We start from the raw sequence: 230,311 nt of genomic DNA, 5'->3' as shown, positions 1-230,311 counted from the left end.
ACCTTTCAATATGATTTGGAATAATGCATATCTTTCACCTTTCAACACATGACCAAAGTATTATATTTTCCTCTCTTTGATAATATTTACTAATTCTTTTTGTTTACACATCGTTCGCACCTTTTGTACCCATGGATTTTTCAGCATCCATTTGTTATTGTTTATATACATCTCGAAGGCATCTATTATTTTTTCTGTTTCAAGGTCCATTGTCTAACTTTCACAGCCATACAGCAAGACAGAAAGCGTAACATCTGATCATAAGGATTTTGAGCTCTAGACTAAGGTCTGATCTTGTAAAAAATGTTTTCATTTTCATGAGTGTTTTCCTTGCTTATTCGATTCTTGATTATAGTTTATGGAAGTTACCTGCTTTATTATTTGTCCTTTGGCATAGCAATGTACGTTTATTAGTATCTTTTAAGTATCGATCAGGCAGGGTGACTAGAGTACTGAGATTATTGTGACAGTTGATATAAATAATGTATATACATAAGGGTAAGAAGAACGAAAATCGCAAGATTAAAAAGGAAACACACAAAAATACGGAAACACATCCCCGGGTGGAAATCCACACCTCTGATAGAGGGAGCCCCATCAGATACGGAGGGGGGGGGGGCAATGTTGCGAAGAGTTCGGAAGACCCAGTCTTATCAAAGATCAACCAAAAATCGAAACGAAGAAAAGATAGAACATTCATATGTGCAACATGGAATATACAAGGATGGAACAAAAAGGCGACGGAAGTGATCAAAGAGTTTAAAGAAAGCAACATCGACATACTAGTAACAACAAAAACCAAAAAGAAAGGAAATGGAACGGAAGCAATAGAAGACCATATCCACTGCTGGAGCGGAGTTAATAAAGAATGTAGAGCAAAGGCAGGAGTGGGAATACTAATCAAAAATAAGTGGAAGAACAGGGTTAGAACATGGGAACCAATCAACGAGAGAATAATTAAAATGCATATAGACATATACGGTAAAGAGACAGTGATACTCGGAGTATATGCACCAACAGACGATTCTCCGAGAGTAGAAAAAGAACATTTCACGGAACAACTCCAAAATCAAATAGAGCTAATTAAAAATAACGTGGAGATAATTATAACAGGAGACCTTAACGGCAGAACTGGAAGAAAAGAAAACGATAAAGTAGTGGGGAGATTTGGAGAGGATGAAAAAAACGATAACGGAGAACGCCTGATTGAATTATGCGAACTAAACAACCTAAAAATCACCAACGGATTTTTCAGACATAAAAATATTCATAAATATACATGGACGCAAGAAACACGAAAGCTGAAATCGATAATAGACTACATAATAATCAAACAAGATACCACAATAAAGATCAAAGATGTGCGAGTCAAAAGAGGAGCAGAATGCGGAACGGACAATAAACTACTGACAGCAAAAATGAGCATTAATTGGAAACATAACAAGACCCCCTCCACAGGAGAATCGTTGAACACTATAAGAGAAAAACAATACAATATAGAACTACTCCAAGAACAATCAATAAGAGAACTATACCAACAACGTCTAGACCAAAAATTAATAGAATTCAGATACGGCAACATCGAAGAAATATACGAGCATATAAAGGCGAGTATAAAGCAAGCAGCATTCGAAGCCCTTGGGGAAAAAGAACATATAACAAATAAACAGCACTATTATGAAATAAATGAACCAACAAAAAGAATAATTCAAGAAAAAAAGCAACTATACAGAAAATGGCTGACTACAAACAACGATGAAGTTTATAAAGAATATAGAGAAAAAGATAGAGAAGTGAAAAAACAAATAACACAGCAAAAGAATGAAGAATGGGAAAGAATCTGCTTAAATATTGAAACATATATAGGAGGTACAAGAACTTCGGAGTCATGGAAAGTACTGAGAGGATTGAAACAAAACTCAAAAGAAAAAATTAAATTGGGAAATATACAGGACAAAGAATGGAAGGACTACTACAAGGAACTATTAACAAAACAAAGACCACAATTCATTGGAAAAGAAAACAGGCGAAGACAAAGCAGATTCCCACAACAAGAAATAGAAATAACAGATAGGGAAATGAGAACGGCCATAAAAGCAATCAAAAATAAGAAAGCACCGGGACCTGGAGGCATCTCACCTGAGCTTATAAAATACGGATCAAAAAAATTACACCGGATGATACAATGGATATTTCAGAAAGCCATAAATGGAGAACAGCTCCCAAAGGAATGGACGGCGGCATATATGACATCTATATTTAAGAAAGGAGATAGAAAACGATGCGAAAACTACAGAGGAATAAGCGTGATATCATCAATAGGAATATTATATGGGAAGATACTACGAGAAAAGATAGAGCAAGCGATAAAAGGCAAAATCGGAGAGGATCAGGCAGGCTTCACGGCAGGAAGATCATGCATAGACCACATATACACACTGGAACAACTGTTGGAAAAGAAAAAAGCAAAAAATAGAGATATACACTTGGCATTTGTGGACCTGAGAAAGGCGTATGACTCTGTACCAAGGTCAGAACTATGGGAGGCAATGTACAAATTAGAAATACAGACGGAACTCATAGAAGCTACAAAAGCTCTGTATAAAGAAAATAAAGTGTCCATTAAAATGGGAACAAGAATCATAGGAGACTTCACCACAACAAAAGGGCTCCTGCAGGGTTGTTCCACATCTCCAACCCTATTCAAAATATACTTAGAGAAAGCCTTGACTTCATGGAAAAGAAAATGCGAAGGCATGGGAGTACCGGTACGGAACGAATACCTATATACATTAAGTTTTGCAGACGATCAAGTAGTGATTGCACAAGACCAAGACGACCTCAGTTACATGATGAAAAAACTACAAGAAGAATATACCAAGGCTGGCCTAGATATTAACCTCGCGAAAACAGAGTACCTATCTACAAGTGAAGAAGACATAGAAGATCTACAGATTGATGACAACGTAACAATCAAAGGAAAGGATAAATTCAAATACCTGTGGTTTATAATCACGAAAAAGGCAACAACAGAGGAAGAAATTACACAAAGATTAGGACAAACAAGAACAGCAATCCGACAACTTAACTCAGTATGGTGGGATAGACACCTAAATATGAAGACAAAAACGCAGATTTATAAAACATTAGTGCGAAGTATTATGACATATGGGGCTGAAAATTGGATCATAAACAAGAAAACCAGCAGTAAGATAGTAGCAACAGAGATGGAATGCCTGCGAAGATGCTGCAGAGTAACAAGAATGGATAGGAGAAGTAATGACGAAATAAAGCAAAGAACATCAATAGAAACAGACATACTAACATATATAGAACAAAAAAGACTAAAGTGGTATGGACATGTAAGAAGAACTAGCGACAGCAGATGGATAAAGAAAATAACCGAATGGAGCCCCATAGGAAGGAGGAAAAGAGGACGACCCCGAAAATCCTGGAGGAACGAAGTAGACGACGCCATGAGTAAGAGAGGACTGAACGATGGAGAATGGAACAACAGAGAGAGATGGAAACGGTTGAGCGAGGGAAGCAGTGAATACTGTAGAATCCCTAAATATATATATATACATAAGTTTATAATACTTATGTGTATTACAATGTATGTTTTAGAACTTTTGAAGTAATTGACAGTCTTTAAGATAAGAAAATATTTTTTGAGTATCTGTATTTTTTTCTAGGGCATCTTTTGTAACAATTTTATATTGCTTATTGGGGGATAATGTGAGAACTGAACAATCACTGGGATTGAAAGTAGGGTAAGCAAATACATTGAAACGTTTGCGAACGGCTACTCGTATCTTGGTTGGAGAGCAAGGTTGTGGATAAGGATTCCTTTTTTTGGGAAGGACTGGGAGAACTAACTACGAAAAAGAAATCAAGAAATACTTACAGATATCTGGGCAATACTAAACAAGAAGATTTCTAAACTATTTAAAATTAGGACGCCGTTGTAAAAAATCCTCTTGTTGCCTAGAAGGAAAGGTTTGTCTTTCCCAAAAAATTTAAAGGGTGAATATGTTTTTAAGGTCATTCCTTCGAAAGAACGACCTTCACTCCAACAAAAGTCGATCATAGACTATATAATAATGAAAAAGAAATCAAAATTTAAGTGCCAAGACTGCAGAGTAAAAAGAGGATCTAACTGTGGGACAGATCACTACTTTGTTTTAGCTAATCTTTTGTGCCACTTTAAACAATACTACAAACAGAACACCGAAAGTGAAATAAACAATACTACACAGTACAAAACGGAGAGATATAAATTGCACCTTTTATTCCAACCCAGCATTAATCAACTTTTTTAATCTAGATTAGAAAAGGAACTAAATGAGATGGAAAGAAATATGGATGTAGAACAAGAATACAACAACCTCAAAACGATAATAAAAAAGTTGCTTATGAAGTATTAGGAACAGAGAACAACGACAAAAAACACCACGAACCACCATTGATGACAGAAAACGTAAAAGAAATGATACAAGAAAAAAAACAAAATATATGAGAAATGATTAACACATAAACATCCAGCAATAGGGTAACATATCAAAGGAAAAACGGAGAAGTACGCAATCAAATAAAAGACGCAAAAACTAATTTCTAAGAAGAAAAATGTGTCCAAGTTGAAAATTTAATTGGTGGTTCTCAGACTACGGAAGCTTATAGAATTATCACTAATCTAAAGAAAAACACCCATAACTTCTTAAGCAACTTAATTACTATAGAAAAGTGGGAAAATCACTATAAAAATCTACTCCAAGAGTCTAGATTGGAATATATGGGAGAGGAATACAGTATGGAGAGACAAATAGTAACATTAATACTACTAACAACGAGGTCCGTACTGCGTTAATTAAAATGAAAAACGGGCGATCTCCAAGACCTGGAAATATAGCTGTGGAGTTACTTAAAGCCGGAGGTCCACGCCTAATAAAACGAATTACTTTTCTAATGAATCAATGATGCCAACAAATTAAAGTACCATCTGAATGGAAAACCGCTCACCAAGTGTCCATCTTTAAAAAGGGTAATCGAAAAGATCCTATCTGCTTCAGAGGATTAAGTGTCCTACCTACTTTCGGGAGATTGTTTGGAAAGATAATAAATGGAAAAATACAAGATGATGTAGGACATCTAATTAGCGAAGACCAAAGTGGATTTACGCCTGGTAGATCTTGCATTGATACTCCAACTTGTTTATACTCCAACAAGGAGTAGTCCATCGTCTATACAGAGAATATGTAAAATGGGGGTTACAAGTCAGCATGAAGAAAACAGAATATTTAGTTATCAATTCGGATGCAAGATTTCCCCATAGACGAGGACGTGGAAATCAAACAAGTGGAAAAATTTAAATATTTAGGTGCACTCATTGATAAGAACGGCTTGAGAGAAACCGAAATTAAATACCGAATTAATCAGGGACGTAAAATTATAAGATGTCTGAACTCCTTATGGTGGGATCGCAACATTTCCAAAAGGAACAAAAAAGAATAGGGCAAACCATGGTTGAATCAGTTTTTTCTTACGGTTCTGAAGTATGGACAATTAATGCAGACCTGAAGAGAAGATTGTTGGCAGTTGAAATGGATTATTTGAGAAGAAGTGCTAGAACATCAAGGTTGGAACGAAAGACCAATGAATCTATAAGAAATAACATGAATGCTACAGAAACGGTCCTTGACAGAATAGAAAGAAGAGGTTTAAAATGGTTTGGACACCTATTAAGAATTCCTGACGAACGTTGGTCTCAAAACTTCACAGATGGAAGTCTCCTGGAAGAAGAAGAAGAGGTAGACCTCGACGCTCATGGAATGAAGGAATTAGAAGAGCGATGGAATTGAGAGGTTTGGAGGAGGAGCATACCTTGGACCGGGAGGATTGGCGGAGGAGAACGGGAATACGGCGATAGCCGTCTCCAAAATGTATTGTATTTACAAGTTGGATCTTGTAATATATATAATATGTTTTTAAAAGAAATAATTTGTTACGCTTCTAGTTTAAGAGAAAAATTACATATTTATTTTTGTTGTACATAATCAGTTATTACAAAAATATCTAAATTTATCAGCAAACATTACATTGAGTTGAACCTTCTAACAAAACAGAATTAAAAGTATGGTTATATACCAAATGACAGAAAAGATGTACTAACTGTGATATGAAATGAAACTACTCAATTTTTCTGAATTATTAATTAATTTATCAAAGGTTAATTTTATTTAAAAGAAAAGTAAAATATGACAATTAACTGATATATAAAACTTACATATTTATTTAAAAACTTTTAAATTGACATGAGAGCATTTCTTATTCTATTAACAGTTAATGTTAATTTAGAAGTTGTTGTAGAAGTAGGATGTTGTTGCTTATTTCCTGCGTAAATATCTAGACGGAACCAAGACTAATCGAAAGAGCAATTTGTTTATTATAAACAGACTCGAAAATGTTTATATTATCAATCTCAGAGACGCAGAAGATTAAGAATCTTTTTCGGTGTTTTATGATTAGTCCATTCGTCAGAGATTTGACCCCTAAAAATCATACAAACAAGCTGTATTTTGCCGAGAATATCAATTTTGGGACCCAAAAAAGATGCAAACAAGTTTACCACTAGCTGAGATAATTTTGTACAAAAATGTTTATTAGCACTTTTTGCGTAAAATAAACCGTTATGACGGAACATATTCTCAAACAAATGAAATTGTCTGTTTTTAAGAAAATTTGAAATATATTTTAATATGTTACCCCTTATTATACCCCGTATACCAGTGCTGTTTTATTGAGAATATTTCATGAATTGTCAACAAGATTGTCTAAAGTTGAGCGATGTTTACGGAAACTTATATTGTTCTGGTATAGTTAATTGGCTTGATTCTAAATACCACATAAGTTTATTACCTTTTCTAATATTTTACCTATATTACATGTGAGTGATATCGGTTGGTATGTTTGGGGATCTGATTTCGGTTTAGTTGGTTTTGGAATATGTATTATGATTGAATTTTTACATGATTTAGGAAGAAGGTGGATAGGATTGTATTATACGTTTTAACATCAAGTTAGAATCATCGAGTTAGATTCTAACTCAATAGGTTTTAAGCATATACTTATTCTTTAGATTGGGGATCTAAATTTTTAAGAAATATAAACGATACATTGTAGGGTCCAACACAGTAAGTGTTCTTACAATTCCGAATTACATTTTCAAATGCTTCCTCTGATATTGGTATATTTAGATCATTATAGTTTTGATAATAATATTATATAGGTTTTTCTTTCTCTTCTATTTTGATACCTGAAGAAATTGGGGGTATATTTTAAATTACTTCAGTTAGATTCATAAGTAGATGCTAGTGTATTGGATATCTCTTCTGGACTTTTATAAATAGTGTTTTATAAAAGTTAGACGTTTTACCATATAGTTGTTATAGGAGTTGAACTATGTATTGTGGTCACGTTTCATATTTTTAATAGTATACCTAGCTACTGCTCTTAATTTTTAAAATTCTGTAGTTTTCTTGAGTTTTGTATCGTTTGAATTTATTAAAAGCTTTTTTCCACCAAGGTATTGACTGATGTTTGTGATCCTTCTAAATTGTTCAAACGTACTTATTTGCTTATTATGTAATTAGGCTTGTTAGAGAGTGTATTGTTTTGTTTCATTTATATTTTGCACACTGTGTTTACCGTAATTTTAAAACTCGGTCCAATTTTCACCTTTTAAATCCAATTTTGGTTGTTGCGGGATAGTTGATTACAGTTCATTTCTTGATAATCGGACAGTGACAACTGTCATATAGATCTGTTAACACATCCCAAAAAAGAATATGTGTAATTGATGGTTCACAAATACATAGATCAATACTAGAGCCTTCACCTGCTCTTATGTCAGAGCGCGTACGTTGTCCGTCGTTAAGGATATTTAAATTGACTTCTTTTATTATTTTTCCATTTTTCGACCTAGAAATGTTAGTTTTGCTGAACACCATAACGGGTTATGTACATTGATTTTAAACACATATTCGTCGAATTTCTCATAGATCTACTATTAGTGTCTTTGAAAATACTAAAACTTAGTATTTAGTTAGTTTTGGAAACTACCGAATTCATCATCTCTTGTAGTTTTTGTGCGGTGCTTGCTATTAGGATTTGCGATCAGGCTATGTTGGTCCCGTTAATTTTAATTCCACTTTGGACTTCGTCTAATGCTTCGATGAAATAGATTCCGAATACAGATTAAAAAATAGCGGTGATAAAATGCATCCCTACCTCACTCCTCGTCAGATTTGTATATCTTCGGATGTTGTGTGCTGTATTTCAATTGTTGCCGTTTGGTGCCAATATAGCTCTGAGATAATTCGAAAGTCTTATTCGTCAATTAAAGTTTTTCTCAGAATTTTGATCGTCGTTTATCGCAGTCAAATGCTTTTTGATAATCAATCATCATCATAAGTGGCTCGACAATCCGTTGTGGATCTTGGCCTGCTCACAAAGAAGTCGCCACTCCTGTCGATTCCTGGCAACTTTCCTCCATCTTCTAACCCCTAGAATCTGTAGGTCTTCTTCCACATCATCAATCCATCTCATTCGTGGTTGTCCTTCGTGTATTCGTGATCTGACATCCTAGCAATGTGTCCAGCCCATCTAAGTCTCTGCACTTTAACGAATTTCACAATATCTGGATCGGTGTATAACTGATACAGTTCAAAGTTGTATCTTCGACGCCATAGCCCATTTTCATTTACGGCCCCAAAAATCTTTCTAAGAATTTTTCTCTCAAAAATACCAAGAAGTCTTTTATCATTTTGAGATAAGATCCACGTTTCAGCCCCATATATCAAAACTGGTCTTATTAAGGTCCTGTATATATTAAGCTTTAGTGCACGTTTTATATTTTTATTTTTTAAATGTCTCTGGAGGCCGTGAACAGTTCTGTTTGCTATTGCTATGCGTCTTTTTATTTCGTCGCTTGTCGTGTTTGTTGCGTTTACTAGCGATCCAAGATATGTAAATTCTTTGACTTGCTCAAAGGTATGGTTGTTAATTTGAATTCTTTGTTGGATATTTCGACGGTTTTTAGAAACCAACATATATTTGGTTTTTTCCTCGTTTCCTCAGCGAATGCGAGAATTTGCGTCGATCTATTAAAAATAGTTCCATTCATTCTAATATTTAATTGTCTGATTGCCTTTTCCAAGGCAATATTAAAGAGGAGACACGCCAACGCGTACCCCTGTCTTAGACCATTATTAATGTCAAAGAACGTAGAGTTTTCTCCTTCAATTCTAACGCATGAGCTTACGTTTTGCATTGTTAGTTTGTTACAACTTAACTAACTTAGGTGGGATCCCAAAGTCTATCATTGCATTATATAATGCAGTTCTTTTCACACTGTCATAGGCTGCTTTGACGTCAATGAAGAGATGGTGTGTTTCTATGTTATATTCTAATGACTTTTCTAGAATCTGCCTATGTGCTTGAATTTGATGTGTAGTTGACTTTCCAGCAGTAAATCCGCATTGATATTGACCAACAATATCCTTTGTAAAATGTTTAAGTCTTTCAGATAATACATTGCCGAAGATCTTATACGCAGATGCTAACAGAGTAATGCCTCTATAGTTCTTACACTCCAGTTGATCCCCCTTTTTATGCAATGGACATATTATTCCCTTCAGCCACTCTTCTGGTACCCATTCATTCTGCCATATAAGTACTATTAGTTTATGGATTGCTGCAAAAAGTTGATCACCACCTTTTTTATACATTTCCGAACAGATGTCATCGATTCCTGGGGCTTTATTGTCTTTGAGTTTTAGGATCGCATCTGACACTTCTCTTCTTGTTGGGTCTTCACTGTGTAGTTGACGTTGTATATTTTGTTCATTTTCTATATTGTACTCTCCTTCAATATCGTTTATATTTAGATGTTCGCTGAAATGTTGTGCCCATCTGTTAAGAACTGAGTTTTTATCATGTAGAATTTCACCGTTAGTGTCTTTACAAATTTTTAATCGTGGTTTAAATTCTCGACGGCTAATATTTAAGGATTTGTAGTATTTCCTCGTTTCATTTTTATCGAATAAACTTTGTATCTCACTGAGAGTGTTCTGTTCGTATTCCCTCTTCTTACGTCGATGGATACGTTTTTCCTCTCTTCTAAGACGTCTATACTCTTCTTTTTTTCTCCGTGTACAACCTGCGTCAATGGTTTTTTGATATGCTGCGTTCTTTCTATTTGTGGCCATTTCGTACTCATGATCAAACCAATGATTTCTTTTTTCTGACTTGGTTTTGCCCAATATTTCAACGGATTTCTGTAACACAATATCTCGTATATTTGCCCATAGTTGGTTAATATCTTCTTCTTCTTCTAAGTTTTTTGTCCTTATTTGGTCTTCTATTTGCTGTCTGTATACATTTGCAATGTCGGGATCTTTTAGTTTATTAATGTCGATTTTTTCTCTCCTTCTTCCCATCTCCTTTTTTAAATTGGATATTCTCTCTTTAAATCGTGTTTTAACTAGATAATGATCACTATCTATGTTTGCTCCTCTAAAAGACCTAACATCTAATAAGTTAGAGCAGTGTCTTGCATCGATGATTATATGATCTATTTGGTTAATCGTTTCATTATCAGGAGATTTCCAAGTTCCCTTATGTATATCTTTAGGGGAAATCTTGTCCCAGCTATAACCATGTTCTTAGACATCGCAAAGTTTATGATTCTGAGACCGTTATCATTAGATTCTACGTGTAGGCTCTCTTTTCCGATGGTGGGCGAACATATATTCTCTCTTCCGACTTTGGCATTAAAGTCTCCTGCTATTATTTTGATGTCATTTTTTGGGCACTGATCGTACTCTCGGTCTAGTGCCTCATAGAACATGTCTTTTTCATTATCCTCTTTTTCTTCCGTTGGAGCATGGATGCTAATAATGCTAATATTAGCGAACTTCCCTTTAAGTCTTATTCGACATATCCTATGATCAATAGCTTTGAAATCGATTACACTATGTTTGACCTTGCTGCTTACAATAAATCCGGTACCAAATTCGTGTCGGGTAGGATGTCCACTGTAGTAAATATTGCAGTTATTTTTTTCCAGGATGCCTGAACTAATCCACCTCATTTCCTGTAAAGCAATGATATCTGCTTTGGCATTATTCATTTCTTGTATGAGCAGAGCAGTGGCTCCAGGCTGATAAAGGCTTCTTACGTTCCAGGTGCAAATCTTTAAATCATCTTTCGGATGTTGTGTGCTGTATTTCAATTGTTGCCGTTTGGTGCCAATATAGCTCTGAGATAATTCGAAAGTCTTATTCGTCAATTAAAGTTTTTCTCAGAATTTTGATTGTCGTTTATCGCAGTCAAATGCTTTTTGATAATCAATAAAAAGCATATATATCTAGATTCGTGTATCTGCAACGTTGTGTTAACACATTTAAGCAAACAGAGCTGTTCGTGTTCACTCATCTGAAATTCACACTTCTGGTAAATTCGTGTATGGATGATTCTGAGAAAAATTTTAAGGACGTGGGACATTACCAGTAATGGTCACCAAAATCAAAAATCAGTACTCCAAAAAATAAAAAAAAAAGAAAAATCAGTTGCACCAGATGATATTCCTGGGAAAGTGTGGACAGCATTACGAGAGACAAAAACAAGTTGGCTAACAGATATATTTGTGAGTTCTCTTAGCTGAATATTAATGAGTCTCTTAGAAATATGGTGGTACTAAACTTACATTTTTGGAATGCTGTTAATATAAATTCTTTTTACTATGGAAATAATCTAAACTTGCTATTTTGACCAGACTGTAATTTTCATCTTATTGAATATTTTTAAAATATTTATATCCTAAAATGTTTTCCAAATAATACAAATTCTTTATGCTATACAAATAACCTAATCAATATGTTTTGACCATTCTTTAATTCCCATCTAATTTGAATAATATTAAACTATTTCTACTTATAAAGCCTTATAAAACATTTTCCAAATTTACAGGTACCTAATAAATATAAATCTTGTAACAATAATAGCGCGAGCTGTCTGGACCATCCTTTACTAGTAGCTAATTAATGTATAGTACTACCATATTTTTAAGAGACTCTTTAATATTCAGCTCAGAGGGGTGCTCTTGCTCGTGGTATCAAATTCCATAAACCTGTTTTATGAAATGATCCGTTGTTTATATAATTTCACACCTCGAACAATAGCACTCCACTGATCTGAATATGAATGAGTCTCTTAGAAATATGGTAGTACTATAATAGAGGTAATAAAATTATTGCAATTTGAATATTTCTTACCTGGTAATCGTCCTGTGAAATTTCTTAACAATTATATTCTATTTACAAAAACTGAACTTTATTTCAATAATTTTATATTCATAAAAGGGACTCATGATTCGATTTCGCTTGGCTATGTGCTCACGACTCGATTCCGAGTGAATTGTTTAAAACAGTTCAAATTTATAATTTTTGTATTATAGCGCTTTATTTAATATATTATGTATGTATTTGATTTACGCACCGATATTTAAACATTTAAAAATATATATTGGCTAGCACAAAGTAACATTTCCGCATGCTTTTCAATTAGGGTAGTTGAGGTAAAAATATAGTAAAAATTTAGCAATTTTTGTATTTCCAAAAATTATTTTGCATTCTGCTAGCGTGAATGTGTGGCTGGTGAAATGTTAACTGTGGCCTAGGGGTTAAAAATTATGAGGGTGGTTAAAATTCTGTAAAAACTTGGCAGACTTTTAGTTACAAGTACAGTACAGTACGATTGTAAAAATAGATTTTGTATCATCTTAAATTTTAACCTAGCACAATTATTGACTTCTCATGAAGGGTAGTTAAAGGATAAAAAATTACCATGGTGGTAATAAGTTAGTACAAATCTAGCAGAACACTATGATATTTAATTTTTTTTTTTGAAATTCGAAACAGAAAAGTTGACTTCCCACAAGGGTTAGTTGTATGGTGAAAATTACTAGGGTGATAATGCATTCATAAAAATCTAGCAAAACACTGGTATTTCAATTATTTTTTTTAATCCGCTGGCTCGAATATTAAGCTCGCGGGAACGTTTCCAAATAAGATTGATTTAGGGGTGGAAAATTATCAGATTGGACAAAGTTTAGTAAAAACTAACCAGAACACTTTTTTTATTTTAGTTATAAGTAGAGTACAGCGAAATTGTAAAAAAGTTTATTTTTACCTTCAATTTTAACCTAACAAAATTATTGACTTTCCACGAGGGGTAGTTGAGGGGTAAACAATTACAAGGGTGGTAATAAATTCGTAAACACCTATCAAAATACTGCGGTATATTATAAATATATATGTTTTAATTTTGCTAGCTTGAATATTAAACTAGCGGAATCGCTCCTATTAGGGGTATGTTTGAAGGTGAAAAATTATTGGGTTGATAATAAATTAGTGAAAAATAGGCGAAAAATACGCCATAGGTAAAAGATTTTTTTTTAATCCTGCTAGATGGAACTTTAATTCAACAGAATCGCTACCCTTAAGTGTGTTTTGAGGTGAAAAATTATCAGGATGGTAATAAATTAGTGAAAAATGGGAGAAAAAATGAGCTATAGGTGTAGGGATAAAAAATGATTAGGATGGTAATAAATTATTGAGAAATTAGTGAACAAATATGGCGTAGATTAAATTTAATTCCGCTCATGTGTCCCCGCCAGCTTAAGGTTTCTGATTCTGTGTGAAATGCCCACTATGGGCACTCAATAAGAAAGGAGTCCCTGGTGAATATGCAAAGATTAAAAGAGGCAGAGGATATAGAAATACGTAGAGGAGTACGACAGGGTTGTATATTGTCACCGCTCTTGTTTAATATCTACAGCGAACAAATATGCCAAGAAGCTCTCTCACATGCAAACGAAGGGATAAGAGAGGGAGAGAAGTTATCAATAACATTCGATATGCTGACGATACTGTGATAATTGCAACAAACGCGGAAGATCTACAACATCTAGTTGAAAGTATAAATGAGATATGTAATAACTACGGCATAAGGATGAACGTCAAAAAACCAAATATATGACCTTCAGTAAGAATCCAATACATGACACTAGTATCGCAATAAACGGTACCCAACTCGAAAAAGTAAACAAATACAAATACTTGGGAACCCTCGTCAATGAAACAGGTGACCAAAATCACGAGATAAAAAGACGTATTGATATTAGCATTCAGCTACGAACTAGAATGTTAAAATGCTATGTATTCAGTACTTTGCTTTACGGTGTTGAGGCATGGATTCTTAAACAGAAGAAGGTTAAAAATCTTGAAAGCTTTGAGATGTGGTGCTACCGCCGTATACTAAAAATAAGTTGGGTGGATAAAATTACAAATGAAGAGGTAATACGCAGAATAAATAACGATTCAGAAGTTATACTGAATATAAAAAAGAGAAAACTTGAATATTTTGGCCACCTGATGAGAGGACAAAAGTACACATTCCTACAAAATATAATGCAAGGAAAAATTCAAGAACGCAGAAATCCAGGCAGTAGAAGAATGTCCTGGATGAGAAATTTAAGAGAGTGGTTTGGCTGTACCACTAACGAATTATTCAAAACAGCAGTAAATAAAATTAGAATCGCCCTATTGATATCCAATCTCCGATAGGAGAGGCACTCAAAGAAGAAGAAGAAGTCGAGACATGTATGTAGGAGTAATAACTAGTGTTTGGACAGATGACTACAGGGTAACTTTTCCTGGTACTTCATGTATGCTGACGATAGGAGTATTAGTGTTAGCAGGAAGTAGCCACAGCGACAAAATTGGAACTGTGAACACAAGCTTTTGAGGAAAAAGGTTTAAAACTTTTAAAGGAACAAAACTAAGTATTTAGCATGTTTTAATGAATTATAATTTATTGAATTTAAAAATGGGTTTACTAAAAATAAAATGATATCTTTGGAAGGTGAAACGATTGTGAAAAGTAATAGTTTTAAGTACCTATGAACCGTATTGCAGAGTAATGGACAAATATATGGAGATTTATGCAGTAGATTTAGGGTTGGATGGGTGAAGAGGAAGGAAGCGAGTGATGTGTTCTGCGACAAAAAATTCCAATGAAGCCGAAGGGAAAATTATATAAAACAGCTATAAGACCAGCTATGATGTACGAAACTGTATTTTGGTCAATTAAAAAAAAAAAAAAAGAAACCTAGGCATGATATGTTGGTAAAGAGACTAGAAAGAAAGTAAAGTAATTAGACTAGTAAAGAAATTAGAAAAGCCAAACCCCGTGTAGGAATAAAGGTAAAGCGAATATTGATAACTAGACTTCGGCAAATATGCATATTGCATATTTTGCATATTGTGCATATTTTATGCAAATATTTCATATTTTGGCATATTTGTATAAAAGTTTGCATAAAGTACATAAAAGTTCAGATTTTTATACTGTATTTGAAAATTTTTAAACATACCAATTTATTTCAATTCTTGTATAAAATTTTGTAGTCATTTTAATCAAGAAATGATCTAAGTACGTAATCTCTACAGGTACAAAACATTTACAATTTCAAAGAAGATCAATTTAAGTAGCCCTCAACATTCTTAGAAAGTCTCGGTCACTGAGGCATTCAGTTATTGGATAATCGCTAAGGGTTCGCTCATTTGCATTTTATGATCTAATCCCCAAATCTATCTACAATTTATTGTATCTTAACAGCAGGTAAACGGCTAATAGTTTTGTTCCTAATTTAGGGATTTTCCAAAATCTCCCAGTTTATTGAATTAGGTACCTAAACATTTCTAATTTGATGCTCAGATTTGTAAATCATTTTTGTTTTGATATTCAAAGCGTAAACACTCGTTGTGCGTAACAAAAAGGAAGATTGTGATTTTATAATGCCTAAAACAACCAGTGCTTTAACTTGGATTAAACCTTATAAAGAGCTGTCTATGGATATGGGAAAAATCTACTGTTCAGTCTGTGGCAAAATTGTAAGTATCTAATATTTTCTATTAAATATCTAATATTTCATACATACAGGGTGTTTCCAAATGACACTTACAACGTTTGACTGTAGATACTTCTCGAAAAATTGAACAAAACGATATAGTTAATGAGGGGTCAAACTTATTTACTTTTCGAGATACAGGGTGTTAAAATTAAAAAAAATTAAATTCTTTTAGTTCATAACAACAATAACTTTAAAACCAATAAACGTATTTACTTGAAATTTAGTACTCGTAGGTTGTTTTTAAATGAAAAATAGCTTCCTTTAGTGAGAAAAAATTGTCCATCGTACAATACAATGGTGTGTATTTAGAAAAATTTTTCACCTTTACTTTTTTTTATGAAGTCAGCTATTCTAAAACACAATTATTTTTATTGTAATTGAATTAACAAAAAAAAACTTTTGTTGAATTTTAAAATAAGTTATATGATGTAATAATGGTTAGTAACAAAAACTAATTTGTGGATTAATACTGCATTTAAAACACTTAGCGAGTGTTTTTTTTTTCCAAACCAGTTATTTGATTAACCAAAAACACCTTGTATATTTTTATATTTTAAAGGTTGGGTTAAAATAAAGGTTTTTATTTTTATTTATAGATAGCATGTGAGAAGAAATTTCAGATAGACCAACATGTGAGAACTGCTTCACACATTGCAAAAAAAGGAAAAATAGAAGGAAAACATCAAACTTCAATGGCTAAATGTTTCCAATCTACTTCAAAAAAATTAGATGAGCAAGAAACTTTTAATGAAGACTTGTGTCGCGCATTAGTGTCTGCAAACATACCGCTTTCAAAATTAGCAAATGTAAATTTTAGTTCGTTTCTAAAAAAATATTGCAAACTTAATGTTCCAAGTGATCGGTCTCTAAGAAGAAATAATGTGAACGGGCTGTACTCGTCGGTGTTAATATTAAGGAAGAAATTGCAGATAATTATTTTTACATATCTGTAGACGAAACCACTGATTCCTCAGGAAAGTATATTGCTCATTTATTGATTGGTGTTCTTAAAGAAGATACCTTACCAAAATCTCATCTTATTTCATGCCAGAAACTTGAGAAAACAAATGCTTTAACAATTTCGCGTTTTTATACAAGAAACATTAGCAACTTTTTTTCTTCCGACAACTATTCCTTCTAATAAATTACTGCTTATTTTATCGGATGCTGCTCCTTATATGGTGAAAGCAGGACAAAATTTAAAAATATTTTTCCCAGATTTAATACATGTTACTTGTGTAGCGCATGGATTAAACAGAGTTGCAGAGGAAATACGAAAAAAGTTTCCTCTTGTAAATACCATGATATCCAGTGTCAAAAAAGGATTTCTTAAATCTCCTATAAGAATTCAACTTTATAAAGAAATGCTACCTAACATTCCTCTTCCACCACAACCTATTTTAACGCGATGGGGAAGATGGTTAGAAGCAGCTAATTTTTATGCAGATCATTTTGTTAAAATAAAGAACATAATTGATACGTTAACAGATGAAAGTTCCCAATCTCTTTTGGATTCTAAACAAACTTTTCAGAGTAACTTGCTTCAACAAGAACTTTCATTTATAAAATCAAATTTTAGTTTTGTTCAAAAAACAATTACTAAGTTAGAATCACCAAAACTGTCATTGTTCAAAAGTACAGCATTAATAAAAGAATTTGCGTCATGTTGTCGGAACGTTAGAGGTAATATTGGAAAAGATATTTTAAAAAAATTTGAAGCTACTATGGAAAAAAATAAAGGTTACCATATTCTTTCTGAAGTAGTCAGTGTTCTAGCTGGAAATATTTCGGAAACAATTAATTTAGAACCAAAGGTTTTGGTTAGTTTGAAAAATGCTCCCGTTACATCAGTTGATGTTGAACGAAGTTTTTCCATTTATAAATATATGTACTCAGACAGAAGCCACAAGTTTTTGTTAGAAAATTTTGAACACCACTTGGTCATTTATTGTTACCATAATTCTAAATAAGTTTATTCATACTTAAAAATGATGTAGTTACTTAAAATAAATGTAAATCTTAATGAATAGTAGGAAATATTTAGTTATGTACACTTTTTTTTTTTAAATAAAATTGTTACTATTTTACGATTTTTTTATTTATTTGTATGCATATTTTGTAAAATATTTGCATATTTTCGGGTAAACACGTGCATATTTATGCGCATATTTTCTACATTTTTATTTGCATATTTGCCGAAGTCTATTGATAACTTATTGCAGTCGGTAAGCTGAGCGATGAATAATTAATTCTAATTTATCGACGAATTAATAAAACTGAAGTCCTAACTTATGGTGTTAATGTATTGTATTAAACAAATAATGCACTAGCTTAACAGGCTACAGGATATCCAACTCTGTTCTGATTTCATACTAAGCACGTAAACAAACTCAGTTATTTTGAAATATTTGGAATAGTAACATCTATATTGTAAGCTTTGGCGCAGTTCCGGTGTTGGCTTCAATATAACTACATTAATTTTTGTTTATAGATTAGTAATTTCTTAAATATATATAATTTAGAAATTTTTCCAAACATTCAATGGTTCTAATATATACGATAATTTTATGCTTTTGTGTTTTTAATAATTATATTGTTAAACCTGTGGACACAAAATAAATTATGTAGGTAGTTTATATATTATAAAAGCTGCCAATAAATAAAGTAAACATTTTAAATAGGTAATCATATTTTTAAAACATGTAGATGTTTTTCGTTATTGTTTTTTCGTCTCATACCGGCTACTTTAATATAATTTACTATCTTATTTGCATACTTAAAACTAACAAAAACTTGTATTTATCATAAATTAAATACAATGAATATAAGCCGTAATAGGGGAAACCCATTGATATAAAAAACAAACAATGGAAGAATCATGTTCATACAATTAAACAGTTTTTGTTAGGTATAAAAATCTAATGTAATAAAAATTCCTTAATTTAGATATGAATATTGATAGCAACACTGTTTACAAAATTTCCTCATGATGTATTTATACTCCTACAGACCATTTTTGATGTACATTCAAGGGATGTACATTCACCAAATTATCTAGAAAAACTAACTAGTTTATGTAATATATATATATATATATATATATATATATATATATATATATATATATATATATATATATATATATATATATTATATATATATATATATATATAAATATATATATATATATATAATATATACTTATATATATATATATATATATATATATATAATATATATACTTATATATATATATATATATATATATTTATGTATATATATATATATATATAATATATTAATATATACTAACCTAGAGCTAAGATTAATACTATTACAGGAATTAAGTCAGTCTTTCGGATTGAACCGCATTGATTATCATTGCGCCGAGCTTTCGACATCCTCTTCGATATCTACTTCAGGACTTCCGAGGTCTTAGTCTGGCGGGAATCGGCGGGAATATTTTTAGCAGTAGAATTTTGACTGACGGGTGGATCGGTTAAGACAATTTGGAAACAGAGGAGGTTCCCGTCATTCACCAAGAGAAAGGTATGCCCACTCTCCTTAAGTCTCTAGATAGAAAAAGCAAAATTCATTACCTCTTCCTTACAATTATTCATCTTCCAAAATATGGCGAATACCTAATGGATTCAGAGGGAGGTCAAATCTCTATCAACAAACCATACAAGAAGTAAAGAAAATAGAAGTCTAAAGAAAAGATAAAAATTGATTAATATTAAATTCGACATACCTCTTATATTAATTAGAAGAAAAAACATTTATTAAAAGCCTATAATTTTTATTCACAAGAAACATATCTAAAATATTGTCACTATTAAGAATATTAGCTTAAGAGTTATATATCTAATATAAAAACTGAATAAAAGATATTACCTAACAATTATTTAGGCCTCGCACCTTCCAGCGAACATTCGTAATATGAGGTTGAACACTTCTACGACGATATCTTCCGAGCCCTGCAAGGCAAAAAATAACACTACCAAATACTCATAGAGTACTTTAATGCTAAAATCAAAAATAAAGAAGACGACGAAAAGACGTTAATAGGTCCTAACGGACTGGAACACCGAAACGAAAGAGAATGTACATTCCTCAATTACCTACATGGACATAATAAGTATGCATTAACACGTTCTTTGAAAAAAAGTATAATAGAACGTAAAACTGATTAAGCCCAGATGAAATCCCCCATGGGAGATTTTTAATGGGTCATTTGACCCAGCATGAATCACATATAAAACAATACTACAATATGTAATATCAGCTTTGGAAACTATGCTGTCAGTTCTTATCGGTACAGGTGAGTGACAGGGTACAGGGAACATAAACTTACCACCCAACAAATTGGACATACGGTATTAAACTCTGGGGATGCACCAAGCCATTAAATACCAAGATACTAAAAACATTGCAGCCCAAAACTGTAAGCACTATGATAAACGCACCCTGGTTCATCTCCAACATAACAATATATGAAGATTTATTTAAAAATCACATTCAAAAATGATTAAATTTGATAAGGTGCAGAAAAGTTCAAAAATAGGATGTTACTCCTGAAAACTAATTAGTACGTAAACTATTCAACCCTCAGAGAGGGAAAAGGAAAGTTAAAAAAAACTGGCCAGATAATCTCACTAGATAACTACTGGTGAACTGCCATTGGACAGTTGACCTCTTAAGACAAAAACTTTTACCACATTTACTTATTACTTTATATATTTTAAGAAGTAGATTGCAAATTTTTATTCAATAAAAAAAAAATAATTAAAGACCTGATTAGTACCGAAATGCTACCCAATTTAGATTAAGAAATAAGGCTGCGGACGAAAAATCGATATATCCTGGATTTAAAATATCTCCTATTTGTTCACAGTTAACACTTTAAAAGTATTTTCAAATCCTGACATCCAATTCGGTTTGTATTTTAGACTTTAAAACAATAACTTCGCCTTTCTACAGGAAAGTTATGAACGTTAAAGCGACAATAAAAATAGAAAATTTAAAATTACATATGTTTTACTAAAACTCAAACTTTAAATCGTTACCTACTAAAAAAAGAGAGGAATGCAAACGCGAGTTACCGATAACGCGATACTTTCTAAGATCTTAAAAGTTTGGAAAACTGCAAAAACTAAATAACATACATATAAGTTAAGTATTATACTCAATAAGGGACATATCCTTTAACAGCTAGTGACACCCCAACGACAGCTAGCAAAAATATATATGTACGTATATGATAAGATTGTGAGAAAAAAAAAACAAACCCGGAGTAATTATTACTGAACCATTTCACAATTAAAATTTGTCTATGGTTAAGTTACTGTCCCTATTCTTCCCATTCGTTCCAGGCGGCTATCTTATTTATATACGTATTTGAAATATGTTTTTTTATGTACCTATCTTGTATACCAAAAAACGAAAAAACAGGTTTCGATTTAGTTCGAACAGTTTCGAAAAATATTAGAAAGCTATATGAAACTATAATATATATTATATATTTTAATGAAATGTAGGTATATCGGTCTTTTTTTTTTAATTGTTAATAAAATTGAGAAAGCTACAGATATTATTAACCAATTAATCATTAACCAATTCAGTGAAGACAGCTTTTAAGTTAATAAAACCACATTGACAATAACGATTTTAAGATTTCTCCATAACATCCAGTTTTTTACTCTCCTGTAACATTTTGAATTTGGTTTTTTGCGAACTTACAATTTTAGTTCCTCGATTAAACTGTGAAAAATGGATATTTTCATAGATGCGGCATCTATCGTCGGTTCTGAATAGTACATCAACATAAATAATAGAAAACTGTAAAAATGAGGTCGTTTGTATACACGAAACAAATATAAAAATGCAGATGGCACTGAATAATTTTTCTTTAAAATATTCAATTTTTGATTTTAAATAATTTTTTTAACAAAGGAAATGGGTATAAAGCAAGATAACAATTGGGAGCAGTTATTACTTTTGTTACCTGTTGTCTTCTTCCTGCCCTCTACCGTTCTAATCCCTTATAGAAATGTGATGAAATAATCATTTTTTATAATTTTTTATAATTCCCTTCCATCCTTCTCTGTCCTAGGCCAGAAAGTAATTAATTTTAGTTAATTCGGGTAAGATCACGAATAACTCGTCAAGTTACCCACAGGTGTCATATTTTTTTTCTAAAAATTACATATTGGTACCAACACTGGTATCATACTAAACTCTGCCGCTAATGTATTGTAGCTGTTATTGTAGTCAAAGAGGAGAAACATCGTATTGTAGTCAAAGGGGAGAAACATTGGAACATGTGTTCGGTCTTGACTGAAGACAGGGTTGCCAGAGTTGTATCAAAGAATATAGACGCTTAAGCGTCTATCTTCTTTGGTTGTATGCTGGGAAAATATCCAGAATTCGTCATCTTACTCCCCTTTCCCCTACCTATTTGAAATATGCTTTTCTATGTACCTACGTTGTATATACCAAAACATTAAAAATATGTTTCGATTTACTTGAAAATATTAGAAAGCAATATAAACTTCATTTATATATATTTTAATGAAATGTACGTATATCCGTCTTTTTTTAGTTTTTAATAAAATTGAGAAAGCATACAGAAATTTTGCTTTCCTGTAACATTTTGAGTTTGATTATTAGCGAACTTTTAATATTGTAGATGATTGTAGTTCCTCGATTAAATTATTGTGAAAAATAATAATATTAAACATATTTAGATATTTTCCTAGTTGCGGCATATATAGTCGGTTCTGAATAGTGCATTAACATGAATTATAGAAACTGTAACACTGAGGTCGTTCGTATACACAAAACAAACATAAAAATGCAGAAGGCGCTGAATAATTTTTCTTTAAAATATCCTACTCTTGATTTTAAATAATTTAAAAAAAAAAAGGAAATAGGTATAAAGTAAGACAACTGTTGTCTTCCTCCCCACCTCAACAGTTCTACTCCCTTATAGAAATGTGATGACATAATCAAATTTTTATAATTTTTTATAATTAGCTTCCATCCTCCCCTGTCCTAGGCCAGTTGTTCGGCTTCGTGTAACGTTCGCCTAATCAGTATATTTAATATCTTCCACCGAGCCTTAAAATTCCATAAAATATTTGGGAACAAATATCAATAGTCAGTGTAATCCAAAAAAAAGAAATCCTATCAAGAATCGAACAAGCAAGGAAAACATTCATGAGCATGAAAACATTTTTTACAAGATCAGACCTTAGTCTACAGCTTAGAATCCGAATGATCCGAAGATATACGAATCCGACGAGAAGTGCGACAAGGTTGCGTCTTATCACCGCTATTATTTAATCTGTACTCGGAATCTATATTCAGAAAAGCATTAGAAGAGGTTCAAGGTGGAATCAAAATTAACAGAACCAGCATAGACAACGTCAGGATACCGTCCTAATAGCAAGCAACGCACAAGAACTACAAAATATAATAAATGCGGTATTTGTATGCATTTGAATTCAAGGGACAAATAATAGAACAGGTAACTTTCATAAAATATTTGGGAGCAAATATCAACAGCCAGTGTAATCCAAAAAAAGAAATCCTATCAGGAATCGAGCAAGCGAAGAAAACATTCATGAACATGAAAATATTCTTTAGACCTTAGTCAGCAGCTTAGAATCCGAATGATCAGATGTTACGTTTTTTCTGTCTTACTGTATGGCTGTGAAAGTTGGACAATGGATTCTGAAATAGAAAAAAGAATAGATGCCTTTGATATGTATATATACAGACGAATGTTGAGGATTCCATGGGTACAAAGAGTTACTAATGTTGAGGTACTTCGTCGCATGTATAAACAAAAAGAATTACTAGGAATAATCAAAGAGAGGAAAATGCAATACTTGGTCATGTGTTGAGAAGCGAAAGATATGAATTACTTCAAGTTATACTGGAAGGAAAAGTACAGGGCAAAAGATCAGTAATAAGACGCCAGAACTCGTGGCTGAAAGACCTGAGGAGATGGTTCGACCGCTTATCCGCAGAGATCTTTCGCGCAGCAGTTTCCAAAACTACAATTGCCATTTGGATCGCCAACCTTCGAAAGGAGACGGCGAAATGAGAAGAAGAAGAGCATTTTTCCTTCAACTCTACTCTCGTATCTACCCCATCATCATCATCATCATCCAGCCTCAAGAGTCCACTGCTGAACATAGACCTCTTCCTCATGTTTTCAACCCCGTCTATCTTGCGCCGCTCTCATCCAGTTTTTATTGAGTCTTCTTAAATCGTCAGTCCATCTTGTAGGTGGTCGACCGACGCTTCTCTTGTCTTCCCTTGGCCTCCATTCCAATAACCTCTTTGTCCATCGCCCATCTGTCATTCTGGCTATGTGTACTGCCCATCTCCATTTTAGTCTGGCTATCTTCTCGATGATGTCAGTCACTCCGGTTCTTCTCCTGATGTCTTCGTTGGTTATTCTGTCTCGCAGAGTTATTCCTAACATGGACCGCTCCATTCTTCTCTGCGTGACTCTCAGTTTGGTAGCTGCTGCTTTTGTTAAGGTAAGTGTTTCTGCTCCGTACGTCAAGACTGGGAGGACGCACTGATCAAATGCCTTTCTCTTTAGGCATGTAGGCAGCTCACTTTTAAAAGTTTCTCTCAGTTTTCCAAATGCTGCCCACCCAAGGCCGATTCTTCTCTTCAGTTCATGAGTCTGGTTATCCCTGCCAATCATAATTTCATGTCCCAGGTATTTATATCTATCTACGAGGTCTATTTCTTTTCCACCAATACTGATGTTCTGGTTGGGTACCAAATTGGTCATGATTTTTGTTTTCGAGATATTTATATTTAAACCTACACTTTCTGTAGCCACAACGAGTTCCTGTACCATCTCTCTTGCCATACCTAGATCTTCAGCTATTATAAGTATATCATCGGCGAAACGTAAGTTGTTTAGATATTCTCCATCTATTTTTATTCCCTTTGTCTTCCAATCCAAATTCTTAAAAGCATGTTCTAGCACCGTAGTAAAAAGTTTAGGTGACATTGGGTCTCCTTGTCTAACCCCCCGTTCTATTTTTATGCGATTACTGTTAGTATGTAATCTGACAGTGGTTGTTGCCTGCAGGTATATTTTGTATAATAATTTAGTATATCTATAACCTAGGCTGCATTCTTTAAGCGCCTGTAATATTTTGCTTAGCTCAACTTTGTCAAAGGCTTTGTGAAAATCGATAAATATTAGAACTAGAGGTTTATTGTATTCCACTGCTTTCTCTATTAGGGTTTTTATACTTTGTAGATGGTCATTTGTTCCGTAACTTTTTCGAAATCCTGCCTGTTCCCTTGGTTGATAAGTCTCTAATTTTCTTTCCATTCTCTTAACTAGTATTCGCGTAAACAACTTATATATATGGCTGAGGAGGCTAATCGGTCTGTAATTCTCTAAATTTGCTTTGTCTCCTGCTTTGTGTAATAGAATCTACCCTAGATTAGGGTATCTACCCCACAGACCACTAATCTAAGTGGTAATAATACTAAGGTAGGTGATCTGTGATTTACCCTGTTCTTCTGCCAATGTGTCCAAAATACTGCAAATATTCTGTTGTTATATTTGCTATAATAGGTATATCTTTTACTTTGAGTTGTTCTATTGTCTACGTTTACTAATTAAGTAAATATTTATGCTCTTCCTTAGTCTAAAAATTTAGTAAATATTTATAAAAATGACGAAAAATATAATTACATATAAAGGAAAATAAATGTCTGAGTTTGATATTTACGTCAATTTGACAGTAATACTAATGGTACAAACTGTCATTACGGGAACAATGTTAAAATTATTTTAAATTTACTTTTATTTAATATAAATTTAGATTTTTTTTTAAAATGGAAGATGAGGAAGAAATTGAAGGTAAGAAGAAAGTCCACTAAATACTTACAAAGTTTTATTTTTATATAATACAATGCGATAGCAAAAATGTCTGTAAATACCTAATTAGCAATAAATATGTAATTGGATATACCTGTTCCAATCAATTTCTCATATCAATATTGTTAACAGCATATCTTGTTTCATTTGTGAAATCATTTTTGGATGGGTATGACCCAAATAATTTACGTAAATTTAAAGTAAAATTGAATTTTAATCTCCTTGCTCTACTCCTGATCAATTTACAATAAGAAATGACAAATACTCATTTTTATTTTTCAAAATAGTCTTCCTTTAGGTTAACACATTTACTTATTTATGTTTTTAACATTTTTGTAACGTTTCTCAAAAAATTGTTTGAGTTTTGCAAAACTCTGCTTTACATTAAATTTGGCATCGTTTAATAAAGAAAATCTTTCGCCAAGCAAATGTTCTCGAAAATTTAGAAGCATTCGGTAATCGCTGTGGACTGAATCTGGAGAGCCTCTGGAATTGCAAACGCTTAATCAATTCTTTGTGAACGATTAGCATGATCTTTGAACTAAAAGATTTGAGGTTTTCTTACATACATTTGTATTATTGTGTATTGAAATCGGTAGACAATAAAGTGCCTAGTGCTTAATGCAAGAATAGTAATTGTTTAAAATATTGAAAAAATAAATCATTTACTAAATGTTTTATTATTCGTACAACGATTAAAAAATATTTTTCTGCTTACACTTTTTTTTTTTATCATTTTTATTTTAAATAATAACTTTTATTTTATCCAATTTTTGGCTAAATTTGACACTGCCTTTATGGTACTAATATACTTTTATTTTATCAGTACCCATAGAAAATGATTTAGAACGAAGAATCGCCGACGCATTTTCTGTTTTCGACCAATACCAAACTAAAACGATTGACCTAAAAGATGTAGCTAGTATTATTAGAGGACTAGGTTGCTGCCCTACTGAAGCAGATATACAAGATATTATTTCTGGTCTTAAAAACGCCAAGTGGCCTGGATGTGTCCATTTGGTAAACTTTTTACCTAAGGCTTTTACTTTGATTTCAGACCACAAGTAGGTATTAAAAAAATTAATTTAAGATCAAAATTTATTTTAAAACAAATATTTTTCTTTTTCTTTATTTCTTTTTCTTTCTTCTTTGCTTTACGCAAATCGCCTGCTTAAACTTCATCCTAAAGGTCCAAAACATGCTCCTCCTCCAAACCTCTCGATTCCATCGCTCTTCTAATTCCTTGAGTCCATGAGCGTCGAGGTCTACTGATTCAACCATGGTTTGCCCTATTATTTTTTTGTTCCTTTTGGAAATGTTGCGATCCCACCATAAGGAGTTCAGATATCCTACAATTTTACGTCCCTAATAAATTTGGTGTTTAATTTCGGTTTCTCCCAAGCCGTTCTTATCAATGAGTGCACCTAAATATTTAAATTGTTCCACTTGTTTGATTTCCACGTCCTCGTCTATCAACACTTCAAACCTTGCATCTGAATTGATAACTAAATATTCTGTTTTCTTTATGCTGACTTGTAACCCTTATTTTACATATTCTCTGTATAGACGCTTTATCATAAATTCTAGATCATAAGAATCTTGAGCTAGGGCGACTTGGTCATCCGCAAAGTTCAGGGAAAACAGTACGTCATTTCCTTTGGATTACCATTCCCTGGCAGTGGTTTTTACAATTTTGGAGGGCTGCCTCAATATATAAATTAAACAGTAAGGGTGACATACTGCATCCTTGTCTGAGTCCTTTAGTTACTTTTATTGGCTCTGATAGTCGATTTCCGATTTTTTAGGTAAGTAGTGTTATTCCTGTATACTTCTGTGATTATTCGTAAAAGGTATGGACTAATGCCGAGTTGTTGTAAATCTTGCCACAATTTAAGTTTTCTAACTGTATCATACGCCTTTTCTAGGTCGATGAAGGCTAGATGTACTTCGGTACCAACCGGTATTCTTTTTTCTATTAATTGTTGGAGTATAAACAAGTTATCAGTGCAAGATCTACCAGACGTAAATTCACTTTGGTCTTCGCTAATTAGATGTCCTACATCATCTTGTATTTTTCCATTATTATCTTTCCAAACAATCTCCCGAAATTAGGTAGGACACTTAAGCCTATGTAGCAGTTAGGATCTTTTCGATTACCCTTTTTAAAGAATGACACTTGGTGAGCGGTTTTCCATTCAGATGGTACTTTATGTTGTTGGCAGCATTGATTCATTAGAAAAGTTATTCGTTCTATTAGGAGTGCTATATTAGAGAGTATATTATCAGGTCCTGGAGATCGCCCGTTTTTCATTTTAACTAACGCAGTACGGACCTCGTTTCGCCCAAAATTTCTTTTAGTTTTTTATATATTCCTTTACCACTTCCTTTCTTGATTTCTCTCCAATGCTTTTTCTTTCCAATTCTCAATATAACTTTTTTGTATATCTTCATATACGCTGTCTTTCCACCTTGTTCTTGGTCTATCCTTTTTTTATTGACTTTCGTGATAGAACCATTTTCGGCATTCTTTCCTTTCCCATTCTCTCAATGTGTCCTATATATCTTACTCTCTATGCTTTAATTACGGTCGCTATTTTTGGTTCATTATATAGTTCTTTAAGTTCTTTATTATTCCTTCTTTTCCATTGACCATCTATTTTCACACCTCAATATATTGAGACATATTTGGATTTCATTAATAATCGTAATGCTCCATACTTTTTGTTTCCTTTTGCTATTGTTACTTTTCCCTTCCCCATGCCCCTTTTCATCTAGCTTTACACTCAGGTAAGTAAATTCTGGAGCTCTTTTTATTTCCCTGTTTTTTATCTGTCTCTCCTATCATCATGTATTTGGTCTTATCCTTGTTTATTAGCAGCCCAAATATATTTGCCTCTTTTATTATATTGTTCATTAATCTTTTATGTTCTTTTTTATTTGTTGTTACTATTGTTAGATCGTCTGCAAATGCTATACATTAATGGCCATTCTTAAAGATTGTTTTCTGCATATTTATTTTGCGTTTTCTGATTATTCCTTTCAGTATCAGATTAAAAAGAGTCGTTGATATTGAGTCCCCTAGTCGCAATCTTTCTTTTGTTTTAAAATTGTTTGATAAAAGACCCTGCTATTATATTTCGGTTGTTGTGTTATCCATAGTCAGTTTTACCATCCTGACGATTTTACTTAGTAGGCCCAACTTTTTCATTATTTTGTATATCTGTTGTCTCTTTACCCTTTCTTCAAGAATTGTTTCCCTTTTTTCTTTGATTTTTTTTAACAGTTGTATAAAATAAGTTTGCCAATTTCTTATTATTTCTCCAGGTTCATTTATGAATGTCCCTTCATTATTCTTTATGAATAGGTTATTTTTCTGATATACTCCTTGCATTTTCCTTTTTTCCTGGTAAAACAATCTCATTTCCTTCTTTAGTCCATCTCTTTGAGTTTGTTTTCATTGTAGTTTCTTTTTTTGTTTTTGTATGTGTTCTTCACTACAAGTCTTACTAGACCGAGTGAGAACTGTGAGCGTAACATACGGACTAGACTTTAATATTAAGAAAACTAAATTCATGATTGTCAGCCGAGCAAATTTAGACCCCGGGGCACTAATGGCAGGTAGCGAAGAGATCCAGAGAGTCGACAGGTCTACATTTATCAAGTTGAGATCCTTGTTGTGCTGCAGTGATCTCAGTTTGGGAACTAAGATGAAAAGCGGATTAAAGCCTTCGAGATGTGGATCTACAGGAGGATACTAAAAATATCGTACATGGATCATGTCACCAATGTTGAGGTCCTACAGCGCATGACAAAAGAAAAAGAAGTACTTAATTTACTGAAACAACGTAAGTTTGAGTACCTCGGCCACGTGATACGAAACGAAGAAAAATATCGAATTTTTAAACTCGTTATGCAGGGTAAAAGTATTTGTCAGGAGAGGATCGGGACGTCGTCGTATCTAGTGGTTGAAAAACCTAGGACAATGGTTTGGGATTACCTCCGCGGAGTTGTTTCGCAGAGTAGTCAACAAAACCATGATAGCCTTGATGATCGCCGACATCCGGACCGGATAAGGCACTGAAGAAGAAGAATGTGTTCTTCATAATTCTCCTCAATTCCCTGTATTCTTGTCGGCTACTATCACCATTATTTGTTAAATTTTCTATTGTTTTTTTTTCTTATTTTTTAAATTTTTTCTGCAATTTTTTGGCATTTCTCATCATACCATTCTTTTGTTTTGTGTTTTGTAAGAGTTTTCATTAGGGTTTCTTTATGTGTAAAACTGCTTCTTTTATGCTTTTACGCTTTTTTTGGAGCTACTGTTTCTGATTCTTCATCTAGTCTACTGGTTATTCGCACTTCGTGCTTCTTTTGTGTAGTATTTCATTATATTAAAGTTCATTTTATACCCTGCTCTTACCAAAAAGTGGTCCGAGTTACATTTCGCACCTTTCGTGCTTTGTATATTTATTATATTACGGGCGTATTTCTTCTCTGTTAATATGTGTCAAAAACAACGAACAGAAAGGAATGGACATATCTAAGGAAGGCTTATACCCTACAATAAATGTAATAGCTATTGATAATAATGATGATAAAGAGAGACTGACAAGATGATTTAGAGTTTAAAAACCGATCCCAGGTGAACAGTTGGTAGACTGCCGAAACGATGGTATGAACACTGAGCGTGAGAGTCAATTAAATCGATTTTTAATTTGAATGTTAGGTACTATATTTGCTTTACTGACTATCTAAAAACTTGAAGTATCAATGCCAACATGTCCCACAGCCCTTCGACACACTACAATATCCTTTTAGAAAGCCAAGCAACTTTAAACACTGTGAAGGTAACGCTGGTTTTAGACCATAAATAATTTAATCTTAAGATGACTGAAATTAACAAGATAACTTTGATTAGGAAGCCAGGTCGTAAATGGATTGGGAGAAATATTATTGCTAACAAGTTGGCAAAACAAAAAGCAGACTCAGTTTTTATAGAGTTAGGAAATCTTGTGTGGTTAACCAAAAGCAAGGCAAAAAGGAAATTCGTCGCCTAAGACAAAAAAAATTGCGACCTCATTTGTTTAATACTATAGAAATGAGGCAAGTAAAAAGGTTTAATTATTGAAATTACTCAAAAAGGCTTTTTTACGAAAATAACAAAGAAACGGCGACTGTTTGAATGGCGACGTATAGCATTTTTTTACAAATGGCAGTTCCTAAAATGGAAGTCACATAAACACATTCAGAAATAACGAACCTACTCCCTAGAGAGCTAATAAAAAGCGAAATTGATATCTTAGAGTTTAAATAAATTAATAATTTGTCAACATAATAATGAACAAAAGATCTTGTTAGGTTAATTTACAATGTATTTTCGACTTAAAGATATAGATGACTAAAATGAGTTTTGTACTAGTATTTTTGATATTCTTCTAGGTTTTTCTAAATTATATATTTCTTTTATATGGTATTAAAACATTCAAAATTTTAAGATATGAACCTGCATCCCCTGAGCATCTTCTAGAAGCTTTTCGTTCCTTAGATCCAAAAGGTTTAGGATACCTGACAAAAGACGAAATGGCAGAAATAATGTTTACAGATGGAGAACCGTTTACTCAAGATGAACTGGATGAAATGTTTGAGATTGCTGTTGATCCATTAACGAACACGATTAATTATGAATATTATATTAATCAACTTATGGTAAGTTTATAACCATACAACTGACCATATTATTAGGGAATTGGCTACTAATAAAAATTTGTTGACATTATTAGAGATCTACAAATATTTTTATACATGCTTGCTATAATTAATTTAGAGAAATAACAAAAAAATTGTAGTATTAAAAGGTATTCAGTATACAAAAAATTGTTAAATAAAAAAAATTGAGTATCTATTATAAGTAAGGTTTTTTTTATCTTTTCATTGCTGGTGGGACATGTCCCACAAAATTTCAAAAAATCTGCTGGTTTCTATTGGTTTCAAAAGCTCATGTTATTTGAATGCATCCGTATTTTATTTATTATCTATTATATCTTTGATGTCTTTGAAGAAAAGATGTCTGTTGTGTTTTTTAATATATTATTCATAATTTAGGTGCCGATTAACACAGTTTAGTGATATGGAATCGTTTATTTTCAATATAATTTCTAAATGGGATTTTATTGATCCAGTAATAATATACACCAGGTGATATTTATCGCCAGACCAATTCGTATTAATTGGTTGCAGATTTACTACAAAAAAGTATCAAGAAGAAATTGACAAGCTCTTAAATATTTTTGAAAATAAAGCCGTGGAAGAACCTTATGCTGCCTCAGGGTCTAATTATGTACGTAGTGACGATTTGGCCTCAGATTCTCATCATACTGACGATTTTGCCTTAGATATCAAGTACCTGATAATGCTGAAGAATGTGAAGCTGTAAAAAAGATCACTACTTCCAACGAAGAAAATTCTTACAACAAGTACATTTCTGAAGATGAGTCTGAAAGAGATAATTTGACTGCACTATGGAATATACTCAATACAGACTTTTGTCCGAAAACAGAAATTTCTACCCAAAGAGAAGAGACAATTCTAAATATTGATAGAAGCTCCTGTTCCTGTAAATATTTTTCTAAAATTAGTTCCATGTAGATTATTTATGCATATTACTTCCTGCACAAACCAAAGAATAGAAGCACTTGCAAGAAGAAGAAATTAATGAGAAGTTGGAGGCGAAAGAGACAGATATGTATCTGGTTGTGTATTGGTGGTATCTTAGCTGTATTCTGGTTGCTACCACGTGTTACAATAAAGTACCATATATCTCATACTCTTCCTCATTAACTCTTGAGGACTTGTTAGGCTGTGGTGACACAAATATTATTAGCTTGCTGTATCTACTGGCTGCAATTGGTTCTATGTTCTGTCCAGGACACGCGTAGAATTCTTCTATAGACCCACTTTTCGAAGGTTTCGATCTTACTCCTATCGGTGTTTTTGAGAGCCCATGTTTTAGCTGAGTATGTGACATTGACCAACCTGAGCTTAGTATTCCTTGTTATTGTTCAGTCTTTCCATATTTTAACCAATTTAGCTCTTAAGGTTCAGGCCATTGCTAGTCTATGCTTGATTTCTAGCATTCTTCGCGTCAGCATTGAACAAGTAATGGATTAAGTAAAAAAGGCAAATATATCGGCAGGATGTCCAAACCACACTACACGACGAAACCGAGATATTCACGCTGAGATGAAATTAATAATTTATACAGCCAGTTTAAGACCATGTGTATCAGAAACAATACTCGACACAGCCTCAAAACAATAGCTATTAGAAAGGGCTGAGATAAAAATACTGAGAAGAATTACAATGATGTATCACACAGGGTCCTAAACACAAAAAAAATAATCACATAAGTACAATGGAGGAGACAAGAGTGGCGAAAATAACAAGAGATTGTATACATATGTGAATTTAAAATAAAAGAAATTTGTTGACATAAGAATTTAAGTGTTCGAAGGTCATTGGCACCAGTTAATAGATCGCCACACATAAGTGAAATAAACATCGTTTGGTTAGATATGGAGCATCAGCAGTGCCATATGTGACTGTTCTTAACTGCAGAACCTGAAGTTCTCTCTAAATTATCACTCCAAATAATTATTTGTAGTTTTAACTGATTAAAACAGGATATATATTATTTTGGATCTTAGGATCCACATATTGTATATCATTATGAGACAAACCACTGGTAGTTTTACAGCTTCCATCGAAAACTACTCTTAGTTTAGTAGTGAGACTGGATTCTTTATATACATTTTGTAATTTTGTATCAACAGTCCTTGTACCATTGAATAAATGATTAAGTTCTTGATATTCATCAATAAATTGCTTGTATAAGTATTTTAACTTTGGACTGGTTGTGTCTGTTTTCAAGAGAATATAAACGGTTTACTGTAGTATCAAAAGAATTGCCTAATATTTTTGGATTGGAGGTAATTAAATGGCAATTTAACAATGAATTGCCCATTGGGAGCTCTAGATGGAGTGTTTAAGAATAATTGTTCACATTCAATATCACTTTGTGATAAAATGTTACTTTCAGGAAATTCTTCTAATTCCCAAAACCTTTTTAATTGTTCATCTAAACTTTAAATAATGGAAAAATTGAAAAAAGTCACGAACTCCAATTAGTATATCAATGCATACTGGCTCAAAGAAAGATGGATTTGAAAGTTCATTATTTTCAGTAATATTCCATAAAAAATCGTTTACTGCATGTGATGGAGTTGAATTGCTAATACTTGGTACTACTAGACAGTTCAAAATTGTAGAATGTTGGTTGATGATATGAAATTACACTAATGCTACATTTTTAATGAATATTGCTTTTAGATTGATTAATACCGTTAGTTGAAAAATGTGTATTGAGCAATAGAATCTAAATTTTTTGACCAAATTGCTCAGCGATTAAATTTGATTGTGCACCACTGTCTAAAATTGCTCTAGCTTTACGAAAATTGTATTTATTCTTAGCTTGAAATATCATAGTAGATAGTCTGGAATCCTATTTTTAAATAGTAAATTTCTTTGACTAGTAGCTGGCTCTGCAATTGTGGTTTTAATTTGAGAATGAATGTGCAACAAAGTACTATGCTTTTTTGATAATTTTTTAGAGTTACCTAGCCTACACTTATCTTTGAAATGGCCCATTTTCAAACAATTAGTATATAGTTTTAATTTTTTAATATGATCAAATCTATTATTTGGTGAAAGATCTAAAAAGTTTCTACAAGTATATATTGTATGTTCTCCTAGACAAAAGTTACATTTTAATTAATGTACAGATAAGTTACATTTAACTGGATATCTTTGATTGAATGGTTTTTATTAGATACATAACTAGAGTTTTTTAAATTAGAATCTAACTTAGATGCGACTAAATAGATTAAATACGTATCAGAACTTTCTTCTGGGCTTAATTTAAGATTCTTTAAAGGTGTCAAATTAGTTGCTGTTTCATCTAACAGCATGTTTGTGCAGATTCTTTAACGATTAATTCTGTTATTTTTCTGTCTGAAAAATAGATTTTTATATGATTATCTGCAATAATTCTATTTTTACCAAATCTAAAAACACCACAAAGTAAATTCCATCTATGATTTATTTAGCATAGCCTTCTAGTGAGGTACGTAAACAAATTGTCTTTGTTGACTTTGTTAATTGCAGGATTGTTATAAACAATGGATAAAAAGTTAGTATTGAAATTTAACCACCTCTAAATAATAATAGTCACCTTTAAATAAAGGCAGTTTTATCTTTGGTAAAAAGTTATTTTGTGTATAGTCAAAAGATAGATTTGAATTGGGAAGAGTTGGACTATTATAGTAGCATTCATTGCATTTTTGTTTACATTGTTTCTTAAAATTTCCATAGTATCAAAAAATGATGTTTCAAATTACTTTCGTGTTTCATAATGAATCTCTAAATCTGTCTCATCACATTTCTTCTCTATAGTTACCTGGAATTGATCAAAATCTTGTAATAAATCATTGTAACAAGTTAACTTCTACATCTGCAATAGTAGGCAAATTGGTATCTACATCTGTAGAAAATTAAGTTACCATTACTAGTTTTTGAGTCAATGTATTTCTGTTTCTTATTAATTGTTTGATATACATTTTAATAATTAAAATGGAGATATGGGTTAAATAGATATTGTAATCTAGCAATGGTTTGACAAAAATATAACTAGACATGTGACAATTGTATTTGTATTGTTATAGAAGTACTTCTTCTTAGTCGTTGACCTGATGCAGGTATCGTGATATCATGAAGCTATTAGCTAAATTTCCCAATGTTCCTCCACGTTTTTCTATCTTCTGCCATTCTAGCACATTCTGACAATGGAGTGCCAATGGTAGCAACAATATGGTCCGTGTATCGTGTGGGAGATCTACCTCTATTTCTTTTGCCTTCTACTTTTCCCTGAATGGTAAGCTTTTCAAGACCATTTCTTCGAAGCACATGTCCAAAATAGCTTATTATTTGTTCTGATATTTGTGTTCTTAGTCTTTTCTTTATGTTTAGCTGGTCCAGTATGGATTCATTTGTTCTTCGGTCCACCCATGGTATTCTCAGCATTCGTCTCCAGCAGTACATCTCAAATATATCTATGTTCTTTTTGTCTTTCTCAGTAAGGGTCCAGCATTCCGATGCATAAGTGAAAACTGGAAAAACTAGACTTCTTACTAGTCTCATTTTTGTATCGGTAGTTATTTCATGGCTTTTCCAAATTTTAGTTAATTTTGCCATAGCGCTTTTTGCGATTGCTGACCGCCGCTTTATTTCTTCAGTACAGCCTCCTTTGTTGGTTATTAATGAGCCCAGATACACAAATTTATCTACAACAGCGATATTGTTTATCATGACCAGATGATTTTGATTGTTGTTAGCTCTGTCAATTATCATGATTCTCGTTTTATCTCTGTTTATTTTAAGGCCCATCGTTAAGTTTACGTCTTCTATCCGTTGTAGCAGGTGAATCAATTCAGCTTCAGAACTAGCGAGGATAGTAGTATCATCTGCATATCTCAAGTTGCAAATCTTCTTCCCGCCAATGGTGATGCCACCGTTCAAGTCCTCAGTAGCTTTCCGCATTATCCATTCACCATAGATGTTAAATAGAATTGGGCTTAGTATGCAGCCTTGTCTCACGCCCTTTGTGACCCTGAAACTATCGGTTAGTTCCCCATTTATTCTAACTCTGGCATTATTGTTATTGTACAGGCTTTTAATTAGCAGTATCAGATGATTGGGGACTCCCATTTCAGAAAAAACCTGCCACATTTTACTCCAGTTGACCAAATCGAAAGCTTTACTATAATCTATGAAGCACAAATATGTTGTGATGTTGAATTCTCTGGATTTTTCTACAATCTGCCGTACGTTTAAAATTTGTTCTCTAGTACCACGTCCGGGGACGAAACCTGCTTGTTCCTCCGCAATGTTAGGTAGTAAAAAGGGCTTTATCCTCTCGAGAATTATGTGTAAGAGTATCTTACTGCAATGTGCAATTAGAGCAATTGTGCGATAGTTGCTACATAAATCTTTCGCTCCCTTTTTATGTATGGGAATATATAGTGATTGTGTCTAGTCCTCAGGCCATTTACCTGTCTCCCACACTCTTTGACAAATTTGATGTATTATATCCACTCCAACGTCATCTAGGGCCCAAATCATTTCAATAGGTATGTTATCTGGACCGGCAGCTTTCTGATTTTTTTGCCTTATAATTGCTGCTTCAACTTCACTTTTGAGTACGTCAGGTTCCGTCACAAAACTGGCATCTTCTTGTTGTGATGGGGCTAGAAGTACTATAGAATGGTAAATTAGTAATGGATTTAAAATTAATGGACATTAGATATGGAAATAATGGAAAGAAATGCAATATTGATCTAGAAATGTACACCAAGGTTAAATGGAATTAGTTTCGAGTTCTAATTGTCTGGAACCTGTTACTAAATGTAAATTTTAGAAAAATATTCACAGAGTTAAATAACATTAAAATAGTCGTTTTAAGGTTGTAAAAAAGTAGTAATCAAAATAATGTAAAACCACAAACCCTTAATTACAGTAATAGGATCAGAAAATAGTTTAAACGGGTATATACGAGTTATAAAAAAACCATTTTTCTGAACTGTAATTTATAGTTGACCAATTCGTTTTTAGATTAAATATCACCTCTTTGTGTACGAATTCCTCCAAAATAGTTTAGTCCTTGACTGGACCACTGCTACTATAGGCTTCGCTAATATCTTCTTTTTCAACATATTGTTGCAATGGATTTTCAAAATATCCGGCTCGAAGGACCGAGTAATATGTATAAATGTGTGTATATGTGTATGTGTGTGCGTGTGTGTGTATGTGTGTATGTATGTGTATGTGTATGGACTGTAGTTATTGTGGTTCAAATAACTAAAATTATCTCACTCTACTTAAAGATGTTTATTATATTTTAAAATACAAAATGGTTTTTAGACGATGGTGTACATCACAAAATTGAATTTATTGTATCTGACAGCTGACAATCTATAACTTAAAATAGCAATATTTTACATTGTTATCTGGCTGGATATTTATTAATTTAGTTTTTAACAGAAATAAATCACCAAACGGTAGAAGTATCGGCCGACCGCTAGAAGTGTTAGTCCGCTAATGATTAAATAGAATTACTTATATCGGGGAGAAACAAGTAGATATTCATTATTTATTATACATTTGAATACATCTTTATTTTTCTCAATATTATACAATGTTCGTCTAAACTCCGTAGTATATTTTGTAAATCTATTGATAGAGATTAGAATTGATTAAACGTTTCGGTAATTGGACTAATTTTGGTAAGAAATGCCAGTTCAAACTTATTATTTTAACGTAAGTCTTCAGGAATTATGTAGGAGTGGAGTGACTTAAAACGGACTTTACTGTATATTGGAAAAACGTTAACACGAATTATTTTAAATATTAATTAGTTATTTTTTAGTATGAACCCGTTGGAGAAAACAGTGTCTACACTCTTGCAGATCGAATTGAGGCTGAAAAACCACCTCCACCACCGCCACAACGAACAATGTCTGATTATTTTAGAAGAGTTGCTAGTCAAATGAATTTATAAATCTGAAAATTTTATTGATTAATATATTGTTTAAACTATTTTCATTTGTTTTTGGTACTAAAACATTATATTTTGATAATGTAAAATGTAATTATTCAGCAATAACTTTCAATAGCTAAACAGTAATTTACCTACAGAACCACAGCTATTAAGAATAAAATCACATTAATGTAAAATTAAACTTATTAACGTTCCATTTTCACTTTTAAATCAAAAGCTCTTGTTGGAATATTTTCTTTGGATTTTTTCTTCTCTGTTTTTTAATGAAAATTAAAGGTTATCGTAAATTATTTGTTTATTAGGTCTTTCCCAGAATGCTAAGCTAATCAAAAATTTTGATCACTTAACAACTGAAGATTTAGACAAAATTAACGAATTTATTAATGAAAACTACGACATTTTTGAAAATTAACGAATTTATTAATGAAAATGAAAACTACTACATTTTTGTATTAGAAAAATCTACAGGGTGTACTAGTTTAGTTCAACATAGAATTTATACTGGAATTCATCGAATTCTTCGATGACATCTTGATCATTCTAGATTTGTCTAATACTTTTTCTTTTTTGTCAATGGATTTTTTTATATGCAAAAAATTGTTACGGAACTGCAGTAATATCGGAGAGCCTTTTGAACGACTTGCAGTGGATATTCTCGGACCACTTCCGACGACAGAGAGAGGAAACAAGTACTTAATAGTCGTAATGGATTATTTTTTAAAATGGCTTGAAGTTGCACCTCTTTCTAATCAAGAAGCGACTACGTTAGCAGAAGCATCCATAAAATACGTTGTATCAAGACAAGAACTCCCTTTAGAGTAACATTTAAATCATGGATGAAATTTTGAATCAGAATTATAGCAAGTAATAATAAAACCTTGGGTTTTAAGCAAACTCACACTACACCTCTCCATCCGCAATTAAAAAGAATGATTAAAAGACATAATTGAACTATTTGTTAACATATTTCAACGTTTGTCGCTAATAATCAAAACGATTGGGATACTTTAATTTCTCTATTCCTGTTAGCCTATAGAAGTTCCGAACATAAAGCAACCGGTTATTCTCCATTAATGATGATCACAGCAAGAGAAATGAAGCTTCCTAAGATCATATTTTTGGAAGATTGTCTCCCTACAAAGAAGTACGTTGATCTTAACGTACATCGAAAATTTATAAGAAAAATTGGAAAAAGTCTACGAATTTTCTCATAAAAGTTTAAAGTCTTAAATTGATAAAGTCAAGACAAGGCTTGACATGCATGCTACTGGTACAACTTTCGAAAGATGAGACTCAGTATGGTTATACAATCCCACACGTAAGAAAGGATTTTGTCTGAAACTTGAACGAAACTAGGAAGGCCCTTACACCGTCCTGCAGAAAATAAACGATCCAATCTACCGTTTTCAGTTTTCAGCTAGAAGTAAACCCAAAGTAGTAAATATCGAGAGATTAGCTCCATGCCATGAAACTGAATCATCCTGTTGGCTTCTATCGATCCCTGACAGACCAGTTATTCAAGGCGAATAACTATAAGGGATAGAGCAGTGTTACGACAGTTCCGTGAGATTTATGTCATTATAGTAAAAGTCCCTTGACGAAAAGGAGGAGGTAATAAAGAAATCTTGAATGATCAAGATGTCACTGAAAAATCCCAAAATTTCTATGGTTTGTTTTTTAACCAGGAGGACTCATTCAAATTTACCGCGCCGTAATGCTTGTTTGTAATTGGTCCAACCGCAGGCAAGTTTACTCCACTAAATTATGACATTTTGACACTAATGGCATTTATAAAATTTTAAAATTCAAAATTTATATCGACGATTTTTTGTATTTTTTGCGTTATTACTTTACTTTTTACATTTTTCGTTTGTATTTATACAAAAAACAGTTCTTTTCAGAACTATTTAGCTATGCATTAGTGTTATTAAGATAACAATATTGATTCAGTGCCAAGTACTAGTGGTAATTATCCTTCTCCACCTAAAAAACGCCGAGTAGATTTGAGTAATGGCTGGAACAACACATCCAAGAATACCAAAGATTAACAATTTCTTCTAGAACGGCATAAAGTAGATATATGCACCATATCAATAACTAAGAAAAAAGGTAAAGGGAATATAAGACACCAAAATCCTATACTAATGCACAGTGGAGTTGAGAAAGATCCCCAGCATCGTACAATATAATAGGCGAGTCTTCTACAGCTGGCGCCGTTTCTCGCATCCTAATTTCCAGCGTTTTCTTTCGAAGTAATCTTTAGTTTTTAAATCTTTGGCGGTCATTGCATCTTCGACATCTTCTCTTCATGACCGTTTTGATCTACCTTGTTTTCTTCTAGTGGGCTGAGTCAATTTTTCTTATTTTTTGACCATCTATTTTCAGGCATTGTTTGCAGGTATCCATACTAGTTTAGTCTTTTGGCTTAGATAGTATCATTACTGGTTAATTTCAATTTCTCCCCTAATGTCTACGTTCCTCACCCTATCAAGTCTAGTGTGCCCGCAACATCATATCCAATAGTCAATTTCCATTGCCTTGATTTTTAATTTGTTTTTTTTTGATTGATTTTCCAAAATTCTGCGCTGTACAGCCCACTATTTTCTATTATTGTTTTATAAATTCTTCTTTTATTTTTTTTTGTTATTTTATTATTCCACAATAGCCCATGTAGCTGTCTAATGCCTGATATTGCTTAAAGGTGTCAGTTAATTTTATAGTTCTCATTTCAATTTATAAGCTTTCTGGTTTTTATCTTGTAACTTAATAATCGGGTTTTTAAATATTAATTCTAAAGCCCGACTTAGTGTATTCCTCCAGTTTTCTAAGCAATAGTCTATATCGTTCTTGTCTTCAGCTAGAATGGCTTGGTCGTTAGCAAAGTGTATCGTGTACAATCTCTCGTCTTTGATTGGAATGCCCATATTGCAGCATTTTCTTCTCCACGCTGAGATCGCTTTATTTAGATATATTTTAAAGAGTGTAGGTGTTATGCAGTAGCCTTGATTAAGACTCTGACTAATAGGAATTTCTCTAGTTAATTTGTGTCCAGTTTTAACGTTTACCGTCATATTTTTGTAAAGCTATTGTACTGCTTTTATATATATATATATATATATATATATATATATATATATATATATATATATATTTTTTTTTATTTATTCATTGGTTTTTTCATTGCTACCCAGAGCATTGAAAGTGGTAAACTACCTTTGTCAGATCTATAAAGACTACATGAGTTGAAAGGTTGTGGGCTAATCTTTTTTCAATAATTTGCTTTAGACAAAATATGCTGTCTATACAGGATCTACCTGCACAAAAGCTTCTATATCTGTCATCTCTTTTTCAATTTTATTTTTTATTATTTTTCCACAGAGTCTTGAGAGTGAATTTATGACACTTAGCCCACTGTAGTTTAAACAATTCTTTCTATCTTCTTCTTCTTTGATGTGCTTTTATCTACTCCGGTGGTAAGTCGTGTCCTTTATAGAATAAGGTGAAGCCATACGCCAGTAATTCCCGCAATACTTGTGGGCTGTGTTTTAATAATTCATTCGGTATACCTTGTGGTCCGCACGCTTTTCAATTTTTTAGAATTTGTATTGCATCTTCGATTTCCTGTAGTGTTATTTTATCGTCTTAATCGTATTCCACTTCATATGTCGTTATAATTGCGGTCTTGTTTTAATTAGAAGTTGTGAGATGTTCGATCCAAGATCTTTCTTCTATTAAATACATTCTACTCACTTCTTTTGTTTGTTCTCAGGTTTCTTACTATTTTCCATGATTCTCCTGATCTTGTTGACCCTATATATTTGTTGAGCTCTTCGCATTTCCTGTCTCACAAAAACATTTTTTGCTTTAGTTAGTAGATTTTTTACCTCTCTGTTTGATCTTGTGTATGTTCCGTCTATCATCTGGGTCATTGGTTTGCAGCCAGTTCTGATATGCTGGTTTCTTGTTTCTGTAGGGCTGATAATATCGTCTAGCTATAGGGCTGTCTAGCTGTAGGGCCTGATAATATCGAAGCTGAATTTTTTAAACTCTTGGAGGAAGAAGGAATAAATTGGCTCACGGCTGTCTTCAATAAAATATACAATACAGGAATCATCCCTGATAAATGGCTAGAATCAGAATTCATAGCGATACCTAAAAAACAGGGGGCTAAAAAGTGCGATGAATATCGAACAACCAGCCTAATGAGACACATGTTGAAACTGTTTCTTAGAGTCATCCATGGAAGAATTTATAAGAAGTGCGAGGAACAAATATCGGACAGACAGTTCGGCTTCATTAACGCAAAAGATGATAAACATTTTAAAAGAAGCAGACCTGGATGACAAAGACCTCAGAATAATTTCAGAACTATACTGGAATCAGACCGCATACATGAAAATTAACGGAAAAGCAACAGATCACATAAAAATACTACGTGGAGTTAGACAGGGATGTATCCTATCGCCGTTGATATTTAATATGTACTCAGAGAAAATTTTTAACGAGGCTCTTTACGGAATAGACGAAGGCATCCTTCTAAATGGTGAAAGAGTAAACAATGTTAGATATGCCGACGACACCATGGTGATAGCAGATAGTTTAGAGGGACTTCAGAGGCTAATGGACAGAATAAACGGGTACAGTCAACAGTACGGACTAAACATTAATACCCACAAAACGAAACAAATGATTATCAGCAAGGAGAATATAAATGGGGCTCATCTATACATTAATGGGACGCAGATAGAGCGAGCAAAGTATTGCTACCTGAGAACTATTATAAACGAACAGTGGAGCAATGTACAGGAAATAAAGTGCCGCATAGGAAAGGCAAGAACGGTCTTTAACAAAATGAGCGCCATCTTCAAAAGTCACAACATCCCTAGATACAAAAATGATACATTTGAGATGCTATGTTTTCTCTGTGTTGTTGTACGGGGCGGAGGCATGGACGCTCACAGACACCACTATTAAAAAACTTGAAGCATTTGAGATGTGGCTTTATAGAAGAATGGTGAGAATATCATGGACAGCAAGGATCACGAACAAGGAAGTTCTAGAAAAAATGAAGAAGGAACCAGAGATTGTGTTTACGATCAAACGCATAAAATTGCAATATCTGGGACACGTTATGAGAAATCAGCACCGTTACCCTCTGCTGCAGTCTATATTGCAAGGTAAAGTCAAAGGCAAGGTCATGATTGCCAATATGATTTGCAACATCCGCAACGGATAGGAACCAGAAGAAGAAGAAGGTTTCTTGTTGTGTACTGTCCACCACAATGGAGTATCATTTTTGTTCCTTTGGATCGTACCGAGTGCTTCATAAGCTGCTTTATTGACTTTATTTATTATCTCTTGGTAGGTATTCTGGGTTGAAGAATGGATCAGGTTTATTAATTTTTGGCTAAGTCGTTACTTATATAAAAATTATGTTGAGTGGTTTTGCAGTGCATCAATATTGTATTTGGGTGGATTCATTTCTAGTGGTTTTGATTGTACGGGTTGGTTGTTATTTCGATGTAGCGATTGCGGTCTATGCTGTAGGTAATATTTTGATTTTACCATATAGTGATCAGTTCCGTACTCCGCCTCTCTTAACACTCTTACGTCTTTTACTTGTATGTATGTTTCTTATTTTGTGATAACAATCTATAATTGACTTGGTGTTTCTCGTTGGTTGGGTCCACGTAAACTTATGTATATTTGTATGATGGTAGAATCCGTTTAGAACTTCCAGTGAGTGCTGTCCGCAGAATTGGATTAAATGTTCCCCTTTTTCATTTATTTTTGCATCCCCTTATTTACCTACGACTTTGTCATTTGCTATTTTTCCTGTTCAGGCAAAAAAATCTACCAACAGTTCAATTTCTTTGCGGCTATTTTTTTAATGAGTTCTGATAAGGTTTCGTAGAATATTTGTTTATCTGTTTTGATGCACTTTTTGATGGCGTATATAAAACAGAATCAAAGAAGTTAAATATATAAATCAAATTGTAATGCAGGTTATAATAAATGTCGCAAATGGAAAGCTCCATTTTATAAGCATCTATTCTTTGACGATCTACAGGACATACTAGGCAAAATTATAATCGGGACAGTGTATTTCTAATGAGCGATTTCAGTTCAAAAATTGGGAATACCACCATATCATTATGCAAAGTGTAAACGAAGAACAAACAAGTGGAAACGGAGAAATCTGATAAACCTGTGCGCACGTAGTGAATTACGTGTACACAATACATACTATGATCAAGCCACATCATAAATATACATCTAATGGTATCAACAATAAAACTCTAAGCTATTTACTTCCAATCTGTCTATTGGAATATTTTCAGTTTCATTCAGTCTTTTTTCACCAACTATTTCTGGAGCGAGAAAATATTATTTATATTATAATTAATATTTATAAGAGTATAAGTTAACGCTTATTCTTATATTTTAGTATTTTTTACTACCGTACCATTCAAATTCTCGTACGCCCTCCCCCTGAAATACTCATTTACTCCTTAGAAACCGCAAGGGCCAGGGGTCGCAATCACCACAACACCATGTCACACTTCTCCAATAGTCCGACTTCAAGTAAGAAGGGGTCAATGTAGTATCAAACACCCTACACTCGGCATCGATTGTTCCGAAGTCTCTTTACCGGAACGGACTGTTGGATTGCATTCTACTTTTGGTGGTCTTCTCTTCGTTTACTTTGTTGTTGACCAACGAAAGCCGCGTATAGCACGTGTCGCGGAGAATACAAAACTTACAAAATAGGGTTTTTTTATTGGAAGAAATTACTGATAATTAAAAAACAAAATTTATCGGGAAAAAATAACAAACTAAATGTAAAACTTATTGAGTGTTGTAACACGTGTTGTGTAAATCTGTTGGATGATAAAAAGTGAGAGTTGTAAACTGTTTTTCCGGTTGAAGATTTATTAATTTTAAGGTAATTATTTTTTAATAATAAATATGTAAACAACTTATTAAGACATTATTTTAATAAAATATTTTTATAGACAATATTTTCAAAAGACGGAATTTAAAATTTTTGTACAAATAATATTAAAATTATAATTTATGTAATATTTACGGTATTATTTACTATCTTTAATGGAAATTAATCACAATTTCCGTTGCAAATACGTAACGGAAATCGAAACGATAAAATAAGCATATTCTCAACTGAAATTGTGGGTAATTGCCAATAAAGATAGTAAATAGCATTAAAATGCCCCAATAGCTTCTTAACAATTTACCGCGTAAGTTATGGAAGCCAAAGAGACAATATAAATATTTTTTAAAATTACTTATACAAACAATGTAATCAAATAAATATGGCCTATACATAATATAAACTTTTATTATTAATAAATTAAAAAAATAAATAAAGCGGTTAATTATGACTGACAGACCCTCTTTCTTACAAGACAGATTTTTTAAAATAAAAAACATGTGTCATTTCATTATTAAAATTTTATTCATGCAAAATCTAGTCAAATTTACAACTAACCTAAAGATATTTAAGATATTAAGACCTAACAACGTTAAAAACAATTTAATTAAAATATTACAGGAACAGATATTTTCTACTTTTTACACTGCTTCTTCTTCTTCATGTGCCTTGTCCGTTCCGAACGTTGGCAATCAACATGGCTATTCTGACTTTGTTTACGGCAGATCTGAATAGTTCAGCAGATGACAATCCAAACCATTGCCGCAAGTTTTGGAGCCACGAGTGTCTTCTCTTCCCTGGACCCCTTCTGCTGTCTATTTTCCCTTGAACGATCAGTTGTAGTACTCTATATTTATTATGTCTCATAACGTGACCCAAGTATTCCAACTTTCTTTTCTTTATACTTATTCCTACCTCTCTCTCTTTACACCTATCCGGCGTAGTACCTCTTCGTTGGTCACGTGCTCAGTCCAGGATATACGTAATATACGTCGGTAAGCCCACATTTCGAAGGCCTCTACTTTTTTCATCAATGTTGCGGTCATTGTCCACGCCTCCATTCCATATAACAAAACCGGGAATACATAACATTTCAGAAGTCGAATTTTGAGAGGTAGGGTGAGGCTTTTAGAGGTGAAAATTTGCTTCATGCTAGTGAACGATGCTCTTGCCTTTTCTACTCTTATACGTATTTCCTTCGCTTGATCCCAATTTAAGTTAACTGTTGTTCCCAAGTAGATGTACGAATTCAAGTATTCAATTCTTTCATTGTCTAATATCAGTTGCTGTGGTGGTTGTTGGGTTTTGATTACTAACATCCATTTGGTTTTTGTGATATTTAGTCCGAGTCCGTATTGTGCACTTGTTTTTTGTATCTTACTCATTAGGCAACTCAGTTCCTCCATGCTACTTGCTAGAATCACAGTGTCATCAGCATACCTTATGTTATTAATTATTTCTCCATTTATCTTTATGCCTTCTGTGCTTTCCTCCAGCGCTGTCTTAAATACTTCTTCTGAGTATATATTAAAGACAATAGGAGACAAGATACAGCCCTGTCGTACCCCTTTCTTGATCTCAATTTTATTGGTCAATGTAGATCCTACTTTCACTTTAGCTGTTTGGCCCCAATAGAGACTTGCTATTGTTTGAATGTCTCTGTAGTCGACTCCGATCTTATGGAGAACTTCAATTATCTTTTCGTGCTTTACGTTATCGAATGCTTTTGCGTAGTCTATAAAACATATGTACACGTCTTTGTTCATATCTCTGCAGCGCTGGATGAGTACCTGTAGACTAAAAAGTGCTTCCGTTGTCCCAAGAGAATTCCGAAACCCAAACTGCGAATCTCCAATGTTATCCTCGCATTTTTTGCTTATTCTGTTGTAAATAACCTTGGTGTATGCTTTCGAAATATGGTTAATTAGACTTATCATCCGATGTTGATCACAAGACTTTGCTTTTGGTTTTTTCGGAATGGCAACAAAAGTTGACTCTAGCCAGTCTTCAGGAAACTCCCCGCTGATATAAATATTGTTAAAGAGTCTGACGAGTGAGTCTAGAAATTGACTGTTTGTTTCGCACAGCATTTTCAATACTTCCCCGTATACGTTATCGTTGCCTGGTCTTTTGTTATTTTTAAGACCCTTTATAGCATTCTCCACTTCTGCTTTTAGAATAGAAGTGCCAGTATCATCATTGCTCAGTGTATACCCACTAGGACGGTCATCATTAAACAGTTGTTCCACATAAGTTTCCCAGATTCTAACTATTTTGTCGGGGTCTAGTTGTAGATTTCCATTATCATCGCATAGCCCTTTCGATAAAATATTGTAGCTTTTCTTTGTTGTGAGTTCCTTTATCTTCTTATGCATATTGTTATAGTCGTATACCTTTTCGCACTGTTCGATTTCTTCGCATCTCTCCGAGAACTGTTTCTCTTTAGTTTTTCTTATCTCAGCTCTAATTCGTCTATGGGTTTCGCGGTATTTGGCAGTATCTTTAGTTTTATATATCCGTCTCTCTTCCATCATGTCAAGGATTTTTGCAGTCATCCAGTCTTTCTTTTTTCTCTTATCAGGTAGTAAAAACTTAGTGCTTGAAGTCCTAATCTCTTCTTTAATTTCACTCCACTTTTCCAGCGGTTCATTGTTATTTTTAAGGATTTTTGATATTTCGGTATTTAAATTCTCCTGCATCTGTTGTTTAATATTATTGTTGGAAAGCTTCCTAATATCTACCGTTTCGGGCCTGTTCTTTACATTTGGCTTTTTTAACTTTACTTCAAACTTTACACTGCTGAATTGTTTAATTACGTGCTCGAAATCTAGCTTGGATGCTATATCGGACGTGTAAACACATCCGACGTTTTACGAACTCATCACTTTATAGCCCCCCAAAAAATTATTAGACCCTCCGAGATATAGTAAACTGATCGCCGGAATCCTTTGGAGATAGGTAATAGGTCATCACCGCAGATAGGTAAACTCATCACCAGCATTTTTGCCTCAAGCCGCTGGTTTCTAATGCAGAAGATTGCCAGTTACCTGTTACTCTTCTCGTTTATGTGGTAATTTATTATAGTCAGAAATTAGTTTAAGAAAATTGCTTTAAAATAGATTAAATATCGATAAAATAGATATTAATATCGATTTTTTTACGGTGTTTCCTATTCGACGTATCTGCCAATCTAAACAGTTTTGAGATCTGAAAATTCAGTTGCATAGGTTTTCGATAGTAACTTTATAATGAAAATATTTATGAATATATGCTGTTTCTGTTTATATCGGAAATAGTCCTCAACTTATTAACTAATTAGAAATCTGCGAAAATGGTTGCGTTTCGATTTATTTGAGCTTCTTACCACTCCCTGACACGTGTTTCTGGGTCTTCCCGTCATCAGAGAGAGCTTGTAAGAAAACTCAAACTAAACCAAAACGCACCGGCTACTCGGCAATTATAGACAAAATAATCTATTTATTATGACATAATGAATCAAAATGCTTAAGTACAGTCTCCTGGCTTTTATAAACGTCAAAGTCTACTTGAAGAAACATTATCCTGTGAAAACAGGACAGGTACATGTAAACTATGCAGTTTTATGTACACCATTGTTTAGTACTGTAGAAGCGTAGATACAAAAGTGAGGATATTGGGATGAGAAAGGTATAAATGGTTGGAATAATGAGAATGAAAGATTCTCATGGATTTGTGATGAAATGTATATGGCTAGACTGGGATGCCCAAACAGTTAGAGAGAAAAGAGACACATTACTTACGTAGTTCTCTACCATATAATCGGCCATTTTTATAAATGAAGGCAGGTTAGGGATATCCGCATGAAATCGTTGACCAAACAATCGCCGACTCGTTCTGGGTCAAAAAATGGCCAGCCAAATAAGTGGTGCAGTCACTAGCCGTTGGAATCTCCCCTCTTGTAAGTGGTTACCAAATCAAGTTTTTGGATTTTGCGGAACTAACTCTGAGTCAAGTGAAATAAACACCCAATTCGGTTCACAGATGGTCGAACGGCAATTACGAAATCAGCCACAAGTCTTAAAGGATTTAAAATGTCACCAACTTCTTGGGAGCAACAAATTAATTAAGTAATGCCCATTTAATAATCTATGAATGGTAAATAATTGCAAGAAAAATTTTGGAGCGTATTGAAATGTACTATCCCATTAATATGTCTCTGCTTTCGCCGAGTATCGTAAATTCTCAAGAATGTCAAAAATAATAATATTTTGTTACGAATCGTTATCCAACACAAAACATTTATCGAGGTCCGTCTTTAGATTCATCTGTTGGATTGCTTGATGCACTTTCCCATTGTCTTAGAGGGTTTTCAGACGAGGATACTGTATGCGAGATACAGAATTTGCGATGGCTGCTGTATCGGATTCACGGGGATGCTCGTCAGTATGAAAATAGTGGTAGTGCAGTGCGGTTATATTTTTAGATTATGGATGTAGAAGAGTGTGTTATGCTATGGTACATATTAAATAAAAAGAAAAAGAAACTAAAAAGACGACGTAATTTGTGGGTTCATCCTATTGTAGAATTAAGAGAAACCAAGAGAACGTATAATTTGCTCTATCAAGATTTATTGCAAGATCCATCGAAGTTTTTTAATTATTTTCGAATGTCTGTGAAGTCGTTTGAAGAACTTCATAAAATTTTGGAAATTCAATTGAGTAAAAAAGACACAACTATTTTTTTTTTTTTTAACATCCAATGTTTATTGCAATCTGTCTCATTATAAACAATAAGCAATATGTATAATATATGTACAATAACATAGTGGGAAGCTGCCCAGGGGCGAGCACCCAGGTAAAAGATAACATAAATATAATCTATGATATATCAACTAATTTAAACTTTCACTTAACAAACAGAGTTTAATACAGGTAAACATCACTGACACACATATGAGAATTACAAGGCAAAAACACAAATTAAGGAAAGATTTAGAAAACACCTGAATAGTAACTTGTTATTTCACCGCACCATGACACTATATTCTATTTTTCCTGATTTACTAGAGGTCCAAAGGGTCTGGTCGTTTTAATCTTCTTACGTGTGAAATGTTGAGCAGATCCGTGGCCAGCGGATTTGGATGGCAGGATAGTCTGTTCTTGTATACAGAGTTTACAGCAGAGTAAAAAAGACACAACTATGCGTAAAAGTATTTCATCAAAAGAACGGCTTTATATGACTTTAAGTTAAAGTTAAAGTCTATGAATTAAATTTAAAATAAATCTGTGTACTTATCTCCAATTTGTAAATTGTTTCATCAATCAGCCAATCCCGTCCACTGCTGGACATAGGCCTCCCTCAGTTCTTTCCAGTGTTCTCTACACTGGGCCGCTTGTAGCCAGTTTCCCGCTACTCTTTTTATGTCGTCGGTCCATCTAGTCGGTGGTCGTCCTCGGCTTCTTTTATAATTTCTGGGCCTCCATTCCATAATTCGTCTTGTCCATCGTCCATCGTAAATTGTTTACCTCGCCCTAAATAAAAAATGACCGTATTCCTTACACATTAATGTAGTTTTATATTCGTTAAATAATCAAAATTCCAATTAGCAAAATTTTAAAACTAAATTCACTAAAGTCACTAAATTTATGCAAATGTTTAAGAGCAATGCTCAAATGGACTTGTACAGATTGCCGTAGTTTGCTTACCACATTAGCATGCGATTAAAAATTCTAAACTAAGCATTTCATTTACTACTGAATCAAAATCACTGAGAGTGTTTGATTGATCTGTTTGATTTTTCAAACTTTCTTTGCATCCTACAACCTCATCAAATTAAAATAGTATGGACTTAACTGCCTTGATTATGCTTTCCCATCTCGTGCTCGATATAGGCTTCATGGTAAGTTTTAATTTGTCTTGGACCAATTCCCAGCGTTTCCCGGAACCTGAAAAGAGCAAATAAATTTTTTGGATAAAATATAAAAATGTTTTTGCCATCACCGAAGAATTAGTGGCCTGTACCAACAGTAGATTCCAGCTATGGCAATCGCAAGGTGTAATTTGTGCCATTGTCGTATCCTTGGCCACGGCAATTTTGATTATCTAAGCCATTTTTTTTCTAGTTCGACTAGTATGGCATGACTTAAATACTCTCCTGTTGTCTCACCTACATAGATAGACACAAGAAATCCAATAAAGTGTTCTTCTATTGTGCCCGTTAATGTATTACAAAATCTTAAGGTCACAGACATTTGTTCTATTTACTACAGTCTCTAGTGCAGTCAAGCAAAAAAAATAATGTTTTTTAATAAAATTAATTAATGATCTTTTCAGAACGATTTCCAGAGTAGAAATCGAAACGCCAAATTTTTAGGTAAAATGTAGTTGTCATGACAATCAATTGTGGCTTATTCTCATATAAACATAGTATTTAAATGAATCTCAGGACACGAAAAATACATCCACGAAGACTATATTAGGTGGAATTTGTAGCTGAAATTGTGCAGTTTCGAAAAACGTACTTACGCAATCGAAAAAAGGGAGTTTCAACATTTTAGACCATTTGTAATGTGAAAGTTTAAGTTCAGCGTTTTTAAACATATTTCAAATAGCTCATATTTCTTGCCAAAACTCAAAATCGAAATTTTAAGCTATAGGTTTTGGAGATTGGGCTCTTACAATAAAATTGCCATAGTAATCGCTCAATGGAAGTAAAACATTTGATTGATATTATGAGAATCTTAAAATATGGCAAAAATTGAGCAACTTTTATGTATTTAACACCTTTATAATCGTAGAAACCTTTACCTTTAAAAACGCACTATGATTTTTCTCCATAGGATACTCTTATCAAAAGATATCACATTTTTGTTCACAATTATCTCAGCTAAATTTGTTGTTTAACACCTTTATTTCTACGGCGTACAGATTCTTGGTAAATCGATGTTTTTCGTCTCCTCCCCTAAAGGGTTTTAGAGGGAACTCCGGGAGTAGGAGTGCAAACTTTTTTGCAACTTTTTTAGGGTCTTTCGTACGATTTTTATAGGTTTAGAGGCATTTTACTCTCAGACGACTGGAGTACAACGTAAACAAATATGAAAATTTTAGACTAATTACCTAATGAGCAATCACCTAATAATTATGCTTAAAATAAAGTGGAAAATATGTCGGACAATTTAGTTTTTGGGAGGAAGTGGAAATTACTAGCAAAGCAATATTTGGGTTATCTGTTCTATTACAAAAATATAGATATCCACAAAAAATCATAGTATATCATGTCTGTAAAGTTAGTATATCCACTTTATACGGCCAAATTCAGAACAACACAAGGAGTACAAGGAAAAGGAGTACAAAGTTCATCTTGACGGCACATTTAATAGCTAATTAGTTGCTGTTGATTGATATATTAACCAATCTTCAAAAAATACCTCATCATCCTCCTAACGCAAAACTCATATCTGGAGATATATGACAAAAACGTTGAAACCAGAAAAGTGAACCGCTATGAATTAATTACCAATTTATTAATGAAGTTTTATGCCAAGAAACACGTTATTGCTGTAACCGTTTCCCAACAATAATGATGACTAAACCTATTTTAGCGTCATATTGTATTGATAATTAGATTTTGTTGAATAATGTTCAACTTAATGGCTTAATTGTTTTTATCATCCTTTAATGCAAATCTTATCTCTGGCAAAATAGTGCTGATATAGTTCATAAAAAATAATATATCATTTTATACGCTGGCTATGCTAGCTTTACTGATGAATAAAAATCATACTTCTACTACTCCATACTCTATACTACTCTATACCCAGAGAAAAAATCATCCCGAATTCCAAAGATATACGGCCTTCCAAAAATCCATAAGCCCAATGTTCCCCTAAGACCCATCGTCAGTGCATACAACTGCCCCACTCAGAAATTGGCAAAACATCTCGCTTTATCCTTACAACCATTAGCCGAAAAAGCTTCGTCTTTTGTCAAAAACTCTTTTCATTTTATTGATCTTTTGAAAAATATTTCTATTTCACCCTCAGATATATTAGTTAGTTTTGACATTCTTTCTTTGTTCACCGACATTCCCATCGATGAAACCATTTCTATCTTGGACTCTAAACATCAAATCCCACAAGACACACTATCTCTTATAAATCACTGCATGTCTAATACATACTTTTCATTCCAAAATCATTTCTATCGTCAAATCAAAGGTGCCTCAATGGGATCTCCCCTCTCTCCCGTAATAGCTGATATTTTCATGGAACATTTCGAAACAGCAGCCCTGTCCTCATCAAATCTCAAACCCACCTGCTAGTTACGGTATGTTGATGACACTTTTGTCATTTGGCCTCATGGCAAAGACACGTTAGATCTCTTCCTCTCCCACCTGAATGGAATACATCCTACTATTCAGTTCACGATGGAAGTTGAGTCTAAAGCGTCTTTGCCATTCCTTGATGTTCTTATTCAGAAAAACTTACCTCACAGTTTTTCCTATTCCGTGTACCGGAAACCCACTCATACAAACCGATATCTTAATGCCCAGTCACATCATCATCCCGCACAACTCAAAATTCAATTGTCAACACTCTCATTTCTCGTTCCATAAGACTTAGCGACAACAATCATAGGTCATCCGAAATTAATTCAATAAGGCAAACACTCTTACAAAACGGCTACCACAAAACGCAAATCAATAAGAGCATTCAAAAACATCTAAACCCCATTCCATCCAAAAAAGAAACCTTGCCGCCGGATCAACCCAAAATCTTTCTACCTTTTATTAAAGATGTCACTGACAAGATTAGTAGAACTCTTCTTCCTCTAAATATCAAAACCATCTTCACTACTCACTCCAAGTTGTCCAATCTTGTCATCATCATCATCATATAACGGGGGTCCTACGGCGATTGCCGCTTCCCGCATTTCAGCCTCCATCTTTTCCTATCTCTCCAATCTCCCTCTTCTAAGCCTCTAGATTGCATTGTTTTTGTAATTTCTCTTCTCCAGGAATTTGGTGGTCTTCCCCTTTTCCTTCTTTCTCGCGGAACATACATTAAGGCTTTCTTTGGCCACCGCTCCTGCTCCATTCTTATCACGTGACCATACCATTGTAATTGCCTTCCTTGTATTCTATCTGAAAGAGTATCTCTAATTCCTGTACGGTTTCGTATTTCCTCATTCCTGATTCTTTCCATTCTCGATACTCGACATGACCTTCTAAGATAATCCATTTCCACAACGTATACTTTATCTCGTTCATTCTTTGTCATCGTCCAACATTCGGCACCATATGTGGTAATTGGTTCTACAATTGTAGAATAGAAATAAAGTTTGGTATGCATCTTTATTTTATTAGACCACAGTAATGAATTCAGTATTCGGATGCATTTTTTCCCTTGGGTTATTCGGTTTTGTACATCTATCTTAACTCTGCCATCTGCTGATATGGTGCTTCCTAGATATTTATACTGGTTGCAGCCTTTTATGACTGCGTTTTCAAGCCTCAGATCTGTGGTATTTCCTCAAATTTTTAAATATTCTGTTTTGCTTATGTTTACAGTAAGCCCCATTTGGCATATTCCTCAGTCCAATCTTGTCTGATCCGTAAAAGACCAAATCCCTAATGAAGACCATGGTGTCTACGAGATACCTTTTTCCAGTTGCCCACGTACATACATCGGACAGACAAACCGACGAATCCATAACCGTATTTACGAACATTCTATATCTGTCAAACATTCCGATACTACTTCAGCCCTAGCCCAACATCATATTCAAACAGGCCACAAAACAGATTTCGAAAAAGCAAAAACCATCGCCCCCATCCGCTCCTTAAAATCAAGAATCATTCGTGAAGCTATCGAAATCGAAAAACGGCCTAACAGCTTAAATACGCGCGATGACGCGAAACGATTGCCGGCAACATGGCGACCCCTGCTTCACCGACCTCCCGCCCATACCGCTGTGCCGAGAGACAGTTCTTGTATTTATACAGAACACGATACTGGTACGTCTCGAGTGAGGGAAGTAGGCAGATTGAGACCCCGAACTCGAACGGAACCGTATCACTCTTGATAATGGCTCCAAAATGGGTGCCGAAACGTCGAGTAATAAATTCTCAACGCGGTTCTTCCCGAGAACTAAGTAATTTATCTAGCTTTCGCAAAATTTATTTGCTTCTTCAGGATATGCTAAGCAAATAAATTTTGCGAAAGCTAGATAAAGAACAAAGAGTTTCACTTTCCTGCCCTATTAATGACTGCAACCCCAAAATAAAACTTTATTTTACATAACGTGTCAGTCAATAAGACCTAACTACTATATATATATATATATATATATATATATATATATATATATATATATATATATATGTATATATATGTATATATATATATATATACATATATATATATATATATATATATATATATATATATATATACATATATATATATATATATATATATATATATATATATATATATATATATATATATATATATATATATATATATATATATATTTAGTTCAATTTATAAGTTTACCACTTTACCCCCGGGCTTCCCCCTAAAACACCCCTCGCAGGGTGGTAGAATCTGTACACCGTAGAAAAAAATATTTTAAATAAAAAATGTAGCTGAGATAATTTTAAACAAAAAGCATAAAATGTTTATAAGCATTTTTGTGTAGAATGAACCGTTCTCTTAGAAACAACGCTTGAAGCGACCGTCGTTTTTGCATGTTAGTTACGCGCGCGAAATCAATATTCAATTAAATTTGTATCAGCTCGACGGTAAAAATTCGATATCTTTTGATTTAATTGACCTATCGACAAAAATCAAGATGTGTTTTAAAGGTAAAGAGTTTAGCTTTTGTATGCAGTTTTTTGTATTTTGCTGCAAATAAACTCGCGATTTTTTCCATTTTTTGTGATTCTCACGAGATCAATACAATCTATTCCTTTCATTGATTGACCACTATAAATTGATTACTAGAGCCTAACCTTTAAAAGTTATAGCATGAAATTTTAGTTTTGCGTTTTAACAACAAATGTGAGGCATTTGAAATATGCTTAAAAAACGTTGGATTTAAACTTTCACACAAAAAATGATCTAAAACATTTAAAACGTTTTTTTCAATTTCACTAGTACGTTTTTCAAAAGAACAAAACTACTGCAATAATCTACACCCAAAACAGTCTTCTTAAATGTATTTTCAAATACATTTGTCAAATGACTCATATTTGTTACCACAACTCAAAATTGAAATTTCATGTCATAGGTTTTAAAGATGAATGTCTAAAAATAAAAAGTTTACTACAGCTGGTCAATGAAAAAAAACAATTTTATTGATCTCACAAGAATCGTAAAAAATGACAAAAATCGCGCCACCTTAATTTATTTAACACCTTTATAAAAACTGAGTTTCTTCTAGGCAAAATACAAAAACTGCCTTTAAAACGCCTCTTGATTTTTGTTGATAGGACATTTGAATCAAAAGATATCGAATTGTTACCGTCCAGCTGATGCAAATTTTATTGACCATTGATTTCGCGCACGTAACTGACATGTGAAATCGATGGTCGCTTTAAGCGTTGTTTCTAAGAAAACAGTTCATTTTACACAAAAAAGGGTTATAAACATTTTTGTTTAAAATTATCTCAGCTATATTTTTTATTTGAAACATTTTTTTCTAAGTTGTACAGATTCTTGGTAAATCGATTTTTTCACGTTTTTATCTGTATGCGAGGGGGGTTTTAGGGGGAAGCCAGGAGTTAAAAGTGGTAAACTTTATTGCATCTTTTTGGGGTCCCAAAATTAATATTCTCTGCAACATTCAGCTTGTTCGTATGCTTTTTAGGGGTCAACTCTCTGACGACTGGACTATATATCGAGAACAGAGAGCGTTAGTAAGTACAGAACGGGGCTAATCGGACGAAATACATACAACGAGAAGTCCGCTAGGACGCGTATAAGCCTTTGGAATGTGGATATGTAGAAGACTATTGAAAATACCCCGAACATGTGGACATATCATATACGTAACAAAGAAGTTCTTCAAAATCTGAATAAAGATTTTATTTAAAATAAAAAAAGAGAAAAACTTAATATCAGTGTAAGATAAGAATCACTAGAACAAAATTTTTGAAATTTTTTATAGAAGGGGAAACCCAAGGGAGGACTGGGTAGAAGCAAATATTCGTGGCTAAAAAATTGATATAAGAGCTTAAACTCACATTCACTTTTTCAAGCTGCTGAAGATAGACATTCAAACATTCACAATATGAACCTGTATCATATGTAAAAATATCTAGTCAAAGTGGTTTTGGACTTTTCGGACCCTAAATCTCTCCCAAAAAATAATAATTTTTGTCAGTTTTTTGTTTTAGTAATATTGTATTAATTTTCCCAGTCTTATTTCTATATTTGAAGGCAGCGGACCTACGTCGTGGTTTCAGTGCGGTATATATCAATGTATATACCACGAAAGGTAACGAGGTTGGTCCTGGACCACCCTCGATTAATATAAATAATGATAATTCGAGTTCAATCAATATAGCTCAATATTCAAACCTCAATAATTATGACTTTGATAATAAAATATCAACAAACTGATTTAGGTCTCTCAGGTATTTTTGAAACATACATCCTAACAACCTCCTCTTATGCTTAACCTATGCTTAACCTCTTACTATGCTTAACCTTTCCAATACGAGAAACGGACGTAAATGAGGAATTGCGCAGTTTTATTGTATCTAATATCGTGGAAACTCTGGATACATCATCCTCTGATTCTTTATCGTTTCCTTATAATTCCAGTAAATAATACAAAATTAAGTTAAACGATTTCTGTTAACGAGTATTTGCTTCTTGTACACAGTCTTCGAATTCAATTGAGCTAGATTGAAAATATTGTTCCAAAGGCTCGAGACAATCCTCAATCGGTTCGAATCTATCTAATAACTTAGAAATTAAATTAAACTAAAATTAATTATTGTGGAAATATGACAAAAAACATGAGTTCTTTCTTTATTAAACCGTTTATTTGTTGTCTGTTACATGAGTTCTGTTAAAACTAATACACAGAAAAAGAAAACTCAATGATTTTTTCAATAATTAATATTTTTGTATAATCCAGCAAAAAATAATGAAATGAGTCATACGCGTGATGTTGTAAGTTATCGTATAATTAAGCTGTCCTTATGAGTTTTACCAAGAAGAAGCGTATCAGTAGCGGAGAATTTAGTTTTTATTTACTGTATGGAATATTAAGAACAAATAATTCAAAGCAATATTTTTACAAAAAACATTAAATGGAGTACTACAAACCAACACCTAATATATATCAATATAATCTCAAACCTTTTCGGTCCCATTCAGTAATTCCATCTTCTTAGGTTTTCTTGCTGTTCTGTCAATATATTACCCTCCTTATCACTTCACTTCTTTTGTTTGAATTCTTTTTTGCTTTTGTTCAGTTTCTGGTAAAATTCTCTCGTCTTTATTTGATTACTTAGATCTTGTAGTTCTTGAAGCTCTTTGTTCATAGTTTCTATCTTCTTTCTGCGGTGGATTTTCTTTTGTTCCTTGCGTAGTTATTTATATTATTTCTCTGCTTGTCGGCTTCTGTACCACTGTTGCATCATTAAATTTGCCCTGTTTTTCGCTCTATTTCAATCTGATATTCATCGTTAAAACAGTCATCCATTCTTGTCCTTTATTCACTTTTCATGCCTTGTAATTCTTTATCTGCTTCTTTCATAATGTTTCTGCACCCTTCCCACTCTTTATTTATGTTTTTATGGTTTAGTCTGTTCTCTAGTTTGATGTTTATATTTTGGATATATTCTCTATTTCCTTGTTTTAATGTGTAAAATTCTGGCCCTTACCCTACTTTCGATCCAGTAGTGATCAGAACCTGCATCTGCTCCTCTTCTGGTGCGACCGTTTATTATATTGGATTGGTGTCTTGAGTCTACAATCTATCATGTTTACTGTAAGTTTATCTGGTGATTTCCAGGTGCCTTTGTATATATCTTTTCGAGCGACGTTAAAATTATACCATCGATTAAAAAAAATACTATTAAAAAAAAGTTATTTTTGAAATCAGAGCATCAAAAATATTTAAAATTCGTTTCTTCTCAAGCACCAAATTTTTTATTTTGTTGGACTGTGTTATCATTCCTGTTCCATACCATGTAAGTTAAACGTTTACTTTGTATTCCAGTTCTTCCTTCGACGGAATTTTTAGTTTTTTATTGACGCTTATGAAATGAAAGTATTTGCTTCGTTATGTAGTTGCGGCAATCTGCTGATTCAGCTGTTGATTCATCTGTCGTGTCTTTATTTTGCTGTGTAAAGACATTTGGACATCATAATGCTTGTTCAAACAAGCATCTGCGGTTGCTAACCCTCTTTTTATTGACAGACTAAATAATTGAATATCGTTATGAAATAAAAAGAATATACTAATTTGAGCATTTTACATCTTTAGGTATGTAGTATTCTTCTGCACATCAGCTCAATCTACACATTATGAATGTGAATGAAAACTTATTTTATAAACTAGATCTAATGTATTAGTTTTATTATTATAAGCAGGAATATAATATTCTATTGTTACAATGTAAAGTGATCAGGAAGGAAACATATTTTCGTACGCATTGTCAATGATCAAATTCAAAATTTCCGAGAATGCATCATACACACGTGATTTCGGCTACTTTTGAAAACTTACGACGCGTGATTTGTGATTTATAGTTTCATTTAATATTTGCCTGACTAGCTAATTGTAATACATAAATTAAAAAACAATCTATAAGTAATAAACAAAGATTGCGTTTAAAATTGTTTTTTATGATATCTTCCTCTTAAACGTAGGACCTCTTAAACGTAGATGACAAAAAATAATTTTGTTTTTATTGACCTTATTCGGAAATCTGAATAATATGAATTAATCTGTTATAATATTCATTCTACTTGCTCAAAATAATACCAAAATTGTACTAAACTGTTATTTGGATTAAAGTTCATTAACACTTTAAAGGGGGTGTTTCTATACATCCGACGACAAAACAAATTAGATCAGAAATTTCTGTTGATCGATATTTTCATAAATATCTGAAGTATATAATAGGATTATATACTTCAGATTCCGTATATTATATATCCATTTTATTTTCGATAAATGCTGCGTTCTATTCCTTATAATTCCCCTAATATATATTACTCAGAAAGCTTTTACTTTACAGGTAAATATTTATTCTAGTCACGTTTATTTGCTGTTAGAATAGCTTTAATGTCTGAATCAACCAATATTTTCCGCCCTATTTCTTAACTTTAAAAATATGATATGTTTAGGTACATTATGTTTTATTTTGTATCTCATTTTATTTATTTCTTGTATGTTGTCATACACTTGCTGATAATAATTAGAAAGTGAGAGTTGTGCATTGAATTATTTTATGCCGGTTGAAGAGGTTTGCTTTTTTAGGTTACCATTATTTGTTTTAATTTAATAAGTAGTTATGGATACGAATGGGTGAACATACTTGGATGCTAGTACAAACCACTTTGAGGAAATTAGATATGGGCTTATTATGACATAATAAACATTATTTACATGTGTTTGTGGTAATAAAAATAAAATAAAGCGCATAGTGTAAATAATTTCATCTAAGAAACATTATTTAAGACAATAAATCTTTTTAGTGGAAATTAAACATACTGTAAGAACAATATAATAGACTGGCTACAAAATATCGATGATAAATTGCCATTATATCCGCTAATTACAGAGATAACTGATGGGCAATGAGAAAATTCTATATTCGAAGCAGAACAAAACTTTGATCATAAGATTTTTATACCAATTCCTATCTTTTTATTAAAGTCCACTATAGTCATGTACTCTAGATCTTTTTTACAAGGAGTTTAAGGATTGCCCCTTATTCAATACTTATTTAACAACTATATATTTAACTTATGTGACTAAGTACAAGACGGGACACATACCCACAGAATGGCTTCTCTCAACTTTTGTAACGATTCCAAAAATCACAAATGCTAAAGATTGCAATGACTATCGGACAATTGCATTAATGAGCCACACATTGAAAACCTTCCTTAAAATCATACATAACAGAATCTACATGGAATTAGAAGAAGAAATAAGTGATTCACAGATGGGTTTTAGAAAGGGCCTAGGAACTAGAGAAGCATTATTCGGAGTCAATGTTCTGACACTACGATGTCTGAATATGAATCAGGACATATACGCTTGCTTCATAGATTTTAAAAAAGCTTTTGACAGAGTTCAACATGAAAAGTTTTTAAGTATTCTTAAGACCAAAAACATAGATAGAAGAGATCTACAAATTATATCGAATCTGTATCAAAATCAGAAAGCAAGAATAAGAGTCGAAGGAGAACTGACAGAGGAAGTAAGTATACTTAGAGGAGTTCGACAAGGGTGCATACTTTCACCACTCTTATTCAACGTCTACAGTGAAGTGATATTTCAAGAAGCGTTATTGGATATTGTGGAAGGTATTTTGGTCAACGGAAATAGCATTAATAATATTAGATATGCGAACGATACGGTCATATTTGCAAGTGACATGCAAGATCTACAGTACATAATACAACATGTATCCAATGCATCAATAATACAACGATCGAAAGAGTAACAACATATAAATATTTAGGAACGTGACTAACCGAAGATGGAGATCAAACAAAAGAAATCAGATCTAGAATAGAAATGGCAAGAAACACGTTCATAAAATTGAAGAACTTACTTTGCAACCGTAACCTTAATGTAGAGATCCGCATAAGAATGCTACGTTGTTACGTTTTTTCTACTTTGCTATACGGCATGGAAGCGTGGACAATAAAACAGTCTGAAATCAAAAAATTAAACTCCTTTGAGATGTGGTGCTACAGGAGAATCCACAGAATATCGTGGACTGAAAAAGTAACTAATATAGAGGTGTTACAAAGAATGAAGAAAGAATGCGAAGTCATAAAAACTGTTAAAATTAGAAAGATTCAATATTTGGGTCACATAATGAGGGGCGAGAAGTACGTATTACTTAGGTTAATTATGCAAGGGAAGATACAAGGCAAGAGAAACCCAGGATGACGTAAAATATCCTGGCTAAGAAATTTGAGAGAGTGGTTCGGTTGCAGCTCATTAGAATTATTCAGAAGAGCGGCCAATAAAATTAAAATAGCAATGATGATTTTCAACCTCAGATAGGAGAAGAAACCTGAAGAAAAAACTCAGTATATTAGTTTTTATTTCCTTTTCCTATTTCTTGTACTTTGGTGTTTTCATCTTGACTAAATTATATATGTATATTGAAATAGACGACATACCCCCACTGTAACGTATTAAAAAACCGCCCCGTTACAGTTTATTGATTTTCTTTTTACTTTGCTAAATTTTGTGAAACACCCAGCACAGATTTATATCTTTACTCAATATTTCTCACAATATTATTTTATGACAGCTTCGCTTTTTTAGACTATTCTTGACAACTCTTTTAACCTTTAACTACTCGCACATCAAGTTATAACATAAGTATACGCGTGGCGTACATTATACACCACAAGAGATTACACTTAAAAACAGCAGTTTTGTTTATTCTTTTTTTAAATACGATTAGTTGTTTGTTATAAACCTTATTTATTAACATATTAATAATATTGAACATTTTGAGTAAGTCAGATAGAATGAATTTGTTATCAACAAATTTTTTGAAACCAAAGAGACATAATACTAATACTAAAATATAAAAAATAAGAGTCAAAATGATAAATATTTATTGCACATTCTTTAAGCTCTTATCTTTATTTTGACATTGTGTGCAAGCGTTGATTGAATAACCCAAATTATTTAATCAACGGTGCAAGTAACCACAGCAACAGAATGATCCCTGCAGACTGATCTGAGACAAATGCGCATGTTATTGTTGTAGTCCGGTTTTTCTGTCTACCACAAGAAAAACACCTTCCTCGTAAAAAAACATACAGATGGTAAAACACTTCACCATTGTATTTAGGTATATAAAAAACATGTAGTTAAAACTTTTACAAGTGTCGTCAAAATTTATACAGTACCATAACGTTTTCGGTCTAATCAGATCATCTTCAGTGCCTTATGTACTTGAAGCTAACAATGAATTTGTGGCTATGACATTCATATATGGGTTTACACCTTTCCAAAATTAAATTATATGTTGACTCTAGGTCGATGACATTGGATAAAATTTAATACTTGAGGAGCTACATGTCTCCCTGCTCGGTTTTTAACACGTGGTTCTTGTCAGTTAAGACGACACAGACCAACTGGCTGAGGTGACAGGAATATTATTTAAGAAAACAGCTAAACATGACAAAGTATGGGTGTGTTCCGGACCAATGTAATTTTTTAAAAAATTATAAAATTTTATTTTGTTGTAATAATACCTAATATCTTATTAATGAACCTTTAGTTAAAATTAAATCTGTTTAAATGATAAAAATTTTTTTTCTTAAATCTACAAATCTCTATTATTGAAAAAACAACAAGTGAGTTATTAAATTAGTGGAATTACTGTTTGACGTTGAATCTATGACATCATAAGTGGTATGAAAATTGATAGATGTGGAAAATGAAAGAAATTGATGTAGTACTATCCACATAATAGTGTAAGAATGATATAAAAATAAGTATACAAATAAAAAGATTAAGTTGGAATCCAATAAAATTGAAGTTAAAATTTTTTTTATTTTTGAATTTGGGTAATGGTGGTTGCCTAACAACAGTAAGAGACCTGGTGTGTAAATCTCTGAGAGTTTGAAATTTTTTTTCAGAATTAGTAAAATGAATAAGCTATTAAAATTTTATGAGATAATGATAATATGATAACAGAATATGATATTCTAACTATTATTATATTGTAGTTTTGATAGTGTTAATATAATATTACCATATTGTGAAGTATGTTAAAATGAATATAAATGAAGTTGAGAAAGAATGAATGAGAGTATTAATATAGGAAAGAGGAAATGTAAAATGTTGGTTGAGTAATGTACAGCAGCAAGAATAAATTGGATACTATGTTGTTGTTGTGAACTGCATGGACAAAGTTAGATAATTAAGTATGTACATGGAAAACCAGACAAAATGGTATGTGTGTGAATATGTATTAGAGAAAGAATGAAATAATAGAGACTATATGTTGAGTTAACTGTGAGAAGATTAGATTGACTTGTGTAATATAGGTGGTAATGGGGTCAACAGACTGAAAGTGTCGAATTGATGTGTGAAGATGACTGATGTAGTTTAATTTTAGTGATGAAATTTAAGTTTAAAGATAAAGATGAAGAATTATGATGAAGAAAAGTACAAAAACAAGTAAGGTGACCCCAAGAAATAAGAGGCATGAGGAAATAATATGTGACGAAGTGAGTCATACAAGAACTGGCAGGAGGACCAGAAATAAGAAACTGCCATGGGATAAGATCGTGAAAGAAGAAGGGGTATGATGAATAGAAAGAAAGAAAAAGAGGAGGTGGACAAAATGAGGTATGATATGTGATATTGGGTGATTAGTAAGGAAGTTAAAATGTTAGATGTTAGTGGGCTGGTTGGGAAAAGGAAAATAGAAGCAAAATGAAAAACATGAAATTTAAATGCAATTATTGGAATGGTGATTAAAATTAAGGGAATAGTTGTCGGTGTATGGGAGTAAAAGGTATACACCGACAACTATTCCCTTAATTAAAACTACATGTTTTTTATATACCTAAATACAATGGTGAAGTGTTTTAACTTCTGTATGTTTTTTTAAACGATGGTATACAGCCAACTACTGGGATTTTCCCATTAATTTTTACCTTCCTCGTACTTTTGCTGGTGGTTCGTCATTCTGTTGAGCTAGTTAAGGCCACTTATATGTGTTTAGAAAAAGTCCTATGTTAGATGTGGTATCATCAATGATATTGCAAACGATTTTAAAAAATTTCTTCCAAAGTTGGTTGGACTATTGAAGCGAGCAAAACTATATATTATTTGACTATTTATTCCTGCCACATTAACAGCTGAAAAAATATAACTAAGGGCCACCTTTGCGATAATTATAGTCCATAATAATATTGGACTTTTATGTTTTTTTTTATTGTTCCAACTATTGATGTCTTTTTTTTCCCACAGATCTATTGCTAACTTATAACTGGTGTACCAGATATCACAAGTTTTTTTCGTTCCATTTTTCAACCAATCGTTGTGTAATATAATCTGGCTTATTCGATTTTTTGTAAGGCCCATCTCGTTGTTGCCCACAGTACAACTCGATACCGCTCATATAAAATGTTTCTGAATCACACTATATGAATGCTTTTATCCCATATTTCGCTGGCTTATTTGGGATATACTGTAAAAAGCTGTATCTCCCTCGAAAAGGAATAAGCATTTCGTCAATTGTCAAATGTTCACCTAATGTATAGCTATTATAGGAATTGTCGGAAAAGCGGTCAATCATAAATCGTATAGGGGCAAGTTTGTCAGTAGCTTTTCTTTGAGCTCTTGTATCTTTATTGTCCAACCTAAAAGTACATAAGAGAAATAAAAATCGGTTGCAGTTCATGTAAGCTCTGAAAATTTCTGAGTCCGTTCCGTCAGTTTTCCACTATCCAAAAAAAGGTGTGTGACCTTGTTTTTTAAGCCCAGTTAAAAACAAAAGTCCTATCGTTGCCATAATTTCAGATTTGGTTGTATTTCTGGCGTCTCTTTCGCGATTGTAATTCGGGCGCATTTTTTCTATTTGCATATTGGCACATACCACAATATTTTCAATAATGCCATCAGTACATAGTTTAGCGAAAGCACTTACCTCATTGGTAATATCTTTAGCCTCTTTAGCTGTTTGGGTCTAGGAAGTACTTTTACAATATTAGTTTTGTTAGTTTTACTAAAATTACTTTTCAGAGAATACTTAAACCATTTTTTCCATCCTTGCCTTCATAGAAATCTTCCCACCTTAGTTCATTTTTATTTTCGCTAGAAGTTTCACTTGAATATCCATTCGAATCAGAACTGGGTACTTCGTTAAAAAAAACTTCTTCGTCCGAATTATCAGGATTTCCCCTAATTACTTCTTCGTCTTCTTCTCGAAATAATGCATCAGCAATGCTTGAAGTTCTTTATCAGTAAGTCGATTTGGGATTTCTAACTGGAATTGGTAATAAAAATTTTTATCTACATGAAAAAAAGTATTGCTTATAAAGAAAAATATATTTTGTGCCATATTGACTAAAAAACAATTAAAATATTTACTTATATTACTACACGCGTGGTGTACTTTGTACACCACCGGGAAAAACACATAATAAACAGCTAATTATGGTCTTCTCAAAACGCCGATTCTAAACGAAACTAAAACCAGTTGTAAAGCACGTTCCAGTGATAGATTAGATACATGAACAGGGTTGGTATTTAAATTTTAAAATATATTTGCAGTAGAATTCTAATATCATTCCTAATTACGACTACAATAATTTCTCTTAAAAATTCTATACTGTCGAAGTACGTATCAAGTTTTAGGGTCGCGGCATATTATCGTGCACGTATAGTTTCCGGCACGTAGCGTTTTCAATCCAGCAATCGGACTACACGTTCACATTTTCATACGTAGAACATTTCAGTTTGTTTCAATGAAGATATGATCTCGCTTTTCTCGACAAAAATTATGTGCAATTGCTCTTCTACTTAACGATAAAGAATGAAAAACTGTGTTAAAAAGAAGGTTTGAAGTACATCCAATGCTAAGAGAAAGGAAGAAGGAATGTGAATACTGGACTTTATACAGAGAATTAATTGATGCAGATGAAAAATTTTATGGATATTTTAGGTTGAATAGGATTCAATTTAAATATGTTTTAAATTTAATTTCACCTTCAGTTAAAAAACAAAATACTACATTTAACGAAGCCATACATATCAAACCAAAAAGTATTTTTAAAAAGAAGAGGTATCACTTCCGTACAAAAGTCCTAATTGTTTATCACTTCCGTGATTAATTGTCACAAAGCAATAAAAACACATGCATAAATGACAAAATAGCCTCGAAAATTATTATTTTTTAAATACTATGATGAAAATCAAACAAATACCTAAACAAACAACAAGGGAAAAACGACGGACATCTAATTCACATTATCCTTACCAACCAGTTACGACTCGTTACGTAGCCGTCGGAATCAGTAAAATATTGTTTTCGAATATACTGAACAGAAACGTTAAGTGTCTGAAACGCTATGTTCCGGACAGTGTGCGTTGTTCATATTTAAAACCATTGAAATTATATTTTTCGGAAACTAAACGTTATGTGCTGAAAACGCAACGTGCATGATAATATGTCACGACCTTTAATCCGATTATAGTACAGGCGATATCTGTTTAAAATAACGATTTTTTAGTGTGAAACATATAATATACACGCAGTGTGTTGCATTAATCGCTCCAAAATATTACTACAAATAATAATTTCACCATGCCTGAGTTGTAAAGTGGGTTTAACTTTTTATTAAACAAAAAATATAAAACGAATTAAAAAAATTCGATATTTTTCCTTCTTTTTCGTATACCTTTCAAGAACTGTTGGTTTTAGAATAATACTATATGGGACATAAAAGTTTTGTAATTAAATTTTACATAAGACATTGATAAAACATTGCTAAAACAAATCCTAAGAATTATTAATATTGTGAAGATACTAAAAAACATAAAAAATCAGGTAAAAAAAGGTTATTTTGCGAGTTTATTTCCTATACTAAAATCAAACGTGAGAAAATTATTTGATATGGTTAATCATCATACAAAGTTTCATTAAATTCCATTTAATAGTTTTTGCAATCCATTTTTTTTAATGTATAATTTTCAAAATTATGCAGGTGAAAACATAAAACCTATTAAGTATTCAATATTACAAACCTATTAAAAATTAAAGTTTGTTGATTAAATACCCATGAGAATTTTTTAAAAAATTATTTAAATTTTAGGATTATAAACAATTTAAATAATTTTATCAATTGTTGATTATGTTAATTTTCAAAATGGATATAAAAAGTGCGTCGAAAGCCGCTACAAAAGAAAAGAAAAAATAAGTTGCTCAGTTTATTAGTGCCGGAGTTACGATTCGTCAAAGTTGTGTGCGATTTACAATAAAAGTATAAGGTTCTAAGATCTATTTTTTAAATAAAAACCTTTAATATACACAACACTAATTGGTTACAAATTTACATTGGCTACAGACCACTACATGTGGACTTAAATGTCAATTAAAAATAGTCCTTTCGACAAAAAATTGACGGGAGATCGGAAAAAATTTAAATTTTTTTCATATTTTGTTTAATAAAAAGTAAGTCCACATTTTACAACTCATGCATAGTAAAATTATCATTTGTAGTGATACTTTCGAGCGATTTATACAAAAAACTGTGGTTATAGGCTTCACACCTAACTCAAATCAGATATCGCCTAGACTATTAACCGATTACCCAACCAGTTGTGAGTACAATAATTCATTCATCCATTTTAAAGCAGCCAGGTCAAGCTTTATGTTTCATTACCTTTAAGAAAATCTACCTAATTACCAATCTAATGAGTTTGGATTTAATTACGGGATAGTACTATATGTTTAAAATTTAAATAATACATATTTTATTTTTATTATGCAGTGCTAGTCAAAAGTCCGTTCCCCCCTCGTATCTTTTGAACGGTTATACTTATGATAGTGCAATTTGGAGGGAGGTGTCGTAACTAATAACAAGTGACGTAATAGTGACAGAATTATGTTACAGCGCCACTGTGACATATAATTTTAAATAGGCCCTTACGGCAAGTGATACCTCGTTTGAAAGATATTGAAAATACCTACTTAACTATACTAATTTTATTTGAATTTAAGCTCATTTTGATGAATAAATTAAATAAATACTAAAATTGCAGTTTCGCATTTAATTAATAAATATTAAAACCTCCGCCACTAGTTACTTGTCAAAAAGTTGACGTTTTTCAATTCTCTAATTGTTTTTACGTCAACGTCAACTTTTTTGACAATTCACCAGAGGCGCACATTAGAGTATTTATTAATTAAATGCGAAACTACAACTATTTTAATATACCTATTCAGTCAAACTAATTTTGTTTGGATTTAAGATGATTTTGACGAATAAATTAAATAAATACTAAAATTCTAGTTTGGCATTTAATTAATAAAAATTTTAACGTCCGCCTTTGGTTATTTGTCAAAAAGCGTTTATAGCTTAATATTTAGTTTCTGTTTTTGCTTAGTTTAGTCAATTCTCTAGTTATTTTTAGTTTGCAAACGCGTTTATACCTGAATACTTAGTATCTGTTTCTGCTTAGTCTAGTCAATTCAAATTTAGTGAAGTTGTTTTTAGTTAGTTAAGTTGTTTTTAGTTAGTTAAGTTGTTAAGATAGTTGGTACGTACTGTAGCCGACAAAGTAGCAGCTGTGTTAATAATGTGGTCAATGTGGAAGTAATTTCCATGCAGCGGAACGTCTTTTTAATGAGAGGTACTCCGATCGGCCTACATCAAGAGCTTATTTGAGGAAGCTTCTTCGAAATTTTAAACAAACAGGTAGTGTTCAAGATAACAAACGATCTGGTCCACCAACAATTAGTGATGACAAAAAAAATTACATAATTTCAGAAATGGTAGTATCCTACTTCTTCTACAACCAAGTTGCATCTATCTATGAAATCAGGCAAATGACAGTACACCGAGTGTTGGCTGAAAACAAATTTCACCCAAACAAATTAAAAATTGTGCACCAACTTTCAGATGATGACCCCGACCGAAGACTAGAATTCTGTGAAAATATGTCCAATAAAATTAACCAACAGCCCGATTACATAAAAACAATTTGTTTAAGTGACGAAAGGACTTTTTCTCTCAATGGAAATGATAACACACACAATGTGAGGTATTGGATTGACACAAATCACGTCTTTCGTGAAACACATACTCACTTTAAAAAAAAATGTTTAGGCAGGTATTTTGGGAAACCACATAGTTGGGCCTGTTTTTCTTAATACTAACTAAACCGGTGAAGTGTATCTGGAGATGTTACAAAATGCAATTAAACCGTTAATACTTGAAATTCTGGAGAATAATCCAGATGAATGCGGCAACTTGGAAATACCGTTTCAACAAGATGGTGCTCCTGCACACCATTATTGTGCAGTAAGACGTTACCTAGATGAAGAATATCGTGGTAGATGAATTGGACGACGAGGTATGACAGAATGGCCAGCTCCCGGTCACCGGACCCCACATCATTAGATTTTTATTCTGTGGGGATACTTGAAATCTAAAGTTTACGCTACAGCACCCGACAATATTGACATTTTGAAACAACGAATTGTTAAAGAATGTCAATTTTATTATTAATTTAATTTATTCATTAAAATAAGCTTAAACTCAAACAAAATTATTATGACTAAATAGGTATTTTCAATACCTTTCAAACGAGGAATCACTTGTCATAAGGTTCTATTTAAAATTACCTGTCACAGTGGCCCTGCAACGTCATCTGTCACTATTACGTCACCTTTTGTGATTAGTTGAGAAGCCTACGTCTGTTTTAGAGCAAATATAGAAAGTATTTTAAAATATTTTCGACAATTCTTTTTTATTTATTACGATGTACGCCTGCTATGCAAAACATTGTTTTGGTTTAGGTCCTCCTAAAGGTCCTCGGTGCTGTCACCGACATTACAGCAACACTACCAGATAACAATACTTTTTAATCTAACCGTAAACACGAGAAATAAAAAGAACTTTATTTCCTTTACTCTCTTCTGTGTCAGTATTTAAAATTAATACCATTCAGAATATAAGAAGCAGAATGGGATTTACTAACACCAATAAGTTTCTTAAAAAAGGACAAAAAAGTTATAGACATACTCCCAGTATGGACATAAAAAGATTCATTCTTTATACTGTGTACACTTAATACATCAAATTGTGGTAAGATTCTCCTGAAGTTAAAAATCTAAGAGTAACAGCTATTGATTTTTGTATAGGTATTCCCTTAAACGAGTGTTCTTCTTAGATATTTTATGACCAACTTGACTTATCACCTTGACTAGTATCACTACAACAATACTTATCCCTGAACACAAAGAAAAGCATATCCAAAATCTCCTCTTTTTATTTTCAACTTGTAGGCTAAAACTACACAAGCAGCTACCCCGAGAAATACATCATTTTTGTCAGATATGTTGAAGCAAACTGCGCTATACGGTCAACACAAAAGTTATCAATATGTTATTAAAAACATGTTGCTAACAAGTTTCGGTAACATGTTACTAAGTGAGGACGTTCTTTATAACTCCACATGATAATAAAATCTTATTCAATTCTTGAATATGTTGCCTGTGTGAGTCCATTTCAAACGGGTAAAAAGAAAATACAACCAATTTATTCTACCACCAACGACCAGTTTCGCTTACTATAATTTGGTATGAATCTTCAGGTCAACGGTACATGGGAAGCATGGTAGGCATCATTTAGTTTACTGTGTATTATTGACCTGAAGATGCATAGCACATTATAATATGAGAAACCGGTCGTTGGTGGTAGAATAAATTGATTGTGAGTAAGTCTTATTCTTTATTTCTTTTTATCTATTTAAAATCTTATTACTTTCGCATTCAACGAAAAAATTGTTTAAGTTCTCGAAAGGGATGGTTATGAATTTGATTTTCTAAGGATGACTATTAACAAATCAAACTTCGTTAGAAAAAACATCATAAGAAGAAAAAACTAATTAATAATACTAATAATAAAGCAGTACATTTAAAAACAAAGCGACTAATATGCACTCGACATCTCGATATAATTAAACTTTATAAATTAAAAAGAGGTTATTATTAAATATATAAGGCAGGATAACAATGGAAAGAATATCGTAAAGTAAAAATAACAAATGTTGAATATACCATTCACTAACAGGATTCCATTATTATGTGCTATAGTTTCAAGGGATTATATTACCAGTAATATTTTCCAATTTATTCTAAGTATCTAGTAGAGTTTTAAAATAAACAATAAAAGCTACAAATATTGAAATTATTTATTAAGTAGAGTAACACTATCGTTACAAACACTAAATAATAAACAAATAATTAAAGCTAATACAACATTTAAATGGCCCAAGGTTGACCCACTTACCCTTATTTTCAAATATCAATTTTTATCAAACATTAAACAAAAATCCCAGTATGCTCACGTATACGGCCAAATGAGTAACGCTTCCGGTAGACTAACGAACCATAACGATTTATCTGAAACAAATTGAAGGATGATCTGCTTGTATAATACCTACTATAACGAGTAGATTTTCTAACAGATATGCGATTTGTGAAACAATCTAAAAATCATTTTGAAATTAGTTTTTGAAAATAATTGTTATTTAATTGTATAAATAAAGCTACTAGTTTTTTTTATGTCTTTTTAAATATGAGCAATATTTTATTAAAAAAATATTGTACTTTTTGCTTCATGATCATGATTGTAATCAGCTAATTCACACAAAGTTAAATATAGGTCTCAATTTCTTATAACTTTCTACATTGTGGGTTGCTTGTACCAGTTTCCTCTGTTTTTCTACAAAAATTCCTATATTTTTTCTGGTATGTGTAAAGTCTGATTCAATTTAAACCCTTCTGTTAATAAACATAAGAATTGGACATATAGATATTTTTTATTTATCTTATATAATTGCATATTTACAATTTGCTTAAAATGACCGTATGACCTTCGTACATTTACAGGGTAGAAACTCTTCTGACAAACGAAGACCGGAGATTCCTCAGATAATTTTAAGACAATTCAAACCAATTCACCTAGTCCGAAAATGCTTACTAAGGGAGCTAGAGCTCTTTAAGATGGGCTTGTTATAAGTTTTTTTAAATGTTTCTATTTAGAAGAACGAAAACTGGTACGATTATTTATACTTCAGAGTAAAATCGATTTAATTAATTGCGAATTTGTAATACCGCTCATAGGCGTCCGTTGTAGGTAGTTCATCGGTTATTTTAACGCATAACATTTTTAACTTTATCTTTTAAGCATTTGTGTTACTAGATTACTCAATTTTCAGGTATGGTATTCTAGTACTAAAGCGTACTTCTACTTTAAGTCGGTAGGATACACAGTTTTCTGGAAAAAACAATTTGAAAATTTTTCGTTTTCTCATCGTGAAAGTTAAATTAATATTTTTGCACTAGTTGCCTTTGAACTATCAACAAAAGTATAACCTACGTTTTTCATTGTCAAATTAATGCCAGTTTACGAAGTTTACCTTTCAGTTTTTTACTTTGTGCCATTCAAACGCAACAATTATAATTCAACAAAAATGGTTTTTACTAATGACGAATACGTTGATATGCATTTATTTTATGGCGAAATGAGGTGTAACGCTGGAGCAGCACAACTTAGATACGCAGAAAAATTTGCCAATCGTGAGCATCCTACTCACACAAAATTTACAGCTCTTTATCAACGATCATAAGAAACGGTTTCACTGGTCCCAAAAAATAATAAAACAGGGCGACATCATCAGCAGCACATAAAGGTGTTATTTTAATGGAATTTGAGATTTTACAGCGCTGAGATTTGAGGTACCAGCACTGCTACAAGGAGATTTTCCTGCTCGTGAAAAATTTGCTAGATTCTTGCAAAATCAAAAGATTTCAAATGAAAAACTTTTTAGATACATTTTGTTTCGCAACGGAACTACATTAACAAACAATGAGATTTTTAATGTACGTAATGCACAATATTATTCGTACGTTGGTGAAAATCCCCACGTTGTTAAAGAATTTAAGCATCAGCATAGGTTTAACATAAATATCTGGATGGGAGTAGTTGACAATTATTTACTTGGACCTGTGGAATTGCGTGCTCGTATAAATGGTGCTAATTACTTACATTTCCTGAAAAATGTTTTACCTGATTTGTTAGACGACGTGCCTATAAATATTCGGTATAACCTATTGTTTCTTTATGACGGCTATTCGTTAAGATCGAGAATAGAACAGGCCAGAAAATCTTTCGAAAAAATAAAAAAACTGCTTTGTGAATCTCGAATAAAACTCGAAATTCGACTACGTTTATCAAAATGCTACGTCTGGTCGACTCTTCTATATGCAGTTGAAACGTGGACCCTTAAAACATCAACCGTAAATAAATTGGAGGCCTTTGAAATGTGGAGCTACCGGAGAATACTCAAAATTTCATGAACATCGCATACCTCAAACGAAGAAGTGCTGCATAGAATAGGCAAGGAAAGAGAACTTTTTAACACAGTAAAAGTTAGACAAACATCATACCTAGGCCACATACTGAGAAATAATAAGTACCAATATGCCCAACTTATAGTGAAAGAAAAAATCGAGGGAAAGAGAGGCCTAGGAAGGAAAAGACTATCGTAGCTCAGAAACATCCGACAATGGACAGGGCTAAATTTTGAACAGCTAATAAGAACAGCTGAAGATAGAGAAGAGTTTAAAATTGTAGAAGCCAACCTCCATTGAGGAGAGGGCACTTTAAGAAGAATGACGGCTGTACGGCCCACTTTAGCAGAATTGTACGAGAATTTCTTGATAATAACTAACTAACAAAAGCATTTGTCTATTCCGTTCCGATACAAAATCGTTCACAACTCTGGCTAAGGAAACAAGATGTTTGCAACAAATTTAGAAATAACTTTGGAATTTTTGCAAGAATTCGGCGTTCACTAATCAAAAGGGCAAACTGTATCTTTGCACATGTATGAAATTATTCACGAACTATTTTTAAATTCTGATGTTGAAATTAGGCAGCTTGTCCAACATTAAATAATACATCAGATAAAGACAGTAATATAACAACAGTCTGTGATAAATTCTCATTATTGAACCTGCTTATTGTCAACTTCACAGCGTTGTGGTGTATACAAAAATTATATTCATATTGTTTAATTTTCCATTACACTTTCCTGCCGAGTATATAAATTTTCTTAAAAAGAGTTGTTATAACGACTAACTGTTCGCTTAGTGTTGGATTCCTTGATGTAAGTATAAATTTTGCAGTTAAATTTTCTTACCTTTACTTTGACGTATCATTTTTGAATCTGGCTAAAACTCTGTCTAACGGATCGATATAAAACTTTATTTGTTATCATAAATATCAAACAGAATATTTTTTCAAGGTATTTATTTTTAGAATATGCCTGGAAATACATTAAATTCTCAATCCCAGCAACTCGTGCTGAATTTGTATGAATATTTTGAATTGGAAAAAAGGAAAAAGGAACGGAGGACCCTTATTGGCACCGTTGGCTTCTGTTCGAGAGGTATTGTAATGAATTGTATGGTGTTTATTAAATTACCTATCATGAAATTGCTTTTAATTTAAGAGGGTAGCTGCTGCCTTAAAAATATCACGGCGTACAGTATGTACAATTAAAAAACAAAAAGAAAGCAATCCTGTCCTTTCGAGTCCAGGCAAAAGTAGACGTCTTCGTAAAAGCAAGACAACTGATCTGCCTGAAAGAACTAAAATGGCAATACGAAACACTGTGTACAATATGTACCTACAAAGTAAGTATAAGTTGATATTGTACAAAATAAAAACGATCTGGTTTATACCCCAGCCAATAGATGTTTCACATTAAAATTAACACTTCTAAAATAAAGTTTCACTATTAATTTTTTTTAGAAAAGCATGTTAGTCTACAAAGTTTAAAATGTGAATTAGACGAAAAAGAAGTTGTTACTATGTGAAAAAAATCCTTGAGCATTGTACTGAGAGATATGAGATTTAAATATAAAAAGGATGACAATCGAAGATCACTATTCGAACGAACCAATATTGCTGCTTTGAGCAAAATTCTTTCGTAAGTACTTTGAAAACCTGGAAAGTGTGCATCCAAGAGAACTTGTTTTTTTTGGATGAAACATGGATTTATTTAAAAGGAAATATAACAACTTCTTATCAAGACACTAGTAGCAAAAGTGTACGTAAACCAGAAGGTTTTGATGGTAAACGTTTCATAATTGTTCACGCTGGTTCTTCTAAAGGATTTGTTTCTGAAGCAAGTTTATTGTTTTGTTCTAAGTCTAAACATGTTGATTACCATGAAGAAATAAATAACGACATTTTTACTAAGTATATAAGGACACAAGTAATTCCTAATTTAGAAGAACCATCGTTGATTGTAATGAATAATGCTCCATATCATAGTGTTCTTTTAGAAAAGCAACCTACGACTTTTTCAAAGAAAGATGAAATTGTTACCTGGCTGACAACAAATCACATCCAATTTGACCCAAAATTTACAAAACCTGAATTATTACAAGTTGCAAAAATGAATAAAATAGAAAATGTGTATGTTATTGATGAGTTACTAAGAGAGCATGATCATGAAGTGTTGAGACTACCTCCTTATCATTGCGAATTCAACGCTATTAAATTAATTTGGGCAAATTGCAATTTATATTACAATAAGCATATTGGTATGGACGGCTATTCTGATAGTGCTGTTATAAATATGTGGAAAGAAGCGCTTAATCAATGTAATGGAGACATTTGGGAAAAATGTGTAAGACATACTCATGAAATTATTCAAAAGTGGTGTGTCTGAGATCAAAATATAGTTGATATTGATATTCTACCCATCTTAATAAATCCTGGAGATAGCTCGGATTCTGAAAGTGAAGGAAATATATAATTTTGATATTTTGTTTTTTTTTTTCAATTTATTTTAATAATTTAGTCATTTAGTCATATTTGTGAAAACTACAGAGAAGTTCGATACACAAGTAAAAAAAAATTGATAAAAACCAGCTAGTATAAAAAATAAATACTAAGTCTCTAGGTATGCAACATAAGGAAAGTCATATTATTTTAGCCTAACAGATTGGGCACTAATTTGTAACACCCTTTAAGTTTTCTACAAATTAATGTATTTTTGAAATTTTTCTTTTTCCATTGTTTTTACTGTTTTGTTTTGTAAAGCTCAATTAATTTTTTTTTGTGTTAGTAACTTAGTTCGAAAAGCATGCACAAGAGTTTTTTATCTTTTAGGGCATTTTCTTATGCTTAAGCTTAAGAATTGAATGTCATATGTATACGATGTAAATGTTTAATATTGTATTTTGAATGAAAACTTTTATTTCATCCAGTAACTGGCTTCGGCTGTTGGATGCTTTGGTGGATAAATAAATAAATAAATAAATATGAGAATTAAAGCTGTTTGATCTTGGGTTCATCTTTCTCGAGTACAGTATTTCAAATAAAGCATTTCTTCCAATAATAATAATAATAATAACGTTGAATATGTAGAAAACTCAAAATTACGTTCAAAACAATTCTATAATGAGTTTTTAACATCCAGTATAATAAATAAACAAAAACAATCACCATAAATACGTTTAACGGGATGTTCAACATTTCCTAATTATTTCATGAATCTAGACGAGACTTACGTTTGATTTAAACGCTCTGATTTAATTCGCACAACTATTATGTGCAAAGATACAGCGAACGGAGTGTATATAGACTAATGATCATCAAATCAAACATCTTTTGTAACTATCCACCTTTGATATTTGTTCTTTTGTGTTAGTTTCGTTCCATCTTAATGAATACTGTGTTTTTAAAATTCTTTAAATAAAATTTTGTTTCAATTTGATTTTGTGCTTATTTTTTTAAATTTTTTTTACGAAATGTGTATAATGTATTTATTTAAACAAAAGATAATTTATAAAATGAGTTAATATACCCATTAACTTTACTTTTATGACCAAACAGTTCTACGTGGAACTCTGAGGACCTTATCGTCTATTTTATATATAAATAACTAAAAATCGCCTAATAGAAAAAAAAATTAGAAACAAAGTACCAAAAAAAGGACTATATATTAGAGATTAATACTAGTATTATATTTAGATAAAGATTATATACGAAACAATGACTAATGAGTAAATGAGTAAAATTGTGAGATTGGCGAATGGATTCAGTGTCCGCAGTCATATAAACCCAAAAAAACATCAACTTTTATAAGGAAAAAACTAAAATTCAAATCGATTTTTCTAGAAAAAGTGAATCCTACAGACTTAAAGTAACAGTACCTTTAAGTACTAGAATACCTAAAAATTTAATAATCTAGTATCGCGAATGATTAAAAGTTAAAGAAAAATATTTATGCTTTGAAATAACCGTTGACCTACCCAAAACGGACGCCTATGATCGATACTAGAAATTCACAATTAATGAAATAGATTCAAGTCTGGTGCCTAAATAATCGTACGAGTTTTCGTTTTTCTAAATAAAATCGCTCTGGAGGTATTTAAAAAAACTAATCACGAGGCGCCATCTTTAAAGAGCTCTAGCTCCCTTATGAAGCATTTTCGGACTAGTTAAATTGGGTTAAAAATTGTCTTAAAATTATCTGAGAAATCTAAATTATCTCAGAAATCTTCGGTCTTCGTTTGTCAGAAGAGTTTCTTGATACCCTGTATTACATTATGTACCTAATAGGAGAGAAGTGGATATATGATGGCTACCCATCAACAATAAATTTATAAATATATTATAAGTCAGTAGACCAATGTTACTTCAGTGTCCTTGCTTCTGTCGTCGGTTTGGCGAGTTGACTAATTTATTCGTTTCCATAGTTTTGTACTTTTTGAAAATACGTCGTTGTAATGTTGCTTATTTCTTTTTCTCCCTTAGACATATTTAAGTCAATATTAATGTTTTTGTTGACATACCAGGGGCACTAAATATTATTCTAAGAATTTTGGATAAGAGTTGCTAAATAATTTTTGTATTTGATCGTTATATTATAGTTGAGAGCATTTAATTTCAGTTTAAGCCACTACACGTGCTAGTGATGAGCGATGAATACTTAGAAACACGTGTATAACTGGAGAAAAAATAAACAATATATGCTCTGCAGATGATACCAACAGCCAACTTGATAATAGCCAAGAAGACCTAATTGATCTCATACTGCTGATTGAAAACAAAAAGTTTGGTCTGAAGTTAAGACAAAAATCAGAAATAGGCATTACAACCATTATCCACATATAGCCAAAATTGACCGGTTTGATGTGGTAAGCTCTTACTTTTATCTGGATTATTGATCACAAACACAGGTACACTAATTTAAAATAAAAATTTGTGGAAGATTTGAAAACAAAGTTTTCAGTGTTTTATTGTTACAGGTACACTCCCTGAAAAAGTGTATCTGGTCAACCACATGAAATTCATATAGGTCGGAAATGCGCTGAAGGCTGAAGTTCTGCGGAAGACAAACAGCAATCAGTTGAGAATCATAATAATAGACTTCCTTATTGAATAAGCGCCAGTCAAGGGACATTCACTTAGGCTGTTTCATGGAGACTTAAGCTGCATACTCTGTACAGAGAACCTGAAATAGTCAACAATGTTCTGTTTTTGGTAAATGTGCTAACTCATTAGCATCTAATCAGCAGTCTATAAATTTCTTTTGAATGATGTTTTTAAATAAATAGTAATAACATATACGTATACAATATAGGTAGGGTCCCATTAAATTGTAACATAAAGTACAGTCATTGTTTTGAAAGATGCAACAACACAATTGATTGCTATTGTATTTGTAATAAGAGTTAGCTCAATATTTGCCTGGCTGATTGCTTCCGTTCTAAAACACGCAAGAATATTCAGTATACTTGAAGATTAGTTCTACGAGGGTAATATATTTATTTTTAAATAACATTGTAGAATATTATTTTGTTTCTTATCGTATAACAAGAATATCACGTAAGGTGTTTTCTTTCATATATAGATTATGTTAATATAAACGTTACATTTTATTTAGATATTTAAGCAATTTTCTATTTTAATTCAACTACGTAAAATATTATGAAGTTTGATATTAAAATACATTGACAATCAGTGTATTGAAGTAAATAGGATACGGCTAATACTACTCCATATGGAGACAAAAATCAGACCCTTTACGATTATGGATATTTCCACTATGAAAATGTCTATTTTTGACTTTATTTTCGACCCACCACTATCTCGTGAGTATCAATACGTAGTTTTGAGATTATTTAATTTTCTATCATAGACGGTAGAGTTGTAAAAAGATAATAAATTCGGTATTTCGCATAGCGAAATCTTCGGTTTAAATCTAAATGTTTCCAAACCTAAAATTCAAGTATTTTCGAAGACACCAATTACCGTACTATCAAAAATTTTCGTGTATCGTTCGATAGAAATCGTATTTCTATCAAAAATCGAACAAGCGAGGAAAACACTCATGGACGCACATTAATTCATTTTTACAGCTTAGTCCAGAGCTCAGAATCCGAATGATCAGATGTTATTAGTAGCGCACTATTAAGCACGATCAAAGAGAGGAAAAACAATATTTAGATCATGTGTTGAAAGCTGAAAGATATAAATTATTCTGAATCTTATTATAAGGTAAATCACAGGAAAAAATATCAGTAGGGAGACGCCAGACATCATTGCTGAAGGATCTGAGGAGATGGTTTGATCTCCCATCTACAGAAATCTTTCGTGCAGCAGTTTTGAAAGTTATAATTGGCATTTAAATCGCCAACCTTCGAAAGGAGACGGCCCAATCAGTACAAGATGATAAATAGCGGCTACGTTATCGTTTTCACTCTATAGTGGGAAATATTACTATCTTATTATTTTCAATAGAGCGATACTTGTCATAGTATCTAGTACTAACTAAAATTTTACGAACATAAAGAATAGCCTTAAAAAAGAAAGTGGACGTACCTGAGGTGGTGGATACAAATATGAGAACATTTTACGTTTTAAGGGTAAACTGTTCAAAAAGCGCTTTAAAGCTGTTTATTAAAAAAGGAAATACAAATGTGAACCACAAAAATGATACACAACAAATGTTAAAACTAAAATACCACTATAGTTAGAATTCATTCCTATTAACCGTTTCAGAACTAAATACATTTCGCAGGTATTCAAAACTTTTCAGAAAAAAAAATAACAATAGTCTAATAATGGTGCCCCATGTGATCTATTTTTTTTATATCCTTAAATGCTTTGGTAGGACATGGGACAACTGTATCCCAGTAGTGTTTTATATTGGGACCACTGTGTCTAATCAGTAATACATAAATACATTTTGAAGATAACTTTATTGAAAACACATCGCCAACGTGCTATAGCCTTTTTTATGACTGGGTTGCCAAGGGATTCATTATTTGAATAATAGTCTTTCATGCTCGGTAATTTGTTGTAGCACATAATCATGGTACAACCAAGAATGATCATTATTTCGTAGTGATCAGTTTCTTTATTCTTTTTAGTATTTTGATGTTGTGCAAGTCTTAGATTAGTGCAGCGAGCGAAGTGCATAAATAAAGACCACGGAAACAACATTATAAACACATCCAATTCACTCGAACCTCTTCCAACATCCAAAGTGCTTACTCTTTGCCTTTGATTTGGAATATAAAGTTTTAGTTTGAACTTCGTTTATGGTTGTTTACATATTACGAGACCAGACTGGTCGTCAGCTGGGTCTGACTTCTCCTCCTTCTTCTTTTTCAGAATCTATTCTTTCTAGATCTCTTTTAAAATTATCCCCTTGCGAAAAATGTTCTTGTAGATCTAAACCTTCATGAGACTCTCCGTCAGTGGGTTGATATTCGTCAGAATCTGAGCTAGGAAAAGGTTCGCTCTTCAGCGATATTTTTCAATTCTCTTTGTGTTAAAAAACGTCTGGCCATAATTCAGGAACTGCAAAAAGTGGAACTGTTGTCACTATTTAAAGTCGATTTAAAAAACTGATGGGACACTAATGACCCGAACAAAAAGACTACTGGGACATTGATGTCCCATTACATGAATTGTGCGAAAACAGTGACAAAAAATGGATTTTATAAGAAATTTTACTCATTTTCAACAACAAACGCTTTCAGTATTGCTTTGTAGTAGTATTTGGCTGGCAAAAACACTAAATATGTATCACAGCAACAAAACACAGAACCACATTATACACGAATACCTATTTCTCGAAAATAAGGTTACATAATCGAATAGTTGATTGCATAACTTAACGAAATGTTTAGTAATACGGTTATCTTTGATGAAAGTGAATTTAGGGGACAAATAGGCACCACTAGAACTTTTTTAAATTCCGTGGGACTTATAGGTCCCCACAATACCGAAAGAGTTAACACAGTCTTTATTTCAGATTACTGTCCAATATAAATTGCCATAGTTTTCGTTCACTTTACCGGAAATACTAACTGCTACGGAGTATATTGAAGCTGTCACAGAAGTGTATGTGGAAGTAGCAATACTGTGTCTTGTGTGGCAAGCTATTGTGAGAAATACCAACGACAAATATTGTTAACTTTTCAAACAAAACCACACATTTCGAGGGCAATATAGGGTTATTTTATACTTCTGATCACAACAGTGGAGCAAATAATGGACGGATCAAGAGAGCACTTTTTCTTCTTAGGGTGCCTGTCCGTTCCGAACGTTGGCAATCATTCTGGCTATGATGACTTTGTTGGTTGTTATACGGAATAGCTATATTAAGGTCTTTATATACCATGCTCTCAGGTTAGCAAGTCGGGATATTGTTCATCGTCCTGGGGCCCTTGTTCCTTCAATTTTTCCTTACAAAATGCATTGGAGTAGCTCATATCTGCCTTGATTTTTCATTATATGTCACAAGTACTGCAGCTTATGGCACTTCACGATGTTGACAAAATCCACGGTTGTGTTCATTCTCCGTAGTACTTCTTCATTGTTGACTTGGTTCATGGTATCTTCAGGATCCTTATTTGTAACCATAGCTCACAACCCTGAAGTTTTGATGTAGTCCACCTTGAATGTCCACGTTTCTACTCCGTACAGAAGCACTGAGTACACGTAGCATTTAAGGATCCTTATTTTTGTTTCTAGGGTGAGATCATGGCTCTTAAACACAGAGCTCATAGTCAAGAATGCACTTTTTGCCTTTTCGATGCGACATTTAATCTCTTGGATATTGTCCCACGACTCATTGATTATAGTTCCCAAGTAGTTGTACTCTAGTAGTAGTAGTAGTTCAATTCTCATTTGGTTCACATACAGATTTGCTTCAGTTATGTTTTTCTTGCTGATGATCATTAGCTTGGTTTTGCTGATATTTATATCAAGTCCATATATTCTACTTGTTTCCGTTATTTTGTTTATTAAGTTTTGCAGCCCTATATGGTATTGGAAAATACTATTATATTATCTAACACTATAGTAAAAAATAGACAGTACTGTTTTTAATTAAACTGGTGTAGCAATTATAGTATAGAGTGATGATATTTTAATTTGTATGTATTGTTAAGAAATATTAGTTGTAAGACTACCACAAAACTTAAAATAAAAAGAAAATCAATATCCTATATATGTATACTATGTATGAAATATATATTCATACTATGCATGAAAAAGTTAAATAATTTAATGCTTTCTGATAAAAAATATTTTCATTTTTTTTGCGTTTCATAAATATATACAACGATGATGGTTTTTCGACACGCGAATAATTGTACATGCGCGAAACATGGAAACTCTAAGGTAATTCCGCGACTTTCCATCGGTTGGCTATGTAATTTGTTTATAGTCATTGTAAAAGCCAAAAACACGAGAAATTGTAAAGGTTTAAAATCTAATCGTACGTTCGTTGTAATCATCGGTACACGCAGGATCAGAACATCCTCTCTTTTGTATTTTTTCTTGATGATCGTTGCCTCAATGATATTATTCATTAGACTTTTCACAGTCAGTCTCATTTCATTGCACAGTGGAGGGTGAACTTAATGTTACGCAGCATAATGACAACTAATCTTGTTTTGTACTGTTAGGTGGGAGTCCAGGCAATACAACTTTCCTGGAAGAAAATTTAGAATGGTCGCATTCCCATCATCGACATCTGTATTTTTTGTCGCCAATATTGCTCTTTTAATGGTGGTTTTTGAACTATTAGTGGGCTATATCCGCAACACACGCAAAATAAGCTCTGACCAGAAAATTAATCATAAATTTACTAGAGAATTATACTAAGAAGTTTTACATTTTATCATATTTGAAGGAAGTTATTTCGCAGTAATTGAACGAATATTATTTTGGCTAATAAATATAAAAATAAAGTATACGAAAATATTGCCAAATACTATATACTATGTCCATAGTAGCCATTGAAGCATCCATTGAAGCAATTTATAGTGAAAAGCTTATTCGATTCGGTAACACATTTTGGGTTGTTTGTGGAACTAGCAGATACTGTTTTAATTTTGGGTTTGATTATATGAACAAGAGTAGTAGTATTTGATACGTTAAACTGCATTTCTGAACCTGCAACCTACTGGGTATTTTTTAATAATTTATTTACCAGCAAATATTTATTATTTCATTTACAAAAATATAGATACCGAGCAACAGGGACCATACGGAAAAATAGAGTAGAGAAGTGTCCTATACAAGATACAGAAACTCATGGTAAAAAAACTCGTAGATTTTCGATTTAATTTAAATGGAGAAAAACCTTATGTATAATGGAACATTAATGAGTGTGTTATTACAGCATCTAATTTTGATAATATAGAACCTCTCGCACAAGATGGTATATGGAATTACAAGCTCAAAGGAAAACGTTTATTTCTTAACCGCAAGTGTATATTAAATTCATAGGGGGCATGAAACAATATTATTGATTTGTTACAAAATATGCCACTAAAATCAGAGCTAGGAAGTGTTATTGGCCAATATTTACAAAAAAAGTCAAATATTACTTTATTAGATTTTCGTCAATCGGGAACATCAATATCTAAAGTATTTACGGACATAAAATTTGATGGAAAGAATGCTCCATCGAGGAACGTGAAGCGCAGAATTGATGTCAAGGAGAAAAGTATAAAGCCAAACAACGTATTGTAGAAAATGTACTGTAACAGTATATAAAAATTGTTTCATACAACATCGTTAAACATAAACTGATTTTAATTAGATGAAAATAACAAATTTGAAGTCCCAGAGTCCTATTTATAAGACGGCTCTAAAATGCACAGATTAATCAATCAACTTCATAATTATGTTCATATTTAGAAATAACAGATGACATAAAAAGAGTGACTACTCATTGGATTCAGATGGCGCAAAATCGGACTAAGTGGAAAAGCATGCGAGAGGCCTATGTTCAGCAGTGGACGTTAAAGGCTAGTAGATGATGATGATTACCGAACGTATACAAACGACTGTTAAGAAATGAAAAAATTTACAAAAAACCTAGTATCATGACAAATTTACTTAAGGGACTGAAGATTTCAATATACTTATATTGAAATCTCCTTGAGACCTCACCACCAAGCCCAATTACGTTTCACTCCCATACTATCATGAAAGTCTATCTGGAGATATTCGAAATCTCATCCAACGGTCGGTTGAAAACATCCATGTTTCATTTAAAGTACCCAACAATTTGGGTCAACACATATCTAATTCCAAAGATTCCATCAATTATATGGATCGGAGTGGAGTGTATAGATTAAAATGTTCAGATTGCAATGCCTCTTACATAGGTAGAACATGAAGATCACTATCCTCACGTTCTCTAGAACACATAAAAAGAGAAAATACTTCCACTTTTTCTCAACATCTCAAAGAACACAACCACACCCTTAATATCCCAGAAGACGTTTCACTTATTCACAATATCCCCCAAAAAAATTTCCTTAAATTAGACTTATACGAAGATCTTGAAATTCTCAAAGAAAAACAAAAAAGCCCAAATTGCGTCAATCGTTATGTATCCTTCAATCGAGACTTCCTCCCTCTACATCGTCAACTATTTTCATAACCTTCATCCCCAACTCACTTTTACAAAAATCTTCATTTATCACTATTCGTTCACTCAATACTCATCTTCTTTAGTCCACTCCAAAAACTTTTCTGTCAACACATCACACTCTCAATCAGTCCTTGTCTCTCTCTATTAAACCCTAACTTTTAGTCCGACCCACTATACCTATTGTTGTCCATGCTTCTTGTCGGCACCTCCAAACCTTAGACTATTCTTCATCCCTTTCAAACAAACCTCTCAGTCATCACTTTACTCTTCCACACAACCCCTCCTTAGGGATTGGTTGAGGTTCTCTGGGGATCTCAGCCTTCTGCATTCTTTCCGTATCTCACATTTTTTCCAAAAACAGTATAATTTTCCTTTTTTCACTTAATTTCAACAGAACACCTAAAAACCATTTCATTTTCATAATTAAGGTTTGTTTATATACACCTGCAAATCATCCAACTTATAACTTATCTCTTTACATTTCTCATGTACCTAGTGTTGCTTTATGACAGATAGGTCCTTTCTCAAGTTATAAGTTGAGTACTATACATACAACATACTACAAAACCTTGATCCAACCATCAAATTCTGTTTATTTTATATAATAGCTTAACGAACACCTTAAGACCTTCATATCCATTAGGAATTAAAAACAAATCCCATAACTTAATTACCAGTAAAGCTGACACCATAATTTTTGTTTTACTTAATTTTAACAGAGCCAACCCACAACCATTCCATTTTCACATTTCAGATAATTATACACCTGCAACTCATTCAACTTATAACTTATCCTTTTATATTTCCCATGTACCTAGTAATGTTGCTTATGACAGATAGGGCCTTTCTTAAGTTATAAGTTGAGTACTTTTCTACTAAAATATTACAAAACCATGTCCCAACCATCAAATTTTATTCATTTCACATAATAGTTAATAAAATAAAACTTCCACACCACTTAGTCTGTTAACACCCTATCAAACATTTAATTTTCATGTACTTATAACTTAATAAGTTTTACATTTACCAGGTACCAAATGTTGTTTTTTGACATACAGGGCCTTCTATAATTGAGTTATAAGATAAATCTCACATGACCAATACACTACAAAAGTTTTATTCCATTCACACAAGTACACTTTCATATTTTAAATACATTCATTCTTATTCCACCAATATCAACAAAATATCAACAACTCAACCTTCTACATGTGTCTAGTTTCTATTTTCCAGGTACCAAATGTTGAAGAAACATAAAGGGCCTAATATTAAAATCTCTATTTCACTACACTACAACACACATGTATAGTTGGTTGCCTAACTATAACATCGCAATCATTTCTCCACATTTCATCTCATAGACATAATTTAAAATAACAACATTGATGGTTGATACTGTTATATTAATTTAAAAATTTTTTACTCTAACAATTTTAATTAACGTTGGCTTTTATCTTAAGTAGACACATACAGTTATATTGACTACTCTGTTATGACTTCCGTCCTAACTTGTCAACATTGTCATTTCAATCAGTTGCTTCCATAAAGTCCTCGTAGACATACCGTCTCAAGACTTGCAACTTCAACGTGGAGTCATATGTCGCCATGTTACCTAATCCAACGGTAACTTTAACATCATAAGTATTTATAAGATATAATGTCGAACAAATGTAACTAATTATTTGTTAACGGGTTTTTACCCATATATTTAGTGGCTAAATTCATGTACTCCTAGTAAGTATTAACCACACTTTTCTTTAACCTTGGTCAAAATTTTAACTTCATGTTCTTTTTAATTAAGTGGTTACATATTTTCTAGGACACCGATGATGGAATGATGTATTCCGAAAACGTTCTGTCTAACACAGCCCGTTTGGGTTTTTAAATATATACCTTTTACAAAGGATTTTAATAAATTTTTTTAATATATGGTATACAGCCAAATACAGGAACGTAGATTCCTTGTGGATACTTATATTATTTACCAAGAGTATTCGCCAAAATAAACTGTACCGAATGTGAAAATTGTATTTATTTTTTAATTAACATAATTTACATGTACAAAAATTACACCATTGCGACGATTTGGCCAATTATCCAATATATTTATAAAAACTGGTTACTATGTTTTGTCGTAGTTCTCCAATATCTGCTGGCGGAACTTCTGACTTAAATACTGATTTTTCAACATACCCCAAATGTATGCTTCGGGAGTGGTCAGATCAGGTAAGTGAGCTGAGTCGACGTCTGATCCACAAGAAAATATTTTGATTTCAAGCTTCATGTTGAAACCATTGCCTGTGCATCTATAAATTTGCGTGTGTGGCAAAAATTTCGTAAATCTCTAACAAAAGATATAATAATGTTCTTTCTGTAACGCCCTTGGTTACCAGTAAGTGGATGTTAGTTCACATCTTCAACAAAATAAAGACCAATAATCCTGTACCCAGACACAGCACAAAAAATAGTAACTCGTTAGTTGTGGAGTGGTTTCTCTACAATGATATCTGGATGTTTAAATCAAAGAAACTAATTTGATTATCTATTGATATTACCGTTAAAATAAATCATTCAATTTATGCGCAGTATTAAAAAGGTTTCGTTTTGGAGACTGTACTATCTGATCGAGAACACATCCTTGATTTTTGTTGGTAAGAACTGTTTTTAGACGACTCCAAGAGCTCTAACGCTGACACAACACACTGTTAGTGTTATCAGTGTCATCAAGAATTTTTTAGTGATTTCTAAAATTACACTTTTACTGGAGGTATCCTTGTTAAACACTCGATATTTTTTAGACGCTTGTGTTTCAAACTTAGATCACTATTTCGTCCATTTCCAAATGAGCGGAAATAATGCTCTACTATAAACACTTTCTCCTCAGTTGTAAGAATCACTTTCCTTCACAAGGTTTTAATAATAGAGCATTGTTAATGGGACAGTTAATGACAAATAATTTCAATCCAATAAATACGTATTGCAAGCGCAATTTCACATCCGTCTTAATTTCGGTATTGTATGCATTTTGGCGAATACCGTGTAACATCTATAAATATGTTAATAAGATTTTTTTTTAGATTTTGAATATTGCTTATAACAGGGAACTTATTCTACTCATAGTTATCCAAAGAAAAAAAACTATAGAATTGGCAAACATTGTGTTACCCCAGTACATAAGTAACATTATTTCTTGACCTCATTTCTTAGGCACAATTACTTTTTAAATGCCCTTTGCGACGGAAATAATTTTTGCCGCATACTTGAATATTTCACGGCATATTTCTTGAACCTGCCAAAGAAATATTGAGGTACAATTTTAGTTGGATTAAGGGTAATTGATTAACAAGTGAACCAAATATTCCCTAGTAGTCTTTCCTGTTCCTAGTATTAAATAAATATTAGGAACGATGCTTAAATGTCTTTACCATTACAATTTAATTTTCAAAGAATATAAAAATTGCTGGAAAGTAAGGAATTACACGGACTTAACCCAAATTAGAAACATTTTTTTTCATCTTGATAGCGATCGAGTACGAGTAGCGTTCATATCAAAATTTTTATACAATAATTTCTATAACTTTAGACATAATGGCTCTTTATCAAATTAGTTATGTATTTTCTTTTTTTTTTTGTACAAAATTATATATTTTACAATTACATATGATTCACAATATTGTTTTTATTTTGTTTTTTCTTTCAAAAATATTATTTGACAACTTGTCTATATTTTTAAACATACAGCGTGGGCCACTTAAAGAGTCTACACTGATATTTAGATGATATAGATATCTGTCATTTTCCAACTTCCAGTACCATAAACCTTTATTACATAGGGAATATACCATGTGTGGCGCATCATTAAACATTATTGGGTATATTATTTAGATAATTCAGCTATCCATGATGTTTTTCCATATTAACTCTATTCATGTGAAAAGTATCAGTTTATTGAAACTGTTACATCTCTAAAGCACTAAACGTAGCGCCTATTTTCTGCTAGTGTCAATTTCAAATTTTTACCGTCACGGTTAAAACTCCACTAAAACGAAATTTTTGACATAACGACTGAAATTTTGTAGTATTTCATGGGTTACTCGACTACATTTCGAGTTTGTCTTAGTCTTCTTTGTCTTAGTTCTTTGAAGAAAGCAGGAATGGTATTATAAATCTTGCTTTTTAAATTACTCCATAGTTAGAGGTCCAGGGTAATTAAATCTGTGGATCTTGCCTGCCATTTAATAAAACCTTTTCGTTCAATCCATTGAGTGGGAAGTCGTTAATTAAACTATCTCCTTAGGTTTATGCTATAATGCGGATTTGGGCCGTATTGTTGGAAAAAGCAAATCATCTGCTAAGTATCCGTTATCATTTTTGTAGTTAGCTTATTTATGGGAAATAAGCTATATTTATGGGAAAACTGCTCTCTTATAATCCTAGATATGTTTCTCCTTCCAAATGTTATTGCAAAAAGAATGGTCCAACAGTACGATCCCCATATATTTCTGCTCATACGTTTAGTTACAATGACTGTTGGGCGTGTGTTTTGTGTAGAACTCTGGATAGATTTAATCACTAAAATAGCGTCGTTTTGTCGATTTACAGTACCATTACGAAAAAAAGAACATTAATCTAACAACATAACCCAACTACATTATCGTGCTACAACCTTTTACAACATATATATATATATATATATATATATATATATATATATATATATATATATATATATATATATATATATATATATATATTGTTATGATATGTAAAATCGAGAAAAATATTGGTTTGTTTAAAAATATTTCAAAATTCAATAACATTAAAATAATTCAGATAAGTAGGATAATATCCAACAAACATTTCGAAGAAGGAGAGTTATTAATTTCTTGAATTACCTGTACCAAACAAAAAGTAAGCTTTGCATAAATTATTTCTTTGTTATACTTGAGTGACCCGCATAATTTTAAGTGAAAACAAAAAGACAATTGAACGGGGTTTTCCAAAATACATTAATGCAGTGATTAGGGACAAATAGAAGAGATTTTAGATAGAGGTTTTTGTTAGTTTTTAAGAACTATAGAAAATATTATTTGTAAATAAGTTTTAGGAAATTTTATAATTATAGGTAAAAATTTGTTTGTTATCGAAATGAAAAAATGGGGGAATTGTGACGAGTTTTGATTGGCGGAGATTGAAAAAGGTGGGATAAGTATGTAGGAAAAAGTTTAGCGAGATTGAGGAGGAGAGAGAAAAAGATCAGTTGGTTTCCAAGTCTGTAAGAGGAACAGTGATTGTTCTCTGGCGGTTCCTGAAATGTAGCAAGCAGTAGTGTTGAATGTTAGTGAGTTTTTGTGGAGTTAGTGTATCTGACAGAAGCTGAAGCAGCAAAATATTGTAAGTCATATTTCTCTACTTATATTCCAAGAGTCACTGTTCAGGCCAACGAGAGATTCAGTTTATCGTAAAGAGAAGATATTCCAAGAGTCATTTTTCACTCGGGCCAACGAGAGATTCAGTTTATCGAGAGGAGAAAGGCTATCATAATTTGAATGATTTGTGCTTTTGAAGGAGATCATTAAGGACGATATACTTGCAACAATCTGTGTAAGATTGCTGATTACATAGGGAGCGGTTGAGAGGAGATAATACAGTCTACAAGGAACAAGGATTTGGACCACTCATCATCAGAGAGAGATATTTTTTGTTTTCTGCAGTTTTTTTCTTTTATTGATAACACAATTTTTACACGTAATTTAGAAAGGATATAAATATTTTGATTAGGAGAGTTAGAATAGTTTGGGATTTTGAGATTTCAATTAATATTGTTTGTACCATAAATTTTGATTGTTCACGTAATGAGAACAAAATTTTGGGAATCCTTATATGAGGTTTGTTTATTGAAAACGTTTGAGTGTGAATTATTTCATTATTTTTATTTCAATATATAGTGTTAGATCATATGTGTTTTTTATTATTCCGGTATTTTCTGGACCTTACCTTTCACATGTAATAGCATAGATATTGAAGCACGAATTTAACCCTGAGATAAAAGAATTAAAAATTGTGATAAAGTCATAATCATATCATTTAAATAATTTTAATTAATCAAAAAAAATAATTAGCTAATTATTGCTTGGCGCACCAAGACTATAAATATCACAATAATATATATATATATATATATATACATATATATATACATATACATATATATATATATATATATATATATATATATATATATATATATATATATGTAAAAGATAAAATCTTTTAGCTAAAGCCTCTATCGCTTTATTAAATTAAATGGCCAAATATATGGCCTAGGAAGACAAATTCGTTAAACTTCCCGTGCTCGAATCGGTATCAATAAAGTGTTATGATCATTTCGGCCTATCCCAGCCTCACCAGACACTTGGGCTGATACAAATTCAAACTCGGAAAATCCAACGAATGTCTCCCAAAACTTCACTACAAGAGTAGTTAGCTTACAAAGGCGCCACCTGCTTTGGCGGCCGTGAACGAAAACGATATGATAATATCGTTTTCTGTATCCTTTGCGCTATGCGAAATGTGTAAAAGATAAAATCTTTTAGCGAAAGCCGCTATCGCTTTATTAAATTAAATGGCCAAATATATGGCCTAGGAAGACAAATTTTATCTTTTACACATTTCGCATAGCGCAAAGGATACAGAAAACGATATTATCATATCGTTTTCGTTCACGGCCACCAAAGCAGGTGGCGCCTTTGTAAGCTAACTACTGTTGTAGTGAAGTTTTGGGAGACATTCTTTGGACTTTCCGAGTTTGAATTTGTATCAGCCCAAGTGTCTGATGAGGCTGGGATAGGCCGAAATGATCATAACACTTTATTGATACCGATTCGAGCACGGGAAGTTTAACGAATTTGTCTTCCTAGGCCATATATTTGGCCATTTAATATATATATATATATATATATATATATATATATATATATATATATATACATATATATATATATATATATATATATATATATACATATATATATATACATATATATATATATATATATATATATATATATATATATATATATATATATATATATATATATATATATATAAATGCAAATGTAACTACGTTTAAGGTTTTTGAATATTTTTTACTTCTACTTGTTTTATAAAGTAGATTCTCTACTTTATTTTTCTTAACTATCGATATAAGTAATCCTCTACCTGGTGGTCAACAGCTACGGGTGGAAAAACCGAAGAACTGACTCGTGGCAGGGTACTTTATTGCCCTGGAGCTGAGAAATTGACTTCGAAGACGGAAGAGGTAAATTAGCCAACGGCATTGGGATGTGGTAAGCCACAGAAATTACACATAATACAAAAAGAATAAAGAGATACAGAAAAAAAGAAAACAACGCAATATGTACAGGCATAGTTCTAGACATCAAAGGCTATATTTTGACTACAATTGAAGATCAATTAAGAAAAAGAAAAGAATACATGCAATATTTATTCGAAGATAGAGCAAGAAGGCTGACTGAAATAAACAATCCATACGGCCCAGAAATAACAAACGAAAAAGTAGCTATGGCCATTAAGCGGATTAAAGATGGGAAATCACCTGAAGAAGTACGTGGTGCAATTTAATAGTTTTAGAGGCACACCAAATCATAGCTCTTACGAAGCTTTTCAACAATATGTATAAGACTGGTCACTTATCAAAAGACTGGCTACTATCAATATTCATTCCACTTCCCAAAAAAGGCTATGATAGGAAATGTGAAGAACATAGATTAATTAGTTTGATGAGCCCTATACTTAAAGTACTCCTAACTATTATTCAGTCGCACATATTCACCAAATTAAAAGAACACTTAAATAAAGTTTAATTTGCCACATGGGGAACTTACCGATATACCAAAAACATTAAGACTCGAAATAAGACTAATCTCAAACTTATATCTCCTGACTGTCTGAGATCTTCACAGCCAGAAAAAATGTTAGACAGGGTAGCGTAATAACACCAGCATTAATAACTAAAAAAACTTATAATGAAGTTAAACATTCTTTTTGTAAAATGGTATAAAATTTTTATTAATTTTTTTTTTAAAATATGCAAATTGAATTTATAAATTTTTAGAACGTTTTCAGATCATTATCAGTGAGAAACCTACAAATAAGTATAACCACTTAAAAATGCAAAACAAAAATGTTAAATTTTGACTGTTAAATTGAACATGGGGTTAATTCTTACTTCTATAAATCAGTTGGAATTAGCCACATGTTGAGGTCAGATAACCCTTAAATTAAATAATTTGAGTAACGAATATTATAATTTTTAAGACTCTAGGTCAATGATAAAGGATTACATTTGTTAAGGGAACGTACAATTTCCCAGCTCAAAAAAGGGGATCTTACTCCTTGAGAGGTAACAACCAACTGTTGATAGAAGGAAGTAAAAGTTGTTTTGAAATGACAACACAGTGACAACACAAGACAAGTGATAGGTAGTTTTAAAAAAGTAATCAGATAATATCTGCCCATTAAGAGTGTTATTTGTCTAACTGAGAAATCAGAAGATGGTATGACAAAAAATGGCGAACGTATAAACAATATTAGATATGCAGATGATACCGTTTTGCTGGCAGATAGTTCGCGGGGGCTCTAAAGTATAATGGGTTATGTTCTAGAACTATGTAACAAATAAGGCCTAAAACTAAATTGTGAAAAAACAAAAATTATGATTGTTAGTAAGAACACCAACATAAACGACTAAATTACAATAAACGACACACTGTTAGAAGGAGTAGAGAAAATATGCTATTTGGGCTACAATATTAAGGATATCTGGTCTTCTACTTCTTCCTACTTTATAAATAGGCAAAATGCCTGTTTTACTTCGGTTTTTAGCCTCAATTGACGTTGTCTGACCATCTTTTCCTCGGTCGTTCCAATGATCTTCTTCCATTTGGCGATTTGTCTCTTGCTATTTGTACTATTCTATTTTCTGTCATTCTTTCGATGTGTTGATTCCATTCCACTTTTCTTCTTTTGGTCCACTCGTTTATTTCCTCTATACCACATCTCGCTCTTATTTCCTCACTTCTTACTCTGTCTCTTAAAGTTTGGTTTGTTATTTTTCGTAAGACTTTCATTTCTGTTGTTTCCAGTAGTCTTTGTGTTTTCGCCGTATCTGCTCTTGTTTTCGCTGTGTACGTCATTATCTGTTGATTTATATATCCTGGTTTTCGTTTCCGTTGTGAGGTATTTGTTTCTCCAGATTGTGTTGTTAAGACATCCTGCTGCTCTGTTTGCCATGTTCACTTGTTTTTGTACTTCTTCTTCCACTTTTCCGTAGCTTGACAGTTTTATTCCCAAGTATTCAGTTTCCATCACTTGTTCTATTATTTTGTTATTTACGACTAGTTTACATCTTCTCGGTTCCGCTGATATCACTATCGCTTTAGTTTTCTCTGTTGAGGTCTCCATGTTGTATATGAACGCCGTACCTTCGAATTCTTTAATTAATCTTTGTAGGTCATCTTCATTTTCGGCTGTTATTATGGCGTCGTCGGCGTAGCATATTATCCTTATTTCCTTTTCTCCTATTCTATATCCTCTTCGTTTTTTAACTTTCTTTATGATTTCATCCATTATCAGATTAAATATTAATGGGCTCAGCGAATCTCCTTGTCTAATGCCAGTTTCATATTTGATAGGTTGCGATAGTTGTCCTTTACATCTTACCATAGCTATGTTATCTTTATATTCTCAATGGTTTTTACTAAATCCAGTGATATTCCCCTTTCATATAATAAATGTATCGCGTCCCGAATTATCATTCTATCAAACGCTTTCTTCAAATCTATCAGACACATATATTCTGGTTTGTTGTATTCCAGCGACTTTTCTTTTATTTGTCTTATTACAAAAACTGCATCCGTGCATGATCTTCCTGTCCAAAATCCTTGCTCTTCCTCTTGCAGAAATATTCGTTCGTTTATTTTTGTCGCTATTATTCTTGTTGTCAATTTGAGTGTTGTATTTAATAGATTTATTGCTCGATAATTATTGGGGTCTTTCTTATCTTCTTTTTTGAAGAACATCACCATGATCGCTCTCCTCCATTCATCTGGTATTCTGTTCGTGGTGATTATTTTATTAATAAGAAGTTGCAGTTGTTGTACAAGGCGATCACCTCCATATTTTAAGAGTTCATTTGGTATTTGATCTTCTCCTGGTGACTTTCTGTTTTTAATTTGTTTATTCCTTCTTTCACATTGTTTTGGGAGATTTCGGTCTTTTTCTCAGTTATTATATTTTTCGTTTCTGGTAAAGGTTCTTCGTTTTGTTTTTTAAACAGTTCTGTCAGGAAGGCCACCCATGTATCCTCTTGTATGTGTTCTATTTCAACTAGTTCTTTCATTTCGCTTCTTTGTTGTCTTATGAAGCGCCATAATTGTTTCTGTTGTCCATAGAAATCCATCTCTAGTCCTTTTGTGAATCTTTCCCAGTAGTCTGTTTTTGTTTTTCTTACCATTTGATGAGTTTTAGTTCTTATTCTTTTATATGATTCATTCTGATATGATATCTGGTTTTATAGCTACGAAATAAAAACTTGTATTAAAAAGGAAGCAGCTCTTTGAACGGTCTTAGGAAGATTCTCTGCAACTTATCTCTAAGAATCAATATACGCATAAGAATTCTTAAATGTGTTGTCTTTAATGTCTATCTGTATGGAGGAGAAAGTATGAGTCTTGCAGAAGATGCTATAAAACGATTAGAGGCATTTAAAATGTAGTAGTACTCAGGTATGTTAAGAGACATATATACACCACACAACTAACATAACTAACTAACTAATGTCGTAAATAACAGAAAGTTGGTTTACGTCGGCCATATTATGCGTAATAGTAGATACCGCCTTCTAAAGGCGATTCTACAAGGCAAGATTGAGGGCAAGAGAGGTCCTGGACGTAGAAGTATATCGTGGCTGGCCAATCTTAGGAAATCGATTGGTGTAACGTCAACAGATCTATTTCGAGCTACTGTGAATAGAATAAGTTGGGTCGATGTGGTACTAGTAAATAGGCACCTTCAGAAGAAAATATTCTCATAATCTTTGACACACTTTGAAACTTTGATAGTTCTTTAACAATTATCTCTGTTCGCTAGTATTTTTCTTTATGTAAGATCTGCAGTTATTTTATAATTTTTTTTGGGTTTTAAAGAAACAGTTAACAGTTTTCATTTTATTAAAATTTGACAGTATTTTGTTTATTACTGTTTGAACGATATAGCTTTACGTAAGTCCTTAACAATATTACATGTTATATTTCAATATTTCGACCAACTACTATATTTGGATTCTCTAGTTAGACACCAGATTCTTATCTATAATTTGCTGTAAGCAGTAAGACTTACTGAATATATTATCACGAACATTCTTGTCCTTCGATTAATCCATTCCAACCTCTACAAATATGAATCACCTCTTGCGTGTGATGAAAGAAATAAAACTTCGGAAAATTCTTAGATTTAACCTTGGATAACAAGGAGGTAAAGGACACATTTATATGGAAAACCGTTTAAAAAACTAAAGTAAGTAGCAGAGAATATAAAAATTGTTGATAAATCGCTGTAAATATAAATCTAAATCAACATATAGGAATTAAAGCTTAGCTCATAATCAAATATTTTTCTAATCCATAAAAAATAATGAATAATATTTATGTTTTCCTCACTCAACGTAATTCTAAACAATATCAATTCAGCATATACACTAAATGCTTCACTAGTAGTTATGCAGTAAAATCATTATATTATTATGACAGTTCTGTGAGATTGATTCCATGTGAGATAAAAAAATCTAGTACAGAAATGTCTAGTAATGTCTGGAATGCCAGGAAATGTATATAAACAGAGAACTTTGACACTAGTCCGTCCCTTTTTTCTATTAGAAATAGTAGTAGAGATACGTGTCTAAGAAATAGGTCTCTCACAACTGGGAAACAAAGAAAAATGCCTCCAAATTCGTACTTATACTTTAAAAATGAACAGAATGTATTACTTAAGGGGTATGTTGACAACAAAAAATGCACGTTTAATATTATATTGACGCAATCAGATTTTTTATTCTAACCGGATATCTGAATGGAAAATTACAGCCAACTAAAACAAACTTAGTTTTTGGAATAGCTTCAGATTACACTATTCAAATTCATAAAGAGATAACGGCAACCATACCGATTTGTATCACCTCGATAAAACACCTATTTCTTGTAGCCGATATTAAAGATGAATGCGTTCTTGGGATGGATATTATGCAGAACAAATTTATCATAGATCTTCAAAAAAAAAAAAAATTGTTGAAAAAGTTGTATGAGACGCTAATTTAGATAGCAGGGCATATTTAATAGATCAGTCCAAATTCTAGCATATGCAGACGACGTGGACATTATAACAAGAACTAGAGCGAGAACTGCGGAAATCCTAACCGAGCTAGTAGCAGCAGCAGAACGAATGGGGTTACAGATAAATCAAAATAAAACCAAATTCATGGCGACTAACACAAACACAAGAGCTGGAAATGTTGACACAAATTTAATCATCAATGACCAAAACTTCGAAGCAGTCCAAGAGTTCATATATCTAGGGACATCGGTTAACCCCAATAATAACACATCTGAGGAAATAAAAAGGCGAATAATAATTGCAAACAGGTGTTATCATGGTCTATCAAAGTACTTAGCTAACAAACGTCTGTCTCAAAAAACTCGTATAAGGCTGTATAGAACACTGATAGTCCCCGTTCTCACATATGGATCAGAGGCATGGACGCTAACGAAAACAGATGAATCCGCTCTATCCATTTTTGAAAGAAAGGTGCTACGCAAGATATTCGGAGCGGTCTGTGAGAACGGAGTATGGAGGCGTAGATATAACTTTGAACTGCAGAATATCTACAAGCATACGTTTGGTGGTAAAGATATTACCACTATAATTAAGCGAAACCGCCTGCAGTGGGCAGGACATGTAGCTCGGGCCCCTGAGTCAAACATGATAAAAAAGATTCTAACAGCGCAACCCGTAGGAATGAGAAGACGGGGTAGACCAAAGCTAAGGTGGATGGACGGGGTAACACAAGATGCCGAGAAGATCGGAGTCGGCAACTGGAAAATGCAAGCGTGGGACAGAATAGAATGGCGTAGAGAGCTTGAGAAGGTCGAGGCCCTCTAAGGGCTGTAGCACCAAGATGATGAAATAGTAAGTGAGGATAAAGAAATTCCTCAAAATTCTAAATGTATCGTCGTGGCGAGACTGAATCAAAAACCTTAAGGTCTACATTTCGGCGTAGTGGAAGAAAAACTTGTTAATGAAGGAATTTTGATAGTTAGATACCTCGTTAATGTAGACTAGGTGATTCCAGTAAGGGTTGATAATTTACAGAGGTTCTATTGTAAATATAGCTTAAAAAATACTAGCAATAACGATGCAAGACGCAGTGAATAACAAGACTAATAATGCAGTAGAAGACTAGTCCCTCTGTTTCTGGAGCTAAAAAATAAATAAGTGGTAGATTAAACATTTTTTTAAAAAAGCTGCAAACGGAAAGTCTTGAAAACACATTTACGCAATTTTTATTAATTTAATCTAAGTAGGTTTATAAATTATTTTATGTCATACTAGTTTATTATTGTGTTTTTATTGCTTAGTTATCAACTACATAATAGTATACTTTATGCCCGGGCGGGCATAAAGTGTACTTTGTGGTCCGCACGGGCGTAAAGATACAGTCTGTTCCAAACCCTTCTGTCAGTGCGTCACTAATTTTGATGTCATATAGGATTTTAAGAATGTCGAGAATTATTGCATGACATTTTAGTTAAATCTGACAGTTACAGGATAGTAGTCGGCTAAATGTGAAAAGGTTCTTTTTTTTAAATATATAGTAAAAACTTTACCAATTCAAATTTTTTTTTAATTTATATATTAGAGGCCCCATCCTGTATATAAATTTTTATTGCGCATTATATTGGAATGGCAGTTTGTCATAATTCCTGCTCTATACATTCCAAGGAAAGTGCTTAATTAGCTAAGATTTATTTATGGATTTATTTTTATTTATTACAAACACTATGGAATTGGAATGTTTCTTTATTTAAAATAACGCTTCCTCCTAGAATCTTTTAAGAGTTGACTGCGAGATAAAAAAATTTACTGACAATTGCAAGGCATCAAGGCAAACATTCTTATGATCAAAAAGCATCGATTGAAATCAGTCATATTCGGATAAGTAATTTTCCGATGAGTTTCTGCGGCAGCCAATAGTTTAATTTTGTGAAGATTTATAATTACATAGTGTAAATAGTTTAAATAGTGAAGCAATTGATTTTTGAGTTATTCTACTAGATTTAGTGTGCAAATGAAAGAGTGTTATTAAGTTAAAAAAACAATGTAAATAGTTTAAATAATGAAGCAGTTGATTTTTGAGTTAAGCTACCAGTTCCGGTATGCAGATGAACTAGTGTTAATGGAGTTTAGTTAAAAAACAAGATACCGAATGTTTACCCTCTTTTTTTATGAATAACAAAAATGAATATTATATTTCAAACAATCCACAATCCGATTCAGAATCTGATTCATTAAAATCAATGATTACAGGGGATATGTGACTGTCATCAATTATATCTTACATTACAAGAAAATTTCGTGGTCCTAAAAAGAACCGTTTTGATACATAACGGTAATAGTTTAGGATATTTCCTCAATATAATTCTTAATTCACAATCTGATTCAGTATCTGATTCGTTAAAATCAATAATTATAGGAGATATGTGGCTGGCATCAATTTTTTTGGCTGTCTCCCAGTATTCATTTATGATATTTTCTGCATGTCTTACATATTCCTTCCATTTTTCTGGTGTAACCTTAACTTTAACCACAATTATCTGCGAATTTTAGTATGCTTGAATTACCTGTTTTAATGCTTCTTTCCTAATACTTATTACAGTACTTTCATTTACAGTACCTGCAGAACTTATTTTTGTATCATAATATCTTTTAGAATCTGACCAAACATTCTCAATTGGGTTAAACTGGCAATGAAATGGAGGCATTCTCAATACTCTATGACCATGTTGAAGTGCCAGTACGTCTTATCTGTGAAATAAAATAAATATAATCTTATTTATTAAATATCTCTTAATACATTCTACTAAAGAGTGTTTATTCCAACTTGAATTTGGTATTTTTTCCACTAAACTGGATTTGTAAGGTGCATTGTTCATAATTATTAACGACGGTTCTTCTAAATTAGACAAAAGTTAATATTCCAACCATTTTTCAAAATTTTCTGCATTCATTGAATCATGATAATCTCCACTTTTTTTTTCCACTTTTGAAAATTAGACTGCAATTATCAATGAATCCATTTTTACAATCCGCATGGAGTATCATATATCGTAAACCTTCTCCGGTCCTCGTTCTAACAGCATTATTGCTGCCATCCTGCCATCTCTTGCGGAATCCTCCCTTGCTATATATCCAGGTCTCATCCAAAAAAACTGGTTGTAACGGGTGTAAATCATGTTGATTCTTTTTTGTATTCTTTTAAACATTGTAATCTCTTATATGCCACATGTGATTGTTCTATTAGATAATTTCGATTTGATATATTGCAGTTTAACCATCTGAATTTCATATCTTTTAAAACCATACTACAGTGAACTAGTAGAAATGATAATTTCACTTATGTCGTTCGGTTTTTCTTAAAGGGTATGAAGGGTAACATGTTGGCCTAAAATAAACAAAAAAAAATGTAAAGATGCTAGTGATATTCCAGTAGGTTATGGCAAACTATATTTTGATACAAACCTTCACTAAACATTCTGTATACACTAATTCTAAAAATATGTTCATATTTATTGGTTAATGAAGGTCCTAGATTATCACATACTGAAGTAATCATTGCCACAGAATAGCTAGCATCTGTTTGAATGCCTTCATTTGCCAATAGTCTTACTGTTGGTAACGAAACTCCTAACACCTCGGCAAAACGCTAAAATGTATATTATTTAAAATACTAATAATATTTTTTTAGAATAATTTAAAACTTACTTCGCGAACGGCAGAAACGGTAATAAAGTGTCCCAGCCTCTTTTTCTAATTGAAAATAATTTAATAATTTTAATATTAGTCTTTGCTCTTTCTCGGTATATCTCGGCATATTTAAATATTTTTATGACAATAAATACAAAATTAAATTTTCACTGTAAAATGTCTGAAAATACCATCGAGTTAGAATCTATAAAGAGGGCATCACGTGACTAAAAACGACCTCACTTCGGCCATATTGTTATGATCGTTTTGACAGATCATGTGTGATTGTTTACGTTTGTTGTTTTTCAAATATTACTTAATAATACTTTTATAAAAACTATATTATATTGTGATAGTGCATAATAATGGTTTCTTGTTGTCAACGTAGTTGAAGTAGCAGAAGCAATGTTAATCAAAAATATTCTGGAATAACTTTCCACATATTAGTATACAAATAATATGTAAACAAAGTAATGGCCCGTACTTCAGAGAATAATTAATAGTATTGATAAAAAATCTTATAAGTAAGGTAGATCGTGCTATTCTTGAGAATACTCAAATATCTTCATCCTAAAGATCTTAAAATTTCTTATAAACTACTGCAACAGAGTTATTTCTATTTCTACACAGTATTTCCATTGTGATATTCGGCAGATATTCAATTTTGTTTTTTTTTTAATAATAACTTTTATAACTAATTGAATTTAATTTTTAAGTGTCAGTTAATTTGTAGTTATCAAATATATAAGTTGTAAAACGAACGTATTTCTTTTATTTCATACGATATATTCATTTTACCCTTTAAAATATTATTTGAATTATTATCTCTTTCAGATACAACTTGTTATTTGAATAGAATAGCCCTAATGATATCCAATCTCCGATAGGAGAGGCACTCAAAGAAGAAGAAGAGCGAGATAAATAAATCACAGTTTATTAAAAATGTATTGCACTTTTTTAGATTATGATTAAAGCTTCCGAATAACTAGTCATATTTGTATAGTAGTTCTAATATGATTGAGTCAGGCCCTGATCCCACCGCCATATTGGTATGATCGTTAGCCACACCCACTGACGCCATTTTTAATACACACGTTAGTATACTCATAGCTTCTCTGCCGTAAATTATATTTATGCGCATCATTGATTGGATATCTATTTAGCGTATTCTAAACTCCAACCAATTATACATCCGTAAGTAGAATTTGCTTTAATATGCAAATACCCGTAAACAATACATAATTTTCTAAGTTCTATGTATAATAATCACAGACTCCCGTTTTTTTCTGTTACTTCTAGCTTAATGCGTTAGAGAGAATTCGATCAACTATGACGCACTGAAAGAAGGATTTGGGATGGACTATACAAACAAAAAGATAATAAGATTTCCGTAACGTAGCAACATAACACGAACGATGAAATGAAATCGAATTTTTGGATTTTTGCGAACATATTTATTTGTAGATGCAATAACGAACATAATGACATAAACGTATGACATACAAGTTAACATCGTCGCCCTCTGGGTATAAATATCTATTTAATACCCTGGGTACATAAATAACTATTCTTATGTCATTTCTATAATATGGGCTTCATTTAATGTTTCTGTACTCTTGTTATTAACTCCATTATGCGTCATGAGGAAAAATTAAGAAAAAACTTATATTATTCCAAAGTACTTAACATGATATTTACTATGAAGGGAGTTAATAATGGGTTTTTTGCCTGTTTTTGTCTCATTGTTTTTAATAGAATTACTAACAAAGATCAATTACATTTTATTTTATTAACATATTAGAAGTTTAATAGTATGTTTCACATTAAAGTAAGTTTGTTTGTATTTATAATATGAAAGAGATGTAAGATCCACTGACCAAAGTATCATAACACATATTGGCGTAGTTACCAGTCGGATACGCATATATACAGATGCACGAACACAAAAACTAAAAACGAGACAAATCACAATGGCTGGCGCTGTTAAATGTATAGCTTTCATTACTGTTGACACTATTATGATCAGTTAAGTAGGTCCAAACAATCATATCGTTTCAGTCTCTTTGATTGTTAGTTGTTCAGAAGGTTATAATACCAAGGTGCTAGGATGCACGCGAAGCGCATGATGGTTTCCAATTTTTCCATTCTTTTGTTGACTCTTCTCATGACTTCGTTGTTTGTTACATGCTCGGTCCATGATATCTTTAGGATTCTTCTATACACCCACAGGTCAAATGCTTCCAGCTTTTTAGTAGTCGACGCGTTAAGTGCCATGCTTCTATTCCTTAAAGCAGAGACGAGAAAATATAACACCTTCCATCCAAGGTGCTAGGATGTACTGCGTGTTTTGATTTTGTCTGACGTTTTTATATTTTCCTAACATTAGATTTACTAACCGATCCCAGAACTTCGAGTCATATGACTAAACGGATTTTATTATTACTTTGTATATGAGCAGATTATTGTCGATCAATAATTGTAAGTTTCTTCTCCATAAACTTTCTGTATACAAGTCTCAGTTGAAGTATTTTCGTTCATATAAGTTTGGCTCATGTCAATTATTTGTCCATGTAGTTACCTAAATATTTTACATTATCCTTTTGTGGTAAAGAATATCCGTTAAAGTTATTCTGGGGACATGTACCTCTTCTAAGAGTGAGTGTAATATGTGTAGATTTTGAGGGGTTTACTTTAATTCTACAGAACTTCACCCACTCATTAGTTTTGTCTAAATCGTAATTGCAGTTCGTCTTAGGCTAATATTATGCCGTTTCATCTTAGCCTTGGGAGATTAGGAAAGCAGTATCATCTGCATCTGCAAATATTGCAAGAGTTAGGTTATTCTTCCTCTTCAAGTGCCATCTCCGTGGCGGAGGTCGGCAATCATCATAGTTATTCGGACTTTTGAGACGGCTGCTCTGAAAAGTTCATTTGATGTACATTTGTACCACTCTCTCAGGTTGCGCAGCCATGACATTCTACGCCTCCCTATGCTTCTCTTTCCTTTTATCTTTCCCTGCATAATCAGTTGAAGCAAGGTGTATTTCTTTTCACGTGTATTATGTCAGAGATATTCCAATTTTCTTGTTTTAATTGTATTTAAAATTTTCTATTTCTTCATTCATCCTTCTCAGAACTTCTTTGTTTGTGACGTGTTCTGTACACAATATTTTCAGAATTCTTCTATACACCCACAGCTTGAATGATTATAGTTTTTTCATTGATGTCGCATTCAAGGTTCAAGATTCTATTCCATAAAACATAGTCAAAAAAATATAGCAGCGTGCCAACCTAACTCTTAGTTCCAATTTTATATCCCTTGTACATCAGCACTCTTCTCATTTTGTTGAAATTTTTTCTATTCTGATTTTGATCTCCTGAATGTTATCATTTGTGGAGCTAATCATTGTTCTCAGATATGCATATTTGCCCACTTGTTCGACGTTGGTTCCGTTTATTAGAATATTCTAACCGTTAGGTTATTACTTATTGGTAAATCAGCCATACAGTAGGTTTTTTGTAGACTTCGTTATATTTTACTAAATATCTCCTTTCTGTAGGTATAATTTAAGCAATTCGAAATAAGTATAAGGTAGAATTTTTAAAAATTGTACAGAAGTCTTTTGTGCCCTACCCTATCAAAAGCTTGAGAGGCATCTAAAAAGGCTGCACAGAACAGTATTGTTTGTTTTCGAGACTATGTCTTTGTATATTCTGTACACTTGTTTTTATAATTGATGAATTATGAGGTCCTTTTTGCTCAATATTGGCTTGATTTTTCTAAACAGAACCTTTTCAGAAACCTGAGAAATATTCGGGAGCATTACGTTACCATGAAGTGAATTCTGCTTAAAATATCCTATAAAATTATCAGGAACAGAGTAATATATTTTTATCAACCATTTTCAAAAAAGGTGACAAAAGGTCACCAAATCACTACATAGTGTAATGCCTTCAATAGCAAGAATCTTTTTATCAGTTAACTAACTTTATAAGAAAAACTAGAACAACATATGGACCATTATAGAGAAGAACAAGCCGGATTCCGGAAAGCCAGATCATGTTTAGATAATATATTCATTATGAGACAGGTGATTGAAAAGAACAAAGAAAAAAACATTGAAACACATATGACCTTTATCGACTTAGAGAAAGCATACGATAGCGTGCCCAGGAAACAACTATGGGAAGCAATGAGAAGAATGCGCGTTAGAGAGAAATGGGTGAATATAACACAAAGACTGTATAAAGAAACACAAGTACAAATAAAGTTAGGTAATGAAATAACAAAAACAATCACCGCAACAAAAGGCCTCAAACAGGGATGTGGTCTCTCACCTACACTTTTTAACATATATATATATATATATATATATATATATATATATATATATAGATCAGGCTTTGAAAAGATGGTATAGAAAATGCGGAACAATGGGCATACCAGTACAAGAGAATATATTACATTCACTACTTTTCGCAGATGATCAAGTCATTTTTGCACAAGACAGGGAGGATATGGAATATATGATAAGGAAATTAAAGGAAGAATATATACTTTGGGGACTCAAGATAAATACGTGCAAGACCAAATACAAGAGATATAGAGATATAGAAATGAAAATAGCACGGGGAAAATGAGCCACAAGAGCACTTCATGGAGTGATATGGAACAACACTCTAACCAAAGAAAACAAAAAGAGGATCTTTCAAAGCATAGTGATGAATATTACCCTATATGGAGCGGAACTATGGCCAATGACAACAACAATACGAAATAAAAAAAGAACAGTTGAACTGGACTTTATGAGAAGATGTCTACAAATCACAAGAGCGGATAGAATAAGAACGGAGGAAATATGGAACAAAATGGAAGTAAAATGCTCAATTACAAAAAAGTTGGAAAACAGAGACCCGCAGTGGTACGGGCATGTACAAAAAATGCCAGAGCATAGGTGGCCGAAAAGAATATTAAACTGGGACCCGCCGGGAAGAAGATGGAGAGGAAGACCTGCTACAAGATGGAAAACATACGTCCGAAATGCTATGATAGATAGAGACCTCAGAGAAGGTGACTGGGAGAATAGAGTGCTGTGGAGGACGAAAATGGCAAACTCATAATGGGAAAAGCCGAAGAAGAAGAAGAAGAAGTGTAATATAAAAGCAATTTAATAACATTTAGAGGGTTTTTACCAATATATTTAGCGGCTTCACACATGTATACCTAGTAGCAGCACTAATGATGGAATAGTTATTGTGAAAACGTTCTGGGATGTAGTCCGAAAGGGCCATTTTTAATAAATAAATCTTTTTATAAAAGATTTAAAAAAAATTGATTTTTTAAATGTTTTTCACTGGTGCTCCTGTTACATTATTGTATGTTAATTTGCTAATAACCAACTTAGCTCTCTCCAAGAATTTATTAGGATCTATTTGAAACTCTATATCCTCGTTTATCTAAATATTTTTATTCCAGTGTTACAAATTATTCAATTATTCAATATTTCACTTAAAACTATACATCGATTGTTGCGCCACTGGCCTCCAAGTGTCACACATTTAGCTAAAATTCCTTGGAATACGTGCAATTATCCATTATGCAATGGTTATTGCGACACGACTTTATGCAATAATTCGTCAAAATATGAGTTTATCCTTGCTAAAAAGTGCCTAGTATGATATTTATTAACGTTCCGGAGCATCAAACCTCCGGAAGTCAACACTTTCAAAGTTTCCGGTAAAATAGCGAACAAAAGAACGATACTTATTGTTTTTGAAGTCTACTCGTGCTTGGTAAAATGGGTACACAATAATTTTTAAATTTTAATTAGGCATAAGGTACACGATTATTGTTGCGGAAATTGTCGAATGGAATGCCTATTGTTTAATGGTTATTTTTTTTACATTGGACACACATAAATTATTTAGCAATAATATTAACTGTTGTATATCCCATGTAAATGCTTAATAACTAATATAATCGATAATAATACATTGCTACCAATTACTGAGAACCCATGTACAATTACACAATTCTCAAATTATATATAAAAAAAGTTCTTGTTTCAAAGAACTACCAATCTCTACAAAAGAATTCTTTCAAAAAACAAAATGCCTCAAATTTCAGTGAGTCATTAAGTATTCATTGAGTCATTATTTAAATTATCATAATTCTAGGAAGATAATCTAGTCCAAAAAACTTATAAACATATTGTTTTATCTGTGTACTACTTGAAGATGTAGTAATGATGTACTTATAGGAAACGTCCTATGGGTAACAAATCAGATCAATTGCCAATATCACATACGCGATGTAATTATGTCAATAACTGTAGATTTGTTGGTAGATCCACAAAAACTTACACACTCACCCACATGAAAAACATACGCGTACACATGCCTATCTATAACATGCCCAATTGGCAAATCACCAGAGAGCCACCCCACAACTAACTCATCATACGCTTAAACTTGTGCAGCAATTACTGCGCTCCTCATTCCCATGATTTACGATCATCGTGCCCAGAGTATCCATGGCATAACGGGGAAAATGTTAAGTAAACGATGCTCTAAAAGCTCCAAAAAACATCTACTCTATTATATATTTACATTTACACTTTATACTGAATCATCCGTTAGATGACTAATTTTCATTAGATTTAGTCGTCACCTAGACATCTTCTGTATAGGTGACAAAAACAAAGTCTAGTTTTTAGTTGATATATAATAATCTCTATATTCAAAATTAAAAAAAAATATATCCAAGGAGGACTTAAAATAAATAATGTCATCCTTATCATCATTGAGCCAATCTCGTTCACTGTTGGACATACATCTTTCTGAGTCTCTTCCAAGTTTCCCGCTACTATCTTCACGTCACGAAATAAATATACAAAACACTAAAGCACTAACATAGATCAGAACGAAGATGACCAGAAAATAAAGTAGAGGACAATGGCGAAGCAGTGAAAAATTTTACATATTTTGACGTGAAATATAATAAAAAGAGGTACAGAAGTATCAAAAATTCAAAAAATATTACAGAATAACAAACAAGTAAATTACTCGCTGACTGACATAGTCTTCTCCAAAACCATACGACGGAAATCTGAAATTAAGGTCTATAACAGAATGGATAGGACTAGTAACAAGAATGGATAGGAGAAGTAATGATGAAATAAATAAACATCAATAGAAACAGACATACTAACATATATAGAACAAAAAAGATTAAAGTGGTATGGACATGTAAGAAGAACTAGCGACAGCAGATGGATAAAGAGAATAACCGAATGGAGCCCCATAGAAACGAGGAAAAGAGGACGACCCCGAAAATCCTGGAGGAACGAAGTAGACGACGCCATGAGTAAGAGAGGCCTAAACGATGGAGAATGGAACAACAGAGAGAGATGGAAACAGTTGAGCGAGGGAAGACAGTGAATACTGTAGAATCCCTAAATATATATATATATATATATATATATATATATATATATATATATATATATATATATATATATATATATTGTTATGATGTGTTTTTTTTGTTTGAATGATGAGCAATGAGTATTTTTAATAATATATAGGGTTTTTATCGCGGTTCTCAAAGAATTAGCTTGTAAGTACTTTTTTAAATTATCTTTATTATAACTATTATGAAACACACATATATATCTAACCTAGTCAATGTAAATTTAAAATAAACTATCTTTAAACTGATATTCTTATAAAACTAATTAAATTCTATAGACAATCTAAAATTTAAACAAACTATCTTCAAAATTGAAATTGTTATGACACTAACTAAATTATATTAACAAAATTTTGTACCTTTCTTTCACTGAATGCCTAAATGAACTATTTTCCACTAAGTATATAGATTCTAATCACCACTGAATGTCTTCGTACTTCAGTTATCCTTGTTTTTTGTGAAATTACTTTTTTCAATTATCAGCTTCTACCAATTTAAGATATATTTTTCTTCACCAGCATCTATACACCACCAACCAAACCAGCAAACAGCATTTATATTTATTCTTCTTTTCAATATACCAATATCCAATTATTATAAGTTGATTTATACTAATCTCCAACCATAATATAATTTAATTTCTTCCAATATACCTTTTTTTATCTTCAATAATTATTTGTGTATAATTATAAATGTGCATTAAATTATATGCATAATTTTTAATCTTCATTTAACTCACTATATTAAACTATTGGACTATTTGTACTTGATTCACTGACTATAACTAACTTTCATAATAAACTGCTTGACTTCTGACTAAAAACTTCTAAAAACTTCTTAAAACTCTTCTGACTGCACTATCTAAAACTTTTCTGACTAAAAACTTTCAAAAACTGCCCTCTTGAATCCAAATCACGGGTATTTATATGTTTTGGACATTCTAGAACCATCTCGTAAGAGATCATGTTCCAATTTGTTCTATTTCATACTTGTATGAATTTTCTGGAACAAACCATTTCGCAAACATGGCCATCTCCGGAGATCCAGAGAATTCCATTCTTTTCTATTAATAATTTTGTTTACATTTAGGCTTTTCAGATCAGAATATATAATTAAATTAGTAACTTAACATTCTAATTTAATAAAATACACATTTCAAACAATATATTATTATAACCCACTTATATTCGTAAATATTCTTAAACGTCACTTCAGAGTATAAATATCTGTCAATCTCCGAGAGTATTTTTGGTTGCCTAAGCACATGGCTCACTTATATATATTTACAATATTAAAATACAACTTTTTACAATTATTATATACTAATTTATTAAAAATGCCCTCACATAAATATATTTTTATTAAATTCTCTAGTATATAACTTATTTAAAACAACCAAATATCTAGTATTATGTAGTATATAACTTATAAATTATTTTCTATAAACCCTAATCGTCACAATACCCCAAAAATAATATTTAAAATAAATAATTTACTTATTATTTTTTTAAATATTAATTTTCTCATACCTTATTAAATTTAATAAATTAATAATTCAATTTTTTTTTATTATTTAAAGTGTGTTAAATACATCCCTGTTCGCTGTCTATGTCAAAGCAGAGAATAACGGAGAACAGTTCGTCTATTCTATGGTCAAACTGTCATGTCAAATGGAGAATGGATTTTATCAGAGAATAAAATATAACCTTAATTAAAAATATAATCTATATTGTGTTCTGTTTATTTATAGACAAAATATAGGAATTATTTCCATTCAAAATAACTTCATCAATATAAATTGGTAAGTTTTTTTTTTACTTTATTATATTAGAAAGACATTTTTATAGCAATTATAGTATCAATTTTGTGTCTAACCCCAAATTATGATTTTTAGGGTACAAATTAATTTCCATATATACAAAATTCAACAAGTATGATGTCAAATTGATTCAAAATAATGAAATCTACCATCTACCATTTAACAAATCAAGTCTATTGAATAAAATGGATATATCAGTAAGTTATTAGTGTTATTATATTTGTGTTAAAGGTATAGAAATCATTATTCAATCTCTTCATGATATTGAAAAATGTCGTTGATATGAAATATGCCTCTTAGTCTGTTCTCTGCATCTATTAACACATAACTATTTAGTCCATTCTGATTTTCAATTGTATATGGACCTTCAAACATTGGTTGTAATTTCTTACAACGGTTTTCTTTAACATTACTTTTTCTAAGTGAACGAATTAACACTAGGTCTCCTTTTTGAAATGTGATTGGTTTTTTTATATTTCGATTTTGTCTTCTGATATATTTTTCAGCTTTCCTCCTAATTCGGTTATTCACTTTCTGCATTACTTGTTCTAACATATCCTGATTATATTCACTAATCCACTTTCTGTTTCCTATATGGCCAAACATTAAATATTCTGGTACTTCCTCTGTATTCAAATTATGTGTATTATTTAAAAAATACTCTACTTGTGGTATATGTTGCTGCCAAGTTTCGTGTTGATTTTGGCACAGTATCCTTAAATATTTTATAACTTCTTTAATATATCTTTCTGCAGGATTTGCCTGAGGATGTCTGATACTTGTAAAATGAATGTTGATTCCCTTTTTCTCACAAAATGTCCGAAATTTTTGGTTGTTAAAATATGTAGCATTATCTATTATGCAATTTCTAAATGGTCCTATTTCTTCGAAAAATTGATTAATATATAATTTTAATGTTTTAACATTTGTTCTAGAGCAGGGATATAGTTTAATAAATTTTGTATATAAATCAACTATCACTAGTATATGCTTTTTTCCTGTTGGACTGAGAACTAAATTTGAAATAAAATCCATGGAAACTGTATTTAGTTTTTCATATACAACATTAGATTTATATGTGTTCTGGTTTTTGAAATTCTTTTCTTTGTTTAGTTGACATATTGGGCATTGGTTAGTAATTTCCTTTGCTATACTTATGTCATTCTTTGCAAAATAATTGTCCCTAAATAACATCCATAGCTTTCTTGAACCAATATGCATATAATCGTTATGTAAATTTTTCAATATTTTCTTTGCTAAAGTTCTAGTTATTACATATACTTCTATGCCATTTATTATTTTATAATATACTCCATCTTTCCTAAGGACTTTTTGTTTTTCACTCAAATTGATCTGATCTCTTATAATTTCTTCTTTAGAATATAATCCAGTACTTTCTACTAATTGATTTAATCCAATTTTTATTGTTCGCTGCCCTTTTTGTGATGTATTTTCTAACCTTGATAAAGCATCTGCCACTATATTGGATTTTCCAGAAATGTATTTGATTTCAAAGCAGTATTCACTAAGTATTAGACTCCACCGATGTATTCTACTGTTTCCATATTTGTTATTTAATATAGACGTTAAAGCTTGGTGATCTGTTTCTATTGTAAATTCATTACCCAACAAATAAAATCTTAATTTTGTGACACAGTGTATTATACTTGCTAGTTCTAATTCTGAAACTGAGTAACCCTTTTCATGTGGCTTTGTGATTCTTGAAATGAATTGTATTGGGTATTCGACCCCATCATGTATTTGTAATAATACCCCTGATAATCTCTCTATTGATGCATCTGTTCTTAATATGAATGGCTGTGTATAGTCAGGATAGTATATTTTCAAATTTGACAGAAAAATGTTTTTAATTTCTTGGAATGCTAGTTCTCTTCTCTGATCCCATCTCCATTTTACACCTTTTCTCAGTAGTTCAAGTAATGGAATTTCTTTTATACTTAGATCTGGTATCATCCTTTTATAATAATTAATTATTCCAATAAATCCTCTTAAAGTTCTTAAATTGTGTGGTGTTTTATATTCCTGAATGACTTGTGTCCGTTCTGGATCCATTTCGATTCCCTTAGTGTTAAGTTTATAACCTAGATATATGACTTCTTTTTGAAAAAATGTACATTTTTCTTGATTTATTTTTAGTCCCACTTTGTCTAATCTATTTATTATAATTTTTAGGTGTTTCTCATGATCTTCAGCCGTTTTAGAAAAAATTAATATATCATCAATGTAGTGAATTACAAAATGTTCATATTGATCCAAAATATCATGAAGACATCTACATAGAGCACTGCAAGATGATTGAAGTCCAAATGGTACTACTTTGAATTGATATACTACTCCATCTATCTGAAATCCTGTATACTGTCTACTTTTTCTTTCTAGAGGTATTAACCAAAAGCTATGCTGTAAATCAATTTTAGTGAAAAATGACATTCCTGTAATTCTTCCTAATATTCCATCTATACTCATTGGTGCTTCAAATTGCTTTTCAGTAATCTTGTTAATATTCCTTGCATCCAAACATAACCTGATTTCACCTGATCTTTTTCGTATTACTACTATGGGGTTAATAAAACGTGTGTCTGCTTTCTCAATGATTCCATCTTCTAACATATTATTAATTGTTTTGTTTACTTCTTCTCTGTATTTATATGGTATTGGGTATGATTTTGTTTTAAAATCTTTTTCTTCTTTAACTTTTATACTATGGATATAATTTTGTGCAATTCTATTTTCTTTATTGACAAGTCCCTTGTGTTGCTGCAATATGGAAATGACTATTGATTTATATTCTTCAGGGCAATTTAAAACTTTCATCATATCTTCTTCTTTACAAATAACATTATTCTTCATTATGTACTCATTATTCCTTGCTTCCAATTTTACGCACTCCGCCTCGTAGGCATCCATCTGCTTAAAATTTCCATTCCTTAAATATTCACTACAATAATTATTCTTTACATTCTTTTGGGACATATCCCTATCATCAAAATACATTTCTTCTTCATAAACATCATTATTTTCTTTTAATAATATCCTATCAACTCTTATTCCTTCTTCTACCTCATCTTTCTGCATAAATTTAATTATTTGCCCTTCCAAAGTTACCATTTTTTCTTCAAAATCTATCTTTACTTTCTTCTTTTCCAATTCATCATTTCCCATTAATATATCAACACATAAATCCTTGACAATAAATCCTTGCATATTAATTTCTTTATTAAGAATATTAAATTTAAAATTGGCTAGTTTATCAATTTCACCCAACTTCTTATTATTTGCACCAATAATTTTAATTTTTGGAATCTTTATTATATCTGATAGTTTTAATGTATTAAAAATAAAATTCTCCGAGACTAAAGTACTTTCTGAACCAGTATCTATCATAATTTTAATCATTTTATTTTTGGCCAAAGCATTTATATAAATTAAATTAATAGAGTCAATCATTTTATCCTCATCTAAAGAAATAAATTCAGAAGGTTTTTCATAATAGCAATGGCCTAACTTGTAATTCAGAAAGTTTACTGCACAAAATTTTGATTATTAGAATTGTCAGATTGTATCTGACCACTTGGATCTGATGTCCTATGTCTTTCCCTACTATGACTTCTACTCACATTTTCTTGCCTTGTACTATTTCGTTCCCTGTCTTCGCAGCTTCTATTCCTTCGAACACAATTTACCTGTCTGTTATAGTTAGGTCGCTCTGTATTTCTTCTATTGTTAAAATCTTGTCTATTATTATTAGTACTGTTATTAAAATGTTGTCTATTATAATTAGTATTATTATTAAAATTTTGTCTATTATAACTAGTATTATTATTAAAGTTCTGTCTATTTGGATTAGTGTTAGTATTATTAAAATTTTGTAAATTATCACCATACCTAGTATTATTGTTATATGATTGTCTATATTGTTGATTATCATTTTTATTATATTGAAAAGTATTGTTGTTTTTTCTGTTGTTATTATTACTTGTCATATTGCCTCTTTGTATTCTTTGAATAAAATTAATAAAACTATCTATTGTTTGAATATTTTGTACAGTTACGGTTTGCACAACATCAGCATCAAAATGTCTAGATACATTTAAGACTGTTTCATCCTCTCTAAGTGGTGGTTCTAAATATTTTGCAACTGTTATCAATTTCAATGCATAATCTACCATATTTGATTTTAAATTTTGATTATACTTTCCAAAATATAGAATTTCTCTAAACTTTGCTTGCTCTAATTCACCCCAATAATAATTTAAAAATTTATTTTCAAATGTTTGAAAATTATCTAAATCATTCTCAATACTAGCAAACCAAGTTGCTGCATTGTCATTTAATGTCATTCTAATATAATCTTTAATATCATTAATATTATTCACAAATCTTAATTTATGTTTTAAACTATTTATGTATACTCTAGGATGCAAATTTTTTATATTACCAGAGAATTTAATCCCAGTCTCATTTGTTAAATTTAAGTAAGGTCTCCCTATGTCCCTCATTTGTGAAATATCATCTATTCTCTGTTCCACATTTCTTATTTGATTACAATTTATTTGAATATTTTGTTGTATATCGTCTAATTTTTCTTCTGTGTTTCTCCTGTCTTCGTTAATTTTTACTTCTAAGTTACATTTCTGTAACTCTATTTTCTGTTCTATATCTATCTTATTATCTTGAATAATCCTCTTTACTTCTGTCCTCTCATTGTCTATCCTTTTCTTGTAGTCATTCCGTATACTTTTTATTTCATTTGCTACTTTTTTCTCTGCAGCTTCAAGTTTTTTATCCATTTGTTTTACAATTTTATTATTATTATCTTCTATTTTCTTTTCTAATTTTCTATAATTCTCTTCCAATTTCTGTTCCATTTTTTTCATGTCTTCTTTGACTTCTTTTGAATTCTCTTCCAATTTTTTTATGTCTTCTTTGATTTCTTTTGAATTCTCTTCCATTTTTTTCGTATTCTCTTCCATTTTCTGTTCCATTTTTTTCATGTCTTCTTTGATTTCTTTTGAATTCTCTTCCATTGTCTTGTTCATCTGCATCATTAATGACATCAAAGCTGCCATATTGACATTTTCCTCTCTTTCTGGATTCATTTCTGCAGTATCTTGTGGAACTTGAACTAAACTCTCCTCTTGTATAGGTTGTGTTTCTACTTCCACATCTTCTTCATTCTTTTTGCTTCTTGTACCTTTCTTTCCTTGAGACATTTTGAGACTTTACTTGTTCAAATATAATTAAAAATAAAATCTATAATTTTTTCTTTCTACTGATAATTAATTTAATTATATGAGAGCACTTATCTTCCCAAACTAATTCTTTTAAATAGAGAGCCACCGCGTTGGGTGCCAAATTGTTATGATGTGTTTTTTTTGTTTGAATGATGAGCAATGAGTATTTTTAATAATATATAGGGTTTTTATCGCGGTTCTCAAAGAATTAGCTTGTAAGTACTTTTTTAAATTATCTTTATTATAACTATTATGAAACACACATATATATCTAACCTAGTCAATGTAAATTTAAAATAAACTATCTTTAAACTGATATTCTTATAAAACTAATTAAATTCTATAGACAATCTAAAATTTAAACAAACTATCTTCAAAATTGAAATTGTTATGACACTAACTAAATTATATTAACAAAATTTTGTACCTTTCTTTCACTGAATGCCTAAATGAACTATTTTCCACTAAGTATATAGATTCTAATCACCACTGAATGTCTTCGTACTTCAGTTATCCTTGTTTTTTGTGAAATTACTTTTTTCAATTATCAGCTTCTACCAATTTAAGATATATTTTTCTTCACCAGCATCTATACACCACCAACCAAACCAGCAAACAGCATTTATATTTATTCTTCTTTTCAATATACCAATATCCAATTATTATAAGTTGATTTATACTAATCTCCAACCATAATATAATTTAATTTCTTCCAATATACCTTTTTTTATCTTCAATAATTATTTGTGTATAATTATAAATGTGCATTAAATTATATGCATAATTTTTAATCTTCATTTAACTCACTATATTAAACTATTGGACTATTTGTACTTGATTCACTGACTCTAACTAACTTTCATAATAAACTGCTTGACTTCTGACTAAAAACTTCTAAAAACTTCTTAAAACTCTTCTGACTGCACTATCTAAAACTTTTCTGACTAAAAACTTTCAAAAACTGCCCTCTTGAATCCAAATCACGGGTATTTATATGTTTTGGACATTCTAGAACCATCTCGTAAGAGATCATGTTCCAATTTGTTCTATTTCATACTTGTATGAATTTTCTGGAACAAACCATTTCGCAAACATGGCCATCTCCGGAGATCCAGAGAATTCCATTCTTTTCTATTAATAATTTTGTTTACATTTAGGCTTTTCAGATCAGAATATATAATTAAATTAGTAACTTAACATTCTAATTTAATAAAATACACATTTCAAACAATATATTATTATAACCCACTTATATTCGTAAATATTCTTAAACGTCACTTCAGAGTATAAATATCTGTCAATCTCCGAGAGTATTTTTGGTTGCCTAAGCACATGGCTCACTTATATATATTTACAATATTAAAATACAACTTTTTACAATTATTATATACTAATTTATTAAAAATGCCCTCACATAAATATATTTTTATTAAATTCTCTAGTATATAACTTATTTAAAACAACCAAATATCTAGTATTATGTAGTATATAACTTATAAATTATTTTCTATAAACCCTAATCGTCACAATATATATATATATATATATATATATATATATATATATATATATATATATATATATATATATATATATATATATATATATATATATATATATAGGTCTATAACATCATTAGGCCAAGAGTATTTTGTGGATGATGGCAGAACACATAAAAAAGAGTTTTGGGAATTTATAAGTGTAAGTTTTCGAAAGAAAAAATCGAAAAAAAATCTTTGGAACCATCATCAAAAATGCAATATTGAGATCTAGATATAATCACAAACTTCACGAAATATTTAAAATACCTATCTTCGAATCTTTAGACTCCACACACTTTGATGGGCTGGGTGTGCAGTGAGAATGGATAGTAGCAGATTTTCGGGAAGAGATCTTAATGGCATAATAATATTATGGGCCATTATATGGGTCATATTATAAGGCCATTTAAAAGATGGAAGAGCGAAGTGGCTGAGGATCAGCACAATTTGCTAAACATCAGAAAGGAGGGAGGGGGGGGGGGGTAATTTGGTTAAACATTTTTGTACAGCAACAACAGCTGACAAAAATATTGGTACCAGTGGCAGGGACAATCCTTGATTTTCGGAAAATTTGGACCCCATTTTAGTAAATTTCATACAGTGCGGCATTAATACACATTGTTTTAAATCGTTATTAAGATTACTTTTTTTGCAGTGCCGTACATATCGGAGGGTACAGGAGTGAGAAATCTAGGGTGCAACTCTTGATTTTAACCCCCATTCGTTGAGGTAATTGAAAAATGTACGGAATCAACACCAAATGATTACTTGATGCGTCAAAGAATTTTTGGCAACTATGCCGTCTGAAATTTATGTTCCTTGAAAATGTTTATGAACAGTTATCTGTATTTGGAAATAGAATTGTTGTTTTTTCGGTCAGACAGTTACTTCTTGTACTGTAGCTACTTAAAAAAAAATATAACTAAAATCTATGAAACTAATTCATAGCCGGTTATGATAAATGGTACAAATTAAAAATTTGAAAAAAAAATTTAATATTGAACATATTTTAAAAGTACCTTTCTGGCTTTTAAATAGTGTGGCTGTTATTATATATTTAAAAGTAGACAATTAAAAAAAACAATGCCATACAATTAAAGACTTATTTACAAAAACAACATATCTGTATTTTAAATGTTTTACATAAAATAGAATAAAGTCTGAAAAAAAAATCTGACATGTTTAAATAATTTTGTTTCATTAAGTATTTTTAAAAAATAACAGTTCAGTCCTGTGATATGAAATGGCAGGGAAAGTCGACCAGGGGACTGTAATTTTTACATAAATACTTTATAAAACAATATATAAACAAATCAGATTCAAGAAACAGAGATCTTCTTCTTCTTCCTTTGCCCTATCCGTTTCGGACGTTGGGTATTAACAAGGCCATTTTGACTTTATTTACGGCACCTCTGAACAGTTCGATCGATGTTAGTCCGAACCATTGTCGCAGGTTATGCATCCATAAGTGTCGTCTTCTTCCCGGTCCCCTCCTACTGTCAATTCTTCCTTGGACTATTAACTGTAGCAGCCGGTACTTAGTATGCCTCATGACATGTCCGAAGTACTCAAGCTTCCGTTTCTTTACGGTGAAGATTATTTTTTTGCTTTTGCCTATTCTCTGCATTACTTCCACGTTAGTGATGTGGTCTGTCCAGGATATCCGAAGAATACGGCGATATATCTACAGCCCAAAGGATTCTAGTTTCTTCAGGGTGGCTTCCGTTGTGGTCCATGCCTCTGCTCCATAGAACAAGACCGAAAAGACATAACACTTGACCAGTCTTAATTTTAGTTCCATTGAGATTTTGCTTGTGAACCACTTTTTCATATTGTTGAACGCGTTTCGCGCTTTTTCAATTCGTGATCTTATTTCTGTTGACTGCCATGTTAACTATACTAGGGATATCTTATAGATCTTTAATGCGGTAGTTTCCCGTTGCTTTCCGCATCTCCATGCCGTTGATCAATCTTGATTCCTCCGCCTTTAGAGGTAATTTCTCGCCTCTAGGACAAGGGGTTGCCCTACCACTTGTCAATTCTTCCACCCGAAGCTGTTGACCGACAAGTGGGTGACTACTTATACCGGTAGTCATTCGGTGAAATTTTCGACATATCTGTCTACCCTCACTTAGTTTAGCCTGCAGACCAATGCAGTTGCCCGGGGTGTGGCGCGTGGAGCCATAAGTGAGAGTTAGGTGTCTTATGAGGACCAGTTATCAAGAACCATCTCTCGTCTATGACGCTCGATGTGGTCGTTCCGATAAAAGGTGCTACCTCTATAACACAACCCTACACCCCAAACAGAGATAGTTATTTTAAACAAATTGTCGTTAAAAAAACTCTTAAAATAGTAAAAAAGCTTACCAGGGGACTTTTTACTAACGACTTAGACGATGTGTTCACCAGCAAAGGCAGTAGTAGCACAGTGTATTGCTTTATTAGCAATAGACTGTGGTAGTAGTAGCGGACGTGTACCAACTCATCACTATATAGCCCCCCCATAAAATTGTTAGACCCTCCGAGATATAGTCAACTTATTACCGGAATCATTTGGAGATAGGTAAAATCATCACCGCAGATAGGTAAACTTATCACCAGCATTTTTGTCCTAAGGCCCTGGTTTCTAACGCGGAAGATTGCCTGTTACCTGTTACAATTCTCCTTTATGTGGTAATTTTTTTAACTTCAGAAATTATTTTAAACACATTGCTTTAAAATAAATATTATTATTGGGTTTATAATGAAAATATTTATGAGCTGTTTCCGTTTATATCGGAAATAGTCCCCAACTTATTAACTAATTAGAAATCTACTTATTACGACAGAATGAATCAAAATGCTTAAGTACAGTTTCCTAGCTTTTATAAACAGTCAACGCCTACTTGATAAAACAATATCTTGTGAAAACAGCAAAAAAAATGAAATTAAAAATGTCTTAAAAACTTGAAACATGGAACTGATTTTAAAATTGTTCGCCAATATGAAAATGAAGAAAACTATGCAAATTTGAAACATTACGAAAACTATGTGGGTAGGCAAAATAATATAAATAATATATGTATGTATGTACTAAGAATCAATAAAAAAACTTTCCTAATTTTTTAAGGAGAGAATTGAAAAAAAGGGTTTTGAATTCCATAATAATAATGAGCGTAGAATTTTAAAAAAGTAACAATTTATTTGCACTACTTTTATATGTGACAAACACTTTATTGAATTATAAAAAATGATCCATTTATGGTTAAGTAAAAAAAAAAATATGGATCTTCAGCTGGTATTGCAAAACTTATTATATGACTACAATTGCAACTCTACACAGAAACTTACTTATGGTGATTTTCTAATCCTGGCACTTTGAATATTTATCAACAATATCTAGCAAGAGAAATTAGAGTATTTCTTAACAAACTTTAAGGAACAATATTGACATACATTTGTGTTTAGATTTAAACTTCTAAATATGCAGGATGTTTCCCTCTACCATCGTTCACGAAATATGGAAATTGTGTCAAGCAGGAAAAATAGTGAAGTTCTCTAGAATTAAGTGGTCTATCACCAAAAATTATTTTATGCTATACAAGATGTTGCATGTGGCATGATTTAGGTTGTTTTTAATAGAACAAAATCTTTAATATTACACCGATGCGCACTTATTATTACCGTACTTTTCTCAAATGGATAATGCATAAGTAAAATACATATTTTATATACATACTTTGGTTTGTATCTAACAGTTTTGTAAATATTAATGAACTTATAACAATGTGACCTTAAAAATTTTTCAGAAATCTAAAAATGTAATATCAGAACGGATGATCTACTTAAAGCAACAAAGTTATTTTATTACCTTGTCTACAAGAAACATCTTGTACAGTTGACTTAAAGAACTTACTTGCTGATTTTTTTCTTTTTGATCAGAATGATCCGCCACCAGTACGAAACAAAAATATACTCATCAGTTGTATGACATATAAAAAAAAGTATGATAAGGTCCTTACCATACCTTCAAGAACGTCTTTCTGAAATTATCAGATATATCCTAAAAAGATCTGTTGAGAATATCCACATTTCTTTTAAAGTCCTGAACAATCTAGGACGATGTTTAACCAATTCAAAAGATCGCATCAACTACATGGATTGTAGTGGTGTTTACAAATTACAGTGCTCTGATTGTGATGCTACATATATAGGTAGAACCTGTAGATCACTAACTTCCCCGTTCCCTAGAACACACTAAAAAAGAGAACACTTCCACCTTCTCACAACATCTAGCACAACATAAACATACCCTCAACATCCCAGAAGACGTCTCTTTGTTACATAATATATAATAGTCTCCCGTTTTATACCGCTGTCGCGGCTTTGGGAGTATAGCAGGGTAGTCTGCTATATCTAGGGCCTACGGTATACAAGGAAGGTAACATGGCCAGTACTACGCTTTAACCGTCTATTATTACCCCTGGTTTTACCCAAGGTACTCATTTTTATTCAGGCTGAGTCGACCTGGGGCCTATAGACATTTTTAAAATGTCTAGATGTTCTTGCCGGCGGTGGGATTCGAACCCCGGACCACCGGCTTGCGAGTCAAGCATCCTACCGCTTGCGCTACGCAGGCCCTTGTTACATAATATACCTCAAAAATTTTTCTAAAATTAGATCTATATGAAGACTTGGAAATAGTCAAAGAAAAGCAAAGAAGCCCCAACTGCGTTAATCGCCATGTATCTTTCAACCGTGACTTTCAACCCTTACACCGACAACTCTTCTCATAGCCCACATTTCCCAAATTTGCCTCATCTTCTTTACCTGACCTTCCTCTATAAACGTCAACACCTTAATCATTTTTAACAATTGTTGCTTTTTTAAACAACCATTCTCTTTACATTATTGTCACAACCCTCCCTCCCAATTTTTGCGACCCTATTGTTAACTTCATAACCATTCACATCTATCATACCTCACTATTTCATCATTTTTACACTCTTCACGTTTACATCATATTCCTGTCCATTCTTCTTTCTTTTGCTATTTCTCTGTCATTTCATATATCTACCATCCACTCATTAGTTCTAAACTCAGTAACCATTTAAACATAACCCAACAATTTATCAGAATTCACTATTCCCCACTTTACCAAAATCCTTAAACAACCATTGCTTCCCTCTCTTAGTCAACAACTTAGTACAGCACACTCACAAATAAAATTTCAGGCTTTTATATACCGAATTTAATACAACCAAAATATATTTTGTTCATGGTGCTAGATGCTTTAAGCATGAAGGACCTCTATTATCTCTAATTTGTTGATTTACTCATTTATTTTCCTTTAACCCCCTCCCCTTTATTCTTTAGTCATTTCCTTTACTTTTATTCTTATCAAGTCTCTGAGGATCTCAGCCCTTTCAATTTTAAATTAATTCCATATGTTATAACTTGAATTCCTTCAGCCGGAAGATTTCTAACCCTTTTCTCAATTGATTGGACTCACTTATATTAACCTTTTTACCATACGAGCAGTATTAAACAATTTCATTTAAATACGAAGTCTCACATTAGCTTCAAATATATACTATTCAATTTTACCTTGTCCTAGATGTGAGCAACATAAAAGGACAGTTCCATATATCTAAGCTAATTTGCCACAAATTACACTTTTTAGACCACACTCCATACGACAAAGAGTAATATAAGCTGCCTAATGCATACGTCATTCTCTTAAACATGACATGACTTTTAACAACATCAGTAATTTTACATCTTTTATATCCAATATTAAATAATTAAAAATTTTAAATCCCAACACCTGGATTGCTGTTATCATTTTTAACATCATCAAAGTTTTGAATCTTTTGGCTGTAGTAATGCTATGTTTAACTAATATTGTTTCATGGTACATTGACATTTTGTTTTCGATACCGTTCATGGGTATCTTGTCAATCAGTTACCAGCTGAAGTCCGTTTGAAGAGGTTTACTCTCCGGACACTGGAACTCACTTAAAGCATGGGTGTATGTTACCTGAAGTAAAATTTAATTAAAATATTAAACATCAAATAATATTTTTAACATCATGTATAATCTTTGGTAACTTTATCTATTTTAAAGGGTTTTTACCCTAATATTTTGGTGGCTCAGGCATGGTAACCTGTAAGTATAACCATTTTGCTTTTTTAACCTTAGTCAAAATTTTAAACCACGTTTGCTTTAATTAAATGGTTTATACTTATTTTAGGTATTTTTAACCTGATGATGGAACTGTTGTTCCAAAAACGTTCGTGTTTTTGATGTAGCCCTTTTAAGGGTTTTTATAAAATATACCCATTTACAAAGATTAACTTCTTTTTTTGATACGTGGTATACAGCCAGCTGCAGGAATTATTTTCCTTGTGGATTTTGTATGACATTTACTCTTACACCCTTTCGTCGCACAAGTCCACAAAAGGCAATTCGATTTTAGAGTATTTCGCAATTGAAACTTGAAGTTATTGATATCTATCATTTTTCGTCCAAGTTGGCTCAAAACGTAATCAATTAGCATTTCACTATCCATGTTAAAGAAACAAAGGCAAATGAAGAAAAATTTTTTATTTCGCATAGTTTTAGTTACCTATTAATAGAATTTTGTGGAATTCGCAAATAAAAACCAATGAATTACATTTGCATTTATTACATCTATTTTAGATTTATTCTGTCAAATTACCAAATCTTAGCGGTTTGCAAGGGGTTTCTATACCTGCCATGGGGTGCAGGTAGTCCAGTCACGAGTTTACCAATATCTCGGGGTCTATTTTAAAATCCCTACTTTTATGGCGGTGAGTTTACGTGTACCCGTAGTAGCACTAAACGAAATAGCGGTTGTCGATTTTGTTTTACAACAGAACAAACTTCATACCGATTGCGATCTGTTTCACGATCTAAATGCCCTGCACAAAAATAATATTTGACTGTACGCTGTTTACAAATTTTAATAGGGAAATTATTAGAGGACAACATTTGCACATGGATATTTTGAATAAAATTTTATTTTAAAAATATAATGGTGATGTATAAAGATGCTTACCTTTTTTTTGTGTATTTGACAAAAATAAATACTTATAACAAGTCATGTAATTCTTAAAAAGGGACGTATCAGGGAACTGTATTTTGAGGTGTTTGAGGTTCATTTATTCAAATATTTAATTTTAAATTACCAAATAGTACCTGATATGCCAAGAATACCTAATAATATATCGTCATTGATACAAAAAACTTAAGGCTATTAACATATATTACATAAAATTAGCTTAGGACAGGGATTTTACATTTAGTGGAGAATTGCCCATACTAGATAATGTAAAATATAAAAAGATTTTTTCGGTGGCGTGATGTTTTTTGTGATGTATCGAACCCAGGCCTTCTACATGGAATGCACTGTTTGAAATGCAAATGTTTGGAATATTAATTATATGTAATTAGTTTTTAGTTCATACTGCCAGTTTACAAATGTATACAAATATTTCTTTTGATTATTGTATTTGCAAATATTTATTCTAATGTATAATTTTCGTTTAATGTCCTTTATCCTTTACACACCGGAAGTAATTAAAGTGGTTATTAACACCAAAACTTAAGAATCATTCGAATCTATTTATAATGTTCATTCAAAGGCTTACAATATGTCCTTACAATAAATACCATCAAGGGGAAGTACAAAGAATTTGAAGTTCGGCTATTTATAAAATTTACCTAGTCATAAACTATTAATAACTTCAAGTTTATTGACCTCTTAATTATTGTAGTAGCCCTTCGAAATATTTCCATACGTAACGTTTTTGCTGTAAGGTATTTCACTTCTAAGAAAATTCAAATAAACGAATTAAAAGTTTTGAAAAATCTGTGTTTGTTTTTTTGTTTAATAAAAATGAATCTATAAAGAATATTTTTCGCGTGCAAATATAATGGGACTAACGTATTATGTTTTAAATAAATTACAAATTATTCAATTTGAAGTGAAAAAGATCCTATTTCTTAAGTGGATCAGTCTTTTTTGTTTATCTTATCTTCTTGACAATATCTCTCCACTTTTTCCTGTCTCTAGTTCTTCCTCTCCATTCTCTGACTCCTGCCCTTTGGAGGTCTTCTTCAACTTCTTGCAGCCACTTTGATCTCGGTCTTCCCCTTCTCTTTTTTCCTCCTGGATTCCATTCTATCATTGCGTATGTCACTGCCTCATCGCCTGCTCGCCAAATGTGACCTAACCATCTAACTCTGCATTGCTTTATTTTAGTTACGATGTCTTCCTTAAGTTATTCCTTAATTTCTGCATTTGTTCTCCTTCTATATTCATTTTGCTCTGTTCTGATTGGTCCTAGTATGGTTCTCATAATCTTTCTCTCTGCTATTCTTAAGTCTTCTTCATCTTTTTAACCATCGTCATTGTTTCTCCTGCATATAATAATATTGGCCTTATTATGGTGTTATAAATGCTCATCTTACTTTTTTTAGTCAGTGTTTTGCTTTTAAGTAATCTTTTGTTTGCAAAATAAGCTTTATTCGCTGCTAATATTTTTTCTTTTATTTCGGATTTCCTTTCTTCGGATTTACTTGTTGTAACTCCTAGGTATTTGAAATATTCTACTTCTTCAAACTCAAAACTTTTCTTGATTTAATCTTAGCTCCATTACCTCCCCTTTCTCTCTTATTTCGTCTAGCATTTCTTTCATTATTTTTCTGTTCTTTGCAATAATAGCAATATCGTCTGCATATGCAATTATTTGACCACCTCTTGTTCTGAGATTTCCTTTATTTATATTTCGTAGTACATATTCTAATGCTAGATTAAATAGCGTTGTTGATAAGAACATAATTTACTTTAATACGAATAAATACACGAAAAAAGTACATCCCTTTAGACAAAAATGAAAATCGATATTTTTCAACATCTCATGAATTGTTAAAGATTTTGTAATGAAAATAGACACGTGTCTTTTAGGGTAAGAGCACATGTTTGTAAACGTTGAAACAAGCTCTTAATATAAGATAAATACAGGCCAATTTCTATTATAGATGCTACATATTTTACAAAATATGGGAAAACATTGATTTTATTTTTTAACGTTAAAGGCTTATAGCTTTATTTTTATGCACATTTGTATAAAGGTAATTTAAGTTTCATCGAGATATGTTTGATACCAAAATATGAGGTTTAATTTACGACCTAAAAAATTATTAAAGTAAAGCCTATTGTTGATAATAATGATTACAAAATCAATGTTTCTGGTTACTATGCTGCTTATTCCGGAGAGTTATTACGTTGTAGTGAGAGATTTACGTCTGGCAAACATTTATTTCGCGAATTAAAAAAAAAAACAGAAATTTCATCCCTGTTCTTTTATCCCAGTTTAAAGTTTAAAAGAAAAAGCCTATACTAAAAATATTAGAGTTTGCAGAATTTGTAACGATAAAATGTCAAGAAGATAATGAATTTTTGAATAATATATGGTGTGACCATCAAAATTTACAAAAGACGGAATGTTGAATAGGAACAATTCGCATTACTATAGCAAAATAAATAACCATGGGTACGTGGTTTTTTCTAGAAATCTTATTTCTTATCTTAAGAGATTTTAATGTCTTTTGACCGATCAGAAGCAACCAGGCTAGAGCTCTCCACTTTTACGATGGTAACTTAAACGGTTAGAAATTGCGGTTAAACAATTTTATAATTTTTTATTTTCTAACACTTAACTACTTTTTTAGGTGCAAAATTTTACAATATATGTATTAAAAGAATTAAAAACCAATTTTAAAGAGCCTACATCCTAGAGCTCCTCCTCATTATTCCAAAATGGTAAACAGTGAAACAGTAAACAGTAAAACTTGTACTCAAAAAGAAGATCTCTTAATTAAATTTTATATTTATTATGAAAGCGAATAGCTGAACAAAATGCTGAAAGAATTAAATGAGTTATGATATTGTTACGAGTGTAGTTGAAAGTCCTTTTTTTATTGTAGGTATATCAGATTGACCTTTTATTTACACAGTTTTTCTATTGGCTTCTTTTCTCTTCCGACTGTGCTCTGACCATCTACTACTCGTATTCTTTGATGCTTCACACATCCCTGTTCTTCTCAGCTGGTGAAAGTCTCTTACACACACTAACGCCGATATAGTTTTTCTATGGAAAATAAAATCTAGTTCCACATGTAATATAATTTATTGAACCTAAACCCAAAAAAAATTATATATATATATATATATATATATATATATATATATATATATATATATATATATATATATATATATATATATATATATAGTTCTAGAATTACTAAGAAAAACACAGGGCTTCCAGGAAATCTCTCCAGAGAACTATATTTCTCGTTAGTGTATTGATTTCAAGTATGGATTTTTCCATTCTTTTACCTTTATCCACTATTACTCTCAGGGGCAAAAATGCTATTGAACCTCTAAAAATTATACGAACAAGCTAAATTATGCCGAGAATATCTTTGAATTTCCAAAAAGTTGTAAAAAAGTTTCATTTACGCGCACGAAATCAATGTTAGTTAAATAAGATTTGTATTAACTCGACGGTACAAATTCGATATCTTTTGACTGCAGTATGCCATCGACAAGAATCAAAATGCGTTTTAACGATGAAGAGTGCAGCTCTCGTATGTAATTTTTGTATTTTGACGAAAATGAACTTGGCTTTTATAAAGGTGTTAAATAAATAAACGTAGCCGATTTTTGCCATTTTTTATGATTCTCATGAGATTAAGACAAATAATACTTTCATAAACCAGTTACTATAGAGTTTTTGTTATTAGAGCCTACTCTTCAATACCTATAGCATAAAATTTTCGTTTTGGCAACAAATGTGAGGCATTTGAAATATCCCTAACAAAATTTAACAAAGATATTTGTGAAAGATTCACATTACAAACGGTCCAAAACTGTTTTTTTTTTTAAATTATACTAGTAGGTCAAAGGTCAAAATCGAAAATTAATGTTATAGGTTTTGAGTTGGCGCTAATAATGAAAACTTTACTACGACCGGTCAATAAAAATGATAAATATTATTGATCTCATGAGAATCGTTAAATATTGAATTTTTACCGTCGAGTCGATACAAATTTTATTTAACATTGATTTCGAGCGTGTAACTGACATTTAAAATGCCCGTTTGATTCAAGCGTTGTTTCTGAGAGAAAGGTTCATTCTACACAAAAAGTTCTATTAAACATTTTTGTTCAAAATTATTTCAGCTACATTTTTTATTTAAAACATTTTTTTCTACGGGGTACAAATTTTTAGTAGATCCATTGTTTCCGTTTCCACCCTACGAAAGGGGGTTTTAGAAGGAAGTCCGGGGGTAAAGGTGGTAAACTTTGTTTAATCTTTTTTGAGGTCCGAAAAAAATTGACATTCTCAGCAAAATTCTGAATATTTGTATGATTTTTACAGGTCAAATAAGACCACTGAACTATATTGTCCTTTTCCAAATTTTCTTAGGTCCGTCCACTTTCCGTTGGCCCGAAAGATTCTGTCATCGATGTCATCTGGGGGTCTACGGAGTGTGTGAACCAGCCGTCTTCATTTTGTTTGCCGTATTTGCCTTATGATATTTTCTTGGTTGGTTTGGTTCCGTAAATTTTCATTCAAGATTCGGTTACGCCAAAATACACAAAGAATTTTCCGTAAAGAAAACTTTTTTAGTAAAATTGATGAGAACTTATAATTGGTTCACTATGGATGCTGATATCTTCCACATTTCACAGCCATATATACTCAGTGACATTAGAAGTGTTACACCCACAAGGAATAATTTCTTGAACTTAATTTTTTGGCAACATAATGACTATATTTAAAACATGCTATGATAACAATACTAATATTTTATCTTTTCTACTTTTTGTAAAAATAAAGTTCTATCTTTAAATTTTTTTGTAAAAATCGGTTCGTATAGAAATTTTTAGTTATTATTCCTCAGTCTAATTGTACTCAGTGTAAGAAAATGCCTCGAGTTCGAAGACATCAAAATTACCACCATGTTAGCGATTTTGACAGGGGTAGAATAACTGCGTATAGAGATATGAGTTTGTCATATCACAAAGTTGACCTTCGTGTTAATTGTACGGCAATGACGGTTATGCGTATCTGCTTTATGTGGACAAACGAAAGTAGAGGAACACGAAGAAGACCAACTGGTCAACCGAGGTGTACCACAGAGCGTCAAGATAGGCGCTTTAGATTACTGGCTCTGCGATACCGTTTTGCTACTACGCTTCAAATTGCTGACCAATGGTTTAGAGTAGTAGGTAGACCTGTTAATATGCGTAGATTATATCGTCGCATTCGAGCCTTTGGACTGGTTTCATTCCGCCCACAACTAGTGGTTTCTTTGACTGTGGACCACTGTCATCAACGTTTCAATTGGTACAGAGAACGGCAGAATGGCGTAATATAGCATTCGGTGATGTTGAATAGACAGTTGGAGTAATGGTTTGGGGGGCTGTTGCCTATCGTAGCCGATCGCTACTTGTATTTATTCCAGGCAATATGACAGCTGCGCGTTATGATAATGACATCTTACAAACCACTTTACTGTCTTATCTCGACGGCCGTCAAGACGTTCTTTTTCAGCAAGACAACGCGCGTCCCCATATTGCTCGTGAAACTATGGAATCTCTCCAGAAGCTGGCGTTAATGTTTTGTCGTAGTCGCCCCGTGCTCCGGATTTAAATCCTATCGAACATGTATGGGATATGATGGGAAGGAGACTGTCCACTTTGCACCTTCCTCCACAGACTCTGGCACAGTTAATACATCAAGTTCAAGTTGTTTGGAACGAGATACCACAAGCAGACATCGCTCATCTCATTTTGTCAATGCCTAGACGTATACAGGAGTGTATTTAGCTGCCTGGTCGCCAAACACATTATTAATTTTTCTTTGATTACTTGTTAATAAAAATTCTTAACAACGTTATCGTTTCATTCTTGATGTATATCTACCAAGGTGACTCACAGACAGTAAAGGTACACTATGGAAGGTATAGGTAGAAAGGTAAAATATTTGGCGATTCAACAAAGGTATTTAGCGTTACATCTACACTGAAGTTTAACTCAAAACTTTGTTTGTCTGTATGTGTTTAATAAACTTAAGAACAATTTTATCCACCTCCTACATATTCAATGATAGAAAATAAAGTAGATTAAAAGGGTCTGTATTTTAAATTTACATTACAGGTTTCACAAAGTTCAGTGCTGACTACACCGATTTTATATAAGTGTTAAAGGAATCTTGCATGCCTGAATTTCAGCCTACAAATGGTCACAATATCATTTCTTGTAAAATCATAATATTTGTGCCACAAAACTGTCGAAATACTTGGATGTAACAGTGTGTATCGTATGAGGTTATTAGAGCAATAGTTTTTCCAATGCAGTTCCCATTTTCAACTAAAATTTCTCTTAGCTATCATTAATTATTCTTGAGCTTCGAACTTGTTCTTGATATGCTGTCCAGTTGTAACGCTTTCTTTGGCTAAGGAATCTGCAACTTCATTGCCACAAAGTCCTATATGAGCTTTTACCCAAGTGAATTTTAATTTGTGTTGACATTTTTTTTAATTCATGAATTTTTACTTTTGATTCTCTAATAAAATGATTTATATCTTTAATCTCTATATCTTACATCTCTAATTTTTACATTATAATTTTTATTATTGTAGACAGGAATATTAATTTTTAGTGACTCCAACGTGTCAAAGATCTTTAAATCACTCTTGTAAGTACTTGTATTTCTAAAATCCATACATAATCGAGTAGGTTTTTTTGACTTGTACTTGTTAGTTAAATCGTGGAGTGGTTACTTAATGAGGCCATTGTATCTTAAAGAGTAGGGTTTTAAAGGAAAGATTTAAAGAATAAATTTTTCAGACAACGATTCTCTCCGCAAAAATTATGGTGGTTCTACTGCTTAAATCCAAAGTGGTTCCACAGGCGTTGAACCCATTGCACATATCCTTGAGCCGATATATTATTTAAACTAATATGCACTTGTTTATAAACGAATATGGACTGATATATTTGTATATAGATTGATTAGGGCATACACACATTTACTCGGCAGTCCGAATTTAAAAGTTGATAAAGCAGCAGGTCGAGAATAACGTATCATACGCACCAGAAACATTTACAAATAAAGCAAATAAAAAATACATAGATACCGTAGACGTACTACCCCAATTATCAATAGGACTGAGCACAACTTCTGTTGTAATATTTTTAACCATTTTAGCTTTCCTAATAATCTTCCTAATTAGGAAAAGACAACGAATTTCCAAAATCCCATTTGGAGAAAAATTACATCCTGCCCAGATCCAGATACTGGACGAGCTGATAGCTGAAGTAACCAAAACTTCGACGACGAAGTCCAAACCAATGGAGAGGAGAAATGTAGCCATAAGCTCCCCTACTATTGAGACTCAGCAGATTTCGATGTCCAAAGTTATAAAAAGGAAGAAATCAATATTTTTATTATTATTGTAATTATTATGTTTCAATAGGCAATTTTAAATCATCAAATGTAGTAGTTTGTAAAAGTTTCAAAATTGTAACTTTAATTTTCGAAATAAAGATTTTTTTTGGGAACTCAACGTAGAAGAAACATTTCTATATATATATATATATATATATATATATATATATATATATATATAGAGAGAGAGAGAGAGAGAGAGTATGTTTTACCTGTAGTGGCGGAAATTTCTAGGAACAGTAAAGCCTCACCAAACAAAGCAGTGGCGTTCCAAAAAATACTTATGATTTAAATCAAATAATTCAAGATAGGTACACACAAGTTATTAAACAATGATATTAGATTATATTTTTGGCAATATTGTACTACATTTGAATACATATTATTATAATATATCACATACAAATATTGTCTGTATGTGAAACCATAGATACGTATTACAAATTACAGTATTAATAAATATTAATTACAAAGATTGTTTTAACTGTAAAACCTTTATTATTTATGTTATTACTCACTTAAACATCACAAAGTTAAATAGAAGAATATACAAAATGATTGTAATAAAGTAAAAAAATAATACATACATACAGAACAGTTTGAAAAACATGGTACATCGTAATGTTAAATTATATTATTCACTTTCATTATCAGATGCACTGTCGTCGTCACTAGAATCATTTAAATCAATCCTTAATTCTTCAGTAATTACAACTATGCGACGTTCACTTTCCAAATACGTATCTTCAACCTTGACAACATCTTCACACAGTTTCTTCCAGTTATCTACAGTTACTCTGACAAATTCCTGTTCCACCAACACTTTTACGTCTTCTAACTTAAAATAAACGTTTTGTTTTGCAACTTAATTTTTTGTTTGCGCCCAAACCATTTCTATAGGGTTCACATTCTTGCAACACTTTGTCAACTTTATATTGAATATTATCTTGTTGGTGTCGTTTGATGATTTCATACAATTGCGGTTTTAACATTGACGTTACAAATGGTAAACTTTTTTCTGTCAACCATGATATCATATCCATCTTTTTAGAATTACTGGTGGGTGATTTATTAATTTGTACATTATGATATGAAGCATTATCAATAACAACAACAGATCCAACAGACACATTGAGGATAAACTGTTCTTTCATCCATTTTTCATAATTTTCTGAATTCATATCATTATGATAATCTCCTGTCTTAGCTCTTGACTTAAAAATCAAAAGGGCATTCTGTATAAAACCCATCTCCCCATCACCATGTACGATAACCAACCTACTTCCTTTTGAAATGTTTTTCAACAATCCTTTGCCAGTGTCATCTGCCTAACTATTTGGCGTAGTGTGTCCTGCATGTGTATAGGTTTCATCAACATATACAATTGACTTACCTTCGCTTCTGTAATATTTAATTTTGTCCAAATATTTAATGCGTAGAGCACGAATATCATTCCGTTTAATTAATAAACGTCGATTATCTTTCGTGTTCTTTCATTTAAATCCCAAATCTTTCACAATTCTGTAGAAAGAACTCACACTTTCAGTCCACTCGTACACCTCGTCAAGCATTTTCTGCAAAAGCTTCAATGATACACGACAACGTTGAGTCTCATGAAAACGATGAATGGTATTTCTAATGAACTGTTTGTCGTACTCCCTCAAGTGTGTCACGGTTGCTTTCCTTTAAGCAACTGTTGTAGCTGGAAATTTTAGTGTATTATTTGACTCTGCATTTGTTAACATACTCGCTTGTTGAATGATCCTTTCTACTGTACGTAAAGATACTTTAGTAGCTTCACTCACACGTTGTTTAATACTGGTTCGATTATCTTCAGGAAATGGTATTTCATGTATTTAAATAGATTGTAAACTATTCTTTTGGATTCTAGTATCAATCTGATCTGTTTACTCGTACTACACTTAACCATCTCCATTCTACAAAATAGTTCTAATACGCGTGGTAGCTACTTTCTTGTTGAGACTCGACAACATAATGAGAGTAAATTATGAACTCTTTACGAACGACTTTATAATTACGGTTTTAAGGTAACATATACTAAATTAGAAATTAACTTTTACCAAACTTTATAGAGTATCAATTATTAAAGATGGTATTGTAACAAACAAAAAGTTTGGTATCTATAAAATGATCTGTGTACAATCAAACTCCATTTATTATTTAAGTGAGTAATATTATTGTAATGAGTGCGATTTCAAATAATTTAATTTGTTTAATATTGCAACGCTACTGCGTGGGTCTGATCATAGATATTGTATTGTCTGCGCGATTAACTATTTCGTGGAAGGGCTCGCCACTCGATTTGAAATAAGCTGTATATTAATTTTTAAAATAAGTTAACTAAGTGTGAAATGCAATCTATAGTATCTTTCTCTCTACATAACCTAATCTGACCGTCTGGGTAGATATTGTTACTTTCCATCCACAGTTATCTCCTTTAATTAAGGATTTATTAGAACACAGCAGAGCTGTTTCGATTATCAATTAATAAAAGTTTTAAAAAATGTTAAAAAGTTGGAGAGTTTTAATTCAAAATGGTAATTAAATTGCATTACATATATCACAACCGGTTAATTATTATTGTTATATATTCCATTAAAGTAAACAATATTTACGAGACAATTCATACTTTCTAATAATTTTCTATATGACAATAGTATATAAATTACAATGCCAACTGAATGTCAATGAACTTACATTTCCTGCAAACTAAAATCGACACTAAATAAACAAAAATAATAAAAGGCCTCATCATTTCAATGCCAGTCAGATAGGTCGATAAGGAATACTCGTACAACTCCCATTAAGCAAATTCGATGGGACGAATTAGACCTGCCAAAAATGATGATTATAGTAGTTGAATACTAGTCTGTTGACATTAAATTTATAGAATTAGGAGGTGGAATGTACTATTAAGAATGTTTACATGGTCAAATTAAAATTAGATAAATGGAAACTGAAAGATTTGTTGTAAAGTTGAAATAGTCTACACCTAAAATAATTGGAAAATAATTAAAAAAATATGTTTAGTATTGATACCTAGCAGTCGTAAATGCAGGTCTCGAAAAGCACTTAAAGAAATTAAAATTTACCACAAACAAGTTGGCTACAATTAAGAAAAATAAATATTCAAAAACATTTTTACCAAAATTATACCCACACCAACATTAATTCCAATAAATATTTAATGGACTAGACGCATCAAAGACAGTAGTATTATGACAGTATATAAATAAGAATAAAGAAAAGTAAATACCATGACAAAGCAACACCTATAGAGATGGTAATCTCAAACATAAGTAAAGAAAATAAAACATGGTAATGAAAATATGAAATTGACAAAGAAATTGCCACACTTGTCCTTTGTCACTAACCTTTTGTCAGGTTAGACGAAAAAGGACATAATCTTGCATGGCGAGATACGCCAAATTATATTATTCTAACCATTAGAAGGTATCAATAGTACTGTAGATTAATACATAGTTAGCCGCCATCTTGAATTTAAAGAAGAACTGTTTTTGCACAACATCTGCGCTATTTTCAACTTTTCGACATAAATTCTATGGACTGTAATTGTTGCAAATGCGATTTCCTACAATTTATTCTTTACAATTTTTTTGTAAAGAAGACTAAGTATAATAGTTGAATTAATTCGTTTATTATTATCTTAACGACAAAAATGGCATCATCACAAAGCTCTTTGCGTCCCTTGCTGGATATAGGCCTCGCTCATTTTTGTCCATTGTGCTCTATCTTGAGCATTTTTCATGCAATTTCTTGACATTTTCTTGAGATCGTCCGTCCAACGAGTATAAGGCCTTCCTCTACCTCTTTTGTCCAACCTCGGGCTTAACTCAAGCAATCTCTTCGTCCACCTTTCTCACTGATTCTGGTGATGTATTCGGCCCACTTCTTTGTCTTAAGTCTTCAATTTTTACTCGGTCACGAAGCGATATACTCAGAATTGAACTTTCCATTTTCCTTTGAGCTATTTGCAGCGTTTTAGAAGTTGTAGCTGTCAATGTCTAAGTTTCGGCACCATAGGTCATCACAGGCAACACACATTGCTCAAATGTTTTACGTTTTAAAGCAATTGGTATATCGCTTTTAAAGATTTCTTTGAGTTTTTATAGGCTGCCCATGCTAGGTTTATTCTTCTTCGTAGTTCGTATGTTTGGTTGTCTCTTGTGATCTTTATTTCGTGTCCAAGGTATATGTATTTTTCCACCAGCTCATGTCTCCAATATTGATACACACTGGCACACACTAACTGAAGTTCATGTTGCATTGTTCATATCTCCTTGAGGTTTTTCGAGAACAAAACTATGTTGTCTGCGAATTTCAAGTTTTGTAATTTTCTACCGTCAATGTTCAGGACTTTCCCTTCCCAGTTAAGTTTTTTACAAGCATATTCTAGTACTGCGGTAAACAGTTTAGGAGATCGGATTACCCTATCGGACTCCTCTGCCGATTGGGATATGATCCGTGTTCTTATGTAGTTTCACCGACATAGTTGCGTTCTTGTATGTCAATGTCGTACTCAATGCGGCATGCTTGTAGTGCTTCCAGGATTTTGTCAAATTTTACCGTGTCAAAGGCTTTATGAAAATCTACAAAAGCCAGAACGAGTGGTCGATTGTATTCGATTTCTATTACCGTTTTAATGCTCTGTAGGTGATTATTTGTTCCAAATCTGGTACGAAATCCCGCTTGCTCTATTGGCTGGTAGAAATCAAGTTTTTTCTCTAAACGATTCGTTACTAGTCTTGCAAGGAGATTGTATAGGTGACTAAGAAGACTTATAGGTCTGTAGTTTTCTAATTCATGGGTATCTCTTTTTTTGTACAATAGAGTTACCTTAGCATTGTGTCATTTGTCGGGTATATTGGTGTCCAAAAGGCACATGGTAAAAAGGTTTTTTATTTTCTTCAGTAGACAAGTGCCTCCGATTTTGATTGCATGAGTATGCATCAGTAGAGATTTGTTATTCTTAGCTTTTCTTCTTCTTCTTTAGGTGCCGTCTTCTTAGCGAAGGTTGGCAAAGACCTCTGCAAAGTCTTTCCTATTTTGGGCTTTCCTTATTAAACTTTGAAAGTCTAATCCTGTTCAATCTCTGATGTTACGCAGCCAGGTCATTTGTCGTCTACCCGGGCCTTGTCTGCCTTCTATTTTCCCTTCTATAATAAGCTGAAGGAAGTTATACCTGTCGTGTCTAAATATGTGTTCAAGATAAGACGTTTTACGCTTCTTAACAATTTCTGTGAGTTCACGTTCTCTATTCATACGCCTTAAAACTTCTTCATTTCTAACGCGGTCAGTCCATGGAATTTTCAGCATACGACGAAATACCCACATCTCAAATATCTCTAAACGTCGTAACGAGCTGACTGTTAACGTCCAAGCTTCCACGCCGTGTAATAGTACACTATATACATAACACTTTATCATGCGGTATCGTAGGGACAAATCAAGATTACGATTAGTGAGTAACTGTCACATCTTTAAGAAGATGTTTCTTGCCTGTTCTATTCTACATTTAACCTCTTGTTCTTGGTCTAAGGTGTCATAACAGCCTAAATACTTAAACTTTTCACCTGTTCAACTAGATTGTTGTTGACTAGTATGTTTATAACTGGTGTGTGTTTTTTTGAAATTACCATTGTTTTGGTTTTTTACATTCACCTTAAGGCCGTATAGTTCTTCTTCTAGCACTACTTTAGTTAACAGAATTTGTAGTTCGTCTTCACTGCCAGCAATCAGTACTATATCATCGGCATACCTGATATTGTTCACGATTTTTCCATTGACTTTTATTCCTTCTTGTGCTTCATCTAGAGCATGTGTAAAGATGTCCTCTGAGTACAAGTTGAATAATAATGATGAGAGTATACAACCTTGTCTAACGCCTCTTTGGATGTTTACGGTTTCAGTATCACCCATTTCAGTTCTGACAGAGGCGTTTTGGTTCCAGTAGAGTTCACGTATTGTATTAATGTCGTTTGGATCCAGGTTCTTTTTTTGCAAGCATTCTATTAGCTGATCATGTTTGACTTTGTCAAAAGCCTTTTCATAATCTATAAAGCACAAGTAGACATCTTTTTGTTGATCCCGACACTTTTGCATAAGAACAATGAAACTGAACAAAGCTTCCCGAGTTCCCATACCGTTTCGAAAGCCAAATTGTTCCGGGCCCATATCTTCTTCGCATTTTTTGTAAATTCTGTTATGGATACTTTTTAGAAATAGCTTCAGAATATGACTTATTAATCGAAAGTCGTTACATTTTTTTGCGTAGTTTGATTTGGGTATAGGCAGAAACGTAGACGTTAACCAATCTTGTGGAATTGTACCAGTCTTGTATATACTGTTGAAGAGTCTTGATAATAGTTCTAAATTGTCTTCTTCCAAAAGTTGTATAATTTCACTATGAACGTAGCCAGGTCCAGAGGCTTTTTCGGTTTTTATATTTTTTAAAGCGTATTTTATTTCTGATGTTAAGATGGGCAAGTCGTCATTTTCGATGTTTGTTTGTTTATCAATATTTATGGTTATATCGTCTGAGAATAGGTTTTGTATGTATGTTCGCCATTCAATGCTTATTTCTTCTATTGTGGTGAGGACTCTATCATCCGTGCTTGTTATTTTGCCACACTGCCTAGCGTTTCTGATCCCACACATTTCTTTAATTTTCTTATGGAGAAGTCTATCATCATGTTTATTCTGTAGGTCTTCTATCTCTTCGCAAGTTTCTACAAGTCACTGTGCTTTTACTTCCACTATCTTTTTTCTTATTAGTCTTTGTATTTCTTTATATTTATTTCAGTCTTTGTTCTTGTGTTGTCGTCTCACATTCATCATTTCTAATATTTCATTAGTTATCCATGGTTTCTTGCCTCTTTGACTCGTGTATTTAAGGTGGTCTTCAGCTTTTAGAAATACAGTCTTAAGTTCTTTTCATATTTGGTTTAAGTCGTCGGATTTTTCTGGTACATCATTTTCCTTTTGCCTATTTTTAAGTTCTCGACATTCGTGGTTAAGTTCTTGTGATATCTTCTGTCTCGTTTCTATATCCTTGAGTAAGCTCATGTCTGATTTCTGTTCACTCTTCTTTCTTTTTATACTTTTCAACGTGTTTTTGAATTTGGTGACGAGCAAGGTGTGGTCGGAAGGGACATCTGCACCGGGGCTTTTTTCGCTTTGTATGCTATTTTGGTATCTCTGGTTGATCATGATTTAATCTATTTGGTTTCTGACGCAATTTTCATCATTGTCTTGAGGCGATTTCCATGTATATAGTCTGCGCGCAGGTAATTTGAACCATGTATTCATAATAGTAATATTCTGTTCTTGGCAAAATTGAAACAGCCTATCGCCTCTTTCATTTCGCTGACCTAATCCATGTTCTCCAATGATATTCTCAGATCTACCTTTTTCCACTTTTGCATTGAGGCAAATGCAAATACTCCCAGTATTATCGATATTTCATGCTTTTTTGTAAGCTGCATTAGTCCTTGTAGGTCTCCTTAAAACTCTTCAATTTCAGTGTTGGGTTTATCAGTTGTTGGAGTATATACCTGTATGATATTGATATCGATTGGACTTCCATGTAATTGTAGAAGTAGCATACGATCTGAGTGGTAGACCACGTTTTTAATGCATTTTTCTATACCTGCGCTTACGATGATACCAACTCCATTCCAATGCTGTCTTTGATTGTTACCTGAGTAGTATATTGTCTTGTTGTCAATTTTCATCGTTCCTGAATTAGGCCACCTCATCTCACCGATGCCAAGGATACTAGCTTTTCTTAGACAACAAAAAACTCAATTAAATCCAACCTGAAGATGCTTTGTAAAGTGTAGAAAGCGAAACCGGTATTTTGGTAGTAAAATTAAATTAATTGTAAGTCTTATTTTATTTCTTTTACCTATTTCTTTAAATGTTTAAACTACAATCAACATTTAAGGTCATATGCATAAGACAAGCTTAACGGGATACAAGCGATAACAAACCATAGGCACTGACTTCATCGGCAACAGGCCATAAACAGAAACGAATCTATCTTGAAAACAAATGCTTACTTTGTCGATCGAAGTTCTTCGAAGTAGGCGCATTGCCATCAAAATGGAGCAGTGTTTTGTGTGTGGTGAAGCTACCACCAAGAAATAATGTTACAGTGAAAAACATGGTGTTTCTTTAAGCATCAAGCGTTATTCGTGGCGATGAAGAAGACAAGTTTATGATGGAAAATGTATGTTACTGGAAACATCACGTAAAAAAACGAGCCTGAAACTATCCTGTTGGTAATGTGGAAAAGAGTTTTAAAAATATAATTTTCATATTGCTCTTCACTGTTACTGCAAGTCTGAGACCTTAAATATTGGTTATACCAAAAAAATAAAAGAGATCAAAATTGTACAAAAAATAATTCTTTCCATTTTTGTTAATGTACGTTTATGTCGTATAGGTAACAATAAACGAGATAATTCAATACTTTTGCTTTGTCACTATTTTCCCCTAACTCAGAAAATATCGACCACATGACAAAATTTGCAAAAAATAAATTGTAGGAAATCACAATTGCAAAAATGTCAGTACTTACCAGTTTCGTTAAAAAGTTGAAAATGGCGGAGATATTGGGCAAAAACGCTTCTCCTTTAAATTCAAAGATGCAGTAGCGATTTTAAATTTACACTATTGACCCCTCCCTTAAACGTTACAAAAATAAAATTTGGGGTAGCTTTAAAAGGTTAAATGACATCCTGAGTGGACTAATATAAAATACAATATAATGACATAAGGGGCTTATAGACCGGTATAACATATTGAGTGAATGGGAAATGCTTAAACTCGCTATAAGAGAGTTTCTGGGTTTTATCAAGGCCACAATTGAGTAAGAAGAAAGATATCAAACATCTGGATTGGTTTAGAGTAAATATTAATGAATTGGCAGAAACTAGTAATATTACAACTGTTTCAATGTTATATTGTATTATGAAGGTAAATCTTAAAACGTAGTGCATGTGACAAACATTTTTTGACGTGACAACGTCTTAAATTAGGTTGTGGCTCGGAGTCATTCATGAAAAAGTGTAACGCCCGCTCACGTCTGTTACAGTGAGTCACCGAACGAGAGAGAGGCCCGCCGGACCGGCGAATGCCTTGCGTCTCTCTCCCACTCAAACATGATCGGTCCGCTGCGCGCGCAGCACTAGATAATTAGGCGCGTTGAATCGGTGCGTGCTTCCGTGCTTGTGTCTCTGTCAGTGTTGTTCCGTCTACCGATTTTTCGGTAGATCTACCGAATTTGATTCCTATCTACCGATCTACCGAACTGCCCCTTGAATCTACCTAATTTTAAAACAAATATCACAATGACTTGAAAATAAATTCGGATAATACAATTTATCTTTTTATTTCTGTTACCATCAAAAAACTTTTCAGTGTAACCTAATACTTGGTATTGTTAATACGTTTGTATTAAAATTCATTTGATACTTCCCTATAGTGTTTAAAAATATATTTGCAAAGATGCAAAGAAAGCGAAATACCCCGAGATTCAAGTTCGTAATTTTATACCTAATAATAACATATTGTATAAACATCATTCCGTAATCATAATCATTCACACACGTCTCTTCAATTCTCAAAGAATCTCAAGTATCAAGTGATAAATTATTAGCTAAATGACGGTGTGTGTGCTGTCGGTTTTCTTTGACTGCCGACTTAATCCATTAGCAGATAATGGTTGTTACATCTATTTGAACCAGAACGTTTTAACTTTCTGTAAATATTATGACCTATAACTATTTCTCAAAATATTATTAAACCTTATTTGTATCATAATAGCTGATGTGAGCATTTGGTCCCAATAATTTGATTCTTTATTTATTAAACAAAATTCAATGAATTATGGTTATTTCTAATAATTAGTTCAGCATAATTATTTAAGGTCTTTAACTTTTGAACCATTAAGTCGCCACCATAATGGGAAACTTTTCTATTTTTAGTTTTATGGAAAAAAGTTATTCTTTCTAAAAAGTTCTGAATGATCTAAAACTTAGAATACAATCATCAGATATTAAATTTTTTTAGTAATATAGGCAGTTTATCAAAAAATATGAATTTTATGTTCATATTTTTTGACAAATCTCGTGTATATGGCTCAAAAAATTTAATTGATGATTGATTTTAGGTTTTAGGTCATAAAACTAAAAAAAAATTCCATTATGGTGTTCACTTAATTGGACGCACTGTATTATAATATATATATATATATATATATATATATATATATATATATATATATATATATATATATATATATATATATATATATATATATAATTTACGTCATTGCATATGATCTACCGAAATCTACCGAATTTTGCCGAAGGCATCTCCCGATATTGGATAAGCTCCACGGAACATCACTGGTCTCTGTCTTTCTCGAGCGTTCTTGGCGTTCAAGACACATTACAGCAGAAACACTTCCTTTCATTTCATATTTCTCCTATCATCGTCCTATCCTCAACAAAATCACTCAAAAGAAATTAGTTAAGTTTAAGTTTACATGTACAATGTTTTAGTAAACAAAATATATTTCTATAGTTAAAATTTGTGCAATTCTTATTTTCATTCAATTCCTTGTTCCTATTGTGCAATTTAATAATATTCATATCAATAAATATTCTACCGAGAAAAAGACGTTGTCACGTAAAATCTTCGCCCGTAAAACCGACTTTACAGGCAACCGGTTTCATTAAGATAATAAATTAATAGAATAACGTTATCAAGGCAGGTGGAATACTACTAATGATAGCTGATTCAAGGGGCAGTTCGGTAGATCGGTAGATAGGAATGAAATTCGGTAGATCTACCGAAAAATCGGTAGACGGAACAACACTGACAGAGACACAAGCACGGAAGCACGCACCGATTCAACGCGCCTAATTATCTAGTGCTGCGCGCGCAGCGGACCGATCATGTTTGAGTGGGAGAGAGACGCAAGGCATTCGCCGGTCCGGCGGGCCTCTCTCTCGTTCGGTGACTCACTGTAACAGACGTGAGCGGGCGTTACACTTTTTCATGAATGACTCCGAGCCACAACCTAATTTAAGACGTTGTCACGTTTTGTCATACTGACTGAGAAGTAAGAGGTATTTTAGAACTCATTAGTCATGTTTGAAAAACGAAAAGACAGGTCTGCTATTAGTAGCTATGCCTAATAAATATAAATATTAAGACAAAGAAAATAAAAAAAATCATTGGTTACAAGTTGAACTGACTCTATTTTAATTCTCTAAAACCATTACACAAATTAATATAATTTTACTTGCCATTAAGTCAAAATAAACTTCCCCTTTCTTGTGTTTCTACATGTAGATTCCTCTGGTATACACTCTTTCTTAAGGTTCCAAAGGTAGTCAGCTATCATTAGTAGTATTCCACCTGCCTTGATAACTTTATTCTATTAATTTATTATCTTAATGAAACCTCTTCCCTGTTCTTCGCTGTAATCTTCCAAATTATCGGGAACATAGATGCTTAGAGGCAGCTGCTTTATGTTTTCTAGAAGGTTTTTCGGCATAATACCATTAGTAGATAGAATATATTAGGTATTGTTTTAATTCTTTCCATGTTTCATTGTCTCCTAATTTGTATTTCTAGATCTCTATACCTGGCGATATTTTCGTCGTATTTAACAACCATATTATTGTGTTAAGTATCACAATACATGAATTAGATGTATTGGTCTAGTTAGTTTATTAAATATTATGGCATCCGGTCTATATGGTTGGTCTGTGAGCACAGTGCTTCAAGTTTAGTTCAAGCATTCTGTCAGGAAAGTATTGACAATAAGGTAGATGATCGGTTTGGAGAAGTCCCCCTTTCATTGGCTACTCTTTGGTGAATAATCTTTCCTAGTAAATCATGGAGCTCTTTATAATCAGTTTCAACAAATGCCTGGTAGCCCCAGTAAAATGTTTGTTAGACTTGACTTCCACTTCCACAACTTAATTACATACTCTTACTTATTAGACCTATACGATCTCAAGACTTTAGTTATAGTCTTAACGACACACTAACAAAACTTAACTTAATGATAACGGCTTAAGCAACATTTAATTTTGTCAAAATGTAGAATCAATTTTGAATGACCTTGAGTTTGTCATGACCTATATTGTAACTTATTCCTGCTTCATTTCACTGTATCATTAAATTAATCTATTTATTATTTAAAATCTAATAATCAATCATTTCTGAATGCTTTAATTTAGCTGCACTGAAACTACAAACTACCAATTACTATAATTTCAAAGTATGACGTCAAAGTAATGCAAGGTTACCTATATTTCTACAAAGATACAAAGCAAGTTTATAAGGAGTACTTAAGTATTAAACTGTATCGACTTTTGAGTATATAATTCAGTAATGCGGTAATCGAAATCGACAATCTACCTGGTGGGAAGATACCATCTGAAGTTTTTCTAATACTAACAATTACATCTGACGGTATGCATTAATTCGTCGTGTACAGCAATCATCTGTTATGTTATTTATGAGATAATGAGTTATCATGCAGGACTAACTAGGACTATACTTCAACAAGGTCTAGATTTTTAACAAAAAAAATTGACACGTTATAAACGTGACGTGTTTTTTATTTTTTTTTTTCAAATAATTCTTTTATTACAATTTTTGTGGATTTTATTTATTTGTTAACTTTTTTTTTTGTCCATACATGTTATTAGCATGTATGGATTGTGATACAGAGTTAGAACTTCACAATAGAATATTAACTATAGCAATACATAAATAGAAATAAACCTAGATCTATACACAGTAAAATATTAGGCAATTGCCTCGAGGTTTGTTTTTAATGGTGTTTCTATACTATCAATGCAGTTCTTTATGTATATCGCTAGTCCTCCGCTGGCTATTTTAGCATGTTGTCGATTTTTAAAGATATATATATATATATATATATAAGCGGGGATCCTACAGCTTCTGCCGCTTCCCGCATTTCGATCGCCATCTTTTTCTATCTCTCCAGGTGTCTTCATCAATGGCTCTGTCTTTCATGGTTTCCATAACACCTTGTATCCAAGACTTGGCTGGTCTTCCTCGATTCCTTCTATTACTTGGATTGTATTCCATAGCTCTTTTTGGCCATCTGTTGTCGTCCATCCTCTGTACGTGTCCATACCATATTAGCTGTCTAGTTTCTATTCTTTCAGAAGTTGTATGTACTCTATCTGTTTTTCTTCTAATTTCAGAATTAGGTATACGTTCTACTCTTGATATACGGCAAGCTCTTCTTAGGTAGTCCATTTCAACCGTGTCAACTTTTTTCTTTCCTTTTGCTGTCATTTGCCAACATTCTGCTCCATATGTAAGAATTGGCTCTACAATTACTTTGTAGATAGTCATTTTAGTTTTCATAGTAGCTTTGTTGGACCAAAGTATCGAATTCAGAATTTGAACACTCTTCCTGCCTTGTTGCACTCTATAGTCTATATCTCGTTCCGTTGTTCCTTTACTGCAGATAATACTTCCCAAATATTTGTATTCGTAGCACCTTTTCATTTGTCTAATTTCCAAATCCGGGTCTTCGTCTTCACTGCCTATTCGCATATATTCTGTTTTAGACATATTCATACTCATCCCCCATTTTTCGTATTCATCTTTGAGCTTTCTAAGCATATAATCTGCATCTTCTTCACAGCTTGCAATTAGTACTTGATCATCTGCAAAGAACAGCGTTGTCAGATAATGGTTGTTAAGCTTCAACCCCATTCCCGCACATTTTTGTCTCCACTGGTGCAGTGCTTCTTGGATATATATTTTGAATAGGGTGGGGGAAAGACAACATCCTTGTCTCAAGCCTTTCGTTACTGTAAATACCCTTGAGAAAGTATTTCCTGTTTTTACAGTGCTTTGAGGACATTTATAGATGTTCAGTATTGCTTTTAGATATGTTTTACTAAGGTCTGTTTTCGTCAAGACACTAAATAAGAGTTTTAAAGGAACTGTATCATAAGCCTTCTCCAGATCTATAAATACCAGATGCGTAGGGAGGTTTCGAGCTGTTCGTTTTTCAATTACTTGTTGAAGGGTAAATGTGTTGTCCACGCACGATCTTCCTGCTCTGAAGCCGCTTTGTTCTTCAATTTCTTTATACTCCTCTTCTATTCTTCTTTTCAATATACGACCATATAACCTTCCCAGCGAGCTAGTTACGCTAATGCCTCTATAATTTCCGCATTCTTTTCTGTCTCCCTTTTTATAAATGGGGCTAATGTGGGCCAAATTCCAATCGTCTGGAATCGTTTGGCCTTCAATTAAGCATTTATTAAAAATATTCACTAAGCTTTCCAAAAGAGCATCCGGTCCATGTTTCACCAACTCGATGGGAATGTCTTCAGGCCCGGGTGTTTTTCCATTTTTCATTTGTTTCAATTCTTTTTTCAGTTCTTCTTTGTTTATCTTATGCACCTCTGAGTTTTCTGTCATTGAGATATGGTCAGGTCTTTCCATAAATTCGTGCCTACTTTCTGTTAATAGCGTTTCGTAATATTTTTCCCACTTTTTATTTTGAATCAGGTTTATATTTCCCTCATCTTTTCTTTCTTTTCTAATACTTTTTATGAATTTCCAAGCTTGTGTCACTTTGGTTCCTCCTAAGCATCGGTCCATCTCTTCGCATTTCTCTTCCCACATTTCGTTTTTTCTTTTAGTGACTTCCTTCTTTGCTTCCCTGTTGAGTCTGCTGTAAATTCTGCGGTCTTCTGAGTCTTTCGTGGATAGCCATGTTTGATAAGCTTTTTTTTTGTCTTTAATTAATTTTCCTACTTCTTCGTTCCACCACTCAGGATTTTTTCTTTTGTCAGCTTCTTCGTACCCCAATGCCTCTTTGGCCGCCTGATGAATGCAATTTTTTATATCTTGATATTCTTTTTCGGCTGTTTCATTAAACTGCTGAATACTATTATTATGTTAGTATGTATCTACAGAGGTATCGCTGTCTGCCTCGATATGGAAGTTTGGATCAATTTGTCGAAGAATTTTATTTCTAATTCGGGTGCATCTACTTTTAATTTTTCTTTCATTTAGAGTTTTTTCTGTCATTTTCGGTTTAGAGTAAATTTTTGTCAGTAGATCTGTGACTTCAAAAATTTTATTGGTGTATATTTTTGCGATACTTAGTGGGTCCGAAGATCCTGTACAGTTTTCGAAGAAATCTAGTAGTTGTTCATAGTTTAAGGGATAATTGGAATTTTGGTCGATAAATAGTTCTGCTGTTGGTTTCAGAATTTCCTCTAGCGTCTTTGTTGGTTTCTTTTCTTGGTTTAATTTAGTCTTTTTCTCTTTGTTTTTTGGTAATTCAAAGAGTTGTTCTGATGAAGGAGTTGGGGACGGTGTAGAACGCTCAGAAACTGTGCGTTTTTCTGGTACTGGATCTGTTTCTATTGATTAGTTAGGAGGTTTGTACTTGGTGTTTTATGTTGCACAGTTTGTTCCTTCAGTTGGGTTTGTTTTTGTTGGATGGTACTAGTTACTTCTTTAGCCACCTGATTGTTACTATTATCAATAGGGTTCTGACCGACTTCTATATTGTGAGGTATAGAAGTTGTGTCGCCTGATACAGATACCTTTGCTGAACAGTCTTTTGCTAAGTGCTTGGTGTTTTTGCATATTTGGCAAGTCTGGTTATCTAAAGATAAGTATGTTCTATATGATGTTTCCTCATGAGTAATAACAAAAGAATCGGGTAAGGTATGGTTGGTTAAAGAGGATATGTAGGTTTGCCGCCTGAAGCTTAATATATGCTGGAATTCAGGACTTGAAGTCCCTATCCGTAGAAATGATAGGGGTGACAAAAGTGTGACACCATGTGCTTGCAATTCAGATTCCAAGATTAAGTGTGGAATGGACGGACATAGGTTAGAAAGTACTAGTCGTTGGCTGGGGGTGATTACTCGACGTGCTTGCAAGAATTGTTGATTAATGTTGATTTTTCCGTGGTTGGTAATAAAATCATCGACCAATTTTTCATTTGCTAAGTTGAAGCCTTGCATCCAAGCTGTTGTTGGATAGCCTTGAACAGAAAATAATGTTGATTGGTCGAATTATTAGGATTAAACTGTGAAGGTAATCTTCAATTTTAGTGTTGTCTATTGCATCAAATACGATTGCTTGATATCTTGACGGAAAAACACTAGTAGTTGGTTGTCTGGTAACGGAAGAGTAACTTTTAGGTAGCACAGGTTGTTGGTCTGGTACAGAACTAGGTTGAGTTGACGTAGATGATGATTGCATAATGTAAAAATTAATATCTTGTATGCCAAAATATTAATTATTTAGAGCCATAAAATACTGGCCTATTTATATAGTTGTCGATATTATTTGAAATAAAGGTACCTTACCAATGTTTATCATTAAAATAAAACACTTTCACAAAACGCGTTTTTAACTTTGCAAAAACAGGTAAACGAATAATTAGAATTTAACGTCTTTACTCATTTGCTGTTCTGATAAGACTCCATTTGTTAACTTTTTATTTTGTTCTATTATTTATATTCTAAAAATAGTTGGCCCAACCTTTTATTTACTAAATGTTTGTCTAAATTCTAATTTGCACTTGTTTCTATTCTATTCCATCGACATGTATAGAAGTCTATGATCTGCAAGCGAAAAAAATATATGTGTCAATTGGCAACTCCGTTCTGTCATATCATTCTTTACTTCTAAATAATGGAGGTGGTAATGTTTTTTCCGCATCTTTTATGTACTTACATTAAAATTTCTGCCCATAAATTTATTTATATTCGTAAAATTTCCATTGGTGTGAGTTGACATCTTTATATTTTATATTTCACAAATATTGAATGACTTTTTATAATTTCCTATTTTTGACTTCGTTTTTACACACAACCTCAACCCACGTGTTTCTTTTCTTCTTTAAGTTCCATCTTCTATCGAATGTTGGAAATCATCATGGCTATGTGGACTCTGTTGACTGCCGCTCTAAAAAGTTCTGCACTACTGCATTCAAACCATTCCCTTAAGTTCTTAAGCCAGGATATTCTTCGTTTCCCACATTTCGCTTTCCTCGGATTTTGCCTTGCATAATAAGTTGTAATAATGCGTATTTTTGCTCTCTCATCAAATGTCCTAAGTACTCAAGTTTTCATCTTTTGATAGTTAATATTATTTCTGCCTCATTTCCTATCCTTCTAGTTACTTCCACGTTTGACATTCTTTGAATCCATGATATTCGTAGGATTCTTCTGTAACACCAAAATTCAAAGGCGGCCAACTTATTCAAATGGACTTGTTTTAGTGTCCACGCTTCCAAGCCATAAAGAAGAGTCGAGAACACGTAACATCGAAGCATTCTCAGGCGTAGTTCTAACCTTATATCCCGATAACAAAGAAACATTTTAAGTTTAATGAATGATGTACGTGCTATTTCAACGTGTGTTCTAATTTCTTTGGTTTGGTCTACATCTGATGTAATCCATATTCCTAAGTATTTATAGTTATTAACACTCTCAATTGCAGTATCTTCAATAGTCAATGGATATTTGCATGTGCAGATTTAGTCATGATCATGCATTTAGTTTTCTTTAAATTTATCTTCAGTCCGTACTCATGACAGCGTTCATTAAGGCGTTGCATTCGTTCTGTAAATCATTGTTGTTATCCGTCATTATTACTGTATCGTCTGCAAAACGTAAGTTATTCAAAACTTCTCCATTAATAGATATACCTTCTATTGAGTCTGAGAGCGCTTTTTGAAATACCGCTTCACTGTAGACATTGAAAAGTAGTGGGGACAACACGCAATCCTGGCGGACTCCCCTCTGTATTTTGATATTTTGGGTGTAGTGGTTGTCAACTCTTACCTTGGCAGTTTGATTCCAATATAAATAAGACATAATTTTCATATCACGACTGTCAATATTTTTGCTTTTTAATATATCTACAAGCTTTTTATGTTGAACCTTATCAAATGCCTTTTCAAAGTCTACAAAACATAAGTACTGTGTCCTGATTTATGTCCATGCATCTCTGAGCCAGCACATTCAAGCCGAACAAAGCATCTCTTTTACTCATACCATTTCTAAAGCCACATTGTGTGTCACTAATTTCATATTCAAGAGTTTTAACAATTCTGCTGTGAATTATTTTCAAAAATGTTTTAAGTGGGGACAACACGCAATCCTGGCGGACTCCCCTCTGTATTTTGATATTTTGGGTGTAGTGGTTGTCAACTCTTACCTTGGCAGTTTGATTCCAATATAAATAAGACATAATTTTCATATCACGACTGTCAATATTTTTGCTTTTTAATATATCTACAAGCTTTTTATGTTGAACCTTATCAAATGCCCTTTCAAAGTCTACAAAACATAAGTACTGTGTCCTGATTTATGTCCATGCATCTCTGAGCCAGCACATTCAAGCCGAACAAAGCATCTCTTTTACTCATACCATTTCTAAAGCCACATTGTGTGTCACTAATTTCATATTCAAGAGTTTTAACAATTCTGCTGTGAATTATTTTCAAAAATGTTTTAAGTGTGTGACTCATTAAAGCTATTGTTCTATGATCTGAGCAAGTTGTTGCACTTGGCTTTTTGGGAATTGCTACAAAGGTCGATTGCAGCCATTGTCTGGGGATTGTGTTTCTTTTAACTTTATTAATCGTTTGTATATTCATGTAGGATCTTTATTTAATTTTAAAAGTCGGTTATTTCAAAAGAGATTTTTTGGTGGTCTGAACAAGCTCATTTGACTTGTGCCAGTTTTTTATACCTGCAATCACGAGAGTTGTTACTGCGTGAGTTGTAAATATTTTATATTAATTACCTCCTTCTATTGTGTATTTATAAAGATTTACTTGTTTTGTACGCTTAATATGTGTAAATCATATTCAATCACAAATTATAGTAGTGACTTACCTGTTTCATTGGTGTTTGTAATGGATTCCAACAATCTTGGTGGTAGTTGTTCGAGGTAATTATACAAAAGGTATCCTAATCCGAGAATTCTCTCCTTCATACTTCCTCCATCTGTGATCTTTAGGTTTTCGGTCGATAAAACCCTAAAATGCCCTTTAATATATCATTTATTACACCCTCGGAGATTGTAGTCCTCGAAAATTTAATAGATCGGTTATATATAAATTCTTTACGCACACCCAATAGATCTTTGTTTAAACACATCTAAACTCAGGTTTTTTTATATTAAAACTACAACGAACTTTCTTCCAGCAAGAGTAAATTCTATCGAAACTACCTTACTGTGCTGGATGTTTGCTTGTGACTCATTACTCGATTAGACTCATCGAGATCTCCAATGCTCTCGAAGGATACCTGTAATATGTCTTAAAATTATTAATTTTCAATAAACTGTAAAACTACCGGCTCATGGTTTTGCTTGATTTTTCTACTTTTTAATAACCAGTTGTCTATAGTAAGGCCTATATTTTGCTTTTGTAGATAAATCCTGGTTATCTCTATTCAAATTTATATTCAGCAGTTCGAAAAACACTTGAAAAGCTGAAGGTAAAGACGAAATACCAACCGAATTATTAAAATATTATGGAGCAGCATTGACAGAACAACATAACAACATTAATTAACGACATTATAAAACAAAACAAAAATACCGGAAGAATGAAGAACTAGCAAAATAATTCAACTATTCAAAAAAGGAGATTAACAACAACCAGAAAACTACAGAGGTATAAACTTGTTAAATATTCCTCTTAAACTTACAACTAAAATTTTAAAAGAACAAATGAATCAGAAAATAAATTTAGTAAATGAACAACAGGCTTTTCCTACTGGAAGCTCGTGCACAGATGCAATATTCGTTATAAATCAAAATAATAAAAAAAAACAATAGAGTATAATAACCTAGCATTTCTGTATCTGACTTTGATAGAAGAAACAACTGAAGAAAGCATTTGACAGTAAAACTCAAGAACGTAATACATGTTTTGTATAATAGAGACGTTCCCCTAGATATCACAAAAACTATCCAAAACATCTACAAAAAAAACAAAGTCAGAATAGATAGAAAACTTACAGATCCTATAGACATAGGCAGCGGAATAAGATAAGACTCATGGAGTCCTATGCTCTTTAATTTAATAATATATGAAGTCAACAAAAGTGTTAATACAAAAAGAGGATACAGAATGGGAAACAAAGAAGTAAATTTACTCTGACACGCAGATAACGCAATACCGATAGCCTAAGATAAAGATAGTCAAAGAACCAATCGGTATTAAACGAATAACGGAAATAAAATACCTTGGAATCCAGCCATTGAGACCTGGACAAAGAAGTGAGAGATGTACAAAAAGCAAATACACTGGCAGGATACTGAACTGAGTTTATTTGTCTAATTTATTAATTTTATTTATTATAAAATATTCTAACACTAAGTTTATTAAAGTCTTTATTTGTACAATATTATACTAATTTATTTTACACTATAATTATATAATTTAGTTAAAACATTTATTACAATTTATTTATCCCGTTAATACGCGCGTTACATTTCAAAACTCGATACATTATTCAGACTAACTTCAACAATGAAAATTTCTCTATATATATCAAACCGCCGTTAGCCTGGAATCTCTTAAAGCGGACGGATGTTGACCTGTGCTGACCCTTCTCGAATGAAAAGGAACGTCAGACCGGTTTCATAGCGGCTCGCAGAACCTACGAGAACATACTTGAAAATTTGTATCAGAATAATAACATGTTAATAAATACAGGTAAAATATGATTCATATTTATCGTAACAATACCTTAATAATACTCTGTGGCGTAACCGACACAATACTGTGAGGTGAATTCAACAGTCTATAAGGCCAGTATAGAACCAATATATATGCATAAGAAACAAGACCCAACACAGCCAAAACACAGAAAATGCAGGAAACTGCCGATGAAAATACGTAAAAGAATTACAAGAAATACTCTGAGTGACTAAATGATAAGATACGAACAAAATGTTATGTACAGTGTATAAAGGAATTGATAATAAATAAAAGAAAAATCAGTCGGTAAAAGAAGTATTGGACCATCGCGCAAAAGATGGAGTGACAATCTTTCGTACAGGTACAACCTGCCAATGAATAAGCAGAATTACTTAAAAAAGGAAAAAAAGGCTTTGTATTCGTCAATAGTCAACTCTGTTCCCTCCTCCAGGTATTCCACAGCCCTAACCATACCCATAATACATTTATTGGTGTATTTGTTAGTACGGTTCACTCTCAGGGCCTATGCGCTAAATCTTGTTTTATTGAACTGTAGGGAATTCTTTTCACTTCCACTCATCTACTGCTGATTCCAATTTTTATAGGATGAACTTGATCCTAGCCTGGTTCAGTTAAGTATCACAATGGGGTCTCTGAACCACCGCCATCTTGAGTACTTTTGTGAAGTCGCTGTATGGCTTAGTCTACTCGTTAGTGCTTTTATATTTTTGTAACGACTTTATTATTAGGGATAAAGGGGTTTATAGTATTCGTTCCTTTTTTACCGGCAATAATATTTCTATGATGCAGTAGGTGATGCATATGCGCTAAAACTTAATACTTCGAAGACAAAACGTATGGTTGTCAGAAAAACGTAGTTACAACCATGAACATCAGGCATATGGAATAAAATTAAAAAAAATTAATAATATCACCTATTTAGGCACCAACATTATCGTTAACTGGGATATGAACAAAGCAAATCATAAATCGCATTACTTTATGGTATGGGGAGCTGGATCCTTACATAAAAACTAATGAAAAAATGGGAGGTGTTTGAGATGTAGATCTACTGATGAATAATACGGATAAGTTGAGTTGATCGAATAAGAAATGAATTAGTGTTAGATCGAATAAAAAAGAGCCCAGAAGTAACGAAAAAATAAAAAAATCGAAAGTTTTGGCCATAAAATAAGACATTTAAAAATAAATACATTGCACCTTATAATATAGGACAAGATCACCGGAAGAAAAGCTTTAGGCCGAAGAAGAACATCCTGGCTCCGAGATCTTTAAGAGTGATATCAAGAGAAATCCCCTAATCTATTTCGAGTTGCCGTTAACAATAATTTTCAAGTAACAATAACAATTTCTAGTAATAACAAAGTTGTTATTGCCAATATCATCGTTTTAGTTAGGATCGTGGTAAAGCTATAATCCTCCAGAGTGCGCCATGTCTCTAGGGCATCGCCTAAGCCAATACTTTTTCTCTGTACCATGTATTCCTTAGGTACAATGATTTGTAGATAAATAAATACAAATAAAAATACAAAAAATATTTACCTGGTTTTCCTGCTTTTTGTAAGATATTTTAATGTACGTATATTGAAATAGACTTACTTCACTTAACCTATTTTGATGTATGCTCTAAAATTGCTCATATAAACTTAGAACACATGAATATAACTAGTTTTATAATTATCTATGCAAAATTTTAAAGTTTGTCAAAGCATGTAAATATTGCATGTAATTACTATTTAAATGGGAATAAGCCACAATTAAAGGTTAAAGTACGTTTATTGACGTTTCAATTTTCACTTCGAAAATCGTTCTCAAAATACAAACATTAGTAAATTAAACAAATTTTGTTTTTTTGTTACTTAGTGAAAAATTCTTCTAATTTAATTTTATCTGACTCATCTATATTGACAATTCAGACATACATTATACATTTTAAAGTAGACGACTTTAAAATGATATTGCCAATATTGTTGAGTTGCGTTCCTGGGACGACTTTACTTATAAGATAGTTCATTCGATTACATGAAATCAACTTTAACTTGAGAATATCCGTCAGAAAAGATCATAACATGTAATTCGTCTTTTAAAAAGACAAATACATGCCATGATGACAGTAAAATTCTCCTGTTAGTGATTATATAGTAAATTATGAGGGAAAACCAGGAAAAAAACCTCATAATACTATCCCGACATGGTAAGTATTTGATCGTGCATTTAGTTTACCTTCAATAAACACCAAATTCCGATTTTATATGTTTGTTATTAAAAAAAAAATGTATATATTTATATTTATGGAAGATTTTGAAACCAATATTATTTCTAAACAAAATTTAAAACCCTCAGTATGGTGGAGATATGTAGATGATGTATTCTCAATATGGCCTCATGGATCAGAGTTGTTGGACACATTCCCAAATGATATAAACGGTAAAGAAGAGACAATAACATTTACCATGGAAAAGGAATATAATAACACATTACAGTTCCTGGATGTTTTAATCTCTAAGAACGATAATGGATACGAAACTCAGGTGTATAGAAAACCAACACACACCAACAGATATTTAAATTTCAAATCAAATCACAATATTAATATTAAAAAGGGAATCATTAAATCCTTATACGATAGAGCCAAAATTACTTGTTCTAACGAAAATTCGTTCTTGGAGAAAAAACATTTGTTAACATCTGTTTTATTAAAAATGATTATCCTTTATCGTTTATAAATAAGGAATTTTCACCAATCGATCAAATAGAACAAAACAACTTAGAACGAGATCCTACAGCATATACAAGGAATAATACGAGGAAAATAACAATACCATACATAAAAGGATTATCGGAAAAGCTTAAAAGGATAGGAAATAAATTCAACATTTCAACAACATTCAAAACAACAAACACATTGAGATATATTTTGTCTAAAACCAAACCGAACAATGAACAAGAAAGGACAAGGAATTGCGTTTCTAAAATACCTTGTGAATGTGATCAGTTTTATTTAGCTGAAACATCAAGGCCATTAAATGTTAGAATAAGTGAACATCAATCCTATATTAAAAATAGAGAATTTGATAGATCTCAAATATGTAAACGCGCATGGGATAATGAACATAGGGTTCAATGGAATGATTCAAATATAGTCCTAAAAGAAATGGATGGTAAAAAGAGAAAAATCAAAGAAGCGGCTCTAATTATGCTAAATGAGAACCATTGTGTCGCGAATTCCTCGGCAGAATGTAGTAGGATCTGGTTACCCTTATTGAAAGAGGAAGTTATTAAAAGGAAAATACTAGTATTGGTAAGTCAATAACATATAGAGGATACATCATATAAAATCAGAATTTGGTGTTTATTGAAGGTAAACTAAATGCACGATCAAATACTTACCATGTCGGGATAGTATTATGAGGTTTTTTTCCTGGTTTTCCCTCATAATTTACTATGGAATCACTAACAGGAGAATTTTACTGTCATCATGGCATGTATTTGTCTTTTTAAAGACGAATTACATGTTATGATCTTTTCTGACGGATATTCTCAAGTTAAAGTTGATTTCATGTAATCGAATAAACTATCTTATAAGTAAAGTCGTCCCAGGAACGCAACTCAACAATATTGGCAATATCATTTTAAAGTCGTCTACTTTAAAATGTATAATGTATGTCTGAATTGTCAATATAGATAAGTCAGATAAAATTAAATTAGAAGAATTTTTCACTAAGTAACAAGAAAACAAAATTTGTTTAATTTACTAATGTTTGTATATTGAGAACGATTTCCGAAGTGGAAATTGAAACGTCAATAAACGTACTTTAACCTTTAATTGTGGCTTATTCCCATTTAAATAGTAATTACATTAATCTACAGAAGTGAGTGTTATATTTTAATTTAAGAATATGTAGACATATTATAAAGATATATTTTAAAATTAAAATATTTTATGCACCCGATATTGCAACAAATAATACTACCTCGTTTGAATTTTCTGCTCGTTACTAATAAATTCATGACCTATTTTAAGCAAAATAACGCAACAAAGTCTGCCGCATGCAAATACTGACAATTTGTCTACCCAAAACTGGGTTAATGTTTTTCATAAAAAGTTCCTTGGTCATGGGTTTTCCTCGAAGGAGTTGATTTAAAGTGAAGATAAGCTTCCTTTCTAAGATTGGGTCTATGCGTGTCAGAAAGTTAGTCATCGTTGCTGGATACTTAATTATTTAATTTTATCTTTAACCCAAGGTGGCAATTTTCACAATATACTATCTATGAATAAGAAACATGCCAGTTGAAAAATATGCGTGTATAAGATCGTTACTCTGAAATTTAACCCAAAATAATCTTCATCTTAGATACGTAGCACGTAAATATATTTTGATATTGTTTTTTTGTAAATGATAAAATGTAAGAAAATATAAATAAGTAATAAACACACACACACATAGATATTTATATATATATATATATATATATATATATATATATATATATATATATATATGAGAGAAAAAAGAAATACTTGTGACTCGTTTGGAAAAAATATATAAATATGTTTTGGATGGATTGGAGTCAATAAAAGCGGCTATTAGGTAACTATTTTTTTTATCTCGAGTTTTGAATTGTGTTTACAATAATTTTCAAGAGCTACTAGAAAATACAAAATATCTTACAAAGTGAAACTAGAAAAAAAATTATATTAACTCTAGTTAATATTATATGCTAGTGAGTTAATATAATTTTTTTTTCTAGTTCCACTTTGTAAGATATTTTGTATTTTTTAACAGCTCTTGAAAATGATTGTAAACACAATTGAAAGCTCGAGATAAAAAAATAATTACCTAATAGCCCCTTTTATTGACTACAACCCACCCAAAACATATATATATATATATATATATATATATATATATATATAAATACATATATATATATATATACATATATATATATATACATATATATACATATATACATATATATACATATATATATATATACATATATACAGGGTGAGTTTTTAGTGCGACATCGCACTATTATGGTACAAGATATTCAAAAAATTTATATAGCCAAATTGTAGGCAATGATATTTTCTATACTTGCAAAATATGTGGAATTCTACAAGGTGATTAATAACTACATGGCACACATACAATTTTTTAAATGGGACACCATATATATTTGTTCATATTGATACTCCTCTCGTGATTCTTGTTCTTATAATATTGGGCTTTGCATTACTGTATAGAGTCTTTAACAAGTTATAGCCATTTTTATTTCTAAATCCCTTGGAAATCAACACCATGTATATAAAGATGTAAAGAATAAACAATTATTTATTTTATATAATAGGGTAAACAATATAATGTAGTTTTTAAATTAAGTTTATTTGAAATCATTGACTAAAATTTGTATAAAGGGTGAGCTACAAAACAAAATTCCGATTTTCTCAATTTTTTAAATGGATCACCCTGTATCTTTTTTTTTTAAATATTGTATTTATGATACTCTTTCATTTTTATATAGCATTTCCCATATATATATAAAGTTATTATTTTTCGAGATATTTTTAGTGTCAAATTTCGGGAATACATTCAATTTTTGTAAGTAGAAATAAGTATTAGGCATTGAGTGATAATACAAATTTACAAAATTATTGTTATTCAATAACAAACTAACAAAAAATATAAACCATAATAATATGCAATGAATATATCAATAAATGTGATATTATGGAAATATCTTATTTCCTTAATAAAATACAAGATTTCTAAAATTCCCACAAGATATTTTTGTATAATAATATTATACAAAATACTAAGATATACTAAATATCTAATACTAGATAACTAATTTGACTGATATATCTATTAACAACTAACCTACCTTTATAATTAATTTTCATTAACTAAAAAAGATAACTTTCCCTTGCTTTTCTTAGATACATCTCAATAAGATATAATAATGCATGAACAATAGAATATAATTAAATATAAATCAAAATAATATTTCCCTATACTGGGATTTAATTTCATTCGTTTTCTACCAATGAACCTTAACGACATAAAGATTCATAAGAACTACTGAATTTGTCAGCGCTTGCGTTCTGGCTAAAACAGAACCTCACTTTTAAACTTTCTAAAAATCAAAAATTTAGTTATTGCCGACAATTCAAAGAATTACCTCCTTTTAAATGTAGTTACATTGGGTTTTTCGATTAACCTTGGGTATACCTTTGCGTGTTAAGTTCAAAGCTACCATACATTTCAAACCATAAAAAAAACTTTTTTTTGTACATAGTAACAAAAAACACCACTATGTTACTAGCAAAGTTTTTTAATATTCTAGCTCTACAATTCTAAGTAACGGTAAGATCAATAATGTTTTAATAGATAATATATGGTAGCTAATTATAATTTATTCTCTTTCAGCCCTGAAGAAGCCAAATTAATTCTCTTTGGCAAAAACGTTCGGCGAAACAATTGATACTCATTAGTCTTTCTTGCAGATTTCCCCAATATTTAAGAGTTTACTATTTAACTTATCTGCAAAGATTAAATTTCTTTTCTATATATATATATATACATATATATATATATATATATATATATATATATATATATATATATATATATACATATATGGCTTTGGCTTCAGTTGTTTTCCGGGTTTGACTCCGCGTTAAATAGTTTTGGCTTTTAGAAAAACCATTGTTTTGGCGACGTTTCGGCAAGGTCACACTTGTCATTATCAAGTCAGATTAGTTCTGCTTCTTCTTGATGTTCCAGGCGAACTGAACTGAGTTCTGGAAAATTCTCAAAATACAAAACATTAAATTAAACAACTTTGGTTTTTTGATACTTGGTAAAAAATTCTTCTAATCATTTAATTTTATCTGACTCATTCATATATATATATATATATATATATATATATATATATATATATATATATATATATATATATATATATATATATATATATATATATTATATATTTTAAAGTAGATGACTTGAAAATGCTATTGTCAATATTTTTGAGTTGCATTCCTAGGACGACGGTTTTGAAAGATAGTATTCAATTACATGAAATCAACTTTAACTTCAGAAGAACACCCCTCAGAAAAATCATAGTACGTAATTTGTTTTTAAAAAGATCAGCACATGCTTTTATTTTTCACTCTGAATCTGTTTTTTCTAAAGTAATGTAGGTATCGCCTTGCCATCACTTCTGGAGTATTCCTACAATTATTTTGGTTTCTCTATGACGTCAAATCAACAATCTATGTGTTCACTTCTCGACAGTTTAATATTTCTGATTTTAAAAATATTTAAAACTTTTTATATTTCACATCGCAATAATAATAACATATTTTTAAATCTCAAATCTTATTTTCAGAAAATGTGGCGAACACTTTTACCGACTTTGATTCCAATGCTGGTGAATGCCAAAATGGATTGTTCAAAAACTGAGTATGATAGATGCATACGAATAGCGGATCCTTTGGTTAAAGAAGCCCATTTAGTTTTCCCGGATAATCTAAATGACATAGATTTAGTTTGCAATACGTGGAATCAGTTTGTAGATTGTTTAAAAGAATATACAGATGAATGTTTCACAGACCAACAGAGAAGACAGTTCAATAGGGCTGTGGAGAGTCCAATTGAGAGCGTACATGAAATGTGTACTCAACCTACTTATCAGAAAGGTAAGTAATTTAGTATTTGCTTATTTAATATGTTTAAAATATGTTGTTTAAGGAAACTTTTACATTCTGAATTGGAAAAAAGACAATTTTTAAATATTAAACAAAAAAAAAACTGTTATATTTATGGTCATAATTTTTTCTATTTATTGTTAAGAAGGACTTGAATTTTTTTTTAACACTTAGTTGTTTTTTACTGCCACTGCACCTTTTTGTCCCGGTTTAACTTTTTTTTTTAAATTCCAACGGAATTTTATGAGACTCATGAAACTTAAAACTCATTTTATAGAAAGTTTGAAAAAACGCTTTTTTTTTGGAGTGACCCCGGGGGTTTACCCCGATTCTAATAAGGTGGAGTGTTTTCTCTTCACTTTTTTAGGGTTTAGGGTTTTAGAGGTTTATTTAGTAGTCGTATATATAAAGTATAAAAAAAATTCGCTTTACTGAGATTGGTCTGGAAGATTTTGAGAAAAACGTCTTCCAGTTTTGAAGAATGTGATTTTGAGAAAAAAGGCTTTAACGTATTTATTCTGTAATTTTATGGAATAGAATAGCCATATTTATTTTGTTCCTTTAATCAGCAATTCCTGATGCATACTGGCTGCCCTCACTGTTTAGTGAAAGCTGAAAATGGTTAGTTGGCTTGAGCAATATGAGCTGCGTCGATATTTTCTGACCAAGTCGTTGCAATTTCTCCAATTTACCCCAATTTTTATTTTTATCAAACTTTTTTGAGGAATTGAGTAATTCAGAATTGTTTTCTGTAGTAAACTGATTACCTTTTTTTTACCTTGATTACCTGAATTTTCTTTTCATATTATGCTTATTACAATGCTTCCCCTTACTTCAACCGCCTTTTAACTCTTCAGCGGTGACGTACGGTCCACAGTTTCGACTATGAAGTGAATCGTCTTCTACTGCGGTAAATTTCAACAAAGCGCTTTGTGTATGTAACTACATGTACCGAATAAAGTCCTTGTTTATTAAAAAGGTGAGATTTTTATTTCTTTTATCTACGATTAATGTAATATTTGTTAATTATTTTTTAATAAAAATTATAATAGTAATCACTAGCGGACCAACTCGACATCGAGTTTTTTAAGTGAAATTTTTATTTTCTAACCAAACCGGAAGTCGACCTCAAAACCGGAATGCAATTTTTAGTTCATCAAATGTCATGGATATCAATTAGCAGTTATGCATGCTGATCACGAATCCGGTGTCAGATATGTTCTATCTTGACGTTTTATGCGCGTTTCGGGTCACTTCCGGTGTCGGATCGCAACCGGAAGTACATATTTAGATTCGTCTCGACGAGACCTTTCGATCCATATATACATTGTGGGGTCTAAAACTTAAAAAGTAAATTTTAACTTCTGGTCATCTCAAAACCGGAAGTGAATTTTTGTACCAAAAGTATATCTTGACAATCTCATACGTAATACTAATAATATTCCGAAAAAATATTTTAATTATCTAATATGGTTTTTGAGTAAATTGGTGGACAAGAAAAGGGCTTAGTGTTTTAGTATATAAGATTATTTTCTATTAGAAGTTGATCCCATTTACATGCTGTTTTCCTTTTATTATATTATTAGCTAGTCATTGATAAATTATGCATGAATAAAGTATAATTTCTATTCAAACGTAATGACATCAAAACTAAAATTAAAATTATTTCTTTCAGAATATCTTCGATACGCTCCCTGTATCAAAAACACCGTTGTTCAAAGGCTACATTGTGGACCACAATATAGTCTTCTTGTAGATCAGGTAGAACAAGGAGATATAATTTCTAAGTCAACGCTGTGCTGGTAAGTACCACAACAAGGAATACTTATACCTTTTTGATTTATGTTTATTTTTTTTCTTTTCCTAATTGTTTAACGAACATTTCATGCTATTTTTTAATTTTCCATAGGATGCATGGAATAAACTATTTTTAGTACTTTTGCGAGAAACATTATTTATCAATAATACCCGTTTTTGGATACCAATATAATATAACTGGTTGTCTACGATATAAGTTGCTTTTGCTGGGTAAGAATTATAAAAAAAAAACAAAAACATCACAGACGACTAAAAAATATGAATAATTTTTTGCTTTATTAGGTTATGTTTTTATCGTATATTATATATATATATATATATATATATATATATATATATATATATATATATATATATATTAATGTGATATTAAAAGTCTGAGGTGCGCCAAGCAATTAATTAGCTAATTAATTAATTAATTCAATTTATTTAAATGATGCAATTATGATTCTATCACACTATTTAATTTTCTTATCTCAGGGTTATACTCGTGCCTCAATATCTATGCTTTACATATGATAGGTAAGGTCCAAAGAATACCGGAATAATAAAAAAATATATGATACAACATTATAAATTGAAATAAAATTCACACTCAAATATCTTCAATAAAAAATATCTCATATAATGATTATTAAAATTTTGTTTTACGTACGTGAACCTTCTAAAATTAATGGTATATACAATATAAATTAAAATTTCAAATCAAAATTGTTGTTCTAAATCTCCTGACCAAAATATTCCTATCTTTTCTAAAGCAATTGTTAAAAAAATGTGTTGTTAATAAAGAAAAACTGACGAATGGTAAAACTCTCTGATGTCTCTGATGATAAGTTGTCCAAATCCTTGTTCCTTGTAGCCTACACTATCTATTCTTAGCAGTCCCCTAGGTAATCAGCAACCTTACAACAAATTATTGCGAGCCTATCGTCTTTAATGATCTCCTTCAAATGCACGTATCGTTCAAATGATGCTAGCCTCTTCTCCTCTCGATCAACTGAATCTCTCGTTCCGGCCTGAACAGTGACTCTTGGAATATAAGTAGGAAAATATACCTTACAATATTTTACTGGATCAGCTTCCGTCAGATACACTTACTCCAAAAAACTCACAAACATTCACTTCTACTGCTTACTACCTCTGGAGAACCACCAGAGAACAACGACTGTTCGCCTTGAACCCTTGGAAAAACAACTGATTATCTTTTTTCCCTCAAAAATCTAGCTAAACTCTCATTCCTACATACCTATCCCACTTTTTTCAATCTCCTCCAATCAAAGTTTGTCACACTTATCCCCATCTACCATTTAGATAACAAACAACAATTTTACCTACAATTATAAATTTCCTAAAAACTATTAACATGCTAATCGATTTCTACAAATTCTTAAGAACTAACGAAGAATTAAATTTTCTAAATATTTCTATTCTATTGTCTTATTCACTATATATCGACGTACAAGTCTATTTTGAAAACCCGCTCGCATTGTTCACGATTTCACTAAGTTCACTTACGTCACTCGAATATATTTTACAAAGAAAATAATTTATGTATATCTTTAAATTTTGTTTACTACAGGTAATCCAGGATAATGGACTTTCATTTCTTCGAAATATCTTTTATAGTTTATTAGTTGAATTATTTGAATTATTATATTTTGTACTTTGAAATATATTAAAAACAAACCAATATTATTTTCAATTTTACATAGCATAACAATATATATTATATATATATATATATATATATATATATATATATATATATATATATATATATATATATATATATATATATATATATATATATATATATATATATATATATATATATATTGGAATGAACTTTACACATTGCAGTTTTAGATTTAAAAAATAATGATAATAACAATAATAAATAAGAAAACACAAACATAGAACATAGAACTATTGTTTTTATTATTATTATATATATATATATATATATATATATATATATATATATATATATATATATATATATATATATATATATATAATATCGGTAACATATCGGTACTTCAATATATTAAAATAATTTAATAAATTATTACTGCCACCTGCTAAGGTATCAACCAAGTTCCGGTGTATCTGCATAATATGCATTTCGTCTGCATTGTTGCCAACCATACGTTGCTTACTTTTGATAGACCTGTCAACGTCAGACTATATATTAAATTAATAATAAAATATAAATAAACATGATTTGATAGCAAATTTCATTATTATATAAACTAAATGGGATGTTTAAAAATAACTAACTTTAAAAAATTAATACAACGCCAATATAAATAGTTGTGACGTTGACACGATCTATTTCGTGTCGTGACGAACTGTTTTGTATCGTGACGATCCGCTTTGCATTTTACTCTAGAGAAAAATTAACATAACGCCAGTAAAAACCTTCTCTTCAATAATTTAAAAATGATACCTAATTCACTTTGAACCAACAATAAGCAGTTAAGTATTGACTTTATTTTCAAGTTAGGTATGTACCGATTTTATTTTTACCAAATAAAACTGTCAGGGATTAGTATACTTATAAGAAAATGTTAAAATTTTTTGCATAGTACCAACAACTAAAAGTAGATATATAATATTTTATATCAGTTAAAAAAAATTAATAATTTAAACGAAAAATTCCCCCATATTTAGTGTGTTCCATACAAAAAAAAACATAAGTTGGTATCATATTTTTGTAGTGAGACCCCCTAAAATAATTTTTTGTGCGCCACTGAACTCTTCTATAATATATCTATAAAAAGTTCTTATAGAGTTTTTAATTTTTTTTTAATAAAGAAGATATATAACACTGTCGTTTTCGATATTTTTCAATTATCGCCCTATATCTCTCTAATTTTGGGAGCTATTGATGATTTAATTGGACAATCGTTACTTAAACGAAAAAAAAAAGAACTCATGACATCTTGACTACTTTTTTTTATCTCCTCTAGTTTTTGGTATATCCTGCAAAACATACCAATTTGGGACACCCTGTATACGTATTATCAACTATAGTCTTCTGTCTTTATGTCCTATTATTTTTACATCGTATATAATAACTCCTTTTTGGTGGTCAGTTGAGCTTATATTTAAAAAATAACTATATTTAAATTTAATCTAAATTTAGAACGTACACTATTATTTAAAGCTATAGGTTACGACAGAAAGCGCCTACTAAAGTTAAATCGTTAATATATTTTCTAGATGGCATTTAGATAATGAAGGTCTTAAAGCGAACCAAGATATCTCAAACACACATTGTTCCGTGCAAATAGGTATAATAAATTATTATGTGCTGTTTCGGGTCAGATTGATGATTGTAGTGTAGTGTAATGCTGCAAAAAGCGCCACATATATATATATATTATATATATATATATATATATATATATATATATATATATATATATATATATATATATATATTTATATATATATATATATATTTATATATATATATATATATATATATATATATATATATATATATATATATATATATAAATCTCTGTCGGTCATTGCATTTTCGACAGCTTCTCTCCATTACCTTCTTGGTCTAACTCCTTTTCTTCTAGTGGGTGTTGTCTATTTTTAATCTTTTTTGGACATCTATTTACATAAATTCCTTGCAGGTGTTCATACCAGTTTAGTCTTTTTAGACTTCGATAGTATCTATTATTTAGGTCAATTTCTATTTCTCTCCTAATGTCTACGATTCTCAGCCTATCAAGTCTAGTATGCCGGCAACATCGTCTCCAATCCAATACTTTCTATTATTGTTTTATAAATTCTTTTTTTATTTTCTTTTATAATTTTCTTATTCCGTATAGTCCGTGTAGCTGTCTAGTGGCTGAACTTGCTTGGCCAATCCTAGAATTTGTTTCTTCATTATTCCCTGCTTTTTATGTTATTTGGACTCTCAAGTATTTTAAGGTTTTAGTTGATTTTATAGTTTCCATTTCAATTTGTATGCTTTCTGTTTTTTTCCCGTAACTAAATACTCGATTTTTTATATTAATTGTAAGGCCCTACTTGGTGTACTCCACCAATTTTTTAGGCATATAGTCTATATAACTCTCGTCTTTACATAGATGTATTCTAGTCAACAGCTAAATTGGTCCTCAGCAAAATGTATCGTGTACAATCTCTCGTCTTTGATTGGAATGCTGATATTACAGCATTTTCTTCTCCACACTGAAAGCGCCTCATTCAGATATATTTTAAAGAGTGTAAGTGCTAGGCAGTAGCATTGCTTTAGACCCTTACTAATAGGAATTTCTCTAGTTAATTTGTTTCCAGTTTTAATGTTTACCGTTATATTTTTGTAAAGCTGTTTTACTGCGTTAATATATTTTTTTACTTATTCCTTGTTTTTCCATTGCTACCCAGAGCATTGAAAGCGGTACACTATCGTATGCCTTTGTCAGATCTATAAAGACTGCATAAGTTGAAAGATTGTGAGCTAATCTTTTCTCAGTAACCTGCTTTAGAAAAAATATGCTGGTTATACACGATCTGTCTGCATGAACGCCATTTTGTTCTTCTACATTTGTCATCTCTATTTTTATTTTATTTTTTATTATTTTTCCTTGAGAGTGAATTTATGACACTTAACCTTGTAGTTTGAACAATTCTTTTTATCTCCTTTTGTGTAGATATTGTTAATATATGCTTTTGTCCGCTCCAGAGGTAAGTCATGTCCTTTATAGAATAAGGTGGAAACATACGCCAATAATTCCGGCCATACTTGTGCGCTGTGTTTTAATAATTCGTTCGCTATACATTGTGGTCCGCATGCTTTTTGATTTTTTAGATTTCATATTTCATTTTCGATTTCCTGTACTGTTATTTCATCGTCTTCATCGTATTCCACTTCATATGTTGTTGTAATGGTGTTCGTAAATTGCGGTCTTGTATCAGTCACAATTTGTGAGTATTGTTCGATCCAAGATCTTCTTTCTATTAAATCTATTCTAATTACTTCTTTCCTGTTTGTTTTCAGGGTTTTTACAGTTTTCCATGCTTCTCTTGATCGTGTTGACCTTATATATTTGTTGAGCTCTTCGATTATGTATATATATATATATATATATATATATATATATATATATATATATATATATATATATATATATATATATATAGATGTTTTAATTTCTTTTTTATTTTCTTCTTAACGTATTCTAATCATCATTATTATTTTTTCCAGCATATCTGTTTTGTTTCTCTCCTTAACTACAGTAACAATTTTTTCATCATCAGAGACTTCTTCCACCAATTTGCTTTCTTTGTTGTCCCCTTTCCTTTTCTGCATTTTGTTGTGTTTTCTTGTGACCGACATATTTATCAATAATCAACAATAATTTCTTTTGTAAAAGAAACCACAGCAAACCTTTTAAACCGATACATTTTTTCCGAATTGTTATAGGTATCAAACAAATTGTAAAATTATTAAATCCCTTAAAATAATTTTAAATATGTTTGAAAAATTCACAAAAAATCAAGTGATGTAATATGTTTGCCCGCCACGTTCGGACCATAGTTATTATACTATTGAACTTTGAGTAATTAAAAAAAACAATTAGTGATTTTATTCAAGTTCAGTAAATTCATAAAACAAAACGTTAATTGATTTAATTAGTATTCTTTTCCAATATATCTCAAAATTTTTAATTACAGACACCAAATTTTAATTCACTTGTTTAAATGTTATAATTTTCTTAGGGTTCTTAAATACATTTACCTTGTAATAGTGTTAAAATAGGCAGCAGGCGTAAAAGAAAATAAAAGAAATGTCAAATATATTACATAATTAAATGATTTGCAAACATGTTTATTGCACATATAAAACATAATACTAAATGCGTATATCTCTATACCCTATTCTGACAATTTAGAAACTGCGCATTAAAATAGTCATTATCTGTATTCATGTTAATATCAGCTTAGCAACTATTAAATCTTTTTTAAAATAAACAAACTTTCTAAAATAAATTAATTTTTGATAAACAATTTGTAAAGATTTTTTCATTTTTTTTTATGTAACTTATCAATTTTCATAGTTTTATTGTAATTTTTCAGTTCTCATGACAGATTTAAACAATGCGTACAAAGAGAAACGAGAAGACTATGCGATCGAGGTGTTGCCGATGGCCCCGCTACTAGATTTGCAACCCAGATTATAGATAAAGCTTTAAGATTTTTACAAGAACAGTGTATTAACTATATGTAAGTATCTAAGGTATTAATTCAATATTTAAATTTATAATATGATTTAGCAGTATGGTTATTTCTTCTTATTATCTTACGTGTTTTAAGAAAGTACATTCTGGTCCGTAGATACAATCAGTTTTAGTAAATCTTTAAAATCGTTAATTCATTGCATTAGAGCAGCGCTTCCCAAAGTTTTTTGGTCAAGGAGCACTATTCAGGACAGAAATTCTGTAGGGAGCGCTTACCATAGTGCACGTGAAACCTACATAGGTGGGATATTAGTTGGGGTGGGGGATGGGGAGGGATATTAACCATTACCACTTTATTCAATTTTTGTTTTAATCTTAAACATAAGAAAGAAACTTAATTACATATAACGAAAAACAAAAATTAAATGAACACAAAGATCCTATTTCTAAAATCTTAAAAAACGTAATGTTTTCATTTTAATGTGAAGAATGAGGCTGCCTTGATTTGCACAGGTTAGTAGTATCCGGTTGAATTTGGGATAAATGCAATCGAATGTCAGGTTCCGTATTGTCAGGATCTATATTTTGTTTTAGTGGCCACATAGGTAGAGAATGCTGCTTTACATATGTATAGTTGCAAAAGGGAGAAGAATAATTTTTGCTTTACTTGACAAAATTTTAAATTCGTCTTTGAGTTGAAACCAAAAATCTACTAGCAATTTACTTTCAAAATGTTTTTTATCGCAGAATTTGATGTCAAATCTATCAGGTATTCATACTGCTGAGATGTTAAGGAAACTGTTTTTTTTTAGCATTGCAAGGTATGGACCTGCAACCCAGAAGTTTTCTTTAATTTTGTCGAGGAATTCCCCAAGAAAATAATTATGGAAGTTTTCAAGTAAATTTAGCAGATGGAGTGTAGAAATCGTTAAAGACAGCTTCAGGTATATCCGATTCCAGTTCTTCTCTAAATTCTGTGATTATTGGAAAGCTATTCAGATTTTTATTTTTCACTGATTCTGCCCAAAAAATTAATTTCTTCCTATACGCCTGTATTTAATCATTATCGTTAAAGACAGTTATTTCTTTCCCTGAACTAACTTCATTGACCTTGTTAAAAATACCTGCTAAATATGCCAATTTAATTAACCAATGCTCGTTACACAATCGCTCATCCAAGGCAAAATTGCTGTCAATTAGAAAGGTTCTAACTTCTGCTCTCATTTCAAAGAGCCTAGCAAAACATTTACCGCAAGAAAGCCACCTTACTTCCATATAAAGAAATATATACGAATGTGTACTGCCCATGTCATCGCACATCACTCTAAGCAGCCTTGTATTCAGTAGTCGTGATTTGATAAAATTTATTATCTTCACGGTTTCGTCCAAGACCACTTTTAACGAAGGCGGTATTTTTTTCACAGCGAGACTATGGCGGCGGAGAATACTGTGGCTACTGCTGCATTCCTTGGTTTTTTTCTTTATTCTTGAAATGACGCCCGACGTTCTTCCAGTCATCGCCTTCGCGCCGTCTGTGCACACATCGACGCAGTTATCCGAAGAAATGCTTTTCTCCGTGAAAAATCTTTCTATTAACTTGAAAATTTCGGCACCAGTTGTGTTAGTTGTCAATGGTTTAGAAACAAGTAGATCCTCTTGAAAATACTCCAAGTGCTGGTACCGCACAAATGCTATTAAAATTGCCAACCCAGCTACATCTGTTGACTCATGTAGCTATACTGAAGCTCTGCATCCTCTGCAAAGTCTCCGATGCGGCGCGGGATTGTATTATTTGACAAAGGTAACGTGCTTACTAGTTACTTGGCTTTATCGTCCAACATACATTCAATTATGTCCTTGACGCACGGATTAATGAGGTTTTTCGCGATGGTGTCAAGCTTCACCTGCTTGAGCAACGCGGTAACTGATTAAGTAGGACGCCATCAAAGCATTTTCGTTAACTGTTTTTGAATGGTAGGTTATAGTTTTTTGAGCCTGTGTCAGTTCGGTGTGCTTGCTTCTAAAGAAATCAGGGGGCTTTCCATTACATTCTGGATGCACCTCTTTAAAATGACGACGCATTTTAGCTGGAAACATTGAAATGTTTGGCAACACGTAAGTTACGCACTGTGGTTTGTTGTCACCGGTCTCAGCGAATCCAATTTCTTCTTCATCTTTTCCATTTATTTTCAACTAATATTCAATAAAAATAAGTTTTTGGTCACCTATTTCTGATTTTTAATAGTACTGCACACTTTAATTATCATCATCTTGTAATTTCAATTTGACATGCTATCTCACTGTTGCTTTTAGCCATCGATATAGCGGAGCTTTTTTTTTCTAATGTTTAACCGTTTATTATCGTCATATAGCGAAGCACCTGTAGATACTTCGCGGAGAACTCGGTGCAGTTTGGGAAACGCTGCATTAGAGCACCTACTTGTCTATCTGCATTTGTCTCCTCTCTATGGTTTTATTTCTAAGATCATCTTTCTTATTATGCCTCTGATTATCTTACTTAAAAGAATAAACATAGTAATAGAAGCAATCGTATAATATTAGAAGATACAATTTTTCTTAAATAGACGCACACACTAAATGATGTATCCAAAAACAGGTTTAGTTTTGCTAAAGGCATATGATTTTTTTAGTATTATGGCGGCGCTATCAAATCCGTCATCTCTATCTTGTCTAAAAATATTAAAATTACTAATAGCACAATTATATTCCTTTTTTAATAAAGTTTCGCATAAAATAGCTAAAGAAATATTTTTGTCAAACATAAATTTTTGTATGCTTCACTTATTATGAATTATTACAGATCTAGTATCATACTGTAAAACTACGAAAATTGCAATATAAAACTTTGGTTTACATCTATGTTAACTGATTCTAACACATTTTTATCTGGTGAGAATTAAAGTATTTTTATAAAATATTTTTATTTATGTGTAACACAAAATCCATCATTTCTTGATTTATATTTTGTGTCCCTTCAGACTGACATCTATATATTAGTATATTTTTAAATTGTCCAAATTCTACTGCAGTTGATGACCTTTTAATTAGAATAATTTTTGTATGTTCTCCTGAGCATCCTATCTGTTGTTAGTTATTATTTTTAATACGTTGTTTTTTATTTATGACTGCTGTATAGTATGGACTATCTCGCTTATTTTTGGCTACCTTGCGTAGCTGTTTTCATGTTTTCTTAAGCTTCTAGGTATGAAATGTCTTCAGTTACCATAATTTTTTTAACGGATTTTTGCTTTGATTACTGAAGTTTTTTCTATGATTTGATATGCGATTTTTGCCACATGTTTTCCTTTACGTTGGTTGCATATATGGCCAAATCTCAGACATTTCTTACATTGGACGAACCGTGGAATATCAATTTCTACATCCTAAATAAGTTTTTTTATATTTGTCTCAGAAGGTTATTTGTCCTTTAAATTTAACAATAACTGAAAATGTAGGGATTTCTTCTTCCCCATTTTTTCTTTTCATTCTTTGAACACTTACAATTTTAGTTTTAATGGTCTACCTTAATTCCGATTTCGATAAGCCAATATCAAATCCTCTTTCGTCTATCAAATCGTATCCTTTTTCTTTTAACTTTTCTGATTTTAATATTAAATAGCGCGACAGCAAGAATCTAATTTAATTTTGATTTTGTATATATCTAAAACATTCATATTTCTAATATTTTGTTTCAATTTCTGGGACAGCATTTAATGTCAACCTTACTGTTTCAATTCTATGAAGTTTACCAATATTACAAGTACCTACAGTATTCTGTACGAAGACATAATATAAACCAGCATCTGATAAAGAATAACAATTGATCGGCCTTTTGAAAAAATAATATTTGGCAACAATACTGTCACAAGTCGAAATTCAGTGTTTTTTTTTATTTTTGTTGCATTAAATGGGTAGTTTGTTAAACTTTCGTTATCATCACTGTCGAAAAGATATTGGGTCATATAAGCGCTAGATTGCGACTTATGTCTATTATATCCATAACTATTTTTGTAGAACTTTATTTAGCAACTGTGTAACAACTCACTTATGACAGTGTTGCAGTAATATTTAGATATATATTTTTTTCCAAATTAAGTGTGCTATACTACTATTATTTAGTAATAGAAGAAGGTCTTGACAATAACACTGTCACATTATTCTTAAAGCCTCGTTGTGTATGTTTTCTGCTTGTAAAAAATGTGTTTTTTGTGAATTTATCGTAGAAAAATTACTGATAGATCACAATACATCTATCGAGATAGCTGTCAGAAAATAGGTGACATCTATAGAGATTATAAAACAATTTGTATAAAAGAAAATAAATGTTATTGGAATGTCACCATGTTCTCACGAATTTTTAGAAATAAATTTAATATCTCATTTTTCCATCCTAAGAGTGATCAGATCCATAACAATATATTAAAAGAAAAAAGAATACCAAACAACTAGAAGGAATCCGTAACCATTAGCCTACACAAGAAAGGGGATAAAGTAGATATAAAAAACTACCATCCTATAACACTCCTCAATGTAATGTATAAACTCCTAACAAAAATTTTAACCAATAGATTGACGATAAAACTCGATGGATACCAGTCGAAAGAACAAGCTGGTTTTAAAAAGGGATTCAGCATAAGTGACCATTTACTAAGTATGAAAATACTTATAGAACGAGCAAATGAATACCACATTCCTCTATATATAGCGTTCATAGATTTCGAAAAGGCTTTTGATAGTGTCGAACATTGGGCATGAAAAGTTCTTTGATTAACGGCTTAACGGCAGAATTGACCGCAGATATACGGAACTAATAGCCAATATATATAAGGAAGCCAAAACAACAATTAAAGTATATGAAGAAACAAAATCAATACAAATATATAGAGGCGTGAGACAGGGTGACACAATATTACCGAAACTTTTTAATCAGGCTCTGGAAGATATTTTTAAAAGATTAGAATGGGAAGAAAAAGGTATAAAAATTTGTAGACAATGCTTGAACCATCTAAGTTACGCTGATGATATCGCATTGATAACCGACAAAAAAGAAGAATTATTTGAAATGATGAAAGAACTGGGCGTAGAAGCTGGAAAGATAGGCCTTAATATGAATTACGGCAAAACCAAAATAATAACAAATACAGATGAAGATATCACAATGAGGATCGGACAAGATGAAATAAAACAAGTTCAGGATTATATATATCTGGGTCAAACTATAAAACTTAACAAAGAAAACCAAACAGCAGAGATAAAAAGATGAGTTAGACTGGCATGAGCGGCATTTGACAAACTAAGCTACATTCTTAAAAACAAAAGATATCCACAGCATCTTAAGACCAAAGTATACAATCAATGCGTACTCCCTGTTCTCACTTATGGTTCCCACACGTGGACATTTACAAAAGCAAACATGGAAAAAATCATAATAATCTAAAGAGCAATGGAAAGATAAATGTTGCACATAAGACTAATGGATAAAAAGAGAAACGAGTGGATAAGAGAGAAAACAGAAGTGAGGGATGTTAGACAAGAAGTTGCAAAATTCTTATAAGTTGGAGAATGTGGGAATATAAACGAAGTAGATAAAGGCTCCAAATGAGATGAGCAGATGATATCAAGAAGCACGTGGGCTCTAGGTGGATGACTATAGCGACAGACAAAGAAGAATGGAAAAGGATTGGGGAGAGTATAAAAATGCAAAGAGTAAGGTCCATTTAAAGGAAAAAAATATGTCACGAATTAAGACAGATAAAGATGAGCAAAGAAGGGAAGCATGTGAGTGTACTGTCTCTTTTGATTTATAGGCAGTACTCCAGACACCTTGTGGGGACATCAACTCCTTTTACTATAAATCAAAGTTAAGTACGTATAATTTTACTATATTTGACTTAGGATAATTAAATGGTTTCTGCTACGTTTGACATGAAGGAGAAGGTAACCGTGGATCTAACGATATAGGATCATGTTTATAAAAATTTCTTAAAAATGAATGCCTTCCTGTTGTGTTATACTGCGACAATTGCTATGGTCAAAACAAAAACAAATTTATAAACTAATTACTTATTTATACAGTAAGCAGACTCAATATTCCTTCGAACACTTTAAAGTTTTTGGTTGTTGGTCATACGCAAAATGAAGGGGACAACATGCACTCGTTCATTGAAAAACAGAAGAAACATCTGCTAAGATCTGGTCCCATTTACACTCCTTCGCAGTAGATTCTTGTAAATTCTTTTGCAAAAAAACTGGTACATGCAAAATTATAGAAATGAACTTTACAGATTTTTTTGATATAAAACATTTGAAGCAGAAACTGGGAACGAATTTTGTTTTAAATTCTTTTTGTTTAAAAAGTTTTGTGGTCCGCTATTTTAACATTAAAAGTATTTAAAGATGAACTGTTTACCGTGTATTATAAAACTTCTTACAGTGATAGCAACTTTAAAAAAAATTTAAATTCGGAAAATAAACAGCAGAAATTCCATTTACTTAACTCATAATAATATTGAATTAAAACAGATCTATAACGCACCACTGAAACTTGCCCAAAATAAATTAGATGCGTTGAGCTTTTTATGCAACAAAAATCGATGACTTGACATCACTTTTATCGATCTTTACAATGCAAAATAGACCCTACTCTCAAATTGTACAAGAGAAACATGCAACATTCATCAAAGAAAGGCATGCAAAACCAGTAGTTAGGCATGAAAAACCAGTAGTTAGTTTAAAATTAATGTTAAAAATCTAAATAGGTAGATATTTCTTACGAATATTATTTTGTAATAGATCAAAAGCAATTTTGCTTTATGTTCTTATGCAATTACTTTTATGTGGTATATTTTTTTATTAAATGTATTAAAATGTATTAATAATTATTGTAATCTATCACAATTTTCATGTTGAACCTATTTCTAACTACTATGATCAGCGACAGTGGTATATTGCTATAATCCATATTTGGGTTTTCAGCAACAGAGACACATTTGTTAATAATTAATATGTTAGTTTTAAATTTCTACAATATAGAATACTAATTGATAAAAAAATCTAACTTAATCTTATTAAAGTAAAAATAACAACAAGTAACAACAATAACAACAAATATCATTCAATTTATAGAAATAATCGAATGTTAAATAGTAGTAAGGATAATCTTCATACCCGATTTACTCAAAATGGCAACTTTTGACTTATGACAGTGTTGTTGAGGTACGATATATCTCTTTCAATATTAATTTATTTGTGTTAATTATCTGTGTCTACCTGATTAATCAAACGTGATCTTTTGTTAATACTTTCCTAGTATGTACCCAATTGTTCCTGTACAGTACTGATCTATATTTTTTTTTCTCTATCTGGTGGATCACTTTTAATACTTTAACAAATTTTTTTAAAGAAGCCGATTAACAAAAGCTTTTTATAAATACCTTATATAAGCTTGTTCGGTATACAAATTCACCTAAATCACTTGAAAGACCGTACTCGAATAATAATTAACTGAAATTTAACTATTAAATAATCTGCATAGAATTATTAAAAACTAATAGGACAACTTTTAATTATAAAGTTTAACTTTGACAGTTATTTGTCAGTTAAAAATTAAAAGGTATTTACGTAACTTTCACTAATATAAGTTTGTTTTATTACTATTTATAGCCCTAATTCTGGAGACTGCACTATTCCCGGTTCTGAGCCGTATGCAGACAGAACAGATTCTATGATAATATCAACTTCATCGAGTGAAAGCCAACCTTGGAGCACATTTCAGAATTTAAGACCTAAAGAAGATCTTCCTGTCAACATAGGCCCATCCAAACTTCCTTTTAGTCCATCTAGGGTACCGTTTACATCCTCCAATTTCCCTTCAACTTACCCCTGGAGCTTTTCTTCTAGTGTTCCTACTGGTAGAAGTTTTTCGTCAAGTACAAACGATTTTTTAGGATCTAGGACTCGTCCAGGTTCATACGGAAGGGCAAGTTGGAGTGATTCAAATTCAGCATTAACCGGAAATACATTACAAATGTTCCCAGAGTCCTCTTCAACGAGGTCTAGCATACCAACAAGACCTGATTGGCAATCGAGTTCAGGTTGGAGTGCAAGACAATCAACTACGACTCCGAGTAAGTTTTGAATATTGTTTTAAAGCTGTTTTCTTGGCATTTTAAAGTAATTAATATTTAAATGGGAATAAGCCACAATTAAAGGTCAAAGTACGTTTATTGACGTTTCAATTTCCACTTCGGAAATCGTTCTCAAAATACAAACATTGTTTTAAGTTTTGAATATACTTTTATATTCAGTTTATAAACACATTATAATTTGAAAATGGATTTAAACAATCAACTATCAATCTTGTTTTTAAATATGTTATTATTTTAAATATAATATTATTTTTTTCTTTTTAACAATTGAACAACTAGATGTACTAAAATAGATAAATTATAGGAAAAAGTTTTTGCTTAAAATTCTAAATGGTTTTAATGTTTTATCCAGTTATTTGCTATTAGACAAGGCACAAAGCTCGGATTCGTTCGGAAAAATATTCCCATGGAATTTTTTTACATAATCTGTTTCATTAGATAGCCCAAATAAGGTTTAAAAAAGTTGCCCAGACAAAAAGTTGTTTAAATTTTTTTAAACAACTTTGTTTAAACAAATTGTAACAATCAACTTTTTCTCCACGACATTTTTTTTTAAATTGTTGGATCATTGTTAAGAAAATAGGTCTTTTGTATTTCTTCTGTAAACTTGATTATTTTTGAGTTATAAACAATATAAAACTGAAAAAAACCCTTTATTACGATTTTCAAGGCTCTAAAACACAAGTAAAAAGTATTATTAATTCGCCAAGAACCTAAATTCAAGCTCAAACCTCGGTTTATCTTTTTCCGATAAGTATTTTAGGCTTATTTCATTTTAAAATATTGTTTTTTAATCGTATATCATAAGAGAGAAAATTTTGCCGACAATATTTTTGACTGGTATGTTGTTGATGTATGAAGTTTGTTGCCTGGCAATTTTCGCTAATTAAATTAAAGGGGACTGACAGTTAAATTACAAGACGTCAGTCGAGTGATTTTATCAAAATTTCATAAGCGAAAATTGCCAAAAGGCAACAAACTTAAAAAAAAACAGAAGAAAGTTTTGCCAGTAAATAGATTTCTCTCGAATGATATTCGACAAAACTATTTCACGAGACAATTAATGCACCATATCAACGAAACATAATCTTTATTATTTATTTGTTAACAATTTGAAATGTGCAATTATTATAAGTTATAGTAGTTTGCCCATTCTTTTCGACCAAATCATGATTTTGTGTATTATTGACCTGTAGCATTTGGGAACTCGAAGGTCCAGCTTTATTTGTTGTTCTGAGATTTTCAATCAACTTCTGGTAGTGACTGGAATCCAGCTGCAGATATTGTTTTAGAGAGCTTGCATTTGAGTGCCTCGTTAATTTAATTAACTCCTGTTCAGAAACACCTTACTTGAACAAGGCTGACAGCTGAAGATCGATGAGAATGGTTTGTTATTTTTAGTTTTTTTGTGTCTATTCCAATTTATTCAGCTGACATTTTTGTCCACTTAGATACGGTGTTGATGCTAAGTGGACAGTTTTTGAACCAAGATCCATCCTTCCAGATGGGGTTAACGGTAAGAAAGAGTCTGTCTGATAAAATCTTTGGTCCCCTTTTTCCATTAATTTAAAAAATAATCTAACTGGGCATACATTTTGGTTTAATGAATTTCTTACCAGCCATTTGCTGCTTGCCAAACTTTTCGAACCGCCTTGATTTGTTTTGGAAAAAATACTGTTGTATTCAATTCGGCCCGGAAATTTTCCCATATCATCAAATTCCTTCTGGAAAAAGTGAATCTTGCAGTTTACGGCCTCATTGCCTCTCTAAGCAAGTTCAAATGAGCAAAGGTGAAAAAACTTTTTTTTTTCTATTAAGGTTTTCTTTTTTCTTGAACACTTTGAAGCTGGCTCCGCTGGATATCTCTAGCCAATATTGCACATTTGAAAGATATACCTGTGAAAGGGTCGACTCTTTTACAGACGTTTACGTTTACAGACGACTCTTTATAGCCTTCGCCATTGCCTTTTTTATGTCAGAGGCATAATCTTCTAGAATTTTTGTTAGTTCCGTTATGGTAGTAGTTCATCTTTCAAGCGTAAAATTTCTTACCCATAGGAACTTCGAAATTGGGTCCAAATAGAATTTCCGGACGATTTCTTTACCTGACTGGTATCCGTATCTTGATTTTTTGTCTGGATTTATTAGATCTGTCCAAAATTGATTACGCCTCAATGACGTTTGTCAAACTGACAACAATAGAATTACCAGACACCTTCGTGACGGATCTTTCCTAATTTTGTCGCTAAGAAGTCACGGACCGGAAGGAGTTTTGTCAGTAGGAAACGTGGCGTTGCTACTAGTCTAGTGAAATAGTCGTTAATAAAGCATTTATGACAGGACGGGAGCTCGGGCTGCAGGCTGTGTATAAGAGAGAAAAATAAGATTTATGGCACTAGTTATTGCTGGTTGATGCAACCCAACTCCAAAAAAGATTAACTTTAGAGAAAACTTACAACAGACTTTTTTTGTTCTTAATGATTCAACAAATCTAAAAAAATTACCCGGGCCGAAAAAAATTTATTGTCAAAATTTGTATAAGAAAAAAATGTTTACAAACAAATTTGAACAACTTTTCGCCTGGGCGACCTCTTAAATTTTATTTTGGGGTATCTCATGAAAGTGATTATGCAAAAAAATCACATGGGAATATTTTTCCAAACGAACCTGAGCTTTTCGCCTTGCCTAAATAGAATTCGCTTAATTTCACTAAGGTAATCTCTAATATTTTGTTACTTAAGATATATTTGCATAGATTTCTTTGGCTATTTAAATATGAGTTTGGTTTATATTGCCAAAAAAAAAGCGAAAAATAAAAATTGCAGTTGGTACCTTTCTCAAATAAAACGAAAACATTTTTTCTCGTGGAATCGGTTTGATTTCATCGTTTAAATATTAAACAATAAGTTGTTTTTTTTATAAAATACCATAATTAAAACAAATTCTGGTTTATAGATTAAAGAGTTATTGAAGACTTTACCAAAATATGTTCATATGAAGCTTGCAATTCAATTTTTTTTCAACTTTTGTAGGTCATTTAAAAATTTCTTGATACAATGAAAAATAAGTTGGGTTTATCATTTTGAATGAAGAAATTTAACGAAAAAAAGTCGATTTTTTTCTCGAGGCATTTCTTTCTAATGGGCCGGGTTTATCGACCACGTGACCTTCCCATTGGTCATTTGGGTCACGTGGTCGATAAACCCGGCCCATTAGAAAGAGATGCCTCGAGAAAAAAATCGACTTTTTTTCATCAAATTTGTTCATTTTAGTAAACACCGATTAAATTAATATATAAAATAATATTTTCGGCGATAAAAAATTTGTTTCAAAATGAGCTTAACTTTTGCCACTTTTTATTTATGACGTAATTATATTTTCTGCACAAATACCCTTTATTTTGAACATTAAAAAATGTATCTTAACGTATACTCTCTTATTTTGGCATCAAAGGGTGCCAGACCTAGACTTTTCCTAATAATCTCATTCTTTAATTTTATCCAATTTTGTCCCTCTACTCATCCATTTCTTCTTAGCCTTCTATCGTCTATTTTTAGACATAGGATTCTCCCAACTACTTTCATCGATCTCTATCTTGAGCAAAATACTTCAAATTTGTTCCAACTGTTCTTTTTATGTCATCTGCCCATACCATCTATGGTCCTTCTTTGGTTGTCTACCTTTGTAAGGTCGCGAATGTTGTATTGTATTTCATCCATTTAAGTATTCTAATTTCCGCCGCATGCATTCGTTGTTACTCTTCTCTTTAATTGCTCAAAAGTCAGCTCCATGCCTCATAGATGATCTTAGGGCAGTTTTATAGAATTTTTATTTCAGTTCCATTGGAATATTTCTGTCAAACACACCACTCGCTTCCTTCCACTTTATCCATCTTACCCTAACCTGCACTGAACTATTACTTTTTACAATAGGTTTACCATCTAAAGATATCATTTTTATTTGTAGGGGTTAAATGAACATTTCAAATATTCTGTTGTCTTTCTAAGTTTGAAAACTTTTTCTTAAACAGCTTGCCTCCATGGTTCCAATTTTTTTCTAAATCTCTTTCAGTATGCCCTACTAATACTACATCATCAGAAACATTAAACAACAGGCAATTTTATCCTGTAGTTTTCCCGATATAGTTAAATGAGCATAAATAAGGAGTAAGCACTGAGCCCTGATGCCATCCTACTTTGAAATGATTTTTGTTTTTGCCCTGAATAGACCTTTTTTCTCATCTTTTAACACTAAAAATTTGGTTGATGTGGTGCTACCCAATATTTTGGTATTGTTTCGCTCTTTATTTCCTCCAGCACAACGAACTGATGTTGTTGGCTTACAGTCTCACTAACTAGAAATAATTTATTTAAGGGTGATTTTATTCACTTTTGTATGTGATAAGTTGACATTCTCTTAACAATCGCCATATCGAATGCTATTGGTAATTATAGCATATCATCTCCCGCTTGATTTCTAGTTCCAAACCATAGTCATTGATATATTGCTTTATATTCGTTCTTAAATTAAATTCACCTCCTATGATGACTTTCTTCTCTGATGGAATATCTATATCTACTTCCTTAATGAAATTGATTATAGAAAGCTTTTTTTCTATCTCATCTATCCAAACTTGAAGATCATATAGTATCAACATTAAATACTTGTTTATTATTGTAAATTAATACCGTAATTTAATACACTTCGTGAATTTAAGTTTTGTATGCAAATTCTATTTATATACATTTTCATTTTATAACATTTAATATTGTAACTTCAATTTAATTTAGAAATGTTATATTGTAGGTATATCGGGAAGTACAAGAGATCCATTAAGAAGTTTCTCACCGTCTTGGAGTACTCAAGAATCAACATCCGAAACGTGGTATCCTGCTGCAGGAAACCAGATCAACAATGAAGTTGACGAACCCAACCAACTTGGTTTACAGAAACCTAAAAATTCTGCTGGAGTTTTACAATCTGTGGGTTTATTATTGTTAGTTTTAGCAGTTGCCTTAGTGACCATTACTTAAATATATTTTTTTATTATTGTTTATTTTATTTCTTAAAATGTAATTGATTTAAGTGTTTTTGAAATTTGGTATAACTAATATTAATATTAATACGAAAGAAACATTAATACAATTGGTAGTTTTTAATTGAATTTTTAATAAATTAACTTTGCAATCTTCCTAATTTAAATACAAAGATAAATAAAGTACATACCAAAAAGTGCCTTTAACTAGAATTTGCACAATTATTAGTTTAAAAAGATTTCAAATAATTCTATTTAATTCTGGAAAGTAAATCTTAGTTTTAAGATTTCCTAATAATTCGATTAAACTTCCACTAAATATAAATTCGAAATAGTCATTAAAAAGACCTTTATTTAGGTTTTTTAAGTGTAATCGCTCGTTTGGTATGAATCTATGGAGTGAGTTACATCGACCCGCAAGCCCCCATCTGTTGCCATATTGCTTATCTATAGGTCGATCCGGTACACCAGCATATTCTAGACAAAGTAGCAGATTCATTAAGAATTTTAAACTACTACGTTAGCCTTTGGTTTTCTGTTCTGGGTCTGAACCATCGATCACTAGATTATTTACAATGAAGTGAATGCGATTGGTTCACCTTGCTCGATATGATATATGACCGGCATTTTGAGAATATCTTTTAATATTCTATGTAACACGCAATGAGATCAATAGTGACGTATATGATACTCTTATTTGAGATTAGGATGCTTGCTTTCTTGGTATATTTTTAATATAGGTATAGATTATGTACTCTCCAAACAAGAATCTGACACAAAAATCATACAATGGATGTTATTCACAAGCCTTAGCAATCTAATATATAAGATACAAGAAGACACAAGAAGACGACATCAGTTCACGAAATACAACAGAAAACAAGAATGGATAACACAAGAGATTATGGACCTCATGGATGTAAGACGAAACATAAAACAAACCCAATAGAATACAAACGAGTCAATAAAATCATAAGAAAAAAGTGCAGAGAAGCTAAAGAAAGCTGGATGTCAAACAAATCCCTTGAAATTGAACATCTTCAGAAAAGATGCGACACCTTTAATGTCCCTAAAAAAGTTACAGAAATAGATACAGAAGGTAGACATAGGCAGACACAGAAAGGGACAAGAAACAATATTAAGAAATAATAATAACGAGATAATGAACGACATAAATTTAGAAACAGTAAGCGAATACATCTACCTGGGACAGATAATGAAAATTAACAAAGAAAATCAAACTGCCGAAATTACCAGAAGAATAAGGTTAGCGTGGGCAGGATTTGGAAAACTAAGTTAGATCTTGAAAAGCACTAAAATAGAACAGTATTTGAAAACCAGAATTTACGATCAGTGTATCCTCCCTATACACATGTATGGTTCACAGACGTGGACACTCACCAAGTCCAATATGGATAAAATAGTAAATACACAAAGAGCGATGGAAAGATCAATGCTCGGGGTGAGACTTATAGACAAAAAAACAAACAAATGGATAATAAGCAAAACCAAAGTAAAAGACGCAGGAGAACATGCTGCCAAATTAAAATGCAGCTTCGCAGGACCCAATGCCCGTCTGAAGGATAAGAGATGGAACCACGAAATACAACAGTGGAGGCCATGGTTAGGAAAGAGAAGCAGAGGAAGACCACAAATTAGATGGGCTGATGACATTAAGAAGATCGGAGCACACAACTGGAAGCAAGTGGCGCAAAATAGAAGACACTGGATTGATTTAAGGGAGGTCTATGTCTAAAGTTGGATTACTTAAGGCTGAAGAAGAAGAAGAATAACGAGATAATTATAGGTACAAAAGACAAACTTCAGAATAGGAATATATTCAGGAAAGGAATGTATTCAGGAAAGAATACATTCATATACTTTTTGACGATGATAAACCTTGTTCTCCACTATCCACGGATGATCGAATAAATGAAAAAGGTACAAAAATAACAAAAGTTATTTATGCAGTTAAAGCTCAGAAGACCGGAACAGCCATCGGTCCAGACAATATCGATGTCAATCAAAATACTTAAATTAATTGCAGTCAACAAAAGTAAAATCCTCAAATTAATAACAGCACTATTTAATAAGATATATGATACAGATAAAATACCATCATACTGGCTAAAACCAACATACGTAACATTGCCAAAAAAATCCAATGCCTCACACTGCGGTGACTATCGAATATTAAGCATGATGTCTCACGTCCTTAAAACTTTTCTCAAAATCATTCATACACGAATTTACAAGAAGTGTGAGTTTCAGATGAGTGATTTAATTCGGATTTCGAAATGGATTGTGGAGACGATAAGCTCTTTTTGCCTTAAATCTGTTAACACAACGATGCAGAGACATGGATGTAGATGTCTATGCCTGTTTTATTGGTTATCGAAAAGCGTTTAACCGCGTTAACCATCAAAACATGATTGAAATTATGAGAACAACTGGAATTGGCGAACAAGACTTTCGAATTATCTCTGAACTATATTGGCACCAAACAGCAACAATTAAAATAGAGCACACAACATGCGAAGATATACGAATCCGACGAGGAGTGCGACAAGGTTGCGTCTTATTACCGATATTATTTAATCTGTTTTCGGAATCTATATTCAATAAAGCATTAGACGAAGTTCAAGGTGGAATCAAGATTAACGGAACCAGCATAGACAACATCAGGTACGCTGATGATACCGTTCTAATAGCAAGCAACGCACAAGAACTACAAAATATATTAAATGCGGTAGTTCGACATAGCGAAATGTTTGGTTTACATCTAAATGTTTCCTAAACTAAAATTCTAGTATTTGTAAATACCAACAAACGTGCATTTGTATGTAAGGGACAAATAATAGAATAAGTAACTTCCATAAAATATTTGGGAGTTAATATCAACAGGCAGTGTAACCCTATCAAGAATCGAACAAGCGAGTAAAACACTCATGAACATGAAAACAGTTGTTAAGTTTTCTCTGTTTTGCTGTATGGATGTGAAAGTTGGACAATGGAATCTGAAACAGAAAAAAGAGTAGATGGCTTTGAAATGTATATATTATGGACGGATGCTGAGAATTCCATGGATACAAAAAGTTACCAATTATGAGGTACTTCGGCGCATGAGTAAACAAAAAGAATTACTCAACATAATCAAAGAGAGAAAAATGCAATACTTGGGTCATGTGTTGAGAGGTGAAAGATATAAATTACTCAAAATCATATTTGAAGGTAAAGTGCAGGGCAAAAGATCAGTTGGAAGACGCCAGAACTCGTGGCTGAAAGATCTGAGGAGATGATTTAACCGCCCATCCGCAGAAATATTTCGTGCAGCAGTTTCCAAAGCTAAAATTGCCATTTTGATCGCCAAACTTTGACAGGAGACGGCGCAATAAGAAGAAAGAGCGATCTAAAATACGCCAATGATATGTGCTTCTTAGGGCAAAGTTTTCAAGATGTGGCAGCACGTTCCACTGAAGTCAGTAAAATAGGTTTGAAAGACAAAGATCCGAATATTCCAGTCGAATGTCAAGTCTAATCTACTCTACGGACATAAAACCTGGAAAGTAGGACAAACACTTATGGACAAACTCTAGATCTTTGTTACCAAGTATCTACGAAGAACTGTTCGTTCTTTTTGACCTAACACTATCAAAAACGAAGATCTTTTACTTTTTTATAAAATAAAGTCCAGAAAGTGGTGTTGGATCGGTCACATACTTCGCAAAAATAGCTTCTGTTTTGCAAAGACTGTCTGGAAGTAGAATCCGCAAGAGAGATAATGAGGGTTCAAGGAAAGTCTTGAAACGAGGTGTAGGCCTTAGCTCAAGATCGGACCCGATGACGCGTTTTCACCGAAGTTCTCTATCTCTGCCCCTCTTTCTCTTTTTCTCTCTCTCTTTCTCTCTCTCTCTCTCTCTCTCTATATATATATATATATATATATATATATATATATATATATATATATATATATATATATATTAATATTCTGTAACAGTTCTATTTCTGCAAACAAAATGTATTAGCTAATTCGAAAAGCAATACATTTGTTTCACATTATTTTCACATACATATTATAGTAATACAAGTGCCTTATTTTTAATGAGATTTACATTATATGGAGCAATTTTATTAATGTTTCTATTCTAAAGAAAATAAGTAAAATAAAACAGTAATAAAACCTATTATTCTAAATAAATAGGTACAATACTACTTTTGTATTATGCTAAAACATAAAATGTGTGATATTGGAAATACAACACCCATTAAGCATAAAAATATTTATTAATTAAAAATAAAAGGGCTTGGCGATGTCAGCGCTCAACTTCCAGAGTTAAGTAACCATTACACAAGGGAAGAAAAATAACTTAATAATCACCAAGGAGTCTGGTAGTGATTGTTGTTGTGTAGCAATCACGTGTAAATTTTCCCTATTAAATACATCCTCGGCGAACCCTTCTTTGTGCTTCTTGAGCTCATATATAAAAACGAGACTCGTCTATAGTCTATAAATAGATTATTACATTTTTTAATTCCTGGGCTTACTGGATATGCTATTATCTATGCTCAACTGATCTACAGTGTAAGGTGTAAGACATATGAAGAGCTATCCGGAAACTAGAAAACAACAAAACCCTAAGAAACGATACTATAGCCGCAAAATGATTAAAAAATAAAGGAGAAAATTTCGGACATGCTTTCGAGGATTCCAATAAACTCCAACTGAAGACAAAGAAGAGGATGGTCAAAGATCAATTATATGACGAAATAAAGTCCATATACGACAGATTCCCCAGAAAAGACATCAAGATAATATTTGGAGATCTTAATCCAAAAATAGGGAAGGAAAATATATACAGTCCATACATTGGAAAATGCAGTACTCATGATATCACCAACGAAAATAGAAATAGAATAATAGGATTTGCAACTTCCAAGGAAGTACCTACATCCCCCACAAGAATATCCATAAAGTAACATGGACTTGCCTGATGGAACAACAAAAAATCAAAATAGATCAAATCCTAATAGAAACCAGTCACTTCTCTAATCTAAAAGCACTCGCTATAATTTAAAACTCTTGAAAGAGTCCCGTACACTAGAAAGGTATCAAAATAACCTTCAAAATGAAAACACAATAGGTGAGAATTTAAAAGCTAGCAAGCAATGGGATATATGTAAAAGAACAACTAAGAAGGAGGCAGATGACGTGATAGGATCAAAAAAACCCACTTCACGCAACGGTTGGTTCGATGATGAGTGTGAAGATATTACTAAAAGAAAAATTTATAAGTATAAACTTATGAAACAAAGAAGAACATGGGATAAGAAACAATCCTACAAAAGAACACAGAAAGCAGGAAAAACATGTGCACAAAAGAAAAAAGCCGGACCTTAGAAAACCAGACTATGCAAGAACTTTAATTATTAAAGAAAAAAATTAAACTAGAAAGTTCTACTACATACTAAATAAGTCAAGAAAAGAATTTAAACTACCTCGAGTATTTTGATGCAAAACTTACAGTAAATCTTTAATTACCAAATTACCGAAAATAAGTAAATTTATTGATATGTGGCAACACTGATCCGGAAGCGATCATTTGCGTATTAATTGCAGTTCATGGTCTTAAAATATCCCAGGCAGTAAATATCAATTTATACAAATTTATGGATAAATTTTTAATTGGGCGTAAGTGAGCATACGATTCAACAAGTGCTTAGGCGAGAGTGGTTTCAAAAATAAAATCAAGCAAATATTTTTAAGAATACCTACTTAAATTTTGAGTTTACCTTTACTGAAGTAAATGAAGAAAAAAGGACACTGTGTATCATTTGCTTAAAAATTTTAGCAGCCGATAGCATGAAACCTAATAAACTTAAAAGACATTTGGAAAAGCATCATAATGAGGTACATTAACAAACATCGCGAATTCTTCGAGTGAAAGTTAAAATCACACAAAAAGCAAAAATCATTTAAAAAAAAACTTTGACTGTGAATGAAAACTTTACTTGCCTCTTATAAAGTCTCATATCAAATAGCCAGATGTAAAAAGCCTCACACTATTGTCGAAGAGCTTATTTTGCTAGCTGCAGTTGAAATTGTAGAAACTATGTTTAGAGATCATTTTAACAAAAGATTGGAATCTATACCTCTATCAAATGATGCTGTTGCTCGTCGAATCGGTGATATAGCTGAAGATATGCAGGATTAGCTACTAAGGAAGTAGAGCGAAGATGCTCATGTTATTGCCTACGTTCGATTTTGTGATGACATATCAGTGGTAGAAGGTCTACTTCTCTGCAAACCAATAGAACTGAAAACGACATTGCTTAAGGTAGCATTATGTGCTATTTTAAATGATTATATAAACGAAGCAAAAATATAGTGGAAGACTTGCGTCGGAATATGCACCGATAGTGCTAGGGCAATGTCCTGAAAATTTCAGATTCTACAAGCGCTTGTAAAGCAAAAGTCTCCCTTGTGTATATGGATTCCAGAACACTAGAAATTCCGGAACACAAGAACATTGGATTCCTGACAGATAATCAGGGAAACATAGTACTGGAAATAGAGCATAAAAGAGATATTTGGATTAAATACGTAGAAAAAACTTTTGAAGATATACGAAGTAACACTGGTATTACAACAAACACCAATTGCGAATCTGGACCACCATTTACAGTCGAAGAAGTAAAATATGCCATCAAAAGCACCAAAGATGGTAAAGCAGTAGGCCCTGATAATTTTCACTCAGAATTCTTAAAACTTATGGACTATGATGGCATAAAATGGTTGACAAATATATTTAACAGTATATATGATACGGGCGTGGTTCCCCAAGAGTGGTTAGTGTCAACTTTTATAAATATTCCAAAAAAACCCAATGCGAGAAAGTGCGAAGACTATAGAATTATAAGCCTTATAAGCCATTTACTTAAAACATTTCTAAAGGTCATTCACAAAAAAATATATACAAAATGTGAGGAACAACTAACAAGAACACAATTCCGATTTCCTGATGCTCTGGGAACACGGGAGGCCCTTTTTTCTGTACAGGTGCTATTTCAGAGATGCAGGGATGTAAATTGTGACATATACGTATGCTTTATAGATTACCAGAAGGCATTTGACAGAGTAAAACATGACAAATTAATGACTCTATTGCAAGAAATTGGAATTGACAACAAAGATCTTAGAATTATCAGAAACGTTTACTACAATCAAACGGCCAAAATCAAAATAGAAGACCAGTTAACCGATAAAATTGCAATAGAACGTGGAGTACGACAGGGCTGTATTTTGTCTCCATTGTTGTTCAACATTTATTCTGAATGGGTATTTAAGGAAGCTTTAGACGGTTGTGCGAAAGGAATACTAATAAACGGTGAATAGTTGAATAACATTAGATATGCAGATGACACTATAGTTTTTGCCAATAATCTGAATGACTTACAGATATTAACAAATCGCATAACAGAAGTCAGCAACAGATACGGACTAGCTCTTAACATAAAGAAAACCAAATTTATGACAATTAGTAAAAAACCAATACTAAACGCTCAACTTACAATCAACCAACAGAATATCGAAAGAGTCGAGCAATATACATATCTAGGCATCAATTTAAGTAGCCAATGGGACCACTCAACAGAAATTAAACAGCGAATAATAAAAGCAAAAGCAGCATTCGTTAGAATGAGAACCATTTTTAACAGTCGAGACATATCATTAAAAACAAAATGCCGTCTATTGAACTGCTACATATTCACAGTTCTGCTCTACGGAATGGAAGCATGGACACTGACTGTTGCATCTATGAATCGGCTCGAAGCTTTCGAAATGTGGTGTTATAGGCGCATCTTACGTATATCCTGGGTTGACAGAGTTATTAATATGGAGGTCCTGCGTAGAATGGGGAAAGAACGTGATATTCTCATGACCGTCAAAACTAAAAAGTTGGAATATCTAGGACATGTAATGAGAAATCAAGAACGTTATGGCCTTCTCCAGCTGATTCTCCAAGGGAAAGTAAATGGTAAGAGAGGACCGGGAAGAAGACGCATTTCCTGGCTTCAAAATTTACGAAAGTGGTACAACACGACTACCACTGAACTGTTTCGCGCTGCCATAAATAAAGTAACGATAGCCGTGATGATCGCCAACATCCGGAACGGATAGGCACGTTAAGAAGAAGAAGTGTATATGGACACACTGTGTAATCTAGAGAAGCTTTGGCTTCCAAATAAATGTCTCCCGGCCTTAATATTGTGCTAACTACGCTTGTAACAGTAGGTAATTACATACAAAGACCTTTGAAAACTAGAATCTTTTCTACACTATGTAAAGACATGGGTGCAGTACATTTAGCGTTATTATTTTATTGTAAGGCAATATGCAGAAATTGAAAGCAAAAAAAAAACTAGAAAAGTTTGTAAATGTGGATGAATGTATTAAACATTACAACGTTGAAGAACAACACCTAAAAGTTGTTTTTGTAAACGTTGAAAATCATTTAGCGATGCTGTCAAAAAATTTTAAAAGATATTTTTCTGCCGAAGACAAATTAATACTTAGTTACGAGTGGGTTAGAAATCCGTGTCAAATAACACCCGAAGAGCTCTCTAATGCTAAAAAAGAAAACTACATAGACTTCACGCCAAATGCCGAAATCAACAAACAGTTTAATAATAAATCCCTCTTTGAATTTTGGGTAGGGGGAAGTGCAGTTTTCTGCACTGAAAACCAGAGCGTTCCGTATACTATTACCGTTTTCAACATCCTACCTTTGCAAAACAGGATTTTCCGCAATGGCTGTTTTGAAGACCAAATATAGATCGCAGCTAAATATAGAAAAAGAGCTGAGGTCTATTTTTATTATTACACCCTGTTTCGATAAACTTTGCTCTGCAAAACAGGCCCAAGGAAGTCACTAAAATATTATTCAACTTGTTCATAATTTACTATTTGATAAGTTCATGTGTAGTATTAATACAGTGCTCTTAATTTTGTTTTGCCTTGATTTAAGAAAATGAGTCAATGTTCTTGGTCCCTTTCCCCCATTAGTAATAGACCCTTTCCTCTAGAGGACCGCGCCCCACAGGTTGAGACCCACTATTAATTTGTTAATATTTTATTCCACCATTGCTTTATTTTTGACTTTCACAAAACCAACTATAATCTTTTAAATTGTCTCAAGCCTGGTAGATCGAGCCTGTCTAAAGCTAAAACTACTTTTAATCCTGTTTTCTATTTTGTTCCTAACAAATCGTCGTGATTCTCTACAAAAGGCTCACCGCTCAGCGCTGCTTCGCAGACGTGATATTGGCAGACAAGAATTTGCAAATACTATCGGTTGTCTTATTTTTTTAAAACGAAGCTTCCATTTTGCTGTTGTATTACATTTTTTTTGTAGTAAAATGCTGAGGAGAGCTTCACGGAACTAGCGCCACAAGATGGCGTCATCACGGGTAGTGTCATAAATAGCGGTTCTTCATATTGTTTCACTACTCTCAAGTAATTCGTTTCTAGTCATCACTTACTTATTACAAGCAGCTCTGTCAGAATGTCAGAAGTAAACAAAGTATGCTTTATCAATATGTCAACAGGTGCCTTTAGGAGCAAACATAATAATTCATTGAATTATTGGAATATAATATAATTTTTTTAAAGCATAAATAATAAATAAATAATAAAAATATTTTATTTAATATAAAAAATAATATTTGAAAAAAAAAGAAAATATAGTATAAAGCTTCGCGCTAGTCTAGTGTACCGCGTACTGTAACAACTTTTTTTAAATATCCTTACGAGCTGGTATTCACATTAAGGTAACTCTGTTCGATATGTTTCCATAAGTAAATAAATTAGCAAAATCTCAAAAAAGAGGTTTCGATTAACGATATCGATAGAGAAAGCGACTATTTAAATCTTGAAGAATCTATGTTTTCTATTTTTTTCTGGTATGTTATCGAAGAATGGATTCTGAGCTTATTACTTTAACACGATATGAATAAAAAAGGATATAAAATTGAATAAAATGACTATTTTAAACAATCGAATGAAAAACAACCAAATTTCCTTGGAATACAAAAAAATTACGAAAGGAAACGGCATTCATATGTTGCCTCAGAATTTTAACGTCTGCAAAATATTCGCCCAAATGTTGACTACAGTAGTTAACAAAGCAGGAGGTTTATAACGATATCTAATGTTCAAATGGTAATTTGGTACTACAAGACGACGAAGGCATTGGATTGTTGCTATTATTATATATTCAGATTTTGTTTTACCTTATGTACCTTAAGTGTACAATATTTTAGAGAAACTTATAGAAATAAAAATGTAAATTATAGAAATAAACTATATAAATCCGAAACACGTACTTAAGGTAAAGAAAGGTAGATATATTAAACATTTTTAGGACATACGTCTGTGGATAAGACTTAAAATAACATGGATTTAATATAGTGGATGCCCCAAACAGATTAAAACTTGAATTTCTTAAAATAAATAGTATTATTATTGTTTAAACAATGGTATTATTGTAGTTTAACTGGAACTCTGTACGTGTTTATAGCAGTTTTTTGTATTCCAAGAAATTGAACTTTAGTAGCAGAATACCGTTATACCAAAAAAAATATCTATATACCAAATAAAAAATATAATATTTTGACATAAAATAAATGTATTCAGGTATTGGTAATTTACTTGTTTATAATTAAGATCAACGTTTTTTGTATGTTCTACTGTAGGTAAAGACCAAACCAAAAAGATATTTTAGCGATAAGGCTTATTTATAAATTTTGTAGATAAAGAATATAATTATTAATATTATAAATTAATAGTTCTGCACTAGTCAAAACAATATTAGTCAATCTACAGTTACTAATGTAATTAATAATATAAATGTATAAATGTAAAATTGTTTATCCATTAATAAAAATCTGTATTTTATATTGGTTTTTCGTTTTACAACCAGTAAATAAAAAAAAAACGTCGAGGTTTTATTCATTCAAATGTTTTTTACTAATAATACCTTGTAAAAAACATACTTACAAATCATACAAGTATATATTCCAAGAAGTAAGTATTAAACGGTGATGAACGGAGGTAAAAATCAACTATTACCTCCGATTTCGGTGAACCTCCATCGATTTGCATGAAAATTTAGGATTGGGTATATTTTACCCTCAACTTCAAAACTGACATATGCTCAACTTGCGCTTTTTGCATTTGAGGGGTGAAATCCACCCCTTTTGTTAGAAATGGTAAAAAATGCAGATTTAAGCATTCAGGCATAAGCAATCTCGATTAATTAAATAAAATAAATATTTTTCAATTATTTATAAGTATGATGTATGATTTTAATTAATTTTTCAACCCTTTTAGCAACTATCCCTTAAATCGAAAATCATGAAAAAATCATTTTTTATATTTCTGAAATATATAATATAAATATATATATATATAATTTTTGATTGACTGTGAAATTTCAACCCTTAAAAACCACCCCTTAAAGCAGAATTATTGAAAAAATTCATTTCAAGAAACTTTAATTAATTATTGCGTAATTTTGCACCCTTAAAATCTACCCCTTGTCATAAAAATAATGAAAAATGTTTTTTTATTAGCTTTAATAGCTGTAATCATTTAGAAACTTTTTTATTGGTTATGATAAACTTTATTAATATATTCCAAACTTTATTAATATTATTCTTTCCACATTTCCTGAACTATTTTTTCAGTGCTTATGTGACTTATACCAATTTAATTTGTTAGTTGAGGAAAACGTATTAAAATAAATATTAAAATATATGAAAAGTTCATTCATTTTTTATTTAAGTAATGTTTCATAAATTAATCAAATATTAATAGTACTTTAATTGTTAATTTTTCACTTTTCATCAGTGCTCTCTTCACCAATTTCTCCTTTTTAATTAATTAAAGGGCTATTTTGGCAATTGTTCCCACTGCATGATCCGCAGACTGCATTGCAAAATAACCCTACTCTTCGACACCCGCAAGAAGCGCCGCACCCGTTTTTGCAGTTGCAAAAAATCATTTTTAACAATTCTTCTGGAGCAGGTGAATTAGGATTTTAGTTGAAAACAAAGACTCTTTAAGTAATTACTATTTAATGGGAATAAGCCACAATTAAAGGTTAAAGTACGTTTATTGACGTTTCAATTTCCACTTCAGAAATCGTTCTCCTTCGAGAACGATTTCCGAATTCTTCCGAGATCTTGAATTTGCGGATGACATCTGCCTACAACTTGAACATCGAAGCCATAAAAACAAAAATTAACAAGTTGGCACAGAACTATGACACGATTGGACTCTGAATAAACAAAGAGAAAACCAAACTCTTAAAAAATAATAACCACCAAAATAATAAGATATATAATTCTCTCTCTCTTGTCGTTTCCTCATTGCTGAGGATCGTGATTTCCTACAATGCGGGCTGTCAATTCTCTCCATCTCTTGCGATTTTGAGCTGCTCTCATGGACTCGGAAAACATCTCTCCAGTGCTTTCTGTACTTGATCTGACCATCGGATAGGTGAGCGTCCTCTGCCTCTACGTCCTTCTACGTTTCCGCACACAATTAGTCTTTCTAAGTTGTCATTGTCTCTTCTCGCAATGTGGCCAAAAAACTTTAAAACATTTGCAAGACACTGAGAGGAGAGTCTGGTCTGAATGTTTAGCTCTTCGAGAATCGACTGATTGGATCTGTGCTCCGTCCACGAGACGCGTAGCATTCGTCTCCAGCACCACATTTCGAATGCGTCAATCCTTTTCCTATCCTCTGATTTTATTGTCCATGTTTCGGCACCGTAACTGAAGATTGAAAAAATGAGTGTCCGTACCAGTCTTATTTTGAGTTTTTTGGATAAAGAGCGGTCCTTCCATATTTTTGACAGTCCACTCAAGATATATAATTATAAACGGTAAAATAGTAGAAGAGGTAGAGAAGTTCACATATTCGGGATCAGTTATGTAAAGGAAAAGGGGATGTAAAAAGTATATTCAGACGAGAATAATAAATTATAATAATAAGCATGCATTCAACGTTTTAAATAAAATTTGGCAAAGCAACGAAATATCAGACACAACAAATTAAAATATTTAATAGTTGTAGCAAAAGTATACTACTTTACGGAGCAGAAATATAGAAACAGGACCACACCACAACTAAAAAACTTCAAAATTGTATAAAGAAATTTGTAATAAAAATCCTGAAAATATTCTGGACCAACAAAATAACTAATACAAAACTATAGAAAAGCAAACTAACATATCTATTAGACTCAAGGGAAAAAAATGCAAATGGTTTGGACATACTGTGAGGAAAGATGAAACATAACGAGACAAGCACTTGAATACGAGAGAATACAAAAAAATTGGTAAGATGGGATGAAATTAAAAACGGAACAAGAAATAGAAGAGAATGGAACGAACTAGTACACAGTTTATCCAGAGAATAAGCCTATTTTAAGAGAGTTTATACAGATAATAAGAGATTGAGCCAGAGCAAGATAGAGATGCCATCTCGGGTTTGGAAACCTGCACAGCATGGTATTATTTTATATTTATTTAGACTGCAGACTCTACAGAAGAGCACTTGCAATAATCAGTTATGTCTTCCATAATCCGTAATCCACTAGATCTAGACCAAGTTGGTAAAGGGTTCTAGGATTCTGGTATCGTAATATGTATTGACTTAAAAACGGCTTCAGAAAAAAACAGGGTACACACTCCTTAAAACTATTATTACCTTCTTTCTAAAACAATCTGTATTGTCTTGAGATTATTACCAAATTATTAGTTCCTACTGTTAATTTATTTTCTATTTAGAAACAGAAATTGTTATAATTCATCATCATCATCATAAGTGGCTCGACAATCCGTTGTGGATCTTGGCCTGCTCACAAAGAAGTCGCCACTCCTGTCGATTCCTGGCAACTTCCCTCCATCTTCTAACCCCTAGAATCTGTAGGTCTTCTTCCACATCATCAATCCATCTCATTCGTGGTCGTCCTCTGCTTCTTGTGCCCTCTGGTTTTGAAAATGTTAATCTCTTCGTGTATTCGTGATCTGACATCCTAGCAATGTGTCCAGCCCATCTAAGTCTCTGCACTTTAACGAATTTCACAATATCTGGATCGGTGTATAACTGATACAGTTCAAAGTTGTATCTTCGACGCCATAGCCCATTTTCATTTACGGCCCCAAATTGTTATAATTACCTATGCTTTAAATCCGTGTTATCTTAAATGTAAGTCATAAAAATTCTTTTGTAAGAGTTCACATGTTTTCTACATCCAATTTTTAAATATTGTTTTCTGTAAACTTTTAAACACTTTTCTTTAGATTCATGTTATATTTTATGTACCTTAACGAAAACTATTTTCCCCAAAGTAATTCGACTTCTAGTTTTCGGCTTTTTCGATGAAAATTGCTAATACCCGTAAAAGTTCTAACTTTATCAAGTTGCCGCGCCAAGTAGAGATTTGACCGGGTGTTTTACTTTCGAGCACAAAACCTTAACGGTTATTTAAGTTTTCCTTTTTTTATAACATAAGCATCCAAGTCATTATTTCGCCCTGCAGATCAAGTCTAGGATGAATTTAAAAATATTAAATAAAATTATATATATATATATATATATATATATATATATATATATATATATATATATATACTGAGCAGCAATATTACAGCACAACCTTATAATTGGGACACTTTTGATGTTTCGAATTTTCTAAACCTGTTGTCCGATTTAAGTGATATTTTTAATTTTTTATAGCCTTATTCTTAAAGAATATTATTGTTATAATATTGTTGCTAGAAACATAACTGCCATTGTATACCGGGGGTAAGAACCATACTGTGTTTTTTTCTTAAAGTTTGGAACACCATGTGGAATGTTCTAGCATTTATAAAATAATAATATTAAAACTCGTTTGTAGTCTTAGGCTTTCCTAACATTTTGTTTTATGATTTATTCGCTTATGTTTGATAATAAAAGATTTGCACTTTTATAATACAACACGTTTTTATTAGTATAACGTAACAAGTACAGGTTATAACATTATTAAAGAGTAACAAAAATAAATCAATACAATACGCGTAGTAGCGCGTGTTTACGCCTCTACTTCAGATAACGGTTTCACATTGACAAGACATACTCGAAATAAGGTTTGCTATTTGGTCTTGGTCAATATCATTCCAAATCTCGAGAGTTATTGTTTCTACCTCTTGTAAGGTTCTAGGAGGTTGCAAACACTGTCGTAGTCTTGTGCCAATTATGTCCCACAAATGTTTAAAGACGTATCATACAGTTCCAAGACTTAAATTGTGGCAAGCTTTACAACAACTCGGCATTAGTCCATACCTTTTAGAAATAATTACAGACATATACAGGGATAACATTACTTACCTAAAAATCGGTAATAGACTATCAGAGCTAATAAAAGTAACTAAACGATTAAGACAAGGGTGCAGTATGTCACCCTTACTGTTTAATTTATACATTGAGGTAGCTCTCCAAAATTGGAAAAACCACTATCAGGGAATCCCCATAGAAAATGACTTACCGTTATTTCTAAACTTTGCGGATGACCAAGTCATCCTAGCTCAAGATTCTTATGATCTAGAATTTATGATAAAGCGTCTATACAGAGAATATGTAAAATGAGGGTTACCAGTCAGCATAAAGAAAACAGAATATTTAGTTATAAATTCAGATGCAAGGTTTGAAGTGTTGATTGAAGAGGACGTGGAAATCAAACAAGTGAAAAAATTTAAATATTTAGGTGCACTTATTGATAAGAACGGCTTGGGAGAAACCGAAATTAAACACCGAATTAATCAGGGACGTCAAATTGTATAATATCTAAACTCCTTATGGTGGAATCGCAACATTTTCAAAAGGAACAAAAAAAGAATAGGGCAAACCATGGTTGAATCAGTTCTTTGTTATGGCTCTGAAGTATGGACAATTAATGCAGACCTGAAGAGAAGATTGTTGGCAGTTGAAATGGATTATTTGAGAAGAAGTGCTAAATATCAAGGATGGAAAGGAAGACCAATGAATCTATAAGAAATAACATGAACGCTACAGAAACGGTCATTGACAGAATAGAAAGAAGAGGTTTAAAATGGTTTGGACACCTATTGAGAATGCCTGACGAACGTTGGCGCCAAAAACTTTACAGATGGAAGCCCCCTGGAAGAAGAAAAAGAGGAAGACCTCGACGCTTATGGACTGAAGGATAGAAGAGCGATGGAATCGAGAAGTTTGGAAGAGAAGCATGCCTTGAACCGGGATAATAATTGGCGGGGGAGAACGGGAATACGGAGATAGCCGTCTCCAAAATATATTGTTATTTACAAGTTGGATGCTGTACTATATATATATATATATATATATATATATATATATATATATATATATATATATATATATATATATAACATCTTTTAAAAATTATATAATTTGTTTTAAAATTAAGATATAAATACGGATAATTTTGTACTGCAGTGAAAAGTGCATTATAGTATTTAAGGTAATTACAAGAACTGTCAATCCTCAACAGATTTAAAAGGACAAAATATAGGTGTAAGAGTTTTACGAAACAATGAACATTGAAAATTTAAAATACGGTTTTGGGCATTTTGTTCTGATTTTAAAATTTATTTGTAAGCGATTGTACCCAGAGATAAGTAGTAAAGATTAGGATTTTAGTAAGAAATATTTGCATAAATTGTTTAGAATAAGAAAATGGGTAAATTGTTTTTCTATGCAGTTAACCACAATAGATTTCGATATTGGTTATTTAAAATGAGCTAGGGTGACGTAGATTTTTTGTCAACAAGAAACTGGTAGATATTTTGTTTGTTTAATAGGATTTTGAGGAATGGGTACGAGTGAAGACCGAGTATTGTTTAAAAAAAACACAGGAGTTCGGTAAGAGATTTGAAAAAGAAAAGGTGTTTTTGGTTTCTTTGTAAAATTATAAAAAAAAATTAATATTGTTGTTTTTTGAGAGTTAGACGCAGCAGCAGATTTGGAAATTTTCGATAAGAAATAGTTTCTTTGCGCAAAGGTCAATTTGGTAGAAGAGTAGCTCAACCAGAAGGAGAGGGTAGCATAGAAGAAGAAGTTCCAATTTATAAATTTTTTTTTTTTAATTTTCAAGAGACAGTTACAGGGAGTTTGGAGTGGATTAAAAATATTTTATATATATATATATATATATATATATATATATATATATATATATATATATATATATATATATATATATATATATATATATATATATATATATATATATAGGGTGCGCCAAACCCTTGGCTTTTATGACGCCTAAATTATGGAGTATATAAAAAATGTTTATAACGAAACTGATAATAAAAGACGTCTATAATTTAAAATTATTTTCGATTATATAGGGTCATTCAGATCAACGGAATGAACCACAGTTGTATTTTTTTAATGGAGCACTCTATATATTAAAGTATTTTTAAATATATTTTTTAAAAATATATAGAATTTGTATGACGTTTTATGTTTGTTTAGAGTTAACAATTATTTTCGAAATATTTACACTTTTATTGAGAAAAATGCTAATATTTAAAGGGGTGTAGATTAGGTTTTCAAGGTAATGAAAATGTAAACGATATGTCAAATCTTTTTTGATGTGGTGTTATTTTTAAAGAATTTTATGGAAATAAAATTCATATTTTTTTACAACCCGCTTATATGACTGAAACAATTTAATATCTGATGGTTTAAGATTATTCATATTTATTTTTATAAAGAATAACTTTTGTTCATAAAATTCAAAAAGTTTTCCGTGTGGTGAAATCTCTATTTGACCGTATTGGAAACTTTTTTAAGTTTTTTATAAAAAGTTCTGTATGATTAGCCCATTGAAATGTTACATTTTTTAGACCTTAACGTGCACAGCTTAGAGGACGCAATTTAGTTTTTTTTATGTATTGGGAAGGTAAGTATAAGCTTGTGGGGTAACGACCCTTATCCCCTGGCAGCCAATTCGGAAAAAGGGCAGCAAAGGGCTTTCACGCTGTATCTCGTCAAATAAGAACCATACAGAAAATTATATGGAATAATATTTGTGGCAAATTAAATTGTCTACAACTTTATTTTTATTACATTTAATCGTAAAATGAAAAATAAGATAGTTACAAACAAAAATTTTTTAAATTTTTGAACAAATTTTTTTGGGACTGATAACTTTTTTCTTTCAATTTTACCATTAAATGACATAGGAGCAATGTTATAGAAGGTTTTTTAAAGAATAATTTTTACTACAAATTTGTTTAATTTTATTAATTTCTCTGAATTATAGTACTCCTAAGTTGACCAGGTTCTTGAAGACTCGCCATCTTGAAATAACGAGTGCAAAGAATTTTCGCGCTGATTCTTGTAAACTGGCAATACTACAGAAAATTTTATAACACATTGTTTGTAGTAAATTATATAGTCTACAACTTTATTTTTATTACTTTTTATCGTAAAATGAAAAATAAAAATGTTATTAACAAAAATAACTAAATTTTTTAACAAATTTTCTTTTAAAATCTATAACTTTTTTTTCTAGTTATTTTACAATAAAATAACATCAGAGCAATACTATAGAAGGTTTTTTAAAGAATAATTTTCACTACAAAGGATACCGGCACTTTTCTTAGGTAAAAGTGTTTCAAATAAATTGACTGAAACTTTGTATAGAGTAGTCTTCGTCATGCTGATCAAAAGTTATTGTGCCAAGACTCAGAAATCAATTGTTTCTGAGTTACAGATATTCAAAATATCGGTTTTAAGTCCTTTAAAATAGTACATATTTGTAAAATATAAAGAGTTTTAGTAAATAAGTGTAACTAATTTCGGGGAGTAATTCTGCATGAAAAATAATGAAAGTTTGCTATATAAACGTATGTCCGCAAATGCTTCTTTTTCCAAAATACGGGGTAATTTTTTTCACAAACTAACGATTTGTCTATTGCCCTGAAACTGGTTGAGTTATGCAAATGAAATTTGCTATGTTTGTAGGAGGTGTTTAATGTGCATTTGTTGATATACAATTAGGAATTTTATATTCATCATTGGCGCGCATGAGGGTAATGCTCTCATTTTTTTTTAAGAAAAAAACTGGTACCTCACTGAGATTTTTCAAAACAAAAATCAGTTTTGAATTCTTCATTTAATTTTTGTCCAAAAGTTTTACATCTTCTTTTATATGGAACGCCATTTTTATCAAAAAAAAAAACAAAAATAAGACATCTTAATGTGTCATTCGTACTTTACATTCTTTCTTAAGGACAGAGCCGTTCCTAGGGAGTCGGCCGCCCGCGTTCGTAGAGCTAAGGTGCCGCCCCCTTCTGGACTGTGTTTCATATTTTTTTTAATATTAATGATGACGTAACTCTTTTAACCGCCTAAGAATAAAAAACCCAAACACCAATAAAAATGCCAGTTATAGTTGAAAAGCAAAAGTTTAGTTTTTGATCAGTGAAAAAATACAAGATTCTAAAAAACAAAAATAAAATCTTTTACATAAAAATAGATATTTTATAATTACAAATACAAAACAACAGTATTCATTCAGAAAATAAAATCTAATAAAAAGAGTCTCTCTTCAATCCTGACCCCCAGGAGGGACGGTAGTGGTCATCGCAATGTTGTGTATTGTCTGTCTCCAAAGATCTCTGTCTCTGGTCATTTGTTTTAACTCGTGAATAGGTCTTTTGTATATTCCTGTATACACAAAAACGTAAGCAGCCAAATACCCTGTATAATGTCAACGGAAACATAATAAAAGAACTAGAAGAACAGTTGAAGACATGGAAAAACTATATTGAAGAACTCTTTGCAGATGATAGACAACAACCTGAGCTAAGTAACATACAAGGAGACGAAGGTCCAGAAATAACGGAAGAGGAAGTAATGTACGCACTAAAAAGAATGAAAAATGGTAAAGCCCAAGGTTCAGATGAAATACCAACGGAAATCCTTAAACTAATAAAAAAAGACTCACATTCACATTTTAGTGGAACTTTTCCATAGCATTTACACATCAGGAAAAATACCACAAGAATGGCTTTTATCCACCTTTGTTATTATACCAAAAAAGATAAATGCCAAATGTAGTGATTACCGTACAATCAGTCTGATGAGCCATGTACTGAAAATATTCCTGAAAATTCTACACTCTAGAGTACACAGAAAACTGGAAATGGACATCAATAATACCCAGTTTGGATTCCTAAATGGACTTGGAACAAGAGAGGCGTTGTTTGCACTGAAAGTTATGTCTCAAAGATGTCTTGACATAAATCAAGATGTATTCATGTGTTTCATAGATTACAACAAGGCCTTTGATAAAGTGCGGCATGATCACCTAATCAGACTACTGACAGAAAAAAATTTAGGTAAACGAGACATCCGACTAATAGCAAATATGTACTACAATCAGAAAGCAGTAGTGAGAGTAGAGAATAATACCACTGAAGAAATTGAAATAAAGCGAGGTGTGAGACAAGGGTGTATACTGTCACCAACCCTGTTTAATCTCAATTCCGAAGACGTAATGAATAGAACACTCTCTAAGCAATCCGTAGGTATTAAAATAAATGGTGTTAGATTAAACAATCTGAGATTTGCCGACGACACCGTTCTTATCGCAGAAACACTTGAAGAGCTACAGACATTGGTGAATAAGATAGCAGACTGCAGCAAAGAATATGGACTATCTTTAAATATAAAGAAAACTAAATTTATGGTAATATCAAAATCAACACAAAATGTCCAAAATTTATATTTTCACAATGAAATTATCGATCGAGTTAGCAAATACAAATATTTAGGCACTTTTATAAATGAAGACAACGATAGCTCAGCAGAAATCAAAATAAGAATAGAAAAAGCCAGATCCATATTCACTAAAATAAAGAGAGTGTTCTGCGGAAGAGATTTGAGCCTTGAAATGAAATGAGATTCGCCTGATGAGATGTTACGTACTTTCTGTGCTGTTCTACGGAATGAAGTCATGGACGTTGAAAAATATTGATATCAAAAAATTATAGGCATTTGAACTGTGCATGTATCACAGAATCCTGAGAATATCATGGACCGAGAGAGTCACAAATGTCGAGAAGAAGAGTCTTGAGAAGAATGAATAAAGAAAAGGAAGTCATATTTACGATCAAAAAACGAAAACTGCAATACTTGGGACACATTACTAAAGGCGAAAGATATGAACTGCTTTGAATAATTATGCAAGGGAAAATAGCAGGAAAAAGGTCCATAGGAAGAAGAGGAAACTCCTGGCTAAAGAATCTACGGGAATGGTATAGCTGTAGCAACAACGAATTGTTTCGGTCAGCAGTTTCGAAAATACGTATAGCCCTGATGATCGCCAAACTTCGGAACGAAGATGGCACTTGAAGAAGAAGATATTCCTATAATTTAATCGATTTATCTTGTTGGGGATCTTCCTCGTGATTTTCGACTTTCTATCTTTCCTTGGATAATAAGTCTTTCCATATTTTCTGTGCCTGCTCTCATAAAATGTCTTACGTATTTTAATTATCAGGGATGGACTTTGCTGGATAGTTGTCTGTTGACTTTTAGCTTATTTAGAACTTAATTATTTGTCCTGTGGTAAATCCACTGAATTCGTAAAATTCTTCTTTAACAGAGCATTTCAGTGGCATCTATATTCTTTCCGCTTGTCGTAGGATCCAAGATTCATATCCGTATGTCAGTATTGGAAATATTAAGCAGTTGATCAATCTCATTTTTAGCTTTTGGAGTTTCATGAAATTTAAAAGTCCTTCCATATTTTGTCCATCTTTTCTACGGCGGCTTTGGCTAGATTACATCTACGTTTTATTTTAACCTATAGTAACCCTGTGTTTGTAATCAATGATTCCTGATATAAATATGAGCTCACAACCTTACATCGACATTTATCGACATCTACGACACATTCGTGAAGACGACCGAATGCTCACGAATAATTATGATAAGTACAAAACAACGAAAAGAAAAGTTTGATATATAGATGATCAGCTAATGATACGAAACCCATACGAAACTGCACGATCTTTCATAGACGTCAACATAGTATAAAAATCAGAAAAATGTAATCATTACTATATTGGGAATTATAGAATTATATTGATTAAATAACCAAAAACATTTGTTATTATTAATAATATAAATTTTATTAAATAACTCTTTAAGTCTAATATTCCACAAAATAATAATTTTAATTAAATAGATAAGACAATTGTGTGCAACTGATACGGGAATACTTCAAATTTTAATGACATTTCAGCGTGTGGCAAAATTGTTTAAAGTGTTTCCGCTTTTTAGAGTAAGAATTTTGTTTATGTTTTGATTTCTTACACAATTTGATCATAATATATTATATATTAATAAATTGTATTTATAAATACATATTAAATTTAGATTAATAGCTTTAAAAACTAATTATTGTTGTGTATTGTGATTGTGCTATGCCAAAACAACTAAATAGTCTGTAGAAAGCTGATAAACTTTCATATAAGATAAATTATTTTGAACAAGAAATAATGGCGGGACGTTTTTACTATTAACACCGAACCTATTAATGCTCTAAAATGGGTAAGTTTAAAATTTAGAATATATTATTTTGTATTAAAATGTTTTCTTATGTATTTTCGTGTGGTGCAGTAGTCTGAAAACTAAGTGCATTTACTGTTAATATAACAGTCTGACAAATAGTTGACATTTTAAAAATTTCTCATTTACTAAGTATTCTGATGTTTTGACAACGCTGTGGGGTTCTGACGTCGTAAATCTTGAATGACGTGAAATCATTTTTATACGAAAAATTCTATACATTGTGATAATGAGATACTATATCACCTATAAATGGAAAAACTTATCGAACTGTTAATAATTCGTATATTTCCAAGTTACCAAAACGAAAAACTTTGTTTTAAAAGTAAGCATCTTTAGGTATACATGAAATTATGTTTTAATATGTTGTTACACATATAACATAAATACAATGCACATTTCACATTAAGAAAAGTGGTTCTTAGTAATTAGCAAATAGGCAAGCAAGTACAAGATGGATATTAAGTTAAATTAGTTTTGAACGAACACGAAGAAAATCTTATAATTTACGAATCTACGAATTCATACATTAAAGCAGAATACACCTTACTTGCCTAACATAGAGCCAAGAATACATACACTTCAGTGACTCGGAATCTGCATAGACGGTATTAGTGAAAGAGTATTATTAATTGCTCTGAGTTTGTTTTATTTTAATGCTGTATTGCATGTTTTTAATAAAAAAAAATTTCATCAATTACTGAAAATTATTAGTAGGGGTTACAACAAAAATTACTATTATTTACAATAATCACAATTTTTTAGAAAGTATACAATTTAAATTTATTATTTTAAATATTGTAAAATTAAGTTTTTTAAAATATTTCCGTACACAGTGTACTGGCAACCTTGTAGATCCTTCATGCTCATAGTCATGCTGTTTTTTCTTCTTTCGTTGATGATTGCTTGGTATTCAAAAGGGATATGTTTAATTGGGATGGTGCAGTTGTGGTAGAAAGAGGTTATTCCTTTTTTATTAGATGGATGTGTTGCTCGTTGGTATAGTATATTCTAATACCAATCGAGTTATGATAAACTTGTATGCACATTATTGGGATAAAATATTTTTAGATTGGTAGTTTGAGCATTTCAAGTTTAAAAAAAATACCCATTTGGGTTTAATTAAAGAGTTAGTGATTAATCCGTTGTGTGATATATAAAGAGATGTTGTTATGGGTAGTTGAAGGAAGAAAATTAAAAACAACATTGAAGAAGCAGCAACAGAAGCTCTAGGAAAACGCAAAGTCATACTGAACAAAAGAAACAACAACAATACACCATGGTTCAGAAAAAAAATAAAAGAAAAATGTAAAGGGAAACGAGAGGCCTACACGAAGTACAAAACATCAAATACCCCAGAATCTCAAAACACCTATAGCAGAATACGAAATTAAACAAAGCAGTTGGTAAGAGGAACAAAAAATGAACACTGGGAACAGTATACAAAAAAGATGGAAAGCGACTTCTACGGTACACAAAAACAAATATGGAGATTCATAAGAAACCAACGGAAAGAAATGGCAGAATTAAAGGGATACAATAACATACCAGCAAATGAATGGGAAAGATACCTAATGGAACTGTTTAAAGCAAAGGAAAGTAATAATCAACACAATAACGTACCTGAATTAAGACACGGAGTAGAAATAAGTTTTCAGGAACAAGAAAATTCACTCAAAAATAGAAATTCACCAGGACCAGACGGAATAACCAACGATCTTCTAAAACACGGAGGAGAAAGTATAAAACTAGAGATGATAAAACTTATAAAAAAACTAATATTGCACTGCAAGATACCATACGCATGAAGAAACAGCATAATGATACCAATGTTTAAGAACAAAGATAAAGAAGACTCCAAATATAGAGGTATAAATCTACTGAACACCGCACTTAAGCGCACCACAAAGATCCTAACCAACAAAATCAATAAAATAACAACTTTATCAGATGAACAACAAGAATTCAGATCCGAAAGATCCTGCGTAGACGCCGTATTTGTACTAAGACAAATCACACAAAAGGCCATCGAGTACAATAAACCAGCATATCTATGTTTAATTGACCTGGCAAAGGCTTGCGATCGCATCCAAGTCGAAAATGTCTTACACCTACTGTATAAAAGAAACATACCAATCAATATTTTACAAACCATCGAAAACATCTACTTCCTTTATCGAATACAGGCAAAAATAAATGGAAAACTGACACAGTGTATACCAGTAGACGGAGTTAGACAAGGTGACTCGTTAAGCCCACTTCTCTTTAATATAATAATGGACGAAAGAATACAAGCAGTACATAAAGGTCATGGCTACAGAATCGGAAACAAGGAAATCCAAATATTATATTATACACATGACGCCGCATTAATCGCCGAGACAGAAGACGAGCTCCAAAGATTAACACACACCTTCAATATAACAGCCAAGAAATACAATATGATAATATCAGCAGAAAAAACCAAATGTATGATAACATCTAAATACCCACTATGATGTAAAATCGAAATTGATGGGAAAATAGTAAAGCAGGAAGCAAGGTTTAGACATGTTGAAGAAGAAAGTTATGTTGAAGAAGAAGTACGACAACAAAGCTTAAAAGCAAGTAAAGCGGCAGCATCTCTTAATGACACAATCTGGAAGAACAAACACCTAAGACAAGACACAAAAACAAGAATTTATAAAACAGCAATTAGACTTATATTAACATACACGGCGAAGACAAGACTTGACACATTTAAAACGAGACGACAGAACTATTACTAAAAACAACAGAGATGAAAATACTCCGACGAATATCAGGGAAAAGTCTGTTGGATAGGAAGAGAAGCGAAAATATAAGAAGAGCATGCAATATAGAAGAGATAAATGGATAGGTGACAAAACGGAAACAGGAGTGGACCGAACACATCAGTAGAATGGCAGAGGATAGGATAGTACGAATAGCATGAGATAAGTCACCAAATGGACGAAGAAGTATTTGCAGACCAAGAAAAGATGGTGCGACAGTTTAAACAATTTAGGAGGCTAATATTGAAGAAAAAACAGGCTTTAAAGCCTACATACAAGAAGGAAGAAGAAGAAGAAGTTATGTGTAGTTAATTATTAGTACTAATTACTTTGTAACAGTCGTCGGTAATAGTCGATCGGATAGCCAAGCGGGCTGGGCGGCTGGCTTCTCCTTCGCTTCACTGCGAGAGATGTCAGTTCAATCCCCAGCTCAGTGTACAGAAAAACAAAAAGGCTAACGCAGCAGTTTAAAATTCTAAATGAATCTGCGGCTTAGTCTAGAATATGCTGGTATCTGATCGGCCTATGGTGGAGCAGTACGGCAAGAGATAAGGGCTTGCGGCTTGGTGATACTCCTAAATAGATCCCTACCGGAAGGGTGTGTGCCGCCAAAATACCGGGTATATATATATATATATATATATATATATATATATATATATATATATATATATATATATTGTTATGATGTATTGTTTGTTTGAATGATGAGCAATGAGTATTTTTTAATAATATAGGGTTTTTATCGCGGTTCTCAAAGAATTAGTTTGTAAGTACTTTTTTAAATTATCTTTATTATATCTATTATGAAACACACATATATATCTAACCTAGCCAATGTAAATTTAAAATAAACTATCTTTAAATTGAAATTCTTATGAAACTAATTAAATTCTATAGACAATGTAAAATTTAAACAAAATATCTTCAAAATTGAAATTGTTATGACACTAACTAAATTATATTAACAAAATTTTGTACCTTTCTGTCACTGAATGCCTAAATGAACTGTTTTCCACTATATAGATTATAATCACCACTCAAATGTCTTCTTCTCAGCTTCGGTTATCCCTGTTTTTGTGAAATTACTTTTTCCAATTATCAGCTTCCACCAATTTAAGATATTTTTCTTCACAGCATTTATAAATCACCAAGCAAACCAGCAACAGCATTTATTTTTATTCTTCTTTTCAATATATCAATATCCAATCACCAAAATATCATTTAATTTTAATATTCAATTAATACTTCTTCCATTATCATCATTTATACATAACATAATTTTTAATCTTCAATATTATTTTCTTTATACTGTTTCTTAATATTGATTTAACTCACTATATTGAACAATTGTAACTGATTGACTGCCTCTAACTAATTTTCATACTAAAAAAAACTCATAACTAACTGAATCGACTTTCTTACTAAACTTTCTGACTGCTTGACTTAAACTTTCTGACTGCTTTGAATCCAAATCACCGGGTATTTATATCTTTTTGGATGTTCCAGAACCATCTGGTAAGAAATCATGTTCCATTTGTTCTATTAAATACATGTCTGAATTTTCTGGAACAAACCATTTCGCAAACAAAGCCATCTCCGGTGATCTAGAGAATTCCTTACTTATCTATCGAGAATTTTGTTGGCATTTAGGCTTTTCAGATCAGAGTATACATTTAAATCAGTAACTTATATAAATTAAACATTTTAATTTAATAAATTACACATTTTAAACAACATATTATCATTATAACCCCACTTTATATTCGTAATTATTCTTAAACGTCACTTCAGAGTATGTATATCTGGTTGCCTAGTCACATGGCTCACTTAAATATATCTACAACATCATAATTACTAAAAAATACTTTTTATATGCTAATTTCTTAAAAATGCCCTCACATAAATATATTTTTATTAAATTCTCTAGTATATAACTTCTTAAAATAACCAAATACTTGTTATATCTAAAATTATCTAGTATATAACTTATAAATTATTTTCTTTAAACACCAATCATATCAATATATATATATATATATATATATATATATATATATATATATATATATATATATACTTTGTAACACTGTATTTTTCTGTACACTAGGTTACTGCTGTATTTACAATATCGTCTGGTAGGGATAAACACTAACTATTGACCAACGACCTACTCTAACATTGTGAAATACTATTCTAATATGTATGTGTTGATACAATATAATACAATATTGAATCATTATTATTTGTGTGCTCGTATTTATGTTCAGTTACCCGTGACTTACCAATGTTACTATATGGTTATTCGACGTGTGAGATCAAGTTCACAAAAGATTGTGAACTTTATAATAATGAGAATTTTATAATAAACATACATACATACAAAAACATTAATTGATTATTATCTTATAAGTCTTTGCTTTTAATACTTAGGGGTTAAAACCATAGCACAATTATATTTTTCAGTTTGGGAGAAAGTATCACTATAAGTTTCAAGTTTTGCTTGTTAGTTTTAGTTTTTATTATTTGATCTTGTTTTGTTACCTTTAAATTTTTATTTTGAATATGGGCATATTCAGACGTTATTTAAGAGATCATATATTTCGAGAAAATTAAGAATAAAAGGTATTATTTTTGCTTTGATTTTTAATAGAATTAAGAGCTTAAGATATATATTCCAGATTTTGGGCAAGAAGGGTTGGGAAGCTTTTGTTCTTTGTTATTTCAGAAATGCTAGAAAGTCTCCTTTTTTTTCTTCTACTTCTTGGAGATCTTTCGATCTGTTTAATTCTGAAGCTGCCTCCGGTTAATTTCCTGGGAGGTAGATTGCCAACTATCCCTCCATCTTTTAGGGGGTCTTCCTGGAGGTTTTGAACCGGGCAGGTTATTTTCTAGGAAAACTTTTGGGAGTCTATTCTCATTCATTCGTCTTACATGACTGTACCACATCCTTTTATGCTGCCTTCCCCATCTTACAATATCTTGAATTTTGCACTGCTCTTTAACGTTTGTATTTCTCACTCTGTCTCTTCTTGTTTTGCCTACTATTGTTCTTGCTAGAAAGTCGTTGTTTTATTTATGACGAGGTTCTTGCGGTGTGTAATACAATAAGGCATGTAGTTAATTCAATTATATCTGATGAGTAGTCAGGTTAGAAACATGTATTTGTAATTTGTGGAGAGTAAATAGTGGTCAAACTGAAGTCCGTTTCGGATGTTAATGAAGTGGATTTCTCTATAGTAAAAGAGTAGGAAATACTGTAAGTTTTATTCTTACTGTAATGGAGTTTTAGTTTCATCAATATAATCAGTTTACACCATATTTTTATTTCGTGCTTATGAATGGATATCGTATATGCAGTCTCATTTTTTGCGTCCCGGTGTTTTGCATTTTCAGCAGTTTATCTCACCTATAAAAAGTATTGTGTATAGCAAACAGTGTAGTGTCTCTGGGCTCCGCAGACTGAGACCCTAAAAGTCTTCACACAGGATGTCGACCCTGATAATCGACGCGGTTCAACCCACAGATATATTTTATACAAATGTTCGAATTGAGCTCTTTGGATTAATTGACATAATCCAAGACGTCCAATGAATTCTTGGGTTATGTTTGACATCACTGGTGTAATTTGTTGCATTTCAGTACGAAGTCTCGGTTTAAGGTTTACCAAATTGGTAGGTCGATTTACATATACCTAACTTTTCCAATAACCCCGAATAGAAAAGTAATTTACAAAATTTCTAACCACTACAGCATAATGTGGACTTGCTCCATCCTGATGAAATCAAATGATCGAATCTATTGGACCAGGATTATTGATATCTGAAAATGTTCCAGTTAAAATTGGAACTCCGTAGGTTTGCAACATCTTTTAATATCATGGATTTTTCTATTTCGGGTTATTTTAAAAGCAAGGTATATGTATACCGACCTACTGATTTGGTAGACCTCAACCAGAGGATTCGTACTGAAATGCAACAAATTAAACTAGTGATGTTGTCAAACATAACCCAAGCATTCATTGGACACCTTGGATACTGTCAATTAAACCAAGGAGCTCAATTCGAGCATTTGTTATAATTATGTTATTTGATTGTCTTTAATATGAAATGACTTCTTTAATAATTTTCTTTGTAAAATAAATTTCGAAATAAATTTTATGAAATACGAACTGGCTTCTTTTACACTCTGATGAGTTTGGTATAGTTGTACTCAGAAAAATATGGATTTTTCAGCTCTAGGTCAACACCATCTTCTACAGGTCACAAAATTGATTTTGAAAACTCCAGAACCATAGTCCTAATTCGCTTTTATAAACCAAGAATTATCCGTGAGGTTATATAAATAGAAAAACGGACAAATTCTCTCAATAAAAGAGATGACGGCATACGGTTACCTTTGACTTGGAAACCTCTCTTAAAGAAAATATCCTCCGCTCCACCCGTCAATCAAAATCTTGACGTCAGAAATGTTCACGTCAACCCCAGCGCCAATCAACATGTAAACCTCCACCCAAACCACGTCACCATCGACGGTATAAATGAACCGTCCGCTGTTCCCAGTAGCAGTAATGCATTAATTAGTGATCAGTGTAGTAGTGTGTGAAAGCTCGGAAGACTCAGACCTCGGAAACCCTGAAGAAGACATCAGAGAGGATGTAGAAAGTTCGGCACGGTTTTACCCGGAAGCCTGTTAAGTTTAATAATAGTCCTTGTAATTTAATATATATATATATATATATATATATATATATATATATATATATAATATATGTATATACATATATATATATATATCTATATATATATATATATATATATATATACATTAATTGTAAAATGTAATATTTATAAAATATAATTAATAAAGTGCTGTAAATATATATATATATATATATATATATATATATATATTCCTTGGGTATATAAATATAAAAAAGTAATAGTTTCTACCCCCAATATGTGTTAGAAATCATTTTAAAAAGGTTTATTTTTGGCAGGACAGGATATCTTGTTGAGACAATTAGTAGATTTTAGATAACGTTGAATCTCAGTCCCAGAAAGTCAGTTTAAACTAAGAGAGTCATGGTGGGTTTGTTATTGGTTTTATTTTTACTAAAGATAATAAAGCAGGTATTAGAATTATCTATTAGATTATCCGCATATAGATTTGATTTAATGGTAAACCATCCCAGCTGCAATATTATTGGAAGTTAATAAAAGGAAAGGTGGTTTATGTAAATTAAAATTAGGTGAAAATGTAAACAAGAAGGTTAAAAAAAAAAAGAGGAAACAGGCGCTGGAATCTTATATATAAAAAGGGAGACTAAGAATTATTATGTTACTTGTCACTATTGTAGTTTTTAACAAAAATGTTAAAACTTCATTTATATGCAAATGTCTGAGATTATTTAGATATATTTAATATTTTGTATTAGTAAAAAGCTTCGGAAGACCTGCATTTAATTCAGAATACAATATTATTAAAACAAACCATTTTAAAATAAACAGTTTTTCACAAATCGATCAATTATTAGTTTTTAATAGCAGTCCAAAAAAATATTAAAATAGATTTTCAATTACAACTCTAATTTAAATTTACATATTTTGATACTGATATTAAACTGTTTTTATATGATTTTCATTACAACCATATTCAATAAATTTATGTATACAGGGTCGTCCTTTAGTAATTGTACAAAAAGAAACCATAGATTCTACACTTAAAAATATTAGGATTTAAGTCAAATTGCTTTAATAAAATGTTGATATTAAGAAATATACAGGGTGTTAAAGTGGAAATTAAAAATTTTTATTTTCGCTATAACTTTCATGTTTGTAAACATTTATGTATAAAAATTCATAATTGGGTATTATTAATCATCAGAAATAATAATCTGATGCATACTTTAATGTAGCTGATAGAGGGCGCCACATATGCCACATATGCGGCATACATTTGCACTTAACTTTTTTGCTTTTTAAGTTACCTGTGTTTGTGATAAAAAATATTAAAGATACATTATTTTACTAAAAAAAAGGTATACTTGTTAATAACTTTAAAACTCAACAGTTTTCGAGATAATCGCATTTTACAAATCAACTACATATTTCAGATTTAAGGCAATTACTCCAGGCAACGAAAGAAAATTAGACAAAAACATCAATACTTCTGAATTTTGGTATAAAATGCCTTCAATAAAGTTAATAGTTAACGAAATATTAAATGAAATAAATCTATTAGCAGGATAGAATAGTAGGATTTGACAAAATAACAGAATAATTGGATTTTACATCAAACATTTTACGTTTTGTATTAAATTAAAGTCATAATCAAAATATTTTATTAATAAAACAAATTAAGAAATAGTTAAACTTAATAACATTAAACTTTTTGTCAAAGTAAGTGTTCGATATGCCCACCATTTTCTTTAATTTATTTGTCAATACATTCCATTGAAGATCGTTTTATATTAAATTTAAATGGCATCATTGGTTCTAAAGAAACTGCTGCAGTATTTATAAGTATTATAAGTATAATATATAATAAACATAATATAATAATAAAGTATTCGTTTGGGAATTTTATGAATTAAATAATTATATTTCACCACATGACCAAGGAATATGAGTACCACGAACAATCCAACGTTCAGGCAAGTTGTATTTTATTATGTTCTCACTGCACTTTTCTCTATAATGTGGTGGTGTACCAATCAATAAAATCATTTTATAAAAAATGTAAATAAATCTCACCATTCAAAGTACAAGGTAATTCGCATGTCCATAAAAAATAATTACAAATGGTACCAAACCATACGATATGCATTTTAAACATGAATTTTAAATAAACGTATGGTTTGGAACAATATGTAATTATTTTTTACGGACATGCGAATTACCTTGTGATTTGAATGGTGAGATTTATTTACATTTTTTATAACATGATTTTATTTGATTTATTGGAAGAATTGTCATCAAACTTAAGGCGAAATATGTGGTTTATTGAAAATGGTACACCACCACATTCTAGAGAGAGGGCAGTGAGAACATACTTAAATACAACTTTCCTGAACGTTGGATTGTTCGTTGTAGTAATATTCCTTGTTCATGTGGTGAGATATTAATATAATTACTTAATGCATAAAAATCCCAAAAGAATACTTATTATTATACTTATAATACTTATTATAAATACTGTAGCAGTTTCTTTAGAACCAATGATGCTATTTGATATGAGACGATGTTTTATGAAATGTATTGACAAATGAATTAAAAAAAAAATGGTGGACATATCGAACACTTACTTTGACAAAAAGTTTAATGTTGTTTAGTTTAACTATTTCTTAATTTGCTTTATAAATAAAATATTTTTATTATGACTTTAATTTCATACAAAACGTAAAATGTTTGATGTAAAATCCAATTATTCTGTTATTTTGTCAAATCCTACTATTCTATCCTGCTAATATATTTATTTTATTTAATATTTCGTTAACTATTAACTTTATTAAAGGCATTTTATATTAAAATTCAGAAGTATTGATGTTTTTGTCTAATTTTCTTTCGTTGTTTGGAGTAATTGCGTTAAATCTGAATTATGTAGTTGATTTGTAAAATGCGATTATCTCAAAAACTGTTGAGTTTTGAAGTTATTAACAAGTATACCTTTTTTTTGTTAAAATAATGTATCTTTAATATTTTATATCACAAACACCGATTACTTAAAGAGCAAAAAAGTTAAGTGCAAATGTATGCCAGATATGTGGCATATGTGGCGCCCTCTATCAGCTACATTAAAGCGTGCATCAAAATTATAATTTATAATGTTTGATAGTATCCAGGTATAAATTTTAATACATAAATGTTCACAAACCTAAAAGTTATAGCGAAAATTAAAATTTTAAATTTCCACTTTGACACCCTGTATCTTTCTTAATATAAACATTTTATTAAAGCAATTTGGCTTAACTCGTAATATTTTAAAGTGTAGAATCTACGGTTTCTTTTTGTACAATTACTTAAGGACCACCCTGTATAACTTTTATAATATATATATATATATATATATATATATATATATATATATATATATATATATATAAATATAATAAGTTTTAAATTGTGTTTATTTGTATACGTATCTTAAACTAATTTGTTATTCATAATTTTCCGCGTACTTAAAAATACACTTTTAAAGGAAATGATATAATCTAAAATATGCGCTCGTACTTTTGGATTATTTTAATAACACATACAAAGAAGCTATTTGTCCAGAATGTAATAAAACTCATAAACAAAGTCGTTTAAGGTTAATACCGATTTGACAGTGTATAATATATTATTTATATTTATTTATTTACATTTATTAGTATTTGCAAAAGTTTTAAAATATAAGCAAACCTCTTAAAATGACTAACATAAAGAGAATTTACTTTAAAATCGACTTTATGGGTTTCTGTTGTGGTTAACCGGTACTAACCTTTGATAATTAATTTTCTCTACTTACTTTTAATACAGGAAATTAAGTAGGATACCAGAAAGTAAATTGGTGGAAGATCAAGGATAAGGATTTGAAAATAGTCTTTAAGAGTAGAGTACTACAAGAGATTAAGGAAAAAGATAGGGTAAATGACTGGTGGGAAGCCAACAGTTAAGTTGTGATCCAAATTGATACAAATAGGAGGGAAGGTGCTAGGAAAAATATCTGATAAAGGGCTCCTAGAGACAAAAAAACTTGGTGGTGAAAGGATGAAGTGCAACATAAGGTTAGAGAGAAGAAAGAGGCCAAAAAGAGATATGACAGATCTAAAAGAGGGGAAGATAAGGATATATACAAGGTAGCAAAGAGGGAAGTAAAGCACGCTGTAGCGAGTGCTAAGGCAAGATCGTCTGTACGATCGTGTTTGAAAAGTTGGAAATACATTGGGGATGAAAAAATTATACAGCATTGCTAAAGCAAGGAACAAGTCATCAAAGAACTTGACCCACCTACGGCAGATTAAGAGTGCGGATGGAAGATGGAAGAGTCGTAAGAACCGATGTGGAAATAAAGCAAAGATGGTATGAGTACTTTAGAAACTTGCTAAATGAAGAATACCAGAGGAGAGACCGAGGATGAGGGATCCCAAACAAGAATGTAATACCTAGAAAAGCAAGAGATAAAATTGTCGAGGCTTTAAATAGCATGAAGAATGGTAAAGTAGTAGGACCTGATGGTATACTTGTGGAGGTTCAGAAGGCTCTAGGAGAGAAAGGGGTTGATATATTGTGGCAAATAATGAGTAGGATATAAGAGGAAGAAATGATGCCCAATGCATTAAGATAGAGAGTGCGTGATGGTATTATGGTATAAAGATAAAAGGGGATATTTAAGACTATAGGAACTATAAAGGGATAAAGTTTATGTCACATAAAATGAAAATTGGGAATGGATGCTTATATAACAGTTTATGTTTATGCCAGAAAGGAGACCAAAGGATGCTTTGCTTACTTTAAGAAAGTTGATAGAGAAATACAGCGAGAAGAGCTACATTTGATATTTATAGATCTTGTGAAGGCGTACGAAACAGTTCTAAGACAAGAGCTCTGGAGATGTATGAGAGAAAAATTGGTTTTTGAGATGTACGTAAAGCTCGTGAAGGATATGTATGAGAAAGCGTACACTAAAATAAGGACTGCTGTCAGATTGACCGAAAGTTTTGCAGTTACGGTTGGTTTGCATCTAAGCTCCTAAGAGTCCTTACTTGTTTAATCTTGTTATGGATGTACTGACAGAAAAAGTAAGGGGGAGGGCTCCTTGGTCAATACTCTTTGCTGATGATATCGTGTTAGAAAAGGAGAGCAAAAATCTGTTGGAGGAGAAGTTGGAGTGTTGAATGTGTGGTCGGACGCTGCCAGTCACTGACCACACAGCACCTCTCAGATGGGAAAAATTTACCGATTTTCTCCCTGGCTCGGAAAGTCCAAAAACGTGTCATAATCTTGTGATCACTGCAATATTATGCAGCAGTAAGTGTGCCTAAAAAAATTGTATTCATCAACCTCTAGCTAGTTATGTGATATATAATAAAGTCATAAATCGTGTTAGTTATACCATTTATAACTCAAGAAAGGCTGTACCGATATTAATAATATTGGTACAGCCTAATAAAATAACCTAAAGTATTGTAAAAGTTTTTGGTTATTCAATAAAAAATCTACAGGCTATAGTAAGTTATTTTAAAATAATCTTTTTGAAAATGATTTCCGGCGTGGAAATAGAAACGACAAAAAAGTAAAATGTAACTTTAATTGTCATCTAATTCAATAAAAATAAAAATTTTAAAGTTGTTTATATAATAATTTTAGCACTTTAATAATTAACACTTAAATAGTAATAGTAACACAAAATAGTTAATAAAATAAAATAATAAAAACAAAATAGTTAATTATCTTAAGATATTTATTTATTTCAGTTTACCTATAATAAATTTCCAAAAGTTGTTAACCGGTAATAGCACATTAATGTTTTTGATTAAATTATAACCTTTGTACTTTTTTTTTATAAAGATGGACTAAAATTGTAAAAATGATGCGAAGTACATGGATGACATTTAAGATGACATTTTACATTGCATTCGTGTCAGTTTAAGAAATCCCAATCTATAGGTGAATAAGGACATATAGTACGTCCACTCTATCTTTTCCCATGCATGAAATTATTGACGTATTACTTTTTATACTAGGTCTCTTTTATACTCACAGAAACTAGTATTGCAAAATTAAGCCGCTTATCCATAGAAATCACAATAAGTTAAACAAGGATCAACAATATGGCATGTCTTTGATACCTCGTTTACTGTAAATTATGACGGTTATAATTTTACTTGACAGTGACATTAGCTGATTTGTCATGTTTATTGATTTATTTAAATTTATTTTTTTTGGATTTTCAAATTATTTACCTTGTAGTCTTTGGGTATGTCATTTGAATTATATATTTTCAAGCATAACTATTGTCTAATCTACAAATTGTCATTATAGTACATTAGTCTGGCTATAGTTCCGTCGAACGGAAACTTATTTGTATATTTTCGAGATTACTTATTATCATTATTTTTAAGATATGCCTGGAAAACGCTAAATTCCCAAGCGCAGCAACTTGTGTTAAATCTATATGAATATTTTGAGTTAGAAAAAAGTAATGGAGGACCTATGGCGCCTCTTACATCTGTTCAAGAGGTAAAATATCAAATGCATGTTTGTAAGTCAGTTTCTATTGAATAAATATTTTTTAAGAGAGTTGCCGCTGCTTTAAAAATATCGCGGCGGACAATATACTCGATAAAAAAAGGAAAGAAATTCTTTCAAACCAGACAAAAATAGTCGTCGTCTTAAAAGTAAGACGACTGATATGCCCGAGGCATTAAAAATGGCAGTACAGAATACATTGTATGATATGTACCAACAAAGTAAGTATTGCATTCTTCAGTGTGAATTTTATGATAAACAAGAACCTGGGTAGGTACTTAAATTCTCATAAAATTTTCTATCTAGTTATTTTTGGCTCTAAAAGACGATGTAGATATAGATAGAAGATAATGAATTCTTTTTTTTTTCAAGAAATAAAAACAAATTCTTGACAAGACAATAGTGCCAAAAGTGTTCGAAAATTAGGAGGTTACGATGGTAAACGTTTTGTAATTGTTTACGCTGGTTCACGCAAAGGATTTGTTTCGGGAGGAAGTTTATTGTTTTGTTCAAATATAGCCTGTGCACCCGTAATGAAGCCATTTTCATTACCAGCATGAAGAATAATATATCTATAAAAAAATATTTCAACGCCTTCATGTTTTCAATATGATTACGGTTATACACTGTGTGTCAGTCAAATGGAATAAATTAGCTAATAAATAAATGAGGGAGTATTCGAACACGTCGATTAGTATTTATAGCTGCGCATTTTTTCCATAAAAACTTTTTATACGGAGTGTATTAGATAACTGTGGTCAATACCAACTTGCTTATTATAAATAGAACACCCTGTATATTAATTAATATTTAGATTTCTTAGATTATTTTAGACATTTTTTAAATACAATGTCCTATACCTATCTTTGACTGTTTCGGAAATATTAAGTAAAATGAAAAAATTCACATTTTGCAAAGAAAGTTATCTATTTGCCAAAAGTCGCTACAACATATTCAAAAACTTCTAAATAATACAAATCTAAACAATATTGTCAATGTAGGAGATGTTCAAAATACTCCCCATGAACGTCTTGGCAACACCCTAACCGTGAATAGAAATTTCTTCTAACGCTACTCAACATCTCAGATGTGATCAATCTAATCGCAAGAGTTATTCGTCTTCGTAAGTCAGCTAAGTCAGTGGGTTTAGTTTTGTATCCCTTCTCATATCCCCATAAGAAAAAGTCTAATGGCGCCAAATCAGAGGATCCTGGTGGCTATTCCATCGATCCTCGCCTCCCTATCTACCGATTTGGAAATATTTGGTTGAGGTACTGCCGGACATGGATTTGGTAGTGGGGCGGTGCTCCATCTTGTTGAAACCATACCATATTCGCTGGCAGTTGTGAGTTTCCTGGATCAGGATACAAGTTGGCCAACGTTGGCACTACATTATTTTGGAGCAATGCTAAATAATTGTCGCCATTCAAATTGACATCTATGAAAAAGAGACCTATGATCTGACCTTCAATAATTCCTGCCCACACGTTAACCTTCTCAGGGTATTGACTATTGCCTTCTCTCATCCAGTGGGGATTTTCCCTGGACCACTAGCGGCAATTTTGGCGATTAGCATGACCGTGAAGAGTAAAGGTGCGCTCATCAGAAAACAAAACATGTTCTAACTGGATCACATTGCTGTCTAACATTGCTATCATTTGTTCACAAAAATACGTTTTGTCAAAATCATCTTCCATGAGCTTCTGCGTGTGTATAATTTTATAGGGATGCATTTTGTTTTCTTGTAATATTCCAATAACCGATGAATAGCTAATATCGAGTACTGGGGCAGCTTTTCGAACAGATGTATGTGGGTGTTCCTCAAACTCTAGCATAACAGCCAATTTGGTATACTTACTTATTGCATTGACAGCTTCTTTTTATACCTTCCTAACATGGCTCAGCTCGTGGAATTGCTTCTCTATTTTACCAATTACCCTTGAGATATGTGCGGCAAATCAGGAAATGCTTCGTGAAATAAACGAGCTACTCTCATTTGCGTCCGTGTCTTATCTCCATAGCCAATCATCTGTATAATTGTAATTTTGTGCATTTCTGTTAAATGAACCATTTTTCTGGCTTGCGGTTAATGAAATTCAAACGACTATAGAACTGGCAACTACTTCTGTCATGGAACAATAAAACATTAGTGTTTTAAACCAAAGTAAAATTTTTTTTGTTTTTTTTAACATCAATAAAAAAGAATGCTTAAATAGTTTTTGCTTATTTATAATTACCAGGACCTAAATGGGCAAGAAGTATTAAGACATTGGTAGCGACTTTCGACAAATAAATAATTTTCTTTTCTAAATGTAAATTTTTGCATTTTACTTAATATTGTATTCAAAAAAATGTCTAAAATGATCTGAAGAATCTAAAAATTAATTAATATACAGAGTGTTCTATTTAAAATAAGCAAGTTGGTATTGGCCACCGTTATCTGAAACACCCCGTATAAAAAGTTTTTATGGAAAAAAATGCGCAACTATAAATACTAATCGACGTGTTCGACCGTTTTTTCGAATACTCCCTCATTTATTTATAAGCTAATTTATTCCATTTGGCTGACACACAGTGTATATTACGGTAAATATAAATATATTACGGTTTTCCATCAGGTTTAATAGGTTTTACAGGTTTTAAGTGACATACGATAACCACAAAAACAAGATCTTTTTTCTTCAATTGAATCCATAAATGAGTCAAAGTCACATCAGTGACAAAGATTTGCAATTCTGACTTTTGGGTCCCCAGACAAAGACGAGTATTAGTAAGATTGTAGTGTTAATAACTCAATTTGTGAAAAATTTGCACTTATGTCACTGTGTCCCTAAAGGTGCGATATATTAAAAATATTAATTGCTTTTCATGTAATTCACTCGATAGTTTTGTATTTCTCAACATTAGGTAATATTAAATCTTCTTAATAATATTAACTTTGTTTTTGAGACTATTTATAAATTTATTTATTTATTAACGTTCTATATTTATGTTTATACTAGTAATAGTCGGTATGAGGTGTAAGCTGTTTAATGTTAAGTCCATTAATCTCCTCAATAGTGAAAAAGAATAAACACTTCAATAAAAAAAAGAGTGTGTGTACTTAGTACGCACGTAAGAAGTTAAACTTCTATTATATGATTTCAACGAAATAATAACAGTTTATTTGTATTTTTTTAATACATAGTACTACTTATTTACTTACCCATTTTTAAAGTCTTTAACCACAGCTACTTGATTCCGTAGCGGTCACCCATCCAAATATAACCGCGTTCTACATTGCTGCTATGTTACAATAATAGAATAAAATTGATACAAAATTAATTTTTTTGGCAGATTGTACAAATAATATTAAGATTACTTTTAAATCTTCTTTTCATCATATTTTATTAATCCTATTTCCGACGAATACTAATCCAAATACACAAAAATTATAATAAATAATATATTTACTAAATTTAACTTTGTAAAATGCATCCACCAGGATAATAGCCATTTGGTAATTATTACATTGAAAGTAGTAGGTATCAATGATAATTATCTACACATCGACGTACGTTTCATTTGATATTTTGATTTAACTTGTTTGAAAATGAATCATGACGCACGGGAAAAGATAGAGTGGACCACGGCCTTGCTTTGGATCGAAGACATGTATTACATTATGTGCAGCAGTCAATTGAGAGATCTTTTAAATAGAGAATTGGAACGTGAAAGTGAATATGATCGAGATGAATGAAACCTATTATTTGATGAGATGTATTATTGTTAAACCCATAATAGAAGGAATGAAAACCCATAATAAGTGACAAGACAAGTAAGTTGCATTGTTAAACGATGTTTCGATATTTTGATATTTCGATCTTTCGATGAATTGTTGACATTTCGTGTCAACGGATAACTAGCTCATTAATACTATTTTTCCCAAACATTATTGCTAACTACAAAAATCACAGTTGGTTGGTTAAATGAACAATTTAAGTAGCTAAGAATAAAGATATACGAGTAGATGACTTCTTCTTCTTCTACGGCACTACAGCCCAAAATGAGCCTTGGCCTCCTTTATTTTTTGCCTCCACCCTTGTCTGTCTGTGGCTGCTCTTCTCCATACACGGACTCCTAAAAGTGCTTGTGCGTCGCTGCTTACTGTGTCTTCCCAGCGCTTTCTTGGCTTTCCAACTGGTCTCTTTCCCTGCATTCTGGCGTTCAGTGCTCGTTTTGGTAGCCTATCCTCTCCCATTCGTATCACATGTCCGGCCCATTGCAATCTTTGTATTCTAATGAAGTCTGACAGGGGTGTTTCCTTATACAGTTGATAGAGCTCGTTGTTATATCGAATTCTGAAGATTCCGTTTTCCCTCACAGGTCCTAGTATTCTCCTCAGTACTTTTCTTTCGAATGTGTCGAGTTTGTTTTTGGATGTTTCTTTCAGGACCCATGCTTCTCTGCCATAACATGCTATTGGCCGAATTAAAGTTTTATAGATTCTCATCTTTGTATTTCGGTGGACACTTTTAGACCGAAATATATGGGAGAGGGCAAAATAAGCTTTGTTTGCCTGCGTTATCCTTTTTCGTATTTCTCCATCCTCTGCTCCATCGGCATATATTTCTACTCCCAGGTATGTAAACTTTCCAACCGTTTCAATGTCATCTTCATGCATAATGTTTTGTGGGATTATATTTCTTCTCGTCTGTACCATTATTTTTGTTTTTTCTGTGTTAATTTCCAGACCTAGCCTTTTCGTTTGTGTTTTTAACTCTGCGTATGCTTCCTGTGCTCCTGTTGATGTTCTACTCATAATATTAATATCATCGGCGTAGGCAGCCAGTTGAACCGTTTTATTGGTCAGTAGGTTTTCTCGTCCAGTTTGCATTTGCCTAACCGCATACTCCAGTGCCAGGTTAAACAATGTTGGTGCCAGCCCATCTCCCTGCTTTAGTCCCTGCGAGATTTTGAAAAAGTCTGTCCGGTTGTTTTGTATTCGTACACATGCCTGAGTTTCATCCATTGTGGCTTTAATGAGTCTAATCAGCTTATGTGGTATTGCTAATTCTGCCAATATATAGTAGTAGATGACTTAAACATGATTATTCAAAATCGTTATTTTACTACATTCCTTCAAATCTATCGACTGTATAACAAACTAAAACCTCTACTTAGCTTACCACAGTAACATTTACAACCAAAGGTCGGCACGGTTGTCATCATAATTGTAAATCTCAACAAACTAAATCTATCTAACAGGACACGTTTGGTAGTGTGAAAACTCATGGGCAATATTCGACAATATAAAGAAAATTTAAGGATAAGGAAGTTTTCTGCCTCTGAGAATTACGATGATACTAATCGATGACCTTTTCGAATTTGAACGAATTTAATATCCGATTCGTCTTGAATTTGTCAGGACGATAAACAAATCACAGAACCAATCTGTGAATGTTTGTGGACTTAATAAATCTAGAAAATAAATATTGTTTCGCTTATGATCAATCCTACGTAGTATGTTGACGTGTAGTCAAATCATCGAGTTTGTTTATTCTCGCGCCTGGTAACACAACATAAAATATAGTATATCACAAGGTCCTTCAAAGAAAATAATCGACACAAGTGCAAGCCATTCAGGAAATAATTATTTTGTTATCTCGTGAATTGGTATTTTTTTGAACTTTGACTGAACTTTTAATTTAATCTTAATGTAAAAAGTCAATATAATGCTAAAAAGTTAATATAAGTTAACAGACTATTTACTATTCTCAGACGGTAATAAATTATATAGCCAAATCGGCTAGTGTAAATAAATAGAACTCTTATTTGGTCCTACGAAATCCAGGATTTTTTTATTAAAGTAACTTCTTAAACTTCTGGTAGCAACAATACGCCATTTTTATATGACACCATTACGATGGTCAATATTCGACCTACTTGATGAACATTGTCTGTAAATGAAGTAAATTATTAAATTTGTAACGTTATAAATGTCACTTCTTTATTAATTTATATTTAAATAATTGTTTTATTTTAATTTCTTTATTAATTTATTGATTCCTTAACCTTCAGTTTCTTTTTTACTATTTTTACTTCACAAAATAGTTGGCTACCTCTCTTTTTCTTTTAGGTAGATTAAATGTTGTGTTCTTTTTGACAGAAAAGCTAATTCAAACATAGATATATGTTCTATGGCATCTGTGCTATACTTCATTGTAGTCACTCCCCACTATTTCAGTCAATCAGCTTTTCTAACGTGGTGAGATATTTTTTTTTTGTGTGTAGTTAAAATTTATAAAAAAGGAAATATAAAATAAGGTTCATTTTATGGTCTGCAGAAATCTCTTGGGGTGAGTATTTTTATTGTAACCTATATTTTATAATTCTGACAGTATTTTCAATATTCATAACTTCATTTCTTTCAAAACCACATTTTCGATTTTATGCATGGATGAATCTTACAAAACTCTTAACAAGAATTCTTACTTTATCCCTGCCCTCTGCTATTGGTTTAATTGTGATTTTTTAAAATAATTGGCAAGGAAGTTAACACCCTTTGATGTCTCTCTCTAATACACCCTGTGTTATATTCTAGTTTATGGAATAATTTATTAAATAAGACGATGGATTAACCACATCCAACCAACTAAGAGTGCAGCTGTTTTCAAGATCACTCGAATGGCAAACACCTAAGACCTACCCACGTAACCTGGAGGGAACAACATTCTATACAGAAGCAAGCAACCCATCGATGCCATAAGTATCATTTCATTTTATTGTAAAGCTATAGGCTTGTGCAAATTAAGTATCATTATTTTGTTATATGCTAAATAAATATGATTAGTTAATTTATTATTTTATTTGTTACCAACTGAATTTTCATTGTTTAATTCATAGTTTAAAACAAGACGGATTTAAACTTGAGAGACTGAGCTAGACGAAGCATAGACGATAAGCTCCCATAGTTGATTGAGGTATTATTTTATAATAGTATTCTTATTATCTCTGGTAGTCTTATCGTTACAAATTAGCAATAATTTTTTTATTCCTCTGATATAACTCACTATTTTCAGTATGAACATTATCTGAAATTCAGTACACTGCTTAATTTTTAATTACACTTTCAGCAAAAACGTAAATGTTTAACTTTTTATAAGCTGTTTATTTTGAGTTTAACCTTTCAATAACTCAGCTTCTGCAAATAACGCTTATACAAAATATATTCTACTTACAATAGCGACGTTTTTTCCATTCTATCTTTCTAAACCGCTTAAAAGGAATTTTACCCCAATTTATTCGTCCCCAAGGGAGTCGTGTTACCGTGACATTTGGTTAATAATGTATGAAAACAGAAATTTTAATTTTAACATTAAATTTATGTATTTAGGATCTGATATAAAAAGTCAATTAATCTTCACTCTAATAGGGTTGCCAACAATATTAAGGAATGAACTGGATAACAAGGGATCATTTTCTAATTTGTAGAACAATTTTTGTTTAATAATAATTAGGTTTCTAAATGAATCGAAATAACTTTTAGGTTTTATAAGTATTTATAATAAGTGGATTTTTATACTTGTACTATAATATTATACGCAAATTCTAATAATATAAATATAGAGATATCAATTCCTAAAGTTTCAAAACTGTTTTCTTATGGCATGTCTACGTTAAATATTATATTTATATGAAATTAAGCCATAATTAATTGTAATGAAAATTACATTTTTAAAAAAGATTATTGTAAAAATTGTCCGAAAAATATTACCGAACAGTTGTTAAAGGGGTTATGTTTTTCAAAACTGCCGGGTGACTTACTTGTACTCAATCTTGTAGGTAGGATAGCACGTTCTAATAGCCACGCTTTTAGTTGAAAAAACCTGAGGGTGGTGCTGTTCCTGAATTATTTGATTAATTTCATGTCGCATTACTTTCTGCTCTCTTCGCATTTCTTTTGTATTACTCTTCATCTCTTGCATTTATTTACTCATTTCATTCATCAACTCGAATAGTTAGTCGATTTTTTCATCTTTGTTTTGTTTTACTGGTGTTTTTGCTTATTTCGAAATACTCTCTTTCTTTTCCATCCTGATTTCTCGTCCTTTTATTAAAACTGTTCAGTCATTATCCATGTTAGATTCAATTTAATTTTATCGAATTAAAGTAATAATTTTAATAAATTTTACAATGCATTAGTGCGGTTCTGTTAACTCTTACTTTCTATCGATAAAACTCTCACAAAAACTTTCACAAAAAGAAGTCGGATCTAGTCGGACTAGTCTATCAGAATTTAAACATATTGCACTTTTTTTTGTAATATATTTAAGTTTAATATATAACAGTTACCCGATTATATTATATGCTTGGGTCAACTATTAACAGCAGAATCACTTAACACTAAAACTTTTGTAATACAGTTGTAGCATTTCTATTTCCTTTCGTACATATTAAAACACCAAAAAATATTTTACATCTTTTTACGTCACTGATATTGATAATATAAACATTCGAAGTTTGTTTGTGTAACCTAGATGGGTATTTCTTTTGATGTTGATGCCGCCTATATCATATTTTGCGCAATAAATAAACAGGAGTATTTCCGTTTATGCTTAGTTTATACCTAGTTGGGCGAATTATGTCTTTCGACGATGAAACGCCCAAGCATTTGGTTTTATTGTTTGAGTTCGGATTAAAAAAAAATCGTTATTGTTTTTCGTGATTAGTTTTCGTTATCGAAAATAGTGAAGTCTGGTAGCATGTAGCAGTTAAAGTGACAGTTAAGTTTGGATTGAGATTCGGAAGAACAGCTTGCGGGTGTAGTCATCAAAGCTGGCAATTTTTTTTAATTTGAAAGGTGAATCTGTACTCGAAATGCGATCTGGTAGTTTTTGATGAGTTAATCACCGACTTGTTCCTGCTGTGTTTTATCTGAGAAATTTGTAAGACGGCGTTTCCAATCATTTGAGAGGTCCATATGGTTTTAAGAAAAAATGGCCGAGTTTTAAAGATTGCAGTTAACAGTCATCCAGGATAATCCGAAGCCCGAACCAGTGTCCAAATAATTGTCTATTTGTGGTCCCTGGTCACTTCAGACCAATTTGCAGCTTGTGTGGGACACAATTGTGTTTGTTTGCATACTTTTAACAGTCACTAGATGAATTAAATTTAACTTTAAAATTTAAGTGCGACAGTAAAAAAAATTTTAAATTTGTTATAAAAAAATTATTAATAGTTTAATATTTAAATAAAACATCTCTCTTGCATTCAACAAACAATAACATATACCTTACTCCTACATCATCTGTTAACATCCCTCCCCTCAAGAAACTTCCTCCTTAATTGTCAGACAGTTACAACATTGACCGAAGATCACCCATTATCAGCAATACGGGATAGTTTGAACTATGTATCACCAATCATTACATAAAAACTTTTGTACCGGAATGTAAGTAGTATTTTGTTTATTTCTAATTTATTACAATTCAACAGATTATCTCTTACCAATTTGTGGGTTGTTACTTTGTCTGCTAAAGCAATTTTATGCATATTAATAAACACAGACGTGTAATATTGGCATAATTACTATAACTTTTTTAATCTATATCTTTATAAGACAGCACCCTAATATGGGCTTTTTATAATTTCAGCATTTAATTTACTTTGTACCACTGACCTGATGATGCTTTGCAAATTTTAGAAAGCGAAACCGGTCGTTTTGGGTAGTAAAATTAAACTGATTGTGAGTAAGTTTAATTTATTTTTTTTACCTCTTTTTTAAAATTTACTCACACAAGCAACACATTCATGATTTCAGTACAAATTATTTTAACAACAAGAAAATCTACATGTCCACAAGTTTCTATTAATAATACTTCCATTCCCATAAAACCAGTTGTCAAATACTTCATCTGGATAAAAAAAAACTTACGATTGTAAACATGCAATGTAAAAATAAAAAAAAATAACCCAAAAAATATTGACCCTATAGAAGGGGTGGCGTTCCCCCTCCCCCTAGTAAAAGCAACCCTGAGCTTGAGTCCAAAAGTAAAGTAGAGTTTAACAGGAACCTATATCCAAATTTTAAAGCAAATCCGTCGTAACCAGGAAAATTACAGTCATTTACTGGCGTATAAAAAATTACCTCGCAGGAAAATATACAAACGATTTATTCCCTAGTTACTGTAACTTTCTTATACTCTTTCGTAAAAGACATTTGCACCTTTGCATTAAACATTGCACTTGCATTAAACACTTTTTAAAATAAATCTTTTATTTTTAAACAGATGTTTTAGAAATCACAATAATAAAAATATAAGTTTGTTAAGTTTTATTCATTTTTAATATCAAACAGTATATACCACACAAAACTATTTTATAACAGAATGTTAGAATAAAATAAAACTCTTAATCAATGTTCGATAAAAATGTGCAAACAAAAATGTTTAACGTCGAAATTTAATATGAATTAATTAACCTAAATCACTCTAATTCAACTAATGTAGTTTAAATATCCTTTAGTGGACAACAAGAACTATTTGTAACGGTTGTATACAAAGGACTAGAAACTACCATTTAATTGGTACTGTTTTAGTTC

At 31.9% G+C, this 230,311-nt stretch overlaps 2 protein-coding genes across 3 annotated transcripts; both read left to right on the top strand.

Moving 5' to 3' along the window:
- The first annotated feature begins 25,808 nt into the window (after positions 1-25,808).
- Positions 25,809-38,663, top strand: LOC140433321 (dynein regulatory complex protein 8-like). The gene is made up of 4 exons (XM_072521351.1): positions 25,809-25,940; positions 26,785-27,022; positions 31,454-31,664; positions 38,494-38,663. Exons 1-4 carry the CDS (start codon positions 25,916-25,918, stop codon positions 38,623-38,625), a joined length of 606 nt encoding a protein of 201 aa, XP_072377452.1. The 5' UTR covers positions 25,809-25,915; the 3' UTR covers positions 38,626-38,663.
- Positions 38,664-45,232: 6,569 nt separating this feature from the next.
- On the top strand, positions 45,233-183,023 carry LOC140434624 (uncharacterized). Of its 2 annotated transcripts, none has more exons than XM_072523018.1 (6): positions 45,233-45,571; positions 161,465-161,774; positions 163,459-163,585; positions 169,704-169,850; positions 177,488-177,951; positions 182,779-183,023. In XM_072523018.1, the coding sequence occupies exons 2-6, from the start codon at positions 161,468-161,470 to the stop codon at positions 183,003-183,005; spliced, it is 1,272 nt and encodes a 423-aa protein (XP_072379119.1). In that variant the 5' UTR covers positions 45,233-45,571; positions 161,465-161,467; the 3' UTR covers positions 183,006-183,023. The 2 variants fall into 2 exon arrangements, with proteins under 2 accessions (XP_072379119.1, XP_072379120.1); XM_072523019.1 differs by lacking the exon at positions 45,233-45,571 and adding an exon at positions 100,954-101,026.
- The last annotated feature ends 47,288 nt before the right edge of the window (positions 183,024-230,311 follow it).

Source organism: Diabrotica undecimpunctata, chromosome 2 (assembly GCF_040954645.1).
Source record: "Diabrotica undecimpunctata isolate CICGRU chromosome 2, icDiaUnde3, whole genome shotgun sequence".
Classification (NCBI taxonomy): Eukaryota; Metazoa; Arthropoda; class Insecta; order Coleoptera; family Chrysomelidae; genus Diabrotica; species Diabrotica undecimpunctata.
This window is presented reverse-complemented; position numbering and strand designations above follow the sequence as displayed.

Coding starts and splice junctions, on each gene's coding strand:
- LOC140433321 (XM_072521351.1), top strand. CDS start 25,916: ATGGAAGATGAGGAAGAAATTGAAG. Junction 25,941..26,784: donor AGATGAGGAAGAAATTGAAG/GTAAGAAGAAAG, acceptor TTATTTTATCAG/TACCCATAGAAAATGATTTA. Junction 31,665..38,493: donor ATTATATTAATCAACTTATG/GTAAGTTTATAA, acceptor GTTATTTTTTAG/TATGAACCCGTTGGAGAAAA.
- LOC140434624 (XM_072523018.1), top strand. CDS start 161,468: ATGTGGCGAACACTTTTACCGACTTTGATTCCAATGCTGGTGAATGCC. Junction 161,775..163,458: donor TCAACCTACTTATCAGAAAG/GTAAGTAATTTA, acceptor TATTTCTTTCAG/AATATCTTCGATACGCTCCC. Junction 177,952..182,778: donor ACAATCAACTACGACTCCGA/GTAAGTTTTGAA, acceptor GTTATATTGTAG/GTATATCGGGAAGTACAAGA.